The sequence below is a fragment of the Xiphophorus maculatus genome, chromosome 5 (genome assembly GCF_002775205.1).
Source record: "Xiphophorus maculatus strain JP 163 A chromosome 5, X_maculatus-5.0-male, whole genome shotgun sequence".
In the NCBI taxonomy this organism is placed as follows: Eukaryota; Metazoa; Chordata; class Actinopteri; order Cyprinodontiformes; family Poeciliidae; genus Xiphophorus; species Xiphophorus maculatus.
The window spans coordinates 32,359,855-32,605,797 of record NC_036447.1 but is presented as its reverse complement, the minus strand read 5'-3'; the positions used below and the strand labels follow the sequence as shown (position 1 = coordinate 32,605,797).

General features: G+C 40.4%; 5 protein-coding genes and 1 long non-coding RNA gene across 18 annotated transcripts; 1 reads left to right on the top strand and 5 right to left on the bottom strand.

The window, feature by feature from the left end:
* Positions 1–9,932: 9,932 nt before the first annotated feature.
* LOC111608639 (lipopolysaccharide-induced tumor necrosis factor-alpha factor homolog) lies at positions 9,933–17,715 on the bottom strand. 2 transcript variants are annotated; one of them, XM_023334012.1, is made up of 6 exons: positions 16,587–17,715; positions 16,382–16,501; positions 13,732–13,897; positions 11,639–11,740; positions 11,346–11,550; positions 9,933–11,253 (listed from the first exon to the last, which is right to left on the bottom strand). In XM_023334012.1, the coding sequence occupies exons 3-6, from the start codon at positions 13,865–13,867 to the stop codon at positions 11,148–11,150; spliced, it is 549 nt and encodes a 182-aa protein (XP_023189780.1). In that variant the 5' UTR covers positions 13,868–13,897; positions 16,382–16,501; positions 16,587–17,715; the 3' UTR covers positions 9,933–11,147. The 2 variants fall into 2 exon arrangements, with proteins under 2 accessions (XP_023189780.1, XP_023189781.1); XM_023334013.1 differs by having other exon boundaries at positions 13,732–13,894.
* An 89-nt stretch (positions 17,716–17,804) lies between these two features.
* On the bottom strand, positions 17,805–42,728 carry LOC102222555 (protein disulfide-isomerase-like). 2 transcript variants are annotated; one of them, XM_023334009.1, is made up of 12 exons: positions 41,385–42,728; positions 39,636–39,842; positions 32,188–32,298; positions 29,494–29,627; positions 29,257–29,394; positions 23,692–23,808; positions 23,487–23,612; positions 22,657–22,851; positions 22,451–22,571; positions 18,407–18,585; positions 18,163–18,327; positions 17,805–18,076 (listed from the first exon to the last, which is right to left on the bottom strand). In XM_023334009.1, exons 1-12 carry the CDS (start codon positions 41,650–41,652, stop codon positions 18,020–18,022), a joined length of 1,818 nt encoding a protein of 605 aa, XP_023189777.1. In that variant the 5' UTR covers positions 41,653–42,728; the 3' UTR covers positions 17,805–18,019. The 2 variants fall into 2 exon arrangements, with proteins under 2 accessions (XP_023189777.1, XP_023189778.1); XM_023334010.1 differs by lacking the exon at positions 32,188–32,298 and having other exon boundaries at positions 41,385–42,726.
* Positions 42,729–53,471: 10,743 nt separating this feature from the next.
* On the bottom strand, positions 53,472–141,863 carry tmem131l (transmembrane 131 like). 3 transcript variants are annotated; one of them, XM_023334618.1, is made up of 34 exons: positions 141,657–141,854; positions 139,914–139,987; positions 119,601–119,644; positions 105,014–105,085; positions 97,308–97,431; positions 97,101–97,217; positions 94,985–95,089; positions 94,015–94,092; positions 90,107–90,260; positions 88,090–88,148; positions 87,913–88,018; positions 87,729–87,831; positions 87,498–87,642; positions 86,883–87,053; positions 86,724–86,790; positions 86,509–86,632; positions 86,360–86,429; positions 86,168–86,277; positions 86,001–86,070; positions 85,686–85,819; positions 81,944–82,086; positions 81,651–81,837; positions 81,346–81,531; positions 79,481–79,630; positions 78,854–79,391; positions 78,590–78,702; positions 58,763–58,920; positions 58,487–58,696; positions 58,299–58,371; positions 57,016–57,113; positions 56,776–56,902; positions 55,948–56,000; positions 55,685–55,818; positions 53,472–54,006 (listed from the first exon to the last, which is right to left on the bottom strand). In XM_023334618.1, exons 1-34 carry the CDS (start codon positions 141,778–141,780, stop codon positions 53,704–53,706), a joined length of 4,524 nt encoding a protein of 1,507 aa, XP_023190386.1. In that variant the 5' UTR covers positions 141,781–141,854; the 3' UTR covers positions 53,472–53,703. The 3 variants fall into 3 exon arrangements, with proteins under 3 accessions (XP_023190386.1, XP_023190385.1, XP_023190387.1); XM_023334617.1 differs by having other exon boundaries at positions 56,776–56,905; positions 141,657–141,853; XM_023334619.1 differs by lacking the exons at positions 53,472–54,006; positions 55,685–55,818; positions 55,948–56,000; positions 56,776–56,902 and having other exon boundaries at positions 57,038–57,113; positions 58,299–58,375; positions 141,657–141,863.
* Positions 141,864–143,879: 2,016 nt separating this feature from the next.
* On the bottom strand, positions 143,880–179,144 carry mnd1 (meiotic nuclear divisions 1). 6 transcript variants are annotated; one of them, XM_023334187.1, is made up of 8 exons: positions 178,925–179,144; positions 178,266–178,331; positions 167,735–167,792; positions 154,053–154,201; positions 152,113–152,187; positions 151,861–151,975; positions 145,589–145,633; positions 143,880–144,706 (listed from the first exon to the last, which is right to left on the bottom strand). In XM_023334187.1, the coding sequence occupies exons 1-8, from the start codon at positions 178,925–178,927 to the stop codon at positions 144,600–144,602; spliced, it is 618 nt and encodes a 205-aa protein (XP_023189955.1). In that variant the 5' UTR covers positions 178,928–179,144; the 3' UTR covers positions 143,880–144,599. The 6 variants fall into 6 exon arrangements, with proteins under 6 accessions (XP_023189955.1, XP_023189953.1, XP_023189956.1 ...); XM_023334185.1 differs by lacking the exons at positions 167,735–167,792; positions 178,266–178,331; positions 178,925–179,144 and adding exons at positions 158,765–159,199; positions 159,301–159,377; positions 159,728–159,887; XM_023334188.1 differs by lacking the exon at positions 178,266–178,331.
* LOC111608657 lies at positions 158,057–158,873 on the top strand. The gene is made up of 2 exons (XR_002752790.1): positions 158,057–158,320; positions 158,391–158,873. It is a non-coding gene; the product is annotated as an uncharacterized LOC111608657 (long non-coding RNA).
* A 1,655-nt stretch (positions 179,145–180,799) lies between the features above and the next one.
* On the bottom strand, positions 180,800–204,978 carry LOC102218907 (tripartite motif-containing protein 2-like). 4 transcript variants are annotated; one of them, XM_023334150.1, is made up of 12 exons: positions 204,819–204,978; positions 199,798–199,976; positions 197,310–197,547; positions 196,365–196,516; positions 196,083–196,263; positions 191,885–192,599; positions 190,631–190,734; positions 190,309–190,476; positions 188,794–188,962; positions 186,641–186,711; positions 186,255–186,395; positions 180,800–181,406 (listed from the first exon to the last, which is right to left on the bottom strand). In XM_023334150.1, the coding sequence occupies exons 2-12, from the start codon at positions 199,929–199,931 to the stop codon at positions 181,254–181,256; spliced, it is 2,226 nt and encodes a 741-aa protein (XP_023189918.1). In that variant the 5' UTR covers positions 199,932–199,976; positions 204,819–204,978; the 3' UTR covers positions 180,800–181,253. The 4 variants fall into 4 exon arrangements, with proteins under 4 accessions (XP_023189918.1, XP_023189917.1, XP_023189919.1 ...); XM_023334149.1 differs by lacking the exon at positions 204,819–204,978 and adding an exon at positions 201,544–201,858; XM_023334151.1 differs by lacking the exon at positions 204,819–204,978 and adding an exon at positions 201,216–201,518.
* Between the last annotated feature and the right edge of the window lie 40,965 nt (positions 204,979–245,943).

The following is a 245,943-nucleotide window of genomic DNA, read 5'->3' as shown; positions in this document are numbered from 1 at the left end:
CAACAAAAGAAAAACAGTATCAGTCCAAATAAAAAAAAACAGTTATAAAAAGAACCAAAAGGGCTGGAAACAAAATAAATACAAAAACATAGAAAATACAAGTTAAAATATCATTAGAACCAGGTGTGGCCCTCTGGCCACGAATCAGCAGGAAGCGAACTGGGGGTGCCGATGCCGCCCTCCAAACACCACTTTAATTAGGGCGTGTAGTCGCCACCACAGCCCGACTGTGATTAGTAAACGTGCAGAAATCCGGGAGACAAAAGAGCAGCAATGGTCCAAATATGGGAAGACCTATAAAAGTTAATTAGTCACCGTTAAAACAAACTGCAACAAACTGGAGCTTACAATGAGTGTTAATTCCTTACCTGCCAATCCACCCCAACGCACCCCCACACTCGCAGAACGAGGAAGAGGAGGAGAGCAGCACAGTGGCGATTTACCTACGATAACACTTAAATTTAGATTTTCTGACAAAGATCAGCAATAGTGCAGGGAGAGAGGAGACCTACCACCAGGAAATCAGAGCAACATGCACCACACTTAGCGATATGTTGCCGTTTTAAGGTTCTTAGTGATAAGGTTCTTTTCTGCTCATCATCAAGCAAACCCTTAGCGCTAAGGGGGGTTGCCCAATCACCAAAGGCTCATAGTTACCTTTTACATTCTGGAAATATACGCAACCTTAAAACAAGCACCTTTGTCAGTCTGGCTTTACGCCCTTTTGGCGATGTGTAACACTCTAGGAATTTCCATTCTGCGTTATAAGTTACCACATTTCAGCGAGCTGGGTGAAGCTCTTCTGAGCAAGCGCCTTCGCGAGTTGATTAATTAAAACATATCATGATTTGTTAAATACGGCGTGAGGCCGTGGGTTAGGAGAATGACAAGAGGCCATGAGTTTTAATATTAAGCCAGCTGAATCTGCGAAGAGAGATTGAGATCTCTAGAAAAAGGCCAGGAGGTGATTCTGACCTTCCCCAGAGAAAGCGAGGAACATCTCCAAAAGAAATATCAGATTTCTTGGTGTGGCCTGAGATATATGAATAAAGGAAAAAGCAGAGATTGAGATCTCTATATAGTTGATGTAAAGCACTAAGAATAACGTTTAAAGGTCAAAGGTTTTTGTAAAACTGACTGGGCAGAGCAAAAACCAAAATCCTTGATTTCTGCTGATTAGAGAAGAAATCTTTCAGTTAGAAATAAGGGGCCTGAAACGAGTCTGAGACAAATACTGAGAAGTCTCGAAGTTTAGGAAATTGAGTTTTTTAAAGAATATTTATGTGAATTAAACTGCAGTATGTGTTTCCTTAATTTCTTTGTCTAAGATCTCTGTAAGAGGAGTTGGAGTTAATTTGTCCCTTGGCTGAATAATTGTGGTCCTAACATAAGAATATTCTATTGTGTGCACACATTAAAATTGACCAATGGCTAGTTAAATCAGTAGCCAACAAAATTTATATTTTTATAAATATAATAGCCAATAAGTTATATATATATATTAGAATCCCTGGGGAGAGGACATTTCACAGGAAGTGGAGAAAAGAGCAATATTAAGAAGAAAATAAATTGAATGAATGTGCTGAGACGAATGCTGAATAATTGGGAATGAATGTGTATGTGTCTGCTGTGTAAGTATTCAACGGCATGCTCTGTATATATTGTAAACTTTGAAATGTGCATGTTTTGGCTTATTAAATGACTGATTGCTTTCAAAGTGGCGTTGAAGCGTTGAAGCTGTGCTCTGCTTAAGAGTTAAAAGTTGGTCTTTAATTTTGTCTGCAATTGTTCTATGCCATTCGTAAATTGTGTAATAAGGGTTAGGGATAGGGTTAGGGTTCTGTGACACTGAACTATGTTGAACATCTTTTAAATGTATATTTTACTGTAAATAGAGTTGAAAAGCTGTAGAAAAACTCACTTAACTGCTATATCTATTGAAAAATATATAACATATTTAGCAATATTAAGCAACAATAAGCAAGCAATACTACAAGGACCAGATATAGTGAGCACAACTAACTAAATCAATCAATCATTCCTTATGATTTGATTCACAGTAGATCCATGATTATATTACATTGGTGCCAAATTAAAGAATTAAAGAATTGGAAGCAGTCACTATTCAGTTGAGCTCTTTGCTAGTTTAATTTTAATAGCTAATAAATTTAGATTCAAAGCAACATAAAAAAAAAACAGATGTTATTGGTGGTGGCCATGGTGGACGAGGACCAAAAGGTAGTTTTTCCCTGAAAGAATCAGATCACTAACCAACCATATTTTATATTTTTAAAAATAAATACACTAATTAATCGAAGTTACATTAACTAGTTCTCTGAGTAAGAACGTAAGGAAAGGAGAGACGCAAATTAAGAAATAAAATCAAGAAGTTATTCAAGCAACTTATTGTTTCGTAAATCAGGATTTTATTGGAGGGTTATGAACTGGGTCACATTATTGTGGAGGGCCATAAAATTCATCTTAAATCCCTGCCCCTCACCCCCCAAACACTTTCCATTTGTTGAACAGTGCTGTGAGAGTCAAGAATGTTGGACTGTTTATATACTCTTACCTTGCATCATGATCCTGAAACAACACTGGACAGAATATTCGGAAATCCCCTGGAAAGAGATTTGGGCCACTATGAACTAACAACAGTGCTGATGCTGTCTTATGCAGTCTCTGTTTTACCTGTGTTTAGACGTCATACTAATGACATTAGGCTGATTGATATTCTAAACCATTTTGAACCACACCTTTGAGGTCAACATGCAGTGCTAATTTTCTTAATTCATTCTTAGTTTTTGGAACACTTTTTTACCCCAGCTTTTTTGACTCCAAATATCTCCTCCTCCTAGCAAACTGGGTTCACCCTCCCCCCACCACCTACTTCCTAGTCTCCTTGCAGTCAGTGACCTGTTTGTCAGACCAGCCTGCTCAGTATTTATTGTTTGCTTGATTGCTGCCCATTCATCTCTTCCTGTCCCCACACTCCAACCAGTTTGCTAAAGTTTTTTTCCCATTAAAGAGGGAGTTTTTCTGTTTTTCTCATGATTATGAGAAAAACTAAGCACCCATCTATAGGGAAGTGACACATTTTTTAAGCAAATTGGCCCACTTTTTCATCCATTTCAACTGGAATTGCTTCAGCGAAAGTAGCTTAAGTCACAGTGTTGGCAGGTTTTATTTAAATATGCACACTTGCATCTCAGTTATTATCAGAATAACATCAAAAAGCACAGCTACTTTGAAATACAATTCAAAAACTAAAGCCAATATAATGTGGATTTACTACACTTAGTATTATTTCAAATATGTATTTAATCTTAAGAAATTTCAACCAAAGATAGGACGTTCTATACAGAAATGTCAACCAAAAGCATGTCCAGCTGCTCTACAATATATGCACTCAATACCTGGTTGGGTATCTTTTTGCATAAATCACTGCAATTTAATGCTGCATACATTGAAAACTTATAGAACTTATTTAATGTGTATCCAGCAAATTGTATCATCTATTATTACCCCTAGAAACTTTGTTTAATGCACTCTTTCTATGTTAACATCCATTAATATTATACAGTCTGGGCACTTTTATTCATTGTTAGTGAATATCATGAATTTTGTCTTGCTCACATTTAGTGATAACATATTCATATCAAACCAACTTTTAATTTTTTTTTTTCCAAAATATCTTTATTAGAATTTTAGTGGTTTAAACAAACAACTTGATCAGTATGCAAATTGTGGCAACAACAATAGTAGTATTACTGTTCAAGTCAAAATAAAATACAAACAAAAAAGTACAACAAAATGTCTCTCACAATCCTGGTTCCAATACAACCCATCACATATTTTACATATCGTCTTTAAATTGAGATTTTAACAGTATATGCCCTCAAACAGAATTGTCTTTGGGAACTGCAGTTAACATGTTCTTCAGTCACTTGTACCGTCTTCCGAGATGTTCAGATCCTTGACATACCTAATGAAGGGATTCCAGATGAACTCAAACAAATCTTGTTTTCCCTTTAATATATACGTAATTTTTTCCAGAGGGAGGGCAGATAACATCTGCTGCAGCCATTGGTTTATGGTCGGTCCATGAGTCTTTTTCCAAAACATTGATATACATCTTTTTGCATTAAGCAAACTTAAGTTTATAAATGTCCGTTCATTTTTAGTATAATTATGTTTTTCAGGGTACAGTCCAAACACAAACAGCTTTGGCTCAAGAATTATTTGTTTGGAAATTATTTTCTCAATTACATCTTTTACCTCTTTCCAAAACAGTGTAATTATCCTACAATACCACATGCAGTGAACCAGAGTTCCTCTGTCCTCTGTGCATTTCGGACAAACATCAGGAATCTCCCTGTTATACCTATTAAGGTCCACTGGTGTTATATAAACCCGCATTAACCATTTGAATTGAAGCATTTTCAGAGATGTGTTGATAGAACTGGTGTGGGCCAGTTTACATGCTGTTTGCCAATCTTCCTCAGATATCTCTAGCAGTAAGTCTTCTCTCCAAGCCTTAAGTCTATCATGAGATCCTTCTGATATATGTAACATTATTGAGTGATAAAATTCTGATATGATTCCTTTCTTCAAACTGTCCTTTGTTAACATTTTTTCTAAAGTTGACTTGGCAGGTTTTGTCAACTCATTATTTTGACTCGTTCTTATGAAGTTTCTGAGTTGAAGATATTTAAAGAAATGTTTCCTATCTAGGTAAAATTTATGTTGCAGATCCTGGAAGCTCATTAGTATGTCTGAGTCTGGTACATAAAGATTCTGAATCATTTGGAGTCCTTTGTCTTTCCATACTTTAAATATTAAATCAGCTCTACCAGGTACAAAAAATTGGTTACCCCACACTGGACTGAACAGCGATAAACAGTTTGGTTCATTTAAAATTTTTCTTACATCTCTCCATACTCTTATCATATTCTTAAGAAATGGATTTTTAGTATGTTTCAGAAGCTTTGATATTGAATTTGAATATAAATATGAAGGCAGAGTCAATTTCAAATCCTGAGTCTCCATGTCAGTCCAATGTGGAGAATGATTACTGTAATAAAACATCATAGACCTCAACTGCACAGCATAGTAATACCAGTGAAAATTTGGGCACTTCAAGCCTCCTCGGTCATAAGGGAGGTACAGTAAAGATAAACGGAGTCTGGACTTCCTGTTGTTCCATAAAAAACGCAACATCTTCTTCTTTATTTGTGAAAAGAATTCAGGAGGAGGAGGAAGAGCAACATTCTGAAATATATAGAGTAACTTTGGCAATATGTTCATTTTTATTATATTTATTCTTCCAATCATAGATATTGGTAGTGGCATCCATCTTTCAAATGAATTATCTACTTCATTCAATATGAGTTTATAATTGGTTGCAGCAACCTGTTCAAGATCTGAAGAGATGTGTACCCCTAAATATTTAAATTCATTAACTATTTTAAACTGTAATACATCAGAGGATGGGCTAATTTTTTCATTTGCATTTATTAATAGAATAGAAGACTTATTTTTGTTTATTTTGTATCCAGATATCTCACTAAATAATTTAATTATTTCCATAATAATTCGTATTGATCAACTTAATTTTGATATGAATAAGATCACATCGTCTGCGAACAAGGAAATCCTGTGTTCTGTAGGTCCAACAGTGATTCCAGTGAGATGAGGGTGTGAGCGAATCGCAATAGCAAATGGTTCTATTGCCAAGGTGAATAGTAAAGGCAACAATGGGCAGCCCTGTCTGCAGCCTCTATTGATCTTTATTGGCTTAGATATGTTTCTGTTTGTTATTATTTCAGCTGAGGGATTATTGTATAATATTTTAACCCATTTTACAAAATTGTTTCCACAATTGAAATTTTCTATAACTTGAAAAAGATATTCCCAGTGAACCCTATCGAACGCCTTCTCGGCATCTAATGATAAAAGAGCAGAGTCTGTGGTGCCTTTATTATAATGAATTATGTTTAATACTCTCCTCACGTTATGAAAGCCTTGCCTCCCCAAAATAAACCCGTTTTGATCTCGGTCAATTGTATTTGGCAAAACCTTTTGTAAACGTCGCGCTAGCAACTTAGAGATTATTTTCAGATCAGAATTTAGCAAACTAATCGGCCTAAAGTTCTCACATTTATTTGGAGATCTGCCTGGCTTTGGCAAAAGAATAATCATGGCAGCGTTTATAGAGTGGGGGAAATAATTTGAATGAAAAATTTCTTTAAACATGTCTAATAATGGGGTCAAAAGCTTGTCTTTAAAGGTCTTATATAAATCTATTGGAAGGCCGTCTGGTCCTGCTCTTTTCCCTGATTTCATATTGTCAATGGCTAGCCCTATCTCTTCTTTTGTAATTTCTAGATTCAAGTTGTCCTTGTCTTCCTCTGAGAATTTTGGTATATTTAAATTATTTAAAAATTGATTTATGTTTTCTAATTTTATGTTTATTTGCGCTTTATACAATTCTTCATAGTAGTTCTTAAAAGCTGCATTAATTTCTTGGGGGTCTTGCAAGGTTAGTTCATTTGATATAATAGATGTGATTGGTTGTTTAGTTTCTAACTGTTTTATTTGCCATGCCAGTAACTTGCCCGCTTTGTTGCTGTGTTCATAGAATGTTTGCCTGAGTCGCAAAAGACTTGATGCAGCTTTTGAAGCTGAATATTTATCATATTCTGCTCTCAAAATCAATAATTCCTTTTCTAGTTGTGGGTCATTTCCCTTATTTACTTTAGCTTGAATTATTTTTATTTTATCTTCCAATTGTATTCTAGTTTTTTCAGTTTGTTTTGTTTTAGACCCTGTATAACTAATAATATGTCCTCTAAGGAAGGCCTTAAATGCTTCCCATTTTATACTTGCTGTTGTTTCTGTAGTATTAATTTGGAAGAATTCATCAATTTGTATTCCTAAATATTTCACAAAGTTTTCGTCTTGTAACCATTTATGTTGAAATTGCCATCTCGGCGGGTCTCTCTTTAATTTATCATCTTTATAAACCAAACAACACGGAGCGTGATCTGAAATTACAATATTGTCATAGTAACAATCTTGAATTCTAAACTGCAACTCTGTAGAAATTAAAAAGTAGTCTATTCTGGAGTGGGTTTTAAAAGTACTTGAATAGCAGGAGTATGTTTTATTAGCTGGGTTTTTCTCTCTCCAAACATCCAGTAACTTCAACTCCTTCATCATTCTATGAACTGCAGCTCTATAGTTGTTATGCGATTGATCTAGTCCGGTTGATCTATCCATGTTTGGATTTAATGTACAATTAAAGTCCCCCCCCAATATGTGTGATCCTTTAAGTGTTGACAGGGTGAGGAATAAATCATTGTAAAAATTACTGTCATCCATATTGGGTCCATATATATTAGTTAAAATTAGAGTTTCTGACATTAGGGAGCCTTGGAGTATTAGGTACCTTCCTCTTTTATCTTTAATAATGTTTTTAATTTGCAGTGGCACTGATTCATGTATTAGAGTCATAACTCCTCTAGAATGGGATGTAAACGGTGCCGTATATATATTGCCCCTCCACCTCCTCCTAACCTTTAAGTTGTTCTCATCAAGAAGATGCGTTTCCTGAAGAAATACAATTTTAGAGTCCATTTCTTTCAATCTATTCATGACTTGCTTTACTTTTTGGAGGCGTTGAAGACCCCTGCAGTTCCATGAAATAAAATTAAATTTTACTATTTGAGGCATAAAGTAACAAAAGTAGCGGGTTGCTTAACCTTATATAAATGTGAGACACAACAAAACCGGATGTCAGAACACACATCCAACACACAAAACAAAAACAGAACCCTTCTACCATTTTCCTTCCCCAAACTGGGAGAGTCCCACCCCTATCTATTAGACTCCCCTTATGGCCAGGAACCAATCCACAACCAGTGAGGATCAGCAAAACCACTCTTGGCCTATTCTGCAGGAAGTATCCCCGTTGCTGCTAAATAACATTTTTACCTCTGCCCACTGAAATTTAAAAACCTTTTAAAGGACCATTTTACATTTAAATGCTTACTGTTACAAAATTAGGAATGCGGATATGTAACAAACTTAGGAACATAAACGCACTGAAATGCAAAGAGAAATATGTATACTGTATGGATACGCGCGAACTGTAAGATGTCATATAATGAATTTCAGTTATTTGCGTACTTTACTTTACATACCGTCGTTCTTTACTTAGTGCTCTGTGTGTCCTGAGCTCTCTTGAATTTTCTTGAGAAACTCACTTGCTTCCCCAGGTGTTTTGAATGCCAGCGTTTTGTTTTCATAAGTCACTAGAAGCATTGCAGGGTGAGTTACTCCATTACGAATGCCCAATTTACGCAGCTCCTCCCGGATCGGATCGACCTTTTTTCTCAGCTGGTGAAGCCCGGTGGCCAGATCGGGGTAGAAGCGGACCCGTTGTTCCTTGTAGAAGACGTCCTTTTTTCCCCGTGCAGCTCGAATGACGGCTTGCCTTTCTCGGTAGTTGAGGAACTTCATTATCAGGGCTCTCGGTCGGGCAGCGCCGTCTGCTCTCGGGCCTAATCTGTGAGCTCTTTCCAAGCTCACCGAGGGTTGCTGCTCCTCAATCCCCAACGCCCCCGGTATCCACTTCTCCAAAAAAGCACATAAATCTGAACCTTCGGCACCTTCTGGCAAATTCACGAGCCTTAAGTTATTCAAGCGAGACCTTGTTTCCAAGTCCATGAGTTTGTCCTCCATCGATTTATTTTTAGCCTGCAAGGTGCTCACGTTAGCTTGTAGCTTAGCCACTTCGTCTTCCGCGGTGGAAATCCGGTCCTCTACTTGCGACATACGTTCATTGTAATCTTTCATTTCTTGTTTTACATCTTGTAGTGTCACCATCACTCCATCAAGTTTCGCGGAAAACTCGCTTCTTAATGACTCCAATGCCGCTAGGATTTGATCTGACTTACTACTTTCAGACTCGCTTGTCCCTTCTTGCGCAGCCATGTCTTTGTTAGCTTTGCCAGCTTCTCCACGGAGGTTGTGGTCGAACAGCTTCGTTTGCTTGGATGCTTCGCTTTTCCCTTTGTGTTGTTTAGTCGAGCTAGGCATTATACATCAGTTTGTCCTTTCTTTTTGCATAAATCTTTTGTGAACAGCGGTTATTTTCCCCTTATTAAAGCAACAAGCAGCAGGGCGAAGTTCGGTACGTCTTCTCACGTGGCTGCCATAACCGGAAGTCCACCAACTTTTAATTTTTAATAAATTCTGAGATAATAGTATTTAAAAATTGTTGTAGATTCTCACCAGAAACTGATATATTTATATCATCAGCAAATAAAATAAATCTATGAATTGATGATGCCTTACGTATGTCATTACTGTATAAAAGGAATAATTTGGGAGCCAAATTCTATTCTATTCTATTCTCAGGGAATTCACTGTCCATCAAGAACACAAGGGAAGAAAATGAAGACCTCTCCAATGTCCTGTAGAAATCTGAACTCAGGCTAATCTCTAATGTTGTAGTGGAGTTTTTGGGTGATTTCCCATTAGCATTTCACAGCTTCATTTGGTTTGGTCCACCCTTACACTGTACTCCACAAGAGGATGTCCACTATGAGCTGCCAATGAGGCAATAAGTTATTGAACATGATGCTCGAGGTTGGTATTGTAGTAATTTAAAAGTTTTCAAATCACATTTTTATTTGAAAATGTTTTTGGTTCCTTTTCTCACTTTGATTTGCTAAATAGTTTGCTTCCTTTCCAACAAGGAAACAAAATTGTTGGAAAGTTTGTTTCCAACTGTGAGCAAACCAGTTGACCTGAGAAAGACCTTCATATTTTTGAAGACCAGAGTTTGGATGAGCTTGTATCACCCTCAAACATAGATTCACACTCTGGTACAAAGTGGACTGAGCAGATCTGTAGTAAAGAAATTATTTTGTTCATATTTTCTTTAATATATTCACAACAGAATCTAGCAGAGGGCATTGCAAAACATAATTCAGGAAAAACTCAGTTGGTCAGGCGGCTTTTTTGGTCCTAGCATCACACACTTGGAATACATTACCATTAGAATTAAGAAATATCACATTATCCAATAGTTTTGGAAAATCTTTTAAACAATGTCTTTTATACAATCAAAACTACATTCATGTTTTAAATTAATATCTCTGAATTAACAAATGTTTTTGAAGGGGATTTTTCTGCCATAATCCAAGAGCACACATGTTCAGTCTGAAAGCAGAACTTCAATGTCTGTCTTCTCAAAACTTGTAATGCTTGTACTCAAAACTTCTCCTCACGCTTAGACTTGGTCTCTGCTCGGACTCTGCTCGCTTACAAAACATGAAACTGCCTTTTGGCACAGTCGCCTGGCAACCTCTCAGCCAATACTGGGTGTGTTTATTTCCTTTTAGCAGGTGTGCCTGTGTGGCTATTATCGATTGTATCAACCTGCATCATCCACTGGATGTAGGGAGAAAGAAAGATGTCAGCTTTCTGCTCTGTAGTACACTAAACATCATCATCATAAACCTCCCCAAAGGAGCCCAATTAAAAAAAAATCTGAACTATACTTTTGATAATAACAAAAACAAAATTAAAATAAGTGACAAAAGATAATATTTCGTACAATCTGAGGTATTACAATTATGTTAAAACTGCTTCTGCTTCTTTTCTCATTTGAGCCTTTTAACAACTTCAAACATTTATAGAAAACATCAAAAATACACTTACTGTTCACCTATTAGTCTATGCATTTCAACTATAAATAATCTAGGAATGCTTATGAAAAATACCTTAAAATGTTTAACACACCAACCTGTATCAGCTGTTTGAGATGTATGGCAAGCATTCCAGTCATTGCTTTCACATGCTTATCTATGCAGTCATGAGGAAGTTGGGGCCTAAATGCAAGCATTCATTTAGGTGTGATATTTCTTTCCTGCTGTGATGAATCTTAAATGTGACTTTTCCTTCTTGCCAAAGATAAGCTACCTTTATTTTGAGTTAAAAGCTCAGAAAAAGTGCAGTGTATGCAGCATGTTTTTGGAACAGTCATATGACAAATTAATTTGCAAAATTTGCACCATATTTAACGAGACCCTGAGCAGATGGAGAAAACCAGAAGCTTCATGGATCCAGACAGCATGTCATCTTTCATAAACGTACAGTTTCTCGCCACATTGTGGACAGGAGTGATGTGCATCTTGCAGTCCTCTCATGCACAGTGGAATCAGACAGAAACCACAGAATAACCTGAAACACAGAACAGTTAGATCCACTTGCTGAGCTTCAACACTGTAATTCTTCTGTGTGTACATGCATGCGTGTGTGTGTTTTGCTCCCACCCCATTAATGCCATAATGACACATGAGCACACAGCAGTCCTCCCAGCGACATACGTAACGTTACTGGTGACAAGCTCGAGGCAGTGAGGACAGCGAACAAATCCAGGAGAGTCTCTCAGACTGTTCAGTATGATGGGAACTGGCTGCGGCTGGGACACAACCACTACTGTCGGAGCTCTGCTGCCTCTGGAGGCTCGTTCACCAACTGCCAAGAAGAAAAGAAACATGGAGCCAAATATGTACAAGAAATTAGTAGCCAATAGTAAATAGAGTTTAAAAAAATAACTCAGTACTTTGTATAAGTGGGTGGACTGTGACTCTGGAGTTTTCAGATGATGTAGCCACAGCAGTTTGCCCAGAGGGTGGAGTCAAGACAGGAAAAGCACTTGGGTAAACTGTAAAAAAAAACCAGAATCATCACAAGTTGCAACTGGTTTTCAGTGATATGCAGTCAGGGGAGGCAGGAGAGGCAGAGCCTCACCTGTCATCATAGAAAAATAATATATAATGATCATTTATATAGCTATTTTCACCCTTTGCTTTGTACTATAAAGTACCTATTTTTCATTAGTTTAACCAAAAATACAAAGATTTTTTCTTCAAAATCGCTGAATTTTAACATTTTCCCATTCAAATGCTAGGTGAGGCAGCAGCGAGCTGAGTCTCACCTGGGATTGCGTAACCTCTCACTAACTGCACTGGCTGCCATTCTATGAGAGCATGTTCCTCCTGTCTGTATGTCGCCAATAAAATGGTTAAAAAACATTTAATGTATGAACTGATTTTCCATAATTTAGCTTATGTATATAATGTACAGTCAATGTACAGCTGTTGAGTTCCTGGGACACTAAGTGTCTTCTCAAGGGGCAGTCCCCTACCTGCAAAGGTTGAAGCAGTTTCCGCTTTTCCATGCCCTCCCTCAGTGAAGTCCCTGCAGGAGTTTTTAGGGATGGTAAACTTTTATAACCATTTCATCCCACGGGCAGCTCACCTCATGCACCCCTTGTATGAAGCACTTAGACGCAAAAAAGGGGACCAGCAGATAGAGTGGACTCCCGAAAGGATGCAGGCATTTGATGATGCCAAAAAGGCCTTGGCTAATGCTGCGCTTTTGGCCCATCCATCTCCAATGGCTCCGGTGGCTCTAACAACTGATGCCTCTGATTATGCAGTTGGGGCAATTTGTGAGCAATGGGTAGATGGTGCCTGGCAACCCCTCGCTTTTTTAGCAGGAAACTCCGGGATGCCGAGAAAAAATATAGCACCTTTAGTAGGGAACTGCTTGTCCTTTTTCTGGCAACACGTCACTTCTGCTTCATGTTGCAGAGCAGGGACTTTACTGCTTTTGCTGACCACAAGCCTCTCACTTTTGCTATGGCAAAAGCTTCTGAAACGGCATTTGTCTGCCATTTCAGAGTTCACCACTGACATTCAGCATGTTGCTGGCAAGAATAATCTGGTGGCTGACTGTTGCTTCTGTGCATTTAGGTGTGGACTACCTCGCCATGGCCACAGACCAACTGACCGACCAGGATATTCTGGCCTTTAAAACGACTGAATCCAGTTTGCATTTAGAGGAGGTCTCCTTTCATGAGTGTGGGGCAACCTGTCTTTGCGATGTCTCGACTGGCAAACCTCAACCTTTGGTCCCTATTAGTTGGTGTCGGCAGGTTTTTGATGCAGTTCATTCCCTTTCACACCCGGGCGTTAAAGCTTCTGTTAAACTGGTAGGGGCAAAGTTTGTGTGGCCGGGACTCTGTAAAGAAGTACGGACATGGGCGGCTTCCTGTTTGGCTTGCCAGCGTGCCAAGATGCAACAGCACACTAAGGCTCCACTGGAGCACTTTCCTGTTCCGCAACAGATGTTTGAACATGTGCATGTGGACTTAGTGGGGCTGCTTCCATCTTCCAGAGGTTTTACCTATCTCCTGACGACGGTGGACAGAGCTACTTGGTGGCCGGAGGCAGTTCCACTGTCATCAACCACTTCGATTGATGTGGCTCGGGAATTTATGGATGATTATTTTATTTTTAATCTTTTTTATGTTGTTCTGTCTGTTTTTGTTTATTAAGGACCATATATGTGTCTGAATAGAAAGATTTGATTGATTGATTGATTGATTGATTACTGAGCAGATAAAAAAATGTACAAGAAATTTATTTCACAATATATACTTACAAAGAAAAGGTTTCATTTGCTGTTTTTAGCCCTTGCTGTAAAAGGTTTGGCCAAAACTGCTTTTTTAAATCACATGAAGAAGAAAAGTGTTAAAGGAGGAAGGCTCGTTTAATTGGTGAATCTCTGATAATGTCATCTATAAAAATAGAAAGTTTCTCTAAGATCACTGAGAAAAGCTGAGGCATAACGGGGAGTTAGACGTCTTACCGGCCTCTCCATACGTTGGAGGAGGTGTAGATGGGGACTGGGTGGAGGTATAGGCTGGAGGAGAGGAGTGGTTATGTTGTCCTGCAGACTGAATGGAGCAATGGCTGTTGGCTTCCTCATATGAAGGTGGTTCCATCAGCAAATTATCCAGTTAACCAGGTCGCTGCTGAGACAGAGGGTAAAGGAAACAAAACAATGTAAAACATCCTGTCATTATTTTTCTGGTATGTTTTAACATCATTTCCATTCAGTGGTTGTTAGTTTGTCAGAAAGCTGTCACTGCTGCATGGCGCCAACATATCCTGCAGGGATCTGTTGTAAATAAAACATTGGGGTTCTGCTGTCTAAAGCTGTAAGTTTTGGGATCCTCTGAAGAATTACACAATTTATATATATATATATATATATATATATATATATATATATATATATATATATATATATATATATATATACAGTACAGACCAAAAGTTTGGACACACCTTTTAATTCAATGAGTTTCCTTTATTTTCATGACTATTGACATTGTAGATTCACACTGAAGGCATCAAAACTATGAATAACACATGTGGAAATATGCACTAAACAAAAAAGTGTAAAACAACTGAAAATAGCCCTTATATTCTAGTTTCTTCAAAGTAGCAACTTTTTGCTGTGATTACTGCTTTGCACACACTCTGCATTTTCTTGATGAGCTTCAAGAGGTCGTCACCTGAAATGGTTTTCACTTCATAGGTCAACCTGCCCTGTCAGGTTAATAAGTGGGATTTCTTGCCTTATAAATAGTCATGAAAATAAAGACAACCCATTGAATTAGACAGGTGTGTCCAAACATTTGGTCTGTACTGTATATATATACTGTATATATATAAAAAGTCCTCAGTATAACTATTAAACATAGCTCGGAGTCCTAGTGTTGTTTTTCTTCAATTTGATTTCACCAAACATTTAAATGAACGATCACTGTCATTCGGGATTTTTCATCACAATCAGGATTATTTCTGGCCATGTTTCTTCTTTGACAATGATGGATCAATGTTTCCAGTTTTTAATAATGCGTTGAACAATTCTTAATCCAAATTTAGTAGTTTCTGCTATCTCCTTAAATATTTCCCCTGCTTGATGCATGCCAATGATTTGACCCTTCTCAAACAGATTGACATCTTTTCCATGACCACAGGCTGTGTCTTTTGATATGGTTGTTTAAGAAATTAGAAAAAACTCATTGCACCATCTGGGGTTAAATAACTTGTTGCCAGCTGAAACATAATCGCCCTGCAGTATATCGCCCAATAGGAGACTCGTACCTATTTGCTTAGTTAATTCCATCTTTTTTCAATGTGGATATATATATATATATATATATATATATAGCATTGTGTTGTTCTCTGTGTTGTTCTATGCCAGTTTTGCCCAAAGTGGGTCCTGGAGGGCCAGCATCCTTCATGTTCTAGTTCTCTCCCTGGTAGTAGTAACAACCTCCTTAACATGTCAATGTTCTTCTTAGTCCTTCTAATGAGCCATCATTTGATCCAGGTGCGGTAAACTAGAGAGAGAACTAAAACATGCAGGATGCCGGTGTTCACCTGTTCTCCAGGAGCGACTTTGGGCACCATTGTTCTATACACTATATGCTTCCTAGTTGATGGTTCATGAGATGTCCCTCTGAATTATTTCAGAAAACTGGTTGGACATTTTTTATTGAAAGCATCACACATTTACCTTTTTGAAGAAACTCAGGATTCACCTAGGAGCAATGCATGTTATAATTTATACATTGCAATTATGTTTAAATATTGAAGCGAGTGGGACAATAAAACAGGAAGAAATGAGGCATGACTAAAGACAATTACACAAAACACATAAATCCCATCTCATGTTATATGATATGTTCTTCTCTAACTGTGAAAAACAATGTTCTATGGGCACCACAATGTTTTATCCAAAACTTATTGATCAAGGCCAATCAGGTGGGGGAGCAGAGTGAGGAATAGATAAAAGCAGACATTGGGCTCCATCCTTTGCTTCATGAGGTGTGCTAAGGTGACCTGACTAGAGCCCTGCGCTGGATGGCTCCAAAATCAGTTTGTGTTATACACTGCATCATTGTCTTTTTATATGTAATATGACCAAGCACATAATGTTGACACCAGAAAAAGGACGTTAATGAACTGTTTGGGTATTTACGGTTGAAACGTAAAGCCTCTGCTGAATGTAGAGCTGTGATTGAGATGTGGCAGGAGCTCCTCCCCCACGCTGCTGAACAATGAGAGGGTGTGTGTGTTTTAACGCTGAGATTAGCTCTCAGCCTGCCTAACAGGAACCCAACAGACTTAAACGGACACAAACACAAGAGCACTGACTTTAGTTTCACACTTCAAAATTCAGCTTGTCTGCAAGTACAATTACGATGTTCAAAACAAAATCACCTAAAAATAAATTTTTTTAACTTTTTGTGGTTACTTCATAGCAGAAGTAATTTGAAAATGTTGATAGTTTATTCAAATTCAACTGATTTGGAGATGGTTTCTGTTTAACAGTTGCACTTTTTATTAAATGAATGTTTATTATTTAGCCGTCCATGAGATTCAAGTAACCAAAAATTATGCAGATGTTCTTCTGAACCAGCAGAATCAGCCTTTAGACATACCTGTTGAATGTAGTCAAGTCACTCCGGTTCACATGGGATTTCATTCTTTTGTAAACAAGACACATCCAAGCCTGTCCATTGATTCGATCCTGACTGGCCCCTTCACATTCATCACAAGCACTAGGTTCAAACACAACACACCTGCAGGGTTGTGATCCAGACTTCAAACAGGAGGAAAGAGGATTTATAGGAGTAGTGGCCTTACCTCAGACAAAGGAGTGACTGGTCACCTGGCCGGTAGAAGGAAATACATTTCATGCTGATAAGAGTCGTGACATTAGAGCCTGTTTAAACCTGTTTCCCCTCAGGAATTAGAAACATTTCACTTACATGTTGAAACCAGCCTTCCTGGTTTCCTCCTGGGCGGAGACAACATGCTCACCTGTAGGCCTCACCCACTCACTCTATATATAGAGGCACATAGGCAAATATAGGCAGGAAAATACAGCAGATGTGTGTTTGTTCATAAAACTGTTCTTTGTGTGTTGGGAAAGAATTTGTTAGTGATTGACACTGACCTTTGTTTAAGATCATTCTTTCATCAAATTCCACAAATATAGTTCATCGTTTTCATCTTACAGATATGTCGTATTTCAGCCTCTTCGAAGTATTTAGAATTTAGAACTACTATCCACTTTAAGAATTGTTGGTTGAACATAACAAATGTGTTTGGATTTTAATTTAAAACTTCCAATTTAACATTTTCTTCACCTAAATCCTGCAAAATTTGTAAAATTGTTGGTACTGTTATGTTATTTCTTTGTTGTGTTTTGGATCTTTCTTTTGGGGGGTTTTCATGGAACAGAAGCTATTAGATAAAGAAAAGCAATTAGTTTGCCCTTATTGTGCAAAGTTTCAGCTGTCAGGCATGCTGAGAGAACTCAAAGAATGCTGAAATCTTGTAAAATAAATTGCAGAGTTGTCCCTCATGGATGTGTCACTGAACACAAAGATGAATCATCATTCAGCTGATCACATTCTGATTCTGAGCTGTAATCCGAAAACTTGGCCTTCATCTTGTTGTCGCTGAAAGGACATTTTCCTCCTGTCACCCTGTGTTTACATATTTGTTTATATATTTTTCAAAATCTCAACCAAAGAAAGGGGGAGGGGTGTCACTCTACCAACTTTGCATTCATTGAAACAATCTTTTTTTTTTGTCCATTCGTCATTGCAGAATGGCTTCAGCTCAGTCACATTAGATTGGCAGTGTCTGAGAACATCAACTCTAAAATCTTACCAGGGCTTTAATTAAATTTAAGCCTGGACTTTAAACAGACCATCCTCATATGAAAATGTTTTCATTTAACAGTTCCATTGCAGCCCTGATTGTATGCTTTGAAACTTCTGTTCTGTCTCAAGATTTTTCCAGCTACCACCAGCTTTTCTGCTCTTCTTTTATTTGTCAAGGAAGACTAAATAATTTTGTTTCTTTCCTTAATACATCTTTATTCTTCGTCCTCAAGTTGTCAAATCAAAATTTATCATTTTAAGAATCAAATAGTTTTACACGTAGCAAACTGAGAGCTTAAACATTCATTATAATTCTCAGTACAGAGACAATGATTCATACGTTATATAACTTTTACTAAGAAAACTGGAAGAAGATAGCTTGATATTAATATGCGTTTAGCACGATTACAGTTCGTCTTTAGATGTCTTGTTTTCAGAAATTTCTGCAGACTCATTTACTTCCTGAGAACAGAGAGGAAAGAGAAAGGTTTGATTGCAGCTTTAAATATGAGTAATAATGGCTAAGAGGTAATGAAATAATAGCAAACCTTGCTTTGATCACCAGTGCTGTCTTCTTCTTTAGCATCTGAGCTCTCCTCACCATCATCATAATCATCATCATCCTCGCCACTTTCTTCCTGTGGTAAAACTCCTCCACTATCCAGGAACTTGCTAAATGTCTCCAGATCTCGGTTCCCAGTGTAGTCGACCACCTGAGTGAAAACAGCAAAATGAAATGGTACATTTTTTTTTATGGCTTTTGCATCTCTGTGGTGAGATGAGCGTTTCTACCTCTTTGCCTTCAGCTGGGTAATATTTGATGGTTGGAAATCCTGAAATGACAAGTGACTCCACTTCATTGGCTGTGGCGTCCATCTTGGCTATGATGATGTTTTCATGATCAGCATATTTCTCTCCCAGCTGGTCCCAAATTGGAGCCAGTTCTTTGCAGTGTCCACACCATGGAGCATCTACACAAACAGAGACAAGATGTAAGGAAAACTAAGGCAACTGCAGAAATAATAAAAATTTATAATATTCAATCACTGCAACATTCTCTTTTAAATATTTGAGGTTATTTGTTTAAGAAAAATACCCTTCAAAAACTCTCAGTTTAGATGATCTGTTAACATCTGTAGGGATTCTTTACTGGTCACAAACTGATCAGATCTAATTCCTAAGAAATTTTTTGTACTGGAGACATCACTGCTGACCCAATCTATTGCAATAAAACTTGGAGGTGATCAGATAAGAACTGATCCCACCTCAAAAAATAAGATCTGAATCTTGCTTTTGTCTTTGTAGTCAGCATTCAACTGAGACACAGGACCTTTTCTTCTAACGTGCTGGCCAGGAAGACGATTTATTTCAAAACCTTTGAAGTGTTCAGTGGATCAGAAAGTGGTCTGTGTACCCTGCATTTCTGCGCATAGAGACGTGATGCATCTGCCTGCAGGGGGCTGTGACAGCCTCTCCATTTTTCCAAGAAAACGGTATTTTCCTTGGTTTTTCCATCTCAAAGTACCAGAGATTCTGCTGAAAACTTACCTGGGATGCCAGCCAACCATACGCCTTCTGCTGGAAGAGAACAAGTTGTTTCCTGTTCAAACGATTTTTGGAGTTTTGGACATTGCTTTGACCTGACTGACTATCAACTGAGTGATTATTATCTAGGCTGAAATAGGTGTTTAAATCTCTTTTCTGTTGCATGCTTGATTAGTGTTGTGCTGATTAATGGAGGTCAGTTGTGGAGATCAAGCTGGCTCCAGAAGAGATAAAGAGAGACAGAAAGCTGAAGAAGATCAGAGCTAGCAAGGATAGCTCAGTGTGGTGGACAGCCTGAGGAGCAGAGCTAGCCAAAGATTACTACAGGCCAGATGTGCTAAAGAACGCTGCAGCAAGTCTTTTCTGCCGGAGGCTATCAGACTTTATAATTCATAGATAGTCTCTAGAGCTGTGTGCTTTACATGTTGAATACATATTTAGTAATGTACTGAGCAATATGTGTGTCCTTAGGACTATCACTGCTCATTGTTATTTATTATTGTTGTATATTTATTGTTATTACTTTATTTTAATTTTTTTTTTATTATTATTATTTTGTGTACTATGCTAGGACAAACAAATTTTCCCCCTTAGAGGATCAATAAAGTATTATTATCTTATTATATGCTGTGATATTCTTACATTATGTTGTTGCTAGCATGACTAGAATTCATTATCTCACTTTCAGCCACTCTCTTCTCCCTCTTGTTCTCTTCTTTCCTTGATTTCAAATTCATATCTACTTTGTGGTCGCCTAAAACCATATTTTCTTTGTGCAGCCTAAATGTAAGCCCTCAACTGGTGGAGTTTTACCACTCTTTGTCTCAAAGTGGTGAGCCACTCTGGGTCTGGGCAGTAACCTGACCTCCTTCCCTTTTGATCTGATCTTAATCTTCCTTGGCCAGAGGAAAGGGGTAACTCTGTCCTACAACACTGTTGTGCTGCATTCATGGTTCTGCAAAAGGGATTTTCCCTTTCTTTTCTTGTTTAATCAGTTAATTAGTTGGAAGTTATTTTTCAATATTCCCTTTCATGTTGTCATAGTTCTCTCATTAATCTGAGTTCTCATTTTATTATTCAATATATTCATTTGTCTTATCAGTAGTTAGATTGCATACCAGTAGTTAAAGAAAGAGGAATAATTCAGCTGTGAAGTTGGGCTACTTTGATAATAAACTCTCAGACTTGATTCGAAATGAATGTGTCAGTGATCATTCCTTCTTGTGCGAAGAGTTTCTTCTGCCAGTGGTCTGAATTCATTCCTTCACCAGAGACTGAGTTTGGCTTATTATTCCAGAAATTCTAGATGGTGCCCTGATTTAACTAAATAACTTGGATTTTATTAACAATTTAATCAATAATAAATTATTGATCAAATTATTAGTAATTACATGAGCCAAATATCAACACAAGTTCTGACTCAGCAACAATTTTGATGCAACCTTGTGAGGATGGTAAATTTTTTGCTTCCAGAATTCTAATTCCCAATGCATCCCACCAGAGAGAGATGGGTGGATGGATGGATGGACAAAATATTCTGAGTAATGTTGAAAAGTTCCACTTAATTTTCCAGAAATAAGGGAAGAAATGCAACAACTCCAACAAAATTGTTTATTAGAGTCTGCATGTTGTGAAGATGACACCTGTATGCAATCTAACTACTGCAAAGCAAAGCACTTAAAACCATAGTGTGTTGCTTTAGAGCAGTACTCAAATAGTGGGGCGTAACTAATCAACAGGCTGCCTGTTCAAGCCAGTAGAAGTAGCTACACATCAACATTGTAAACTGAGCAGAGGGTCGGGGGATACAAGCGGTGATGTTTTTGAAATATAACTACCATCATAGAGGAGAGATGGAGTTTGACAGTGAAAAGTAAAACGGCAGCAGAGGTCAGTAAAGCAAGAATGACGGAGTTATGGCCAGGCTAAGAGATTTTTAGTTTCAAATACAAGAATACAGTCATAATACTACAAGAACCAAGTCTGAATAATTTAAATATTGGCAAAATAAAGATGTAACATTGCTGGACGAAAGTTGTTAAATTAAAAAGCTTCGATAGAATGATATAACGTGACCCTCTCAGCAAGTCTGGTTCTATCTATTAAATAAAAAGTTGCTCAAACAATCGTTTCAAAGGGGCTGAAAATTTGCTGGTGATGTGCTAAAACATTTAGTATTTACTCCGTATTCCGCAATTTAGCACGGTATGATGGAAAGTTATAAAATTATGACTTTCATTTCGTACAACTTTACTTGTATTTAAGACACAAATCAAAAACTCAGAGCCCGACCCTTATACTCCATCATAAGCAAGAAATGTAGCTCGCAGAAAAAGGCCAGGAAATAGACGAAACCTATTTTTACTGTTAATGGAAAATGTTATGCACAATTCATCTCTTCTCATCTGACAAGCTGGGATATAAGCAACACTGCTGCAAATGTTTACACAATAAATGTTAAAAACTATTTTCCTTGTGAAAAACTAAACTGAAGCTGTACATAACCAATGCTCACAGCTGTAAAAAGTTTTACTGTATTAAATCTAAAAATGCACATCCCATTGAATGATTTGCACTTTTTCTCTCTCAAACTGAGTAGTCTTGATTAAATGTTACTGATTCACTTAATAAACTGATTTTGGAAATTATTTCGAGGTTTTGATAATAAGGTTATACAATGCTGGAGCCAGTGGTTTGTACAGATAAGTTATTAAATATGAACAGATTTGCAATAGTGTTTCAATTCTGGGGAGGGAAGGGCACTGAAAGAAGTTGTAAAATAAAACATAAAATGTAATATTAACTTACATATGAAATAAAATAAAACTAAATGAAACATCAGATATAAAGTTAGAAAGGTTGATATTATCAGAGATATTTATTGTTAATTATTAATGGTATTTGTATTTCTATTCCAACTTTTTCTCCTTGTATTTATTCATGCATATTTTACTTACTGTATCTGTTTATGTGTTGTGTTTGTCTATCCTTATTGTTGTGTACAGTATTTCTACCTACTGTTTGTGTACAGCACTTGGTTGTTTGCAAATGTGCAACATGAATAAATCTGACCTTGACCTTCATCACATAGATCAATTAAGAGTTTATGTATGCTTGCATAATTGTGAATGAGTTAAATTGACAAGGATTTAATTTTCTCTTCATCATATTGAAGATGAAAATTAATCATATATGAACAACAGAAGTATGTTCATTTGTAATTTGAACCAACTGTTTTGAGCAGTTAGTAAAATAATGATAAAAATGCTGATATGGTACAAATTAACTCACAAAACTCAATAAAGACGTTTTTGGCCGGGTCCAGAGCCACAGATTTAAAATTCTTGCCCACCAGGACTTTGACTGGTTCTTTGTCCCAGTCCTCTGGGATTTCTTCAGTACGATAGTATGGCTGCAGCATATAGTGACAAGACAAGTGACTGGATTTAATATGGGTGAGTAACTGCATTTAATAAGTGGGTGAGCATCTGTTTTACCATTGCAATGCCATCAACAACTTCCTGACACAGCAGCCACAGGGAATCTGCTGTTAGAGCTCCAGAGGGAATACTGAACTTCTTCTGTGTTTCCATGTGGATGATCCTTGCAGTAGGTGCGTCGCTTTCTGACACTCCAAAATAATTTAGCACATGTGACAGGGCCTGTGTCACATCAATCAGAACAAACAGCATCTAGATAACACACACAGAAAGTTCTGTTTTTGTCAGTGTAATGTGTTTTCCAGGCACATAGTGCCATTTTATAGCACAATCAAGTAACAATGTTACCTTTGGATGTTATAAAAAGGCTGTAATATCAAATATGAATTAAAATAAATTTTACTTTGTAATTTAACACCTTAAAATTGGTCCTCTGTCTCTTTAAAAACTCCTGCTCTTTCTGAAATTCCACCTTCAGGAAGTCATCAGAACATGGCTTCTCTATTAACCCTTTCACAATGTTTTTACCAGCACTGCATGGAGAAGTAGCTTATATAATGAGTTCAGTAAATACACAGTTCCACCAGGTGTTTACAAATTGCTGTTGGCTAGTCTGAAGTCTAGCCTAAAGGATTTCTCAAACATGCATGAAAGAATCTAAGCAACACTGCAGTTATGTTTTTGATGATGGAATAACATTATAACATGATGGAAAGCTAAAAAAAGAGTCAGTTTTATGTAATACTGTTACTAACTGCTGAAGATCTGTCTTAAAACAAGCAGTTTCATGTTGTGGGCTTATTCCTTTGTCTCAACAAAGTAGTCCAGTTTCCAGACTCCAAGGCAAACCGATAAATGTCGGCATATAGACAGAGCCCAGCTCTTACCTTGCCCTTAAACTTCTTGGCAACAGCCTTGGCCTCCTCCACCAGCTCCAGCTGACCCTGCACTGTGGAGTTGATGAACAGCAGGCTATGCAGGCGGATGCGAGAAGCAAAGATCTTGTCTGCTACCTGAAAACATAGAATGAATATTTTCATTATAGATTCAAATTTGTACTTCTAATCATGTTGATAAGCCTGAATGCTTTACCTCGGGGTTGAATGGGATGATGAGCTCCAGGCTGTTTTCCTTGATGAAGGAGCTTAAGTTCTGTTTGTCTAATTTATCTTCTTCTGACCACACATAGTCTTCTCTGCCATCATCAAACTACCAGAAACATAACTTCTTTTATCACACTGAACACATAAAAAAATGATTTGAGCTAAAATAAATTTGTGACAATTAACTGATGAACCAGCAAAAAATTAATAAACTGTGATTTTAATATGTCAATTATTTTAATTGAATAGAAGTGGCAATAATTGCAGTTATTAATCTGCATTTACTATCTTGTGTTGTACTAACTGGTGCGTAATGGTGAGATCTTTTCAGTTTCATTGGTGATTAAAAAGAAGAAAAGCATCGTCACTGAAATGTGTTTTCTATTTTGCAGAAGTGAAATGGGCCTAAGAGATACATGTAACTGTTATTATAAAATTATTTCATGTTGATTATGTGGTTTTAATATTTTTGATTAAATAATTATTGAATGATGATTATGAAGTATTAATAAAATATTAAAATTAAATGTAATTGTTAGATGTATAGAATTTATTACATACATTCATTGCTGTAAGTAGACCAAAACCAAGTCGGTTAGGGTCAGAACAGAACAGAGAGAAAGGGAACTAAACAAAGACTGGAGAATACCTAAGAGGAACTAAAAAAGTAGCAAGAGTGAATTTGGGGAAGTAACTTCAGATGGCCACAGAAAAGGGGGAAGTGACTCTCCAAGGGCGTTAAACAGCACTGTTGATGAGTCACATAGCCTTTTGCCATACACAACCATGTGCGGAGAAAGTATAAAAGATTTTGAAAAGAGGAGAAGAAAGTGCTTAGTACCCACTGCAGAAGTCGACGTCAACAAGGGATGCAGACAGAAGACCTACAGAGGACCGTGCTACAGAGCTACAGAGACAAACACTATGCTCTGCTGAAAAAGGGTGAAGCCAACTGCCCTTGCCCATGGTTCCTGATTAGATGGCCCATAAAGAGATTTCTAGTTTCTACAACAGACTTGGTCGATGGACAAGGTGCTCACAGTTGATGAGAAGCTGAACCATCCAGAGGACAACAACAACATTTATCTTGTGTCCATCCAGAGGAAGACTCTGCAGCGAAGAAGAAAGCTTCCGTCCAAAAACTTTGGGGTCACCTGTTGTCAGAATTGATTACCAACTGGGGTATGAGTTGAACTGCTACTCAAAAGCCTCTCTGAGTTACTAGTAACAGTGGCTAAGGATAGAAAGTTGAATTATGTGTTTTCAAAATTTATCATCACTAACTGAATTTTTGCTTTTGCTTTTTTCTGCTAAAAGCTTACCAATTAAAGAAGTATATAAAATTCTAATGTGAGATGTGGACAATAAAATTATTTGAGTCATCTTTTAAGTAGGGTACTTTTAATGATAATAAAAACCAATCGTGCATGGTTCTAGAGTTTTGGAGGTTTTTAACAGTTGACTTAAGCTGATCTTAAACATTACCCTTGGAGCTTACAGTATGTCCATCCATTCATCCATCCATCTTCTTCCGCTTATCTGAGGTCGGGTCGCGGGGGTAGCAGCTTCAGAAGGGAGGCCCAGACTTCCCTCTCCCTGGCCACTTCTTCTAGCTCCTCCGGGGGAATCCCGAGGCGTCCCCAGGCCAGCCGAGAGACATAGTCCCTCCAGCGTGTCCTGGGTCTTCCCTGGGGCCTCCTCCTGGTGGGGCGTGCCCGGAACACCTCACCAGGGAGGCGACCAGGAGGTATCCTGACCAGATGCCCGAGCCACCTCAACTGGCTCCTCTCGATGTGAAGGAGCAGCGGCTCTACTCTGAGTCCCTCCCAGATGACTGAGCCTCTCACCCTATCTCTCAGGGAGAGCCCAGACACCCTGCGGAGAAAACCCATTTCGGCCACTTGTATCCGCGATCTCGTTCTTTCGGTCATGACCCAAAGCTCATGACCATAGATGAGGGTGGGAACGTAGATCGACCGGTAAATCGAGAGCTTTGCTTTTTGGCTCAGCTCTTTCTTCACCACGACGGACTGGTACAGCGCCCACTTGATGGCAACGCTGCGCCAATCCGCCTGTCGATCTCCCGCTCCCTTCTTCCCTCATTTGTGAACAAGCTCCCGAGATATTTGAACTCCTCCACTTGGGGCAGGACATCCCCCCCGACCCTTTTCTGGCTCAAGACCATGGCCTCGGATTTGGAGGCACTGATCACCATCCCGGCCGCTTCACACTTGGCTGCGAACCGCTCTAGCGAGCTGCAGATCCCGACCGGATGAAGCCAAAAGGACCACATCATCTGCTAAAAGCAGAGATGAGATCCTAAGGCCACCAAAACGGATACGCTCAACACCTTGACTGCATCTAGAAATTCTGTCCATAAAAGTAATGAACAGAAACGGTGATAAAGGGCTGCCCTGGCGGAGTCCAACTCTCACCGGAAACAAGCCCAACTTACTGCCAGCAATGCAGAGCCAGACTCCGACACCGGTCATACAGGGACCTGACAGCACGTATCAAGGGGCTCAGTACCCCATACTCCCGGAGGACCCTCCACAGGGCTCCCCGAGGGACACGGTCGAACGCCTTCTCCAAGTCCACAAAACACATGTAGACCGGTTGGGCGAATTCCCATGCACCCTCCAGGACCCTGCTGAGGGTGTAGAGCTGGTCCAGTGTTACACGACCAGGACGAAAACCACACTGCTCTTCCTGAATCCGAGGTTCAACTATCCGATGGACCCTCCTCTTCAGGACCCCTGAATAGACCTTGCCAGGGAGGCTCAAGAGTGTGACCCCCCTATAGTTGGAGCACACCCTCTGGTGCCCCTTTTTGAACCACCCCCCTGATCTGCCAATCCAGGGGAACTGCCCCCGATGTCCATAGGATATTGCAGAGCCGCGTCAGCCAACACAACCCTACAACATCCGGAGATTTAAGGAACTCCAGGCGGATCTCATCCACCCCCAGGGCTCTGCCACTAAGGAGCTTTTTAAACACCTCGGCGACCTCGTCCCCAGAGATTGGAGAGCCCAACACAGAGTCCCCAGACTCAGCTTCCTCAATGGAAGGCTGTTGGTGGGATTGAGGAGGTCTTTGAAGTATTCTACCCACCGGCCCACAACATCCCGAGTCGAGGTCAGCAGCACACCATCCCCACTGTAAACAGTGTTGGTGCTGTACTGCTTCTCCCTCCTGAGATGCCGGATGGTGGACCAGAATCGCCTCGAAGCCGTATGGAAGTCTTTCTCAATGGCCTCTCCAAACTCCTCCCATGCCCGAGGTTTTGCCTCAGCAACCACCCGAGCCACATGCCACTTCGCCCGCCGGTACCCATCAGCTGTTTCCGGAGTCCCACAGGCCAAAAAGGCCCGATAGGACTCCTTCTTCAGCCTGACAGCATCCCTCACCAAAGATGTCCACCAACGGATACGAGGGTTGCCGCCACGACAGGCACCGACAACCTTGCGGCCACAGCTCAGATGAGCCACCTCGACAATGGAGGCATGGAATATGGTCCACTCAGGTTCAATGTCCTCCACCTCCCCCGGAACGTGTTTGACGTTCTGTCGGAGATGAGAGTTAAAGCTCTATCTCACAGGGGATTCTGCCAGACGTTCCCAGCAGACCCTCACAACACGTTTGGACCTGCCAGGTCTGACCGGCATCCTCCCCCACCACCGGAGCCAACTCACCACCAGGTAGTGGTCAGTAAACCGCTCAGCACCTTTCTTCACCCGAGTGTCCAAGACATGCGGCTGCAGATCCGATGAAACGATTACAACATCGAACTGCGGCCTAGGGTGTCCTGGTGCCAAGTGCACGTGTGGACACCCTTATGCCTGAACATGGTGTTCATTATGGACAATCCGTGACGAGCACAGAAGTCCAACAACAGAACACCATTCGAGTTCAGATCGGGGGGGCCGTTCCTCCCAACCACGCCCCTCCAGGTCTCACTGTCATTGCCCACGTGAGCATTGAAGTCCCCCAGCCGAACAAGGGAGTCCCCAGGAGGGGCACTCTCCAGTACCCCCTCTAGGGACTCCAAGAAGGGAGTCCCTAGTTACAGGCCGAACTGCCATTCGGCCCGTAAGCACAAACGACAGTCAGGACCTGCCCCCCAACCCGTAGGCGGAGGGAGGCTACCCACTCATTCACCGGGGTAAACCCCAATGTGCAGGCGCCGAGATGGGGAGCAACAAGTATGCCCACTCCTGCCCGACGCCTCTCACCTTGGGCAACTCCAGAGTGGAAGTATGTTCAGCCACTCTCAAGGAGACTGGTTCCAGAACCAGAGCCATCGAGGCGAGACCGACTATTTCTAGCCGGAACCTCTCAACCTCACACACTAGCTCCAGCTCCTTCCCCACCAGAGAGTTGACATTCCACGTCCCAAGAGCCAGCTTCTGCAACCGAGGATCGGACCGCCACGGTCCCCTCCCTCGACCGCCACCCATCTCACAATGCACCTGACCCCTTTGGCCCCTCTCACAGGTGGTGGGCCCATGGGAGGGGGGACCCATGTTTCCTCTTCGGGCTAAGCCCAGCCGGGCTCCATGGGAAAAAGCCCAGCCCGTCGTGCCCCCCCTCCAGGGGAGCTTATGTTGAGCTACTAAAACTAGAAAGTGTGCATTTCCTATGAAAATACAAGTGTGAATGCTGAATGCTTTTGGTGAAAATGGCAAAAACGTCTGACGCCAACTGCTGAAGACTTGCAGAAAGGTCCATGCAGTATGAAAAACCCAAATAAAAGCCAAAATTAGCTAAAAAGCTAAAACTAGCTAAAATACTAATGATAGCATCTAGGATACCGCTAGCATGCTGGGTTACAGTAAAAAAAACTCATGTAAAACCTAAAATATGAAAATGACAGAAACGTTTCCCCATTCCTTCAGATAAAAACGGTGGGTGAATGAAATCCATACCTCTTATAGTTCCTGAGATATTAACATTTGTTTGGAGGCATCGTTTAGCACAGTGACTACAAAAAACATCCCACATGCAGTACGAAAAAAGCAATGTCAAAAGCTCAAATTATTCCCAGGTTTTAAACAGCATAAAAGCTGTTAAACGGTCCAACTTCAAAATGGCCACTGTCTTGTGTCCTCCATGACAGCCCTGAAACTGGATGATTCATTGCCATTAATAGGCAGAACCTAAAACATCAACTGTGAAACACATTCATTTTATATTGTAATTTTCAATTCTGCCACAGGATGGAGCGGTTTCATAAAAATTCATAAAAAGCTGAATATTATAAAAAGTATGAAGGTTATGAATACCAAGATATATAACTGGCATTAGGAGAGCAAGCTGAATAGCATAAAAGTTGAATGGTGAAAATAGCACAAAGTATGCAGGAGAAAAAGTGCAGCAAAATTTACAGAGCAACCAGAAAACTTGAACTCATTAGTGTGAATTCACACTACAGCATTCATTAGTGTGAATGCTGTAGGCATTGCAGAGGCAGAGGCCTGCAGAGATATTTTAAAATCTTAACAACAATAGATTTCCAAAGCAATGGATGACAGTTGAGTCTGTGTCTTCTCATACCTTTTTGAACAGCACCACTGAGTCTGATTTCACTTCATACTTCTGAAACACTTCAGGAATTACAGTAACTCCAAACTCAACATCAGTCAAATCAAAAGAGACCTCCTTGAACACATGGGCAGACTCGCTTTCCAAACTCTGGAATGAAGGAACAAGAGGAAACAACATGGATGTTTTAAACATGGACTCCTATCATGAGACATAGAGGCATCACAAAGTATGCCTTATGAGACCTACACTGAAGAATCCTACAACAGAGATATTGTGGGTGCTGATGAACTTGGCCGCAGAGTCCACAGAGTCAAGGATTGAAGTACCGGGACCGACGCGACGTTTCATCCATTGAATTATACCCTCCACTGATCTTTTACCTGGAAAACAGATACACCCATGAGATAAATAGTAGAAGTGGGGATTTTCCTTTTTTTCTTTTTAGAAAAACATGGCCTAGGTGAGTACAAAAGGTCTTGAAACAGTAGGACTTTCATGAACTGTGCATAGGACATTGGTCTATATTTTAATATAGGGCAGTCGTTGGTTTTCATATTCACTTCCTTCCTTAGTTTAATATGAAATACTAGAACCGCCAAGATTCCTTCTTGGTGGTTCTAGTATTTCATATTTGGTTTCTCTGAGTCACAGTCATTGGATAAGTTTCTGTGAACTCCTAGATTTGAATCCCTGCCTGTGTCCCATTTTCAGTTGCATATTTTCCCCAAAAACTTACTATGTTAAGCATATGGGTAAGTTTGAAATCACATACATGCATCTGTAGAACTTGAATAATTTACTAAAGACATAATTTAATCTTTTCAGCCATATCTGCTGCAACAGAGAAACATCTAAGACTAGATGGGGTCTTAAACAGGTCTTAAGACTGTGAGCACAATTATTAGGCAAGTTTTAGTTTTGACTATATAATCATTTTTATTTGTATTTTCCAACTCCAAGCTGTATAAACTTTATTTAAATTTTTTTATTTTCTTTATTTATCCTCCTGAGACCCAGAAAAAAAAAGTTTTTGAATTTTTTTTTTTTCACTACATGACTCTTTGGAGTGAAAAAACATCACTACAATTGAAAAAGTTTCAAAACATGTTTTTATTTGTTTATTACAGTATGTCCTTTGGAGAGGACATCGGGACTCTCTTGTGGCAAATATGAACACATTTTGAGGCCCAGGATGTCCTCTCTAAGGACCAACAGGATTTAACACAGTGGCATGTATGGTTTCAGAGTTATGAACAAAAAACCTATGTCCTCCACAGAGGACAAAAATGTATTGCTGGGTCTCAGGAGGTTAACCAGGTAAACCCCCGTTGAGATCTAGATCTCATTTTCAAGAGGGACCTGGGCAGAAGTCTGCAATATACCTGGTTACAAAATAAAACTAATTAACACACATGCACAAATGTAAAACAATAGAAAATACTTTAAAAGTAATGACACTGTTAAATAGAATCTTTTTGCCTGTTTTTAAGAATAGCTCAAAATAAATCCAATGAAATAAATTCTGACATCTTGAGTTCAGACTGGAGCTGATTCCAGGCTGTAGGAACCATCACACATGCTTGCTTCCCCTTTTCAGTTCGAATATGTGGAACATGCAAAAGAAAAATTTTATTAGAGCGTAAAGAATGGGAAATAATAGATCTATGTAAGAGAGAACTAAAGTATGCTGGAGCCAAGCCGAGTAGAGATTTCTAAATCAGGATCATCAGGTGATTGTTTCTCCGTACGCTTAAAGGAGGCCATTCAGCTTTTGCATACAACTCACAATGATGTGTAAGTTATCTGCTACTGGTTACTAACCTTAAGGCATAATGATACACAGTATTCTATGATTGAAGGCATTTGAACTTAATTCATTTGTGGTATAATATTCAGTTGGGCCGTGAACCCAGATTCCTACACACATAAAGCATATGAACCCAGTGAATATAAACTTCACATTTCAGATTTATTCGTATCCCAAATTGGGAAATTGATGTTGCAGCAAGTATAAAAACTAAAAGACAAAGTATCAAAGATTAAAAAATAAGGAACAAAAAATACCAAAAGCATATAAAATACAAATCAACACATAATGGGAAGAATACAGCAGTGTATTTCATTATTGACCAACAGTTACTACACTAGATCAGGTGCAAGTCCCCCTACCTTGTCCTGCATTAAAAAGAGATATTGCTGTAGAAACAAAGGAGTGCTTGTACCTGTTACTTTTTATACAAGGAAGTCTGAGCCTGATGCCAGAAGGCAGAAACTGGAACTCAGCATGTAAAGGATGAGAAATATCAGCAATAATGGCTTTAGTTTTCCTAATGACTTGTTTTATTACACAGTTCTGTAAGTGAGAATTGTTCAACCCCTAAGATCTTATTGCTAGTATGTATTACTCTGTTAAGGGCATTTTTTGGTTTAATACTAAATTTTTGGAATCATCAGTCCAGTTGGTGATCTGTCTAGTGATGGTTTTACCTCTCCTAAGGGCAGAACGATAAGCTGGTAAAAGTTGCACACAATTATGGTCAGCTCCACCCAAGGGAGGAAAAGGGACAGATTTATATGCTCCTTTGACAGAATCATAACACAGGTCCAGAATTTTGTTGTTCCTGGTGGGACAGGTGACATATTGATAAAAGTCCTTATGAGTTCTTATTAATGAACAATGGTTAAAATTGCCGAGGATGAATAAAGGGGCATCAGGAGACTTAGACTGCAGCTTCTGTGTCACTTCTGATATGGACTCTGACGCTTGCTCCTCATTGGCTCTTGGATGAATGTAAACAACGACGATAAATATGTGGGGAAATTCCCGAGGGAGATATAGAGGCCGCAGAGACACGGACAACAGTTCAATGTGTTTAGTGCATAACTTCTCTCTGACCTTAACAGTTTTACACCAGCGTTCATTAACATACAAACACATACCCCCTCCTTGTGATTTTCCAGTAATGCCAGCATCCTGGTCCAGGCGTACTGGCGCACCAAATCCATCAATAGTCATTTCCATGTTTGAATCTCTGTCCGAAAGCCAAGTTTCTGTAAACACCAATAACATTTGTCTCTGAATTCATGTTGAAATCGTACCTGTGCTTGGAGCTCATCCAATTTGTTGCGGAGAGATTGCGCATTAGAAAGAATGATGGACAGTAGAGGGATGCGAGAAACCAATTGTCTCTGTAGACGCTGGAGCAAACCACCACGTCTACCCCGCTTCCTTTTTTTACGTGGTGGAGGATTTAATTTTTTCCTCTTGCCACTCTTAAGTTCAGTAAAAGAATCCAAAGATAGACAAATTAGATCTGGAGGGGGTGCTGAAGGAGGCTCGCTCCACTGCAGAAGAAACTCCTTGCTATATTTAGTCCGGGCCAAATGGTCTTGAGAGACTGAAGGAAAGGCAAAGCACCATCCACAATAGAAGAAAACACGCCGTAATTTCCATTTTGCATCAAAAACATTAAAAATAAAACGGGAACACATGAAACTCCTACACGAACAAAACGAACGTACTTGCTGCTGATCGCCGCAAGAGCCGTGCCCCTCAGCCGCGTGCACAGAGCTTGAATGTTTATTGATAAATATACAAATACATATTGGCGGATATGTATTTATTTAATGAGGGAGTGTGGGGCCTAAGAAGAGCAACACTCTATATCAAGGTGTGCAGAACTGTTAGGCAGCTTCTTTTCCTCAGGCAAAAGAGGCTAAAAAAGAGATTTAAGTGACTGAAAAATTCAAAATTGTCAAGTCTTTCAGAAGGATGCAGCACTCTTGAAATTGCTATTGCTAAGATATTGGGGATATTGGGTGTGATCACAGATTCTCTGACACAGACGCTTTGATGCAAATAGTCAACAGGGTCACAAGAAACATGTTGAGAAAAAAAGATGTAAATTAACTGCCAAATATTTGAGAAGAATTAAATGTGAAGCTACCAGGAACACATTATCTTTCAGTGCTGTTATATTCCAGAACTGCAACCTACCTGGAGTGCCCAGACCTCTGGGACATGGCCATGGTAAGGAAGGCTGAAACCCGACCACCAGTGAACAAGACACATAAGTTGAAACGTCATGACTGGGCCAAGACAGATCTGAAGACAGATTTCTCAAAGGTCTTATGGACTGATGAGATGAGAGTGACTCTTGACAGATCACATGCATCAAAGTACTCCACTATGTGTCCAGCCAGTAAAGGCCTTAAAGATGAAAGAATAATAAAGTGGCCCCCTTCCTCACCAGACCTAAACCTCATTGAGAACTTGTGGATGTCATGTTCCGTGTTTTTCTGTGTGTTTATTTTGAGTTTCCAGTGTCTCTGTGTCTCCGTGTTGTCCTGTTCTCCCCTCGATTACTCCCAGGTGTTTCTAGTTTCCCTAATTACCGCCTGTGTATTTAGTGTCACCTGTGTGTCTGTGTCTTTGTCGGGTCCTCGTCTCATTTGGCTGCTAGTCTGTTGTCTGTGTACCCAGTCCTACGTCTCGTCCGTTTGTGTTGCGGTTGCTACCGGCGTCGAGCCCTGGCTTCCGCTTGGCCGTGCTGCCCGTTTGTTTGGACCATGTTGGACGGTGTTGTTCTGGACATTCTTCATTAAAATCATTCATTTACTTCAACCTGGGTCTACGGCGTCTGCCTCACCACCTTCACCGCCGCACCTCATGACAGAGGACCCTTCTTAAACGGGAGATTTATGGTGAAGGAAAACAGAACACATCTCCGAACAGTGTCTGGGAGGCTGCATAAAAAGTTGATCGTCAACCGATCAAGAAACTGACAGAATGGAAGCCTTATAAATGTTACTGAACAGAAGGGTGGCTATGTTGGTCACTGATTTATATTTTAAATGTCAGAAATATTTATTTGTCAATTTTGAGTTCTATGTTTATTATTCTCACTTTAATGGATGACAATAATCAAGTGAGATGGGAAAATTTTCAGTTTTATTCAGTTGTATAATTGAGAATGCAAAGAGTGCCGATGTTTGGATATGTAAACTATATTCTCCCTGTGTAAATAACTTAGTTTCTGTGAAGATGCAACAGAGGACTAAGTGAATTTCTCATTTATAAAATGATTTAATTTTACCTTATTGCTGCTGTAGGAGCCATGGTTTAAAATTTAACAAACTTCGAGCCATATGCTTTATAAAATATTTATGATTGCTTTGAATGTTGTCACATTTGCATCACTGCATCATTTGTTACAAACAAATAATACAGTTAGTTCAGGGATGTAGAAACCCAGGAGCAGAACAACTAAAACCAGTGATATTCTTTTCTTTCCCATTCTGTCATCTTAACATCACACGCAGACCTGTTGCCATGGCAACCGTCAGACAACATCTCCAGAAGTCGAAAGGCTACTATCAGCAATTAACATAAAAAAACACACTAAAAAAATTCCCACACATAGTACGCAGAAATACCAAAACAGAACATTCAGTCCACTACAGATTTATCTTTTTTGAATTTTCAGGCTTGATGTTTATTTTGCGATCATTAAGAAGTGATTGTCTTGTAGCCGGGGCATCTTGTCCCGGAAGTATGGTGCTACGCTCTCTTCCTCTTGCTGAGGAGATCAGATCCCAGGCTGATGATTTGTGCAGAGGTAATATACTTCTAGAGTGATGTACAAAGCGCCGTTGACTGGTTTCACTTTAGAGAAGGTTGGCCTGCTATACTGTTCCAGTTTTTGTTTCAGTTTCAGCTTTTGTTTTAGTTTAGAATTTCTTTTTCTTGGATAGTTATTATTGATCAAAAGTATTTTCTTTTCTTTGGTTTGCTTAAGGAAGGGAAGTTTTTATTGTCTAGCCCTCTGGCTTGTTTTTTAAAAAAGGAAACATGCTGTCCCTGGGTCCCAAGCTGCTTTATTCAGATTGAGGAGACTAGTGGAAGGGGAGTTTTTCTTTTCCTTGCTGTATTCACCAGGGATTTTTGTGTGAGTGTGTTTTTGTTAGGGAACACTTGGGTGTATTTAGTTATATTTGTGTTTTCCTTATTATTATTCCTCCCCCAAGCAGTCTAACTTTATTTAATTGGGTTTTAACTATGTCTCTCAGCTATAAGGTTTCCAGGGCCAGCATAGACTCTTACTCTTAATGTGGTCATTTTTGTACAATAAAATAAACTGACTATTTTTGTCCATAGGTATTTGTGAATTCAATAAACTGTGTTTAATTTGCAACAGTGCTTCTGGTAATTTTTACAAACTTATCTGTGTGATCTGGTAAAAAGAGGATTTAAGGTTCTCCACACATAACAGAAACTGTACCCAAGGTCACAGTCTGAACGCTCGCGGTAGTTGATTAGCTAATTTAAATACCTGCTCCACTGATACTCTGTCACAAACTAGATGTTTGAGTCGCCTTATTTTTGTGCCAACTGAACCGAAATGCACATATACTTATAAAGGAATATGGTATTGTGTCCGTATTGTATGAAATATTGGTGGGGGCTGTCCTCTTCAAGCCAGAGTTGGTGGGGACATGTCCACACCAGTCCTTCAGGAAGTTACGCCTGCCCCTGACTGATGCACACGGACAGACATTATAGACTTTAAGTTTACTCAAAGATTTCACCGCAGAGGCAACTAAAATCAATCAATAAAAAAATCCTTTCTGAATATCTTCTCATGGACTCTGAATTAAATCGTCTTTCTGACCGGAGCTGACCGCGTGTTGAAGAGTTATGGACCGGACGCTTTGGAGCGTCTGGTTAGGAAGCGCGTTCCAAACCTTTGGTTGAAACGGCGCGTAATTCAAGTCTCCATTACAGACTAGAGAAAACTAAAGACAATGCAATGTTGTGTTAAACCATTTATAGTCTAAACAGAGGAGCCGGCAGTTTATCTTGAGGAAATAAATAAAAGTGCAGAAGTTAATTAGACCGTAACATGCGCAGTCTGCCGCTGCGAAGAATGAAACTGAACTCATCCTGCGGTTTTAACTAATGGAGCTGGAAGACGTTTCCCTCCCGCACCCATAAGGAGAGCGGCGTTCTGGAGGAGCGCGGCAGACGTAACATCTGTCTGTTTCGGTGAAGCGAAACCACGCAAAAAGATCCTCGTAAAAGCGCACGCCCGGACCGCACAGGGTAAAAGGCTCGCAGAATTCAATTGATCGGTTTGGATCAGACAGATCCTACTGACTGATGAACTAGCGCAGATTTCTCTGCAGATGCGGATCAGGAGGAATTTATGAAGCTGTGCGTTCAGACGTCAGCTGGTGAAGTGCTGGTAATTTAAGTGAAGTCGTTTAATTTAATTTATTCTAAGTTATTGGGGTCACAGTCAGTGGTTTTTGCCACTACGAGAAAAAAGTTAGAACAGTGATTCTTGAGAAGAGGCACAAAACAGGTCCTATGATAAAGCACAAAATTTGAATAAAATATACACTATATATATATATATATATATATATATATATATATATATATATATATATATATATATATATATATATATATATATATATATATCTGACTAAACTAACCTGGGCCATGTGAGCACAGCAATGTATGTTTTCCTGGTGTTTGATAAATATTTTTTATTTTAAACATTGTAGTAGGTGGATGGTGTCTTTAAAATAGCTTGTCCTGGAGCAAAACTCAATACATTATAATAGTTTAAAAAAATTAAAGGAATACTAAGATAATATATTATGACAATTAAATATAAGTATTCAAATAAATAATTATAAAAGTATCAATAAATTTCATTAAAAATATGTTTTATATATTTTCCAACTCCATTGAAATTTGTCCCAAGATTCTGTCAACACCGTCAGACATAAAAAGAATGTAAAAAAAAAAAAATCAGGCATTATTGGGGGCATAAGAAATTCTGTGGAACCCATGACCTCTTCCTTTCTCTTCTTTTGCTAAGAGGGCTAAGCAGCTCTGGTTAGCTTATGTTATTCTTTATTTTTTTCTTACATTTTATTCCTAAGTTGTTTGTCACAACCATGATGTGTCAACACCATAACTGACAATTTACTAAATTTTGATTAAATTTTGTGAAATAAATGCTTAATTTTGGTATACTGTAAGGATTTCATGGACCTGATGAGCTACAATATGGCCTCCTTCAGAATAACATCATATAAATTGAGGTAGTTTGGCATTTTGTCAGCTCCTTCAGGGTTTTTAACTGACATTGTGACTCTTTCAGTGATAGTGTTGAATGTGTTGAATTAAATGTGCATTTAATTCATTTTAATGTATTTTACATAAATGTCATTACTTCATATGTATCAAGTATTTCTTTTTACTCACTAGTTTGTCACCACCTTCAGTTCAGCATCAACTCCGTCATGCACTGTCAACTCCCTCACATGGACTTTATGTTGTGTTTTTTTGTTTTAAATAATATTTCTTTTGTTTCTTGAGAAGCATTTATCTGTAAAACTGAGTAAAAATATCACTAACATGGTCATTAAAAATAATTTTATATTTAGTTTTGTCAGATGGTGATGACAAAGTTCTGAGCCAGGTCAATTAGTAATTTTCAAAAAAATGTTGCAACTGGAAGCCTGCACCTTAGCATCTTTACATTTCCAAAACATTATTTATCACATTTGTATACATAACCTTGAGGAATAATTTTTTTTTAAATTGGGAAAATTTAAACCCATTTTGTCCCACTTCTCAAGAATCACTGAGATGCATTCATTTGTTTTATGTGTGAAGGAATCTGGGTTCACCGGCCAACTGAATATTAAACTGCAAAAAATGCAGCTGAATAGCCTATGTTAATACAAAAGACTGTTAATTATTTGTTTTCAGCCCTCTAGTTTGGTTTTCCTTTATCAAGGTGCTTTATATGTAGTATTTTATTTCCGCTACTGGGTGGTTCCTCGACCATATTTTGTTCATAGATCTGATTATTGAGTAGCGTGGATATCAACGCAGACTTTGTTTATTACCTCTTTCTACTGTGTGCGTCCATTGAATGTAAGTAATGCTGTTGGTGGTTTAGTTTAGTTTTATAAATGCCTAAGAGCTGTATTTGTACTTTGTCCTGTTGAATATTATGATCGTTTGGTGTGGTTTACTCGTATTGTGGAGAGCTAAAAGTTAGCCGTTTAGCATTAAGCTATTAAGCTCTGCAGCTGTTATTTGTGTTACCATTTCCAATTGAATTGCCTTATTTCTCTTGTATGTTTTATCATGTGACGCTATTATTAGCAGGGTTGATTATTATTTATATGTACTTACCGTCTCATATTCAGATATTAACCAGTTACTAGTCTAGTGTAATCTTTAAACACGTTTATTCACTTTGTGGACATTAGGTTTATTTGTGAAAGTATTTACAGGCAAGTTCTCATAATTTGTATTTGTTTATCTTTATAGAAAACCACACATGTGCCTTTATATGTATGGAGGAAACTCAAGAGCTAATTAAAGTCAAGTAAAGCTCAATTCTGGACTCGGACGTTCTCTTATTTCACTAACTCATCTAAAATATCAGCTGTTCTAATCCGACACCTTGGAGAGTGATTATTTATCCATAACCAAACCAGCTTCAGTCTTCATTACTTCTTCACTAATATGATTATAATTTGACGGATAAAAATAGAAAATGATGGACTTTTTTATGCTGTCAGTCAAAATGACGGACAACAAAAATGTCTAGTGTGACCTCTGTTTAGCATATAAATGTTATTAATAATTTAAAACTGCTCTTAAAACTAGACATATTAGCTGTTGCTGCTGTTTGTGTTGGGACTGTTTCCCTGTTTGAGTCTTAGCAGTGTACTCAGCCTGTGGTTTGGTATATTGTATGTTTTACCCGATCTAAAACACACAAGATACCAGCCTAACAGGATGAGATCTTTGGGTTAGGTCGAAGATTAAGGACAGGTAATCATGAATATGATAACACTAAAATCACTCTTAGATCTTAGAGCTGATTGTCTTAAAACTTTCCTCTGTGTGTCTTAGGTTATCTAGAGCTACCACGTAAGCCGCTACAGGCTTCGGCTCGTGGAAGACATAGTGTCCACCTTGCTGAAACTATTTACTCTCCATTTGTGCATGTATTCATACAATTATTGCTGCCATTATCTTTGCATTATCGCTCTATTTCTGTTTACTACAGAAGGCACAATAGGGTCAGTGCTTCTGTGTTTATCTTTAATTTTCCTTCAGTCTCTGTTTGTCTGTCGATATACATGGCTGCTAATCTTGAGCCTGGTCCTGGTTATGCTGGGGGTTTTTAGACCTCATGTCAACCTCAAGGCGCTGCGGCCAAATCAGGTCTGCCACAAGTATTTATGTGGCCCTAAACTCTTGAGATAAGAGTTGTGAATACATGTTAATAGTGGTTGCATATAATTTCTACAATATTTGTCTAAGATAAATGTCTCTGCATCTCTACCGGTGTAGTCCAATGGCAGCTTGCGCTCCCCGTTGATGAACACCTTCAGAGTGGGAAAGCTTCCGACCTCAAACTCATCAGCCAGCTCCTTCTCCTCGATGGCATCCACCTTGGCCAATCGCATGCCTGCTCCCTCCTCCTTCAGTTTCTCTGCGACCTCGGCGTAAATCGGTTCAAACTCTTTGCAGTGGCCACACCAGGGAGCATCTTCAGACAAACAAACACATATTTGAAGCACAGTTGCACACAGTCAAGCAGAGTTAAGCAGTAACTAGTTACATTTACTCAATTACAATTACTTGAGCAACTTTTAAAAAAAAAATTTTTAAAAACTTTTAAGAAGTATTTTTACTACACTCTACTTTTTAATTTCACCTGAGTAGTTTTATTATGAAGTACCGCTACTCTTACTTGAGTAAAATTTCTGGACTCTCTACCCACTGAATGAAGAACAAACATGTTTTAACCAAAAATTCACCAGACACAGACCTGCAATTTTTGATAAAGTTTCTTACGTTTTTTATTGAAAGAAGCTGATTTGGAAAAAGTTTCTTTTGCCTGATTTTATTTTTTGTTATCCTCCTGAGACCCAGCAATACAATTTTGTCCTCTGTGGAGGACATAGGTTTTTTTTGTTCATAACTCTGAAACCATACATGCCACTGTGTTAAATCCTGTTGGTCCTTAGAGAGGACATCCTGGGCCTCAAAATGTGTTCATATTTGCCACAAGAGAGTCCCGATGTCCTCTCCAAAGGACATACTCTAAAAAATAAATAAAAACATGTTTTGAAACTTTTTCAATTGTAGTGATGTTTTTTCACTCCAAAGAATCATGTAGTGTAAAAAAAAAGAAATTCAAAAACTTTTTTTTCTCTGGGTCTCAGGAATTATTGTCATTTTCATCCTTAAGATACTAAAATTTAACTTAAAAAGTTTAACTTTATATTTTGGTCCACCTGATAATGTAATTTTTAAATATTTAAGGATTGATCATTTTTTCAGTTACTTGGTACTTGAGTAGACTATTTACCAAATACTTTTTTTACTCTTACAGGATGGCTACTTTTTACTTTTGCTTGAGTAAAAATATGTTGAAGTAGTGTTACTCTTACTTGAGTAAAATTTTTGGCTTCTCTGCCCGCCATTGACTAGAACATTGACTGGAAGCATTATCTGTCCTGTTGCTACCGTTCCCTCAATTCCCAGGGAAATAAGCTGCTGATAGCAGAAGCGCTGACTAGCCTCAGCTTTATCCTCACTGCTCCTTTTTTCCCTCTGCTGTTGTCCTGCTGAGCTCATGTGTGGGAGCTTTTCAGCAGGACAACAGCTGAACTTGACAGGACATGTGTGGGGACATTTCTCCATTTGTTTCATAGTACCTCAGGGGTATGAATATAAAATACCAGAGGAAATCCTCTATTGGTGTGTGATAAAATAATGTAGTCCTGCAGCTCTAGGTGATATTTCATGGTTATCTCAACTTCATTTCTTTCTTTTATTAGCATAAATATTTCAGTTCTTTTAAGAAATGGCTCATGCTTTATATTTAGGTATCCTTTTGATATTTTGAAGCCATTGAGTGTTTTCAATTTTAGATCAATATTCCTTTAAATTAATGTTTTGTATTAAACAGCAGCACATGTAACATATGTTCTACCAACTTTCTGTAAAACAGCACATCCTGCACAACCTGCCTGTTTAAACTTATATTTAATAATAAGAATATTAATAATATATTTTTACTTACAAAACTCAACCAGTAAAAACTCATTTTCGCTGAGAGCTCTGTCAAAGTTGTTGATGTGTAGAACCAAAACGTCTTTTTCTTCTTCTATGTTTGTTGTCTTCTCCTTCTTTGGCTTCTTGTCTGTCTCCTCTGAGGTGTCCTCTTGTGTCTCTGCTGATGATGCCTCTGTTGCCCTGTCGGGGTCATCCTTGGGGTCACCGGCCTGAACGCTGAAGGACCCCAGCAGCAGCAGGCCCAGCAGAGCGATGCATAGCTTGTGTGTTCTCATGTCTCTGTGTGTGTGTGTATGTGTAACCTGCTCTGTCACCTCTGCTCAGGTGTGGGGGAACCTGTCCTACATTTATTTATCTAACATGGAGTGTGTGTGTCAGAATGTTACTGGTCTTCCCTCTTGTCCAATCGGAGGCTGCACTTTCACAGGACTCGTTGGAGCCAATCACATCATGCCATGTAAAGATATTGATTTGGTTCATAAACAGCAGTAAGCACAAAATTTATTAAATGTCAGCATTTGTCATCTTTTTTCCATTTGTTGGCATGTTTTTAATTAATACTGACAGATATTTACGTTGGAAGATATTTTATAGAATAACTACTTATTGGTGCTTATCTAAACCTCATTTACCTAAAAATGGCTCAATGATAAAGGTAGGAGAAAAGTTAGCTTTTTCTTTAACATGTTGTAATGAAGGTCTTCATTACTGGTCAGGATAACATCTTAATTATGTGTAAATGATAATGAGACGGGTACAAATAGATTGAAGTATTTTATTGGGTGTTTTATGCAGGGCATCTCAGTGGGTATTGAGGGTGTCCTGGGGGGGGGAATAATATAAATGAAGTAGGTATGGTAATTATGAAATGTATTACAAATGTTTGTAGATTATGGCTTACCTCTGTCTGTTCCTCTGTAGGGTGTTCAGGCGAAAAGAGTCCCCGGGGGCCTGAACACCTGATAAAGATTCCGGAAGAGACCAAGTGCAGATGGAAGAGGGGGAACAAAGCCTGAGGCATTTTAGAAGTGATGAATAAATTAATATTTATATGAGGGTAGTTTTAGATAGCAAATGAGTATGTAACCATGAAGAATGTTTGTTATTTATGTGTTGAAGATTGGTTGTTTTGTTAAGTTGTTTGGTGTATATGTGGTTTGTTCTACCCTGTCTTTTGAGAAGTGTGTTAATTGGTGCCGCCCAGGATCACAAAGCCTGCATGTTGGCCACATGATGGGAGTAATAGGTGCGGGTGCTGCGACACCTCATGACCATGTAAGCAGGAATGTCATCTTTGTTAAATGTTGGAGATTAAAACACCTGGTTGGTTGCACTACCCCTGCCTCCAGACTCCTATTTCAGCCTCCCGCTAAGGGCCATCATAACACATGTATTATGTTTAGAGTTTAAACAATGTGTTGGACCTGGATGCAGAAGAAATAATGGCAGGAGCTATAGCTTCAGGTGGAGTTATTTGTACAGTACATTATGAAAGGTATTCCCACTGATTTTTCTTTTATACATTTTGCTTTTATTTACTTCAACATAGTCAATATATTTTATTGGAATGTTATACGGGACCTCGAATACATCAGACCGGTCATTAATAAATTCAACAGGTCTGACCGATAGAGTGACAGGAAGAGACCATTACTAAACCTTTTGGTCAATATCAAAAGTACAGAGTGAGGGATGAAAACTAACACGTAGCACAAACCTGAATCTAAATGAGACTCCAGAGACATTTAGAGATATTTCAGCCTCTACATGTGCAAAACTGGGAGAAACATAAATCAACAAAAACCTTGAAATCCACATTAGTTCTGTGAATACTTTTGAAAAGTAATGTGTGTATTGTATGAAGTCCATCCACACTCTGAGGTGGCTTTGTTGGTCGTTAATTGCTTCAAAATCTTTGGAAATGGAATAAAAACAAGTAGTCAAGGTCCAAAGGAAAACAGAAGAAATGTAGAAACTGTAAAGAAAAAGTGATCAGGATCATTATGATTGAGTGAAAGAGTCTCAAATGGAGATGCAGCAGAAGTTAAGACTTTTGTACTGTTCTGTATTAGAAAGAGGCTTAATGAACATCTATCCATTTGAGCCCATGTAACCCTTTAACAGATAAACCAGCAGGTGTTCAGCAGTTCAACTGCTTCACCAGAACACTCTTTACCACCAGCACTGTTGATCTAGCACTACTACAACACCGCTGTGCTCTTAAGGTGAAGAGCTGAAGCTTAAAACCAACTGGGAGAATGCTTACAAATGCTGGTTTGTTGCATGAAATGTAAAGATGGACAGTTTATTTGGACTATCATTTATATTAGTATATTAGATGCACGTCATCTTGGACAATGAGTCTAATCCATGCTGGTCGGATACAGGAGCACCTTCAGCCAGACTCATTTTTACCAAAGTGAACCACAGAGCAACACAGAAAATCATTTCTGCCTGTAGTCATTAGATTTTACAATGTCTAAGTCTGAGCTACTAAAATCTAATTTACTCTTCACTCATTTGTAGATTATTTATAGATTAACATGTTTCCATGTGCATGCTTGTTATTTATTTATTTACATTCAGTCATATTGAATTATCTCATCACTCTTAGGTATACATTTTTATAAACTATAATCTATAATATTATGGTTATATTTATATTATTAATATTTAATACCTTAGATGGATACCTTGTCAACGAATAAGCAATTTCCCCTTGGGATCAATAAAGTATCTTCTATTCTATTCTGAAAGAACCTTAGCGGAAAATGATAGGTATAAAATTAATATTGATATGGGTCCTCGTTTTCATATCTGTGCATCCTTAATGAAATCTGTCATATGAAATGTGCTCCAAAGGCTAATCAGTTTTTGAAATAACCAGAGAAAGAAAGAAACCTTTCCTTCAAAATTAAAGCATGGCTTCTACGGCAACTAATCTAAACATTCTTGAAGCGTTTCCTTGTCAGAGGACATACAGGACCACAAAGAGAAGAAAACAACCTGTTTTGTTCCTGTTCATTTCTGTTAGTTGAACAGCTGCAGAGGTCGGAACCCATGTTGGTTTCAGGCAGCGGTTTCAGTGTGTTTCATTCTGCATGTGTGTCGTCCATCAGTGTGTGAGTGAACTCTGGGTGTGGGTCCCAGTAGGCCAGCAGGTCACTGAAGTCTGGCTCCGTGCCGGTGATGCCGTGCTGCATCAGTGGGTTGTAATGTGTGTGTCTGCCGCTGTCGGTCTGTCCAGGTGAGCTGCTGCTAGTGTGTGTGATGTTAGGTGTGCTGCTGAAGCCGACCAGCGGGTAGCGAGGAACTGGCTCAGTCCAGAAACTTAGTGGGAGGTGCCTGTTGATCATTGGCTGGACCCTGAGTCGACCCAGGCCCTTGTGGTTGAACAGGTCAGCCAGGGGCCCTAAACCGCTGCGTCTTGGGTTGTCATCTGGAGCCACCACACCGTTCACCTGCTCCTCCGGAGTCCCCGCACCTGCGATTCTCAGCAGGTCGTCATAGTAACGCAGCCGGCCGCTGCTCACCACAGAGACAGAGTCGTCATAGATGTCACAAGCTTCTCGATCTGCAGAGGAACGGCCGAAATACCGCTGGACGTCATGACTGATGAGGTCAGCGAACCTCAGCAACTGACTGGTCACATCCAGAACATTCTGAGCAGGATTCATAATGAACTGATCCAAGCATTCCTCTTCTTCTTCTTCCTCCTCCTCCTCCTCCTCCTCCTCTTCTTCATCTTCTCGTTCCTGTGGCTTCTCCTTCATCTGATAACCCTCATCCTTCTTGCATGTAGAGTGCAAGAAAGTGTGGAAGTAGGGAGGAGCCGGGGCCTGAATGTGGAAATTCCTGATGACGCCTGTGGCCATGTCACCTCCAGACCTGTAGAGGTCAAAGCAGTAAGAAAAGAAAAAGTACAAGGACATAGGAGGCATAAAACACTGCAATTGGTGTAAAAGTTTTCCTACCTTGGAGCTGGATTTGTCCTGGAGGAGAGAGTCCGGGTCCTGTGTGTGAGCTGATGAGTGACAGTGTTCTCTGATTTTATACCGCAGCTGACATGCGTCTCCTGTCGAACCAGGGCACCTTCCTAAAACAAATATTTGCGTGCCGGATCGGTCAGATTCGCTCTGTTTACTCTATCACCGGGCAACCTGGAAGGAGATCCAAGCCTAATGGGGGCTCTGCTAAGTGACCATGGAGAGTTTTTACACACGTGTACACAAGCTCATCATTGCTTTTTCCGTCCCTGTTATCAGGCTAGTTAAAAGATAAAAGAGCGTGAAATCCAATCACCCGCTGTGTTGATTTCTAAAGGGGTCGAGAGGAGGCCGGGGGTGGTCACTGTATTCACCCGGACCCTCGTCTGCCCTGGACACCACACTGTGACACTGCACAGCCTGCTCAGACTCAGACTTCCTGAAACATAAAATTCCACCATACTTTGTATATGAAAACTCCATTTCTTCTCTCATGTGTTTATAACCTTTTCCGGCCTTACTGGAAGTAAATAAGGATTACAAGACTGCATATAATTCTAAAAATTAAGCTTTAAGTCAGAAACAACCTGCAGAGGAACTTGGCCTTGCAGTGAAGCAGTAATTAGTTGTCATTTGTGGTTTAATTCTGAGTCATCAAATAAAGCAGTGAAAGAACAATGTGGACAACTTCCTGAAGGAGCTGGAACATCTAATGATTTTCGCAAAAGTAATATCAGCTTTTAAACTTTTTTCCATTTCAACCACAAACTTCAGTATAGTTTAACAAGGTTTGGTGTGATAGCTTCAATTAAACTGAACCAATTTTTTAGGTCCATTAGCAGGATTCTGAAGAACTTGACTACTCTGCTGATTAAATCCTGCAGAGAAGGTTTGATAGATATTTTCAGACCTGTGTGACATTGTGCATATGAGCATGGTGTGTGCACGTAGGCGTGTGGGCGTGTGTGTGTGTGTGTATGTTATCAGGATATCCAGACTCCTCTGGTCTTGCCTGTCATCAGTATCCAGGCTTCTGTGTTGATTTTAGGACTAAAGATCAATAGCTGCAATATGTCAGCACTTGAGAGCCTAACAAAGAATTGCACACCTTTTTAGGCACACAAGCACCTAAATACATATGGACACACACTCAAAAAACTCAGATTTTGTTTTATTTCATGCTTACAAGAAACAAATATAACATATTTTAAGACAAAGGTTGATTAAGCAATCCATTCTATGCTGTACGAGATGTCTTTTTTTATTTATATACATTAATATGCAAGAGTCATGAACCATATTTCTTTGTATGAATCTTGTAATCTTGTAATATCTAAGGAAGATATGATACTACAGAAAATGTGTAATTTTTCAACTAATGAAACACTTACGCTGTAGAAATAAAAAAAATTAAAACAGCCACCAGATTCTCTCTGAAGATGTCAACAAGCCCGGATTTTAGCATGGGCTTACCGGGGCTGCAGCCCAAGGCCCTGGTGCTTTGGGGGCCCGAAAGATGCTTTGTATTTTTGTGAATGTATAAGGTCAGAATGCCTTAATGTTATCACTGGCTAAGAGGATTTTGGCAGTGTTGTGGAAAAACTGTCTGATTTGTTCTGGCAAACGTCCATCATGAATGCTGATTATTATTGCTGTGTTTCAGATGACGTAGCACCGACGTCACCCAATGCAGATGGAGGGCCGGAAGTAAATGCAGCCCATTTATTTCTGTTGATCCAGCATCAAAATGTCTAAAGTCTGTGTCCTGTACAGTTGTTCCAACCGTTCTAATAGAGAGAAAGATAAACGTTATTCTCTTGTTTCAAAGGTTGGTCACAAGAGAGTTAATTTTAAAAAACTTACAGAAAAAAGAAGAGACAGGTGGATCAACACTAGAATGGCTAGAGTTAGTCCACTTTGACGTATACCTATATCGGCTTCGATAGTCCAACTGGCCTGAAGGATTTTCTCTAGCAGGTGCTTTTGTTCTGTAAATAGGGCCATTACCTTATCAGTACCCTGGTAATGGCCTCAACGCATCTCACAGTTGCACAATAGACTTAGACTTCGACTTCGACTTAGACTGACTTTGTTGTCATTTTCAATGCACAGGGTGTATAAAGAACGAAATTTCGTTGCATACGGCTCAGGACAATGTTTGAGGTTCCAATGTATTAGCTGTTTTCAACAGGCGCTTTTGTTCCGTAAATAAGGCCATTACTGGCGCACCCAAGCACAATGAAATCATTATAACCTAGCTATAACATAGCTTTATTTCAAAGAGAAACATTACTAATTTCTTTTAGAAAAACCTTTGCACATTTCTTGAAACAGATTGTATGTTTTGCAAACTCTATGTACATTTGGCAAAATGACCTGGATAATGCAGCACAACATCATGGATCAGCTGCAAAAGGTCACATCTCTCCAAAAACACTTCATGTATGCTTCAAAACTAAACTGAAGAGCACTACCTACAGGAGACCTGATCTCCTGCAGGTATCATAGATACCCACCCCCAACATGGACTATTCACATTCCCACCTTCTGGCCCGACGGTCAACGACCACATTTACAATTGAAGAAGGGATGCTAATTTGAGCCATCAGAGTCGTCAGGGTGGACTCCGGCCTTTTGGCCCTGCTGAGCCGATATGGGAAGGACTCGAAAACTGTATCATCCTAGTGTCAACAATCTACAGCTAAAAACAGGAGGTGCGGAAACTAACAATGCCAGAGTTTGCAGGTAATGATCACATCATTTAAATTGTATTTTCAGATGTTTTATTGGACAGTTACTTAGAAAGACAAGCATTCATATGTAAGGTAAGAAATATTATTTTTATGCCCTTGCTTGGCTGACCTCAGAGTGCTCATGTTGTTGGCAGCTAGCTCAGTGCCGAGTCCGGGACAGAAAATATAATGTTTATTCAGTGGGACTTTCATGCTAAAAAAAAAAAAAAAAAAAAAAAAAAAAGCTAGATAAATTAAATATAATCTATCCAACCTGATTTCCTATCAATGAAGAAAATATCATGCTAATCAAAAATACACCAGACACAGACCTGCAGCCCAGGGGCAGTTATAGACAGGAGATAACGGGGGTACTGAGGAAATTATACTAAATGTGTTTTAACATCTGCGACAGACTGGCGACCTGTCCAGGGTGAACCCCGCCTCCCGCCCGGAACGTAGCTGGAGATAGGTACCAGCAACCCTCCCGACCCCATTAGGGACAAGGGTGAACAGAAAATGGATGGATGGATGGATGGATGGATGGATGGATGGATGGATGGATGGATGGATGGATGGATGGATGGATGGATGGATGGATGGATGGATGGATGGATGGATGGATGGATGGATGGATGGATGGATGGTGTTTTAACATTTAGTGGTAGATTTTTTTCTTACCTTCACAATGTTACTTTAACAATGAATTAAAAATGATAGTGTTGCACTTTTAGCTGCTGTATTGAAATAGGATCATATTTTCCATCTGCTAGATCAGGATCTGCAACCTGAATCTCTGGAGACACAAGTGGCTCTTTGGGTCACTTAATATATCAAATGATGAAATATATTGCTCTGCTTTTTGTTTCATTCTATAAGTGTTCCCCATAAAAAACTCACACTGACCCCCATGGTAAGTTTGGTGTAGACCCAGCCTCCAAGGAAAATAGTAAAGACCATAATGGATTTTTTTTTTAGCCAGCTATATGGGGGCAGACTAGTATCCTCAGCACCTTTATCCAGATGACAGTTTGCAATGCAAAATATTACACTTAGTGATTTTTTTTCAATGGGCTATTTTAAGTGCTAATGCAGTACTTAATTAATTTAGAATTATTTTTGTGATATTTATTAATGGAAATTGTGTACAGCATTGGCTTTATTTATTTGAAGATTACTTTGTAGTTGTTCAGTACAAAATGTTGTATATGTACAAAATATTTGGGTACACTTTACCTAAAAAAAACCTTTGCTATAGAAGATCATATCGGTCAGATTAAGTAAAATATTATACTCAAACCAGTCAAAATTATCTTTCTCTGAAAGGTAATCTCTCCTTTTCAGGGAGCTTAGACTGTAGGAAAAAAATTATTGAAATTTACTATGAAATATTAATTTTGCAGAATCCCGACAATAAAACTTCAATTGTGTATTGAATGATTACATTGCATCTAGACACAAAAGAATCAGTTGTTAATTAGTAATCATACTATGGAAATGACTAACAAGATCTGATCAAACAAGAAACTTGACAACCTCAAGGGATTTCTCACATTGGAGAATGAACCGTCTGACTTCCTTTAGCCCACTAAATTTAACCTTACCAAAGTTTTGCCTTAAAGCAAACAGGTACTGAGTTTGAAACGTGAATCAAATACCTTCAGCCATCTGCTAAACCTAGACTCTGGCCTTCCTCACTGTGAAATAAAACCTTAGACTTAAGAGAAGGTTAAACATCACTTAATTATCATCAACTTGTTGTTTGTACTCATCTTAAACAAGTGGCAGGAACGTTTGGATAAAAAAAAAAGCTTTATAAGTTAATCTATTTAAGTTGAGTCCATGCAACAACTAAAATAAAATAAAATGTGAACTATTTGAAAGTAGTGAGGATTTTGGGTGGTAAAAGTTTAACATTTTAACATACTTCGCCATTTCTGCTCAAGCAAACCAAAAGGTTTTGAACAGAACAACCATGTCGAATAATGAGACCATATATCTTTAATCTATGTAGCAAATATATTGCTGCTGCAGTAAGCAGAAAATAAAAGAAGTTTTGCAGAGAATATTTTGGATGAGTTTAAGAATATTGTTTGCCAAAATCACACAGTGTAACTACGCTTGTCTTTTATATGATGCAGTAATTGAATCTTTTGAGGCAATTGGTTTGCATAAATTTAAGTAAATACAACCTATTTTCCTGACTGAGTTTTTAGACACCAGTAGCCAGCTCATGCAGCTTTTTACTACATGGCAGTCCTAAAAGTACATACCTTTAAAATATGAATAAATACGTAATTTTCCATAATTATTCGATCCAGCAGTTGTAGAAGTTTGGTAATAATGCAATTCAGGGACTGTGGTTTCTTAATGTCAGTGTTTCTGCTACTGGACCAGAAATAGGGTTAAAAGAGGATTTAAAAAGAAAAATACAAAGATGATAATTGTATTTACTGAGAGAAAGGCTATGACTAATTATCAGGACAGAATGAGACCTGTAAAACTGTTGGGTCCAAGGAGGGAACCGGTCCTCTGCTCCAACAATTTATTAGCCTTTAGGAAATTCTTTTGGACACAAAGAGCAGAAACATCACAACATCAGATGTATTTTTCATCCTTATATCAGTGATTTAAAACTATTTTTAATTTTTGATACCATGCGGTAGACAGCAAAGTTGTGCATGAATGTAAAAGTCAATTATTTTTTCAGATACATGGTCTCATTATTCGACATGGTTGTTCTGTTCAAAACCTTTTGGTTTGCTTGAGCAGAAATGGCGAAGTATGTTAAAATGTTAAACTTTTACCACCCAAAATCCTCACTACTTTCAAATAGTTCACATTTTATTTTATTTTAGTTGTTGCATGGACTCAACTTAAATAGATTAACTTATAAAGCTTTTTTTTTTATCCAAACGTTCCTGCCACTTGTTTAAGATGAGTACAAACAACAAGTTGATGATAATTAAGTGATGTTTAACCTTCTCTTAAGTCTAAGGTTTTATTTCACAGTGAGGAAGGCCAGAGTCTAGGTTTAGCAGATGGCTGAAGGTATTTGATTCACGTTTCAAACTCAGTACCTGTTTGCTTTAAGGCAAAACTTTGGTAAGGTTAAATTTAGTGGGCTAAAGGAAGTCAGACGGTTCATTCTCCAATGTGAGAAATCCCTTGAGGTTGTCAAGTTTCTTGTTTGATCAGATCTTGTTAGTCATTTCCATAGTATGATTACTAATTAACAGTTGATTCTTTTGTGTCTAGATGCAATGTAATCATTCAATACACAATTGAAGTTTTATTATTGGGATTCTGCAAATAAAATATTTCATAGTACATTTCAATGATTCCTTTCATACAGTCTAAGCTCCCTGAAAAGGAGAAATTACCTTTCAGAGAAATATAATTTTGATTGGTTTGAGTATAATATTTTACTTAATCTGACTGATATAATTTTCTATAATGCATAGTGATGCTTCACATTGATCATTTATAAGCTTATCAATTAGAAGAGGTTTGCTGTCTGTTAGTGAACATTAGTGAACAGACATCATTAGAACAAAGGAACAAAAGCTGTAGATAATTTTAACGGTAACAAAACAACTCACCATGTTGTGAGCAACTCTTGGAGCATGGTTGTGTAGTGAGTATGTTTTATTTCTTTTTAATTATTTTTAGGTAAAGTACTGAAGAGGATTAGGGCCACTGAAAAAAAAAATTATGGCCCAGAAAAAAAAAAGAAATCTCTGAATTTTCATGTAAAAAAAAAAAAAAAAAAATTCAGTCCCGAAAAAAAAAGAAAAAAAGAAAGAAATTCAGTGTCCAAAAAATAAATAAATAAAATTTTCAGGGTCCCCAAAAAAAAAAAAAAAAAAAATTCAGTCCCGGAAAAAAAAAAAATTTCAGTGTCCAAAAAAAAAAGAAATAAAAATTCAGAAACCACAATTCTGACTTTTTGCTAATAAAATGTTACCCAATACTTTCCTGGTATGGTTTTCTACGGTACGGAGCCCTCTAGGGGACATGGGGAATTTTTTTTCTTTTGCGTTCCCTCGCAAAACTTTTGCGTTCCCTCGCAAAACTGTACTGGTCAGTTATGCGGCATAATTGAATACTGTAAGCCTTTCTTACGGTGGCCGCCGTACTTTATGCTTTAATATAAGGTTATGTGAGGTTTTTCCATGAATGTTAGAATCTTTTTGTGAAATATCTGAAGTTTTATATCTTTCTTTAGGATAGAAAGGCACCACAAACATACGATATAAACAGAAACAGGGCACATCCGGTCACCGGAAATTAAAAACAATTAATTATTAGGGTCATAAATCACTCAACCGATAAAATTTTGTCATAAGGGTGTTCATTATATCTCTACTATATACATAAGCTAAATTATGGAAAATCAGTTCATATATTAAATGTTTTTAACCATTTTATTGGCGACGTACAGACAGGAGGAGCATGCAGGAGAATGGCAGCCAGTGCAGTTACTGAGAGGTTGATCAATCCAAGGTGAGGCTCAACTCGCTGCTGCCTCACCAGCTTCACTTCCAAGCATTTCAATGGAAAACTGCGAAAATTCTGCTATTTTGAAGAAAAAAATGATCAAAATTAGTTAAGCTAAATGAAAAATAGTTTATTAGTACAAACCACAGGTTGAAAATAGGAATATAAATTATCTTATATATTATTCTTCCATTATGCCTGCCTCCCCTGACCACACGTCACTGATGTCAAGGTTGTCAAAGTTTAGTAGTAGCATAACTAACCTACTCCCCACTGTTATATATTTTTTAAATTAAAACTTTTTAACTTACCTCGTGAACTGGCTGCTTTGAACACGAGGCGCAGCTGCTGCCAAGCACATAGATGCAGACACATAAAAAAAGGGTATACTAAATAATGGAACATGTCTCCCAGTCATTCCGAAAGCACTGGACTTGATGTTACTGGGTGGGTAGGAACTATCCTACCCACCTCTGCAAACTGTCTTCCTTTTAGATTGAATTCCTTGACTTCTCTGTGGAAAAGTGCACACAATGTACGAGTTCTTTGCATCCCGTTCCATTTTGGTTCAATTCTGAAGTTACCTCCAGTGCCCTGTTTCAGAAAGCAGAATAAGTGAAAATTCTGAAGTTCTGTGCATATCCTGGGTTTTCCGTTTCAGAAAGCTGTGTATCAGCTATCCAGAGTCAACTTACTACCACAACGTACTGCGTGAACCATCCCTGCTCGGCAGCAGGATTGTTTGAACACACCCTGAGTTTGTTCTATGTTTTGGCTGAAACCTGGCACAAGGAAAGCGTTAGAAATGAAGTGTTATTTTCTGTGGGAGCCGTTACATGTTGGAGAGTAAATATGGGGTAATTGAAATAAAGACCATTGTTCAAGTACAAAACCTTGCTTTTATTTTCTATGATCAAAACTGCAAATCTAGAAAAATATACAACAAATGTTTCACCTCTCACAACATTTAACATCTGAAAATTGGAAAAGAAAAGAAAAGTAATATTCACATTTTCCCCACTGTTGATAAAAGAACATTCATTTTTATTTCCTTTCTTTTATGTTAGGCATTTGCAAGTATTAAGGTCTGCTGTTCTGGTTTTCGGATTCAGACATCTCCACAGTAGCCAGAGTCGTTGGAGAGCTGGGAGTTGGAGCTGCGGTTGGATGAAGAGTTCCATATGTCCAGGTTCATGTGCGGCCCAAACGGGTTGAAGCTGGAGTACTGGATGGGCCGGTAGGTTCCCTCTGGCTCCCGAGTGAATGGGGAGTGTGGAGGGGTTATGGGGGTAATGGGAGACATGGGGGACACTGGGACTGATCGTTCAGGTGGGAAGTGGGTCTGAGGGGTCCAGATGGAGCCAAACAGACCGGACATGGGAGAGAGGCTGCGGGTCCCCGAGAAATATGGCTGTGAAGGAGAAAAGGAAAGACGTTAGACTTTTGGTTTTGCTTAAAGCTAATCCCTCAATGTGTGCCCCATTCTCCATTATACAATGGCATCATAGGGCCATAGTAGATGAAAAAAAAAAAGAAAGTAAATTTCCACAAACCCCTGAAAATTTGAGATTAACCACAGAAATTTCTGTGTTTTTTCTTGGAAATTTCTGAGATTAATCTCAAAATGTCATTTTTTTCTGAGAAGTTGAAAATAGGAGTTTATCCAAACAAACTTTCTACTTTTTAAGTCCAGAAAGTTCAAAGGTTTTTTCTAGAAATTTTCTGGGATTTTTTTTCCCAGAAGTGTGCTCCTTCTTTTCCTATCTACAATGGCCACTGTATCTTTATTCTAAAATATTTGTTTACAGAAGAAAAGCTATTGTGGAGTGAATTTAGACCTGTCACAATAAATTTTGCTGGACAATAAATTGTTCCAGAAGTTATTGCCATAAACGATATTGTTGTTTTGAGATCATTGCAAGAAAACATTCTAAATGATAACCTTAAATTCTAATGAACATTTAACACTAGAACTAGAAGACATTTTAAATATCCAAAATAAATAAACAAAATAAAAAACAAATAAAGTTAATTTTGAAGTCTTTAAAACAAAATTGTCCTTCAAAAATGGCTAGTAGAGACCAAAGCACCAAATTAAAGACTTTTATGATCCAGTTTTTGGTGAAAAGAGAAAAAAACAAACGATAAATCATGCCAATGGAAATTATTGAGTTTGTTTTAATTTATTATTCCATTAATTGATTTATTGATTACTGTGACAGGCGTAGGAGTGATGAACAGGTGACAGAAGTATATAAAACTGGTATCATCTAAATTTAGCTCGACCTTTTTTTATTTTACTAGCCCTAGAACTAGTAAAATAAAATAAAAATTTAAATATTTTCCCAGGTTTTCTACACATTCTTTATGCAAAAATTCCAGACTTTACCAAAAAGTCCGAGTTTAAATCTTTTGTGTCCACTTTACAAACTAAAACTAAAGCTTCTCTATAGATTTTAAGTACATATTTGTATCATAAAACAGCTGAACTGCTTCCTTTAAGATAGTGGCTCTGGTTTGTCAGAATGGTTAAGAGAAATGTTTTTATGCACAGGAAGAAGCAGAGTGCTCCTTATTTCAAAACTAATGCAGAGGTTTTTACTACTGTCAGGACAACTTAAATATAGAAAGAAAGAAAAAAACATACCATACATATTTTGGTCAATTTTGAAATCATCATTCTTACTTATCAGGATTATGCATCCAGATTGAAAACATCTTGCTTTTACTGAATTAAGAGAACAATGCAAGACCATAAATGCAAAACAGAATCTGGACAAATAAATGTGCCGTCTTTGTTTGCTAAGATTATGTAACACATTTGACTTGATATCTATTTTTTAAGATCTTAACTTTCTGATCAGAGCTCGGAAAACTTTCTGAATCTGATATCTGGACAACTGACCTGCACAGCTTTAATTGTTTTGAGTCAAAATGGAAATCTGATTTATTATACAGTGTTATTAACTTGTCCAATTGTGAAAGTGTGTGATTCTTTGGTCTCAACAGGATTTGCAACATCACAATTTAATTTGCAGGGAATATTTATTTTTATTACAGCAGACACAAATGCACAAACAAGATGTCACCTTGCTGCCCACACATGCTGCTGAGTTCCAGGTGGAAGGAGATTCCTGAGGCTGCTCATTACTCCAGCTGCTCTGACTGCCATTGATGTTCTGCCCCCCCTGATGGGGGAAACCACTCTGAAAAGGTCCATTTCCTGGAAAATGATTCAAATAAACATGCTGAAGATCAAAACCATAAAAAACATATTTGAGTAGTTTGAAAACACTTAAGGAAGTTAAACAGGGGGATGAATGACTGGAATTCAGATATCAGGAGCTGATACCAGTGTAGCTGCAGGGACTGTTGCAATGACTGTTGGCACTGCTCCACGTGAAGCTGCAAAATAAGGAAACATTGAAGCAATTTTAATATTTACATAAAACTGTAATCACTGTACACAAAGCACATTATTCAGAAAACACAACCAAACTTTCTACATCAGTAACTAAAAACTTGTTCAACTCATCCATTAATATGCCTGTCACAATAACAAATTTTGCTGTATGATAAATTGTCCCAAAAATGATCATGGTAAATGATAATATTGTTCTTTACAAATCATTTTCAAGTAACTAAAAACTTACTTGCATATTGATAATGCAAGTTCCTTCTCTCAAGAAGTAATAAACTTTAATTTTGTGCTGAACTCTCCACACTAGAACTGGAAGACATTTTAAATATCTAAAATACAACCCAACAACCAAAAACAATACATAAAAAGGAAATAAAAATCACACACAAGAAAAACCATAACTAAAATGAATGAAGTCTCTCTATAAACACAACTGCCCTTCAAATAAATATGGTAGTAAATTAATCAATAGTTTAAAAAAAGGAGTATTGAAACAAACATTTTTTTGAAACAGACTGCTAAAGACAGGTACAAAATAGTGAGATCATAAAATTATTTTTTTCTTCTTCAAAGAAAAATAAAGCTTAAACACACACCTGCTTCCAAAACAATATGTTGGTGTTTACAGCTCTGATGTAGCAAAATGTGAAAGAGTCTAATGAGTATGAATGCTTTTGTAAGGTGCTGTACTACTACATTATTTAAGGATAAAAGAAGATAAAAGTAGTTTATGCAGTCCTGATGTTCTCCTTGTCCTACCCGTTGTACGATGCGGTGACAACTGGCTGAGGTATGTAGGGCAGAGCTTCGGTTGTGTTGTATCTGAACTCATTGGTTAGAGGGATGGATGGAGCTGACCATGTATCTTCAGGCACATAATGACCAGCTGCTGACCAAGGACGACATAAAAACTTCCATCAGCGATTAAAGAAAATGTCTCATGTGTTTCAATCCCAGTTATCAGAAGCCAAAGTGTCCACTTAGTGGTTCTGTCTTTACCTATATTCCTGTCTATTCTTGCAGCCACATCAGCAAAACGTGGGACAAAGCTTGAGGGAGCAGGGTCTGAGCTTTGGCACATCTCTTTGTTATACAAGCTGTTTGTGGAAAAAAAGTTGTTTAGTGGAAGCAGGTAATAAAATGGCATTTTCTTAATATATTCGTTGTTAGGCAGTTTCAAATTGTCCTCCATTAAATATTTATGGTATTTATTTAGCTTTGCTGAGTTTAGAAATCCAAATACACGTTTCATATGTTTAAAGTTGTACAACAAAAAACGAATAAAAACACAGGTTCCAATTAATTTCTCTTAGAAAGAAAATAACCTTAACAGAAATAGGGAGGGAAAAATAAAATAAAAAGAAAGTCTGGCATAACTTGACCTCCTCTTTATGCAAAGAAAAAGACAACAGAGATCTTTGTCACGGTGCAATAAAACTCAAATTTCTCAATCAGAGAGACAAATCATGGAACAAATAGATGCAACTAAAAGATATGCAAAAAATGCAAAAAGGAACAAATTTAAGACTTAAGGAATTATCATTCATCTAGACACTAGTTCCGTTTCCATTAACTATATAACTGTGCAATTTGACTTTTTGAAATAAAATTTGCTTAATGGAACACACATATTTAAAAAACTCCTGGTTTTTATTTAAAAAAAAAAACTTTGGCACTAGAATGAGGTGGTTATTCAGTCGTATTGAAATTGGTTTATTACACAAAAACACTTTTTTGCATGACATGAATCACATGATCAACAACTGGATGTTGTCACTGGCGCAAACCACGAAGATAGCAGGAAGTAGTTGGAGGACCATGGCATGTCTTTTTAATGATTTATCGCATGAACAAATTGATTCACATGTAATTTTTATTTAATTTCTCATTTAACGGAAACATGGCAATAGTTTATGTATTTTGAACATTAGCGGAATGTTGATACAGATTTGCACAGGCTGGTGATGGAAACGCAGCTACTGACTTTTTTTTAATGCAATCGTATCTGACGTGCATTAAACTCAGCTTGAATGCAGAATGTTCCTAAATCTTTCAACAATGTTCCCTACCGCAGATGTTCATAGTTTTATAATTTTTGACCTCAAATTGACATTTGCTGAAAGAAGTGAGCCATGCTTCATCCAGTGAGATGCCTCCCTGCCATCCAATAATACCAATTACAAATTTAAGCCCTACAATTTTACACACTCTTGTTGCCTCTTTGAAACCTCCGTTTCCAGCAGGCAGTGTTTCTACTAAAATGTGTTTACTTGGTGAAATACCTTGAGGCCTTGTAGTTGTTATTCATGCTCTGGTAGCAGTCTGTTTCTGTAGGGTAGTTCTGCATCAAATCTCCTGACAAGAAAAATGACATTACTATATTAAAATCCTTGGCTTTTGAGGTTTTTATTATTGCTTCTAACAGATATAGCCACACTAAGAAAGAAGTTATGAATGCTTGTGTATTTACTTTTTCTATATGAGGTAGTGCAGGCGTGTGTTCGAGCACCGTGGTCCTTGTCTCCCTCCATGCTGCTTGCACTGCTCCAGCTGCCCCAGCTCCCCCTGCTGGCCCTCACGCTTCCCGACGAACTGCCAGAGTCTGAGCCAGACTCCGACAACCCCCCTGCACGGCGCTCTATTGCTCCACACCTTCTGCGACTCCGACTTGGACACACACCTGTCAGAAACAGAATAGTAAGTGGTGTTCTTATTTTGCGGTTCAGAGCATCACATGAATACCCACTGTTCTGTTTGAGCGGGTTTTCTGGTTTCAGCACTTCTGACTTTAAGCCGCTGCAGCCACGGTTCCTGGTACGGTTTTCGCTCATATTGTGATCCCTCGTTTTCAAATTAGGTTCCTTCTCCCTTTCTGGTACGTTTATAACATTGTGCTCAGGAGGACTACAGTGAAAAGAACAAAAACAAAACAGGGTTATTTTAAGGTTTGGGTTTTTACAAGACCTCTTTTTCGAATCAATCTAAATTATTTGCACAGCACTTTTCATGCAACTTTGTGAAAACCAAAGAAGCCCCACCGCCATGCATCAGCCCAGTCTCCAGAGGAGTTTAGTGGGGGGGACATTGGCTTATTTTGGAGGTGCAGAGCTTTTACCTTAGTATAAATACCTAAGTAAACCTTCATGTACCCTTTCAAATAAAATAACTATGTTCATTAATACAAAAGAAACAATAAGAATGTAAACAGTGACATGTATAAAATGTTGAGTAATTACGCTCAACAATCGTTGGCTCAGAAATCTAAGAATCTAACGTTTCTAATGTCTGAAGTTTAGTTCTTTCAATGCAAAATCAATCTACTCAAGTAAGAGTAGCAATAATACTACTCAAGTACAAGAAAAAAGCACAGTGCAGTAAAACTACTCGTGTAAGTACCTTTTTCCCCCAAAACGTAGCTCAAGTAAATGTAACCAGTATGTAAATAGCCCTCGGTTAAGCTCCTTATTTGTTGTATTCACTTTTTTGGCGCTTGTTGCCTTTATTTCATCTTATTTTGTGTAGTATATGGTTGACTTCCGGATTTTGATTTGATGCTTTTATTTTGATGAGAGAGCTTCTGCTGTTCATGTTGTGCAGCGGCAACTTGGCAACAGAAGGAACGGAAGATAAGTTGCAACAGTGTTATAAAAATGTATCTTGTTATTAGTGCCCCTTGATAGAGGCACAAGGTATGTTTATTTTGTGAATGAGAATATTTCTAATATTGATCAGTATCGAGTTGGAATTGTGAATTTGTTTTATTGTAATCAAATACGGTATAGTTTTTGAATCAGTTGATATTGTTAGTAGTGAACGTTATTTTCAGTTTTCAAATGTTACGGTTGTAAAAGCGTATTTTGTAGCTTACTATCTTTTGGTGTTTGCGTTTGTGCTACAGTTCCTACGGTGAAACTCAGGATTTACTTCAATAAACCTCACTGTTCATCAGTAAAGCCAAAATCCTTATTTTTTGGGGGGGGGGCTCTGATACAGTAATAGCTTAGACCTCCTGGAGTAAGAGCTTTACCTCCAGGAGAAGTAAGAGCTTCACCATCGGTGGTCATAGTTTCACCCTGGGGATTAAGATCAAGTAACAGCATGGCAACGGCACGGAGCAGCGAGCTGCAGCAACGGTTGTTTTGTTAACAACGGAAAATATGAAAAAACAAAGTGAAAAGGAACAAGGAAGGGACAAAACTGTTAATGAAACATTACTGAGACAAATGGAACGGCTTATTGTACCCACTAAGAAGATTCTCTTACATCAAACAGAAATGAATGACATGAAAGACTTAATGAAACAGAGAGATACAAAGTGTGTCAAGGCAAAAATTAAAGGACGTTGAATGCAGAGAGAAACAGTTGGCGAAACTTAATATGGATCTTGTAACTTAATTATTGTTACCAAGGCGATCAGAGCGCCCTCCTGTGTTAACGGAGAAAATGATAGCCTACCAAAAGGAAGAATTAATAAAAAGAGAAAAAAACTGTTAATTCTTTATGAACAATTGAAAGGGCTCATAAGAGCATCCGGAGAAAGCTTAAAGTCTGACTTATCAGAGCAAGAGTTATGTGCAATAACAGACAATATTGAAAATGCATTGAATGCCATGATGAAATTGTACAGTGAAATAAGAGAACATAGTTCTCCATCTCCTGATCTAAGATGCAAAATGGATTCTTGTGAAGCCCTCAACAAAAGATATTATGAAAATACTAAGTGAACGTATAACAGCTATAGAAGATTTTGATGCAGAAAGAGAAAATCAGCATCTACATCAGCTACTTTCACAAGAGTTCGCCCGCTCCATCTACAATACTGCCTCAATGTCTGGTCCGACATTTCAAGTATTGCAGCCAAAAGGAATTAGCAGCTGCAGAATTAGCTGCAAAGGAAGCAGAATTCAAGATTGTCCAGGAGGAGATCAAACAGAAAGAAAAAATAAGAGAAATGGAGGAGCAGTACAGAAGAGAATTAGAAGTCGGATATTCTGAACTTAAACGTCTAGAGGCAGAAAAGGAAATGATAGCAGCTCATGCAAAATATATGATCTATGACAGAGAAATCAACAGGAATATGGACAATCAGCAAATTGCAGCAGCAAAACATGCCATTCACTCTTGACCACCATGCTGCTTATGCAGCACAAGGAGCCCCTATTGGCTTAACCATGACATTGATGCCACAAAGCAATGTAACAAACCCCACCAATGACAATGAAAATGATTCAAACCCTCAAGTTAATTCTCAAACACCTCTTACAGAGATTTTCCAGCTAGCCCAAGCTATTCAAAATAGCATAGCCATAAACAAAATCCCAGTGCCAATGCTTACAGTTTTCAGTGGAGATCCAATTAGCTATATTGAAAGAAAGGCCACTTTCATTTCACTAGTTGATTGCAAAGCCATATCATCTGCTGATAAGCTTCACCTCCTGAAGAGGTGTCACAGGCCCAGTAAAAACTGTCTCGAAGGAACATTTTACGATGAGGCATATAAGAATGCATGGCAAAGGCTTGACCAATGCTATGGTCAAGCCTTTGTTGTCCAAAGAGCTTTTAAAGACAAATTATCTAAATGGCCTAAAATAGGCTTAAAGGATGCAGAGGGTTTTCAGATTTCTGAAATGCATGTCTTCATGCCATGCCACATGTAAAAGGCCTAGAGATACTAAATGACTGTGAGGAGAATCAAACATTGCTACAGAAAGTTGCAGATTGGCTACAAGCCTGTTTCAATACCCAGGTCACAGATACACTAATGAATGGCAAGGATTTTTCCTCTTTCAGAGAATTTACACAGTTGAAGCAGAGACTGAATGCAACCCAATTACTTCACCATATGCTGTTCACTCGTGCACCTCATCCTATGAGAAAAGAACCACAATGGACCTTAAATTAAACAGATCCACACAAGTTTTCACAACCCAAACCATGGTGCAAAACAGTAAGGAAAGAGTAGACAGCACATTAAAGATGCCCTGCTTGTTTTGCAAAGATGAATAACACCAGCTGTCAAAATGCACAAACTTCTCAAATAAGACCTTGGAGGAGAAGCGCACATATATTAAGGATAATAAACTGTGCTATGGATGCTTGAAAGTGGGACATAATGTTAAGGATTGTTACTATCGCAACACATGTGACATTTGTAAAGGAAGGCGTCCAACTTGTCTACATGATGAGAATTATAAAGCAAAGGAAAGACTTCTCAGCTCTATCAACACAGCTTCAAGCACTCCAGATGAGACCATAGCAGCTACAGCTCTCAATGTTACAAAGGTTGGTCAGTCAAACAGCACATCAATGATTGTTCCTGTATCCACAGTTCAAAACCCATCTAAAGAGCAACAGCAGTACGTGACAGCACATTTGTCAGTAAAGGAGTAAGCAAACGGCTCCAAGCAGATGTTCAACTTGTGAAGCTAACTCTAACTACCATGCTTGGTGTCCACTCTACTGTTAAAAGTAACCGAGTATCAGGACTGTGTGTGAGAGGTTATGACTCAGATATTTGCATCAACCTCACTTCCTCCTACACTAAAGACTTCATACCAGTAAATTATGACAATAACCCACCAGTGAGACCGCAAAAAATTGGCCCCATTTGACAGAAATTGCTGATAAGATCTCACCTCTCCTGAGCTGTGATGTGGGACTCCTTATCGGATTCAACTGTCCCACAACTTTAGCACCAAAAACAAGTTGTACTAGGAGAAGACTACGAGCCATATACAGTTCGCACAGACTTTGGGTGGACCATTGTTGGAGGCTTCACATCATCACTTAGTGTAACAGTGTCAAGGTTGTGTCACAGTAAAAGAATTACCCCCTGTGACTCCCTTGGACTCCACATGGCTAACGTAAAAATAGAACGTATTTTTACAGCACGTAAAAATAACTTTTACGTGCTGTTGTACGTAAAAGTACAACAGCACAAAGTCTGTTGAACAGACACTGTTGAAAGGGCTGTACAGCTTGCACAACACGCCACTGAAATATGCAAACAAGGAGGACTCCGTCTACACAAATTTATCTCAAATAGCATTGCTATTCTACAAAGCATCCCACAATCTGAATATGCAATAAACACAAAAACAAAAAAGTTGACATTCGAAGACATGCCACAGGAAAGGGCCCAACCATTCAGTGGAACATTGAACATGACTGTTTTAGATTTGGCAAAACTTTAAAGGTACAACCATCAACACACCAAAGCATCTTGTCGACTGTTGCAGCCATCTATGATCCCCTTGGTTTCTTGGCACCATATCTGCTAAAAGGAAAAGAAATCCTACAGGAGTTGTGCCAACAAGGTATTAATTGGGATGACCCTTTTCCAGAAGAACTGAAACCAAGGGGGGAGAGCTGGCAACATAATTTTATCAGCCTAAACAAGGTGAACATATCTCGCTGTTACTTTCCAGCTAGGTTTGGTGAGCCTAAAGAGATAGAACTACATCATTTCTCAGATGCAAGTACAACTGGTTATGGACAATGCACCTATTTAAGAGCCATAAACATTAAAGGCATAATTCATTGTTCACTACTGATGGCCAAGGCCCGTGTTTCACCTATCAAGCCGACTACAATAACCAGGCTTGAGCTAACTGCAGCAGTAGTCTCAGTCTCAGTTAGTAACATATCAAAAAATTAACTGCACTATGCTCAGGTGAAAGAGTATGTTTGGACTGATTCAAAGGTAGTTTTGGGCTACATAAACAACGATGTCTGCCTTTTCCATACTTTTGTAGAAAATAGAGTCCAAAGAATTCGCCAGAGTACAAGCCCTCAGCAATGGTTTTATGTGCCATCAGAGGAGGACCCAGTCGATGGTGCATCAAGGGGCAAACCTGTCACTGAGCATCTCTCATCTAACTGGTTCACTGGCCCCTCATTTCTCTGGAAAAGTGACCTTCCTACAACACAGAAAGTAGAGTTGGATTTGTCTATTTAAAATTCCTTTGTAAAACGTAAATGGCAAGTCCGCTAAGTGACCTGCTGTGCGTGGCAGTGCACCACATGCACTGTTGCTTTGCATTGCGTCAGGAATATCGGTGGTCGGGGAAAATGACACAATAAAGCAAAGAATCTGAAAAGGGGACGCAATGTTTGGATATTAATTGAAAACACTACAAAAGGAAGATAACAAGGTCCAAGGGAATCACATTTCACAGGTCAGTAAAAAAGCTTTTATTAAAAGTATAAAAAGTAGGGAGTAGGATAGTTATGCTGTAGCTTAATTTTGACAAACTTAACGTAGCCTACCCATGCTGCGCAGTTCGGTGCGTTTCGGTTCAGTTAGCACAAAAATAAGGCGACCCAAACATCTACTTTGTGAGATTATCAGTTAAGCAGGTCTTTAAATTAGCTAATCAACCACCGCGAGTGTTCAGGCAATTACTTCTTAATGATCGCAAAATAAACATCAAGCCTGATTCCTGTCCGGCTTAATGTTGTCTGTCGGTTGCCATAACAACGGATCTGCGTGACATTAGGCTGACAGAATGGTTTTAAGTTGTTCTCCTCGGTTTCTTTGTCCCTATAGTTCCCGAGGCGTCCCCAGGCCAGCCGAGAGACATAGTCCCTCCAGCGTGTCCTGGGTCTTGCCCGGGGTCTCCTCCCGGTGGGATGTGCCCGGAACACCTCACCAGGGAGGCGTCCAGTAGGCATCCTGACCAGATGCCCGAGCCACCTCAACTGGCTCCTCTCGACATGAAGAAGCAGCGGCTCTACTCCGAGTCCCTCTTGGATGACTGAGCTTCTCACCCTATCTCTAAGGGAGAGCCCAGACACCCTATGGAGAAAACCCATTTCGGCCCCTTGTATCCTGTACAAAAGGTTATCTCTATTGTTAGAGATAACCCCTTGTCCCAGTTGGCGGCTGTGCGATATGGGAGTGTGTCACATACTGGAACACATTCTCGAATAAAATGCGAAATCTACACTTATAAAAGTGTTGATGGGAAAGTGATAGTGAAGGATGAGTTCCTGAGCTTCATTGTTACAAAAATGAGAACTTTGTCTCAGGAGGAAATTGTTTTATTAGCCTCAAACAATTTCTCCTCTGAGTAGATTGAGGCGTCAAAGTGCCAATTGTTTGAATTTTGCACAACCTCGATTCGTTGCATCAAACACAAAGACCCTCAACAGGATGTTAACAACATAAAGGACCGTCTCAGGGTGCTTAACGAGTGTGCTGAAAACATTCCGAGATTTATTTTACACTATCCGGATGTACTTTCACCAGTTGGTTTTAGCAACATGGATGCCTCTGCCCTACTCAGTAGGGTGGAGCAGGTGAGCCTGGACGTGTCTCGCCTAAGGAAGGCCTTGGAAACTCAGGCCACTGTGAATGAGAAGCTGGAAGCGGTAGCGACAGCTCTGGATCGCCGGATGACTGCAATCAAGAACTGTGTGACTTGCCTGGTCAAGCGCACTCGACCAGTGTAGTACGAGCGCATTGCAAGGAAGCGTCACAGGAGCTGAGGACATCTGCTCACCACTCGCAAGTCCAGCTGTGTTGGAAAACTAGACTGGTCAAATTTGACTGAGAAGGACTTGGATGTATATTTAGCTCAGTCTGACATTTTGCTGAGTAATATTGAGCTGCCAAAGAATGCTGTAGCATGTTGTATTAACTGTAAAGACCCATTACATGGTATAGAGTTGTGCAACTTGTATGAAAGTATTGTCAAGTCTCTTTGTGTCTCCAGTAGGGCATTGTATAACACTAAGCTGCACAAAGCAAAACCAGGATGGAATGAACATGTGAAGAAGCTTCATGCTGAGGCCAGGTGGGCCTTTATGGTTTGGGTTGAGGGAGGCAGACAGAAGCATGGTCTTCTTTTTGAGTACAACAGGCAAATGCAAATTTTAAACATGCCCTACGTTTTATAAAAAAAAAATGAGAATACAATGAAGTCTAATATGATTGCAAGAAAAATGTAAAACAACTGCACACATGATTTCTGGAAGGAAATAAAAGATATGAATAATTATAAAACAGGTCTGCCAATTAATATTGATGGCATAAATGGAGCAGAGAAAATTACTCTGATGTGGGAAAAGCATTATTATTTACAATTATTATGAACTATTTAACTGTGTAAAAAGCTCCCCGTTTATCATCAGTATTACTCATGATGAAGACGTGAAAGTTTCAGTTCAAGAAATGTATAATGCATTCATGAGCTTAAAGAACAATAACGCCTGTGATATGGATGAGATGTTTGCAGAGCATTTCGAATTTTCAGGCAGAAAACTCTTTCCTTTGCTTGCTCTGTGTTTTACTGGGTTTTTTAGTCGATGGCATTTTACCCGATTCACTTTTAGCTGATGCCAATTCTACGTGGTCACGTGCGTGGCCGTCTCACAAACACACGCTTCCCGTTAACTAAGTACAGCATAATGGCAGAACTGATACAATTTCTACACCTTGAAGCCTGTCTGCTACACAGTCTTACGTTAGCTAAACAGATCAATATGCAGTGTGTCTGTATCTGACATACACTAAAGATTTTATTTTAGCAGAAAAGGCTTTGGACTAAACTGTTACTCGTGTTAGCCACTCTAGCACCAAGTACAGCTAGTCAATCAACCATCGCTGTGTTCACCTCTTACAGATCAACCACCGCGAGTGTTGATCTGTAAGACGGAAGCGCTGATTAATAATTGAGAAATAAATATCAAGCCTGGAAACTTGATATCGTAACGGACTGAATGTTATGTTTTTAACGTAATCTTTGCTCGTCTTGCGGGGCGCAGGCGATTGCCACGGTAACAGGTGTGCTTAAACTACAAAGAGAGAGAGAGTAAAAAGGTACTAGTGGTTTTGAGTTGATCACCTGTTTGGATTATTTTACCTTTGTTTCCCTTTGATGTGGCTCATTACAGCCGCTGTAGTTTCTAAACGTTGGACTAATTACCTCGTTTGTTTATGAGTATACTGTACATCAGTGGTCCCCAACCCCCGGGTCGCGGACCGGTACCGGTCCATGGACCAATTGGTACCGGGCCAGGGAAGAAACAATTAAATATTTCCGTTTTACGTATTATGTGAGTCTGGAGGAGCTTTTATTTTGAAAATCCTTTTACCGGACTCTCTCGGTTACATCTTGCGCGCCAGCATTGAGCCCACAAACAGCAAAATGAGTAAGAAACATATCAGATGTCTTTGGAAAGTTTCTTTGAGAGCGGAAAAGGCCCAGAGAAGAGACAGGAGAATGGATTTATCCCAGACCGGTAGGTTATTCCCACATTCCAAGCCCGCTCTGCATGATATGGTGACCGGCTCGTTAATGAGGGAATGAAGCCTTCAAACTGCTTCGCCACGCAGAGACCAAGCACCCTGTGCATAAGCAACACTTCGGGTGTCATTGTCTCTCATCACTCCCAGATGGAACCATCTTGTTGCAGAGAAATAAGCTCAGGGCTCCCATTAGTCATTATAGTAAGTTAAAATTTTTGCAAAAGTTAAATGTTCATTTTTGTGGCGCATCTGTATCTTATTTCGAAGGGATATGTAAACGTTACCATAGATAGATAGATAGATAGATAGATAGATAGATAGATAGATAGATAGATAGATAGATAGATAGATAGATAGATAGATAGATAGATAGATAGATAGATAGATAGATAGACAGATAGATAGATAGCATTTATTGTCATTGAACAGAATTCAACGAAATTTCCATTGCAGCTCCCGTGCAAAAGGTCAAATATATACAGTATAAATAAGCAAACACACAATAATAATAATAACAATATATACAACTAAATTAACTAAAGGCACTCAACCACACCAAAGAAGTAGCAGCAGGTCCAATTATGGCAAAGTACAGATGATGTGACAGTGCAAAGTGCAGAACAATATGGCTGTGTGGGGGTGGGGGATATGTATGTGTGACTGCGAGGTTATGATATGTGTGGGAGGGGGGGGCGGCAGGGAGTAATGGCTCTGACGGCTGTGGGGAAGAAACTGTTTCTCAGTCTATTTGTTGTAGTCCGTATATTCCTGTACCGCTTGCCTGATGGCAGCGGCACAAACAGTCTGTGGCCCGGGTGGCTGGAATCCATGGCTATGGATCCAGCTCTCTTCTTGACCCGGTCTGTGTAAATGGAGTCCAGGTCTGGGAGGGGGCATCCCACAATGCCTTGTGCTGTTCTCACCACCCGTGTCAGTTGTTTCCTCTCCAGTGCTGTGCAGCTGCCATACCACACAGTCATGTTGAGGCAGAGGATGCTCTCGATCATCGCCCTGTAAAAGTTCACGAGCAGCCATGAGGAAAGTCCAGCCCGTCTCAGTTTCCTGAGGAAGAAGAGCCTTTGTTGTGCTTTCTTCACCAGGTGGGAGGTGTTTGTGTTCCAGGAGAGGTCAGAAGTGATGTGGAGGCCCAGGAACTTGATGTTGTCCACACATTCCACCACTTCTCCATCTATGAGAAGGGGAGTGTGATCCGTCTTCCTGGGCCTTCTGTAGTCCACAATGACCTCCTTGGTCTTCCCTGTGTTCAGCACCAAGTTGTTGGCTAACACCACTGAGTGAGCTGCAGAATCTCCTCTCTGTAGTGGGTCTCGTTGTTGTCTGAAATGAGACCCACTACTGTTGTGTCGTCCGCGTACTTCACGACTGTGTTGGTGGGGTGGATGGCCACGCAGTCGTGTGTAAACAGGGTGAAGAGAGCTGGGCTGAGCACACAGCCCTGCGGCGTGCCTGTGTTGAGGACCAGTGGGGACGATGTTGAGCCACTTATTCTCACCACCTGAGGCCTGTTGGCGAGGAAGTCTCTGATCCAGTGGCACAGTGAAGCGGGCAGCCCCACCTCGAGTAGCTTCAGCACCAGCTTGTCTGGGATGACGGTGTTAAATGCTGAGCTGAAGTCTACAAATAGCATCCTGACGTAGGTGTTGGGATGCTGCAGATGGGTCAGGGCTGTGTGCAGAGTGATGGAGACAGCATCCTCTGTTGACCGGTTCGTTCTGTAGGCGAACTGAAGGCTGTCCAGGTTTGCGGGGATGAAGTCTCTGATGTACCTCAGAAAAATCCTCTCAAAGCACTTCATGATCACCGGGGTCAGAGCGACGGGTCGGTAATCGTTCAGGCTGGTGATGGACCTCTTCTTCGGTACAGGGATGATGGCCCGACCCGAGTCAGAGTGTTAGGGCAGTGGTCGAGACGAGATGAGATTAGTAGAGCTTGTGAGTTTTAGGTCTGGTTCACACGGCACCATTTAAGGATTGTCGGCCGATTTTATGACTACACATGACACGAGCCGATAAAAATCCTACAGGTTCAGTCGGTTCGTGTGTCCAGCCACACGGCAGGAGCAACACACCACACGAACCGATTCCACTCGCGAACATCCCGATTCCAGAGGAAAATCCAGTAAACCCCCCAACATACCATACATGAATTTAGAATAATCAAACACAGATGATGATGTAGAAGCAGCAGTGATAGTTTGTGGACTCATTTTATACGATAAAAGACGTAACAAATAGAAAAGGTGTTTGATAAAAGACGACGGGAGCAGCCGCTCTATTTGCTGCACTATGATTTTAAGGTGAGTTATGTTTTTTCGTAATTAACATTTTTAACTGAATAAACATAGCCACAAATAATAAACATATATAAAATGACCTTTACATATAGTAATAAACATTTCCACATATCACCTCCGATGTCGACCGGACTCTCAGTTGCCATGTCAACTGTTTGGGATTCCCTCCATTCTTACGCCATCGCGCTTTCTGATTGGCTACCTGTCACATTCAACAGGCTGCGTTCTCGCTCCCAGTCAGGGAAAAAACCCCACAGGCTGCTAAATCGGGCCAAGACAATGTTGAATATGCCTGATTTTAGTTCGGGCATATTCAACACACCACTCACTGCAGGACGTTGTAAGATTGTCGTAAAGGGAAAATCGGGGCAAAAAAAAAAAGGCTTTAGCTGGAACGCCAACATGCAGAAGCATTATCTGACGGTCCCGGGCCGCAGCAAAATTGCCAAGTCTTGACTGGTCCGCGGTAATAAAAAGGTTGGGGACCACTGCTGTACATCATTCACAACAAACATCAAATAGAACAAATATATTTCATAAAATTTTAAACAAATGGCTTCTACTGTGGTAATTATGTGAAATTAAATTAATTAAGATTTGCCTTTACCTTTACAGAGCTCTTTGGTTCCTCCTATCAGTCTGTAGTTTCTCATATTGAGGTCATCAAACCAAATGTCAGATCTACCATAACTGACTGACACCTGCTGGCCTCAGGTTTGCAACCAGCTTGTGACTGAGAAACCAGTAACCTCCTCCCATATGATGGCATGAACTTGTTAGTTCCTCTGTCCATTTAGTAGCTGATATATTGTGAAAATCCGGTAGAAATGATGCACTAATCTAGTCATGTTTACATAGAAACAACGCACCGCGAGGCTTTGGTTGTGAGACTTGCGGTCACGTGGGTCGGTTGTGGGCAGAGCTTGGTAAGGTCCATTGCCACTTTGCCTGAACGCCCGGGTTTGGACCCGCAATGAATTATGGGATATGGTGGCCCTTGAAGGCTACACCAAACCCATCTTTCAAATCTGGAGAAAAGAAGGACACATTTGAAGGCTGCATTTGGAGGAACCTTTGAATTTGGACAGGCCTTGTCGCCACGCTATGACATAAGCTGCCTGTAAATCTGGCCTTCGAAGGATGGAGCCCTTGAGAATTTGGACACTGCTCATCATTCTTCTACCCTTCATCAACAAAAAATTAAAATGAAATTCTTCCCAGTGTAAAAATATTCTGGAAATAGATATTTCTACTGCATGGAGTGTTATATATGACAAACATACATAACACTGTATGTATGCTTGCAATATTCTAAAAATTAACAAGAGATGTTGGTAAAGATAAAAAAATTTATGCCAAGCAATAAAACAACTACATTTCCTATACATTAAAAATGTATTAAAAGAAATTGCAGTTTTCCTGACAATTCAGGTAAAGAGCAATGTAAAACAAAATTTTATCAAAATTCAGATCAAACTGAAAGGTGGCTAAGAGTAACGTATCAGTATAGTATTTCTCAACGCAGACGGTACCGCCCCCCGGGTGGAGTTCAGAGGAAGGCAGGGGCCAATGGCAGTAATATTTACAAAAGGGGGGCGCTGCGATTCCTTCGGGGGGTGTTTGCTCGAAGGTAAACTTTATGCACAACAATACCAGTTTAGACTTTGAGCTACTTGCTAAAAACTGAGATGTGTACATTAAAACATGTATGGCTGCAACTATATTGCTGGTTGCTCTTCTGTTCAGTGTTTCTTTTAGCGTCTTGGCGAAGCTCTGCGGTCCTGCTACTCTTAGCTTCACTGCATCAGTTCAGCGTTACACTGGTTAGTGGCCTTGCTTTGATTCAGTTGTCAGTGGTTAGGTGTCTGGATTTCAAAACTTTTATGTCCTATTGAGGGTTTTTATATATTTTGGCAGTGTTGTGAATATGTCAAAGTAGCAACTTATATTGAAAAATGTTTAAATGTCCATCTGAATGATGCATGCTTCCATGAAAGGACAACGGAATATCGCTCTTATAAACATGTAATTACCAAAATCACAATACCCTCATTGTGTATCCCTCAGAAAAATGAACCTGTTTAATTTTTAAAAAATCCTTCCATGAGTGGAAGTCATTATAATGACAAAAAAGTCATTTTTTGGGATGACTATTTGGGCACCCACAATAGAGGGCATTCATTTTATAGAGTTAACACCGGTGCTGTAAGTGGTCTTGTATGCAGCAGTGCTACCATCGCTTTTAAATCTCACTTAGTTTACTGGGATTTTTTCCATTTTAACAGTAAGAAAGGATAATACTAATCAAAGCAAACTAAATGGAAATGCACGAAGAACAAAATGCAAGAATAAATTAAGAAACTAAAGTAAATACAGAGAAAAAAATCGGTAACACTTTATTTGAAGGGGTGTGCATAAGACTGACATGACACTGTCATAAATCTGACATAGCATCTGTCATGACCATGAAGGAGTCTTTACGAATGTTATGACTGTTGTCATGAAGTGTCTTTTGGTAAATAATGGCACTTTTAATGAAAATGTGCATTAAAAGTTGCATTTACAGTGCAAAAGTATTACAGTAAAAGTATCAACTTAGCATTATTTGGTAAATAATTACATTTTTATGCAAAGCTGCATTAAAATTTACATTAAATTCAATTAAAAGAGTCAATTTTGCATTAAAAGTGTCATTATTTGGGCATGCTGTGGTGGCGTAGGGGATAGCACGACCCACGTTTGGAGGCCTCGAGTCCTCGGCACGGCCGTCGCTGGTTTGATTCCCAGACCCGGCTATATGTGCTGCATGTCTTCCCCCCTCTTCTTCCCCTTTTCCTGTCAGCCTACTTTCATATAAGGGACACTAGAGCCCACAAAAGACCCCCTGGAGGGGAGAAAAAAAAAAGTGTAATTATTTACCAAATGACACTTCGTGACAACAGTCAAACATTCATAAAGACTCCTTCATGTTCATGACAGGTGTTATGTCATGTTTATGACAGTGTAATGCCAGCCTTATGCACAACCCTTCAAATAAAGTGTTACCAATAAACCTACATGGCAAGGCCTTTCGAGCAATAATTAATACAGGGGACTAAATGGCAAGAACAAACAGACACTATTTTTAGATAAAAGATAATACTGTTGAAGTTCAATGAGTTTGTTGATAACACATCTAGTACTAAGAAGAAATGTATTTTACAGATTATAAGAGTAAGGAACTTATCACTTATTTATGTTTTTAAATATATGTTATTTTATATATTCATTTCTTCAATATTATTTTTTATGTCAGTGTTAATGTCATGAGGCTGATAAGTGACTCCATGACACTTTCAATTTGAATCATTAGGATTGGGTTAAGAACCAGCATTGTTCTTTGTAATTTCTATACAGTAAATATATTAATCTATAAATCAATAGACATGTCTATTGAGAAATACACTGCCTGGCCAAAAAAAAAGTCGCCACCAAAAAATGGTCACACTCTCTAATATTTTGTTGGACCACCTTTAGTTTTGATTACAGCCCACATTCGCTGTGGCATTGTTTCAATAAGCTACTGCAGTGTCACAAGATTTATTTCCATCCAGTGTTGCATTAATCTTTCACCAAGATCTTGTACTGATGATGGGAAAGTCTGACCACTGCGCAAAGCCTTCTCCAGCACATCCCAAAGATTCTCAATGGGGTTAAGGTCTGGACTCTGTGGTGGCCAATCCATGTGTGAAAAAGATGTCTCATGCTCCCTGAACCACTCTTTCACAATGTGAGCCTGATGAATCCTGGCATTGTCATCTTGGAATATGCCCGTTCCATTTGGGAAGGCAAAATCCATTGATGGAATAACCTGGTCATTCAGTATATTCAGGTAGTCAGCTGACCTCATTCTTTGGGCACACAATGTTGCTGAACCTAGACCTGACCAACTGCAGCAACCCCAGATCATAGCACTGCCCCCACAGGCTTGTACAGTAGGCACTAGGCATGATGGGTGCATCACTTCACCTGCCTCTCTTCTTACCCTGATACGCCCATCACTCTGGAACAGGGTAAATCTGGACTCATCAGACCACATGACCCTCTTCCATTCCTCCAGAGTCCAATCTTTATGCTCCCTAGCAAACTGAAGCCTTTTTTTCTGGTTAGCCTTACTGATTAGAGGTTTTCTTACGGCTACACAGCTGTTCAATCCCAACCCCTTGAGTTCCCTTCGCATTGTCCATCCATCCATCCATCTTCTTCCGCTTATCCGAGGTCGGGTCGCGGGGGTAGCAGCTTCAGAAGGGAGGCCCAGACTTCCCTCTCCCCATCCACTTCTTCTAGCTCTTCCGGGGGAACCCCGAGGCGTTCCCAGGCCAGCCGAGAGACATAGTCCCTCCAGCGTGTCCTGGGTCTTCCCCTGGGCCTCCTCCCGGTGGGACGTGCCCGGAACACCTCACCAGGGAGGCGTCCAGGAGGCATCCTGACCAGATGCCCGAGCCACCTCAACTGGTTCCTCTCGATGTGAAGGAGCAGCGGCTCTACTCTGAGTCCCTCCCGGATGACTGAGCTTCTCACCCTATCTCTAACGGAGAGCCCAGCCACCCTACGGAGAAAACCCATTTCGGCCGCTTGTATCCGCGATCTCGTTCTTTCGGTCATGACCCAAAGTTCATGACCATAGATGAGGGTGGGAACGTAGATCGACCGGTAAATCGAGAGCTTCGCTTTTTGGCTCAGCTCTCTCTTCACCACGACGGACCGGTACAGCGCCCGCTTGACAGCAGACGCTGCGCCAATCCGCCTGTCGATCTCCCGCTCCCTTCTTCCCTCATTCGTGAACAAGATCCCGAGATACTTGAACTCCTCCAACTGGGGCAGGACACCCCCCTTGACCCGGAGAAGGCACTCTACCCTTTTCCGGCTCAAGACCATGGCCTCAGATTTGGAGGCACTGATCCCCATCCCGGCCGCTTCACACTCGGCTGCGAACCGCTCCAGCGAGAGCTGCAGATCATGACCTGATGAGGCCAGTAGGACCACATCGTCTGCAAAAAGCAGAGACGAGATCCTAAGGCCACCAAATCGGATCCCCTCAACACCTTGGCTGCGCCTAGAAATTCTGTCCATGAAAGTAATGAACAGAATCGGTGACAAAGGGCAGCCCTGGCGGAGTCCAACTCTCACCGGAAACGAGCCCGACTTACTGCCGGCAATGCGGACCAGACTCTGACACCGGTCATACAGGGACCTGACAGCCCGTATCAAAGGGCAAGGTACCCCATACTCCCGGAGAACCCCCCACAGGGCTCCCCGAGGGACACGGTCGAACGCCTTCTCCAAGTCCACAAAACACATGTAGACTGGTTGGGCGAACTCCCATGCACCCTCCAGGACCCTGCCGAGGGTGTAGAGCTGGTCTAGTGTTCCACGACCAGGACGAAAACCACACTGCTCTTCCTGGATCCGAGGTTCGACTATCCGACGGACCCTCCTCTCCAGGACCCCTGAATAGACCTTGCCAGGGAGGCTTAAGAGTGTGACCCCTCTATAATTGGAGCACACCCTCCGGTCCCCCTTTTTGAACAGGGGGACCACCACCCCGGTCTGCCAGTCCAGGGGAACTGCCCCCGATGTCAATGCGATATTGCAGAGTCGCGTCAGCCAACACAACCCTACCACATCCAGAGCCTTAAGGAACTCCGGGCGGATCTCATCCACCCCCGGAGCCTTGCCACCGAGGAGCTTCTCAACCACCTCGGCGATCTCGTCCCCAGAGATTGGAGAGCCCAACCCAGAGTCCCCAGGCTCAGCTTCTTCAATAGAAGGCATGTTGGTGGGATTGAGGAGGTCTTCGAAGTACTCTGCCCACCGGCCCACAACGTCCCGAGTAGTAGTCAGCAGCACACCATCCCCACTATAAACAGTGTTGGTGCCGTACTGCTTCCCCCCCCCCTGAGACGCCGGATGGTGGACCAGAATCGCTTCGAAGCCGTACGGAAGTCTTTCTCCATGGCCTCTCCAAACTCCTCCCACGCCCGAGTTTTTGCCTCAGCAACCACCCGAGCCGCATGCCGCTTCGCCTGCCGGTACCCATCAGCTGCTTCCGGAGTCCCACAGGCCAAAAAGGCCCGGTAGAACTCTTTCTTCAGCCTGACGGCATCCCTCACCGAAGGTGTCCACCAACGGGTACGAGGGTTGCCGCCGCGACAGGCACCGACAACCTTGCGGCCACAGCTCCGACCGGCCGCCTCGACAATGGAGGCACGGAACACAGTCCACTCAGACTCCATGTCCCCCACCTCCCCCGGGACGTGTTCAAAGTTTTGCCGGAGATGGGAGTTAAAGCTCCGTCTCACAGGGGATTCCGCCAGACGTTCCCAGCAGACCCTCACAACACGTTTGGGCCTGCCAGATCTGACCGGCTTCCTCCCCCACCACCGGAGCCAACCCCAACGTACAGGCGCCGAGATGGGGAGCAACAAGTATGCCCACTCCTGCCCGACGCCTCTCACCTTGGGCAACTCCAGAGTGGAAGCATGTCCAGCCCCTCTCAAGGAGGCTGGTTCCAGAACCAGAGCCGTGCGTCGAGGTGAGACCGACTATTTCTAGCCGGAACCTCTCGACCTCACACACTAGCTCCGGCTCCTTCCCCACCAGAGAGGTGACATTCCACGTCCCAAGAGCCAGCTTCTGCAACCGAGGATCGGATCGCCAGGGTCCCCTCCCTCTGCTGCCACCCATCCCACACTGCACCCGACCCCTTTGGCCCCTCTCACAGGTGGTGGGCCCATGGGAGGGGGGACCCATGTTTCCTCTTCGGGCTGAGCCCGGCCGGGCTCCATGGGTTAAAGCCCGGCCACCAGACGCTCGCCATCGTGCCCCCCCTCCAGGCCTGGCTCCAGAGTGGGGCCCCGGTGACCCGCGTCCGGGCGAGGGAATGCCAAGTCCAATGTTTTTATCCATCATTGGGGTCTTCGGGCTGCGCTTTGTCTGGTCCCTCACCTAGGACCTGTCTGCCTTGGGTGACCCTACCAGGGGCATGAAGCCCCAGACAGCATAGCTCCTAGGATCATTGGAGCACTCAAACCCCTCCACCACGATAAGGTGGCAGCCCAAGGAGAGGCCTTGGGCTGCCAGGGTAGGGTTGTGCGTGTGGAAATGCTTTTGCGTTCACAATTAAACACTCCTGAGTTCTGCTGTTGTTTTTCTTCGATTTGATTTGACCAAACGTTTAAGTAATCGCCGATCACGATCATTCAGGATTTTTTTCCAACCACATTTCTTCCTGGAAGACGATGGTTCCCCACCATCTTTCCAGTTTTTAATGATGCGTTGGCCAGTTCTTAACCCAATTCTAGTAGTTTCTGCAATCTCCCTAGATGTTTTCTCTGCTTGATGCATGCCAATGATTTGACCCTTCTTAAACAGATTAATGTCTTTTCCACGACCACAGGATGTGTCTTTTGCCATGGTTGTTTAAGAAATGAAGAGTTACTCATTGCATCAGCTGGGGTTAAATAACTTGTTGCCAGCTGAAAGATAATCGCCTATGCAGTACTTATCCAATAGGAGGCTTGTACCTATTTGCTTAGTTAAATCCAGGTGGCGATTTTTTTTTTGGCCAGGCAGTGTATCATCCATGTTTCTGCCCCATATTTGTATGCCATTAAAAGGATCTGGAACATTTGTTCGTACAGCACTGGTTTGCACAGTAAATGCCACGTGGGTGAAATTTTTGGATATGTCCCATTCTCCTGAAGGCAGCACAGAGCACAGTATCACCAGAAACTGACAGAAACACTGAAGAGAAGAGTTATGATTAATGTAGCTGCAGTTCTACCCATGTTTTAATATTGCAGAGCACAGTCTTTTTGCAATGTTTCAAAGTTTAAGCTGGTATTGCTGTACATCTTTTTATCTGGCCAATTTGTGCAAGGTTTAAACACCTTCAGAAAATGGCACAGAACAAGATTTTTTTTTCCACTCAGATTGGCTGCTGATAGGCCTGTCGCAATAAAAAATAAATCAATTAATTACATAATAAATAAAAAATTATTGACCTCATTTTAATTTATCGGCTTTATCATTTCTTCGTGCCTTTTTCTCTTTCTATTGATGACACTGAATGAAAAAAGGCTCAACTCCGGTGAGCTCCACTGATCCCTTCCTCATTTCCTTAGCGTAAGGGAGGAGTGAACTATTGCATCAGGTAGTCGGATATGCCAGTCTTTTCTATCTAAATTTAATGATTATTGAAGGGCAATATAGCATACAGACTTCATAATCCGTACCATTTTGGCTGAATGTAGTTTTTATTTCCACTTTGGTTTTATGTTGTGTTTAGTTTTGATTCAAGTGCATTTTTTGTTAACGATGACAGAGTCCACTTTATTTTTGCTTTTGGTTGTTTTATTTTGTTTACCAGTTTCAACGTTAAGTGTTCTTTTGAAAATAAAGTGCATTTATTTTTGGCAGCATATGCTTGCATTATTATGTTGTTACCATTACATAAGTTTAAAATGTTCTTCAAACAATATTATTGGTTACTGCAATAATTTTTGAGACAATTAATCGCTCAGTAAAATTTGTTATTGTGACAGGCCAACTGATAGCCCTACCGATTAAGTTAAATGTTCAGTCCATTTTTCTTGCACACCTTTAAAAAGGATTTCTATTCACATGGCTTTTTTGTTCCTTGGAAACTAATAATTCAGTAATGTGTTTCTTTTTAAGGATTTTTGATGAAAAATACAGAAACAAAAATCAAGACAGCAACAATAAATATAGTAATATTAATCATAAAATATTATTCAGTGCAAGTAGCCTACATCTTATTTGGTGGTAAGCAACCTGGACAATGGATAGGGGGGCGCTGGCCCAAAAAAGGTTGAGAAACACTGTGTTAGTAAAATTTCAGGAAAATGCAAAATTAAAAATATCTTCAATTTACTTTTGAACACCAAACTAGGCAGGATTGTTGTGAATTTCAGTTCTTCTCATCCTAAAGAAAATGTGTGTTCTACCTGGAGACATTTTCCGTTATCCTGCGATTCCTCTTTCCCTTATTGTTTCCCATTGCTGTTCCACTCTCTGGATTCAGAGCCTTGTTTTTCTGCTCTTTAGCTTCTTCTGCAAACTGGATTTGTAAAAAGACATTTTAAATGAGCTAATGAATTCCTGAAGCATCTGGAATTGATGCCTGAAGCAGAGCCATTAATTCTAGATGCTGCAACAGAGGTTACAGCATCTGTAACAGATGGTTCATACTTGGACCTATGCAACCTTACCTCCAACTCAGAAATGTCCCTTTTCTCAGAGTCGATCTTCTCTGTGTAGCACTCGCTGCAGCTCCTCTCCACAGGGCTGCAGAGTAACAAACCGGGTCTGGGTCCTGGAGCCAGTGTGACGTCCTCAGGGAACCTAGCAGCTATTTCCACAGGAAACATAACTGCTGCTGACGTACTGTGCTCCATGTTGCCCTGGAAGTTCTCTGGAAAGTGGGCGGGCATCTTTTTCTCTGGCTCGCTGATGAATGCTGGGTGGTTGTCGTTGCAGGAGTCCGGAGTGAGGCTGTCTGGCGTCAGGTCCTCGTGTTCTTCGTCCATGGCAGCAGCAGCAGCAGCAGCGGCTGAGCTGGGCTTATGTTTGGTGTAATAAAGCGACACCTTATGCTTCTTCTGTGGTTGGAAGGTAGTGGTTGAGCCTTTCTTTGAGGACTGAGACCGAGGGGGCGGGCTGTTGGCCACAGCTGAAGAGCCCCGGCCCTTTCCTTTATCAGATGTGTGACAGGTGTCTATGTAGGTCTTACAACTGCCTTTAGATTTACTGTACACACACATACAAAGATGACAGTTATTTTTAGCATTTCAATCCAAACCTTAGAGCATAAAACCAATGTATTTGACTGGACATACTTCACTCCATTGGAGGTGATGTTATTGACAGAGCTGTTCTCCTGGGATAGGACAGAGTTGTGGTTGCTCCGGATGCTCGGGGTAGAGAACTCTCTGAGGATGTACTGAGCCTGATGGAAGGCCATCAAACACACACCCACCAAGGAGAAGCTGCAAAAATAGAGACTCAGCAAATATTTACTCCTTCCTCCTTCTAGTAAAACAATATTTATGCAAGCCATCCTGATCAAAATCCTACCACTCCCCTACTGATCAGAGGAAGTATGATCAAGTATCTGCTGACAGTCTGATAAAGTCAATACTAGTATCTTTAAGACACATTGCCTACATTAAAATTACTAAACTGGAACAATTTCATGATTTGTGTCTAAAGATCTCTGACTGAACTTGACACTACAGCTGCAGTCTGTTTTCATATGCTAGGCTAATGCTTCAAACATAGCTTTGCTCTGGATGCTGTAAAATTTGATGGGTAGTGTTGCACCTGCTCTCTCATGTGAACACCTATCTAGAGATATTTGAACACAGTGAGCAGAGTAGGACACAGGTTTCTATTTCTACCCTTATTGGGACTTTGTATTTAATTCCATTTATTTACTAACTACATTAAATATCTGACCCAACACAAACCATTTACTAGTCTGCTCCTAACCCTAAGATTAACCAAATTATATTTCACAGATTACTTCTAAACCTGACCCTTAACTCTGAACAAGTGGGCCCACCATGTCATACTGGGCTTTGGCGGACACAGATTGGAAGCTGTAGCAGCTGTAGTAGTCTCTCTTTTTGACTGCAGCAAACCTTCCCAGGAACCAGAGTAGTTAACTAGGCCCATTACTTACCAACCTATATTTTCCACCTCATTTACTGCAATTAGAAACAAAATCTCAGAAGAAAAAAAAGTCTCTTTCTGGGAGGTAGTTTATTTAACAGGAACTAGCTGATGACCTTTTGTGGATGGAGAATGCTTGAGTTGATGGAATTATTAGCATTTATGATTCAGTTGTTTCCAATTTAAAAAAATAAACGTAACTACAACATCACAAAACATTAAAAGAAGTGAAGTGAAGGAAAGCAGCGTTGCTCTGCGTGTGTATCTGGGACACATCAAACAGGCTTTAATCATTAGAATAACTAACGTATTTATCTGACTTGGAAATATTTATAATTTTGTTCCAGAGATAATGCTAATGAAATAATCAGTGTTCGGCACGTATTTTTATCCCGAAGATAGGCCTCTCTCCTCTCACTTTCAAAGCATGAAAAATAAACTCTGCTTAAGCAAAATCCTTTCAATGTTTGTTCCAGTTTGCGGTGAGTTTATTTAGATTATATAGAGTAATTTTTGTCAGTAAAAAATGTTACTGCTGCAAATCAGAGCATTTTATATTGTTGACAGAAGGCTCTCTAAGAAAAAGCTGAAGTGAACTAAACTTTTAAGAGTGAAAAACATTTATATCGATGGAAAAAATAGGTTATTTAGATGAGCAAAATAATGTGCTCAACTTAGAATGGAGTTCTGCAAGCTGTGCAGAAACACAAAGTGACTTAATAAATATGCACACTTAACATGGAGTAACATATACAGCAGAGCAACAAAAGTATCTGAAGCTAAAGTTTAATCAGGGACTTCGATGCTGGTCATTTAAAAGTTGAGGGACGATGCTGGCGATAGTGATAGGAGTTTGTCCCTCAACTGGAAGGTGACTGACTGCATGAAGTGGGAAGGAGTTTGAGATCCTCTGGGCTTGATAAAGCTCTATACAAGTATAGGCCATTTACCATTTAAAAATGCCTTAATCAGGACCGATATGTGGGTCCAACTACACCCCTTCTCCACTGTTTGGATAACAGTGACTAACCATGTGAAGATGAGAGTGACAACCCAAAAGGTTTCTTCCCAGCTGGGGCCTGGTACCACCTGGGCACAGAGTGGCAGCATGTGGTGGGGCAGAGTCACGTTAAGGGTGAAAGGAAAAGTGCTACCACGTGATGTCACCAAGGTGAGGTCCCGAATCACCCAGGAGGACGTGAAGTCTGGTGTAAACCTACAAACAAATCAAAAGAATTTATAGAAAAGATGTGCGAGGTGCAAGAGAATCAGAAGCAGAAGGAAACATTTTAAATGAGAAAATAAAATGAACGAATGAAGTTTAATAGTTCTTACGCAATTGTGATCTCAGAGGAAGTGTTGTGCTCCAGCCTGAAGGAGCGACACTGCAGCACCTCAAAGCCATACCCCTGACACGCATAACCATTGATGTTCATGGACATGACAGTTAGAGGAAGCTCTCCTGCATTCTCCACCTTAAAACTCTTCCTGATAGCAAACAGAGGCTTACTGGTGCGCAGACCTGGAATAGACATACTCTATTAATCTTTTGTAGCATTTGTAACTTAGTTAAAGCTAGAAACAGCAACATGTCATGCTGTAAAACAGAGCAGAAGCAATGCTCTCACCGTCACGACACTCCATCAGAGTAGACTGAGGAACGTTGAAGCGTAAAGACACGCCTGGACCAGAAAGTTTACCCCCGACTCTTAGGAGCTCTTTGGCTCCATGGCCTTGTAGGGTCACCATGTCAAATACTGTCAAGTTGTTTCTGAAAAATAAGGACATACAATCTCCTCTTACACAACGGCACACTGAAAAAGACCTTGCATACCTAACAGACAGAGAAAAGGATTGAGAATGGACCAAAATCTGATGATTTTCAACTTGATCTGTCCGAAGCCATTGAGAAACGCTACTCCTTTTGCTAATGCTGAACACCCACACCCAAACTAACAAGACTATTCTTAGATGTGAAAGTTGTTAATGAATAAAAAAGCTTAAGGCTGGTGATATTTTGAACTGTTCAGTCTATAGGAAATGTCAGAGGTAAGATGAGGGTATGTAATCTTTTGGCCAGCGGTCCTCAACCATTCCTGACAGCCCACCATCCAACACCAACTAAAACTTTTTGCTCTGGCAAAAAAACAACACTAATTTATGTTGATGAAGAATGTAATTTTAGTAGTAAATGTGATTGAAACAATTATAGCACTGTGGTGATATTAATTATTCAAATTACTCTAAATCCATAAATGCACTTTGGATAAGAAAATTACATGATTAAAACAAATATTTAATGTAATTTAATACATTAAAGATCTGCTATTGTTTATCAACTTGCTAAGCCCGGTGGTCGAGGTGGTCCACTGTGTTTTTGTATTAAAAAATGTTAAGTAGGCCGTGCCGGCGTAGTGGTTAGGGCGACCCATATTTGGAGGCCTTGAGTCCTCCACACGGGTTCGACTCCCGGACCCAACGATATTTGCCGCATGTCTTCCCCCCTCTCCTTCCCCGTTTCCTGTCAGCCTACTGTCATATAAGGGACACTAGAGCCCACAAAAGACCCCCTGGAGGGGTGCAAAAGGTTTTTTTTTTTCAAGATGGCGCCGGCGCAGCTGGCTGCCTGCAGACACAGCTCCCGTCGTGTGTGTTTGTCTGTGTATATTTGCTGTAACCGATTAAGGATCCGTGCTTGAAGAACCCATGGATCATCAGTTGGGCTTTCCACAATGGCTGGATGTGGTTCTGTTGCTGTTCTCCGCGTTCTTCTGCTACTTTTTATACTCTTGGTTGCGGAGAACCTCGCCGAGCGGAGTAGCGGCATTGTTTGCTCGCGTGAACGGCTGATTGCGCTGTGTGGGCCTCTGCTGCTGCCCGGAGACGGGCCTGTGGTCCCGGAGGAGTTACGGAGGAGACGACGGGGCTGCAGGTCTGGAGTTAAACGGAGGGAGAAGAGGAGACGGTGCAGGCCAGCGGTACCGGCGATTATTGTGGGGAACGTGAGGTCTTTGGGAAATAGGACAGACAAACTCACGGCGCTGGTTAGGACCCAGAAGGAGTACTGGGAGTGCAGTATCTTCTGCTTCACGGAAACCTGGCTGCACTCGCTTATTCCGGACTACAGCGTGGAGGTCCCTGGATTTTCCTTGGTGCTGGGGACAGGGACTTTTCCAAGAGTCGGAAGAAGAGGGGCGGCGGGATTGCACTGTATGTGAGTGAGAGGTGGTGTAATCCCGGTCATGTTAACGTGAAGGAACAGATTTGTAGCCCGGACATTGAACTTCTGGCTGTGGGAATGCGGCCGTATTATTTACCGAGGGAGTTTACGTCCGCCATTTTGATCGCTGTTTACATTCCCCCATCAGCTGATGCAGCGGTGGCCTGTGACGTCATCAGCTCTACCGCAGCCAAACTCCAGACTCAACACCCAGACGTTGTTATTGTGTCTTGTCTCTTGTCCTGTCTCTATGCTGTAACTGTGAAGTAATTTCCTTGCTGGGATGAATAAAGTACTTCTATTCTATTCTATTCTATTCTAAATGAATAAAATTAAATAAAAAAAAAAAGTTAAGTAGACAGGAAAAGTAAAAATATTACTGGGTATTTATTTGTTACGGGAAAACATCACCAGTGAAATGCTATCTAAACCCACAACTAGTCTTAAAAACAACAAATCAAAAAATACAATTAAAATGAATATCAATTATTTGCACTTCTGTTTAAAAAAAATTAAGTCAGCGGCTCTATAAGGCCCCTCAAGGTTTCAGGGGCCATAAATGATCATATTTTAACACAGACCACAGATATATAAATGTAACATTTATTTTTTGACATTATCAATGCTGGTGAATTTGATTTAATGGTTTCAGCATACACAAATTAAAATATTTTAAATTGTTTAACATTTACACGTAAGATTTTAAGGAGTTGGCAAATGTACTTTATAGAAGTTCAAAGAACAATATTCATAGTTAGATTGTTTTATTACCACTACAACAATCTGATGCCGTGAGTTTAATGTTTGAGTTTGAGCTCTGTTTGTTCACAAATACAAATGAGAAAACTGCAAGTATAACTTATTGCTTTTTAGGTTGGCCAATTAAACTACTCCCTTCTCCCAGATTAAATCCAACACAGAAGCTGTTAGAGGTGCTGATATTTTTAGCAGCAAGAGGGGCCCCTAAGTCAAATTCTGCTGAAGGCCTCATACAGCTTTGGACAGGCCCTGCGTGATGAGTTAAATCTGCTGAACTGAGCGCAGAAATCAGCAACAAACAGGAGATTTAAATCAATGCTGCTAATGTGGCTTTAGTAACTCTAACATCTGTTGCGTTTTTAATAAGCGTCACAGAAACTGTTTTGGTTGCTCAAGTTTGTGGGATTAGTTTTTCAGATCTTCGCGCAGTCGCGCGTATTTACTCTGGCTGACTAAGTGAACAAAGCATTTGATACGGTTTGGTGCATAGTGAAACTGGAAAAATAATACTACAAAAAATAAATAAAATAATATAAAACCAGTGTGATGCGTGACTACGAGGAGAGATCAAAAGCTCCTCACCGGGCTGAACCTGCAAGATCACGTTAGCGCTGGTTTGATAACCACTAACGCAGCAGCCAACCGGGGACACATACATGAACTTTACAGGGAAGACAGAGCTGGGTGTTGGGCAGTGTGTTGAGATGTAAATGCCGCATATAATTCTTTGTTCACAAAGATAAATCATTCTCACCGCTCCCTCAAAAAGCGCCACTATAAGTTACTCCTGCGGTTCACCTAGAGCTGTGCAACCAGAGCTAACGCGGTGGGTTTTAAACTCTTAGCTTGATGCAGAGTTTGCCAAAGAGACATAATTCCACACAGGGGGTTGATGTAAATATCCATACCAGTCAGCCTGTGTAAAGTTTGAGTAAAAGGAGGCACGTGCCGAGATAAAGCAGCTGCAGCACACGAGGCAACATGCAGAGGTGCCAGCTGTGTGATTGGTCGCTCTCCAGGCTTTAAATCTTTTAAGAATAAATCTGCTCCGCCAGTGAAACACTCAGAGCAACAGAGGTGCTTGCAACCCGGATTAAATTTATTTAAAAAATAGTATTAAAAAAAAAGAAAAAGACTTTTTTTTTTGATTATTAAGTTTTCTAACAAAAAAAACGAGCAATGCGTAGCCTGGTGGGGCAGGAGGCTAGTGAAGCATGGCAGGCCACCAGGCTTATAATACACTCAGGAAAACCCTGTATTATTAATATTATTACTATTATTATTATCATTATTACAAGAGCTGTGTAGAAAGGTTTTTAGTTAGACAGCTTTACAAAAACCTCTGATCAATGAATCAGAAAATAAAGGTGACTTGGAATTAGCTATCATACCTGATAATGAGAATGGTGTTGGTTGGTTTGTGTTGGGTAGGGCTAAACACCACAGCAACCTCTCTGGTCTCCCAGGGCTGCAGCAGCAGACGCAGAACACCCTCTCCTGTTACATCTGCTGAGCTCTCACCTGCCTGAAAAGAGAAACAGCAAAATGGAGAAAATACTGTCAGAAACTCCAACAAAAGCAAAAAAAAAAAAAACAAGACAGCTGAGTGCAGATGGTGACATGAAAGTTCAGCTAAGAAAAATCTAATTAATCTCAAAACTATTTACCACAGTAGAAATGATTTTGAGAGTTGTTTAGAGGGTTACCTTTGGAGGAGAAGCCAGCAGAGAAAACTCTTCTGTGCTGATGTTCACAGTTTGGGAGCTGATATTAAACCTATCAATAAAACAACTATTAGGATGCTCTGCTCCAATATTCAAAACTATGCAAGAACATCATTTGATTTACTATAAATACCAACCAAACCGTTTACCATTTGGTTAGAAGGTCCAGAGCTTCACTGGGAGAAGGGTAAAGGGAAAGGGTTCGAATCTCCACAGAAACCACTGAGGGTGAAGGATTCTTCAGCATGAATGTTTTAACCTGGACCAGAGAGGACAATATGAACCACAAGTTTATGGAAAGAAAGGTATTTTACAATAAGTAATCATGACAATTTGCTTACTTTGCTCTCATTGACAGGCGTAGCCCCAAAGTTCAGAGGAGCAGATCCCTCAGCAAGAAGCCTGGGCCACCTGAAGAGACATTGAATTAATGATGACGTGAATGATAAAGCTCAGAAATGGACAGAGATGGGCTGGTGTTGCAACTCACCTGCAGGGTAATTTGTCTTTGTAATTCTGTGACCGAGAGCAGAGCTCTGCAGCCAGCTTACTGTCTACAACCCAGGAAGAGGTGAAAGAGTCTGGCTGAAGGGATCGCTGCCACTCCTGGCGACCTGGCAGACGTCACCAAGAAAAACATAAACAAATTATCATCAGGAAGCAGCGTCTTACTTCACACGTATGCTGGAAGGGGATAAATTTCACCTGCTTCAGATAAGCGAAGAGAACATTGCCGTGCACACTCACGCTCGGCCTCAAACACAACCTCCTCCTGTTGGCATACACACCATTAATAATCAGCTCCCATTTATTTCACACATTTCCCAACCGAGAAAGCAGCAGCCAGGAACATGTCAAGTTTACCTTTGATGAAGTTAAATGAAAGTAGAAGGGAATGTGCAGTCTGATGCCGAGCCTAGTGTCCAGACTCAGGGTCAGCATGTAGTTCAGAGGCAGAGTCCTGTTTAGAAGTTGGAGGGACAGGATTCGCCAGCAACCTGTGGAGACGCTCAATGGACTACTGAAGTTCACCACCTGACAGACAGGGGGCAGCAGATGCTACTGTTAGAAAAGACTCATGGGTTTGTTGGATAAATAGCAAAACATCTGGAATCAATCTGGTAAAAACATTAAGCAAAGCATCACTTCATTAAAAAATGTGATCTGTTTCCTGTCACAAATGAGCTTTGTGGAACAAACTTCCAGAAAACTGTTCTGTTAATTTAAATCTAGACTAAAAACCCACTTGGTAGAGTTGCTTTTCAACCATAACAAATAAAACATTGACCAATGCATATGATGTGTATTGATGATTTTAGCAATGGCACTTGACAAAATGTAATGTATTGGTTTTCACAACTGTTGACTCTATGATGTATTTATTATATTTTTTATGTTTTCAAATTACAAAGCACTTTGAACTGCTGTGTTGCTGAGATGTGCTATACAAGTAAAGTTGACCGATGGCTTGCTGCCTACCTTCACCACACCCTGCAGCATCTCTGACAGCGTGGCGTTGACCAAAGTGAAAGGCAGAGGGGAAGGGTTTGAGAACCATAGCTCCATCTGGTGGTGGTTGCTTTGTTTCACCTGAAACAAACTGAACAAATCCCCTACTGTCCATCTGCAACAAAGCACAAATTATACAACAGCTCTTATTAATAAAACCAAAACCCCCAATAAACGTCAATAAAGAGACAAATGTGGGACCTGTGTGTGATGTGTAATCCTGGGAAGCTGGAGGTCGTTTTGTTCCCCATTATTTTTATACTGATATGACTTATACACTTCTGTCCATGATCTGGAAATATACCTGGGACCAGACAAGAGGAAAACAACTGATCAGCTTCAATGTTTGACTAACAAGCCGCTTCAAGGAAAGAAGACAACTCACCTCTGCATGTTAAGCTGGCCACCTGGGTGAAGTTCTTTGCCTCTGGTCTTAGAAGAACCTTGTTAAAGTTTAGGCTGGTCTCCACCTTTGACAACACCTGCATGTCCTGGAAACATGAAAACATCTCGTTACAGACATAATAACACAATGATGAACAAAACAATAAGAAATTCTCACCTTTATGTAGAGCTGTTTCCCTCCAGAATTCAACATATAAACTCCTATTTTTGCATCCCCTGTGTGAAAACATAACAATATTGTCCATCTTTACAATATAATCCTAAAATGTTTGCAAACCTTTTGTCATAACAGATAATTAAATACAATGTAAATACAAGGAAATTACTACTGTGGGTTACAAACAGTGAATGCCAGTTTTGAAACTCAAAATTAGAAAAGCGGCTGCACACTTCAGAAAACAAATGCTTTAAATCTCATGTGACTTTTATTTTGGTGAATTATTTAAAACTGAGCTAAAGAAGGAAGAGGTGGGTGTCTCTTCCTTCGGTCACTTCTCTTCTATTCATTATGAAACTAGAAAAAATAAATAAATAAATTTGGAATATCCCTCAGAACTGAATTAAAAGCTTCTCTTCTGCAACTTTGTGCAACTCATGCTTAGATTAGTAAATGCTTTTGAAAAGCTGACTATAGACTAGGGGTTGAACCAATTAGTCGACTAGTCGACTAGTCGACTCTAGGACGTCTCGCGAGTTTTTACATTTCATGTCGACTAGTCGCAGTCATGTGATTGCCGGTGGTGACACCCTGTGCTGATCTGACAGCACAGTATACGTCACAAGACAGAAGAAAAATAAGTTAATACATTAGTTTAAATGATATGTAGATGGATGCATATTTGTGGTTTTACAGTGTTTTTAAAAGGAGATGGAGTTGCAGCTGCAGTCCACTACAAAACACGAGCCGTCTAAAACTCGCCCCCTTCCCGCTAAGGATGTCACTTAGCCGCTCGCGAGTGTCTTTGTCGCGACGATCTAACTAATACATTATGATGTTATGTTGCTGATTAAATAAAGATCTGTGGTAATGATAGCTGCTGATTAAATAAAAGCCTGTAGTTGGTAATGACAGTGTATACTTGTCTGACATATATATAGCCGTGAGTTCGTGCTAAGAATGACACTTTGTGCTTAGAAGTGTCATCAGATCAGCTGTCAGAAGTGTATGACACTCTGACAGCTGATCTGACAGAACACTGGCTACAAAATGGCGTCTTCAAAACAGATCGAGGACAAAACCCGCATCTTGTCAAACAGGTAGAAATTACTGGGTCCTTGTATGACAATGTGCTCTTAGCGAACTCTTAGCGAAGAGAATATTGACAGCGAGTGAACTTTATTTACCCCCCGTGCCACCTCTTTTTATTGTTTTTACATGCCATCTAAAAGATGTGCGTTTCCTTTTGAATGTTGGTTTCCCAGCAACTTATTATTTATCATAAACTATCCCGATGTTTTGTTGTGTAAATGCCGTATTTTTCCGTGAAAACGGGTAATAAAGCCTGTACGTTACTCCAAAGCTTTGCGTCTTGCGTTGCTATGACGTCACAACGACTAGTCAACTCGACATCGACTCGACTTTTATCATGTTGACGTTGACTAGAAAATATCTTAAATCGTTCAATCTGCTGAGTCAGCAGAGCTTCCTGCCGCGCATCGGGCGGAGGAGAAGCAGGTGGTTTCGTTGAATTCAGCTGTAACCAAACGGGATCCGTTCATAACAAGTTTGGCTTGTGATGTTCCAAAAGCACCATGTAGTCAGTGTGATAATTTGAGTCCTATAGTAACTATCCAGAGATCATCAGCATCAGCCGGTGTTTAGAAAAAAAAAAGTCAGACCCGACTTTGTGCAACAAACTTTTCCCCGCTGCTCACGAAGAATCTCCATAATAGACTTAGTAAAAGCAGGAGAAGGGGAGAGTGTGTGTGTGGGGGTGGGGGGTGGGGGGGGGTGGGGGGGGGGGGGGGGGGGGGGGGGGGGGGGCAATATTTGCCGTGAAAATAGCTAATAAAGCCTCCAAGTAGTTGTTGGGCTTACGTCAGGGTTTTTGCGCTTACGTCACTATGACGTCACCGCGACTAGTCGACATCGACTCGACTATTATCATGATGTAGTCGACCTTAAAAAATATGTAGTCGTTCAACCCCTACTATAGACATTAACAAGCACCCACCAAATGCAGCTGGTCCAACAGCAGGAGTGACCAGCAGGAACAAAATGTGCTCAATGACGTAGGGCTTGAGCTTGTCCAGTTCAGCGGGCCGGTCACCACAAGCAGACAGATCAATCTGGAGACTGAGACACTCCTCTTTCTGGAGGCAGGACCCCTGGGACGAGGAAGGAAAGACTAACCAGTCATGCACCAAATACAAGGAAATGGAAGCATTTGGAGAGTGAGGAGAGATTTGAGAAGCTCTATGAAGTGTGTACTCATTCAAAGTCAACATAAGAGTTTGAGTGTGCAGGGTACCAGCTTGCAAAATTGTGAGAATTAGGACAGTACTCCTCTGCTCCCGAACTTAAACATCGCTATTTAGTCTTATATACTTCTAAAAAGTACAATTACAAAACGTAATTAATTTGAAGTGTACAGTATAGTTTTTATTCTTTCTAAAATCATTGCAGGATATATTTGGCTGTACAGTGAACCCTCGCTTTATCGTGGTTCACCTTTCGCGGTCTTGCTGCTTCACGGATTTGCATCGTGCATTGTGTTCTGCATTCTGATTGGCTAAACAGTCTCTCCGCTTCTTCTCTACCTGTGTGTCAACAACATTGCGGTTTAATATGTACACGTACGTAAAACAGCTTGCCAAATTTAACATAATTGATGATGGCATGTCGGTTTATAAGAATCTTTTTGCCCAGAAGAAAAAAGAGCGACAACAGCTACAGATAACTATGTTCTTCTCTCGATAAAACACACCTGCACCGCGGGCTTTAGAAGAAAAAAAAACGCTACAGAGCGGAGTCAGGATGCAGCGGCTCAGTCAGAAGAGCAGTGAAATACACAAATAGTGAGTCACTATTTGTCCTACTGTACTTTTTTTTTTTTTCATAATCATTTTTTACTTTCGCCCGTTCTAATCCAATGACTCAGGTCGCGGTGGGGGGGGTTGCTGATCTCCAGAATTCGGGCACGGGAATCCGCCTTCAGTTTGTATTAAAATTATTATTTTACAGTACGGTAGTTATTTGTAAAAAAAAAAAAAAAAAGTTTATACAGTACTTTTTATTTGTTAAACAAATGTTTGGGCCTGTAAAAATGTTTTGTTTTTTGGTTTCAATGTATTATGGAGTATTTCATTGTATAATAATTGTAAAAAAATAAAGGTTTCTACTTCGCGGATTTCGCCTATCAGGGGTTCTTTCTGGAACGTAACCCCCGCGAAAAACGAGGGTTCACTGTACACTACCATCTTTCTGAGATGTTTGATGATTGTCAAAAAAAATCATCAAACATTATGTTATACTAAAATTCAATTCAACCGCTATGATTCAGCTAATTAAAGGTATGATTACATGTCAGTCGTTATTCTAAAAGAACCATATCTGACAGATTTATGCAGATTGATCATAATCGGCCGATTTCCATAAAAAAGTGTACGATCGGTGATCGCCAATCACTGTCTCTTGCTGCCGATCACCAAACCCGATAACATTTATCTCACTTCGCAGCCTGCCTGTGCCGCTTATCTCCTCTTTCCTTCACACTGCGCCAGCGGGCAGCAACAAATCCTGTCGTGTGGAACTATAACGCTCTGAGAATGAATGTGGACGCTTGCGTGTTGCGGCAGAAAATTACCTCGGGGTGAAGCATGTCAAAATGCATCAACACAACGAATCTAATATGGCATTTAAAAAACAAGCACTTGATGGAGTTTGGCTACATCGAGGCTCACTCACTGCAGGAAAAAAAAACAAACACCCGGAGCGGCCAGATAGCAGGTAAAGCAGCGCACAACTTCCAACTAATTTAAGTCTTCGAGCTGGCAGTGTAAGACGCTGGGATCTGCTCTTGCTCTTGGATCACTGCTACACCCTACTGGTAGTAATGTTTCACAGAGGGAGAGCCGCTCAACCTCCACCCGGCAGTGAACTCTCACACCAAACGTCTGCTTAAAGCTGCAGCATGTAACTTAAAAAAAGATTTCAGATATACAAAACTTTCACTGTCCTAGCATAAGACAGATAATCTCTGAAAAAAAACACTGATCTCCTCTGCCTCCTCTTGGCATTCTGCAGAATTACTCAGCTCAGTCAGAAACAACCAATCAGAACCAGCATTAATCAGCTGGCCAGTTATGATTTAGTAACTCAGGATTGTTTATTTTGATGCAACCTGTATTTTACTTTGAACAAATGTTTCCTTTTATACTTGACTTTATTTGATATAGGCAGTGTTGTGAGATTTATTTGACACATGTATAATTTATGGTACTGAGAATTTTAATGTTAAATATTACCGTATTTTCCGGACGATAGAGCGCACACACAAAGTTTAAAAAAACAAAACAAACTGGAAACGTACATATATAAGCCACACCGGGATATAAGCCGCCGGTATCTCCACTGCTCTCTGTCTTCCACAAGGGCGCAGCAGAGGGCTGCATCCTTAATAAATCTATTTAGGAGCTTACGCGCAGCAGCTATCAATCTGTACTGCCAGATCAATAGCCCTCAACTTAAAAGCTGCATCATATTGAAAATTCTTCGTGTGGTTTCCATGATGAGTTTGAAAACATTTCTCCATCATGCCTGCTGCTAGCATGTGCTTGTTCCATGGGCGGAATTAGAAAAATATCTATGGGGTAGCAGGGATTATATATATATCAGTCTCACATTTACTTACCCAGACCTAACATTGGACTTAATTTACTTGTTCCAAAATATTGTTTTTAACTTGCATTGTTTCAAAATGAGCTTCATGTAGCACTGAGGATTAAATATAATTTCTTAATGTACAGTTAATTATTTTTACGTCTTTCGTACTGCTGCTAATTCATATGTATTACTGGATTGGACAGCGCCTATTAGTGGCTATGTGATGCTCTGAGTTACATCCAGAAAATTCTATTCCAATGCAGGATGAACAGAAATCTGTCACGAAAATATTAGTACCGCCATCATTTTCATCAGATATACAGTATCTATTAAATACGATTTAAAATAAAGCTGAGAAAACTGATGTTTGATACATAAATTCTACAAATCTATAAACAGTTTGGTTTCTGTTAGTTCTGTCAAGATGCAAGGAAGGGCACATTTCTCTTATATTGGTCAATCAATTTATTTTAAATATGCTGTAGAAGCCGTAGTTTGATGAATATCACCACATTTTACAGAGGGGATTAGTTCAGCTTTTGACACTTGTTTCACTTTTAGGAATTGCAGCAGTTGCAGGGCACCGCAATGAAGGTGCAATAAAGCTGATAAACAGGTGAAAAACAAAACTAGACAAAACCACTTCTATTCCGCTTTTTCTCGCTTTGTGTGCCTGCATTACCCTACACGCGGAGCTGTTGCAAATGGCAACCGTCAGACAACAGCTCAATGAGCTGATAAAGCAGAGATTACGTTCAAACCTATGAGGGTGAATCAGTCTCAAACAACTAACATTTCCCACACAAAAAAGTACGCAAAAACACCAAAACAGAACATCTAGTCCGTTACATTATGTTGGCTTGATTTCTATATTGTCATTATTAATATATTTTCGCCTGAACACAGCGGTGGTTGATTAGCTGATTTATACACCTGCTCTACTGATGGCTTGGTGTGCAGGTTGTCCTATTTTAGTGCTAAAGGAACCAATACACACCGAACTGCGCAACCAGTTAAAGTTATCAAAGCAGGCTAGCAACAGTTAGGCTAGCATAACTAACTCACTGCTCACTTTTTCAATATTTTCTTTGAATTAAAACTTTTTCCTCACCTGTTAAATGTGAAACCCTTGAACCTTGTTATTTATGGGTGTCATAGGGTTGAATTAACCGCTAAACATTTTGTCCATTTTTCAGATTCTTTGCGTGATTGTGGTATTTTCCTGACCACCGATATTCCTGAGAAAAGAAGGAGTACCTGAGGACTGCTCAGTAAACTCTTTGGTAAACTGCATTCCAGGAGCAGACCCAGAATGGTGATGTTAGAGGCATCTTCCTGCAGAAACACACAGCAACAGCATGTCATATGGCTTTCCCCTCAACCCAGTGCAGGTGGTGGAAGACAGGACGACCCCGGCTAAAACTAAATCACTAATGGATGTCACTCCCCCACCACCCCTATGCATGAAGCTGTTGCTCAACTGGACAACTCCTTTGGACAACTCCAGTGACAATGTGTTGCAAAGCAGGTGCACAAAGGAGCGTTATAGAACCTTTATTTCCTTTATCCTTTATTTCCTCTCTGTATGATTGCATTCCCTAAGATCCTTGTCCCTAAAGATCAATTTAATCATCTCTTCTTTGTTTCCTTTTTTAAACAGTGATCATCAGCATACACACCGGATATGTAGACCAGACTAAGGTAATTACATGTCAACACTATGAAAGTTTGCTGATTAAAGAAAAATTGGCAGTAAAGCACCCAATTAAGCAACACTCATGGTTATTGTGAGAGCTGATGGCCATACTGACATTTTCAAACTGCCACCTCACTTCCTGTTGTGGAGGCGGGAATATGTTTCAGATGTCTCTCACACACAAACACACCCCTGCACTGCCTTAGATTGCCTCTTAATCTATGAACAAGTCAGACGTTGGTGTTCACGCTGTGTGCTCCTGAAAAAATTTAAAAACACTGAGAAAATAGTGTCTGTGTTCACAACGGACCAAAAAAATGAAGCTTAGCATTCCTGCCTATTCATCAGCCATCCACAAATTTAATCAGAGTGGGTGATGGTGGGTGTGTAGGGGCGTGTGTGTAAGCGTATTTGTCTGGGCTAAATGAAATCTAAATCTATGAAAAATTAAATCAGCTGTTTCCAATTATGCTCTTATTGACTGTTATGCAAGGTCTGGATGAAGAAGCTCATCAACATTTGGATGCATACCTGAGTTTGGGTCAGCTTTATGCTCTGGATGTGAGGGAATATTAGATGAGTTTCCTTTCGTTGGGAAGATTTTAATTTAGTCTGGTGGCTTCCCACACCAAACACCTGAAGAAAAGGAAGTTAAAGTGATGGGCTTACTGTACTTCAAATAAACACTGAAATACAAAAAAACCCATTTACTTAGAAAGTCACCAGAAAATTGTAAAACTTGAATAAATTAAGATCAGATGTATTCTCTGTTGGAAGTTCAATTGGTAAGTAGAAAACCTTGAGAGCTAGAGGGATGGCAGGTACATTGGCATGTTATAGATAAACACAGAACTGTGCTAAAATGAGATAAAGGCTAAAAAAAATTCAAGCTAATTTAAACAAAAGCAATCAAACCAATGTACACTTAATGAAAATTCTGTTATTTAAAACTAAGGAAGGTCAAAATATGTACAGCAACTTAAAAAGGGATTTTTTTTTAAATTAAGTATTTTATTGCCATTTTTCTGACAAACCAACATTTAATAAGTGCAGTGTGAATTTAATTAACATCTCTAAGACGTTTCAACAACAATCAACAATTAATCACATAATTTAAAATGAACTTCATAATTTCCATTTAATTGATTAATATTTTTTGAAGGACATCATAATCCATTTTATTTGTAGTTTGCGTTGTGTGGTTTTTATTTCCATTTTATTTATTGTTGTTGGTGGTTGTGTTTTATTTTTGGATATTTAAAATATCTTCCAGTTCCAGTTTTACGTGTTTTTTTTACAAAATAAAAAGTTTATTGGTCTTTTAGAGAACAATCTTGCATTATTGTGTCCTTGTTAATACATTACTTGAAAATGGTTTCAAAAGAACAATACTATGATTTACCGTAACAATTACTGGGACAATTTATCATCCAGCAAAATGTGTTATTGTGACAGGTCTACTGATTAATCTGTCGTACAAACTAAAATTTAGTGTAGCCAACTGCCTCCAGAAAACAGCCAAGCAAAAAATATAGTCTAGAACAGCGATCCCCAACCTTTTTAGTCGCGCGGACCGGTCAGCCCTTCGCAATTTTGCTGCGGGGGGGTTGGGGGTGGGGGGTGCGCACGCGCGCATTGTAAGTATCGAGTCCGATGCTGTTGGGGGGTGGGGAGGGGGGGTTGCGCGCGCAGTACTCCGATGCTGTTTTGTTACTCATTCTGCTGCAAGTTGGCTCAATTTTGACGCGCAAGACGTAACCGGTAAAATCCGGTTTAGGATTTTCAAAATAAAAGATCCGGAAGTAGTTCATTATTTCTTGCGCGGCCCAGTACCAATTAGTCCGCGGACCGGCACCACTGGTCTAGAATACAATACACTGGCGTATTGGATTCTTAGGATAAATCCAGATTGCGTGCAAATGTAGGACGTTTGCCAGAGAGCATTAAAGAACAGCTTCATGAAAACCAAGGAAGGTAGCAGTTGGATCAGGGAGGACCCTATGGAGATGTTTAAAGCAGGATTGGATTGGCTTATAGAACCAAGTCCTAACCTTCAGCTATGTCACGGAGCAAAGCTGATTCATAAGTAAATGCCTTCCTTCTTCAACTGCTACCCCCACGGCCCGACCCCGGATGAAGCGGAAAAAAATGGATGGATGTTTTTTATGTTGTTTGTTTTGGATCTTTAAAATGTCTTCCAGTTCCTGTGTAAAATGTTCTTGAATTATTATCCCTTTTCCATTATATTGCATGGAAATTGTTTCTAAGCAACAATATTATCGTTTATCACAATAACTTCTGGGACAATTTATTGTCCAGTAAAATTTGTTATCGTGACAGGTATAGTAGGACTGCAGGACTCAGTGGTGCTGCATATAAATGTAAGTCACAATATGAATCTCTCTCCTTGCAAATAAATGTAAAAAAAAAAGTACATAAAAAAAGCACAGGTGTTTTTTTGTTTTTTTTAGACTTTACAATTATGAATTACATTTTCTTGGTATGCCACATAAAATTCTAATAAGACACAGAAATCTGTGGTCTAAACAGTCCAGTATGTGGAAAACTTTTGCAAGGTTTGATAATGCTGGATTATACCACACTCAAAAAAAAAAACCCCAGAGGGAGAGGTTATTCATATACTGACCTGGTACGAAAGCAGCCCATGGGCTGATGTGTTTATAAATAATGTGTTTTCTGCACTGCCCTCCTCAGATGGGAGGAAAATTAGTTTAAAAGATGCCTTCCCCTTCGGTGGTATGACCTACAGCACAAAAAGAACATTTCAAAACCCTTCAGTAAAACACAAATCATTGAAACAATAACAAACACTGGTATTTGTGAACATACTTACTCTTCTGTGAAAGGAAGGTATGTAAAATTGCCTGCTGGATGGAAACATCGAGAGCACGGTCACAGGAACTTCCTGGCTGGGGTTGTGTATATATATGGTTTCAGCTCTTGGCAACCCCAGCGGCCTGTAGACAGCAGAGTATTAAGATCAGCATGGAAAACTTTCATCCCAAATACACTGAGGTCAGCTGAAATAAAGCGGAGCAAAACATCCAAAAGAGGCAAACCATAAAGTTCCTTTCACGCAAATTCTAGCAGTTCATCTATGGCTTCTGTTTCACAATGTGACACAAATTACATGTTATATGTATTAGGTCAACATTTTTTTTATATCCCAGTAAAAAAAAAAATTAAAATCCCATCTTAATGTTCATAAGACAAAGCATGTCTTTTTATCATTAGTCAGTACAACAAAACAAAAATGTTTTGAAATAGAAACCATTTGCATACTCTAGATCAGTGGTCCCCAACCTTTTTCTTACCGCGGACCAGTCAAGACTTGGCAATTTTGCTGCGGCCCGGGACCGTCAGATAATGCTTCTGCATGTTGGCGTTCCAGCTAAAGCCTTTTTTGTTTTGTTTTTTTGCCCCGATTTTCCCTTTACGACAATCTTACAACGTCCTGCAGTGAGTGGTGTGTTGAATATGCCCGAACTAAAATCAGGCATATTCAACATTGTCTTGGCCCGATTTAGCAGCCTGTGGGGTTTTTTCCCTGACTGGGAGCGAGAACGCAGCCTGTTGAATGTGACAGGTAGCCAATCAGAAAGCGCGATGACGTAAGAATGGAGGGAATCCCAAACAGTTCACATGGCAACTGAGAGTCCGGCCGACATCAGAGGTGATATGTGGAAATGTTTATTACTATATGTAAAGGTCATTTTATATATGTTTATTTGTGGCTATGTTTATTCAGTTAAAAATGTTAACTACGAAAAAACATAACTCACCTTAAAATCATAGTGCAGCAAATAGAGCGGCTGCTCCCGCAGTCTTTTATCAAACACCTTTTCTATTTGTTACGTCTTTTATCGTTTAAAATGAGTCCACAAACTATCACTGCTGCTTCTACATCGTCATCTGTGTTTGATTATTCTAAATTCATGTATGGTATGTTGGGGGTTTTACTGGATTTTCCTCTGGAATCGGGATGTTTGCGAGTGGAATCGGTTCGTGTGGTGTGTTGCTCCTGCCGTGTGGCTGGACACACGAACCGACTGAACCTGTAGGATTTTTATCGGCTCGTGTCATGTGTGGTCATAAAATCGGCCGACAATCCTTAAATGGTGCTGTGTGAACCAGACCTAAAACTCACAAGCTCTACTCCTCTACTCTCGACCACTGCCCTAACGCTCTCTGACTCGGGTCGCTATGGTAACGTTTACATATCCCTTCGAAATAAGATATAGATGCGCCACAAAAACGAACATTTAACTTTTGCGAAAATTTTAACTTACTATAACGACTAATGGGAGCCCTGAGCTTATTTCTCTGCAACAAGATGGTTCCATCTGGGAGTGATGAGAGACAATGTCACCCGAAGTGTTGCTTATGCACAGGGTGCTTGGTCTCTACGTGGCGAAGCAGTTTGAAGGCTTCATTGCCTCATTAACGAGCCGGTCACCATATCATGCAGAGCGGGCTTGGAATGTGGGAATCACCTACCGGTCCGGGATAAATCCATTCTCCTGTCTCTTCTCTGGGCCTTTTCCGCTCGCAAAGAAACTTTCCAAACACATCTGATATGTTTCTTACTCATTTTGCTGTTTGTGGGCTCAATGTTGGCGCGCAAGATGTAACCGAGAGAGTCCGGTAAAAGGATTTTCAAAATAAAAACTCCTCCAGACTCACATAATACGTAAAACGGAAATATTTAATTGTTTCTTCCCTGGCCCGGTACCAATTGGTCCATGGACCGGTACCGGTCCGCGGCCCGGGGGTTGGGGACCACTGCTCTAGGCCTCAAACTTCAGTCCTCGAGGGCCGCTGTCCTGCAGTTTTTAGATGTGCCACAGGTACAAAACACTGGAGTGAAATGGCTTAATTACCTCCTCCTTGTGTAGATCAGCTCTCCAGAGCCTTAATGACCTAATTATTCTATTCAGGTGTGGTACAGCAGAGGCACATCTAAAAGTTGGAGACAGCGGCCCTCGAGGACCAGAGTTTGAGACCCCTTCTCTAGATGCAACTCTTCAGCTATGAGCAGTGCACATTTCACCTGAATGAGCTGGTGGTGTCAGAAGTAAAAGCATATAGAAGGTTAAGCAGAAAAGGAATGCTTATAAAAGACACTTATGAGATCAGGACTGAGGTCATCTCTCTGGGCTTGGCCAGTCTGTTATGCTGCGACACTCAGACAAATGATTCACTACCAATAAATACCGTCTGCTCTGCAAGCTTACTACGCTGAATAAGCCTAAACGTTCTACCATTTACACTATGAAACTACCACACATTAATCCATACAGCAGCAGTGCCTGAATTAGACAAAATTAAAGAACAGTGGCAGCTGAGATGGGATTGAGAATAACTGAGTCACAGTGGCAGCAGGCAACAATATGTATTAGACATAGCTTAATAGAATTTAAGTTGTCCATAGGCTCCATTTGTCAAACAGTAAACTTGCAAAGTTGTTTCCAGGGTCAGAAGAGGCTTGCCCAAGATATAAAAGCGAGAAAGGAACACTTGGACATATGTTCTGGGAATGCCAAAAACTGCAGGCTTTAGGTTCCTGTCCGAGTCGTGGAATATTAATATTCCCCCAAACCCTCTCACTGCAATATTTGGGGTTGTTCCTCTGACATGCAGTCAGAAGCATGCCAGATGGACATCTGGCATGCTTCAGCTGTAGCCTTTTCCACACTGATTGCCCGTTGACTCATACTCTTATGGATTGAGGACTTGCTTTCAAATCTGTTGAACAACAGAGGCATGTTGTGCATGGTTCTGCCAACACATTTTACAAAATATGGCATATTGAGAGACTCCCAGTCAATTCAGCATAAAGTCAACCCAAGATTTGTGGGCTTTTTTCCCCTTTGGTTTGCTTTGTTTCTATATCTATGTAAAAGATGTGTGGATTTGAATGCATTAGTTAGGGATTTATTTTGCTGAAAATATAATAAAAATATTCAAATAGAGAAACTACCACATCTCCCCTAATATTCATCTGATAGTCAGATACAACAAAGGTAGTCAAACATTTCTGGGTGTATATTATTTATTATGTAGTGTTTCTGGTTTTTAGATTTAATTTTTCTGGAAAACAGGTGTGTAGCAATACAACTACAGTCTCCACTTTTGGTAGTGGGGTTCCAAACAGAAAGTACAACTGCTGTTCCACGAATACTGTTGTTGGCCTGCAGTATTTCTAACTTCAGAGCTATGAATTTTAGCTGAGCTCATGTAGGACAGGTTTTTACTAAATATGTTTCCAGTTTAAAATATACTTGTCTCATTCAGTACATCAGCATTTTTTGAATTGCAGAGTAAAAGTTTAAGAAAACTTAAAATGAATTTACATAATTTCAAAACAGCATTCAATACTTCTCTTTTACACTTTCCTATTATTGCCAAGCAATATGGGAATCATAGAAAAGTGTGCAGAAAGCCATGCAACAGACTTGTCATCAGACATTTTAAGTTTGAACTGAACTGTTCTCACTTCCTGTTTGTCTCTGAGTGTGACTTTACTTTCATTTTAGGGAACTCCATCACGGCCTGCATGAGAATGAAACCTGGACATCGAGTTCAGTAAATCTAGATTTTAGATTTGAATAAAACATCTATTTAAAATCATATCTAATATCATAGCGTTTTCACGGACATGTTAATTATTTTATTTGTAATCCATTTAAGTAAGAGTTAGTACTTCTTCAAAACATGACATGTATTTCTAATAGTATGTTAATAGTCTTTAGTAGTCAGCTGACCTGCAGTAATTCAGCTGTTCTGACAATTCTTACATAAAATGGAAACCACAAGATTGATGAGTGGGACACTCATTTCCCTTAAGCAATTATACGTAGTTGTGAAAACATTTGTCCAGCATTGCTGAGATTTGGGGTGCCTAGCTTCTGCATTCTAAATACATTATATAAATCATTTGAATTATTTCTCATGTTCAACAGGATGGACAAGAAAATGTTGACAGCCTGCAGAATTGGGTTCCGTGTATTTTCAAGCAGTTCTTTCTTCGTTTGAAATGAAAAAAGAAAAATGAAAATAGATTCGTTTGTGTTTCGTTTATCAAACCGAAATCGGATAACGGCTCGTCTCTGCTCGTTATCTGATTTCCCATTTAGTGCACAGAATGGAAATGGAAAAAACAGATAACGAGCGATCAATTTCGATTTACATGATTTCATTTTTGACAAGTCTGCTGACCCTGAAGTTCTCTCTGCCAGAGGTAAGTACACTATTAATTTGTCACAAAAAATTGTTTTTAGATGTTTTTAGGCAAGAAAGTAGTCCTCATAGCTTCATCTATCCACTTAGTGAATCCAAAACTAGGCTTCTTTGAAATGTGCTCCGGAGGTTTTGGAGCAACGTAGCTCCAATTGGCCAAGAGGCTCCAGGCTCAGCGGGCGGCTGGAGTGCGTCTTACCCGCAAACTGCAGCCTGATCTCTGCAAGTCACTGAAGATATTTTGCACAGTGTTTTCTTCCAATTCCAGTTACTAATATTCCCTTCCTCATGGATGTTTTGAAGTTTGTAGATACGTATAATTTTTTTTTGTCGTATGTGAAATATATTCTCGGCTTCAATTGACTTCTGAAGTGCAGTGCGAACTTTTTTTAAAATTATTTTTTATTGTTTCAGACAGGTAGCTCTTCAGGAGAGGCCTCAGCTCCAGGTTTGGATTGAGCTTCCCGAATCTCCCAGTGATCCTCTTCCTCCTCCTGACATCGTCTTCTTCACCGTCTCCTTCACCATTTCATATACTTAAACTAAAAGAATATTTGTTCATAATTCCTCGAACATGGGCTGAATATCTGCTCGTTTGTTGTTCTAATAAATTCATTTTTATGAATGTTTATGTTTATTTTATAAGATATGAGTTTACAATCTGATGATAATAAGAGAAAATAAGTTTGGTAAGTGTCTAGTAAGTATTGTAAATAAATCATCCAGTTGTAAAGCACCAACTGGCTAGATACAGGTTGATAAAATTTTTATATGAAATAATTCTTTTGTTTCTTGCTTATAAAGGAATAATGGAGAGAATCAACTCAAAAGTTGTTCATTATGTTTAATCGAGACTAATAATTTATAAGCAAATATCATGAAGGAAACAAAGGTTTTCATATTTTGTTGGACAGTCATACTTCACTGATAAAAGTGTGAAAAAGTATCATGTGGTGATAAACCACAGAAGAGGATTATAGGACCCCATAACATTTAGCTAACACCAGCATTATTATTTCTTTAGATTAAAGTCAGAATTCTGAGAGAAAAGAAAATCTGAATTTTGAGATTAAAATCAGAATTCTGACTTTTTTCCATGGCCCTAATTGTCTTCCTAGATAATCATTTATTAAGCTGAGCTTTTAATAATCTCATAACATTGGCGCATAATTTCAAACTTTTCCTCCTTGGTAGATATGAGAAATAGCTACATTTTTAGTGCATATTTTGGATAATCATACTTTTTTCCAGGCGTGTTTGTGACATAACATTTTATAATTGGTAAATGTGAGGCAAAAATTTGTGGTGGTAGAGGGCCGCACTGAGTTAAATTCAGAGAATGTTTTCTGTCTGACGCGAGTTTCAAACCAACTCCAGGTCACTTCTTTGTTCAATCAATGATTGGTTTATTTTTAGAGTTTCTTGTTTTGAACGTTGAGACAAGGACTGAGACACAGTCTGACAAGGTCAATAATGCATAAGAACTAACATAATTGTATTACTATTGACGTAAAACGGTCAACAGAAATCATGACGCGCACCCAACTTCCTGATACACACGAACCAGTGCGCCATTCATACCTGGTGACGGTCACGCCCACCTCGACACACCCACCACCTAAGTGTCAAAGCCACGTGCTCACCTGTCACGTATTTATTCATATGGCTCTTACAACTGGTATGCTAATGCTATTCATAAAGGAAACACTTACAAAACTGTAGGGTTTGAATGACTGGTAGAATGTTCTTGTCGCGGTTTGAGTGTCTTGAATTGTAGTTTTTAACCTAGAGCAGATTAAAGACTCTCAAGGTTGTAAAAAATTGGGTGGACTAGGCCATTAACCATTTACTGAATCGGAAGTTACATTCAGAAGCCAAGCTTAGCTTTGAATACAAAACGAAGGTAGAATATAAGCTCTGTGGAGGTATCTATCATTATGAAATTAATTATACTTGCATTAATTGCCGCTTTGGAAGAGTGTTTAAAGTGTGCAGGGCAGAGAGAACTTCCGAGTCAGACCACTTGTCAAAAATGAAATCATGAAAAATCGAAATTGACCATCTTGATCGTTTCACGCTGTATACTGTAGTATTTTCTGCCCACCACAAATCAGTTTAAGTAATGTTCCTATGAGAAACAAATAATACCGGACATCTGGTTAAACGAGAAAATTGGTTACCCTGACTTTTTAGCTAATTTTTTTTATTTTGAAAGGGCAGAGCTCAAGGCGTTACTTTCTACACTAGCCTGCTGCCATGCCTCCCATAGACATTTGTCTTTGATACCTGCCTTATCTCCGGACCTGGGCAAGATGGCCTCCATTATACTGCATCAGCAGCAGTGGTAAATAGAAGTGAGTACACTATTAATTTGTCACAAAAAGTAATTTTAAGATGTTTTTGGGCTAGAAAGTAGCAATCACAGGTTCATCTATGCAATTATTTCATGCAAAATTAGTCTTATTTGAAATATGCTCCAGAGTTTTTGGAGCAGCGTAGCTCCGCTAATGGGGCCAGGCGGCTCCAGGCTCAGAGGGCGGGTGGAGTGTGCCTTCTTTGCTGCATGTTATCTGTTTGTAGTGGCTAAAAGTGTGATATGAAGTGTTTCATATGTTTGTATATGTGCTGTTTGATAAATGTATCAAAATATAATATTCTTCTCTAGAGAGTTCTGAAAATATTATTTTCAGAATATCTTAAGAGAATATTCACCACAGTGTTTTCTTCCAATACCAATTACTAATATTCCCTTCCACTAAATTGTTTTAGTTTGTAAATTTATATTAAGAAAAATATTTGTGTGTGTGAAATAAGCACTTCCCTTTGATTGGCTTCTCACGTGCTGTGTGAACTTTTTAAATTATTATTTACTTTTTATTATTTTAGGCAGGTGGCTCTTCAGGAGAGGCCTCAGCTCCATGTTTGGATGTAGATTCCCAGAATCTCCCAGTGATCCTCTTCCTCCTCCTGACATCGTCTTCTTCACTGTCTCATCTTTTAATACTTATATACTGTTATACTTATATTATAGGAATATTTCTTTCCGTATTATTACTGTATTTATTTTACATCTAAGATAAATATTTCCAAAATAAGGTCTATTTTTATAACTAGTTGTAGTTCCCTTTAAGAAGGAGGGGCCCTGATTTGGATGTCATAATCTCCATCAGGGATCAAAACAAATGGGTGCTATCAATTTTAAGAGGGGTAGATATTATTACATTTGTTGAAGTTTGGATATCTTGTCATGTCTCCAGTCAATGATGACTGTAACTGTAGCTCAGCAAAAGCAGCACTTACTGTGTCCCAAAATCCAACACTGAGGGCTGAATATGCAGAGGCATCCCATTCTCTTGCGTATATGGAGAGGAACTGTTCAAAAAAAAAAAAAAACACACACACAAAAAGTGTTAAACATAAAGTATTTATGGTTAGCTTTAAGAATCAGTTTCACACTTGAAAGAGACCACGTAACTCACATTTGACCTGCCACTGATGTGTCTCTGAGCAATGCAGGTAGTCATAGAACTGAGTTAGTTAGCAGGTCTAAATGTTAGCTCTGTTACTAGCTTTTCCTTTGAGAATTACCCTGGACAGCTCACTAGTTCATCACATGACAACACAGATACACAAAGGACAAACAACAACTCACTCCTAAACAATTTAGACAGACACAGTCCATTAACACATTTGTCTGTGGCAGCTGAAGGAGGAACAGCTTGTCCTGCTCTCTCTCGTCCTTACTGATAACTTTGCCTGAGTTATTTTTAAAGTGACAGTTTTTATAGTTATATTTACATTATCGACATCATAACTGGATTACTTCAAACCTAAGGACTGGGGGATTTTCTTACTTTTATTTTTGCCTTACTTTCTTCATCTCCAAGTTGAACCAGGACAAAATGCCTCCGGCCGACCACAAGGACATTAGCAGTATTATACAACGACTTCAGACTATAGAAAGGAAGATCAAACTGCTGGAGGTGAACTTTGAAATCAACGCTACCTGTGGAAATGAGACAACTCTTCCTCAAATCAACGGAGAGGTCGTACGCCTCGCATCAAGCAGCTCACCCTGGAACGCTCTGGGTACCAAGCCGAAGCAAAAGTCTCACACTGCAGATCCAATGAGGCGACTGACAGGGAGAACCCCTCACCTGGACGAATCAGCGTGGCCGGCTCTGAGCCGAAACCCACCTTCAACCTCAACACCTGCTCCACCAAAGAAAAATAAACAAACAGCTGCAACCAAAACGGTTCCACCGACCGCGCTCCCAAGGACAAAGCGACTAGCACTAGCAACAGCCTCAAAACATTCTGACTTTGTGGGAATCCCATTGAAAAACAGATTTTCTGTACTCCACCCTGAGCCTCTGAGTGAAACCTCGCTTTCAAACATCAACAATGAGGCAAGACCAACACATCCACCCCCAAAGCCCCAACGGACAAAGCGACCACCAGGAAAACGAAAGGTATGCCAACAGTGCTTATTGTTGGAGATGAGGCAGTAAATGGAATCAGTCACGTTTGCAATCCCAAGAAAACGAGAGTGATTTCTTTTCCTGGTGACTCTGTATCTGATTTAACTCGTAAAGTTCTTTCGCTAACCACTGATCAGCCAGATATTGAGTCTTTACTGTAGATGTGCATGTTGGAGCCAACGATCTGGTAAAGCAGAAATCTGAGATTCTGAAAAAGGACTTTAACATTCTTCTGAACACTATGGGAAAATTAAAAATGAAGTTATTTCTCAGTGGTTCAATTCCATCACCTGAATGGGGAGACGAAAAACACTCCAGGCTGGACATGATAAACAAATGGCTGATTAAAACCTGCTCTGCCAGCTCAGTGACCTTCATCGATAACCTCTGGATCTATTGGCAGCGCTTTCACCTTTTTGGAATCTTAATAAACATGGGACAAAGCTACTCACTGCAAACCTCTTTCATTTTATCAACAAGGACAGCAATTTGATCATCCGGGCTCCTCACCACTTAAAAGTAATTTCTTATTTATTTTGATTTTCCACTCATATTTCGGTTCCCCTGTGCTTCGACCATCTGTCTTGACATTGAAGATGACTAAACCCAAGGCGGATAAAGGTCTCTTCTGAAGCAAGATAAGGCTTCAGAAGAGACGGAGACGGAGCAGCACGTGCTGGGGCTAGCTAAGCAAGCTACAACCGTGGCGGGCGCTGATTCAGCATGTGAGCATGATGCGGGATCCGCTACCGTCCTCGCGGCAATAAATAACATGAATAAGATAATGAACGATAGATTTAATGATCTTGAAGCAACTCTCGCTTCGACCCAAGCAATGTTATTAAACCTTGTTGACCGGATTAAAGAGGTGGAAGATGCTGCATCCAATCACGAGGGCCGCCTTTCCAAGCTGGAGGGGACCTGTGCTAGGATCCAGGCAGAGAACGAGGCTCTCCGCGTGAAGGTGATCGATCTTGAGGCTCGGTCCAGGAGGCAGAATATTAAAATTATTGGGTTGCCGGAAAAGATCGAGGATGGACGTCCTAGAGATTTTCTGATGAAGCTCATTCCGGAACTGCTTGGTGTGGATCAGTTTCATACACAGCTGGAGGTGGACCGGGCGCATCGGCTGGGAAGCAGGCTGCCTGGTGATGGCGCGCGGCCGCGGGTAATGATAGCACGAATTCACTACTTCCATGTGAAGGAGACGATTCTTCGACTGGCCCGTCAACAGTTCCCCCTCAGTTTCAAGGGGAAGCCGATCTACATTTTCCCTGACTACCCAGCAGAGGTGATGAAGCAGCGGCAGGCTTTTGATGCGGTGAAGAAGCGGCTCCAGGATTCTGGAGCGAGGTGCGGGGTCCTGTATCCTGCACGCTTGCGGGTCACCGTTGGCTCTACAGATAAGACGTTCTCCTCGCCGCGGGATGCAGAGATCTTTGCACAATCCTTACAAAGTCACTGAGTATCTGGAGGTTAGAGCCACTGTGGTATGTGCTCATTGTTTTGGGTCATTGGGGACCGGAATAGCTTTTATAACAGCTGAATGTTTGTACCATAATCTCAGTCTGTCAAATTTGAGTGGATAGAGGAGCCTTTTTGCGGAGTTAGTTCGGTATTTATATGGACCATACGGCCCGGCTTCCTCTATTTTGCTATGTGGGGTTTTTATTCTCGCTTTGTTTGGGAAAGTGGGATGGGGGTAACTTTTTTGTTTGGTTTTCTTGTTCAAAAAGTATTTTACATGTTGCAATACACTGTCAGGCTAACACATGAGTGCTTTGAGGCCATTCTGTTGAAAATTTTCTGTCTACCATAACACGTCATTACAGGGCGGTGGCATAAACTTTACCAGTTGGAATGTCAGAGGTTTGGGGCATGTCCTAAAAAGGGCTAAAGTATTTTCTCACTTAAAGCCCTTATCAGCGGACATTGTATACCTTCAAGAAACACACATAAGACCAGGAAGGGAGAGGCTGTAACTGCGAAATAATTTCCCTGCTGGGAAGAATAAAGTAATTCTATTCTATTCTATTCTATTATTGAGATGCAGTTGGGCAAACCAAATTCTCCAGTCTACTTTTTCAGGTAAAGCTCGAGGGGTGGCAATTCTGATTCGTAGAACAGTTCCTTTTAGACATATTTCCACTGTGACTGACCCAAATGGTAGATTTATATTGGTAACGGGCTATTTATACTCACGTCACGCTTCTTAACGTATATGGCCCTAATTTTGATGACCCGGGCTTCTTTAGAAAAACATTTAATTTGCTTCCTGACCTGGCTGATACTCATCTAATTTTGGGAGGGGATTTTAACTGTGTGCTAGACAACTACCTGGATAGATCAACTCAAACAAGGCAGCCTCCCTCCTCCTCCTCTGCGGTTTTGAACACCCTTATGACCTCAACAAATCTGGTTGATGCCTGGAGGCTGCTGCATCCGGTACATTCCTCCCAGCAGGGAAATTGCTTCGCAGTTACAGCATAGAGACAAGACAAGAGACAAGACACAATAACAACGTCCGGGTGTTGAGTCTGGAGTTTGGCTGTGGTAAAGCTGATGACGTCACAGGCCACTGCTGCATCAGCTGATGGGGGAATGTAAACAGCGATCAAAATGGCGGACGTAAACTCCCTCGGTAAATAACACGGCCGCATTCCCACAGCCAGAAGTTCAATGTCCGGGCTACAAATCTGTTCCTTCACGTTAACATGACCGGGATTACACCACCTCTCACTCACATAAAGTGCAATCCCGCCGCCCCTCTTCTTCCGACTCTTGGAAAAGTCCCTGTCCCCAGCACCAAGGAAAATCCAGGGACCTCCACGCTGTATTCCGGAATAAGCGAGTGCAGCCAGGTTTCCGTGAAGCAGAAGATACTGCACTCCCAGTACTCCTTCTGGGTCCTAACCAGCGCCGTGAGTTCGTCTGTCCTATTCCCCAAAGACCTCACGTTCCCCACGATAATCGCCGGTACCGCTGGTTTGTGCCGTCTCCTCTTCTCCCTCCGTTTAACTCCAGACCTGCAGCCCCGTCGTCTCCTCCGTAACTCCTCCGGGACCACAGGCCCGTCTCCGGGCAGCAGCAGAGACCCACACAGCGCAATCAGCCGTTCACGCGAGCAAACAATGCCGCTACTCCGCTCGGCGAGGTTCTCCGCAACCAAGAGTATAAAAAGTAGCAGAAGAAAACTGACAAGGTTCCTCAGTTTAAAATGTGGTTGAGCGACTTTACTGAGATTCTCCATTTGGAGAAGCTACGATATGATGTTGTGGGTTTCTCTAATAAGTTCTGTAGTATATGGCAGCCGGTTTTGGACTATCTTTCTCGATCCAACGTCGACCCCGACACTCGCTCAGTTTCATAGTATGCCACCTATGCCCTTACGGACAGATAATACCATCCTTAAGCAGAAATTGTACTCAATGCAGTGTAATCAACTCTTTGGATAATTTTCCTGACTTGTTATTATAAACTTTTCTTTCTTTTTTTTTTCGTTATTGTACGTCTTTATTTTTATTACTGGATTGATAAGAGTATACTGCTTTCATACAGGATTTTGTTGCATACATGCATGTGTATGTAAGTCTCCGCGAATATGTGTATATGTATATATACAGTATATGCTTCATACTCTCATGTATGATTTATGTATGTTATATTCTGAAAAACTAATAAAAATATATATGTAAAAAAAAAAAAGAAACATGGTTGAATGACAATAATGAACCAATCGTAATAATTGAATCTGCGCCTCCTAACTACAATTTCTTCAGTGAGAATAGAAAACACAAAAAAGGAGGAGGCGTGGCTTCAATATTTAAGAATACCATAAATTGTAGTAAAATCTCTTTGAGTCACTTCACCTCTTTTGAGTATCTTGGAATTGAGATTAAAGGCCACAAACGAACTTTGACACTAACTTTATACAAAACTCCAACATTTGTGGAAAATTTCTTTACTGACTTGTATGAGCTTCTATCTCTCATATGTATTGATTATGATTGTTTAATAATTGTCGGTGATTTCAACATTCATGTTGACAACCCCCAAGACAGAGGGGGAAAAAAGCTCGCTAATATTTTAGAGACTTTTGGTCTAACACAACATGTCAAACAAGCAACACACACTCAAGGACACACACTGGACCTGGTTATCAGTAAGGGTGTGAATATTTCCAATGTCTCTGTAACTGATGTCGCCCTGTCGGATCACTTCCTGTTATCTTTGAAAGTTCAACCCACGTGGACAAACAGAAACCATCACAAAACGTTCTCTCACTGAAAACACAGCAGAAACATTTAATCAAATCTACTCCTCTTCCTCACCCTTAAGCTGTAATGACGTAGATAAGTTGGTAAATAATTTTCAGTCTAACGTTTCAGATATCATTGATTCCATTGCCCCAATTAAAATGAAGGTTGTGTCTGGTAGGAAGAAATCTCCATGGAGAAATGCACACTTAGATCTGCAAGACAACTCTGCCATAGGGCAGAACAAAAATGGCGTAAAACTCAACTTCACGTTCATTATGACATCTATAAAGAAAGACTACGTAACTATCATTTAACACTAAAACATGCAAGAGAGGATTTCTTTGCAGATATCATAAACAAAAACATTGACAATGCTCAAGCTTTATTTGCAACAGTTCACAGAATCACAAACCCTTCTACGACGTTACCGCCTGAATTCCAATGTATTGCCGCCTGCAACAAGTTTTCCAGCTTCTTTTCAGAGAAAATTTAAAAAATCAGAGGATTAATCTGTACATCCACTATAAAGTCAGTATCAATGCTGTGCCCAAATAAAACAAATGCAGGAAAAATGACCCAATTTCAACTACTTAATTATAAAACCTTACAGGAAATTAGAAGTCAACTAAGCTCAAGTTCCTGCTGTCTGGATGTTTTACCCACACATTTCTTTAAGAAAGTCCTGCCTGTTATTGTCACTGATCTGATCCAAATAGTAAACTCATTGCTCTCATCAGGCGTTTTCCCCCAGGCTCTGAAAACAGCAGTAATCAAACCACTTATAAAAAAGAACAATCTGGGCAAATCACTAATGCAGAATTACAGGCTGATCTCCAACCTCCCATTCATCAGCAAAGTTATTGAAAAAGCTGTGTCTAAACAATTAACTAGCTTCCTAACGATAACCAACCGCTTTGACTCCTTCCAGTCTGGTTTTCGTGCTCACCACAGCGCAGAGATCGTCCTCGTAAAAGTGTTCAATGACATCCATATAAATACAGACTGTGGGAGAACCACAGTACTGGTTCTGTTGGACCAGAACCAGCACTGTGGTTCTGGTCCAACTTTCGACACTGTTGACCATGACATATTACTGAATCGACTGGAGAGTTGGGTCGGACTCTCCGGTCCAGTGCTTAACTGGTTTGAATCTTACATGAAGAACAGGGATTTCTTTGTTTCAATTGGAAACTTCTCATCAAAGAGGTCAAAGGTCACATGTGGGGTACCCCAAGGTTCAATCCTAGGACCCCTCTTATTCAATATTTATATGCTCCCACTAGCTCAGGTTATAACAGGAAATAATATTAGCTACCATAACTATGCAGATGACACACAGCTCTACATTACGATGTCACCAGGTGACTCAGAGCCTATCCAATCACTGAACAGATGCTTAGAACAGATAAATGTGTGGATGTGCCAAAACCTTCTCCAGCTGAACAGAAACAAAACTGAAGTTATTATTTTTGGACCTAAAGAGGAACGATTTAGAGTTATAGATCTAGAGTCAATGCACAGCTTTAGTTATTACAACTGAAAACCAGCGATCAGGCCCGAAACCTGGGAGTAGTGATGGACTCTGACCTGAACCTCCAGAGCCACATAAAGACAGTTACAAAGTCGGCCTTCTATCACCTGAAGAATATTTCCAGGATTAAAGGACTAATGTCTCAGCCAGATCTAGAGAAACTCATTCATGTGTTTATCTTCAGTCGTATTGATTATTGTAACAGCGTCTTCACAGGTCTGTCCAACAAATCAATCAAACAGCTTCAGCTGATCCAGAATGCTGCTGCTCGCGTTCTCACTAAAACCAGGAAGATAGAGCACATCACAAGTTTTAAAGTCCTTCACTGGCTCCCTGTAGCTCAAAGAATAGACTTTAAAATACTGTTGTTAGTTTATAAATCACTGAACAGCTTAGCACCACAATACATCAAAGATCTGCTGTTGTTGTATCAACCTTCCAGACCTCTCAGGTCTTCCGGTTCTGGTCTGCTCTGCATCCCCAGAACCAGAACCAAACGAGGAGAAGCAGCTTTCAGCATCTATGCACCACAAATTTGGAACAAACTTCCAGAAAACTGTAAAACAGCTGAAACACTGACTTCTTTTAAATCTCGACTAAAAACCCACCTGTTTAGAATTGTATTTAAAATGTAATCAATTACAAATTTATTGATGGAACTTGACTTAATGCTGTGTTTTGATTGTTGATTCTATGTTGCATTGTGTTTCTGTGTTTGTAATGATGTAAAGCACTTTGAAATGAATTGCTGCTGAAATGTGCTATACAAATAAAATTTGATTGATTGATTGCTATTGTGTAATTTTGTGATTTTAATGTTGGCAAACACTAAAATTACAAAGATGACTGCAGCTCAAGTTAAGTTAAAGGTATGACAGATTTCCCACAGTGAGTCACAAGCCTGGCAGACCAACAGGCTTTGCTTGCCCACTGCCAGGCTAAGCGTTGCCTTCTTAACAGATTAAATAGGCGTTTCTTATACCCCATTAACTCAAGACTGCGCTCCACTTTGCTGCGCACTTTACTGGAGGATTGGAGTTCTTTCTGAAAAACAGGGAGCGCACACCAATCATGCTGTTGCCAGCCTACCACACTATCGTGACTGCATCTCTTAGGTTTTGCACCTCGTCATGCTCATGCACATCACCTTTCACTCAAACTAGGTGCACACAGAGTGTCGTGACAATACGAACAAAAATTTAATGTGGTATTGGCTCTGTGTCTGGGTTGAAGCTTGATGAAGTTTGCATGAACCAGGAATAAAACTGGTTATTTTAGTACTTATTACTATTTATTCAAGTTTTGAGCACTCAAGGAAAGTTTCCTCACAAAATTTTATTGAACTTATCAACATCTAATATTAACTAAGTAGGATAACTGGACATTAACCCGTTTAATCCCAAATTCTTTCCTGCAAAATAAGTGCATGCACTTCAATCCTTGGACCTCCCTAACACATGATATTTATGAATAATTACATTTTATGTTGGTTATGTTAGTGAAAATGTAGGTTTAATACTCGGCAACAATTGCTGCTGGTCGGAAACTGCATAGTCTAAATTACACAAATCTGGCCTATTTGCCCATTTATACATATAAAAACATTTTAAAAATCATGACATGCATAACCTATTATAACAAAGAATGGTTACAAGAGTGTTCAGAAATATTTTAGATACATAAAGATTCAATGTTACACCCTGCAGATGTCATTGTCTCAATGTGCCGAGTGACCTTTGACCTCATTTGGCAGTTTCATCAATGAGGCAAAGTCAGGTGAAAATGTTAGTATGAACAAATCTGCATCTGGGAGGACTCTCTCTCTGTTTCACTAGACCAAACACTACACCTTAGCCCTGTCCTAAAGTAGTTGTAGACGTGGCATCAATGTTCCCTCTAAGCTGCGTGCTTGCGCAATCGCGCACTGCTCGCACATTCTCAGCGCACAATAAAATCTATGCAGCGCATAAAATAAAATCCAACGTAAACATTGAGCTCAGACACCAGTTTTAACTATGGACCAATAACGTATAACGATCTAACTCGGTGAGTCACAGGTGTCCAGCCAATGATACAATACGGCTCACTTACGCTACGTAGCCAATCATCGCATGCTATTGTGTGTACATGCTTTGCGCTGTGGCGCCGTGCAGATTTGCTAGGTAGGAAAAGTACGGCGGAGTTAAGAGACACTAAAGCTACCACCCTATCATGGCTAAGCGAACGGGCAGTGGGACATCCACTCATCAAGCCAAAGTAAAAAAGAAATGCGCTTCTTTTAAGATGGATTGGCTGTCGGAGCTTGTGCAAAAAGAAGAACAAGTGGTGAAACTGGGTGAGATTTTTTCTTTTTCGAGTGAGAAAGGTTTACTCTGCAAAACATGCAGCGAAGCCAAAGTAGCAAGCGAGTTTTCAGAGGGAAAAATGTGGACTGAATGGAAGTTGGACTACCTCGAGCGTACAACCACTGGAGAGGTGAGAAAGAAAGACAGACGTGAAAAAACTGTGTAATTAAATATTTTAAGACAAAGAGTTACAAGAATTTATACACTATCACAAGCTAGAGCACACATTTCATTGTGCAGAATGTGAATGTTTTAATGTGAACAAAAAGTTATGTCTGAAAGGTGAAATTGTCTCATGTCTCACCATGGCCAAAGCAGGACTCTTATATTTAACATACTATGCATCTCATGAACAGCAATGTTTTTGTTTTTTTCATTTTAAGTGGGGCAAATCACTTATATTAAAAGCAAACTAATGGAAGTTGCTGCTGTAATCTGATTCTTTTAATAAGGCATGTAACTTTCTATGATCCCAGATTTATAACAGGTGTAATACTGGTGTGTGGCCATAGTGCGCACAGCTGATGTTGCTCACAGTGGTCCTCAGTGTACTCAGGGAGCCTGTGTGTATGCCCAGACACATGAAAAATTAGAGGGAACATTGCGTGGCATCATCTTGTAGTGGTCATTCACTGCATAGGCCACATTTTGTGTAAATGATCACCTTTTGGAGGGGTGAAACAAGGGAGGGTTTCAACTGTGGGAATGACAGTGATGTAGAAGACATAATTTTGATGTTTCTTCAGGTCTAGAAGATCTAAAATATCTGATAGTTTTAAGCTGTATGGGAACAGCAAGGCATATAGAATAAACAGCAAAGCTATGGACACAAAGCATAGTGCTGTCTATGTATTATGCTAGTGGCAACAATTGTTGCCATGCTTACTCTTTTCCCTCTTCTTATGATCAAAAGATGAATGAAGGGATACAATTTTCTTTATACATCAGTAGAAGACACTTGAAAGAACATATGTTGAAGATATTTTATTTATATTTGCTTATTTAGATATTTTACTGACTTCCTCTTGTACACGTTTGTGACTGACATTTACCTCCAGCGTCACAGGCAGGAAGTAAAGAGGTCTGGTCATGTGACCTTTCACACTAGATACATGAAATTGATATTGCTTAGAGTAGACACATTATTATTTTATTTTAAAACTTCCATTAACTGCCAAAAGTCAAAACAATTGTTCTAGAGCTTCCAGAAGTTAGGAAAAATGTCTGGCATCAATTGTTGCCGGTGGAATTAAATGGGTTAATTATCTAACCTCAGTTTATTCTTATTTTATGTAATGACCATTGCCATTTTTTGCCCTTCATATCAGTAACATTTTAATAATCTGTATGTCTGGTACCTGTGTGTTTCATGTCATTGAGCACCTATGTGAACACACAACGAAGAGACGAAAGGCAGCTGAAGACCAACACACGAAAGCGGAAGTTCGATGGTTTATGCTTTCCCTCTTTATACAGCCCAATAAACCAATCAACATGACACTCTGATCAGGAACTACATAATAAAACTAGAACAGTTTTATTCCTCTATCACTGTGCAACTCCTAAAGCTAGCTTCTACAGCCAGTTTAAAGTTGTTTCAGAAACATGGCTGAAAGAAGGTCAATGCATTCTTTGCAGAGTTAAAGATAAGTTTCATAATCCTCACAAATCTAAGAACACAAAATAAAGAATAAAGCAAACGTTTAAATGCAACTAAATCAGCAGATTTTATATTAACACTAGTGTCCTCATCGATAAGAAAGGAAATTACCAGATGAAGCATAATTTACTGTAGAAAAGAACAAACAAAAACTATCAAAATAAAACCAAACACAAAGGACAATGGGCACGGAAACATTAAACTTGATCACCCTGTCTTTTTCTTCTTGAGCAGTTACAGTCAAGACAACAGTTACTGCTATTTTTCTCATACCCTCTACCACAGCTTCCTGCACTGCAGTGGGGTCAACTATAGATGCAGGACTACAGTAGAGGAAGTGACTGACATGATGTTGCAGCCACTCTTTAGTTTGAGGCTGCAAGCACTAACCCTTGGTTCAGATAAACCACCTCTCCATCAGCAGCTTACATGCAGATGAAACCAAGCGTGCACATACACAGGACATGCATTTGGGAGGAGAAAGGATGCGATTTGTGGAATTGGTCTTGCAAAGTTATGAAGGGTTACACAAGGCTAACACATTGGCCCTAATGAATACACGTTTTTAATTCTAGAAATTCCTGTGTTGCTCCTTTTCTCAAGTTTACATTTGGTTGTGAAGGTATCAAAATATATTGACCGAGTTCATTCAGCCTCATTAACATTTTTTCTGTCAGCCATATTTAAATTTTAATTCTAGTTCACACTCAACATAAGTTTAACTTTTATAACGGAAAGATTTTTACTATTTTTTAAACGTCTCCACCTCATTTTAAAACAATATATTTAAAACTATTTGCATTAGATCCTCTGAAAACTAAAAGTCTCTGCAACAACATAAGACTGCAAATGTTCAGCTGTGAAATAAAATATATAAAGAGAAATGTCTTTAAAGGCTCAAGGTTATAGTGTTGTCAGACAGACATGAGGGAACAGTCTGCAAATGTGTTGGTGAAGAATGCTAACACTGTCTATCTAGAAGTGTAAATGCTTGTTAATTCTTAACTTGTCAAGCAGTATAACTTCAAATACCGCTCCTCAGAGGGAAAAACTGGGTAGAAAAGCAATGAGGGGTCAGATGTGAAAGGAAAGTGATGCCATCTCCTTTTGCAAAGCTTCACTGGGTGTTAGTAACAAAAATAAAGCATCCAGAGCCGTCTCAATAACTGCTATAGCCATTCATTAATTTAGGCACAAAACTCTCAGAGGGGGTTGCACAATGGTGCAGTTGGTGGCACTGTTGCCTTGCAGCAAGAAGGTTCTGGGTTTCAACCCCGGCACAGGAAACTCTGCAAGGAGTTTGCATGTTCTGTCTGTGCATACGTGGGTTTTCTCCAGGGACTCTGGTTTCCTCCCACAGGACAAAAACATGACTGTCAGGTTGAATGGTCTCTCTCAATTCTCCTTAGGTGTGAGTGTGTGTGTGTGTGTGTGTGTGTGTGTGCGTGTGCGTGTGTGTGTGTATGATTGTTTGTCTCTGTGTTGCCCTGTCTCTGTACAGTTTGCCTAAAACCATGTAGGGAACACAGCAAATGTGGAAGAATGGGGCTCTGGCCAAGTGAATCCAAAATGTTTTGCTCTGGCCTGCATTGAAAACCTGGTGTGTCACTGAAGGGATTAAAGCTTTGTTAAGACCCCTAATACACCATCACCATTGTGAAACCTGGTGGAGACACTATCAATGTTTTTTTTCAGCAGGGATATGGACAATGATTGGAGTTGGCAGAAAGGTGGATGAAGCCAAACACAGGTAAGAATGGCCCAGTAAGTCTTGAACTACAAATTATAATACTGTATAAACAAAATGTATTGAAGTTTGTTGTTGGTGCTCCAGAAAATGAGAAAAAGTTTGAGGAGAATGAAAAATGTTGTAAAAAACTCTAAGCGATGGAAACTATTACCGTGCATTAATTCATGAAACTGATCATTGTAAATATCTAAACTCAGAGTATTTAGTTCTGTTAAGTACTTCAAAGTTGTCTTGCTGGTTCTACTTTACATGGGAGTAACTCAGCATATTCCCATTGAAAAGAAAACCCTACCATCCTACCAACAAGTGTTGCTCTGTACTCCAGCACACCAGTTCTGACCACTGCTCAGTACAAAAATAACTTGTGTTTGGTGCCATTTGATCCCTGGGATGCAAGTCAAACAACCTTGGTGGTAGCAGTGACCTTAATGGTGCCACAGGGGATAAGTTAGGAAGAGAAAAGTGTAGGCCAGCCATTATTCACACAAATGTTTGCATATGAAAACACAACAGGCCAAAATCAAGTCTAAAAGAACTATTGTCTCAAATGACTATACATCAAAAAAGTGAAAAAGAGTCACACACACACATGGATAGAAGATCAGGCATTTTGAGGCCTAGCACAGATGGAAATGCCATTAACCTCTCTATGTGCTTCGTGATTAGCTCTTTTGGCTGGGAGAGGGTGATGGCAGGCCTGGTCAGTGGCTAATAACCCACATATAAGAGGTCTCACAGCCCACATCTCTGTCTGTTTAGATTAAGGTACAGAGCAATGTACCTGGAATTGAAACCAGCCGTATTCTCACTCTGTTCAGCTGATGTACATAAAACCACATACACCTTATCATCTAAGCTGAAAAGTTGCCAGACAAGTTCTTTAAGTTAACCACACTTTTAGAAGTACTAAACTTCGAATACATTTTTCTTTTTACAAAAACGTATCAGTAAAGGCTGAACATTAATCTTATTCATTTACCGTGATTCTTACTACTGCAGATGTGACAAATTAAAAAATCCATGAAAATGATCAGTTCTAAAGCATCACACACTGAGTATAATGTCAGGGTAAGACTTTACATAACCACTTCCTCTATGTGAAAGGCAGTATGCATTACTCTTTTACTCTTCACCTCTTTTTAATCTTCCTGGAAACACAAAGGGAAAAAAATGAAATACCTAGAATCAACAACCAGACATTTTGATGGCTCCATAATGTTTCCAACCTTTCACTGTGACAACCACTTACAAGACAAGCTGTTTATATTCTGATTATAACATCTATTTTCTGAGAAAGCAAAAGCACCACAGAGACAGAACTTCTCCACTTTTTTTAATATTTTTTTTCCAAAGAGTTCTAAAATTAGTCAGGAATTTGGCTCTGTGTCTCTGGAACGCACCCCCACAAACTCTCTCCGTCACACACACCCTCTCTTACTAACATAAACAACAGCCTGTATGCTGGGCTAGTCTTCTAAAGGACCTTTAACACAGGCCTATTAACTGGAATCACACATTGTTTTTTCTTCCTGTATGAAGAACAAACAAAAAGTCTCCTCACCTCCCCACAAATACTATATTCTCCTCAATTTATGCATTTGTAATCTGTTGAAAATTAAGCTACACTGAAGTATAATTCAGTCTCTCCACTCTGATGCAATCTCTTGAATTCAGACAATTAAAGATGAATTGATACTGATGTAATTTGTTTCATTCAAGCATGCAAGAAAACTTCCCATGAGCCCTGTCTATTTTTTCATAAACTCAACTTAGTTATGAAAAGCAGGATTGTGTTTATAATGCATCTGAAACAGATTTTTTTAAAAATGCAGAAATTGCATGATATTGGAGGAGCTCTCACCTGTCTTCCAGAGGAAGACCATCTCTTCTTCGCTCCTCCACCACCTGCAAATAAAAGGAAAACAAGACATCATTTAGTAAGGTCAACAATGTGAAGAAATGCATTTTCTATCACAGTTTGGTCAGAGAAACAGGTCAGTTGGGATATTTGTGCATTGCCCCATGTCTGCCACACATTTTGCAAGCATCGATATTGTACACGGGATAGAAAAACAAGTGTCTCTGACATTAATTCTGTTTTCAAACCGCACATGCAGCTAAAATTAATGAATCCATAATAATCAAATCATAGGGACAACAGTAGGAGATTTAGAAAATCGGGCATAGATACTATTCCTGATAGTATCAGCTAAACTTCTGTACTCCAGTCTGAGCATGTCTTGTGGAAAGCTTCCCAAACACAGCTGAAACCAAATACCTACACTGGAAAAACAGACACAGCTGTTTTTCTAATTATCAGACATAGGGCAGCGCAATATTCAGAAAGCTGTTGCAATGAAGACCTAAATAAAATCTAAATATATTCATTCAAGCAATGCACAACTTGTTGTGAGATTCATTTTATAGTTAGTAGGCAATAAGACCCAACTACAATTTTTAAATCAATTTAATCCAGGCTGTTGTAAACTAATATTTTAGTAATCGAGTAATTTATCAATTATTCTTATGATTAATCAAATAAAAAAAGATAAAATAAAACATTGGTAAATCTAACATAACAGCAGTATTACTATCGCATATCGTCAGTCCAATTTTTTACATTTGAGCTAACATAACTTTTCTGTAGTTTAGAAAATTAACCTGTAACAATAATAGCTCACTTTCTAAGTTAACCTGAAGAAAAGAAAAATCTGAAATTATATTCAATTCAATAATAAAGAGGCAGGCTCACAAATACGCTTATAAAAAATGTCTATACTCTAGCTTTTGGTTTATGTATTCATCTTCAGTGAGTTTAACAGATTAACTCTCACCTTGCCCAAACATTTATAGCTTTTGTGTTCATGTTAGTGACAAGATTTGACTCCTTGTCCGTCACACTCAGAAACATCAGCTACGTGCCGCCACAACATTCTCCGCCACCCATTTGTTGAGACCGTGATGATATGAAATACATTTTCCGGTTCGTCCATAAAGCTACACTTACGTTAATCATCTAATGTGTAGCCGCCCGCAGTGTTCAGTCTATCCGCTCACCTGCATAAATACACCTGCAGCGCTCTTCCCTGCCGTTCACTCTGCACCACCACCAGGCAGCACTTCAGGGAGAAAAAAAGCTGCTATACTCCAGGCATCGCGCCAGTCATTTTAAGGATGATTATTGGGCCCCCGAAAAACGACAAAGACCCGGACATTATCATGAATCAATAAAATCTTCCTGAGCCGAACTTGAAAACTAGACGTTATGCTACTAACACTTAGCTTTCGTCAACAACTCAGACAGAAGTGAGAGCGCTGTGCAATGCAAGTAATAACCCAGTCGGAACACGGTGCATTAAATAATAAAACATAAATTAACAAAGCCCTAATCCAGACTACAATAAGTAATTAAAAACCTTAAGAAAAACGTTTTCATTATTTTAGAGTCAGGAGCAGTCATTATAGGGCTGAAAGTTTATAGAAAATTGTGCAATGGCAATAATATTAGTAAATATTGCGATGATTCGCTCAATTGAGTGTCTTCTTTCCTCTCCTTCTCACCTGTGCTTCCATCGTTTGCTGACCTTTAAAATTTTGGGCAATGTCACTAGTAGTGGTGTGGCGATCAATCGATCAGTGATCATAATTAGTCAATTTCCGTGAAAAGTATATAATCGGTGATTGCCGATCGCTTTCTCTTGTTGCTGATCACAAAAGCCAATCACCTGTTTCTCATACAGCGCAGCCTGCAGTGGCCCTGTGTGCAGTATATCTCCCACTTTCCTTCAAAATGCACAGGCACGTAGTCGCAAATCTTAAGCAATGCTGTGTATAAACACTTATCTGGATGGGTATGATGGTCAGAAAGCTAAGGAAATAACCCAAAAAAGTAATTGAAGTCATCAAGCTAGATGACCAGCAGTGAAAGATGCTGGGTTCTACTCTTGCTGTTGGACCGCCGCTACACGCTACTGGGGAGTAATGGCAGAGAAGTATAGACACTGGAGTTCCACCATCTCCTTCAAGCTGCAGCATGTAACTTAAAAAAACAAAAGTTTTTACATATCAAATAAACTTTTGCTATCTCCTAATCTGAGACAAAGAATATGTGAAAAAAAAATTGCTCACTCAGCAACAACCAATCAGAACCAGCACAAAGTAGCTAGCACTAGTTGTGCTCTCAGGCAGTTTTGATTTGACAACTTAGGATTGTTTTATAAAGCAACCTGCATTTGCCGTTGAATGAATGTTTCCTTTTTTACATACATTATTTGATATAGGCAGTGTTGAGATTTGTCTGTCTGCATTATTTAGGATATAATTTAGCTTTACTGTTAAATATTGTATTACTTTCAGTCATCCTTTTGACCAGTGGTCCCCAACCACCGGGCCGTGGACCGGTACCGGTCTGCGGACCAATTGGTACTGGGCCACGCAAGAAATAATGAACTACTTCCGGATCTTTTGTTAGTCAGTAAAAGTAACTTGTTTCTTTGCACCCCTTTATTCCGCCAAATATAACACACGAACAGACGACAAGAGCAGAAGAAGAGTACAAACACAAAAACATATACTGCTCGCATAACAGTGCCCCTAGCGGATGAACATGTATTACAAACAAAAACAAAAGAGTAACAATCTCCCACTTTTCTTAAAAGAAAGAAAATGATATATATTTTTAAGACTCATGATAAAGCACATCCATTAAGGATTTTGTTAGAACAGTTTCAACATGATGGAACATGAAACATCTTGTAAATGAATTTATTGAAGAATAAAATGTCCTTCATAAAGAGCCTTAAGGAGTCAGGTTGTGGACGCTCCCTTCTTTGTTAAACGGTCTGCGAGTTGGTCTTTTGTTTGAGACCACAACACTTGAACTTTCTTAGTTTGAATCAGCTCTTTAATTGAACTGATTTCCAGGCGTAACCTTTTCTCTGTAGCAAACTTAGTTGACATAAGTGCATCTACAAGAGAGAAATTATCAGTCACACACATTATAGGTGGAGGACAAGCAGTACTACCAGCACTGAGTTCAGAAAAGAGTGTGGAAAGAAAAATGGCATTATCAATCCCCTCAGACATAGCGAGTGTTTCACCTGCCAGTGTGCTTCTGACAATTCTCTTAATTCTCTTTGACTGTCATGAAATGGGAGAGAACTGCCCATTGTCACCCATCAAAACGATGAAGTGCCCACCTTGAGTACCCCCATCTGAAAGATTTCCAAAGGATGCATCAGTGAATGTAACCATCCTTAAGTTACTGTCTTCCCCAAGGTGTTGAAAATTCAATTCAACTGACTTGGCCTTGAGCTTACACACAACTCTGTTTGCTTCATTAATGGTCTGTACTGTAGCATGTTTGAGATGAGATGCTAAATTGCTAGCATCAAACATGACATCAGGCCTGCTCTGTCTCGCCACCCACAGAAGTTGTCCTATCTTCGACCTGAGCTGCTCTGTCTCCTTTTCAGTGAGAGGTGAAGCTGACTCTGCTGCTCGTGAGGGTGAGAGGTGTATGGACTGCAGGTGCTGAATGTATGTTTCTTGGTGTATTTGTACCTTCTTACCTTTAGTAACGAGATCTACCCCCACATAGGAAAAACTATTGTGTGCTTCACGGCCGACATTAAACTTTGACCTCAGGTGAGGTATGACTGACTCTGAAAACATGTGTGATCCACCCCATATAAAATCATCAACATGACAAGCAAGTACACCAGTTACATTTTTGTGCTCATCCAGCCAATAGAAAACTGCAGGGTCAACCTTAGACACGACGCCTCCTGCTTCAATCATGTGCTTCAATCATGATGGCTTTTACCCTGTTATACCAATACAGTGAAGCATCAGCTAAACCATACACACATTTTCTCAGTTTCCAAAGCACACCTGTTCTATTGGCCTCTGGGGGAGGTTTGATGAAAATGTCTCTAGACAGTTGCGTTCCTTGTAAAAAGGCAGATTTAATGTCCATAGAGTGAAGCTCCCATTGTTTTTGACATATAACTGCCACCAGGAGTCTCAGTGACTCTGAGGCACAGGTTGGAGAGTCCTTTTGTAGGTCAGAAACTTGTAGCTCCTCAAATCCTCGTACAACAAGTCTTGCTTTTGGTATTATTCCATTTTCAGTCTCTTTCAGAGTGCACACCCAACGAGTGGAGACACACTTTTGTCCTTTGTCCTCAATTTCTTCAAACACTTGGTTCTGTTTCCAGCTTTTTATTTCATTTTCCTTTGCTTCATCAAACGACATGTCCTTACTCACAAAAACATCCTCGTGCGAATCCGTATCCTCAGCATCTGCCTGGACGTGAAGATCCTCCAACTGTGACAGATCAGTTGATTCACTGTCGCCAGCCACTCCTGCAGGCTCAAGCAGCTCCAAGTTAAACCAGTTCTTGTATTTCCCAGTTGCTTTGCCAGCACGGCCCAACACTTTGGCTTTTTGTGAGACACCCTCTGCATTTCCAGGAGCAGGCAAAGGATAATTCTCAGGATATACTGCAATAGTGTCTCCTCCTCCATTCTCTTCAATGATGTCCACTGTATGTTGTCCTTGAATGTTCTCCTCATTGCAGGTAATCTGAGGCGCTTCATTCTCGTGAGTAACTTTTCTCAATCTGAGTTGATGCACTCTGACACAGGTGCCTCCGTGTCTAACAAAAACGACTGCACCATCTTGACCAATCACCACTCCTGGTCCTTTCCATTCTGGACAATCCACTCTTTTGTAAAAGACTTTGTCTCCAGTTTCATATCGCTCATCTATGGGCCCCAGCTGTTTCTTTAATGCTCTGCGTATCCTTTCTGAACATTCTGCTTCTGTAAAAGCTTTTCTTGCAGCATGCAGGGCTGAAATGTGCTTGACAACCCATTCACTCTTGGTGGTGCCCTCTAGAGCTGGAACTTTGTCTATTAATAAAGAGGGCAGGTTGGGATTCTGCCCAAACACCAGCTGATGTGGGCTGTATCCATGGACACTTTGCAAAGAGTTCTTTGCCATCAGGGCCCAGTCCATGGCAGTGCTCCAGTCACATCCAGTACTTGCTTTGACTTTCAGTAGGATCTCCGTCAGAGTTTGACTATAGCGCTCTAACAGTCCATTGCCCCACGGACTGTAGGCAGGTGTTGTCTTAACTTCAATATTAAAGTTCTCGGCCATGTCTCTCACTTCCCCGTTATTAAACTCACCACCATTATCACTGAACAACTTTTGTGGTGGGCCATGCACACTGATCCAATCATGGATAAAATGTTTGACTATTTCAGAAGACCTCTTGGTGGTTAAGACACTACCAGCACTGAAACAGGTGAACTGGTCAATAATGTGTAGGTACCAAACCCCAGGTTCAAATTTGTGCAGATCTACAGCAACTGTTTCATTGTATGTACTGTAGATGCCAACGGAAAGCCGACAGCAGGATTTGGATTGGTCTTACAATATATTTGACACACTTCACACTGGTTCACGACCTTTTTCAGCAGGCTGTCACATGCTGTGTAATTGTTGCCAGAATTTGTCAAAAGTCTCTGTATTTTATCAGCAGAGGTGTGTCCAAACTGCTTATGAAGTTTCTCCAGAACTTTCATCTTTTCGCTTGTGTTCATCTTGTCTGTTGAAGTCAGTATTTCTTCCTACGTAGCTTCTAATAGCTTATCAGAGTGAATAAAATTTCTATTTTCACTGTCCACAATGTTCACGCAGTAATGACCTGAACTAGTAAAGTCCAGTTTGACAGGCTGGTTAAACATTACTGCACTGTCTTTTTCCATGTCCAAAACAGTCCCTGCCCTTTTTAATGAGGCTTTACTCAGAAGCAGCGGGATGTTAGCAAGTACTACTTCAGTTTCTATGTTACACTTTGTGTTGCCAATTTTAGCAGGTATCTTTACCGTTTTGATGGAATAGACGATTTTTCCATCTCCAAACTTGACAGACCTGTGACTTTGTGTTTCTGTCTCTTTCATAATCTTCACACTTTTCTTTTGTAGTACAGTACTGTAGTTGTCCAGCCACTCTTGTCCACAAACTGTCCTGGTGCAAGCAGTGTCTATTATTGCCGAGCCAAAACATTCTGTCATGAATATTTCTGCATCTGTTGGTGATTCTTTGGTGAACAGAGTTAAATTGCACTCTTCCACGTCTTTTGCATCCTCAGCAATTTTAACACTATCAGCTTTGTGCGGACAGTTTTTAACCCAGTGAAACGTACTTTGACACACTGCACATTTTGACCGTCATCCGTACTTATCCAGCGGGTTTGTACCGGGCTGCGTAGTTTCCTGATGGGGACTTTGCCGCCAGTACTTGCCTTTTTGCCGCCGTTGCTCCGTTGCAAACACGAACTCCTGGCTAATGGCTTCTGCTGCCGCACCTCTTTTCTCGCCAAATATTCTCTTCAAAGCGGACTTCATAGAAGCAAATGTTACATCTGAGCATGCCGTTAAAGCCAACTGTCTGTCTGTTATATCCAAACACGCGGTGTCCAAAAGCTTAAAAGCCAAAACTGCGTCAGGTAGCTCCATGTTGTATTCTTTCATGCGCGAGTAACGCTGCTCAAAATCAATAATATAGTCCGCCATCGACATGTTAACTTCTTTTATGACTCGGTCAAAATCCGAGTACGCCTCACAGATCCTGTCCTTTTCCTCTTTTAGGAACAAGTCATCTAGTTTAGCGAACAATGTGGTCATTCCAGTGTCTTTATTTAGATCATCTACCGGAATTTCCATCGCCGTGTCCCGCGCTCTTCCAGACAGTCCCAGGGCAACAGCAAGCGCTTGCTTTTTCTTCTCCAAATCTGTAACTCTCGTCCAAATGTTGACTTCATTCTTCCAACTTTCGTAAGGCTTTCGTTCTTCAAACGTTGGCAGAACTCTGTAGTTACTAACCATCCTCTGCTACCAATTTTAGTCAGTAAAAATAACTTGTTTCTTTGCACCCCTTTATTCCGCCAAGTACAACACACGAACAGACGACAAGAGCAGAAGAAGAGTACAAACGCAAAAACATATACTGCTCGCATAACAGTGCCCCTAGCAAATGAACATGTATTACAAACAAAAACAAAAGAGTAACACTTTTATTTTGAAAATCCTAAACCAGATTTTACCGGTTACGTCTTGCAAGTCAAAATTGAGTCAACTTGCAGCAGAATGAGTAACAAAACATCGGAGTACTGCGATGTTGTCATAGTGACAACATCGCATTGACCACAGATTGACGCATCTGTGGACAACATGGACATTGATTGAGGGACGATCTGGACAACCCAAAGATTGTCTCCTTCCGAATCCCCCGAACAACAGCATCAGACTCGATACTTACGACGTGCACCCCCCACCCCAGTCAGCAGCAAAATTGCGAAGGGCTGACCGGTCCGCGCCACTAAAAAGGTTGGGGACCGCTGCTTTTGACTGAATATGTGTTGCATTGTGCCTGCAAGTATTTTTGCATGTTTTTGTCTAAATTAGACTATTTTATGATTCCATTTTGTCAGATCACATAGTAGCTTTTATACCTAAAGTGAAAAATTAACACTCAATCCATGTGATGAGTATTGGTGATCGGCCCTCATGGTGATCGGCATCAAAATCGGCAAAAAACAACATGATCAGAGCACTAGTTATTGGTGTTCGGTAAGGGTGTGATGAGACGTGAAACTCATTACAAGACAATATTGAGTTTACAAGAATGAGACTAGTACTACTTTAAAGAAAGCAACATGGCTCAATTTTATGCAGAATACAGAATAAAAGGAAATGTACAGTCCTTTAGAAAACATGACAGAAGTGACTTGGTGCAGTTTGAAAAGTTCCAACTGGTGAGTTGTCCAACTATGGTCCCAAGCACATTTAGAGGCTGGTACATTTAAAGGGGATCTAACATGTACAATCCACTTGTTTAGCCATTAGGTTGTGTGTACTTTCAGTGTCTAGCGGTGCAAAAAATGTAAACTTATTTTCTTCCGGTGCTGCACAGATATATTTATATTCTTTTTCGGTTATATTTTTTAGCATATTCATTTTTCTCTATTCCCTGTAACACTTTTCTTGTCATTATCCGTGTTCGGGGATAAGCAGCTTGGTCGTTTCTGGACTATTGAAAATGGCATTTTACACTAGGTGCTTGCAGGGGTTGCCCAAGATAACAGTTAATGATGTACATCGATCCAAAACCCCTACAAGAAAGCTGGAGAAAGGTATTAAGATGTACATTCACAGATAAGAAGGTAAACTTTACTTTCTATAAACTTTGTGGCTAACATTAACTTTATCTTATGCTAGTAGACAATATTTTCTGACATTTCCATTATAAAAATGTGCCATCTAAACATTTTCATTCATTCTAATGAACAATGTTTTTTTGTTTGTTTGTTGTTTTTTTTTTTACCATATTTTGTGTTTATTTTCAAGTATATTATGTATGTTTATTGTCGTAAGTGTCAAACAGAGACCAAGTATGGCTCGGGCTTTTTGCTTCTGAAGCATGAGGAAGCACAACAAGCCCCATAGCTTAAAAGTAGAGCAGCACTGGTAATTATCAGTTCTAGTTCAACTGACTGTTCAGATTCAAAATTGTTGCTTTTAGAAAAATATGATTGTGTTCCTTAAGGTCTCCGTGTTTTTTTGTTTTATTACTTTTGCAAGCTTCTTGTGAAGAGCTCAAATAGGATGGTGTTTACAGCAGCGTCTACAGGCGGATCAGTTGCTCCACTGTCTGGCTCTGGTCTGATCACTCGTTCCCATACACTTATAAACTTTCTCTTTCAGGCTGAATACAGAAGTGATTCCATGGAAATAACACAACTCCTTTACCATCTGTCTACCCCCGGTAGTTTTAGGCTAAATAAGCTGATCCAGAGTGAAGTGAAGGCTGCAAACTTTGCAGTGCGGCATTAGCTTTAACTTGTTGTGACAAATATTTACAAGCCACCGTCTTCATAATTCAGGATCATTTGGAAATCCATGAAAACTTAAAAGCCCATTATGTTTGGAAGACAACAATGTTCATGGTATTGCTTTATTTGCTTCTGAAATACGACTGTCTTTTCTAGCTGTCATCAAAATCATGTAAATCAAAGCGGAAGCAAGGAAGGATATGATGTCAGCGCCGTACATGCACGTACGTGCATTTAGGGCTGGGCGATGTATCGTGATATTTTCTATTTACGATAGTTAAAATGGCTATATCGCAACTATCGAGTACAAATTGTTGTTCAAATAATAAGCTTTCACCATCAAATTCACTTCCGGTATGGTTTATCCGACACCCTATGAATGCATCACTAGTTCTTCCCCCATCCCAACCTGAAAAGTTTCTGCCAATCACGGTGCGCAGAGAAAACAAACAACATGGTGATAGCGAAAGTTTGAGGCGAGCCGTGAATGAGACGGTAACTGAAGAGGAATCAGATGAACTAGTCTAGTTCCGAAGAGAAACAGCGCTGGACCAATAATTTGGCAGTGGTTTGGATTTTCTAAGGAGGATGTCGAACAAAATGAGGTAATTTGCTAAACATGTTATAAAACTATTGCCACAAAAGGTTGTATCACAAATGTATTTCCCCCCTAATGAGACTATTCTTTTACATGCTGTTCATAGCCGCGCTGCTGCGGCAGAACTAGTCCGTTAAAGTGAAACCTGGAGACGTAGGTATGATTCATTTAGTGCAATGAAATGGGAAAAAGTAATTTTGAGTTTCATAGAACTCAAAACTACTCATTTTTTTTTTCTCTCGCTCTCCTTACACTAAACGTAGACTCGTTGCCATAGCAACTATCCTTCTGTATGTATCAGGATTCAGCACCAAAAACACTCAAACATTGCCCCCACATAGAGCAGAACATTCAGTTTGTTACAGTTTTGGGTTTTTAGGCTTGATGTGTATTTTGCAATTATTAATAAATGATCACTGTTGTACATTAGCCACCGCTGCTATTAGCCAAGCTAACAGAGTGGTGGTTGATTAGCTAATTTAAACACCTGATCTATCAGTTCGGTTCTGTCAAAGTTGCAAGTAGACAAGTCCAGATGTTTGGTTCTAGAGTGTAATTACCCACAAGATCCCTTATATCCTTCTGAAAGTTTGCCATCTTCATTTTCCTGCTTTGGGTCAGACTGATGGGGTGTGAAATGTCTCTCACATTTAAAAAGACAGCAGCAAAATAAGTTGCTCTAAAACAAGCCTCCGATCAAGGGTCTGTGTAATAATGAGTAATTCAGACCAAAGCATTGCTGTTCTACTTCATGTAGACCATATGTTAATGATTTATATATGAAAAGGAAGAATTTTAAAAGCATGACATATGCACTTTAATGGAAGCAGCAGATTTTTTTCCCCCTCCAAGACAGCACAGAAAAACAGCCAATTTGAGAACAGGGCGGCAGATGAAACTTGCACAAGCAATTGTTAAGATGTGTTTAAACTTGTAGAATTAAAGCTTAACTAAGAGAAAACTAAAGACTGTTTTTATTTCAAATTAGACCAATGTTGTCAAACTCCATTCCCCAACAGGTACAACACACCTGAATAAAATGAGTGAGTTAGCTCCTCATGCACTAGGTTTCTACGGAGTCCTGCTTATAACCTATGTAATACAGAACACACAGCAGCACCGGTGTAGAAAACACCAATGCCATACTCCGTTTAATACAAATTGTGTTAATTGATAGAGCTGGTCACTCTATTCATTGTTATAATTGAATATTTTTATTGGTTTTCAACAAAGTAGATTAACAACCCAAACATTCACATCCACACATCCGTTAACAAAAAAAAAAAAAGGGAAGGTTGACTTAGTTAGTTTCATGCTGGGTTGACTGATTGGCTGGACGTCCCTCAATGTGACACAAGAATGGTCGCCATACTTTGTAAAATTTGTCCACAGAGCCCTGCCCAGCATATCTCTGCTGTTCAACTTTGAGATTTGAAAGCAAGTCCTTAATCCATTGTTTATAGGAGGGGGGTGCCTCTTTTTTCCATGATAGAAGTATGAGTCGACGAGCAACCAATGTGGAAAAGGCTACAGCTGAAGCTTGTCGGGTGGACACACAACATGTCCGAGGAACAACCCCAAATATTGCAGAAAGAGGATTCGGCGGAATATTAATATTCCAAGATTTCGACAGGGTCTTAAAGATAGTTCTCCAGAAGGTCTGCAGTTTTTGGCATTCCCAAAACATATGACCAAGAGTGCCTTTCTCGCTTTTACATCTTGGGCACGCTTCATTCAATCCTGGAAACAACTTTGCGAGTTTACTATTTGACAAATGAAGTCTATGAACCACCTTAAATTGTATTAAACCATGTCTGATACATATTGATGAATCATGAATAAGCCTTGTTGCCTGCTGCCACTCCACCTCAGTTATTCTCAATCTCAACTCCAGCTGCCACTGTTCTTTAATTTTGTCTAATGAGGGTGCAGCCGCTGTATGAATTAATGCGTATACCTTCGATGTGGCCCCTCTCTTCTTGGGGTCCACCTCCAGGCACCCATCAATCCAATTGGAGTCTGGAGTTTGGAGCGTCTGTGAGAAGTGTTTTTTAACAAAACTTCGCAACTGCAGATACCTAAAAAAGTTCGAAGAAGATAGGCTAAATGAATTCTGCAGCTGTTGAAAGGACATAAAATGCCCATCTTTGAACAGGTCTCCCACAGTGCTTATCCCTTTATTTGCCCAGGCATGGAAAGCAGAGTCAATTAGAGAAGGTGGGAACAAGGCATTCATTGATATAGGCGCTGCTAGGAGACCTTGTTTTCGTTTGAAATGGATCCTAAGCTGTTCCCAGATCTTAATTACCCCTAAGGTAACTGGGTTAATTGTAATTAGTCGTTTATCAAGTGGCAGTGGCGAGCAAACAACTGAGGCCAACGAACCAGATTTACAAGAGTTTTGTTCCATCAGTGACCAAATGGGCACCGCCTCATTTTCTGCTGGCTTAAACCAGAAACAAAGTTTAGAGACATTAGCAGCCCAATAAAAGTGCATATAATTCGGCATGGCCAGTCCTCCCTCCTCCCGTCGCCTCTCCAAAAACTATTTTCTGATACGAGGAATCTTTTTATTCCAAATGTACATTGAGGTTATCTTATCTAGCTTTTTAAAAAATGATTTAGGAATAAATATTGGAATTGCCTGAAAAAGGAATAACACTTTAGGCATTATAACCATTTTAACTGAATTTATCCTTCCTGCCAGAGACAGAGGGAGAGATGACCAGTGTTCCATATCCCGTTTAAACTGATTGAAGGCAGTAATAAAGTTATGTTTGAATAGATCTTTATAATTTCTGGTTATATTCACTCCTAAATACGTGAATTTGTCAGAACTCACTGTAAACGGAAGAGAGTTTTGGGGCATCTTGCTCGCTCTATCACCGACAGGAAAAACAAGGCATTTTGTTCTATTAATCAAGTATCCCAATATCTTCCCAAATTCCTCAATGCACTTTATAACGTTAGGCATGGATTTGCATGGGTCAGCCAGAAAGAGAAGGAGGTCATCGGCATACAATGAAACAGTGTGGATTTGTCCTGCTCTACTAATTCCCATCACCCCTGGATCATTCCTGAGTGCAACAGCTAGAGGTTCTATGGCTACGTTAAATAGCAGGGGGGATAAGGGGCATCCCTGTCTCGTCCCGCGAGAAAGAGGAAAATAGTCTGACACCATATTATTTGTCCGAACTGCAGCCAGTGGAGATCTATAAACAAGTTCTATCCACGAACGAAAACACGGCCCAAACCCAAAATGTTCAAGAGCCTTCACCAAGTAGTTATGCTCAATTCTATCAAAAGCTTTGTGAGCATCTAATGACATGATGACCTCTGGCACAATATCTCCGCCTGGTAAATACATTATATTGAACAAACGGCGTAGATTACTATAAAGTTGTCTGCCCTTCATGAACCCAGTTTGGTCCTGGTGAATAATCTTATCTAGCACTTTCTCCAATCTGTCCGCCAGAGTCCTAGTGAGTATTTTGTAGTCACAACAGAGTAGGCTTATAGGACGGTAAGATTCGCATATGAGTGGATCTTTATCTTTTTTGAGCAGTACGGATATATTAGCCTGTGTCATTGTAGGTGGGAGAGCCTTCTTTCTAAATGCTTCTGTATAGACGTTACATAGGTGGGGCAAAAGCTTGGCAGAGAAGCATCTGTAAAACTCGATCGGGAAGCCATCAGGGCCTGGAGATTTTCCCGTTCTCATTTTCTGAATTGCCTGGTCAATTTCTACCAGTTGTATGTCCCCTTCAATAGTAGCCCTGTCTGACTCTTGCAACGTAGGCAACCTCAAATGCTTGAAAAAGTTATGAATCATGTTTGGATCTGGACTGACCGAAGAATATAATTCTTTATAAAATGACACAAACTGCATATTAATCTTCTTTTGGTCCGTAGTTATCTCCCCTCCCTCCTCTTTGAGAGCTGAAATGGATCTTGCTGCAGACTTTTGTTTTAGCTGATGACTTAACATCCTACCTGCTCTTTCACCGTGCTCAAAGTGTTGTTGATTCAGGTTTAGTTGCATCTCTATTGCTTTTTCATTCATAAGGAGATCAAATTCTGCTTGATGGAGCGCTCTCTCTTCCCAGCAGATGTCTGACACTGCGGATGCCTGACACTGGTCGATAATTTTAAGCCTGTCACTAATTTCAGACATGCGTTGGAGCTTATTTTTTTTGTCGTTTGCGCTGTAAGAGATAATTTGCCCTCTAATGTATGCCTTAAATGTTTCCCACAGTGTTCCATAGCTAATGTCCGGAGAGCTGTTAATCTCAAAAAATATATCTATGTGAGTGTTAATGTAATCCACAAATTTTTGTTCTGTCAAATAGTCTGGCATTAAACCTCCAGATTTTTCGAGGTGTTATGTGGCCAGTAAAATGCATTTTCATTATAACAGGACTGTGGTCTGAAATGACTATGGCTTCATAATCAACTGAAGCCACCATATGCATGAGTTTCTGGTCCAATAAGAAGTAGTCGATTCTTGAATAGGACTTGTGTGGGGGGGAGAAAAATGAGAACTTTTTCAAGGTTGGATTTTTGACTCTCCAAGGATCAGCAACGCCGTACGTCCGCATGAATAAGTTGATGCAATGAGCTGCTTTGTTGCTCAATTGGCCAGTCCTCTGTATCAGATTTGATCGATCAATAGAAGAGTCCAGAACACAATTAAAATCCCCGCCTATGATTATATTGTGCGAGTCCAAGCATGGGAGGAGCGAAAACAAGTTTTTGAAGAATTGCATATCATCCCAATTTGGAGCATAAATATTAGCAAGAACAACAGGAATATTGAATAGATTACCTTGTACAATAATGAAGCGACCATCCCTATCTCTGATGACGGAAGTTTCCTCAAAAGAGACATCCCTGTGTATAAGGATAGCTACCCCCCGGCCTCTAGCATTAAAGTTAGAATGATATATCTGGGTGAAACCTCCTCTCTTAAGCCTGTTATGTTCTTTGTTTAACAGATGCGTTTCTTGCAAATATGCTATTTTGGTCTTCAACTTATCAAGGTGTATAAATACTTTGTTTCTTTTAATTATATTATTGAGACCCCTCACATTCCAGCTAACCCATGCCACTCCTGGTTCAAACCTATTGCAAACACTCATAACTCTTTGAATTGATAGAGTTGTAAAGCCATCTTGTTTGTTTGTCAAATCTCAGCTCAGTGTCCCACGCAACAAAAGCAGTCAACCATATAAAACAGAGTAAATACACAGAATATAATAAAGGATGTGTGGAATTAAACAAACCAAAGAACACAGTCACAAACCTCAAACTCCATAACTCTTGGAACACAAAAACTGACGTATTCATGACCCCTCTCCCGCAGATCCAAAATAAAACATTAAATCTCAAGAACAGGAAGGGGGGGAAGGGAGCTCCGTGTGAGCTTCCCACCGGGTCCCGGTATTTACAGTTTCTACACCCGTAAGTGTATCCGCTTACCATGACAGCCTGGACCCGACTGGACCCCCATTGATTGAAAGAAAGAACAAAACCCCTCAACTGTGCAGCGGTCATGCTCGTCCGACCCGGGCGGTACTCATTTCCCCGAAGAGAGCTTTGTGGATATGAACTCTTTTGCTTTTAAAGGGTCTTTGAAGCGATGCTCTTCACCCTCCAGGGTGGTGATCCTGAGCGTAGCCGGAAAAAGAAGGCCATACCGGACACGCTCAAGACCCCGCAGGAGAGACCTGACCTCGTTAAAAGCTGCACGTTGTTTACTGACAGCCATAGTATAATCAGGGAGAACCAAGATCTTGTCGCCGTCCTTGGTGGTAAGTTGTTTACTCCCTGTTGCTTTCCTCAAAATAGCCTCCCTCTCGTTGAAGTAGTGGCATTTGATCACGATGGCTCGCGGAGGCGCGTCTCCGCTGACTGGTTTACCGCGCAGAGTGCGGTGTGCCCGGTCCAGGAGTGGAGTCGAAGCAAGCTGTAATGTCTCCTTCAGAAGTTCAGCCACAAAGCCAGACATAAGCTTCCCCTCTTCACGCCCCTCTTTTACACCCACGATACGCAGATTGCATCGACGGGACCTGGCCTCCAGGTCCTCGCAGCGAATTTTCAGGGTTGCTAGCTCTTGTTTCATGGCCGATATGTCTACCTCCATAGCATGGATCGAATCCGAGTGGGTCGCAGTAGCAGTCTCAAGTTCCGCAACGCGGCCCATGGTGTCATCAATTTTGGATTCTATCTTTCCCAGTGCACATTGTAATTCTTGAAGTTTATCTGTGTGAACCTTAGCCGTAGTTGTTAGCGTGGCCATCAGTTCACCGCGCAGTCCACCAATAGCAGTTAGCACTTCGTCATGGCCGCTAGCATTGGCTTCTTGGGGTTCGATTTGGGGATTACGATGTTTGGGAATTTTGCTGGTGTATGCCTACCTTTTTGCTCCCTTAAGAAGTAATGTTCTTAGTCTGATGCAAGACCAGCGCTGAAATTGAGTTAATTTGTGCCAAAATTGAGGGTCCAGTCGGAGCTCAGATCAACGTGTCCTCACATGGCTCTGCTCAAACCGGAAATCCCACTCTATTCATTGTTAAATATGACACCCAACAATATCAACAATTTCACAAACTTCAATGGTTTGAGTGACAGAACATATTCAGTTGCTTAAATTGATATGAATATGGTCATTATTGCAGTATACTGAGGGAGTATTTAGAAACTTTATGAATACATACACAGAACATATAAACTGCATCATCTGCATTTTTTTAAACAAAGCATACATCCTTTTGTTAATCTACTAAAATGTACCACACAAATGTTTTTTAAACAATGTTTTTTCCTTCTTGCAATTTTCAGCACTTTCTCTTGATTTAGAGTCCTACAGAAAATGCTGTCCTCAGCACTCATGTAGCACCAAACGTCAGGTGATGGCCTCATGACAGGTTATCTGTAAACACTAAACTGCCACTATGTGTATTCTCTGTGCTCCATAATTACATAATCATCACGAATGTCTACAGCAAAAATGACAAGAAAAACGCTGCAAGAATCAGAGACAAAAAAAAATCTTTTATGAGAAACGGACAAAACAAACTGGATGTGCAGAAAACTAAAACGGCAAAGAAGACTTTAAACCAACTTACAATACACTGTTATCTTACATTAAATAAACTATTCAGTGAACAATTAAATAATCAACTGCAGAGAGTGGTCCTTCCCTGTGATTTCTTTAGATGTCAGAGCCTGTTATAAACGATAACTCGATTAATCGTACGATAAATTAAAGCTATCGACGTCATTTTAATTATCGGCACTATCGTCTCTTCCGACCTTTTTCTCTTTCAGCTAATGAGACTGAATGAAAAAGGGCTCAACTCCGGTGCTCTCCACTGACTCCTCCTTGCACGAGGAGGAGCCGATTGTCGGCTCATTTTCAAAACCTGACAGATCACGCATTACCCGACAGAAATCCTTGGTATAACGGTTCGATCGGGTTCGTTCCTGCCGTGTGGTGTCCAACAATGGGCACAAAATAATGGCTACAAGTCCAGTTAACTAATTTTAAAACCAGGCATTAATCAATGCTTTACTACAATCTACCTGCAATGCATGTGGCTAGTGTCAGAGTAAAGTCCTGACTGAATGAAAATCATTAGAACCTATTTACGTCACTTAACGAAGAACAGCTGAAAAGTTACCGGGTTTATCAACTGTGGTAGCAATTTCGCTCCAACTCCTCCCCTTGTCATTTCTATATTCTTTGCATGTTGAATAAACATTAATGTTGTTTCCACATATCATCTCCAATGTCCGCTGGACTTCGGGTTGCGCCATGTCAGCTGTTTGAGATTCCCTGACGTAATTTCCCCTCAGAAAACACGGAGGAGAATCCGCGCTTTCTGATTGGCTACCTGTCACATTCAACAGGCTGCGTTAAGATCCCAGTGGGGAAAAACCCCTGATTTGGATCAGAGCGGCCATGACGATCTACCGTAACAAACCACACAATCTTAGAAAGACCAACGTTCTAAGATTGTTGTAAGGGGAAAAATAGGAGCAAAAAATCGTGTAGTGTGAATTATTGCATCAGGTAGTCGATGTGCCCATCTTCTCTATTTAAATCTAATTATTACTGAAGGGCAACATAATATACAGACTTCATAATCTGCACTCTTTTGGTTGAATGCAGTATTTATTTCCACTTTGGCTTTATGTTGTTTAGGTTTTTTTTTCCAAGTGAGTTTTTTGCTAATGGAGACTGAAAATCCATTTTATTTTTGTTTTTGGTTGTTTTGTTTATTTTGTTTATCAGTTCCAGTGTTTAGTGTTTTTTGAAAATAAAGTGTATCTATCTTTGGCAGGAAATCGCATGCATTATTACATCATTTCCATTAAATCAGTGTAAAAAGATCTTCAAACAATATTATCGTTTATCGCAATAATTTTTGAGACAATTAATCGCTCAGCAAAATTTGCTATCGTGACAGGCCTATTTGTCCACTATGTCAGTCAGAGTGAATGTGCCCTGTCGAGGGGAGATCTGAAAAACTTTTTCCTTAAAGCTCAGGCAACCATACCAGTTTCTGTTTGTTATTAAAAACTCAACAGACACGAAACAGAAGCGCTACTAAAGACATATAAATTAAATCTCCCGTTTGCCCAGCAGAGATGTCGAGTGAAGCGGATTTAACTCATGATCGGGCCAAGGTTGTATGAAGCCTTGAGCAGAATTTGATGTAGGGGTCCCCTCTTGCTGGAAAGAACATCAGCACAACTAACAGCATTTCAACATGGATTTAGTCAATTCTAGAACAGGAGGCCTAGTTTAACTGGCCAACCTTAAAAGCAATCAGTGATAATTGTAGTTTACTGAGATGTATTTGTGAACAAACAGAGCTCAAACTCACAGCATCAGATTGTTGCTGTGGTAACAACAGTTTAATTAAGATTGTTCTTTGAACTTTTACAAAGTAACTTGCCAGCTCTTTAAAATTTTAAATTTAAATGTTAAACGATTTAGCAGATTTTCTTTTGATTTATGTATTTTGAAACCATTAAATAAAATTTAGCAGCATTGATATTCTCAATAAACAAATGTTACATTTATATATCTTTGGTCTGTGATCAAATATTAGCATTTAAGGGGACCGGAAAGCCTGGGGAGCCTAAAGAGGCTGCTGACTTAATTTGAATAAAATAGAAGTGCAAATAATTTACTTTTTTTTTTTTTGATTTGTTGTTTTTAAGACTTCATAGTTGTGGGTTTAAAGAGCATTTCACTGGCAATGTCTTCGCATAACATAATTACCCAGGATAATTTTAACATTTTCTGTTGACTTAACATCTTTTTTTTTTTTTACTTTTTATTTTCAAAAACTGTTTTATATCAACATACACACATGTCCACCCCTGTCACAACTCACAATTTACATCTTATTTACGCAGACTATTCCAGACATTTAACCCACACCAAGCAAACTGGTCGTACAATTCCAGCTCTGCCAAAAGTCAACTGAACATCTTTTAATGCAAAAACACGGTGGACCGCCCCGTTGCCCTGATCACCGGGCTTAGCAAGTTTTCTGGTGGAAACCCTGCAATTACTTACATCACTCTTAGGTTAATTTATTTTATAGACTTTACTCAGAAGCAGAAGTCGTGGAGCCTCCTGAATAACCATCATGCCAAAACCACCGGAGAATTAAATGCTGCAGAACCAACGCACATTTATATTGAATAAATAATGTACAAGAGTCTAACATGCTGTCACAAACCCTGCATCTTCTCGATGTAGACTATCACTTTCAGTTACAATCCCAGTTAACGGTCACAATTACTGCAACAGTAAATGTGCAACAGTTGTGAGCAACGTGAGACACGCTACTAGCAGAGGCCATTGTTCAGCGTTAGCTTGTGCTAGCTGGCAATTGATGTTCATGCCAAACAACAAGACATCATTATGTTCCTTTAAATTTCCCCCTTCGGGACTCAATAAAGTATTATTATCTTATCTCATCGCCATCATCTGCAGATTTATGTTGAAGAGTAGAAGAATTTCCCAGTCTTTGGATTCCTAACTAAACTGATCTGTATAAATTACAGTTGTGTTGGGCAACAACACAGGGACATTGCAAGCAAAAATAAAATTATGCCATGCAGCTCTGTTCTATGCGACTCGGAGAAAATGCATGAACGCATGCTCTGTTTTGCAGCCGACAGCAAAACATTTTTCTTTCCCAGCAGTCACTGCAGCAGCAACTTAACATCTTCTTGTAATGAAATGGGTGGAGCTCCACTGAGTTGCCATGTGAGGGGCGGGGCACGGCTTGGGGTTTCTAGATAACAGAATTGTGATGTAACAGTTTACAGGTTTTTTTGCAAAAGGTTGTTTTGCAGACACCAGCAAAACATTTGTTAATTGCCAAAAAACAACAGGAGTTTTTTTTTTTTTTATCTCACGGACTGATGCTAGCACCAGGAGATACCCAAATGACAGGACAAAAACATGCAAAAAGAGAATTTGCATGTTAAAAATGCCCTAAATCCTCAGCAAAATGTTACTGCTTTCACAGCCACACTCACTCATTCATCGGCATTTGAAAGCTGGAGTATGGTGATTATGGGGTACGATTTACACACTTATAGTTCCTCCTCATACAAACATACTCAAGAAGGAAAGTGTAAATACCTGAAGCGGCACAAATGGGTCCGTCTCCTCTGGCTGCCAGACCTCAACCACGCTCGTGGACATCTGACTCAGAGCTTTGTGGGAATGAGATGAAATCAAATTAACATCTGATCATTAAGCTATGTGAAAAACAGATACAGAATCAGATATAAGCAGCAGATTTAGGTTAGGAGCTACAACTTATATTATGCTGCAGGCTAAACTCTCGAAATTCTTAATTTTTTTAGATTTATAAAACAATAAGCAAAAATTAATCAAAATAAAAGAAATTGTAGTTTTACATCCCCCCACCTTGCTATCAGAATGTAAATTTAACATTGTATTTGTTAAATTTAACAAATACAATGTTAAATTTGTATTTGTGTTTATATCTATATAGAGACACATATATACATACAACACACTGCTATGGTCCAAACTGGAAATTCAGTCCAGTTCATAGTACTAGGAGCATCTCTGATGTGCATGTTTCACCTGTCATAGGGTTCCTCCACTGAAAACCCTATGACCCTATGAGTGAAGTAGTACAATTTGCATTTTTGTGTGCAATCTAAATTTACTAATATACTTTATGATAATAAAGGATAAGAAAAATCCAAAAATGTACTCCAGTGTTCAAGAATGTGGATATTAGAGAGCCCTTAACAATTGAGCCGAATTGGAAGTAAACCTAGGTCTTCTCTTATTTAATCAATTTTGAAAACATTCTAATAAGACACAACTGTTTTCAAGACAGGAATAATTTACTAAAATATCCAGAGACTCAAATGAGAAACCCCCCCCAAAAACATAAACACTGAGTCTGAGAAAAGAGTGGCAAATTGAAAAGGACAATAAGTAGGAAACCTTGTTATTGACTTCTAAAAAGTAGAATCAGAGCCTGATCTGTCAGTTTGACTCTTTTCCAGAATAGCTCCCAGTTTTTGGTCCTAAAGATCTCTTTTACCTTTAGAACCTGGTTTAAAATGTACATTAATAAAATGTACAAATAGGATACCTCATGTTGTCCTGAAATCTCTCTGCACGTTGGAGGAAGACATACTGATCAAATATTGTCACTCACTCACTGTTGTCGCTACAATCCATCCATAGATCATTTGCACAGACTGCTATAAAATAACTTGGCGTAATGACTTTACCTTTCCCATAATTTAAATTCGATGCAGTCAGCTGGTGTTTTTAGGTGAACACTTTTTTAATAATTGGCACAGTGTGCTCTACTGGTCTGCTAAATAGGCTAGAACTTATTAGTTTGTGGTAGGACTTGTTTCTGATTGAGATTAAATAAAAACGAATTGTAAATATGTCCATTTGTATTGCATATTTCTATTTTAAACTAGCGCTATATAAACAAACTGAATTATTAATAAGAAGATATCTGAACTTGTAGTGAATGACAAGCAATCACATGAGCCAGGAAACGAGTTCTGCTCGGGAAGTTGACAAAGACTGTTTGCTAGCTGCTTGTTTAGCAGCAGGTTAGCTCAGAGGCTAACGAACTTAGAAAAAAAACACAACACTTTATTGCTAATGAAAAAACAAAACATTAAGAGGTGCAGAATTGCTCTAAAAACCCCATCCAGATTTTATAGTACGAACAGATTACATTGGTAGTAGAATAGTTAATCGTCTCTACCATTTTCGAGCCTAACGCAGTCAGGTAGCTAACTTCATTTTTTTTCTCCTAGAAACGGTTGTTATTGATTCAGCCCGAAAACGCTTAAAACAAAGGTGAGAACAAACCTTGCAGCTGAGCCTCTCCGTGTTGAACGTATGGTAGAAGTATCTGAAGTATTCCTAATAATATATTAATCCACGATTTCCTGTGACAGTGGCTGTCTTGTTGGAAGTCCTGTAGCCCCGCCATGCCGCCTCTGAGCTAGCAGCCTGCGTGTGTTTCGCTGCGTTGCTCTTTCTGTGTCAGAGCTGCAGCAGCAGCTTCCTCGTAGCCCGCTGAAAACACGGTGTGTAATGGGTGTAGCTCCCATCACTGCTGTTCATGCACGTCTGTAGCAGAATAAAACAAACAAGTGTGACTAAAAGGTATCAAGCAACGTTATAAAGTACTCTGAAGCGATGGAATGTTAATAACATGGTTATTTCTTTTTTCATAGTTTAATCCCCTGTCATTACGTTCACCACCCAACCTTCGGTTCAGTTCAATTTGCACAGCACTAAGTCTATATAAAAGTTATTTCATGATACTGCAGCCAGACATAATCTCATGGAAGAAAACTGTCCAGAAAAAATGTAAAAAGCAGACGGCAATGACTCTTCAGCTTTTCATCCTGAGCAAGCAAAGGGTGATAGTGGAGAGAAATATTTTCTCAACAGAGGAGAAAAGGAGGACACCTCCAACAGAACCATGGGTGTCCATTTTCCTCCATCCACTTGGGGTTAAGAGGACAGAAACACCATAACTACTGTAATTCACACTTCTATTTTGCACATATGAATTAACATTAGTTTTGTGAATTAAGGTAAATGATAGTAGAAATAACCAAGTTTCAATTATTACATATCTGATAAAGTTTTCACCTTATTCCCGTTATTTCTGTCTGGAGATTTCCAAGGTGACAAAACTGATACTTTCCTGTCCTTTCAAAGACTGGTGCACTTTAGACTCACTGGAGACAGCATGAATTATGAACTTCTTTAAAAATAATACTTCAGTTTGGTAGATATACTGTATTGCAGAAATGCTTTATACCAATGACACATTCTTACATCCCCAAAATCTTTCCAAGGGAATTTTAATTATTTCTTTCACTAAATATTAAACAAAAGCGTGCAATCACACAATATTCATGATTTAATTTGTTTCCATGTGTGGTTAGTAAGGAAAACCTCACTGGGTAAGACTCAATATATGTAAAACTAATAGTTTTGATATAAGCATTTTAGATGATCGCTGAACTCAACAGCACTTCATTTGCATCATATGCAAAGTTCCATTCAAAAACTAGAATCACTGTTTGTTTTCAGCTTTATGAGCTCATGAGCTAAAAGTCTAATAAATGAATTAGGGATCTGAGACAACAAGTTGGAAATGTTTATATTAGATTTTCACAATAAAGGTACTGTGGGATGTGTATTGTTAGTATTGTTGACATTTGGAAAATAACACTTTCTTACTGAGCATTAATTTAATAATCACTACAAGAAAACTTTTGCTTTTGTCTATGAGCAAATACTTAGATGTCTCAAGGGAACTGAGGCTGAGGGAACTGCATTTTATAGTTCTCCAGAAGTCAGTGAGTAGAACTCCACCATCTGTAATCAAAGTGTTACCAGGCATCGTCAGGTGAATGAATCATAGTTGGGACAGGTTGCACAAGTACATGCATGACGCCACTTTTCACACATGTGGGTGTGTCAGCGCTCTAAAAACTGGAGCGCATTTTTCAGCTGCTTCAGTACTGCCGCAAACAGCAGTACAGAAAACAAACCTGACTTTGAGCCTCACCAGATTTTAGAGACAGTGCATCTGCTACTGCAAAAACAAAGTACACAGAACCTGTTTAGGCTCAAGGAGGGGCTGGAGCCTATCCCAGCTGTCATCAGGTGGGTTACACCCGGTTTGCACTGCCTGCCCATCACAGGATCAACACAGTCACTCCCATAAGTCAATTCAAGGAAAACAGTAATAATATGGAGGTTTTTCTAACAAAGAGGGAACCCAAGAAGACAGTGGGAAGAATTTTAAAAAAGGCAGACTTTGCTCAAAAACCAGTCTGCTGTAACAAATGTAGTACGGTGCTGCCCACACATAAAACATTCCAAATTTAAATCAGCCAACCAAGTTGCACCAACTAGGTCAGATGAGTAAACACAGAACAACCAAATACCCGTTTTGTATTTGTTTAAACAGAAAGCAAAGAGAGGAAACAGGGCAACAGTCATTTTAGATGCCTTAAGACAAGAGAGTTCCCTTTTTTCTACCTACAGAAAAGAATTGTGCAGCTCTGGTAGAAGAAATGCTTTAATGACAGATTTTGCATAGACATAAAATGGAAAATCTGGTGTAAAAAAAACAAAGTATCCAAAATTTAAACAGTGATAACCTCAGCTGGTACAAAGACTATGCAACTCATGCTCACTTTTTTTGTAATGAAATAACTTTATTGCACCTGAAGTAGTAAATATTTACAAAACTATTACTTAAACTTTTCTTCAACATTTTACTCTGGTATTTGTCCAACTGCATTAAATCAAGGCTGCTCAAAGGTGACTAAAATGGAAAATCTAAGAGGAACAGTACACTAGTACTTGATCCCAATTCATCTGTAGAAGACATGTAAATGCTCCAATTGAAGATCCAGATGCAATGAGTGTTGATTCTTTTCCATCATCAGTTTTCATTCAAACAGGTGCTTACATACACCTGTTTACAGTCTGCTTACTTATTTAATCACAAGATGCCCCCCAACCCTGCCACTACTCAATTACTAATGCTTGACTGTCTTTTCCAGTTGCACCTATGCACCGTCTCTACTGATGAATCCATCTGGGTTAGCGAAATCACAAACGTCTCTCTTCAAGACGTTTGTGATTTCGCCAACTGAATCCTGCTGCATCATCTTTGCTCCAGGGAACACAGCAAAACCTTGGAATTAAGTCACCAGGAAAACTGGGTTCAAACAAAATCTCTAATAAACATTTTTCCCTCTGTGGAGGATATCCCAATCAGTCCATGTAGTCAAAGTCCTCAGGGATGCCAAAGGCCTTGTTGATGCGGCTGTCATCAAAAGAAAACTTCTTTTTTGTCCAAGACTTGATAGCAAAAACATTGTCTGAAAGAAGAAATAATCCAATATTGATAAAACCGACAAAAAATATATAAAAGTAGTATACCCGAGCAGTGCTACCCCATTTTAAAGCAAAGTCACTTAGGAAACAGGAGAAAGATGTTTAATTCCTAGAAACTCCTGTAAAGTCCATAGACACAAAACCATTTGTGTCATCATTGAGGTTTTGGCTGGAGAGAATGGAGAACTACTCTTAGATATTAACTTACCTGCAGCATCTAGAAAAGATTTGGTTAATTATGGCAACAAATATATTGAAAATGAGGTACTCTGTTTCTGTTTTCCACTGTTGCTTAGCAATGTCAGAGAGGCAACAAAGGAGATATTTGCTGATGCAAAACAAAATACCTCTACAAAGTTTGCAAGTGCAAAAAGTCTGTTTTGCAGAAATTCCACCAATTAATACTAAATCCCACTAACACTTTTACCTTCTACTTCAGTCCTCTAGACAAAACAGAAGTGATGAAATGAGTCACATGCTTATGTGGGCGGGTCTACAAATTCGGTTAAAGTTACAAACTGCAAAGAATTAAGATTTCATCAGCTAACTGCACCTAACGGCAGGACAGATGTTACGTACAGCAGGAAAATAAAATATGTTCTGTACATTTCAACAGATAAGATGTACAAGTTTGTTTTGTGAGCTGATTTATTTGAATGTCAGTTAACTAAGGCTCAAAGACTTTTTTTCATAATCATAATTTTTTTCATAATCTAAACCACAAGGAAAGTAATGTTTCACATTCACTCAGTGAAGTGGTTTGAACCAAGTTTACTTCAGCAAATTTGGAGATTTGTGTATCTTAATGTCACCAGTTATTACAGATAACATCTAGTTGTACAAAAAAAAACATATCAAGAACTTACCTGTCCACCTGGAGACAGCTTCTTTTGCTACAACATTTGACTTTCCTGAAAGACACATTTTGTCATCAGCATTTGCATTGCATTGTTTAAAGTTTATGTCGTAACAAATGGCTATGATTTTTGAAGAAGCAAGGTAAGCCTATGAAAGAACAAGTAGGGCATTTAAGGAGAAGCATGCAGCGGTGGTTTTCTCAACTCAATGTCTTAAAACAAACATCAACAACAGTGGTAGGTATGCCACAACAAAAAAAGTCATTGTCTCACCATATGCATCATATGGCTTTGATTATCAATTACACCTTGACGACTTCTTTTCGTGTTTACAAGTTAACTCATTGTCTCCAGAGACATGGCATCCACCTATTTTTCTTTAACACTGTAGTGGAGAGGTTTTCTATAGGATTTAGGTCTGGAGAGAGTTTAGGCCATTTCGTTCAAGGAGTCTTAGACTCTAGTTACCATTCCCTGATGATGCCACCTTGATAAGATGCAGGATTGTTGTCCATGTAAATGAAATTAGGCCTGAATTGTTCATTCTGAGGCAATACGACTGGTTTAATGACATTATTCAGGTTGTATGTGCTTGTCAGTGTACCATTCACAAAGGGAATGGCAGTTCTGTATTGATTAGGCACACCTGGACACTTTGCACCACCTCCAACACAAGACTCATGAGTCTTGACTCCTCATTGTTCTCAGGAGAAGATCCTGAGAACTCAGTTCTTTTTGGTTGATGTAACATCAATACAGAGAAGATCCTGAGAACAATCAGGATGATTTCTCTTGTCCATCTACCTGTCCTCCTTCTTGTCCATCTACTGTTGAATAAAGGCCATTACAGTGTTAAAGAAAAAGAGGTGGATGCCATGTCTGAGCAGACAATAAGTCAGCTTGTGAACACCACAAGAAGTAGACAAGGTGTAGGTCTCGTCTTGTCTAACATGCTGAGGACTGCTTACATACCCGTTCAGACTGAACCAAGAAACTTATAGGTCGATTTGTGGATCAAATACCTTTTGTGAATTTAGTTGTTGTTTTTTTCTAACCCTACTCTTACCTGACAATAGTTTATTGGCAACTATGGGTGTGGGAGCCAACAATAAGTTCTGATGAATCTTAAACTTTGTCATTCTGCTCTTATGCACACACCCACTAATTTTACATGCTTTTACAAATTCTAAAAGCACCACTCCTTCCCACAAAGACAAAAATATCATCTGTTATAATGGTTTGTAGGTATATATGGGTGTAGCAACATGAATCTGTAAAGAATTTAAGGTTGCATGCAAAGGAACAACTAACAATTATCTTAGTTATTGATTAATGGCAAGTTCTCCAGATTCCTTAAGCCTTTTTATAAAAAAAAAAGTATTAACCGATTAATAAATGGTAGAAAAAGGTGCGTGATAGATTTTTTTCAAGGAATTTGAACCAGGTGAAACTAGTTCAAATTTGAACCAAGTTCCTCAAGTTGAGGAACTTGGTTCCTCAACTTGATACCCTAAGTTGGTACCCTAAGTTCCCCCTAAGTTCCTCAACTTGAGGAACTTAGGGTAGAACATATTTGCAAAGGTTTTTTTGTTTAACTTAAATGTTTTACAGCTTACATTACTGCTGGGACTGTTTTGTTCTATCCAAAATTGGTATTTTTTGAGTCTTCAGTTAATGATTAATTTATTATTAAACTAGTTGATATTTCAATAATCGATTCATTATGAATAATCTGATTAATTGCTTCAGTCATAGCAGTCATGTTTGATTTTCTACTTACCTCCGTGTCTTGGGAATTATGGGAGAAAAGTGACACACATAGGCGATTTTATTTTATTTTTTTTAATTATGAACTACTTTGAGATATGTGGAACTGAGTGTCATGCCTTCAGTTAGCTTTTTCTGAAAGTCTTCTCTGCAAGCTTAATCACACCCTCTCTGCAGGAGACATAACAATATTTAGTCTGCTAAGCGCCCAGCTGCATCCTCCTGTTTTCTGAAGATGGTTATCTGTCCCAAAGCTTTGTGTGTGCGTGTGTGTGTGCATGTTTGTGTGTTAAGGGAGAAGGAGAGGGAAAACAGATCCCATAAGACATGTGAAAACAGATGAGCGAACACAAACCACATATCTCAAACTGTTTATGTTGAATATAGTACAGTTTACAATAGGAATTCTGCAACACTGTAGGGCTTGGCAATCAACTTTATCGAGTACATTAATTTTTTATTCAAGTTATCTACTTAATTTTCCACCAATGCAATTCTTGGGTTTCCATAGTTCAGAGTGGAAACCCGCAAGATGGTGGGCCATCTTGTTTGACAACCATGTTTTAGAGCTTCTCATTATTTGGACTTTGAAATCAAGGCAACTCACAGAAAGAATGATTGAAATAAAAGCCAGGTTTTGAAAATATTTGCCATTTCTAATTTCTTTTTAAGAAAAGAAAGTCAGGGGTGGGGGGGATGGAAGTCAAATACAATTGAAAATCAAAATGGGTATAAAAAATATGATTTTATTTTCAAATTGTTGCAGTAACAAAGGAAAAGCTGAGACCTTTATGCTTTGGTGGGTCTTTGGGAGAGCTGTGAAAATGTTTTGTGGTCAACGCTAATGAAATAAGCGTAGTACAAAATTAAAAGGGTTATGAAGAACCAAGTTATTGTAAGTTATAATGCGGTAATCTAAATCCTTCTGGTATCTTTCATAATTACTGTAATTATTTTTACTGAGAACTTCTATAAAGATATTTCACTGAATAAAATATTTTTACTTCAATATTAAAATTAATGAAATGGTGATCAGTAGGTCAAATGTTAAAATATAAATTTTTACTCCAATCATTAAATCAATAAAAACTAAATACTTTCAACATGCATATACAGTGTATCACAAAAGTGAGAACACCATTACATTTCTGCAGATACTTAAGTATATCTTTTCATGGTAAAACACTGACAAAATGACACTTGGACATAATGAAAAGCAGTCTGTGTGCAGCTTATATAACAGTGTAAATTTGTTCTTCCCTCAAAATAACACTATATACATACAGTCCATACAGCTATTAATGTCTAAACCGCCAGCAACAAAAGTGAATACATCCCTTAGTGAAAGTTCCTTAAGTGTCAACATTTTGTGTGGCCACCATTATTTACCGAAACTGTCTTAACTCTCTTGGGCATAGAGTTTGCCACAGCTTCACAGGTTGCCATTGGAATGCTTTTCCACTCCTCCATGACGACATCACAGAGCTGGCGGCTATTCAAGACATGGCGCTCTTCCATCTTCCGCTTGAGGATGTCCCAAAGAGGTTCTATTGAGTTTAGGTCTGGAGACATGCTTTGTCAGTCCATCATCTTCACCCTCAGCCTCTTCAATAAAGCAGTGGTTGTCTTAGAGGTGTGTTTGGGGTCATTCTCATGCTGGAACACTGCCCTGCAACCCATCAGTATTTCACAGTACATATTGGAGTTTATGAAATGTAACTCTCCAACACCTGCTGAACTCATGCAGCCCCAGACCATGGCATTCCCACCACCATGCTTGATTGTAGGCATCACACACTTATCTTTATACTCCTTATCTGATTGCAGCCACACATGCTGGAGACCATCTGAACCAAACAAATTAATCTTGGTCCAATCAGACCACAGGACCTGGTACCAGTAATCCATGTCCTTTGTTGACATGTCCTCAGCAAACTGTTTGCAGACTGTCTTGTGTACAGGCTTGAGAAGAGGCTTCCTTCTGGGGTGACAGCCATGCAGACCAATCTTATGTAGTGTGCGGCGTATGGTTTGAGCACTGACAGGCTGACTTCCCACCTCTTTAATCTGTGCAGCAATGCTGACAGAACATAAGCACCTATCTTTTAAAGGCAGCATTTGGATGTGACGCTGAGCACGTGCACTGAGCTTCTTTGGACTCAAGATCTGTTCTGAGTGGACCCTGTTCTTTTAAAACACTGGATGATCTTGGCCACTGTGCTGCAGCTCAGTTCCAGGGTGTTAGCAATCCTCCTGCAGCCTTGGCCATCTTCATGTACCACAACAATTCGTCTTTTAAGATCCTCAGAGAGTTCTTTGCCATGAGGTGCCATGTTGGAACTTTCAGTGACCAGTATGAGAGCGTGTGAGAGCTGTACTACAAAATATAACACAGTTACTCCCTATACACACCTTAGAACTAGTAACACTAACTAGTCACATGACATTTTGGAGGGAAAATGAAAAGTGCTCAATTTGGACATTTAGGGGTGTAGTCTCTTAGGGGTGTACTTTGTTGCCGGTGGTTTAGACATTAATGGCTGTATATAGAGTTATTTTGAGGGAAGAATAAATTTACACTGTTATATAAGCTGCACACAGATTACTTTTCATTGTGTCAAAGTGTCATTTTGTCAGTGTTGTCCCAGGAAAAGATATAATTAAATATCTGCAGAAATGCAAGGGGCGTACTCACTTTTGTGATACACTGTATTTTAAGTGTCTGAATATCAGTGTGTGTGAATGCAGAGGAGTTGGAAATGGAGGCGTGGAAAACACAATGACACAGTGTAAACATATTGCAGGGCTGGTGCAACATTAGGAGGTGTAAGTAAACAGAGCAGATAGTTTTATTCCACCACATGTCACACAACATGTGACAGGTGCTGTCACATGTCATTAAGAAACAAAATCGCAGTTGTTTTTTTTAAAAGCTGGATTGCAAGAGTCTCTGTTGCTCTGAGGATTTCACTGGTGGAGCAGATTTATTCCTAATAGATAGGTTTATACTTGATCCATTTAAAGGGACCTCATCATGCAGGTTCAGCCCAGTGAGACGTTTTCATGCTGACCTTGCATCACGCTGGTTTTATATATATATATATTTTTCTTTATATTATTATTTTTCTGGTTACACGATTCGTGATTGTTACATTTGATATGTCAAATGTATCAAACGCATTTGATACATTTGACTAAGTATCAAATGCTTTGTCCACTTAGTCAGCCAGAGTTAAAATGTGTGGCCGCGCGGAGATCTGAAAATCTCGGCCCATAAACTCGAGCAACCAAAACAGTTTCTGTGGCCCTATGGAGCTTATTAAAAACTCAACAAGCACGAAATGGAAGAGCTACTATAGCCACATTAGCAACATTAAATTAAATCTCCCGTTTGTTGCGCAGTGCAGCGGATTTAACTCATCATGCAGGGCCGGTCCAAGGCTGTATGAGGTCTTGAGCAGAATTTGACTTAGGGGCCCCTCTTGCTGCTAAAAATATCAGCACCTCTAACAGCTTCTGTGTTAAATCTGGGAGAAGGGAGTAGTTTAATTGGTCAACCTAAAAAGCAATAAGTTATACTTGCAGTTTACTCATTTGTATTTGTGAACAAACAGAGCTCAAACTCAAAGATTAAACTCACAGCATCAGATTGTAGCCGTGGTAACAAAACAATCTAACTATGAATATTGTTATTTTAACTTTTAGAAAGTAAATTAGCCAGCTCCTTAAAATCTTACATTTAAATGTTACACAATTTAAAATATTTTAATTTATATATGCTGAAACCATTAAATCAAATTTAGAAGCATTGATCATCTCAACAAACAAATGTTATATTTATGTATCTGTGGTCTGTGTTAAAATATTAGCGTTTATAGGGCCCCTGAAGCCATGGGGGACCTTATGGAGCCGCTGTCTTAATTTGGCTTAAACAGAAGTGCAAATAATTGATATTCATTTTAATTGTATTTCTGATTTGATGTTTTTAAGACTCTACTGTATAGCTGTGGGTTTAAATACCATTTCACTGGCGATGCTGTCCTGTTACATATAACTACCCAGTAATATGTTTTACATTTCATGTCAACTTAGCTTCTTAATACAAAAATACGGTGGACCAGCAGTGGACCACCTCAGTGCTCTGACCACCAGGCTTAGCAAGTTTTCTGGGGGAAAACTTTTTGCTCATTGAGTGAACAAATGACCAAGCCTGCACCTTATTAGCCCTTGTTTCTGCAAGAAGCCCTGCTATACAAAGAGATATTCTCAATAAACAGAAGGGTGTGTATGAATGCTTTAGGGTGACATGTTGTGTGAATTTGCTGCTCACTCTACAGACTCTTAGAAGACAACTGGCAGTAAACTAATAAACATCAGATGTGTGACGTTTCAAAATAGTCTTCTTGCTTTCTCTGAATGGGAAGAAAATATCAGTCTTTTAACATGTTCAAAACAATGATTAATCATGTAATCATTTGAACAAATTGTAAGGTAATGTGGGTGACTAGACTCACTCATCGCTTTGATGACGTCTGGGTCACACTCGCGGTACTTCTCCAGCTCGGCTTGCAGATTCGTTCGCTCTTCCCTCAGAGACTGCAGCTGCTTCAGCAGGGAGCTTCTTTCTTTCTACACACACACACACACACACACACGCCCATGCCCACACACACACACCCCCACACACACCCACAGCCTGTTAGACAGATTCTCATGCACTAAACTGGATGGCTGTGTGAAGGTTCTTTGATACCACTTGATCTTACCGTTCCTTCTCGTCCCACTTTTGACTTTTCCACTGTTTTCTCTACAGAAACTTTTCGCTGCTTTGCATCAGAAGCCTGTAAAAGAAACAAAAACAAGAAAACAACATCAAGCTTCCTATAAAGTCTTGAAGAGTCTGGAAATTTAAGAAGTTTGATTCAATATTTTCAAGGTCTAAATAATTCTAGAATTTATTTTAAATCTTATGCAGTTTCATAATTTATTCTGAGTTCTTTATTAATTATGAACAATATCTACATTTTAAAAAGTAAATTGATGCAATAAGAGCTTTAAAACTGTAGCTTAAATAATAGATGCAAAGTTTTATAGTTATCCATCCATCAGCCAGACTACCCATCACTTGTCCATATTATAATCTAACCGTCTGCCTATAAATTAATGCATGCCTGTCCATTCATCATTTTAAAGCCTGTGGGTTTTACAGGTACCATATGAAAGGGGTTTGAACTCAAACATTAACTAGAAAATGTGAAAAATATTTTTAATCACCATTAGGGCTGCAGCTAACGATTATTTTAGTGATTGGATAAAAGAGAAAAAAAAGCCCATTCTGCAGATTTTTCATTAAACAACTTGAGCCTTTTTTATATGGTATCAGAAATACATGAAAATATGCAAATAAACAAGAATAACAATTTCTTGCCTAAATTGCAAGAACAGCATTCCTTTAGTGACACTTGATCATTTGTAGCAAATCATGCATCTGCAGCTAAAAAAAATACCTAAAAATTACACATATGAAAAGCACAGCCCTTTCTGCTGGACTTATAATTTTTGCACTTCTTTGGCTTCATTACTGCACTAGCTGTGCTGTTCTTTAAGTAAATGGATTTTTGAGTCCGTATTCTACATTTAATTGTTTACTAAATTAGTTGGCAATTATTTCAATAACTGATTCATCACAATTAACCGTTTCAGTCCAAATAATCATTATTATATTTTGTAAACAAATGGGTTCTTCTCACCTGGAATGTAAAGGCACAACTAAAGTCATCCAAGTACCAAGCTGTGTTTGGGATGCAGCTAGCAATTATTTTAATAATCAGATTGATTTTCTACTAATAACATTAATAGAAAATATTTTTCACTATTTGACTCCACCAATATAATCAGTAATTTGCGCCGCTAATAAAATCTGAAGCCATCAGTGCAGCTGTATGACAGCACATACTTGTAGGAAATTCACATTGTGCCACAACGCACTGTTGGTTTGCCTCTGAAAAAATGGCAGCTGACATTCTCTGTAGTTGCTAAATTAACATTACACCATCTGTCAACCAGGCAACCAAAGAGGGAAGTGGGTCATCACAGACCACAAGAGTGTCAAAGAGCAGCAGAGTGACTTTTATGCCACTAAAAACCTCCTACAGATGAGCAGAAAACCAAGACGTTTTCTCAGCTAAACTGAGAGAAATGAGTTACAATGTATTTTAAACTCTGATTTATCTGCCTTTAAAATAAATCAGAACCTCAGTTCTGGCATTTTAAAGCACAACAACAAAATACAGATATTTACTGCCTCTTCTTGTGTCTTTTAGAAGTTTTTCTAAGCTATTTTCTGCATCCTGACCTCTTTACTGTAATCTACAGTTGGCAGCATCATTCTGAGCACAGAGAAGCAGACAAAAAAAGCCTGCTGGGAAATTAAATCTCATCTCCTCCCATCATCAGTTACAGATTTTACTAAAAATAAAGAAGTTATCTGTGAGTTATTCTGAGTTATCTGTTAGGTGTGTAGATGAGTCATCTGTTAGGTGTGTGCTAGTTAGCAGTATCAAGACACATTAAGGTATTAAGTGTTTTAAAATTTTCCGTCACACTATTCCTCAGTTTAAAATCATTTATAATAAATAGACTGTCAGAAAAAGAGACCTGTTGCTGCACACAACCTGTCAGCAGCAACACAAAAACCATCTGTCACCTGTTTCTTCAGCTCCTCCAGTTTGTGCTTGCGAGCATGTAAGGCCTTACTGGGAAAAGCCCAGTAGTAATTGGAGGTGCCGATTCGTTCGCAGTCCACCATGTTGTCATCCACCAGGCTCTGTAGCACTTCCTTCACCGTCATTGGAGCTGAAAGCACAAAGGTTAGAGGACAACAGTCCAGGCATGCTTCTCTCAGGACATAAGGCTACTTGGAGATTTATAAAAGAACTACAAGGTCAGACGTATTTGGCATCAGGGATAATATAGTGTTTTCCTGAGGATCATCACTGTCGGGTTTTACTTCTCCAGAGCTCTACTAGATCAGTTCTGGGATCCACAGCTATAGCCAGGTTGATGATTTAACAATGTGTCTAGAGAGTTTGCTGCATGAGCAGAAGTTACAGTACATCTTGAATGTTGTTAATGGTGAAATGTGACACTCTCATGCTTTGCTGGTTCCTTTCACACTGACAACAAAAGCTGCTGAGAGGAAGTAAAGCAGCAGCAGAAACACAGAGGGTAGCTTTAACACCAAACAAGCTCATGGTTGCTCAGGAAACTGGAAACATAAATATATTCTCAAACTAACATGGATGCACCATTGGACAAAGCAGGCAGCACTGTGAGGATCATGTTTTTGATTTCTTTTGTGCATTTTACACAATTCAGCCTGATCTGCTCTGTGAGAAACTCCAAAAGACACAGGTGGAGGCCTCAACAATCTCCTGGATCTATGACTACCTCACAAACAGACCACAGTTTGTGAGACTGAAGAACTGTGTGTCTAACCAGGTGGTCAGTAACAGAGGAGCAAAACAAGGCCCTGTACTCTCACCATTCCTTTTGTCTCTGTACACTTCAGACTTCCAGCACAAGTCTGACTTCCGTCATCTACAGAAATACTCAGATGACTCTGCAGTTGTCAGGTTTATCAGAGATGGACAAGAAGTTGAGTACAGAGAGCTGGTGGACCGCTTTGTGTCATGGTGTGGGAACAATCATCTCATCGTAATTTTGAACAAAACAAAGGAGATGATTGTTGATTTCAGGAGGAACAGGGTTAGATCAAATCCTGTTTCCATCACGGAAAAAGAAGTGGAAGTGGTTGAGGAATATAAATCCCTCTGTGTTCATCTGGACAACAGACTGGACTGGAGAATCAACAGTGAAACGTCTATAAGAAGGGACAGGGCAGACTGGAGATTTTAATTATTTATGCATGATGTATTGCAATTGGGGCTGCCAATGTCAACGTGTGCGATTAATGAGAAAATTTTACTGCGTTAATATAACATAATGAAGATTAATCAAACTACTATTTGACCTAAAAGCCTCTGTGGCAGAGGGTTACCTACTTCAAAGCAGCACGTTGTCGACTCAACACACTGGGAGTAACACAGCAAACAGCAACAAAAGCTGAAATTTCTTCGACTTTCTTGTGTTTCGTCTCTAGCCCTCGAGTTCACATCTACGTGTACAAGCTCAAAATTTCACATGCATGAATTACGCCGGTCGCTCGGCTGGAGGGGAACAAGAGACTGCCGCCTCATCGCACAAGTTCCAATTCTGACTTCCTTACAGCTTTCCTGAATATTAACGTCTGGAAAAATGAGAATAAAATGGTTTGAGATGTTAAATAATATTTTGGAAACATGCATACAGTGGCAGTTTTTGATATATGCTACCTAGGCAGCTGCCTAGGGCAGCATCAGTAAAAATTAAATATATCATATATGTAAGTTGTGTCCTGAACAAGTTTACAACTACTTGCATGCATGAGTAGTGGAGTAAGTTTTCCTTAGTTGCTGAAAGGGGATTACATTACCTGCTTTCTCCTGCTGCAAAAAAAATTAAAAATAAAAAAATAAATATATATATTATATATGATAAATGCTTGCACCATTCCTGCAAGAACCACAACTGTGGGAGTGTGATTAATCTGATTATTATAATTTTTAATTGATTGACACTACAAAATCACAAAATATTACCAAGTATTTTAGGCAAAACTGTCTTGTTATAAGTGAAATAATCTGCCAATAGAACTAGTACTTCTTTCCCAACTTTAAGGAAATATTTATTTAAATTAAGCTCCTAGATCAGGGGTCTCAAACTCAATTTACCCGGGGGCCGCTGGAGGTAGAGTCTGGGTGAGGCTGGGCCGCATTCACACACACGGTCTCCTCAACCGAACCTTTCTGATTGCCTATTACCATATTTGGCCGTAGTCAGGCGCTGTAACAGCCGTAATTGTGTAGTGTCTTTTTAAGATACTCTAGTATTGCTAATGTTGTCAGAAGTATGCACCACGGCTTCTCTGTAGAGAGCGTGGGAGAAACGTGCTAGACGGACATGTTAGCTCCCTAACTTTTTAGTAATGTTACGGGTTGTTTGGATGCTGCTCAATTTTCATGTCTGATAATATAGCAGCCGTTCAACCGGGCTTTGTAAGGTTGGTGAAGAGCGTATTTATTAAAGGACAACACTGGGGAATTCCCAGTACCAGTGTGGTTGTGAGTTTTTGATCGTCCTGACGAATCTGCCGCCTCCTCTCCTCCCTTAAACACAACCCAAGCGTTACAGCGCCTAACCTTAATTACGTTACACTGATCAGCAACTTCCGGGTCTAGACTGGATGCTGAAGCACGTCAAGCGGGAGCGGCCGCGGAAATTGCGCATGTACCGCATGCAAATAATGACAAATAGAAAATGCAAATAGGCCCGGCCGATGTCCCGCCCCTGAGAGCAATATACTCCACCGTGATTGGTAAATTCGTTCAGCTCTGCACACAACACTGAAAAGTGCCAAATATATCAAACTCGCGGGCCGCACTAACATTAAACTTTCATATTAAGGCGGGGGCCACAAACTATCGTCCCGAGGGCTGCAGTTGGCCCGAGGGCCGTGAGTTTGAGACCCCTGTCCTAGATCTTGCTGAAAAGTTACTTGTAAGTTTGTTTTGTCTTATTTCAAGTGTATTAAGATATAAGTACTACAAATTAGACTAAAAATACTTTGTAGGATTTTGTGTTTATGCAGTGTGTTTGCAAGTATTAAACCTCTAGCACATAATAAATCATTTAGAATATTTAGAGTTAAAATCATGTTTCTCATCTTAGGATCAACCATCAGTTCCAACAGCCCTATTCTCATCCTAACTCTTCCCCATAGGCTTGGCAGCTGCTCCAGGGCACAGTTACAGAAACAAATTGATTCTATAGAAAATTGCAATTCCACTTTTGAGAGTGCACTCTAAAAAGTGTACTCTAAAAATACACTATTTAGAGAACACTTTAGAAAGTGTATTTAGGCTATAGTTCATCTTATGGACTTATTTACATCGAATCAAACTTAATTCTTTTGCGTTAGTTATGACAACTTTCTTTCATGTGTTCAATTAGTTACAAGTTACAAATCTTTAACTTAAGGGAACTTTTTACTTTGACTTTTCTATTTTTTTTCTAGAATATAAATGCTGCCAACACTGACTCTAAATTTATCTACAATACAGACCAAAAGTTTGGACACACCTTTTAATTCAATGAGTTTCCTTTATTTTCATGACTATTGACATTGTAGATTCACACTGAAGGCATCAAAACTATGAATGACACATGTGGAAATATGCACTAAACAAAAAAGTGTAAAACAACTGAAAATACCCCTTATATTCTAGTTTCTTCAAAGTAGCAACCTTTTGCTGTGATTACTGCTTTGCACACACTCTGCATTTTCTTGATGAGCTTCAAGAGGTCGTCACCTGAAATGGTTTTCACTTCATAGGTGTGCCCTGTCAGGTTAACAAATGGGATTTCTTGCCTTATAAATAGTCATGAAAATAAAGAAAACCCATTGAATTAGACAGGTGTGTCCAAACTTTTGGTCTGCACTGTACTTGTGACTGAAGTAGAAATAAATTTTTGATTTTTCAAAATATCTTTAGCTGAAAGAAACTGATTTGCATAAAACCAGTGAGCAATTTTAAACTGAGTGATGCTCACCTGCATTCCCTCAATCTCAACATAACTTTATAGATAGCAGAACCATCATAAACATGTTGAGCAGTTGTTGGATTCTGGGGTTTTGGGGTTTTTTTTGTGTCTGGGTCCTTTGTTCGGCTAGTCACTAGCCTTCCACCAGATGGCGCCACAGACTGCTTTTCCTGGCGGGGCGTGCCAACCTCCAACAGGCATCTCCTCATCATCTCTGGAGCTCAAGAGGAGCTGACTGCCGGTTCTTCGATGCCTGAGTGTTTGCCAGCAATGGTAGTCAGAGCCCTCTTTGTTCACTTGAGTAACTTCCCGAGTAATTCCTCTCGTTGTTCTCCTCCTCCAGGTGTCCTCCTCGAGACGCTGAGTTCCTTTGTTAAGGGAATTTTTCCCCCTGGTTTTCTGGAACCCATTCCCTCGTGACGCCGTGGAGATTACCCACTGGTTGCCCGAGTCCCTGCACCTTCCCTTGGAAACGCCGTTCGTCAGTCGGAACACTCCTCTGTCTCCAGCCCGCCAGAGCCTGCCTGTCCGCCTTCCGCCGCCAGCTTCTGGACCCAGCTGGTTCTCAGATAAGCCCGGACCCATTGAGAAAATCCTTTGGACTAAACGACCTCGATCCAACAGTTAAACCCTTCCGGACTTTCACCATCTACTCTGCAAGTAAGATCAGTCCGTTTCTCATTCCCTCACTCCCTTTTCCGACGCCCTCGAACTCACCTTCTCTCTGTTGCCTCCATAGTGTGCCGCATTTCCTGAGAGCCGTATTTCCTGGAGCAGACGCACCTCTGCTGATTTTCTGATTATTCAATAAACCATTTTTACTGATTATCCATTTCCTTGTGGTGTTCTGCATGTGGGCAAGAAAAGTAGACCCCAACATGACAGAACACTCAGGCCAAAATCCTAGCCCAGCAGACGCCATTAGGAAAACTCTTACAGAGCAACATGCACTATTACAATCCCATGAATCAGCCCTCCAGGAACTTAATACCCATCAGATCGAGACCAATCGATGGTTGAACGAATTAATTAATTTTTTGCAAAACTCTGTTCCACAGTCTCCAGCTCCCGAACCTACCCCAGCTCCAGATCCAGATCCTCCAGTCCGTTCCACGTTTTCGGAGATCCACCCACCGACGCCAGAAAGATTTTCTGGGGATTTGGACAAATGCAAAGGTTTTATTTTACAATGTTACATAATTTTTAATCACTCTCCGCAAAGCTTTGTCCATGATAGCGCCAAAATTGCCTACGTCCTTTCTCTCTTGTCGGGCCAAGCGCTGAGTTGGGCCGAGGCCAGGTTCCCCTCGCCCACCGATTATGGTTGCACCTTTGAGGAATTTTTAAGAGAGTTTAAGCAGGTGTTCAGCCACGATCATGATAAAACTTTTCACTCCAGAGAATTATGAAGAATTAAACAGGGACAGCGAACGGTGGCCGACTTCGCCATCAAGTTCAGAATAAAAGCAGCAGCTTCTGGCTGGAATACCGCCTCTTTAAAGAGCGCGTATTTTCACGCTTTGAATAAGTCTATCAAAGACAAATTAGCCACGCTCGACGAACCAGCAACCCTAGAAGAGCTAATAAGTCTAACAATTCGCTTAGACTCAAGAATACGATCCAGAGCTAAAGAGAGAAATTGTAGAGACACTCCCGTAAGAGTTTCCGCCGCTTCCTTACCTCTCAGATCCGATTCAGCTCCTCCCGGCTCTTCAGAACCTGAGCCTATGCAAATCGGCTGAACTCGCCTCACCCCGCAGGAACGACATAAAAGAATGACCTCTCGCCTATGTCTTTATTGCGGGCTCCCCGGTGTCAAGAAAATCCGAGCTCATCCCACTTCCCCATGCTGGAGATTTTAGTTTAACAGTAATAATAAATAAAGTTATCTTTAAAATGAATCACTCAAGTGACATCAAGGCCCAACAGTAGACTTAGGTGTCAATAAAATAAATCTGGTTGTGTGTGTTGTTTTTGTCTCATGCAAACTTTGCTTTAATTCTACTTTTTTCTATCTAATCATAAGAAATCATAGTCAGTCAGAGAGTCATTAAACAGGAAAAGCAGGTTTCCTGGAAAAAGAGGAAGTAAGTTCCAGCCTGCAGATTTATAAAAATAGCTGAGACTATTCCTTATTTTAAAGCATAAAAGTTTTAAAGAATGAAATCTAAAACATTTTGAGTAATTTGATAAGATTCAAAGTAAAATACTTATATTAATATTGGTTTACTTGTAATAATATTTACACGTACATTTGTGGGAACACTTACAAGAAAAACAAGTAACTGTAACTTTGGTATCAAATAATTAGAATCATGGATTATTCTTGGTTTCTTTTCAGAAAAACATCTGTAATAACTCACATTAAGATCATAATAAGAGAAACTAATAAGTTTTGGTTATAAAATTATAAATGAATGCTAAATCAGAGAAGCTAAAGAAAATAAATGTGATATAAATGTGATTTTGACATTGAACTTGAAATGGTAAAAAGGTGTAACTGCAATTAAACATCACTGATATGTTGGAGGTAGATGGTAGGTGAAAGGTGAAAGGAAGGGAAAAAGGGGAACTAACAGGAGAGCAGAGATGATCAACGCCTTATTTAGAGAAAAGGTCGTGCAGACAACGGACATAGGAGGTTGAGCAACCCTGAGACATTAGCACAGACATCAGGACATAATGTCTGAAGGACAGTGATGGATGTGAGGTCATCTGTCTAAGCAGACAGCCAATGAAAACGCCCCAAAAGGGTGGATAAACCCTATAAAAGGTGGGTGCAAAAGAGGAACCTTTGGTTGGATCCTCCGGGCAGCTTCGAGCCAAGAGATGGACAAAGAACTCTGCAGCTGAAGAAGAGCCGGGGCCACGGAGGCGAAGACTGTCCTGCTCATGGAGACCAACCCGTCAGGCCCACAACCTGTGGCTTCAAATCGCACTTCTCTCATCGGCTGGGTTCAGACCCCAAAGACAAAGATGAAGATAAAGGCAAAGACAAAGAAGAAGAACTGGTGCCTTTTTTCCTGCCAGCACCAAGTTCTGTGTGACCTCACCATCCATGCGGAGAAGAAGCTCATCAGACCTACAGAGATCCCTGCCTTCGCCGATCAACATCTTCCTCCTGCTGCAACATCTTCATCATCATCAAGCCAGGTCTGGGGTTCGAAATGCCAAACTCCGTCCGTCTCTCTCAAAGGTTCCCTTTTTTAGTTCTCAGTATCAGCAGTAGGGAAAGATAGACTAGATGATTGATTTTACTTATTTGATTATTTCTGCTACTGAATTAAGCTGTACTGACCCTTGCAAAACTGCCTTACTAATAAAATATTTAGCATAAAGAAAATCTAAAAGATGTTGTGGACATTCAGTTAATGAGTCACCTTAAAGTTCTTTGATGGTTGTAAAATAGCTATGATGTTTGAGTCTGGAGAGGAAGAAGTGGAAAATGTTTTTAGGTTGCTGGTAGCCCAAATGTAAAACGTCATCCTTGGGACTCGCCCGAGTCACTAAAACCTACCTGGTTCAATAACAAATGCAAGTTGTAAAATAGAGAAGGAGCGACCGTTAACAGGTGTGCTCTGTGAAACTAGTTGGCTGTAGGCTGCTCAGTCTGGCTAATTCACAGGGGGAAGAAGGGTGGGACACCTGGATGTAGGCCGTCAGATAACCAGGCGAATCGTTTCTCGAAACCAGCTTAAACAGAGTTTACTTCAGTTCTGGACAGGGTAAATCCCAGCAGATTTAGGAAACTCAATTAACCCGTTAGAAGGAGAGCTGGTAGCACATCTCCCCTCTCAGAAGAGGAAGTACGAGAGTGAGAGAGTAGAGACAGAAAGGAGGGGGGGGGGGGGTGTTGCGCAACAACACCGGTCATTTTATCGCTCACTGTCCTGAGCGATTAAACCCTCAGGTCCGCCAGTAGGGGCAAGGAGGGTGGCGGACCATCAACAGAATAACGACTCTCCTCGCTTGCTATTACCGGCTACCCTGATCCATGAAGACCAATCTCTCCAGTTGTCCGATTTAGTCGATTCAGGTTGTGAGCAGGACCTAATAGACACCACTTTAGTTCAGCAGTTGGCCATCAAAACCATTCCCCTCACCGCTCCTCTTCGAGTCACCGCTATCGACGGCCAGGCCCTTCCTCAGATCACCCATCAGACCAAGCCTATACAATTAGTCATTTCCGGAAACCATAGAGAATTTATTTCCTTCTTTGTTTTTCCCTCAGCTAACTCCCCTATAATCCTCGGCTTCAATTGGCTTCAACGACATAATCCTCACATTAACTGGGCTAACCGTCATGTCGAATCGTGGTCCACGTTCTGTCACTCATCCTGCCTCTGTTCTGCAGTTCCACCAGGTCCGTCACCGGCTGAGCCGAAACAAGTGCATCCTCCCGATCTGTCCACAATTCCACCTGAATATCACGATTTAGCTCCAGTTTTCAGCAAGGCCAAAGCTCTGTCTCTTCCTCCTCACAGACCCTATGATTGCGCAATAGATCTCCTTCCTGGTGCACCTCTTCCTTCCAGCCACCTTTACAACATTTCCCGACCAGAACGCGAAACTATGGAGAAGTACATAAAAGACTCATTAGCTGCCGGCGTTATCCGCCCGTCCTCCTCTCCATTAGGGGGGGGTTCTTTTTTGTGGGCAAGAAGGACGGCTCTCTCCGCCCTTGCATTGATTATCGTGGGTTGAACCAGATCACTGTAAAAAACAAGTATCCCCTGCCCCTGTTGTCCTCTGCCTTTGAACCGGTCCATGGTGCTACCATTTTTTTCTATATTAGATCTCAGAAATGCCTATCACCTACTCCGTATTCGTCAGGGGGATGAGTGGAAGACGGCATTCAAGACACCCCTCGGTCACTTCGAATATCTAGTCATGCCTTTTGGTTTATCAAACGCCCCAGCATTTTTTCAAGCTCTCGTCAAGGACGTTCTGAGAGATTTTCTGAATGTTTTCGTTTTTGTGTACTTGGATGACATTCTCATTTATTCCAAGAACCTCACAGAACACAGACAACATGTCCGGCTCGTCCTCCGACGCCTACTGGAGAATAAACTGTTTATTAAAGCGGAGAAGTGTGAGTTCCATAAAGAATCTGTCTCCTTCCAGGGGTTCGTTCTAGAAGGCGGACAGGTAAGGCCCACGGAGGAGAAGATCAAGGCGGTTTTGGACTGGCCCATTCTCGAGACGCGGAAGCAACTTCAGAGGTTTCTAGGCTTCGCTAACTTCTATCGCAAATTTATCCGCAACTACAGTCAAATTGCCCAACCGTTAACAGCTCTAACGTCCTCCAAGATCCACTTCAGGTGGACCCCAGAAGCAGATAAAGCATTTGTGAAACTCAAGAGTCTTTTTTCCAGAGCACCTGTGCTAGTCCAACCAGACCCCACGAAGCAATTTATTGTTGAGGTTGATGCTTCTGATTCTGGGGTCGGGGCGGTGCTGTCTCAAATTTCTGCTTCTGACAACAAGACTCACCCGTGTGCTTTTTTCTCCCATAGACTATCCCCCCCGGAGCGCAACTATGACGTGGGTGACCGCGAATTATTGGCTATAAAGCTGGCCTTGGAGGAGTGGCGGCACTGGCTGGAGGGGGCGGAACACCCAGTACTAGTTTGGACTGATCATAAAAATTTGTCCTACCCCCAATCTGCTAAGAGGCTCAATCCACGTCAGTCCCGCTGGTCACTGTTTTTCTCTAGATTCAACCTAGCCATTTCCTTTCGTCCCGGTTCCCGCAACATCAAACCCGATGCTTTGTCCTGAGTCCACTCTCCAGACGACACTGATAAGGTTCCTGCCTCTATTCTTCCCCCCAGTTGCACTGTAGCCGCAGTGACTTGGGAAATAGAGGATTTAATTAAACAAGCCCAACAATATGAACCTACCCCAGAGTCATGTCCGTCTAACAGGATCTACGTTCCCTCCACGATTAGAGCCCGGTTTATTAATTGGATTCCCGCCTCCAAATTTTCAGCACACCCAGGTGTAAGTCGCACGCACCATTGCCCTTATTAACCGCCGGTTCTGGTGGCCGTCCATACACAAGGATGTCAAAGAATACATTCTGGCCTGCTCCATCTGTTCAAGGAACAAACCGTCCCATCGACCTCCTTCGGGCTACCTCCAACCTCTACATATTCCCAGCCGTCCCTGGTCCCACATATCCATAGACTTCATCACTGGCTTACCTCCCTCCAAAGGTATGACAACCATACTCACCATCATTGATCGTTTTTCGAAAGCCTGTCATTTAGTTCCTCTCAGGAGGTTACCCAATGCATTTCAGACCGCCCAGTTGCTCGTGAAACACGTTTTCTGTTTGCATGGAACCCCGCAGGAGATCCTGTCGGACCGCGGGCCTCAGTTCATCTCCCGGGTCTGGAGGAGTTTCTGTTCTGCGCTTGAGGCTAAAGTCTCTTTAACTTCAGGTTTTCACCCTCAAACTAATGGCCAGACAGAGCACATGAACCAGGAATTAGAGTCGACCCTCCGCTGCTTCACATCTACTAACCCGTCTGACTGGAGTCAATTCCTTCCATGGGTGGAGTATGCTCATAACAGTCACACCTCCGCTGCCACAGGTTTTTCACCGTTTGAAGTTTCCTTAGGATACCAACCACCGCTGCTCTCCTCTGAGGAAAAGGACATTTCTGTGACTTCTGTGCAACATCACATCCGTCGCTGCCAAAGGGTTTGGAGAAGTACGGTCCACGCCCTCAACCACACAGCGGAGCAAAACAAGCGCCAAGCAGATTGCAAAAGGATCCCGGCCCCCGTCTACACTTCAGGTCAGAGAGTACGGTTATCCTCACGTAACACACCACTGAAATCCATATCGAAAAAACTGTCTCCCAGGTTTATCGGCCCGTTCGAGATCACATCGGTAATCAGCCCGTCTGTGGTTCGTCTTCACCTCCCTTCTACCATGCGCATACATCCAACCTTTCACGTTTCACAGATTAAGCCCGTACAGGCCAGCAAGCTGTGCCCTCCTTCCGAGCCCCCTCCTCCCGCCCGAGACGTTGATGGCCATCCGGCCTATTCTGTCCGCCGGATCGTGGACTCCCGTCGGCGGGGTCGTGGTTGGCAGTACCTCGTTGACTGGGAGGGCTACGGTCCGGAGGATCGTTCCTGGGTCCCCGGCTCATTTCTTTTGGACCCGTCCCTTATTGCTGATTACTGTTGCTCTCTCCCTTCTTGTTCGTCTTGGCCGCCAGGTGGCGACCGTTGAGGGGGAGGGTACTGTTGGATTCTGAGGTTTTGGGGGGGTTGTCGTGTCTGGGTCCTTTGTTCGGCTAGTCACTAACCTTCCACCAGATGGTGGTCTACAAATTAGACTAAAAATACTTTGTAGGATTTTGTGTTTATGCAGTGTGTTTGCAAGTATTAAACCTCTAGCACATAATAAATCATTTAGAATATTTAGAGTTAAAATCATGTTTCTCATCTTAGGATCAACCATCAGTTCCAACAGCCCTATTCTCATCCTAACTCTTCCCCATAGGCTTGGCAGCTGCTCCAGGGCACAGTTACAGAAACAAATTGATTCTATAGAAAATTGCAATTCCACTTTTGAGAGTGCACTCTAAAAAGTGTACTCTAAAAATACACTATTTAGAGAACACTTTAGAAAGTGTATTTAGGCTATAGTTCATCTTATGGACTTATTTACATCGAATCAAACTTAATTCTTTTGCGTTAGTTATGACAACTTTCTTTCATGTGTTCAATTAGTTACAAGTTACAAATCTTTAACTTAAGGGAACTTTTTACTTTGACTTTTCTATTTTTTTTCTAGAATATAAATGCTGCCAACACTGACTCTAAATTTATCTACAATACAGACCAAAAGTTTGGACACACCTTTTAATTCAATGAGTTTCCTTTATTTTCATGACTATTGACATTGTAGATTCACACTGAAGGCATCAAAACTATGAATGACACATGTGGAAATATGCACTAAACAAAAAAGTGTAAAACAACTGAAAATACCCCTTATATTCTAGTTTCTTCAAAGTAGCAACCTTTTGCTGTGATTACTGCTTTGCACACACTCTGCATTTTCTTGATGAGCTTCAAGAGGTCGTCACCTGAAATGGTTTTCACTTCATAGGTGTGCCCTGTCAGGTTAACAAATGGGATTTCTTGCCTTATAAATAGTCATGAAAATAAAGAAAACCCATTGAATTAGACAGGTGTGTCCAAACTTTTGGTCTGCACTGTACTTGTGACTGAAGTAGAAATAAATTTTTGATTTTTCAAAATATCTTTAGCTGAAAGAAACTGATTTGCATAAAACCAGTGAGCAATTTTAAACTGAGTGATGCTCACCTGCATTCCCTCAATCTCAACATAACTTTATAGATAGCAGAACCATCATAAACATGTTGAGCAGTTGTTGGATTCTGGGGTTTTGGGGTTTTTTTTGTGTCTGGGTCCTTTGTTCGGCTAGTCACTAGCCTTCCACCAGATGGCGCCACAGACTGCTTTTCCTGGCGGGGCGTGCCAACCTCCAACAGGCATCTCCTCATCATCTCTGGAGCTCAAGAGGAGCTGACTGCCGGTTCTTCGATGCCTGAGTGTTTGCCAGCAATGGTAGTCAGAGCCCTCTTTGTTCACTTGAGTAACTTCCCGAGTAATTCCTCTCGTTGTTCTCCTCCTCCAGGTGTCCTCCTCGAGACGCTGAGTTCCTTTGTTAAGGGAATTTTTCCCCCTGGTTTTCTGGAACCCATTCCCTCGTGACGCCGTGGAGATTACCCACTGGTTGCCCGAGTCCCTGCACCTTCCCTTGGAAACGCCGTTCGTCAGTCGGAACACTCCTCTGTCTCCAGCCCGCCAGAGCCTGCCTGTCCGCCTTCCGCCGCCAGCTTCTGGACCCAGCTGGTTCTCAGATAAGCCCGGACCCATTGAGAAAATCCTTTGGACTAAATGACCTCGATCCAACAGTTAAACCCTCCCGGACTTTCACCATCTACTCTGCAAGTAAGATCAGTCCGTTTCTCATTCCCTCACTCCCTTTTCCGACGCCCTCGAACTCACCTTCTCTCTGTTGCCTCCATAGTGTGCCGCATTTCCCAAGAGCTGTATTTCCTGGAGCAGACGCACCTCTGCTGATTTTCTGATTATTCAATAAACCATTTTTACTGATTATCCGTTTCCCTGTGGTGTTCTGCATGTGGGCAAGAAAAGTAGACCCCATCATGACAGCAGTAGGTATAGCTGTAACTATACTGTTTAAAACAAATACACTGAACATATTTCTATTTGAAATGAGGGTATTAACATAGTTAAGGAGTGGTTTTAACTCTGACATGATTCAGGTAAACACTTCAGAGCTCTGGAAAGAAAAACAACCTGCTTGACTTAATTACGTTCCCTGCAAGTCTCAGCAAGAACAATGTCTGTGTGTAGAGAACATTAAATCCCTCCTATGTATTCACACTATTTGTATATATTGCATTACTATCAGACTTTAAATGTTACAACTCACATCTTCTGAATATAACATGTACACACCTTCATAGTGTTAATTCAACAGGATTCATGTAGTCCTGTAGTCACCCCCTTATGAAATATTTTTGATTTAGATTTTTTTCTGTTTACTGTAATTAATTTTTTTTAAAAGTGAAAGTGACTTTCTTTTGAAAACTGTTTATATTTACTCACCAATGCCCTTTGACTTGGGAGCAATCTTCTCAATGTCTTTAAGCTGAAACACGTCCTTCTAAAAGAACAAAAAAAACATGTTTAAGAACTTCTTACTGGTTATATGCAGGAGGAAGAAGACATTTAACTTCTGTCTACATGTGGATCAGTTTATATTTAGGTTTTATGGATGCTATTACAGGAATATGGACAATAATTGTTTTTTGTGACATTAATCCCCAGGGTTTTTTTTTATTTTTATTAATCCCCAGGTTGTGCTGGGTATGTTTCCTGTAACCATGCAATTAAAATACTTAAAGGAAATTTAACTGTGGCTCTAAAAAAAGATTGGAAATTTTTTAGACCATCACTCACATAGTTCAAGTGTTTTACATTAAAATAGAATACAAATAATTCTAAAAATATTTTGGAAATATTCCAGTTTGTTAAAATAGAATTTACAGTGTCTACAAAAAATATTCACTCCCTCGGATGTGCTACCATTTTTATTGCTTTTGCAAAACAATCATTAAACTTTGGCTCTTTTGACAAAGAAAAATAATTAAAAAAAAACCTATAACATCAAAGTGAAAACTGATTCCCATAAAATAACGACAGGTAAAAAAATATTTAACATCCATTCAGTTTCTAACACTCTTGTCCCTAGTGGGGTCAGGACCGGTGCTGGTGTCTATCTCCAGTGAACGTTCCGGGCAAGAGGCGGGGTCACCCTGGACAGGTCACCAGTCTGTCGCAGGGCAACACAGAGACAGACAGGACAAACAACCATCCACATACACACTCACACCTACGGACAATTTAGAGAAACCAATTAACCTTACAGTCATGTTTTTGACTGTGGGAGGAAGCCGGAGCACCCGGAGAGAACCCACGCATACACAGGGAGAACATGCAAACGCCATGCAGAAAGACTCTGGGCCAGGAATCAAACCCAGGACCTTCTTGCTGCAAAGCAACAGTGCTACCAACTGCGCCACTCTGCAGCCCAATATTTAATATATTAACATAACATAATGATGTCATCTCAAAATGAGTAGAATGGAGATCATTGAAGTGAGTGAAGTGATTGTGGTTTAAGATACACTCACTGGTTCATCAGTATGTCATTATAGCATGAAGGCTAAAGAACACTCATAGAAAAGGCTATTGAAAAGTATCAGACACAAAAAACCTCTAATGCAATAAACATCCCCCAGAATTCAGGCAAATCCATCATCTAGAAAAGCAATGAATATGGTCCATGTGTAAATCTCTTATATTTAAATTATTTCTACTTGTCCTTATTTTTGTAGAAATCAGTTTTCACATGAGGGATTTTTTTGTAAATGTTTTTATCAAAAATGTTGTTGATCATGAGTGATTTGTAAATCAATAAAAGAATAAAATATCCAAGGAGCTGAATACATTTTTAGAGGCACTGTAAAATTACAAGACAAAACCAAATTTAACTAGGTCTTAATTTTGTATGTAATTATAGTTTGTTCTAAAATCTAAATTGCTATGTGAAGTGGTAAAGGCCAATTCATATTTCATCCACCATAGATTAGTAATGTTGAACAAAAATAAACCTGTGAGGAAATAAAATGAAGAGGCAAGATGATTCTCTGCTGAGGGAAAATATTTATATTCCCTAAAATGAGTTGAGCTGAAAAAATGCAGGGTTTCCCCCAGTTTGTTACAGGCTTGGTGGGTCCGCCATGCTTTACATGCCCCCCACCAGGCTAAGCATTGTGTGTTTTTGTTTTTATTAAAAAGAAAATTGTTTATTTTTATTTTTTATTTTAAATAAGCCAGATTGCAAGCGTCTCTTCTGTGGTGAGCATTTCACTGGCAGGGCAAAATTATTCCTGAAATAAAGATGGGTTTATAGTTTTTAATAGTTGATTCATTGAACAGGGAGCGTGCACCAATCAGACCGCTGGCACCTCAGTGTGTTAGCCGCTTAGCGTGCGTTGTCGTGGATTGATCTCTGAAGTTTACCTCAATCATATAGGCTCACAAAATGTACATTTGTATCTACTCCCTGTGAGAATGAGGAGCCATGTTTCTTTGTAGAATTTATCAAGGTAAATCCATCGCGTTTGCTCTGGTCACACAGCTCAATGTGAACCACAAATGTTCACATTAAGCTGTGCTCAATGTTTGCAGGTGAAGGTTTGAGCGTGTACCTCAAACGTGCATCTCTTGTTATTGTCATCAATAACAATCAATAATGTTATTGATTGAGAACAATCAATAATGTTCTCAATCAATAATGATTGAGTACAATCATTATTTGTGGCGTGTGTGTTTACGTGTCAGCATGCTGACTTTGTCTACACTTTATAAAATTTAGAGTTAGCCGGTTCATTATGGACCAGTGGCTCGCTCGTGACTAGTGCAGCATGCTGGTTTATTTTTATTTTAGTTTATTTTTTGCGGCGACACAATGTATATCAAATGCTTTGCCAACTTAAAGTCAGGTAGAGCTGCTGCGGGGCCGCACAGAGAACAGAAAGTCCCATGAACCTCAGGCAACGAAAGCAGTCTCTGTGGTGCTTATTAAAAACTCAACAGACACGAAGTAGAAGAGATACTAAAGCCACATAAATTAAACCTCCCCTTTGCTCCTCTACATCCAGCAGCATAGTTGAGCTGTGCAGCGGGTCTAGTTCATCATGCAGGGCCAGTCCAATGTTGAATGAGGCCTTGAGCAGAATTTGACTTAGGGTCCCCTGTTGCTGCAAACATCAACACCTCTAACATCATTTCACCATGGGGGCCTAGTTTAATTGGCCAAGCAGTCAAATGTAATTGTAGTTTACTAAGATGTATTTGTGAACAAACAACTAAAACTCAAAGATTAAACTGAGGATGGTTGCTATGGTAACAAAACAATCCAACTATGAAGATTGTTCTTTGAAGTACATTTGCCAGCTCCTTAAAATCTTAGATTTAAATGATATATAATTTAAAATATTTTAATTTATTTATGCTGAAACAATTAAATCAAATTTAACAGAATTGATATTCTCTTAGTTTATTTATTCCTTGGGTCGGTTCTAAATGTGATCAGCATTACATAACGTTTTTAGATCCACTAACTGATTAATTTGGATTTAACAAAAGAGCAAATAATTGAGATTTACTGTATTTTAATTGTATTTTTTAAATTATTTGTTGTTTTTAAAATTCTATAGCTGTGGGTGTAAGTATTGCCGGCAATGTTTTCCAGTAACATAATTATTTATTGGGGCCTGCCCATAGCAATGCATAAGGAGAGTAGTACTGACTTGCGAAGCAAGTCAGTACTGCCTCCATGCATTGCATGGCAGGCACCTATTATTGGGGCCTGCCCATAGCAATGCATAGGGATGTAATCCCTATGCATTGCATGGCAGGCACCTATTGTTCTACACCTCAAAATAACTGCCGCTTCCTACTACCGTTAATGCGGCTCGTACCGCTGCATGCCCCCTCACAATATATATATCAAAACGTGAGGCTCAATCCCGTGAGGGGAGCTATTACTTTTGTTGGCATTTCGAGTAACTGTGGCGACATAATTAACAAAAAACGAGCCAAATTTAACTCAAAACAAAAGTCTAACTGACACAAAACAGTGTCAGTTAGACTCAAAATAGACATAGAATTTAGTCTGCCTCTCTGAACTGCTCTTTAGAACTACAATGACTGAAGGTTAGAACTACAACATGGCGGACACTGAGTGCCTACAAAAGAGGTCTGAGCTGAATGTCAGAACTACAACATGGTGGAACTGTCAGTTACTACAGAGGAGGACTGAGCTGGCCTTTAGAACTACTTGTGTTTTGGGCTTTTTATAACTGATTTTACCCAACCATTGTTACACATGGGATTAGTTTAGCTCTTTGAAATGAAGCATACTGAAAATTTCAAAATAAAAGCCTTGAATATTTTTACATCAGATAATTGCTCTTTTTGGCTTTATGTGACTTTTTTATCCAAAGCACTGTTACACATGGGATTAGTGTGGCAATTTAAAATTAAGCTTAACAAAAAATTCAAAATAAAAGCCTTGACAATTTTTACATCAGATAATTGCTCTTTTGAGCACTATATAACTGATTTAACCCAGCAATTGTTACACATGGGATTAGTTTGGCACTTTGAAATGAAGCTTAACAAAAATTTCAAAATAAAAGCCTTGAGAAATCTTACATTAGGTAATTGCTCTTTTGAGCAATAAATAACTGATTTAACCCAATGACTATTAGACATGGGATTAGTTTGGACCTTTGAAATTAAGCTTAACAAAAATTTCAAAATAAAAGCCTCAACATGCCCCTGAGGTTAGTGCACCGCCGCAGGCGGTGCAATAATATTATTCTGCATTATCTTTTTCTCTCAGGTCAGGGAACTGCCTTGCGCAGCAAGGCAGTTCATTAGCATTAGCATTTTAGCTTATATAAGCTATTAGCTATTTATTTTACTTTTTAGCCATGTTTAGTATACTGAATGGAGTAAGTCCATTATAGAAAACATCCCAGTGATGTCCCACATGCTACTGACAGCAATCACGCTAACATTAGCATTTTTGCTAATTTTAGCTGATACACTTACTTTATCATACTGAATGGTGCAAGTCAATGTTAGTAAACATTCTTGTCATTGTATTCATATGATTGCAGCTTTCTTTAGCATTGATGCTAATTTGTAGCATCAGAACGCTGGGTCCAAACCGACGGGCACACTTTGGCAGGCCCCGGTTAAATTTCTTCAGGAATTTTCTAGTTCTACACCCAATAGAATGTCTCTTTATTTATTTTTCTTCCATCACCGTTAATGCGGCTCGTACCGCTGCGTGCACCCCCACAAAAGTGGTATCAAAACGTGCGGCTCGATGCCGAGAAGGGAGCTATTACTTTTATTGGGAATCGGACTTACGATGGCGATGTAAAAAGCGAAAAACGAGCAAAATTACCAACTGCCGAAACGCAGAGCATAACTGACACCAACTGCCGCTTTTTTAGAGTGAGAAATGAAGAGAATTTTTGACCCCAAAACAATTTTGAAATCGCCCTCACGCCCACAAATATCGCCCGATTGGTATCAAACTCGGTCATGACATCGATACGCATGCCTGCTCCGGTAAAATGTTTTCGAAATTTCTCTAGGGCTTACGGTTTTCTGTCAAGGTGCTTCAGAGCGAAATCATGCGCCAGGATAACTGACGCTCTCCCAGATTCACTTCCATGTATTTCTGAAAAATTTCTGTGCTCTGCATGCACCATTTTTGTCTCATCACTGCAATTACTGTGAGTGAGCTACAAATATGAATCGCGGTACTATGGGAGACAACAAATAGCCCTCTCATATGCTTCAAACGGTTTTCCAATACGTCTCTCGGTTCCTGAACAGCAAGGAGTTGTTCAGGCTGCTTTTTCCATATAAACCAATGGGGTGTCTCACAAAGATAGAATTTTTTTTCCACCTTTCTGTGTCACACACACATGACAGTTAGCAGAGGATTGATAACCATAGCAATGGAACACAGGAGGGGATTGGCTGCTGGTTAGGACTACAAATAACCATCACTGTAGTTCTAATCAATACTCAGTTAAAACAGAGGGCTGAGCTGCCATTTAGAGCTACAGGCTGTTTTGGCCAGTAAATAACGGATTTAACCCAAACACTGTTAGACATTTTAATTAGTGTGATCATTTAATATGAAGCTTATGTTTTTTTTCAAAATAAAAGCCTCAATATCCCCCTCAGGTTAATGCAATAATATTAGCATGCATTATATTTTTCTCTCAGGTTAGGGAGCTGCCTTGCGCAGCAAGGCAGTTCATTAGCATTAGCCTTTTACCTTAAATAAGCTATTAGCTATTTTCCCTCTTATTAGCCATGTTTAATATACTGAGTGGAGTAAGTCAATTACAGACAACATTCTAATGCCCTTCTAATGTCAGAACTACAACATGGTGGAACTGTCAGTTACTACAGAGGAGGACTGAGCTGGCCTTTAGAACTACTTGTGTTTTGGGCTTTTTATAATTGCTTTTACCCAACCATTGTTACACATGGATTTAGTGTGGCAATTTAAAATTAAGCTCACTGAAAATTTCAAATTAAAAGCCTTGAAACTTTTTACATCAAGTATTTGCTCTTTTGACCTTTATATAACTGATTTAACCAAATGACTATTAGACATGGGATTAGTTTGGCCCTTTGAAATGAAGTTTAACAAAAATTTCAAAATAATAGCCTTGAGAAGTTTTACATCATGTAATTAGTCTTTTGAGCATTATATAACTGATTTAATCCATTGAGTGTTATACATGGGATTTATCTGGCCCTTTGAAATGAAGTTTAACAAAAAATTCAAAATAAAAGCCTTGACAATTTTTACATCATGTAATTGCTCTTTTTGGCTTTTGTTGACTTTTTCATCCAATGCACTGTTACACATGGGATTAGTTTGGCCCTTTGAAATGAAGCTTAACAAAAATTTCAAAATAAAAGCCTTGTCCATTTTTACATCATGTAATTAGTCTTTTTGACTTTATGTGACTTTTTTATCCAAAGCACTGTTACACAATGGAATACTATGGGCATTTAATATGAAGCTTACTGCAAATTTCAAAATAAAAGCCTCAATATGCCCCTCAGGTTAGTGCACCGCCACAGGCGGTGCAATAATATTATTCTGCATTATCTTTTTCTCTCAGGTTAGGGAACTGCCTTGCGCAGCAAGGCAGTTCATTAGCATTTTAGCTTAAATAAGCTATTAGCTATTTATTTGACTTATTAGCCATGTTTAGTATACTGAATAGAGTAAGTCCATTATAGAGAACATCCTAGTGATGTCCCACATGCTAGTGACAGCAATCACGCTAACATTAGCATTTTTGCTAATTTTAGCTGATACACTCACTTTATCATACTGAATGGTGCAAGTACATGTTAGTAAACATTCTTGTGATTCTCCTCATATGATTGCAGCTTTCTTTAGGCTTGATGCTAATTGCTAGCATCAGAACGCTGGGTCCAAACCGACGGGCACACTTTGGCAGGCCCCGGTTAAATTTCTTCAGGAATTTTCTAGTTATTTATTTATTATTCCTTTATTTAATCAGGTAAACCCCATTGAGATCTAGATCTCATTTTCAAGAGGGACCTGGGCAAAAAATTTGCAATACACAGCAACCTGGTTTCAAGATAAATAAATTACTCAGTAATATTTTACGGTTCCTGTCAACTTAACATCTTTTAAATACAAAACCCCGCTACACGACCTCAGTGCACCGACCGCTGAGCTTAGCAAGATCTCTAGGAAGGGTCAAATCATTGGCATGCATCAAGCAGAGAAAACATCTAAGGAGATTGCAGAAACTAGTAGAATTGGGTTAAGAACTGGCCAACGCATCATTAAAAACTGGAAGGATGTTGGGGAACCATCGTCTTGCAGGAAGAAATGTGGTCGGAAAAAAATCCTGAATGATCGTGATCGGCGATTACTTAAACGTTTGGTCAAATCAAATCGAAGAAAAACAACAGCAGAACTCAGGAGTATGTTTAATTATGAACGCAAAAGCATTTCCACACGCACAATGCGAAGGGAACTCAAGGGGTTGGGATTGAACAGCTGTGTAGCCATAAGAAAACCTCTAATCAGTAAGGCTAACCAGAAATAAAGGCTTCAGTTTGCTAAGGAGCATAAAGATTGGACTCTGGAGGAATGGAAGAGGGTCATGTGGTCTGATGAGTCCAGATTTACCCTGTTCCAGAGTGATGGGTGCATCAGGGTAAGAAGAGAGGCAGGTGAAGTGATGCACCCATCATGCCTAGTGCCTACTGTACAAGCCTGTGGGGGCAGTGCTATGATCTGGGGTTGCTGCAGTTGGTCAGGTCTAGGTTCAGCAACATTGTGTGCCCAAAGAATGAGGTCAGCTGACTACCTGAATATACTGAATGACCAGGTTATTCCATCAATGGATTTTGTCTTCCCAAATGGAATGGGCATATTCCAAGATGACAATGCCAGGATTCATCGGGCTCACATTGGGAAAGAGTGGTTCAGGGAGCATGAGACATCTTTTTCATACATGGATTGGCCACCACAGAGTCCAGACCTTGACCCCATTGAGAATCTTTGGGATGTGCTGGAGAAGGCTTTGCGCAGTGGTCAGACTCTCCCATCATCAATACAAGATCTTGGTGAAAGATTAATGCAACACTGGATGGAAATAAATCTTGTGACACTGCAGAAGCTTATTGAAACAATGCCACAGTGAATGCGGGCTGTAATCAAAGCTAAAGGCGGTCCAACAAAATATTAGAGAGTGTGACCATTTTTTGGTGGCGACTTTTTTTTGGCCAGGCAGTGTATTAGCATTAGTTCCTCATTTCCAATAGCAGTGCTGCTTTTCAAACAAGCAATTCAATATAAAAAAATTTGATTATTAAGACCAGATAGGCCTGTCACGATAGCAAATTTTGCAGAGCGATTAATTGTCTCAAAAAATTATTGCGATAAACGATAATATTGTCTGAAGACCTTTTTACACTGATTTAATGGAAATGACGTAATAATGCATGTGATTTCCTGCCAAAGATAGATACACTTTATTTTCAAAAGAATATTTAACACTGGAGCTGATAAACAAAATAAACAAAACAACCAAAAACAAAATGGATTCTCAGTCTCCATTAACAAAAAATGTACTTGATAAAAATTAAACAACATAAAGCCAAAGTGGAAATAAATACTGCATTCAACCAAAAGAGTGCAGATTATGAAGTCTGTATATTATGTTGCCCTTCAGTAATAATTAGATTTAAATAGAGAAGATGGGCACATCGACTACCTGATGCAATAGTTCACACTACATGATTTTTGCTCCTATTTTTCCCCTTATGACAATCTTAGATCGTTGGTCTTTCTAAGAGTGTGTGGTGTGTTACGGTAGATCGTCGTTGCCGCTCCGATCTAAATCAGAGGTTTTCCCCACTGGGAGCTTAAAGCAGCCTGTTGAATGTGACAGGCAGCCAATCAGAAAGCGCGGATTCTCCTCAGTGCTTTCTGAGGGGAAATTACGTCGGGGAATCCCAAACAGCTGATACGGCGCAACCCGAAGTCCAGCCAACGTGGAAACAACATTAATGTTTATTCAACATGCAAAGAATATAGAAATGACAAGAGGAGGAGTTGGAGCGAAATTGCTACCGCAGTTGATAAACCCAGTAACTTTTCAGCTGTTCTTCGTTAACGTGACGTAAATAGGTTATAATGATTTTCATTCAGTCAGGACTTTATGCTGACACTAGCCACATGCATTGCAGGTAGATTGTAGTAAAGCATCAATTAATGCCTGGTTTTAAAATTAGTTCACTGGACTTGTAGCCATTATTTTGTGCCCATTGATCGAACAGTTATAGCTACCTAGGATTTCTGTCGGCTAATGTGTGGTCTGTCAGGTTTTAAAAATGGGCCGACAATCGGCCAACAGCTCTAAGATTGTGTCGTGTGCGCTGAGCTTTACACTAAGGAAATGAGGAAGGGAGGGTCAGTGGAGAGCACCGGAGTTGAGCCTTTTTTCATTCGGTGTCATCAACAGAAAGAGAAAAAGGCCGGAAGAGACGATAATGCCGATAATTGAAATGACGTCGATAGTTTTAATTTATCGTACGATTAATCGATTTATCGTTTATCGCGACTGGCCTAAGACCAGATTTATATAATTTTTATGTGTTTTTTCTAAAATATAAATCAATAAAATTTTATTTGTACTGCACCTTCCAGCAACAACGCATTTCAAAGTGTTTTACATCATAATAATACAAAAATACAAAGTCAAGTACCATCGTTACACATCAGACTGTTGATTAACTTTCCATTGATTGTGTTTTAAAAGCAACTCAGTCAAAAAGGGAACACGGTAACGGTGACTGAAGTTTATTTAAGTATTTTAATTTTGATTGCTTAATTAATGATTAATGAAAGGAATTGTATCAATGTAATGAGTTTTGCTTCATCAACGGTGAAAACAATTGTAATTTTTATTTCTTGTTTAGCTCTTACGGTGGTTGATGACATACAAGGATGGCTTTAATAAATCACCATTTTACCATCAGTCCCAGCCTTCTCAAAGTTGACTGAATGCTACAGTAAGGTTTTTAGTCACATTTTACACAACAAACTGAAAAGATCTTTCATTTCTCTTCTTTCTAGACTCTTCCACCGGCTTCCTACTCTCACTACAAATTATATCATCTGAATACTCACCCCATCAGGAGACCTGATATGACAACCTCTCCATCATCATCATCATCAACATCATTTTTAACAATAATTTGTCTCTATTGAGACACATTGACTGAAAGGCAGTATAATATTTCAGGCTTTAAGAATTTTTGTCAGAATATTGTACAGCATTTACAAACAAAAGAGTGAAGAGGGTTTCATTGTACTTCAGTGTGTAACAGCTGTAAGTTGGACTGGAACAGTAGAATTTTTTTCATGCCATGAATAAGAGTCATTTATTTCACCAGTGACTGAAAAACTTACTGATTCAAAAAAAATCTCCATCATCCGAGTTCTCTTCTCTTCCAAACTGAGTCCTTTCTTTTTTGACTGCAACAGATCCAAATGATGATCCCAAAACATTAGAAACCAATAAATCACCAACAAATTGCTTCCTGTGTAATTAATCTACAGTTTAAATAATCACCAAAACACATCCATCTGAACTATAAGCATACTTGATTTTAATTTAGTGGATTGGTACATTTTAGAGGTAAATTAAGACAAGTTGTTTTGTCTCGTCTGTTCCGTCTTAGAATGATTTGCAGTCATTTTACGGTTTTCTATTAGCCATCACCATTACTAGTACTCTATATAACAAACTATAACTATTTAGCTTAATGTAATTTTTCCCCTTTGACGAATTTGCCTCTGAATATGGTTGGCGACATGACGAATGTGGCTTCTACTCTTTCTTTTTAACTTAACGTTGACTTTAGATTTAGCCCCGTAAAATAGATAGCCATCAGTCATTGTCACCATTAGGTTTGTGAAAAATATCTTCTGGGTTTTAGTTGGTAAACAGCAGACAGTCGGGTGGCGTTTCATTATAATCTAGCTTGAAAAAGAACTAGTTGCTGGCTAGGTTCACGAATGCCTCAACCGCTGATCATCAATTCCGAACTAAGAAAACATTTACTTACCATTTTCAGGCGGGACTGCACCAGTTACACCGGTAACAACGTTTGGGTAGGTTAACCGCAATATATCAGTATATATATTCAGTTTATCTGTAATCCAAACGACAAAAACATGGCCTGGGTGCTACTGAATTTCCCGCGATACAGTGTCAGGGGTGAATGCTGCATTCAAGTCTACTCGTAAATTCTCACACTACCATTTAACACAGACGTGTGGAAAAAACTGGACATTTTTGTTAAAACGAAGTGACTGAGAATCATAAGGGAAACTGAAAGTAACTCTTTTAACTAGTGAAAAGTGGTACTATACGTCTAGATGATCTACATAAAGTTTTTTTCCCCAATCGTCCTTGAAGGCATCAGCTTGATCATCTATTCTAGTGCTGCCCTCTTATGCATTAAAGTAGCAACATCGCAATATAAAAATAATTTTTCTTTAAATTACAATTTTTTTCCTCCTTACACTAGTTCTCCCCCATGAAGCCAAACGTTTTTCCAGTTGGCACTTTGATTCAATTTGGAATTACAAATATATACAAGACAAAAAAAAAAAAACTACTTTACAGTCTTGTGTAGAAACTGAATGACTGACATCAGGAACACAAATACAATTGTGTGTTTCAAGATTGTTTATGGTAAAGGCCTTAAAACAAATGTGGATCCTACTTTACATCATGTTTATATACATATCACATCTTCTAGATCTGCAAGATAACCACCAAAGTGTAACTAGCACTTGCAGAGATACTGAAAAGACATAAGCGCATATTAGGATAAGTGAAGGTTATTAAAGTTAAGCAGTCCTGGAACCAGAGATGCAAAATGAAAGCCATATTTCAGCAAGGTGGAAAAAAGTATTCAAACAGGATTTCTGCACATCTGGATCCCAGGTACATCATGTACACATGTATGCATAGCTGATGCCTATAGAGATCTAAACACTATCACAAACAAACAGTTAAATAATACATGAATATTTAGATGTGTCAGTTTATTTTGAAGCAATCCATGAAATATGATGCTAAAATATTTATTTTAAAAAAAATAACACATTTGTTGCCTGACTGTTTAAATTATTTCATGGTTCATTGCTGAAGTATTGAGGGCAAATGTTCAATAAACAAGTTGTGGAATATTTATAAGTGATCATAATAAAAACACAATTGTCTCCATCCTGTTGTCGAATATCATAAAATATCACTTGTGGTATGAGCCAAAGTGACAATAGGCTAATATTTTCCAGTGGACTTTAATTTAATCACGATTCAAGTATTATTTTAAAATGTACACTTTTATTGACTTGTACAATTAATAATAAATTACGCTTGTATAATCAATACATTTTGAAATATTGAATGAATTTATTACAGTTGGCTTGTGGCATTTTTGACCCTCATACAATACACAGAGAACAAATTAACTAAATAAATATCAAAATAATTTTAATGGATCTTAAAATATAACACTTTAAAATTAAAAAATTTCATAATTAAACCATTATGTTTTTAATTAAACCATTATGTTTTAAATAATCCATGATACATTTATTTATCATCTGTATATCCAATTTAATTTTAATTATATAATTTCAATATTTATTCATGTCACTCATTGCGATCCACTCAGGTCAATATCAGGTGTTTGTGATATAAATGCATGCATTTTGTTTTCTTAAAACCAATCAAGAAATCAACTCTACTTAAAATTATAACAGACTCAAATAACTGTTTTTAATGGAAATATTAAAAACTCAAACTGTGGAGGCATTTTAAGTGATAAGATTGTGATTCTGAACCCTGTATTTTCAATGCAGTACATTGTAGTAGTTAAGATGTTTGTTAAAAACAGCATGCACAGTGTTGAAGGCATTACTTCAAATCATCCTACATCAATTTTTTTATTCTGATAGTGAACAGGCAAATTGTGAGGCATCTTAAGGGCATTTTAACAGAAAAGTGCTGTAAAAGTGCAGTAAAATCTATTTATTTCTGAGGTACCTAAACTGTAGTTTAATATACACATCTTATTCTCACTTAACAAACAAGTCATTTTCAAAACCAGTGCAGCAGTTTGTATCCAGTTTCCTAAAATCTGTTGCTTGCTATTAAAGCTTTATGTTAGCGCACTCCAAATGTCTTGTGAAAGTCATGATCAACTTCTTCAAAACACTAACCAGCAGCAGCTATCTGTGATGAGTTATTGCTTCAGAATCAAGAAAAAAGCCTAACAGATGGCACAGTGGAAAGAATGAATGGATGAGTTGATGATTTCAGAGTGTTCCAGTCTTTCCAGTCCACCATTTCCTGGTAGAAAGCAGGTGCAGAAAGGGGAGCTACTGCAGATAGCGGTAGACTTTGTAGCAGTGGTTGCCAGAATCTGCGACCACCACATGTCCGTCAGAGGTGAGTGCCAGTCCCTGTGGGCCATACAGTGGGTCTGCCAACGTGTTGATGTAGGAGAGGAAGGAACCGCTGGCATCAAACACCTGCGAAAGAAATGCAGCATCAGCAAGTCCATTCATGACTTACATCATGTTTAGAACCATTTTGCTGGTTGACTATTTTTTTTAGAAACAAGCAAACAATCTTCTGATTCAACCCTGCTTTTTCTTTTTCAGTGAGAATGACATTACCCTACAGATGCATTCAAACTGAGGAAAATTATTATTTACATTCGAGTGAGGGTTTCACATCCTTTAATTTGTATTTTCTTTATTTTGTGTGCGTGTTATATTATTGTCTGAGGGTAAATGTGGTTCAGTTTTGTCATTTTAAGTTTAAACAATAAAATATTAAAATAATGAAAAAACATCGGGTTTGACGATTATTTGTTTAAAAAACAATGAATGAAATCAGATTTTAGTGTATTTAGGTGAGTTTTGGTGCGTTGGAGTTTATTATTGTCCACAGAAAAAGTTGGCATAGCTGCCACACATTTTCACGGTGTGAAGGAAAAATTTAGTAGACAAGTTTAAATAAATTTGAATGTACACTTTATGATGTTTTTATTAAAGATTTGCACTCAGTTGCAGCTCAACAGAATGTATGCTTTTCTGACCCTCCTCAAATAAGTGAAGACCAGGGTGTTCAGCAGTTAGAAATGTGAGACATGGCTAAGGTGATAAGCGTAGATTGTAGAAATTCAGTTTCTAGTATCTGTTTAGCCATCAGCAGAGAGGCCTTTTTGGAAAAACGCCTTACGTTGAGCTGTGAATGTGTATGCAACTCTGCTCCACTGGAACTTACAGATAAGTAACGTATAGATTTTTACCTGATACTTGAGCCAGGGGGTGTGACTAAGTAATGTGTGATGTATCCTATGTAAATGAGGGGACGTTCAGCCCCAAGTCAGAACTCATCCGATTCTCACTGAGATGTGAGCTTTGTATGTTTTCTCCATTTGCAAATGTTAATTAAAGCTGTGTTTGTTCTCTTTTAAAGCTGAAGTTTGGTCTCGAATTTTGTGCAACTTAACAACGGCAGGTCAAAAGTTATGTATATGTACGCACATTTTCACGCCACGTTCATTTTTATACACGTTGACTTGTGCGTAAAATATGGCACCACACTTCTTTTGTGCGTATGCACGCTTTATACATGAGGCCCCAGAAGAGGCATTACTTATTAGATCACTACACTTCTTGTTCCAAGGATTTAACTTTATCATTAATTTTTCCCCAAGTCAATTAGAACACTGATTTTTAAACCTGCTAGCTTCCAACAGACAAAATATCAATGGAATACACTGTAGACCCTCCCCTTGAACTGCCACCTTATCATGGCGGAGTGGTTTCAGGTGAATCGCTCCTGTCCGGAGCATCCCGCCGACTAAGAGCCGCAGAAGCGCAGCCTCATTTCAGCAGTTCATCGCCGATGATCCTAGGAGCTATGCTGTCTGGGGCTTTATGCCCCTGGTAGAGACAAGGCAGACAGGTTCTAGGTGAGGGACCAGACAAAGTGCAGCCTGAAGACCCCTTATGGATGAGAACTTTGGATTTGGTGTTCCCTTGCCCGGATGTGGGTCACCGGGGCCCCACTCTGGAGCCAGGCCTGGAGGGGGGCACGATGGTGGCCAGGCTTTTACTCAAGGAGCCTGGCCGGGAGTCCTCGGGGGGACAGGGGGGAGGGGTACTGGAGAGTGCCCCTCCTGGACTTCACCGCTCAAGTGGTCAGTGACAGTGAGACCTGGAGAGGCGTGGTAGCGAATAACGCCCCCCCCAATCTGAACTCAAGTGGTGTTCTGTTGTTGGACTTCTGTGTTCATCACGGATTGTCCATAACAAACACCATGTTCAGGCATAAGGGTGTCCATATATGCATATGGGTGTCCATATGCTGCAGGGTACCCTAAGCAGCAGTTCGATGATCGACTTTGTCATCGTTTCGTCGGATCTGCGGTCGCATGTCTTGGACAGTCGGGTGAAGAGAGGTGCAGAGCTGTCCACTGACCACTACCTCGTGGTGAGTTGGCTCCGGTGGTGGGGGAGGATGCCGGTCAGACCTGGCAAGCCCAAATGTGTTGTGAGGGTCTGCTGGGAACGTCTGGCGGAGTCCCCTGTGAGACAGCTCTTTAACTCCCATCTCCAGCAGAACTTTGAACACATTCCAGGGGAGGTAGGGGACATTGAGTCTGAGTGGACCATGTTCCGTGCCTCCATTGTCGATGTTGCTTATCGGAGCTGTGGCCGCAAGGTTGTCGGTGCTTGTCACGGCAGCAACCCTCGAACCCATTGGTGGACACCTTTGGTGAGGAATGCTGTCAGGCTGAAGAAGGAGTCCTATTGGTCCTATTTGGCCATGGAGAAAGACTTCCGCACAGCTACAAGGCAATTCTGGTCCACCATCCGGCATCTCAGGAGGGGAAAGAAGTGCTGCACCAACACTGTTTATAGTGGGGATGGTGTGCTGCTGACCTCAACTCAGGATGTTGTGGGCCGGTGGGGAGAATACTTTGAAGACTTCCTCAAACCCACCAACATGCCTTCTATTGAGGAAGCTTAGCCTGGGGACTCTGGGTCGGGCTCTCCAATCTCTGGGGACGAGGTCGCCGAGGTGGTTAAAAAGCTCCTCGGTGGCAGGGAAGTGGATGAAATTCGTCCTGGGTTCCTTGGCTGACACGACTCTGCAATATTGCATGGACATCCGGGGCAGTTCCCCTGGATTGGCAGACTGGGGTGGTGGTCCCCCCTGTTCAAAAAAGGGGACCGAAGGGTATGCTCCAATTACAGGGGGATCACACTCTTAAGCCTCCCTGGCAAGGTCTATTCAGGGTCCTGGAGAGGAGGATCAGTCGGATTCAGGAAGAGCAGTGTGGTTTTCGTCCTGGTCGTGGAACACTGGACCAGCTCTACACCCTCGCCAGGGTCCTGGAGGGTGCATGGGAGTTCGCCCAACCAGTCTACATGTGTTTTGTGGACTTGGAGAAGGCGTTCGACCGTGTCCCTCGGGGAGCCCTGTGGGGGGTTCTCCGGGAGTATGGGGTACCGGGCCCTTTGATACGGGCTGTCAGGTCCCTGTATGACCGTGTCAGAGTCTGGTCCGCATTGCCGGCAGTGAGTCTGGCTCGTTTCCGATGAGAGTTGGACTCCGCCAGGGCTGCCTTTTGTCACCGATTCTGTTCATCACTTTCATGGACAGAATTTCTAGGCGCAGCCAAGGTGTTGAGGGGATCCGATTTGGTGGCCTTAGGACCTCATCTCTGCTTTTTGCAGACGATGTGGTCCTACTGGCTTCATCAGGTCATGATCTACAGCTCTCGCTGGAGCGGTTCGCAGCCGAGTGTGAAGTGGCCAGGATGAAAATCAGTGCCTCCAAATCCGAGGCCATGGTCTTGAGCCGGAAAAAGGTAGAGTGCCTTCTCCGGGTCAGGGGATGAGGGGAGATGTCCTGCTCCAAGTGGAGGAGTTTAAGTATCTCTGGATCTTGTTCACGAATGAGGGAAGAAGGGAGCAGGAGATCGACAGGTGGATTGGCACAGAGTCTGCAGTGAAGCGGGTGCTGTACCAGTCCGTTGTGGTGAAGAGAAAGTTGAGTCAAAAAGCGAAGCTCTCGATTTACCGGTCGATCTAACTTTCTGCCCTCATCTATGGTCATGAGTTTTGGGTCATGACCGAAAGAATGAGGTCGAGGATACAAGCGGCCGAAATGGGTTTTCTCCGCAGGGTGTCTGGGCTCTCCCTTAGAGATAGGGTGAGAAGCTCGGTCATCTGGGAGGGACTCAGAGTAGAACTGCTGCTCCTTCACATCGAGAGGAGCAAGTTGAGGTGGCTTGGGCATCTGGTCAGGATGCCTCCTGGATAGCTCCCTGGTGAGGTGTTCCGGGCACGTCCCATAGGGAGGAGGCCCAATGGAAGACCCAGGACATGCTGGAGGGACTATGTTTCTCGGCTGGCCTGGGAACGCCTCGGGATTCCCCTGGAGGAGCTGGAACAAGTGGGTGGGGAGAGGGAAGTCTGGGCCTCCCTTCTTAAGCTGCTACCCTGCGACCCGACCCCGGATAAGCGGAAGAAAATGAATGGATGGAAACTGTAGACCCTGACTACTAGTTAAGTATACAAGCATTACTACCAACTCAAACACAGAAGAACACAACAATGACACAAACAGCATCAGTAAGGAAAGTATTGCCTTCATCCATTTGTAAATATTATTTTACCTTTGTTTCTAACATTTATTGCATAAATATGCTTCATCTTTCTATCTTGTTATTTCGTTTCAATTTCCTAATATGGGAAAGACAAAGGAACACACCACTGAGAAAAAGCTACTTGTCTAAGCCTACTCATATTTACAGTCAAAGATGTATGGGAAACTGTGGAAAACATGGCTGAACGAGGACTCTAACTCATCCCGCCACCATGCACAGTGAGGAGGATGATACAAGAGGCATGAAAATCTTCATAGGTCACTGCCAAATCTCCAGAACAACAATATACCTGCAACCTGTTGTTTGGAACTGATGTCCAAACAAAGCCCCTTTCTGTTGTACCATGACATAGATCACATGACATGGAAAAAAAGGTCTAGCTTCTTATCAAAATGGGAAAGACAAGAGTTCATGACATTCCTTCTAGTGGAATGTGTGTTGATAAAAGTCAGGCTTTGGCTGCAAGAAAATAACTACTCATCTCAACTTGTTGATATACAACATAATTAAAAATGCTTAAAAGACATTCGGACATGTGGCAAACAGATCTGAATGAGGAAAAATATGAATTTGTTTTAATTCTTTCATACAGTCTTTTACATGGTCTTATTTACAGCTGTTGAGAGAGCTGTAAATAAGAAATCAAAATTCATTGTCCATTGTTTAAGAAGTTAAATGGTTTGCTGACCTGTATCCTGCTGTTGCCCCAGTCTGCTACAATGATATTCCCATTGACGTCCACCGCCACGCCAGTGGGGGCATTGAACTGGCCGTTACCTTCGCCGTTAGAACCAAACTTCAGCAGGAACTCCCCTTCTGTGTTAAAGACCTACATTTAACAAGAAACAGAATAAACATGGTCATTGACGTAACAAGTGTCATTAACGTATCTCATTAATCATGTGGCTTAATTCAGTACTGAAGAGATTTTTGCAGATAAAAATGAGTAATTTCTTTAAAACCCCTGAAAAGTGAAAAACCTTATTTTCCCCTTTACAGAGGCAGTATTATGTGTTTTCCAGGGATATAATGCTATTTTATTGTACAATCAAGTAAGTATGTCAATGCACTCACCTTTACTGAGTGGTTGTGAAAATCAGTCACAATGATTTCGTTGTTATTGTTGACAGCAGCAAAATGAGGGCCTGGAATACGTCAAATGAAACCAAACACAGAAATTCAGAAATTTGTCAAATTCAGATCACAAATGGAACAGAAGACATTTTCTTAAAAAGCAATCCTGCAAAACCAAAAGGAGTGACACATTGATAAAAGAAATGCATGTTATAAAAATATGAACTGTGGATAGTAACATTTTGACTGCAACTGGGTTAATAATGTCAGCTTTAAAAAAAAGTCACATTAACTGATGTGTCTATATGATCAGTTTGAAACTATGAGGGGCCGTTTAGGACAAAAACTGTGTTTTGTCTCACACAGTACTAAAGACTCACACACACACAAAGTATTAAAATTGCACATACACACTACTAAAATATCACACATGCACACAATTTTTCTTTCTCACACGCATACATAAAAGACTAAGATTGCACATATAAACTAATAAAACATTGCACGCGCATGCATTTTTCTTTCTCGCACACACAAGACTAAAATTGCACACATACACTACTAAAATATCACACACACACAGACACAAAGCATACAGACATACTATTCTGAATGATAGGTCGACAATGTATGCGAGTGTGAACTAACAGTAGGCTGGATGAATGAATGAATGAATGAATGAATGAATGAATGAATGAATGAATGAATGAATGAATGAATGAATGAATGGGGATGAGATTTGTATTTGTCTTGTTTGAGAGACTCGAATTGTTTGTATGTGTGAGAGTTGTCACGGAAGAGGCGGGGCATAATTTGGAGATCAGATCGCGCATGTGTTGATACCACAGTGAAGTCAGCTTCAAGTTAACCTGGATATTTGCACTCCACGGTGTAAGTGTGATGGATTGGAATGTGGTTATTTCAGAGGCTGGCTAGTCTGATTTGGCTGAAGCAGTGGTCAAATCCAACCAGCAGGGGGAGTCTAGCGCTTGCGCTAGCTATAGTGAAGAGCACCGGAACTTCCTCCTTAGTTAATAATAACCGTTGGAGCAGAAGCACCGTGTCCAGCTCTTTTATTAAAACACTCCCCTTCTTCAGGTATGAGTATATATATATATATATATATATACACACCTGTATATTGTAAATGAGTTTATTGACTTTCAGAAAGCTGTGAGTTCTTTTGGCACTCCGAATGTTAAATTCTGTTGTTAGCTCCGTTGTTAGTGCTGTTGCTAACATACTGCTATTAAATCGAGTTAATAATAACCGTTGGAGCAGAAGCACCGTGTCCAGCTCTTTTATTAAAACACTCCCCTTCTTCAGGGCATTTACATAAGCGGCGTTTAGCTCAAGGTTAATCCGATTTATGAAGGCTAATTTCGGTCAGCCATTCTCTACCGCTCCCTTCTCAAGCGCTTGGAGGTTCACTTAGGGCTCTAACGCCGGTTACTCCAACCTTGAGCTAAACGCTGCTTACACTGTGGAGTGCCAATATCCAATATGCAACTTGAAGCTGACTTCACTGTGGTTTCAACACATGCGCGATCTGATCTCCAAATTATGCCCCGCCTCTTCCGTGACAACTCTCACACATACAAACAATTCGAGTCTCTCAAACAAGACAAATACAAATCTCATCCCCATTCATTCATTCATTCATCCAGCCTACTGTTAGTTCACACTCACATACATTTTCAACCTATAATTCAGAATAGTATGTCTGTAGGGGTGCGTTCGTGTGTGTGTGTAATATTTTAGTAGTGTATATGTGCAATTTTAGCCTTGTGTGTGTGCGAGAGAGAAAATAAAATGCATGCACGTGCAATATTTTATTAGTTTATATGTGCAATCTTAGTCTTTTATATAAGCGTGTGAGAAAAAAAATTGTGATATTTCAATGGTGAATATGCGCAATTTTACTATTTTGTGTGTGTGAGAGAAAAATTGCATGCATGTGTGATATTTTAATAGTGTATATGTGCAATTTTAGTATTTTGTGTGTGTGTATGAGTCTTTAGTAGTGTGTGAGAGACAAAACATAGTTTTTGTCCTAAACAGCCCCTCATATGACAGCAAGTGGATGACTTCTGAATATTTTGGCACACATGCAGCTTTCCACATCCATCTCAAAGTTCTATCTTTGGGAATACCTGCAAACTGCCTGTCGCCGTTGCCACGGTTACCAAACTTGGTGACCAGCTTGCCATTGGCCTGGAAGATGAAAACGCAGCAGGCCTTATTATCGACCACAATGACGTGTCCGTTCCTGTCCACTGCAACGCCTTTAGGTCCCATCAGCTTCCCTGAGCCCACTTTGTTCTACAGAAAGGAGACACTTCAGGCTTCTGCTATGCAAAAACTGAAACAGCTTCACTTCTATCATGAGCAGAAATTGATCATTTCTAAATACTGCAGAGAACCAGTATTTTTATTGTCAGATAAATGTGCAGAAAATTGAAAAGATTCTAGAATTATAAACATTATTTTTTAGTGCTTAGTGATGTTAAACCAGTGACATGCGGTCAGGGGAGGCAAGTGAGGCAGAGCTTCACCTGTCATAATGGAAAAATATGACAAAATATTTTATATTGCTATGTTCAGCCTGTGGTTTGTACTGTAAAGTATTTATTTTTTATTTAGCTTAACCATTTCTGATTATTTTTTCTCTTCAAAATTGCAGAATTTTCGCGTTATCCCATTCAAATGCTGGGAAGCGAAGCTGGTGAGGCAGCAGCGAGCTGAGCCTCACCTGGGATTGATCAACCTCTCGCTAAATGGCATTTTATGAGAGCATGTTCCTCCTGTCTGTGCGTCGCCAGTAAAATGGCTAATAAACATTTAATATATGAACTGAATTTCCATAATTTAGCTTATGTATATAATGTACAGTGTTTTTTGTCATCAACTGTGTGTGTAACGTGTTCCGTGTGCTGAGGAGCGATCAGAAAGGCAGAGAACAGATTCGAGGTGAGGCAGGCAGTTCTCCTGCCTCATGGCAGGGGGCGCTCATGATCCCTGACATTGTGACTCCACAACTGCAGAGTAAGAGACAGTAACAGCGAGCTAGCCATACAGTAAAGTCAAGTGCACCGACATATTTATAGTTTTTTCCTCATATCACAGCAATCACTTATTAATAACCGCAAAATAAACATTAAGCTGAAAACCATGCTACTTCAACAGTCTGAATGCTCTGCTCTTTGTGTGGGAAATATTTAGTGTTTTTTTTAGGGGCGTTATTGTCAGTTGCTATGGGAACGAGTCTGTGTGTAGCCTGGCCAATGCAGAGAGGGAGAAAGACGTGGTTTTGAGTTGTACTTTAACGGTTTTTCCTTTGCTGTGAAACATAGCGCGAAATTAATAATATCTAAATTTCCAAATTTTATTGAGTTAACAGAATTATTCTACCGCGGCAGCGTGGCTATGGAGTGTTGTCCGCACCCGCGAAATTTCCTTATGTAAACAATAACATGCAGGCGGTCTATATTTGTATATCTGATTATAATTAAGTCAGTGCCTCACCAGCATTGCACCTCACCACACGTCCCTGTGTTAAACAGCGTATCTGTCTGCAGATCTCAACCATACGGACTGTCATAAAAATGGTGGTTAAAGTGTTTTATCTGACTAATACCTGAACAAAGACAAAAATACAAAAAACTTACCTTAAACTTGCCTTCATTTGAAAAGATGCTGACCCATTTGTTGTCATAGTCTGCAATGATGATGTCACCACTGGGGTGGACGGCCACACCCGTCGGCCGCTGCATCTGACCTGGAGACCTGCCACGGATGCCAAAACGACTTCTGAACTGGCCGTCATTAGAAAATATCTGCAGAGAGTAAAACACAGCCAAAAAAAATCTCAGAGTCAAACAAGATGTTCTACTGAGTAACAATCTATTTAATCTACATTCAAGCTTAAAAAAATCCATCAACATCTTCAGAAAACATTCATATTAATAAAACATTTAATATTATTTTTACCTGAACACATTGGTTGTTGCTGTCTGCTATTAGGACTTTTCCCTGAGAGGAGGCAGCCACTCCCTGCAGATTTGTGAACTCCCCTTTATTTCTTCCTTTGGTGCCTAAAAGAAAAAATAGTTCTGCCATAATATATCAGACTCGCAACAATATTCCATTTACAATGTCTTGAAACAGAAAAGGATGGTAAGACTGAGTTTGTTTCTGAACATTTTTATATAATCTCTTTTTTTACCTTAAAGGTGCAGTATATAACTTTAAAAAAAGTTTAGTTTTTCTTGGTACATATTTATTGACACTGTCACTATTTATATTTTTATTGTGACAGGATGTCATGAGACAAGAAAAACAACAACAACAAAAAAAAACACCCAATCTGCCTTCTTTAGAAACAACAAATCAGAGCCAGGAGGTGGGTCTTAGCGCTGCCAATCACAGTCTTGTGTGCGACTCCTCATCTTCCCTCAGTACAACCCCCTCTGCTATATAAGTACTGCAATAATAGAATCACCCATATATACAGTACAGACCAAAAGTTTGGACACACATTCTCATTGAATTCAATGAGAAAGTGTGTCCAAACTTTTGGTCTGTACTGTATATGGGGGTGGGCAGACATGTATGTATGCATGTATACATAGCCTTTCTGAAACTCTGTCTTCAGGAAATCATCATAACATTGCTCCTCTATTAACCCTTTAGCAACATTTTTAGCGTTGCTCTGATAAGTAACTCCTATAATGAGTTCCATCTGGTGTTTGTTCATTTCCACTAGCTAGTCTGAATTAGGCGAGTGTGGGAGTCATGCAGGAGGGATGCTCAGTGAGGGAGAGGCTCTGCTTGGAGACTGCAGCTCTGAGCAGGAGCTTCATCCTCAAAGGTGGCGATAGGTCCAAGCAGGCATTTTGCACAGCTGAATGGTTGCCATGAAGATGAAAGTATTTCTCAAAAATGCATGAAACAATCAAAGCAACACTTCAGGTATGTTTTTGATGAGGGAATAGTACTAACATGATGAAATGCTCAAAAGTTTATTTTACATAATACTGCCACTAAGCAAAGTATACAGAGAACTTGGATGAGTCAAGACTTTTGCACAGTACCACATTTTCATTTGTGCATGTTAAAATTAAATTATTTTAGCTATGCATTGCTGTGCTGACTACATCCCAAAGTCTTCTTGCAGCAGTGGGGCAACACTTTGCACCTGGAACTTAGGAAGCACCCTCCCTTTTCCCCTCACACCCTCCTCACCTATCCGAAAGATGAGGTCATCCTCGATGGGATTCTCTTTCCTCCTTCCTGTGCTGTACATGCTCGCCGGCCTCTTGATTGCTTTCTGCTTGACGTGTCCACTACCCGGAGACTTCAGCCTCTTTTTGGTGCCATCTGTATTTGGGGAGTGGATGGTGGCCTTTATTTTGAAGGGACTTCCTCTGATGTGCTGGTTGTACAGGCGCAGGGATAGGTACAGAAAGCCTTCTTTGGGAGCAGTGAACAGGTACTCATACGTGCCATTCTTGTTGTCCAGTATTTCCCCGTCGACTTTGCTCCCGTCAGGGGAAGAGATGTCAGCAGCGATGACTGCATTACCCATCTTGCACAGCTCTCCATCTTTGTCCTTGGTAGTTATGGTGACAGCCGTGGGCACGCCCACCATGCAGTGCCGCAGTCCTTCACCTGTCACCACGGTTTCTGATGCGACAGCATTTGTAGTTACCACGGTACCCAAATTGTGGATGGATTTCTTTAATCCATCAGTCTCCACGAGAAAGTCCAGCTGGCAGTTCTCCCCTGGCTGCAGAGGAAGCTCCTGATTGGCCAGCTCCACGAGGCGCTCGCCCATCTGCTTCTTGACCAGCAGCACCTCAGCCTCGGTGCCGTGGCTCAGGGCCTGCTCCGTGAAGTTACAGCTGCTGTTGATGCCCTCCTGGCCCTGCAGCAGTGTGTCCAGCTGGGCCTGAAGAACCTACATATGGAGACATTAGCAGGCAGCAGAGGGACACTGGATAAAATGACCCCTGTAGTTTTAAAAATGAAAACAATCTGAAACCAATATTATTTTGAAACCTATATGGGAAACAAATGAAAGTAGTTGTGTTTTTTTTTCAGACAAATCCAAATGATATCTTAATGCAGACATGATGACAATTCATGGTGTCAATACTCTTCTTTACCAGTATGGGGGAATTTTTCTGCCATAATCCTAGAGCACACATGTTCAGTATGAAAGCAGGACTTTATGTCTTTCTTCTCAAAACTTGTAATGACTGCACTCAAAACTTCTCTTTGCGCTTAGCTTCTGCATGGAGATACACAGCGTTGTATGATTATTATTCTCATTTTAATAGATGACAGTAAACAAGTGAGATGGTAAAATTTTCCTTTTTAATTCAGTTGCATAATAATTCTGTACACTAATAGTTGCCCATTTATCGTGCACACAGATATTGTCATAAGACAGCCAAAATCTCACTTTTACTTTTTTAAACATACAGGTTTGAGAGGCTTTTTGACCAAGAATGCTATAGTTGTTCAAAAATAAAATGGATTCCCGAAACTACAACTTGCATAATAATTCTGCATGCAGTGTATCTTTCCAACTGCTACTCCCACATTATGAGCTGACATTTTTTTTTTTTGCAACTACTAGATGCCCTTTCATTTCAGCAGTTTCTCCACCTGAGCTGTGAATCTCTTTGCTCCTCCAAATGATGCTTGCATGGTCCTCTAATCTGTGCTCTCCTTAATTTCTGGAAAAGGTTTATAACATAACGCTGCTTTGCACTTCTCAACTTCCTTCCTGACCTGTCTGAGTTCCTTGATATTCATGATGCTGTTTGTTCTCTAACAAACCTCTACAGATTTCCTGCACCAGCTGGATTTCTAAAGGCAGTTGGTTGGACTGGATTTCACTTTGAAGTATCATAGTAGAGGGGCCACTACAAATTTACACCTGACTTTTCAGGTTACGAGTACTACTACTTTGTTTTAATCCATCATACGAAAGAAAATTACAATAAAATGTGGTTGAATGACATTTGAGACTGTGATGTCACAAAATGTGTAAAGTTTATGGGGAAAGGAAATTTTTACTGTGCATCTGCTTCGAATTACTTTTGGAGCAATTTCAGTTGTCTGGAACATAAATCCCCTTCAACAAACTGAAAAATAAGAAACAATATGTTGTGTTGCCTTTCATGAAAACGTTGATTTGAAATAATTTCCAGTTTTTCCAGTTTTGTAGTGTCAGTTATTTCTTCTGTTTCAGTTTTCTTTCTCACTCTGAGTTGTTTACAAGAGCAGCACTACATATGTCAGTTAAAAAGGAAAGATGTGGTGTGTTGGCTCTTTGTTTATTTGACAAAGAAACATTACTGAATCATACAGCAACCTTGCATTTAATGCAGATCCCTTAAATATTAACTAAATAAGCAAGCAGTAAAATACTGACTATATGTCAACTAAATGTGGCTTGCTATAAGGTTTAACTTTAAAACTATTATGAAAGAGAACTCACAAAACTTGGTGAGCTGCTGGTGAACTGCCTCTTTGCTACTGGAATATCAATAAACTCACCGAGATCTGATCATCAAAGTCATCTTCTTTTCCAAAGCAAGATGCCATGAATGTTTTTTGATCTGAAAAGTTTCATCCAAAATCTCTCATCTGTCTACTAGAGAAAGTGAAAAACCCTCCATGCACAGAGCAGAGCAGGGATCGAGGGTAAAGTGTCTCCAGTGTGTAGAGCATAGCACAGAAGTATGGTACGCTCTCACTGCACATGACACACCCAGATCGACCCAGAAGAAAAATAAATTAAAAAACAAAACAAAGCACAGCTCACTGGCTCCATCTAGCCCCGGTGCCAGCCTCACAGAGAGTCACATGTTTTCCCTCAGGGATCAAGTATGTTGACTTCACACTAATCAGTGAATTATAAATCATTGACTGATGAACTCCAAGAGAGCAGGGCAGCTCGGCCTGATCTCCTAGCAGGTGACTGGATGTTAGGCCAATTGAAGTCCTAACAAACAGACTTCAGTTTGTCAGGGCTTCTGGGGAGGAAAGCATGCAGTCACTTATTTGATTCTTTGATATGTAAACATCATTGAAGTCTCCAATCACTAGAAATCATTTTGATAATTCATTAGGTAACAGCACTGAAGTGCTGCTCAGCAAAAATCTAACCTAGGAACACTGATAATGTCCCATAAAACAATAACATTAAACAAAACAAAGCTGTAAAATCATGATAACTAGAACATAATCAAAACATTGGGAGTAAGTCCTTATATCTAGTAATGAACCTGTTAAAATAAGTGTGTTTTTGATAGGAAATAAAGTGGCATTTCTCAGAAGATAATGAATCTTATAACAGGAAAAATAATTTTAAAAAAAACATTGATTTTATTGACATTTTATTAAAAATGTCAATAAAACGTAATATATGACACCCAGATCATGTGTCATCGGTTGTGTGTCAGAGATGATTTTATTGACATTTTATTAAAGATATTAATAAAAAGAGAAAAATCTTAATTGGCTTTACAGAAAACAAATTCCTTTTGCTTGTTTCCACTGATATTTTTATGATTCAAAACTGGTCACGATGAGCTCCAAGTATCTGCATCCAAGGAATGTCTCCTTTAAAACATTCATTTTATTTAACCTTTATTTTACCGGGAAAATTCTGACTAGAAATCTCTTTTGCAAGATTATCCCCTAATAGGGGCGTGCCGTGGTGGCGTAGGGGTTAGCGCGACCCACATTTGGAGGCCTCAAGTCCTCGACACAGCTATCGCGGGTTCGACTCCCGGACCTAGCGACGTTTACCGCATGTCTTCCCCCCTCTTCTTCCCCCTTTCCTGTCAGCCTACTTCATGAAAAAGGGACTCTAGAGCCTACAAAAAAAGACCCCCTGGAGGGGTTTAAAAAAAACAACAACAAAAAAAAAAACGATTATCCCCTAATAATAATAGTTATAGTTTAATAATAATATACGCCCAGTCAGAAGAAGCATTATGGTAAAAAAAATAATAAATTAACGAAAAAAACAACAAACAAACATGTAAACCGAAATCTTATAAGAACATCAATAATATTGAAATGAACTCTGTTTATTTCTATAACTTACTCACATATGTATTATTTTCTCAACAGTAGAGAAGTTTTGTGTCTCCAGATACATTTTTAGGAGCAAAGACAAAATCCATTGGAATGCAAATGGTTTCTGACCCCTGCAATACTAAATATGGAACACTGAATATCATTAAACAAAGTGAAAATGTCTAATTGCTGTTTTGTTAAGTTGAGTGCATGGAGGTTTAATTGTTCAGTGAATTGAAATAATAAATGAAAGAGTTTGACATATGACTGATGCAAAGTCAAGGAACCCAGAAAACACCAAAATTATCAGGTCCCTTATGAATGTTTAAACCTCCATCCTCACCTTCTGTTTGAGTGCATAGTTGACCTCCAGCTCCATGAGTAAAACACTCTTGCGAACATTGAGAGTCTTCTGCAGCTGATCAAAGGTTTTGTGGATGTCTTCTTCTATGGAGCTTTTCTGATTGGTCAGCTGTTGCAGGATTTCTGACAGCAACAGCAGAGCCGAGTCGATCTCTGGCAGCCTAGACCGAGACGGGTACATAATGCAGCCATTTATCAAAAACAGAAAGGAATGGAGGGCTTTCTCTAAATCCATCATGTTTAATAAGCTGAACAAGTTTACCTCTTCTTCACAGCATTCAGCTGGTCATGCAGTGAGGTCTTGTGCTGCTCCACCACATCTTTAAGAGGCACAGTTGGGTGCTCTCGATGTTCGCCACTTGTGCACTCTTGACACATGGCTGTCTCACATGGAGGACAGTAAAACTCCATCACCTAGAACACAAATAAAAGGTTTAGATCAATTCACTCCACCACATTTAGCAACAATGGTTACAGTTAGCGGTGCACTGACAGCAGTTTTCGATTTTTGTCGATTTTTAAAAAGCCTGACCTGCCGATTCTGATTTTAGCCAATACCATTTTTTTTTTTTGTCTGAAATGTCACTAAATATAGCAACAAAGTTGCTGAGTTGGCAACAGTGGGGTGATGATTGTTAACTGCAGATGTGCAGACATGACCTGGAGGGACGATCTGTCAGTTAAATCTAGCTCATAGAAGAGCAGAATAGGACAGTGACTGATTTTCAGACCTTTGTTGAGTTAGATATGATCTGTGGATAAAATCCACAATTCACATGCAAATATCGGCAGATCACCAATCTCCCAAAATGAAGAAAATCAGGGTCGATTTATCAGTGTACCACTAGCTACAGCTCAATTTTTGAGTCCATAAGTCTTGATTTTGAATAAAACCCTTCCTGTGTGCTGTTTTCAGACTAGATCTCACTGAGCTATTAATAACTATTAACTACTAACTATTATACAGATACAGGGTTATGTCTGATAGCTATACTGACTATATTCAGAATCGACCACTATTTTATCTTCTTCCAAACAAACCCCCCAAAAGAAACAAAACAAAAAACACCCCAGATGTTAAATGGTTTATTGGGGGATTAAAAATATAAGAAACTGAACTGAATTCTAATGGTGAAATCCATTTCACCAGAAAAATGGAGACACAACAGTGATTAAAGAGACTGGTTGAATTGGAAGCATCTCCTACACTTCCGCCATGGTTGGGGCAGGAGAGCAGTTGACCCGTTGCCACGGTGGTGATGTTGCTGAGGGTGGTGGCCTCCTGGCTGCAGGTATCTGGCCTGTGCTGCAGCACGTCCATCAGGTTGGTGATGAAGAAGTTGTTCTGCAGTGCGGCCACCCCCCTCTCTGGGAGGATTGATGTCTGACGGCACACGGGACACGACAGGGTGAGGCTGTGGGCCGGGATGTAATTCTGCAAGCACCTGGAGTTGGAGTTGATGGAAGACAAAAAACAAAACAAAATGATACTCAGTCAGCTGCATTTCAGTTGACTTTGTTAAAAGTCACCAAATTGTGACAGCAGAATATGAGACAGATAATCTGTGAAAAGGTCAATATCCTCCACCTCCTCTCAGTGCTACTATAATCATCTGAAGAAATACAGCGATCTAGGTTAAAAACAACTAATCAAAATCAGGAGGAGGGTTTTAGTGCCATCAATCATCCTAATGTACTTGCTGCTAAGTGTGCTAATAGCGGAGGAACAACTCACTGTTACAGAAAAACTGTTTATCCTCTGTCATCAGTTTCCATGCATGTTGCAATTCCAGAGGGAAATTAAATAAATAAGAAAGCAGCAGAAAAGACTACCACATGATATACTAGTATAGCAAGCTGTCATGCTTTTGAACGCCTAAACATAAAACATAAACTATAAGGACTGTACTCCCCTATCCTCTCATACAACAATAACACATGGACTATCCTCACACACACACACATCACGGACTGTTTTCTTCACACACACATACAACCTGTAAATTTGATCTGCCATTATTTATCTATAATCCATTCCCTAACATTCTTATATATTCTGTATAATCTGTGCATATAGCTCCCATATTTATATTTATACACAATATCTATATCTCTTGCTATAACCCCTTATAGTCCATACATACATAGTCTTGTACATCCGTAAATAAATATTTATATCTCGTAGAGCACTTCTGGATAGATGCAAACTACATCTCCTTGCTTGTACTTGTGACAGTACAATGACAATAAAGTTCTATTCTATTCTATTCTATTCTATTCTATTCTATTCTATTCTATTCTATTCTATTCTATTCTATTCTATATTGTTAAATGAAACCTGATTTTGCAGAAGCATTCAGAGCAAAGAGAACAGATATGCAACATTAACAATCTGTCTATTGTAGTGGTGCCCAAAGTGGGTCGTCGAGGGCCGACATGCATGTTCCTGCATGTTCTAGTTCTCCTCAGCAGCAACAACCTCCTCCGCATGTCAATGTTCTTCTTAGTCCTTCTAATGAGACATCATTTGATCCAGGTGTGTTAAACCAGGGAGAGAACTAAAACATGCAGGATGCCGGTCCTCAAGGACCCACTTTGGGCACCACTGGTCTATTGTTATAGAAACAGAAGCTTTGTTGGGAACCGGGGTTTTGATCTTCTTTGTGGGTTTTTTCTCTGTTTGCCTGCTGCATCATCCTTCATCCACCAGATGGTGTTACAGGCTGCACTCCTGGAGGGGTGTGCCCGCTGACTCTGCCAGTGCACCTGTGATTCATCATCCAATCATCCTGGAGCTTAAGAGGAGCAGACTGCCAGCACCTCATCGCCTGAGTGTTTGCCAGTAATGGTACTCTGAGCCTCCCTGAGATAGCTCTGTGTTTTCCTGAGAAGTTACTCTTAGTAATCAACTCTTATTGCCTCTTTCTCTCTCAGGTGTTTCCTCGCAACGCTGTTTAATATTCCCTGTGAAGCCTTAGTTCTGGCTTTCTGGATGTTCTCCCTTGTGACGCCGTGGATCATTACCCACTGGTTGCCTGAGTCTCATCTTCGCCTCTTCAGATTGACCATAAACCCTTCCTGGATTTCCCAGCTGGCAGTCAAACCGTTCCTCTGTTTTCCTCCACGCCTGAACTTACCTGTCTGCTGCAGCCTCCACATCATCACCAGGGACAAACTCAGCCAAGCCCATTCTCTGAAACCTCAAAGACACCCACAAAGGAACCAAAACCACAAACCTGCAGTTTCCCCTCTTCTGGGTGGAAATAATCATAATGTCAAGTAAGATCAATCTAATTACTCTCAAAGTTCCCATTTCTGAAAACCACAAACTCCCCATTTCCCTTTGCTGTTCTTTAGTGTGCAGACAACTCCGTGAGCCTGCCTCAAGGATCAGATCCACTCAACCAATCTTTTCATATTGTTTAACTAAACTTTATTTATCTAATTCCTGTTCTCCTGGTGATGTTCTGCATGTGGGTTAATAAGCTGGAACCCAACATGACAAGTATATTAACAATGATGACCAACACACCAAACACAACAGCAACACATCTTCACTCATGAGAACATACCCTTTCTATATTTAAAACCATTCTTTCCTTCACCAAAGACAAAGAGCAAAGAAAAAGTAGCTACACAGAATACTGGGTGTTCCTGTACTGTATGCTGGTTAGCACCTCAGGCTCTCCTCTCACCTCTCACAGAAGGTGTGCAGACAGGGTAGTACTTTGGGATTCTGGTAGCGGTCCAGACATATGCTGCAGATCAGGAACTGCTTGTCAATTTGGCAGACAACAGGACTGGGAATAGTGGAGCTTTCCGTGGCCATCCTAAAGCTCTGACATAGGAGTCCTTCTTCCTCTTATGCTGGACCCTGAAGAGTGACAAAACAAGCCAACCAAGCTGAGGAAACTGACCAAAAACAGTAATATCAAAATGTTTGGATGATTAAGATGAAATTTTCTTTGTCCATTTTCTCTTCTAATTTTGTGAATGTTTGCAGTGCTGGGAGACCATTGAAATACAGAAATCATATTTCTGAATAATCCCTGGAACTGATACAGTTAAATGACACGACAATGTTTTAAACAACGTACGGTGTTTATTGAAGGATTTTCAATCACACCTGGATAATCTCAAATCAGTATCAGTAGGAAGCTAGATTTACTAGACCCTACCTTGTTATATTGACAAGCTAGCAGGATTTAAGAAGATAGTTGGAATTTATTGATTGAGAGGAAAATACAGTAAGGTTAGAATCAAATTGATATCTAAAGCAAAAATAAATAAACAAACATTATTTTTGAAGGAAGCAAAAAGCTCCTCTAAACATAAAGTCTGTATGACTTTTTACAGTTTAAGTAAAATGACTCATCACATTGATTAAAGTAAATTTAATCAAACCCCTTATTTAAAAGAAATCCAACTAAACATCTTCTGACCACAAAATAGTGTTTCTTTCCTTTTTAATTTACTTTAAAAACACAATGCTTCAAGCAACATAAGGCTGAAAATAAAAAAGGCTTATTCCTTGTGACCTTATTGTGAGCCTCAATCCGCATGTTGGGAAATGTGCAGGAAGTGCTTAATGTTTGATAAGAAGGTCTTTTCGGTGATAAATATTTAAATAGGAAGTAAAGCACTTGCATGAAATGGAAAAGAGCATTCTTCATAATGTATACACCAATTCTGTGTTGTTACTCTGCAGCTTTTTCTTCATCATTCTGTAATAAACCTGTAACCAAATCTGGCAGCAACAGACACAGAAAGTGTGTCACAGCTTTCTTTGTCTCCTCACATTCAACACAGGCTCAAAAACAGGCCATCTCTGCTGCTGGAAGGGAAGTCTTTTCTGAGTTCACATCCTCCTCCCCAGCCCACTTTTTTCAGGCTTTTATGATTTTTTTCCTCTCTTAAAGCAGTTTTATCAACCAAAGAGCAAGTAATATTTCAAAGTGGTGGTAATGGAATGAATCCGATGCTACTACACAGATCAAATAGCTAGTATTTCAGCACAAACATAATCACAATAAAAGCTTAGTTACAACACAATCAAATCTATAGGAAGATTTGAATGAAGCTATCCAAAGCTCAGACTAGATCCTTAACTTACCATCTCCACAGAGCAGATGAACTGGGCATCAAACACAGCGGTGATTAGTAAAACTCCTAAATCCTGCAGACAGCCACAACACTAGCAGTGCTATGCTGACAGAGCGCTCTTATGTAAGCAGAACTGCTTCAGCAGAGCGGAATAATTCCTGCTGGATGTAGTTACCCTCATCTATCACACAGACAGGAACGGAAGGATTCATCTGCACACTTCAGCACAGGATGGGACAACAGCAAGGCTCTGGTATGATCAACAGGCATTGATCTCTGCAGGTCCAAACACTGCTTCCACATTAGCAAAGTAAAACATTGAATAACTGTAAACATACCTTTAGTTCATCTTAATCGACATACCACCACCCTCCTACCATCAGTGATCTATTTATAAGAGGATAGGAGGACAGAATGTGACATCATCACGGTTTCTTCATGTGTTTATGGGAGCAAAGTTGAGAAGCGGAGCTGGTGCCAGACTGCATTTCAGTTTTATATCATTTTTTCCTCTCCTGTTTTCTTCTTCTCCCTCTCCTCCCTCTCTCTTCCATTCATCTCCTTCCTTTTCTTCCGCCTGCAGAAACTGCTGCCTCACAGCAGCGTGGCGCAGCGACAGCATGCAGTATGTGAGCGAGTATTGGCTGACTGCTTGTGATATAACAAATAGAGACAGGAGAGATGGAAAGAAAACGGTTCCCTCATGGCCAATAACAAAGGACTTTCTGGTAACATGTGGGTGTGTGTCTGGCTGCTGAGTCACAGAGCAAACAGAAACAGAAAAAAGAAAAGGTGAAAGGCCAGACATCAAATGTGCCATGAGAACAGAGAATGTACTAAAGGAAGAGACGGATCAGATGGGTCACAGGTGATGATGATATGGTGATCACCATAACTGCATGAAGTTATGGTGAAGGTGTTGAAAAGAAGACAGATTGTCACGCCTCTGATGCAGAAGGAGCAGTGTAGGTTTTGTTCTGGTGGAGGAATACAGATCCAGATTGTTCCTCTCAGATTTCCAGAGAGGATAATGGGATTTTTAGATGCTTTAAATGACCATCTATGTATGAATCTTGAGTTGATTTGGGTTTTTCTGGGATTGTAGTCTTGTTCTCTGTAGAAACTTTAGTGTAAGAGCTAGAAACTACCATAAGTTTCTAGCATTTACACTATAAACTTACGCTCATTTCTAGCCCCTGCTTGTAAGTTCATTCCTGGTACACAAAGTTCATAAGGTGATGGACACTATGTCCAGAAAGCCAACTGCCATGTTTTTTATTTTTGCATCTGAGATCATTGTCAGGTGAAGAAATTTTGAAGGAAAATTTGAGTGCAAAGTATGCAAGGAACTTCAGGAATAGATTTTAAGCATATTTTGTATATCTGTGACTAATCAAGCTAAAATCTGGAAAACAGGAAATTCTTCATTAGAAATAGTTCCCCTGCCTTCCACCCAATACACTCAATTAAGTGTGACAGCTCCACAGCTGTGTTCAGTGATCTCATCTCTGCCTTCTCGAAACACACTGAGCTCACTCAGAGGAGTGACACACAACAAAAAACAAAACTGGTCAAACAGCCCTGAAATGTGACATCAGTATAGAAGCAGCAACAGGCAATGGGATTAAAACAATTGTCTACAGTGGTTACTTTAACACTCAGATACCATTATTCTGATCAATTTGGGGAAAATAAGACAAAAAATGAAAACTATAACCTATAAAGCTCTCAGTAAGTAAAGTATTTCAAGCAAAAACTGTTCTATTGTTTTCTTTCTATGAAACTAAAGACAATACTATAGTAGTAGTAGAACTGCACTTCTCAAAACAGGCTCTTTGGTCTGCTTTGCTTTTGCATATGGGTTTGTGGTGCATTTCTATCCTGAAGATAAAGATATAAAACTTCATATATCTCACAACCAAGATATTACCATACATGGAAAAACCTTATAACAGAAAGTACAATGGTCACCGTAAGAAAGCTTACAGTATGAAATTATGCCACATAAGCTGATCAGTCCCAAAAATCATGAATGGGGCAAGGAGAGGCTAATGGAAACTACATTCTCTCTCCTAGAAAGCTTTTCAGAATGCTATAAAAGCATGTAAGGGCATTTCAGAGTTTGGAATTCTGCTTTTTTGTTTGTTTTATTTATTATTAATGTTTCAGCTTACGAAATGATTTCTGGTGCATCCCTTAACTCAATGGGTGAGCTATGAGATGGGTGTTGATCTCCATCATAAATAATTGTAATTTTAGTCATTAACATTTTGTTTAAATGCAGCTCATTTATGGATAGAGCTGCATTTTCAACAGCTATTTTCAACAAGCTATTATATTTTTAGAATCTAAACACAGGTCAAAGTCTAGGTTTAGACATCAGACATTTCACTAAGGTTCTCTTCAACTGCTTCAGAACATCTTTGCACCAATAATCTCTCAAGTCTTTTTTTCCACTGAATTCAGGGAGTTTACGTGGCAGTTGTGCTGCAGCCATACATTACAACATTATCATGCTAATCTTAAGCATCCAGTGGTAACAGGATGATGAGATTACAGTAGCAGAGCATGTCACCATTCAACTCTGTGTCCCACCTATGTATCTGAACCAACAGACCATAGATGAAATGTTGTGTTCAACCAGGTTTATAGGCTTTACATGTTGGACAAACTACAAAATTTCTGCTTTGCTGCGCAAGCATGGGGATTTCTATATTTGTCCTTCGTCTTTTAAGGTTTATTTTTTTAATTATTGTGCACATTTCAAAGAAAAGGGTAAGGGAAGTGAGTAAAATGGAAAACTCTGCATCAGAGCGCCAGGCCAGTATATGTACCAATCTTGCATTCTGCATGCTTGAGATAAGACCATGTTCTCTATCTCTGTGTCAGGGTGTATGTATGCAAGCTGCAGAACTCAAACTAAAGTGTACAGTTGTGCAGCTGTAAGGAAACTGGAAAGCATCCACGCTGCACATCTGTCAGTCTGAATCCAGTCAAGCTGAAAACATTGCAGTTCAATGTCAAAATTGAGTGAAACAGTGGCATCAGAAAACTGTTCCTGTTTTAGGGCTAATTAATTTTTACCCAGTTTGCATTGTAATAACTCCAGCTTGGATTTGATTCATGTTGTTTTCTACATAAAATACTTGAACAGACTTGTTTAATGCACAGCTCCTGAATCATCATTATGAATATAAGTTCAGCACAGATTAAAACAGTTCAAAGCACAATTTTGATTGTAAGTATTTCATACAGAATATTTTAATTGATTTAGATTACATGAACTAGCTTGAGCAGGAAGAACCGCAAACATTCAAAGGAAATGAGAAGACATGAGAGCATAAATGTGAGTTTCACTATGGGTACACCTGAGGCTGTTTAATCTGCAGCTGGAACTCAACTTTCAAGTATAACCCCAGAGAAGTCTTCCAGGGAATAACCTTTACTTTTTGAAGCATCTTTAAATAATAAGCCAAAAAACATCAATCAAACATTCAAGGCATTCATCATTCTCATAGTATATCCTCCCTTCCTTTGCTTATAAATCTTTTCCTCTTTCTTCCTCTTATCTTTCCATTTATAGCTGGGTTAACAATGGCTGTTATGCACTTACTTTAACTCCATGGCTGTTTTCTTTCTTCCTGTCTTGTTTTCTCAAAAGGAAAACAGAACGCTGCTCTCTGTCACCTAATCCTGCTCATGGTTGATATCTTGTGGTGTGCATAGTGGGACAGAGAGGGATCACTGCCCTAACCCTGGGCAGTTCCAATAATCCAAACAGACTGACAGCCACTGGCAGAGCAGATGGAGATGGGAGGGTCTTGTTTGTTGGTTTAAGGAGAAAGCAGTGGCCAATCAGAGGAGAGAAAGAGGTAAAGTAGGAGGGGATTAAATCTTATAAGCTGAGAGCCCAAAACTCCGAAAGGCACAAAGGTGTATTTGAGCCATTTTAGATAGAAAAATTAAGCAAATTTCCACCAAAAAAAACAAAAAACGTTTGAGATGTCAGAAATTTTAGATACATTTTTTTTTTCTAAAAATTATTTTTTTTCTGTCAAATTTGCGACTTTTTCTATTCATAAATGCCCATGTTTTTTCTAGAACATTTCTGATATTTTTTTGTCAGAAATTTGTTCCTTTTTTTATATCTACAATGGTCTCTTAATACACTTTCATAGGCCCCGTCATATAAGTAGAAGGGACCTGAACCTCCTGCAGTACAAACATACATTGATGAAGCTTTATGTATCAGAAAGGTGACTGCATTTCCTGTTTCTGTTAAGTTACACTGCTTCTCCAATAATCGACATGTTAGGGTAAATGTTAAGCCTTAACTTCTGTAAGGCAGCTGAACCAACCGGAGGTGTCATTCTGGTGTCAGTCATTTCCAGTTTGTTTAGAAAAGGGTCAAGAAGTTTGATATTTCAGATCTAAGAAAGAAATATTTCAAGCCTTTATTTGTTGTAGTTTTGAAGATTCTGGCTTACAGATAACAAAAATCCCAAATTCAGTGTCTCAGAAAATTAGAAAACTACATAAATACAATAATAAAGAACATTTTAAAACAGTAATCTCAGGCTTCTGAAAAGTACGTTGAGGACAACTCACACATTGTGCTTAATTTAAAACCTGATTAACCCCCTCTCAGTAATAAAATGCTCTCACCCAGATCTCAAACAGTATACATTGATTCAACATTGATCAATGTTGAATCATTGCCAATGTTGGCATTTCAATCATTAGAATTCGACCACAAAACAACATTGATTCAATGACATCTCTTCAACTAGAACTGGCTAGAATTGGATGATTGTTTGACGGTTGATGCATCATTAATTGTCGACCTCAACCAAAAGTCAACCTTTCTGACAATAATCCAACATTGCATTTACCATTACTTGCTATCTGGGACTCACTTTCAAGCCAATTTACAAATCTTTCTCTGCAGACATTTATCAGTTAGAAGCTTTACTCTGTTATACGTTGCTGTGCAAATCAACAGCAGAGATCACAGTAGTTGGTCCACCCCTTATGAAACGTCACAGTTCAACGGATCAGAACCGATCAGTTCTCAAGGCTGCCACTATCAATGCAAACAGAAAGAGACTTGTTTGTCCCTTTGTCCTTTTGTCTGTGAGTCCCAGAAAGAAATCACAGACAGCTTTATAGGAATAAAAAAATGAGTTGATTGACAGCCAAAGATTGGGAGTTTCATCCAAATATTCACATTTCTCTAACCTTTCCACATTCTGTCCCATTTAAACCACAAATTATGTTATGAAGCAAACTAATGTGAAGTAGGACACAGAAAAAAAAGTTTATTATGAAAAATCTGAAAACAACACCATCTGGTTGTTTTTAGCCCCCTTTACTCTGACATTGCTATGTAAAATCCAGTGCAACCATTTCCCTCCAGAAGTCTCTTAATAATTAATGATCACCAATTTCTATTTCTGTTCAGTTATTGGTGGCACGTAATACTGTGGAAATACAGTAGTTTTCATTAGTAGAGACTCAAGCCGGGTTGATGGGAAGGTGGATGGAAATAAATGCAGGGGAATTATGTTTTACGTAAAATGATATTATCTCATGTGTTCACTTGCTCTTGAGATGTATCATGTTAATTTTGTTTTTGTTAACTTAGTACAATCTAAATAAAATAAACAAATCTGATAATAAAATAAATTTTACAATTTGAGTTCTGTTGAGTCACTGTTAACTATGACATTATTGAAGCTACTGGAGATCTGGGTCAGACTCTCTAGCACAGTACTTGACTGGTTTTAGTCTTACTTAAAGAACAGGAACTTCTTCATGCCAGTAAGTTGCTTTTCATCTGAGTGGTGAAAAATCACATGGGGTGAGGGGGTTCCCCAAGGTTCAATCCTGGGTTCCTCATATTTAAACATGCTCATGCTAACTCAGATTAAAGCAAATAATCAGGTAAGTTACCATAACTTTGCAGATGATGCACAGCTCTACATTACAATGTTTAACTGAATTAAATTGATGTCAGCAGGTGACTATGAACCCATTCAAGAACTGAAGAGATGCTTAGAACAAATCTCCACACATCATTGTGTGGAGATTTGACACACACATTTGTTTCAGCTCAACAGAAACAAAACTGAAGTTACCATTGTGTAGCAAGTGTGTAAAAATCTTTTATATTTCACCCCAAATCCATCCTCATTATCTATGTATACCGTATTTGTTTTTCTTGGTTTATGAATTGTATTTTATTTTTGTGCAGAAGCTTTTATTTTCTTGTTTCCTGTTTCCACGTTTGTGACATTTATCGTGTTTTACAGTGCCAACGTGGTTATTTTTGTACTTGTGATTGTTTAAGGCAGGATGCCTTAAACAATAAGGACCTGTAAAGTGGGTCCTTGAACTAAAACATCCTGCATGTTTTAGTTCTCTCCTTGGTGGTAGTAACAACCTTTACAGCATGTCAATGTTTTTATTAGGCCTCTAATGAGTCATCATTTGATCCAGGTGCGTTAAACCAGGGAGAGAACTAAAACATGCAGGATGCCGGCCCTCGAGGACCCACTTTGGGCATCCCTGGTTTAAGGTGTGTGTGGGTAAGCCAGAGCCAAAGACCTGCTGTGCTGAAAATATTCTTGTTTTAAACAGGTATGTGAGTTGCTTCAAAATGTTATCTGGATGTTAAATTAATGTATTTAGTATATTTTCATATTATAATGGAAAATTATTTTTGTTATTAATTCCATTTGAACTATAGGAATTGTAACTATTGGGCAGATTATTTCTGTTTGGGTTTTATTTTAATTGTTTTTGAATGAATGGAGATTTTATTTCATTATTTGTGAACCTCTGTGAGAATTTTGGTTGGTTTTAACACATTCTGGTCTCAGTTCGTGCCAAACTGCGCTGGGGAGAGGTGTGTGTGGAGAAGCTAGAGCCCAAGAACTGCTGTGCTGAAAATATTCTTGTTTTAAACAGAATAAACCTGCCCTACTTCTGCAATACACCAACCGTCCTCATCTGCTGGTTCCTTTTGTCCATTATACTGTACACAACGCAGAGTACACACAACACAGATGAAGGCGGCTACAATTGGACCCAAAGAAGAATGATCTAAAGTCAATGCACAACTTCAGTTATTATAGCTGGAAACTAGAGATCAGACCCGAAATCTGGTTGAAGTGATGGACTCACACCAGAACCTTGAGAGCCACATAAAGGCAAACAATTCTGTCAGCCTAACGTCATGCAGATCGGTTGTCATGGCAAACGACATGGCAAACCGATGGTTATTCCATGAATAACCTTTCCATGGTTAGGCAGGTGAATAACCATGGAAAGGTTATTCACCTGAATAACCTTTCCATGATTAAAGGACTAATGTCCCAGCAAGATCTAGAGAAACTCATTCATGCATTTATCTTTAGTCACATTGATTACTGCAAGAGTGTCTTCACAGGTCTGGCTAAAAAAAAAAAAAAAATCCTCCAGCTGTAGCTGATCCAAAACGCTGATGATGATGTTCTCACTAAAACCAGGAAGATAGAGCCCATCAACCCAGTCCTAAAGTCCTTCACTGGCTCCCTGTAGCTCATAGAACAGACTTTAATATACTGTTGTTTATAAAATCACTGAAGATATTAGCACCTCAATACATTAAAGATCTGCTATTGTTGTATCAATCTTCCAGACCTCTCAGGTCTTCTGCTTCTGGTCTATTCCGCATCTCCAGAACCAAAACCAAACATCGAGAAGCAGCAATCAGCTTCTATGCACCACAAATCTGGAACAAGCTTCCTGAAAACTGCAAAACTGATGAAGTACTTCTACCCTATGTACTGAATTCCTTTAAATCAAGATTAAAAACCCACCTGTTTAGATTTGCTTTAGAACCACAACAACTGAAACATTGATTTATTCTAGTCTGGATTACATTTCACACTACTCTTTATTTTACACTATAAAGTGATAAAATAATGTGTTTTATTGTAATTTTTTGTTTATCATTTAAAGCAATTTGAACTGGCTTATTGATGAAAATGTGTGATGCAAAAAAACAAAAATGGAATTTCTGTATTATATTTTATTTAGAAAAATCTGTGCATTCTTACCAATAATACACTGCTCAAAAAAATAAAGGAAACACTCAAATAACACATCCTAGATCTGAATGAAAGAAATATTCTTATTGAATACTTTGTTCTGTACAAAGTTCCATCTGCGCAACAGCAGGTGAAATTGATTGTCAATCAGTGTTGCTTCCTAAGTGGACAGTTTGATTTCACAGAAGTTTGATTTACTTGGAGTTATATTGTGTTGTTTAAGTGTTCCCTTTATTTTTTTGAGCAGTATATAATACATAAAACACATAAAATCAGTTTATATGCAGATGATGTATTATTGTACCTGCAACCCTCTAAAAAATCAATTAGAGAATTAATCAAAGTTATTAATACATACTCCAAAATTTCAGACTACACAACAATAAACTAGAACAAATATACGACACTGGCCATAAATGAAGATACAAATTTTCACATATCACAGATCCCTCACCTACCACCATTAGATCACACACTTGGGCATAACCCTTTCCATCCCCCCCAAACTGTCAGAGATGTTCCACCTCAATTTTACTCCTCTATTAAAAACAATAAAAGATGACTTACAATAATGGATAACAATACCTCTCTCAATTATAGGATGCAATAACACCAATAAGATGATGATGTGACCTAAACTCAACTACCTATTCACCATTATCCTCACTCAACCCACAGCAGCATTTTTCACCACCATGGACACAATTATAACATAATTTTACAGGAAAAATAAAAAACCTAAAATAAAACTAACAACATTGCAACAATTCAAACTCCAAGGCGGCCTAGAAGCACCAGATTTTCACCATTATTACTTAACTAACCAATTACAGGACCTCATAAAATGGATACACTCAGCCCACCATTTTCATCCATGGCTGGACATCGAACAATCAGACTGCAAGCCATCCCTACAAGACAGCATCAATAAAATCACAAAGTCTCCAAAAACACTCTTAAAATCATACATAACTAATATCCCCAACCAATAATGCACTTCAAATTCCGATCAATAAATGGGAAAAAGACCTTACCATCCTTACAGATAATCAGTTTTGGAATAATGTGTGAGGAACCGGGGGTTTTGTGGTGACTGTTCTTGTCTGCTGACCTCTTTTAGTTGACCACCAGATGGAGCTTGGAGACCATGATTACCTGGAGGGCAGCCCTGGATTCCTTACACACCTGCAAGTTGTTTGCTGTCATGAACGTTGAGTGCTCTTTTCATTGAACCGCTTGCTGTAGTTATAAAGAAAAATAACCAAATTAAAGGAATCCGTGACTAATATCATTAATTACTTTTCTAAAATTTCAAACTACACTACAAACTCTCTGATGGAGGATGGGACTCTGCATCTCAAAATACTACATTACCTCTTGCTTTAGGGAACATAAAATGTCTAGGAATAAATATTTCCCCCAGGCTATCAGAATTATTCGCTTTTAACTACATCCCACTACTTAAAAAGATTGAAGATGACCTAAAGTGCTGTACCAACCTTCCACTTTCACTCATTGGCTGTACATCCACAATAAAAATGAAGATACTTCCACAACTTAATTATCTATTCTCAGTCCTCCCAATAACCCCTTCATAAAACTGATTTAAATCAATTGACATGTGCATTTCTCAATTCTATTGGAAAAATAAAAAACCTAGAATATTACTAAAACTTTGCAGAAGAACAAATCTTTTGGGGATTATAGGCACCTAACTTTCAATTACTATCTTGCAAATCAATTGCAATATTTAGTAAAATGGATTCAATTTGACAGTCAAAATAACTCATGGTTAAACATAGAACAAAACCAATGTAAAAATACCTCAATATCAAAATTACCTTTCTTTATGCAATCACTAAAAATAATAATTAAAAAGGAATTACTTTCAAACGCCCACAATAGACAATAAAGTCTACTCTGACAGCCTAGTGGAAAGTTACAAAAATCACTAAACATCATTAAGTCCTTGCAAATATACTCCAATCTGGCACAATCCAGACTTTCAAGAATTAAATAAACCAATCTAGCATTCATCATGAGCAGAAAAATAATCACTCACCTCCAACATATATTTCACAATAATCAGTTTATATCTTTTGGTGATCTAGTCCAGAGATTTCGAGTTGGGAAAGAAGAGTTTCCACTACCAACAACTTAAAGACATTATAAAATCCAAAACATCCTTAGTCAACAATTTATTGGAAACACCAAAATTATTAGATGAATTAATGAGAATTGCAGATTCCAGGGGTAAACTTATATCCAGATTGTATAAATTAATTTCCTCGACAGACATAAGAACAGCAATCCCAGTACACAAACGAGAAACTGATCTGAAACTGTTCGCTCCTGACTCTAACTTCTGGATCAAAATCTGTAACATGTTCTCCACCACCAGTATCACATACTTACAACTTATACAGTACAAAGCAATTCACAGGTCCCACATTACTCAAAGAAAAATGTTTAAAATGGGTTTGACCAATTCCGACCTTTGCCCACAATGCACTTTAAATAGTATTGAGAACTATTTTCATGCCATTTGGCCCTGCATACCTGTTCAACGCTTCTGGATGTCAATATCCAAAAAACTCTCTGCCATTTTGGGTTGCAGAGTCCCTGTTTCACCAGCTCTCTGTCTACTTGGTAACCACACTGAAATTGAAAATTTTCCAGCTAAATCCAAAGATCCATTTTTAGTTTCTCTATATTGCCAAGAAAGTAATACTTCTCAACTGGAAATTAAAAAAACTCACTACATATTAATATCTGGGCAACCTTCTTATTGAATATATACATCTGGAAAGCATTACAATTACGCAAAAGTATAATCTAGCTGTATTCATCAATATCTGGAACTCATTTTTGGAATTTCTAAAAATAGATTTAACACCTGGGGGCAATGTTGCACACATTCCAAAAACCTAAAATTAAAATATTGGCTAAATAAAGTCACATTCACTTACATACCTTCTAATGAAGTTTTTATTAACCAGTAAATTAAATCAGTGTTATTTTTTTTCCTTCAGAATCAGTTTCTGGATAGACGTAACAGATTATTATTTTACCTCACACACATAAACATGCACATTCACAGTATTTTCTTGCACTGAATTAATCCAACTCATTATTATTATTATTATTATTATTATTATTATTATTATTATTATTATTATTATTATTATTATTATTATTATTATTATTATTATTATTACTGATAATAATGTCAGCTTGAGTATTTCATCCTTTGGTGCTGTCTACTGTGGGGTTGACTGCTGGAGAGAGGGGAATATAGGAAATTACTGGGGTGGGGTCCCAGACCTCTCTCCTGTGCTCCCTGGGGCTTACAGTTAACCAACTAATGATATTTTGTTAAGTTTCTTTTTTCTTGCTTTACTTTATTTAATTTCTTTTTCCAATTACATCATGAAAGAAAACTTAAGATAAACACACAAATAAATTAATGAATAAATACAATTTTAAAAAAAGAGGCAGAATACACAAAGAATAGGGTAAGAAAGGTCTAAGCCGGGATCACATCCCATTTTGCCCTGTCTTTCTTTTAACTGCATTACACAAGACTGGGGATGCACAGAATGTCAAAAGGTTTAAAACACAGCACACAAGGTGGACCTATCATTCTTTGGCTGACATGTCCTGGGTGGGGACCTCTGGACTGATGGTTTGGTTGGTTGTGGTCTGGGTTCACTGTGATGTGCCATCTGATCTTTGGAGGTCTGCTCAGGGGCAGACAGCATCTATTTATTATACTTAACATTGTTATTATTGTATTATTAGTTGTTTTTCTGTTTGTTTTTTGTTTGTTTTTATCTCTAGTAGTAGTAATGCTATATTATTTGATTAGTAATTTTAACATTATCTTCCTTTTTCCTTTATCATAACACTACAAGTATACCTATGTACGACACTGGACTATTCTCCTTTCTCTCTTTTTCTTTTTTTCTTTTCTCTATTATTATCTTTTTTGCACATCAATTTCTAACACTTGTATTTGTTATATATATATATATACAATATATATACATGTATATATCAACAACAACAAAAAAGGAGCTGTCTGTCAGCACTTCAGTACCAGTACTGAGTGTTAATCAGTCGTGGTACTCTGAGCCCCTCTGAACTTTGTCTCTCCTAGCACAGAGACAGTTAATACCTACCTGTTGTTCTCTTCCTAGTAGTAATGGGCAGATAAAGCCTCAGCCCTTTGCTTTGCCCAAAGGCTCATTACTTGATGCTTCATTCATCACTCACTAGTGACATCTGCTGCTGAAACTGTAACAGCCTTGTCACTCACTTAGATCATACTTTAAAAAAAATAGTAAATGCAATATTATCACAAAGGTTTCATCAAACTCATGTTTAGTGACAGGAGAGTGAATTAAATAATATTTAATTGTCATATGTTTTAGTTATTAAAATGATTTGTAGCCAATCTAATCCTGGTATATGTTGACCGTCAGTGGTTTTGTTGTATTTTCTTTTATGTCAGACTGATTTGACAATAAAAACATTTTATCTGCAACTCATCAGATCTGCGACATCTGATGAGTTGCAACATCTAATGTTGCATTTCAGGCCATGTTGTGAACAGCCTGAAAGTTTGTCAGGCTAGAGTATTCACCAGAGGAAGTTATTGCTCATAAGCAGGAAACTTGAGCTTCTATGGAAGATCCTATTCATGTGTTTAAAAAGATTAAAAATCTTATGTTCAACATATAAATAAAACCTATCAACAGTACCAGAACATCCAGCTTGTTTTGCAATGCGACTGATGAGAATCAACAAAACATACATGAAAAGCAAAAAGAAAGAACGTCTGAGTATAGGAGGCATGTTGCCTTGCCTTCGTCTATAAGATCCGTAACAAGAGTTTCATTATATCCATCCTTTAACCCATCCTTTAATAGTCTTCTGTTTTGAGGAGAGACTAGGACTTCATTTATGTCTTTGGACAAAAAAATTATCAGAACTGCGAGGAAAAAAACTATTTCTGTTTATTCTTAATGTTCAGAACTGTTATTATGTTTGTTTTCAAAAATTGATTGTAACTCTAAAAGGTGTTTTTTGGTTGTAGTTCATTTTAGGGACCTATTTACAGTAAACTCACTTAATTTGTTTGGTTTAGTGATGACAGCTTATTTTTTGTGTTCAACTTAAAGGAACTTTTTACTTTGACTTTACTTGAAACAATTGAGGTCAATGCCAGTTTCATATCCTACATCTGACCAACTCAATTTATTATGTTCATCCAACTCAATCTATTATGATTTAAAGCCTCAAAATGGTTATTATTAAGAGGTACATGGATGAACAGGCATGATGAATTTGGTTGGGAATACAGCACTGTCGACAATTGTGTGTATGCGTGTGTAAATATGTGTATGTTTGTGTATATAGATATACATTAGATATGTACTGTATATATGCAGGTAGATGTGTATGTGAATATGTATACATGTATGTACATATTATTTTCATCTGGTTAAGGAACAATTTTGATTTAGAAGGGATAAGGAAAATAGGAAGATTATTTATTGTATGAATTATTGAATGGAAAAGGGGTATGATTATATAAGTCAAACTTCTCACAGTTGGTGACCTTACTAACTGCAGGTGGATTTACATGTATTCGTAAACTTCTGGAAAACCATCAGCCTTCAGATTCTTTATGGGACATGCAAGCCAGTTCGAACAGTCTCTGAAATAATAACCTTTTTCAACCTGCATAGCTTCACTGTTGAAAATGAGGAGCTAACATTCAGAAATGACATTGAAATAAATTCCAGTCCAACATCTGGTCTGAGGTGATGCCTCTCGAACCTGTTGGAGGAAAAATATCCCAACTTCAGAAAATGCGCTTTTATCTTAACAGTGCTCTTTGGTTCCTCCTATCAGTATGAAATTTCTCATATTGTTCAGATCTGCCATAACTGATTGATACCTGCTGGCCTCAGGTTTGCAACCAGTTCCTGACTATGAGAAACTAGCAACCTCCTACGGTATATTAGGTTTTCTATCACTTTAATATATATAGCTGATGTATATTTGCATATAAAATAAGTCAATAGAGTTTCAATTACAGTTTTCATATCTTGTCATGTGGCAGATGTCAGCCAGCTGATGAGAGAAAAAGTAGATCTTGGTCTCAAAATGTTTGGGCACCCCCGCTGTAGAGCCTGCCTGAAGGAATAACCTAAGTATGTCGTAAAAAAACAGATTAAAATGCTCTCTTGATGTCTGTTATGGTTTTGGAAGCTTAAGTTTACCCCCCCCCCAACATTATAAATAAAGATGAAGGAAACAATTAGGCTTTTTTATGGCAACCGCAGGAACCATCACTGAGAAAACTGCTCACACAAACAGACTAAAGCTGCTACTTACTTGATACAGAGGTGGGGTTATGATGAGCTGTCTGCACAGGAACGCTCCCTGTTTTGTCCAACTACTGAAGCCTTCTCCATCATGTCAGGAACAACAACAATCAGTTGGACTATTAAACCACTAGCTAAGAAAGAGAAGACATGTTTCTACCTGCAGAGAGTGAAAGTGAAGATCTTCCTCTTTAGGTGAAAGGTTGAGCTGCAGGATAAGGAGGGATTGAAGAACGTATTATCTGTGGCACATGGCCACACTAACTGATCCAGAGAAAAACGTGCCAAGTCACACACTGTTTGACCTCTCGTGCTGGAGGGACTTTTACCAAGTAGCAGAAATACAGAATGGGTCTGCTCCAGGATCGGTCTTGTGGACCAATGCAGGCCCTACATAGGTAGCACTAACACACACTGCAGCAGACAAAGGAAGGATTGTGGCTTTACTGATGAACAATGAGGTTTATTGGAAGTAAACCATGAGTTTAACCATAAAAGCTGTATGTACAAACACACATACACAAAAAAGACAGTGTAAGCTACAAACCACACTCTTATAACCGTAACGTCTGAACTAAATATAACGTTCACCACTAAATATCAACTCTGATCAAAAACTGTAACCTATTTGACTACAATGAAACAAATTCACAATTCCAAACTATCAATATTAGAAATATGATTATTTACAAATTAAATATGACTTGTGCCTCTATCAAGAGGGCTATGGCAGGCTGTTTTAACATAAATTCGGTTTCGTCTGACTATCCGTAATTACATTCTAGATATCTAAAAATGCCCTTTGACTACATTTTGACTATCTGGAATGGTAATTTAAGATATCTGCATTTACATTTTGACTAGTAAGAATAATAATTCAAGATATCTCCCATTACATTTTGACGAGTCAAAATTCCTTTCAAGAAATCTCAAATGACGTCACTGAATCTGTCATTTGACGGGACACATATCTGTAAATACAATTTAAGATATCTATGACTAGTCAAAATTACATTGTTAGAATTGCGTTGAAGCCCCTTTGTGTTGTCCAAACAGTTGCCTGCAGAATTGTATGTTTCCTGTACAAAATTGTCAGTAAATGCCGAAAGAGCTCGGCAATGTTGGTTATGCAGAGAACACAAAACGTCATGAACTATAAGACTGCTTCTGAAATCTGAAAAGAATTTCCTGTTTATTCCTTTCAAACAAACTGAATGAAAAGCTAAAATTGCTATTGTCAAACCATTTTCAACATGATAGTTATGCATTTTCAAATATCTTTTTTTGTTTTTTCTATTTTTTATTGTTTTATTAAACTTTCAAATTGCTATGTAAGTCAGGGACGTTTTGACTATACAGAATACATATTCAAGATATCAGTAATGTCATTCTGACTAGTCAGAATGTTAATGTATCTTAAATAGAAAAACTGTGTAATTCAAGATGTTTCTAATTCATTTGGAGATATCTGAAAATGAATTTTGACTAGTCAAAAATACAATTCAAGATATCTCCAATTTAGTTTTATCTAGTCGTTATTTGCTTTTAAGATATCTATTATTTAGTTTCTACTAGTCAAAACTACATATCTCCTATCCAAATATACATTTAAGATCAGGCACGTGCAGAGAGGGGGGCTTGAGCCACTGCCCGTTTTATCCTTGATGCCCCTAGTGCCCTTTTTGAGTTTTTTTTTTTCAAAATATTTTTATTTTTAATTTGTATGTCAGAAGGCCTGTTTGTGCCCCTCAGCAATAATATTTAGCTAAATATAATAATTTAGTAAAAATTAACTAGTCTGGCTGCCCTCAGTCTAATAATGACTCTCAGAGCCTCTATGTTGTTTAGACTCCAGGTCCATGGTGAATAGGAAGGGGCGGATCTGTGTCCTCTAACTATCAAATTATGGGCAAGAATATTTTTTCATACACTGGTTTGTGAATAAAAACGTAGGTCTGAAGCTGACGTTAGAAAAACTGTTTCTATTTATATTTTCATAATCGTCCTTGCAATAGCAGGACAAAACCCGCCTCGCCCCTAAACACAGAAATGCTTCGGCTGCAGAGAAAACTTCTGACTTTAACTTCATCATTCTGCTAAAAGCCCGGTTCACTACAGGCAGCTTGAGTCGGTCCACCGACAGATGTAAAGAATATCTGTCTTTATATCAGACATCCTGATATAAGACACGGTACCGACTGTCACCGCGAGTCGCAATGCAGATCAAAGCCCCGGTACCACCCGGTACCACCTGCTCTCTGTTTGCTCTGCTTCTCCTTAACGTTTCTACCAGGCGGGTTAAAGCCGCTGTTGACAGAATCTGGGCTGGAGGTTCTGGGCTGTAAATAGACGTTATTGTAGAACCTCAAGTGTTAAAGGAAGATTCGGCCCAGAACATTTAGAGTTCACAAAATAAAAATCAGAGAAAATATTGTAGCAATAATTAAAACCGCAGCAAAAAGCCAAACATGCCACAATTAAATGAATCAAAATGCCACTGGGGGTTCCAGGTAGATTCCAGGTAGATTCCAGGTAGATTCCAAGCAGATTCCAGAGATGCGCATCGCAGTGGCTGCTCATGCAGGGCCCAAGGTAATATGGAGCCTTAGACAGAACCCCCCTCCCTCCGGAACCCGTCCTACTAAGAACTTCAGCATCACTAACATATTTAAATATAGATAAGGTGAAGTCTGTGAGAGGGAGATCAGGTTTATTGGCTGAGTTTAAAATCAATCACTGATTATTGGTTATTTGCTGTGATGTATTTGTGAACAAACCCAATTCAAACACAAAGATTACACCATATTGTAGCCATGGTAACACAACAATCAAACTATCAAGATGATTCTTTAAACTTTTACAAAGTAAACTTCCTAATTACATCCTAATGTACTATTTATTTTTCTCAACTGAATGCATTAAATAAAATGTAATAACGTTGTCATTCTCTATAAATGATGCTACAGGTTTAGCTCTATGGTCTGTGTTACAATTAAACCATTTCTAGGGGCCCCTGAATGTCTGGAGGTCCCTGAGTGTCTGGAAGCCCCTGAATGTCTGGAGGCCCCTGAATGGCCCCTACCAGTAGCTACTGAGTTTTCTTTGCCTTGATATCTCAGTCTTATAATTCTAGGTCTCAGAGGTGCTAACATCAAACTATTATATAGAGTTAACCCCTTTGAGCGTTTTGATCTATAAATCAGTCTACAGCCAGGTTGTTCTAGAGGTTAAATAGATATTATTAGGGCTTAATTATTAAAATGGCAGCAATTTTGCTTATTTTATAACTTCATAACTTCTCTCCTCTGATCTGTTTAACAGCTACAGTGTCAGATCAGCTCAGCCCTCCAGGACTGTCAGCAGCAGAAACAGAAACTTTATACCTGTTGGGGAAAATATAGACTAGATTTGCTTTGCATTTCCCCACATGATGGCAATGATATAGTAGGATCCAATTAGATTCTTGATTAATATGGGTTGTTGCTATGTTGTTGTACGGAGTCTTTGATCAATGTGCCCCTATTTTAAATTTGAGCCCCTGCTCCTCCAAAGGTCTCTGCACGGCCCTGTGCTTCTTGCTACACCTGGTGCACAGAGTGGGGAGGGTGGAACACCATCCCACCACATGACTAGTCATAGTTTAACTGTAGATATCTGAAATGTGTATTTCAGATAGTCAGAAAATCATTGAAGATGAAAAAAATCTTGAATTGAAGTCTCTATATAACTCAGTGGTAAATCTGATGTCTGATGTAAATCTGACTCTGTAAAGATGGCGGTGAACTCTGTAAAGATGGCAGCGCACGTAGATGCAGCGGCTCTGTGCTCACCGACTCGAAGTTCGTCTTTTCCACTTTGCTCGGTTAAAAACACCTACAACCGACAAAATTTACTGGCCATTGGTCAAGCAATCAGGGGAAGTCTGCCACAGGAGCTTTTCCGTGTCCATAACAACATTCCGGTCGATATTGCACGGACACCGGGCTCTCCCTGATTACAATCCCAGTAACTACAACAGGGCGACGGCACAGAGATCGTAAACAAAAGAGGGGGTGTCGCAGCGGCGTGTTAGCGAGGCTCAGGAAACAGCCACACAAACCACCGCTACCAAGGATTTTTCTCTCCAACGTGAGGTCTCTCGCTAACAAACTGGACGAATGGAAGCTGTGAATTGCAACTGACAACCTCATCCGGGAATGATGCATTCTGTTGATCATGGAGACGTGGTTAAATCCAACCATACCGGACCTGGAGATCGAGCTAGCAGGCTACACAGCACACCGACAGGACCGATCAGCGAGCTCTGGGAAGAAAAGAGGAGGTGGACTATGCGTTTATGTAAATAACAGCTGGTGTACGAACTCCACAGTAGTTGTTAGCCACTGTTCTCCAGGCATGGAGTTCTTCACAATTAAATGCAGACCCCGATACCTCCCACGTGAGTTTAACGCCATTCTACTCACTGCGGTTTACATAGCACCGGATGCTAACGCTAGCTCGGCCATGGGACTCCTGCATGATACTATCAGCAACAACCAGAACAAGTACCCCGAGGCTGTTCACATCGTCTCTGGGGACTTTAATCATGCTGATCTGAAATCAGTCCTCCCCAAATTCCATCAACACGTAAAGTGCACAACCAGGGGTGATAAAACTCTGGACAAGCTGTACACAAACATCAGACAAGCATACAGGGCTAAACCCTTAGCACACCTTGGCCAGTCTGATCATGTGTCCCTGCTACTGATCCCTGCTTACACCCCCCTGCGGAAACGTGTCCCCATTACAACCCGGACTGTCACCATCTGGCCTGAGGATGCCTCTTACCAACTACAGGACTGCTTCCAGAGAACTGACTGGGAGGTTTTTGCACATCAGGACCTGGAGAACTACACCTCAGCAGTCTCGGACAACATCAGGTTCTGCACGGACAATGTCACCAGGAACAGACTCATCAGGATCTATCCGAATAGGAAACCCTGGATGACTAAGGAGGTCCAGGGCCTCTTGAAAGCCAGGAACGCTGCTTTCAGGTCTGGGGACAAAGCACTCTACAGTTCTGCCAGAGCCAACCTGAGAAGAGGCATCTGCCAAGTTAAGGCATCATACAGAGGAAGAATAGAGAAGCAGCTCAGGAGCAACAACACCAGGCAGGTGTGGCAGGGTGTCCAGCACATTACAAGCTACAGATCCAGCAACCAGCCATGCACGGAGGGAACCACTGCCCTGGCAGAGGAGATGAATATCTTCTTTGCCCGCTTTGAGGCGACACCTACCACAGCTCCATCACAGCTGCCTGTCCACAGCAGCTCTGCTCTCACAGTAGAGGAGAGTGAGGTGAGGCAGGTGATGAGGAAGGTGAACCCAAGGAAGGCTGCGGGACCTGACGGTGTGTCGGGACGGGTGCTTAAAGACTGTGCAGACCAACTGGCTGGAATCTTCACAAAGATTTTTAATCAGTCCCTGTCTCAAGCCACTGTCCCTCCCTGCCTAAAGTCCTCTACCATCGTCCCCCTGCCGAAAAGAACCAACATCAACACCCTGAACGACTACCGCCCAGTGGCACTCACACCGATCATCATGAAGTGCTTTGAGAGACTGGTGCGGAGTCACATCCTCGCTGGCCTGCCTGCTGAGCTGGACCCTCTCCAATTTGCCTACAAAGCAAAGAGGTCCACAGAGGATGCTGTATCCACTGCACTTCATGCTGCCCTGACCCACTTAGAGAAGCAGGGGAGCTACGTCAGAATGCTCTTTGTGGACTTCAGCTCAGCATTTAATACTATACTTCCCCAACGTCTGGTGTCCAAGCTAGCAAACCTTGGGCTCCCATCAGTCACCTGCAGTTGGATCCTGGACTTCCTAACAGGTCGCTCTCAGAGGGTCAGGCTGGGCCCCCACACCTCCACTGCTCTGAGCCTGAACACCGGATCGCCACAGGGTTGCATGCTCAGCCCATTTCTCTACACCCTCTACACTCATGACTGTGTCTCCAACCACCTCAGCAACAAGATCATAAAGTTTGCAGATGACACGACTGTTGTTGGTCTCATCTCAGGCGGGAAGGGGGAGCTGGAGTACAGGGATGAGGTGAAGCGGCTGTCAGAGTGGTGCAAAGTCAATAACCTGCTCCTCAACACCTCCAAAACAAAGGAGCTGGTGATCGACTTCAAGAAGAACAAAACAGACATCCAGCCTCTCACCATCAGTGGGTCTCACCATCAGTGGGACCTGTGTGGAGAGGGTCCCAGTGTTCAGGTTTCTGGGCATGGAGTTGGAGGACAAGCTAACCTGGAGCACCAACACCAAGGAGCTGTTGAAGAAGGCACAGCAGAGACTGTACTTTCTGAGAATACTCAAGAAGAACCGTCTCCCCTCAGACTTGCTGCAGGCCTTCTATCACTGCTCCATAGAGAGTGTGCTCACGTACGGTCTGTGTGTCTGGTACGGCAGCAGCACATCTACGGACAAGAAGGCGCTCCAGAGGGTTGTTAGGGCAGCAGAGAGAACCATAGGCTGCCCCCTCCCCACTATGGAACAGATTTACACTTCCAGGCTCCACAAGAAAGTTTTGGACATTTTAAATGACTCTTCACACCCTGACCATGGTCTCTTCCAGCTGCTGCCATCAGGCAAGAGATACAGAGCAATAAAAACCAGGACAAATCGCCTAAAGAACAGTTTTTACCCGATGGCAATCATGGCACTAAATTCAAAGGCATAAGAACTTCTGCTCTTGACACCACTTTGTTATAAATGTAAATTCTGTTGCGACACCTCCAGGCAACCATCTTCTGATGTCTAAGTTTATTTCTCATTTTGTACTATTCATTTTGGTGTATTACGTATATACACATAACCTGCATCTTAACTCCAGTCGAGCAAATCTCAATCTCGTTGTAATCTGTTGATGACAATGACAAATATATCTTATCTTATCTTATTTTGACTAGTCAGAATGTAATTAGAGAAATCTCAAATATGTGTTTTGTCTAGTCAAAATATAATTAGAGATATCTACGAAAACGACTAGTCATAAAACAACTCGAGATATCTGGAATGTAAGAGCAGTAAAACAAAGTTTATTTTATAACGGCCTGCCAGCAGGGTCCGCTAATAAGATACATTTTTACAACCCTGATGCAACTTGTCTTCCGTTCCTTTTGTAGTTAAGCTGCCGTTCAGAGGAGCCAAGATGGCGGCTAGCCTTTAGGCGTTGTTCAGAACTTTCCTCCAACCTTATGCTTCTCCTGTTGGAACAGATATATTTGTAATGTCTTCAACCTTTACAACAAAACGCAAAACTGAAGGTCATCTGGTACTTACTCCTACAAAGTCACCATCTACTAAGAAAGGTAAAATGGAGCAAACTAAAGCAGAGAATGTGATAGCGGTGCTAAAGCTAGCTATCGAGGAACATGGGAACATCTATTGGGAAATATATTGATGAGTTGAAGTCTTCTATTAATTTTCTCTCCGCTGACATACAAGATATTAAAAGCACACTGCACACCACGGTCAGCTGAGTCAGCAAAGCTGAAGAAAAGATTCAGGCATTGGAAAACAAAGTGCTATAGCTAACACGTGATAAGAAGCGGTGGAATTTGAGGCTCCGCGGCCCGAAGAAGGGACGGAAGATGTAAGGCTCATGGTGGTGGAGGTATGTCAGAATATAGTCCCAAGCTACAAAGAGAAGCTTCTGGAGGTGATTGATTCAGTCTATCTGCTAGGCAGAAAACATCCAACCAAACCACAGCCTTGAGATATCATCATCCATTTCTCTATGCAGCATTTCTGCAACTTGATCTGGAAAATGGCAAAGAATTCTGGCTACTTGGAGCAAAGAAATCTCCTATTCAAAGAAGATCTTTCTGTGTGAGAAACGGAGCCAACTGTGGCCAATAATCCAACAAGCCCGTAAGGATAAGACGATCGCTTACTTTGTAGTTCTATGTTCTCAGTTAAGTTCGACTAAAACTCAGACACTTATCTTGTTTGTTTATTACTATGTTAAAGTTCTTCTCAGTCAGGACTGAGGGATATCACTAAAAGAAAAGCTTTATTTCTGTTTGCAAAAAATTGTGGTCCTTATTTTGTTTGCTTCAAGAGACTCATTCCCTTGATAGTGACTATAGACTTTGGAAAGGCTTGTGGGTGGCCCATGGAACTCACTGTACAGCAGGTACATTAACTTTGAAACACAAATTTAATAGCAGCATCATCTTCACCGAAGCCGACCCAGCTGGACACTATATTCTCACAGTTATCACATATGATAATTCTGTCTTTCTTATTGGTAACATTTATGGTTATAACAACGTTAAGGAAAATGTCAGGCTGTTTGAAACTTTGAACTCCAGTATTGATGCTCTTGTTAAAAAATTTAATGATATTACCGTAAGTACATTTTAGGAGATTTCAACACTACTGTGAATGATGAGGTTGACCGATGGCCTAGCAGGCAAAGAATAAATTCTCAGATTGTTGACTGTATGAATGAACGAAGTTTAATAGATATTTGGAGGGTAAATAATTCAAACACAGTACATTTTACATGGAAAAACAAAGCTGGTTCGCAACAATCAAGAATCAATCTTTGGCTAATATCTGACTCTTTACAACATTCAAATTGCAAAGCTGAGATTATTCAAGCACCCCTTACTGATCATAAAGGCATTTTGTTACAGGATTTTATGTCCCTTGATAGAACTACTAAAAGGAACCCTGCATAATGGAAGATGAATAACTCCCTTCTTAATGACAAATCTGTCTATTTAACAATTAAAAACAAAATTGAAGAGTACCTAAAATTAGCACATTCTGAAAATAATTATGGATGTGACGTTCTAATCCCAAAACCTCAGAAAAATGCATTAATTTTGGATAATTGGAGTCCTATTTCTTTACTTAACAGTTGTCTGTTATTGTGCAATAGCCAGCCCCACCCACTCCTCACAACTTCTCCTGGGCTGACTACTGACCAGTTCTCTGTCTAACAGGTCCGGAAAATCTCTGAGACCTGGGTATTACCCTAAAAGAGATCTATAAGAGATAATCTATTCAAACTGGTGGCGAAAGCGATTCGTCTAACTCTAACTACCTCCGATCCAGAAGTTACAACCCTTTACAGTTAAGAAACAATCAGCTGAGTAGCCCTCGCAGCTGCATAATTCCAATAACCACTTCTGTTAACGGTAGCTCGCTTCCTAAAATATAACTCGCTCTTGGAACCGGCTAGATTAAGTTTAGTGACTTAGATATAAGTCCCAGGGTCATTATTTACACTCACCAAAGGAAATTATGAAGCCACCTATTTACTGGAATCATGTACATTAGTTTTACCTCAATTACAAGAACTGAAAAATGATTAAGTGACTCAATTAATTCCAATGTCCACCAACCTCATTAGAATTTTATAGTATAAATTTATTAAGCCAGCTTAAGCAGGGATATGTGACATACAAATCAATAATCAATTGTATATAATTCAAGAGCAGTATAATAAAATCAACATGTATAACCATACTATCCTGTCTCTTTTCCCTAACCTATGTCGCAAGTTCTGAGACAGATTTTTAGGGAGCAGATTCAACTTACACCCAGTTGTTAATGGATCTTTAGCAACAGGAACATCCAGAAGCCTTGGTCAGAGTCTTTGTCCTTGTGTGGAAAAATCCTCCTTTGAATAGAAGCAAAGCAGAACGGGTCCAATTCCTTCGAAAACCCAGCTCTTTATCCCTCCGGGACCTTTGTCTTTTCTCCAAGTCTGTTGCAATATTTGGGTTGAGGCAGGACCGACGGTCGAATCAGGAACCAGGGCTTGGGCGTCAGGATCTTGTCCCTTCTTAGCGGCGTGAAGTCTCAACTTTCCCGTGGCTCAGAGGTGCAGTCCGCTGCTGTTTCCTCAATCTGCTTCTCCGTGTTGACTCCTCTCCAGCGCCGCGGACTAAGAACGGTTGCTTCCTCTTTTCAGTCCTGTTTTATACTTTTTCCCCCCATATGTGTGTATGGGCAGCTCGGTTTACTATTTTTTTCTTGAACTTCTGCTTTTCTACACCCATATGTGTGTATGGCGAGCTTGGTTTACTATTTTTTTCTTGAACGTCTGCTTTGTCTTTCTGGAAAGCCCCGCCGGTCCCCAACTTGCGACATTTCCTAACAGCAGGACCCATCCCGCTGATCTCAACTTTATAAACTCCTCTCTTTTCTATAACTCACTATTCTGTGTTATAATTCATTAATCATATTCAACCTGTATTAAAATAATTTGAATCACTTCTTTTCAAATCATCATAACATTGACATTCATTATTAATTAATCCTATTTCTTACTTATTATAATCATTAAACATAATCATTACATTGTTGTAATCGTTACAGATCATCTATTCAGAAATACATTTCAGAACGTTATTCAGTGATTACTTATACCCATATCATACATATACAATTTCAATTATTATTATAATCAACTTACAAGATTGCTTTATTTCTCTCAGGCCTTTATACCTTTTCTGCGTGTACCTGGAAAGATCTCACAACCCCATGCCCGTTTTCTTGACACAGTGATTACAAAATTTTAGCCAGTTGTTTGGCAAAAATTTAAAAAAAAAAGCTCTTAGTGGTATTATATGAATCTCAAAATGGCTTTATGGCAGGAAGGCATATTATTGATAACCAGTGTTGTATAAAGTACTGAAATCTCAGAGTCAAGTAAAAGTACAAGTACCTCTCCAAAATATGACTTTGGTAAAAGTCGAAGTCACTGACTGAAATGTTACTTGAGTTAAAGTCTTAAAGTATCTGAAACTTCTTGTACTTAAGTATGGAAATTACTGTAAAAATGGATGTACTCAAGTAATGTAATGAAAAGTACAAGTAAAAAGTAAAACAAGGCAAATGCAGTTTGAATGACATTTTTTATATTTTGGTAAACTTGTCAAATACACTTAAAATAATGTACCCAACCAAGTGCAGGCAAAATTAAACCTGCTAATAGATATACCTGCAGGCATCATTTAGTTAAGAAAATTAGGTGCTTTACCTATAGCACAATGTTAACTTAACCTGCTTTACAACTGAACCAGCTTCTTAGTATACCCTCCAGGACAGAAAATACAAAATTTTTGTGAGCCTTAAGTTTTCCCTTCAAGTAAGGTCAGTGCTGAAAATGAGAAAAATAAATAGTACAGAAAATGCAGCCAACATGAAGAAAAAGATCTGTTACGATTACTCTACTTCACAAATCAGTGAATCAGTCAATCCTACAGTCAGTAGGTGGTGCACACAACTGGTCATTATGCAAAAGAAAAAAAGAATTGGGAGGGAAATGCAGCTTATTGGCATCTGTAAACCTGGTTTTGAACTTGCATGCCTTTCCTATATTCGTTAAATTTAGTCTAAATTGCTATCGCTATGGCTTCTGTCCCCCTTGAACAGAGGAGTCTAGGTAGCCTGCTACAGTCAACATTAAGCCTAAGCTAAATACACCACGTGTGGAACTGAAACAATGCCAAACAAAGTTTATTTATGGTCAACGTTTCACAATACAGTAGTGCCTAGTGACCAAGCTATAGTTACTGAAACAAGAGGATTATAACCATTTCATAAGACGTTACCTCGATGTGTTTCTTCAAGTTGGACGGGGAGTTTTTGTAAGATAGAATTTCCACATCTTCGGGCAGGAATAACATAAACTGCATGCGGCACGACGAATCTTTAACACCCACGAAAGAGTATATTGTGTTTAAATAAGGCCATGGGCTCTCATCACCAGCTGGTGGTTCCCCTGGAGCCGTGTCCGACGTAGTTGCCGTCATTGTGGTCTCCGTCTCCTCCTCCATGTGACTGCTGCTGATTGCGAGACTTGCTTTGTGTTTAATGGGAGAAGCGAAACAGGTGTATCCTATTGGTGGTGATGAACAAGCCCAGGCAAGCAGGCTACGGACTTTGTTCGGTAGCCTACTTGCTACTTGCTAATCAGTAGGTGGGGTCAAAACACTTTGTTTCTCGCTCTCTCGCTTTTTTGTAACAAGTAACTAAACCACACATTGAAAATGTATCGGAGTAAAAGTACGCAATTAAGTTCGGAAATATAGTGAAGTAAAAGTCATCAAAAATTTTCATACTCCAGGAAAGTATGAAGTACTCCAAAATATACTTAAGTAAAGTAGTGAAGTATTTTTACTTCGTTACTATACAACACTGGACATGGGCTCTGTCTGAGGTTTATATGAGAAATTTCAAACCTGCTGGAATAGCATTGAAAATAACAGCAAACTTTTTAGGGGTCACAGGGAAGTTACATTTACAAAGAAATCCACTATAATTAAACAATTGACCATCCTCATTAAACAATTGCTTTGCAAATAGAATATCATTATCCACCCAGTTCTTAAAAAATAAGGATTTATGCTTGAAGCAAACATTTTGGTTTCCAAATAAAACAGTTATGAGGGGGAAAGTTATATTTATAAACCAATGTCCAGGATAAAAGCAGTTGTTTATGGAAGCTAGATACATTAACAGGGAGCTTTTCTATTTTGTAGTTACATCTTAGTAAAATGTCTAGGCCACCAAAGGATTTAAAAACTTGTGTAGGAATCCAATGCCAAATTGAATTAGGATTTTTCAGATATCTTTTGATCCACTTAACTTTGAATGTAGACTGTAGGGCATTAAAGTCCAGAACATTGAAACCACCAGAATTTAGTCTATTGACCATAACATTCTTTCTAATAAGATGGGGCTTTTCCCCCACCAAATGAAATCAAAGAGTATTTGATCGATTTTGGTGCAAAGGCTGTTCGGGAGATCAAGGGCTGAACTGGCATAGACTGACATGATCGGCTCTAATCTTTTGACCCACATGCAGACTCAACAAGTCCAAGTCTAGGAAAAGGGATTTATTAACAAAAGATCGAACACAATTGACAGGTCCACGTAGCGTTTCAGGATAATGGAAGTGATCCACAAACGGCGGCACCTGGAACAGAGCTGCGTTATTGGTGGTCAGAGGTGCAACGAAATTTCGTTCTGTATACACCCTGTGCATGCAAAATGACAATAAAGTCAGTCTAAGTCTAAGTCTAAGGTGAGTTGATCCAGATGCAAATAGGAACTGCTTACTCATATGACGGTTCTGGTGAACTGTGGGGGAAGGTTGTCCTGAAATCCGTGTGGAGTTTGGTGAGCCAAAGGTCCAGATGGAGTTATATGATGGCTGGGAATGGGAGGAGCAGGCATGCAGATTCTTCGCAGGTAAGAGACTTGGAGGGTGAAAACAGATGGACAACTCCTTCTTGGAAATTTCCTTGATGAAACCTGGAGACAGCAACACAAGGATATGAAACTCTGGTAGCAAAGCTCGAGAGACTAAACATAAGCTAAAACTAGCAGACGAGAGAGAGCCAGAGAGACTACCGGTAGCGTTAATCCTCCAGCACTGATTGAAGACTCTGCAGCTCCTTTATTCCCAACCCCTGATGAGGCTGATGATCTCCACCTGTGTTGACTGCCCTGGCTCCTCACCAAGATCCTCGCTAGAGAAGATGTGTTACTCACATACACACACACACACACACCCACACACACACACACACACACATGCACACAGGTTCCTGACATAGACAAGACGAGAAAGACCTTCAGTTTTGGCCAGCAGGACTCAGTGACAGTCAGGTCTCTTCAACCATAGATTAAATCTTTGTTGACAAGATTGGATCAAAGTTTTTGCTAATTCTTGCTGTTTGCTTTTTAACTATAGTTACCCCAAGATATTTAACTTCAGACTTCACAGGAATTCCTGACAAAGATAATTCATTACAACTATTGATTGGAAGAACTTCACATTTAGATAAGTTAAGTTTAAGACCAGAGGCTACTGAAAATGTAGTTAAAAGTTTAAGTGCAACATCAATTTGAAACGTATCTTGTAAGAACAAAGTTTTATCATCAGCTAGTTGACTCAATAGTATAGTTTTTCCTGCAACTGAGATTCCTTTAAGATCACTATTTTTAATAAAAGTAGCTAAGATTTGCATAGGGAGAAGAAACAAAAAGGGTGATACAGGGCATCCCTGATGAATCCCACACTCTATTTTAAATGTTTTGGTAGTTCCATGAGGTAATTTTATTGAGCTATTTCCATAAGTATGAAGAGTGTGGATTGATTTTTGAAAATTCTCTCCTAAACCAAATAAGCTGACGGCTTTGAAGATGAAGTCATGTTCTATCGAGTCAAATGCCTTTTGAAAATCTAAAAATAAAATAAAGCTGTTAGCTGAAATAATTTCTGGATAGTCTAAGACAGTGGTTCTCAAATGGGGGTACGCGTACCCCTGGGGGTACGTGGAGGTACTGCAGGGGGTACGTGAAGCTTTTCAAAATATCTTAAAAAAATCAGTAGGCTCCTCATAATAAGTCTTGGGAAAAATTATTTTGTAAAAAGTTTGATAAAATATAAATGTGTGTTCATGCACTGAATTTTATATTCAGTATTTAGTTTCAATATCCTTTAAAATAAAACTGACCCCTCCACCAAGTTAGTTTGACCCAGGGCACTCGTCAACGACCTGTCGTTATCATGATTACACTGTAACTATGGAGACGTAGCTAAAGCGTAGCAGCAATGCTGCTGAAAGTACAGATAAAGTGAAAAATAAGGCAAAACCAGAGCCGACGAAGTACAGAACGTACATGGAAAAGTATGTTTTAATGGGATTTACGTCCACGATCTCTGTACCTCTTTTTTATTCCAAAAATGTTTTGCCTGTGTCAGGGGGTACTTGACTAAAAATATATTTTTAAGGGGGTACATCACTGAAAAAAGTTTGCGAACCACTGGTCTAAGATATCAAGAACCAATTTTATGTTATCAACAGTGTTGTATAGTAACGAAGTAAAAATACTTCACTACTTTACTTAAGTATATTTTGGAGTACTTCATACTTTCCTCGAGTATGAAAATTTTTGATGACTTTCACTTTTACTTCACTATATTTCCGAACTTAATTGCGTACTTTTACTCCGATACATTTTCAATGTGTGGTTTAGTTACTTGTTACAAAAAAGCGAGAGAGCGAGAAACAAAGTGTTTTGACCCCACCTACTGATTAGCAAGTAGCTAGTAGGCTACCGAACAAAGTCCGTAGCCTGCTTGCCTGGGCTTGTTCATCACCACCAATAGGATACACCTGTTTCGCTTCTCCCATTAAACACAAAGCAAGTCTCGCAATCAGCAGCAGTCACATGGAGGAGGAGACGGAGACCACAATGACTGCAACTACGTCGGACACGGCTCCAGGGGAACCACCAGCTGGTGATGAGAGCCCATGGCCTTATTTAAACACAATATACTCTTTCGTGGGTGTTAAAGATTCGTCGTGCCGCATGCAGTTTATGTTATTCCTGCCCGAAGATGTGGAAATTCTATCTTACAAAAACTCCCCGTCCAACTTGAAGAAACACATCGAGGTAACGTCTTATGAAATGGTTATAATCCTCTTGTTTCAGTAACTATAGCTTGGTCACTAGGCACTACTGTATTGTGAAACGTTGACCATAAATAAACTTTGTTTGGCATTGTTTCAGTTCCACACGTGGTGTATTTAGCTTAGGCTTAATGTTGACTGTAGCAGGCTACCTAGACTCCTCTGTTCAAGGGGGACAGAAGCCATAGCGATAGCAATTTAGACTAAATTTAACGAATATAGGAAAGGCATGCAAGTTCAAAACCAGGTTTACAGATGCCAATAAGCTGCATTTCCCTCCCAATTCTTTTTTTCTTTTGCATAATGACCAGTTGTGTGCACCACCTACTGACTGTAGGATTGACTGATTCACTGATTTGTGAAGTAGAGTAATCGTAACAGATCTTTTTCTTCATGTTGGCTGCATTTTCTGTACTATTTATTTTTCTCATTTTCAGCACTGACCTTACTTGAAGGGAAAACTTAAGGCTCACAAAAATTTTGTATTTTCTGTCCTGGAGGGTATACTAAGAAGCTGGTTCAGTTGTAAAGCAGGTTAAGTTAACATTGTGCTATAGGTAAAGCACCTAATTTTCTTAACTAAATGATGCCTGCAGGTATATCTTGTCAAGAAAACTGGCATAGGGTGTGAGATCTTTCCGGGTGCATGCAGAAAAGGTGCATGGAGGCCTGAGAGAAAATAAGTAATCTTGTAGTTTGATTAAAAGCTAATTAAATTGAATATGAAGGAATAGTAAAATGAATACAAGTAATCACATAATAACCTTCTGAAATGTATTATCTGAAATGTGATCTGTAATGATTTCTGTAATGAATTAACTGTGGAAAGATTATGGTTGATGAATTATAATAAGTAAGAGATGTGATTGATTGTTAACTAAGGATCAAACTTGTGATGATGTGAAGTTGTAATCATTTGAAATTAATTCAAACAGGTTTAACAACAGATTTAATGTGTTTAATGAGCTATAATACATAATAGTGGGTTATAGAAAAAGAGAGGAATACAGCACAGTCCTGAAACAGGAAATGTCGCAAGCAGTTCTGAACAGATGGTCAGAGCGCACAGGATGGTTGGAGTGTTGAGTTTGGCTGAAGCAACGGAGAAAGGGGAAGTACGGGACTTTCCACCATGGTCAGCAGAAATAGATTGGGCAATGTGAGGACTTTTTCATGAGATACAGCAGATGTGGAGAAAGTCACGTAGGCCAAACCTCCCCATACACACACATGGTGGAGAGATGCATAAAAAGGGGCTGAAAAGAGGAACCAGCTGTTCCCAGTCCGACGGCGCAGAAGGAGAGACAACTTGCTGAAGCAGATTGAGCCACGGACCGCACTTCAGAACCACGGGGGAGCTCGGACTTCACACCGCCAAGAAAGGACTGGGTTCCATCGCCCCATCCCTGGTTCTTCATTCGATCGTCGGTCTCGTCTCAGCCCAGCAATTACAAACTCTGCAACAAGACTTGGAGGAAGGACAAAGCTCCCTCAGGGATGAGGAACTGGGTTTTGCAAAAGGATTCGGACCCGTTCTGCTTTGTTTCTTTTCTAAAGAGGGTTTTTTCCACACAAGGCAAAGACCTCAACCAAGGATGCTAGAAATTCCTGTTGCCAAAGATCCACCATCGTCTGGGTATGAGTTGAATCTGCTCATTGAAATTCCATCTCAGAACTTGCAACTTTAGTCAGGGAAAAGAGGACAGGGTAGTATGATTGTACATGTAAATTTTATTACACTGTTTTTGAATTATTTACGATTGATTATTGATTTGTATGTCGCATATCCCTGCTTAAGCTTGCTTAATAAATTTATACTATAAAATTCTAAAGAGGTTGGTGGACATTGGAATTAATAGAGTCATTTAATCTTCGTTCAGTTCTTTTAATTAAGGTAAAACTAATGTACATGATTCCAGTAAATAGGAGGCTTCATAATTTCCTTTGGTGAGAATAAATAATGACCCTGGGACTTACATCTAAGTCACTAAACATAATCTAGCCGGTTCCAAGTGCAAGTTATGATTTAGAAAGTGGGCTACCGTTAACAGAAGTGGTTATTGGAATTATGCAGCTGTGAGGGCTACTCAGCTGATTGTTTCTTAACTGTAAAGGGTCATAACTTCTGGATTGGAGGTAGTTAGAGCTAGACGAATCACTTTCGCCACCAGTTTAAATAGATTATCTCTTATAGAGTACTTTTAGGGTAATACCCATGTCTCAGAGATTTTCCGGACCTGTTAGACAGAGAACTGGTCAGTGGGCAGCCCTGGGTAGTAGTGAGGAGTGGGCGGGGCTGACTATTGCAGGATAACCTTCATGGCGCCCAACGTGGGGCGGCGCACAACTGAGTAGGCGGGCCCCAAAGATACCAAGTCAGTAAAAACAGATGTGAGACTCTGAATAGCTCACTTGGGTTACTAACTCTTGGGGAAAAGAGTTAGTGGTGACTGACAAGGCCATCAGTCACAACCCTCGCAGTAACTGTATAGCATACAGGTGAGGGAAAGCTTCTACTGAGGATAGAATGACCAGATCCAGACAGTGAAGCCAGTAGCCAACACAGCCTGGACCCATCCCTACTCGAAAGCGCAAAGAGAGGCTTTGGGGGATAGGCGACTCGAAAGACAAAGACAACTATGAGTGAAGAAGAAGAAAGATGGGAACTGGAGCCCCTACAAAAGCCAGCAATGGAACAAGAGGCAAGCAACATCAGCCGGGATGGGAAGAATCACCAATCCCATCTTTCCAAATCTACATTATCGCAATTTCCTGTAATGTTGATATTACTTGGTGATGGATTGGAATCCTGGACTGAGATAAATAAAAAGATGTTCTTTGATTCTCACTTCACCATGAGCAGGGACGTGGCTCGGAGCCCAATGGAAATCATAGTGCAAAAACGGATATACTATTGCACCCAGCTTAGACACGGCCACCGACTGGGGGTCGTCAGATGCCCAGTGAAAGTGGCTAAGAAGTCGGAGGTTAGAGGATGGCTGGAATGGTTCGCTGACCTCCTTGAAGGATGGGTGGATGGTGAGCTACGAATTGTCCACAGCCCCTCCGAAAAGTATGACCGCGTAGTAAAAACAGCTACCTTGGCGGCGGGCATCGATGGAATCCTGGTGGACCCAAACGTCAAGGGGGTGAGCCAGTACAAAGACTACACCGAGGCCATGAAGAGACTTTCAACCTACAAAGAAGGCAAGGAAAAGGAGCAAGCCCTCGAAGAGGCAGGGTCGGAGGTGGCTGAGCCCCCGTCCCGACTCCCCAGCAGAACCACGACACCGACACGCCAGCAGGAGCATCCTCCGAGGGATCCGATAGACCTGACGGGCGGCAGCGACAGCAACGACAGCAGCGACGACAGCGATGGAGGTCCCTCAGCTCCACCAGGTCCATCGCGGAACGAGGACATCCCACCTGCACCAGCCAATGAGGAAGACCCCGAGGAAGCGCTCGTCGGCGGCCTCACTGAGGAGCAGTTGGAGCAAGCGGCCAGGGACTGGTCCCTGCGACGAGGTCTGGAGCCCGGGTTTCATCCCCGAGCCCACAGCACGGAGAGGAGGCATCCACTACCACCTACGGAGACCCCAGCGGCCAGCAGTTCCGACGAGGACAGGGAGGAATCGGACGAGGAGCAGCGGGACCCCGGTCGCCCTAAGAAGAAGACTCAGAAATCGGACACCTGGAGGATGGCCCGAGAATTAGCCGAAATACCACCGGGGGCCAGCAACTTTAGACTGCAGACCGGCCTCCGGATTTATCAGGTTATTGGAAGAATATGGGATCTTGAGGGTGACGGACTGATTGTGTTCACCAATGACAGATACAAGATCCACAATCGAAAGTTCAGACGCAGCCTTGAGGACCAAGCAGGGCAATATTACCAAGCGGATTCAAAATTGCTAGAAGCCACCTGTAGCCCAAAGACAAGGGGAGAAGTAGTCTTGATGAACGGCTATAGTCTCCCTTATGGTGCTGTAATCCTAGTCCCGATTGACGTCTACCGAAAAGGAGAGAGTTTGGAGGAGTATCGGAAGAAGATGTGGCATGGACTCGAGCGGGGCTTAGCGGCGGCCAGCAACGAATGCATGAGAAGAGTCATAGTGAGTGTACAGGGACTGAGATCGCCGGATCTGCCAAGGGACACCGCCAGATCAATAGCGGAGAACGGAGTGGTGAATATAGCCAAGACCAACAGTCATTTCTTTGTGTTCAAAGAAGTGGTGGTGGTGGTTGACCCCCGTCTACATCGACTCCGCACTGAGCAAGGGGTGAAATTGGCAGCTGAGATGGAGGAGCAATGCCGCATTAGCCATCCATCGCAAGAAATCAAGAAATATCCCTTAAAAATTCCACAGAGTGAGGTTTCAAACACCACCCAGATCAGTAAAGCCAAAGCCGTGCAGCCACCCAGGATAAAGATAAAGGAGGCACCTGTTGAACCAGGGTTCTCCGCAGCAAGGTACGTTAAGGAGTTCTCGTTTGAAGAGAGCCGCAGTGAACTGAAAAAACCCAATGCGGGAAAAGTCAAGAATGAGCAGCCGACGGTCCCGGAAGAAGAAGGACCGATGAAACCAGCCAAGATTCGACCGCTGAACTCCCCCAGGAGAGAACCTCTTCGACAACAGCAGTATGAGGACATCAGTGACTCGGAGGACGAAGAGGAGCAACCGGAGATCGAACATCCTGGAGAAGAAGAAGAGGAGAGCGATCACGGCAGCGTCTTCTCCGACCCAAAGCAACTACCGGCCGAGCACAGGACACTCCGAACAGGACAGCACCGGGGTAAGAAGAAAGAAATAGAAACCTTTGACATCGAAGGATCTTCTGAGAGACTGGCAAGAGATGTGACCTGGGGTCCCGTGCAGGCTAAGGACGGACGGCGTACGTATGTACCAGAGGTCGGCCAAACCGAGTACCAGATCCCGGCAGGATGGGCCAGCAGATTGGGAGACCGGGTGCAGCTCGAGGTGGAAGCGACAATCGGAGAATGGGCTAACATCCTGATGACGCCATCCTGCTCCACTCTGACAGCACACTATTCCCTGACTACCAACTTCAGGAATGCATACATTGGAATTATGTATGATGTGATGCTGCGACGACTGAAGAAAGCTGCCTTCAAATACTCCAGGGAGGCTCGACAGAAGCTGGACGAAGTGTCGGCTGATGAAGAGGAACCTCAGGCGACGTCTTCGGAGCCAGGACCACAGATCCCGGTGAGACCACCAGGGGCGTTGGCTCAGCTACCTGCCGCTAATACGGGACAGGACGCTTACGCCGAGCTGAAGAATCTAAGGCTGGTGATTAGGAGTAAAAACGCAGACGAGAACAATGAGGAGTATCTAAAAGATGTTTGGCCAACTGTGTTGTCTACCACCAACCACGAGGGAGCCAAAAAGTTGTGGCTGACCAGCGTGACCTCGGACCCGATGGTTGGAACAGATTCAGCACAGAGCAACTATGAAAGGCTGGTGTTGGAAGACATGGATGACGAAGAGTCCCAGGTGAAGAGAGCTAGAGGACGGCTGGACAAGGGAAGCCGGTTGGAACCGCTGTGGCACACACTTAAGCAGACCGTTTCCCCTGCGAGATATGTGAAAGTACTGCGTGAGGTGACAAAAGGACGCAGGGGAGAGATCGTGTTCGTGAAGTTGCCAGTGAGAAGTACGACGGTCGCTCAGATGGATGTAGCAGTGCAGGGATTCGACCTGGAACAACAGTACTACGAGGACAAAAGGAAGAAGGAGGCTAGCCAACCGGCAAAGCCACCTGGAAGGGTTAACATCAGACAACCATCCAACTTCCAGGGTAGACCGTTCCAGCCAGGAGCACCGCCATCCAACTTCCAGAGCAGACCGTTTCAACAAGGAGCACCGCCATCCAACTTCCGGAACCGGCCGTTCCAGCAGAAACCACCAGGACCACAAGGGAAACCGACCAGCCCTCCGGCTACATCAAACCAGCCAGGAAAAGGTCAGTTCCTGACGGATGAGGAGTATAGGAAATTGAGCCCAGAAGAGAGGACGGCCCTCCGTGAGTCCCGTAAAGCCGGGGCCGGAGGGTCACCAAAGTAATGGCGTCCAGGTCGCGGGTCGTTTTAGAAAATGCCTACTGGGAAGGGGACGAAATCTATGCTAAAGTGGAAGGAGTGCCCTACCTAGTGGACACTGGAGCGGAGGTGTCGATGACCCGCAAAGACCTAAAAACAGCAGGACACCTGAAGGTTCAGTTTGCCAATGGAAAAATAGAAGAAATGCCATATGGGACCTGGAAAGGAGTAGTGTGGGTGAAAGGTCCCTACAATCTCCTCACAGTAAAAGACTTAGACGAACTCAGTAAAAAGAAAGGCACACATCGCCGACTGGAGCGAAGGCTGACGAGCTTGAAAGCAAGATTGGTGAAAGTCGGCCCAACACAAACAGGATCAGAGAAGCAAGACTGGTACAAACCGGTCGACATACCAACGGTGACAGAACAGAAACTTGAAGAGAGTGACTTCTCCCCGGCTGGGAAAGAGAAGCTACGTGAAATCATCGCTACAGCACAGGTAGCACGGTTCAAAAATGATTGTGGAGATTTGGGCCCAAAGTTTGTTCATCACATCGAAGGTGGGGTTCATCCACCTGTTCGGCAGTACCCGTTGAACCCAGGAGCAGTCGAGGAGATGGACAAGATCGTGAAGGAGCTGGGCGCCCTAGAGATCATCAGAGAGGAGCTCAACCCGATCACCAACAGCCCCATCCAGGCGGTGAAGAAACCTGAATCGGCTGGAGGGGGTTGGAGGCCAGTTATCAACTTCAAGGCCCTGAATCGGAGAACAATAGCAAACCGAGCCAGTTTAATTAATCCACAAGGAGCGTTGAAAACTCTTCGAGTCAAGAAGTTCAAGTCATGCATCGATCTAGCCAATGGATTTTTCTCTCTACGCCTCGCCAGACAGTCGCAAGGTAAAACTGCATTCACCCACAAAGGCAAGAGCTATGTGTGGCAAAGGTTACCCCAGGGATACAAGAACTCCCCAAACGTGTTCCAGTCAGCAGTGATGGAAGTATTGGGGGACGTGGGTGCAACTGTGTACATTGATGATGTTTTTATTGCTGATGACACAGAAGAAGAACACCTAGAGAGGCTACGAAAAGTGGTTGAAAATCTCACCAAGGCAGGTTTGAAGCTAAACCTCAAGAAATGTCAATTTGGACAGTTCCAAGTGAACTATCTGGGTTTCCAAGTCACGTCGGACTTGGGACTCTCGGATGGGTACAGAGAAAAGCTGACGAGCATTCAACCACCACAGTCAGAAAATGACTTGCAGAAAATATTGGGACTGTGCAACTATGTCAGAGACCATGTACCCAACTACCAGAAATATGCCAAACCTTTGTACCACTGCCTGAGGAAAAGTGAGGACGACGAGAAAGACGGAAAAAGACCCTGGGTTTGGACAGCAGCCAATCAACAGAACCTAGAGGAACTGAGAAGGGCCATTCAAGCAGCTGTGAGATTGGAGCCAAGGAGTTTGTCAGAAAGACTGGTGGCAGAGATCAGCTGCGAGAATGACGATGCCATGATCAAAGTGAGTAACGAAAATGGAGGCTTGGTTACCCTGTGGAGTTACACCCTAACTTCTGTTGAAAAGAAATACCCGCAGGAAGAGAAAGAGCTAGCGGTGTTAGCCCGCTATTGGGGTGTGCTGAAAGATTTAGCACAAGGACAACCAGTTAAAGTCATCACACAAAGCCAAGTTCACAAGTACCTAAGAAAAGGGACTGTGGAAAGTACTAAAGCAACCAATACTCGGTGGGGAAGATGGGAGGACATCTTGCTGGACCCGGAACTTGAAATTGGGCCAGCACAACCCACCAGTAAGAAAAAACCACAAGAAACACCTGAGAAGCCAGGACAACCGGAATGGACAATCTACACCGATGGATCCAGAAAGGGGTCCGACCAGTCGGCATACTGGGGATTTATTCTGAAGCAGGACGGCAAAGAGAAATGCCGCCAGAAAGGAAAGGCCCCGGGTAGTGCTCAAGCCGGAGAAGTGACGGCAGTACTGGAAGGATTGCTGGAGCTGGTGAAAAGGAAAATCAAAAGTGCCAGGTTAGTAACCGACAGTTACTACTGCGCTCAGGCTCTCAGAGAGGACTTGGCCATTTGGGAAGAAAATGGTTTCGAGACAGCAAAGGGCAAGCCAGTGGCACACAAAGATTTGTGGAAAAAGATTGCTGAGCTGAAGCTGCAGTTGGAAATAGAAGTGCAGCACCAAAGAGCACACACGCATGAGGGAGCTCATTGGCGTGGGAATGATGAAGTGGACTGTTATGTCCAACAAAGGAAGATCGTCTTTGTCGGTACCGAGAAGTGGGACAGAACTCCCAAAGGACGGGAGGTCCCAGAAGAATACGTGGTCGAGGTCGTGCGGAGCGTGCATGAGGCCCTTGGACATGCAGGCGTGCGACCTACCCGTAAGGAACTGGAGGAGCAAGACCTTTGGATCCCAGTGAAACAAGTCCAACGCGTGCTAAGGGACTGTGAAGTGTGTGGTCAATACAACGCAGGTCGCCGAGGGCAGCGGATGGATGGGTTGTCCATCAAAAGCACGGTCCCCTGGGGCTCAGTCTGCATGGATGTTGCAGGACCCATGGGGATAACAGGAAGGAGAGGTGAGAAGTACCTCTTAGTGCTGGTGGATTCTATGTCGGGGTTTGTAACTACAAAAGCAGCCAGGAAAGCAAACGGCAATAGCGTTGTCGGCATGCTGGAACAAGTATGCAGTGCCCTGGGAATCCCGAAAGAGCTGCGCACGGACAATGGGACTCATTTCCGTAATTCACAGGTTGACCAGTGGTGTCAGAAGTATGGAGTAATGCGAGTTTACTCGCCACCCTACACCCCACAAGCTAACGGAGTGGTGGAACGAGCCATAGGGTTAGTGAAGAGCTGGATAGCTAAAAATGCTAACACCAACAGTTGGAGCACCCAAGCGGTGGAAATAGGGCAGGCCCTGAACGACAGAAGCAGAGCCGAAAGACCCGCCCCTGCGATGGAACTCAACCAACGGCCGTTCACCACGAAGGAAGTGGGGCGGGGCTCCAGCGACAAAAAGGAGAAGCTGACGCCCAGAGTGCCATTCCGAGAGGGACAGCGCGTGTGGGTCAAAGCAAGAGAACAACCTGTACATGCAGCAGTAAAACCCAAGTTTGAGACAACTGACATCGTCAAGAGAGTACTGGATAGGAACACAGTATTGCTGGAAAGAAAAGGGATCCAAGGAGTCGAGCAGCTCAAGCCGGTTCCTGACTAAAGCGAAACAGAAGCCGGTGAAATGGCCAGTGAATCATGTACCATTCCACCCTATCTCGGACTGGCCACCGTGAAAGGGGTGGTTGTAATTAGAAGAACCCCTTCAGGGATTTGGGCAGGACGAGCCCTGAAGAAATTGGATTGGGCCAAAAATGGAGTCCTGTCGGAGGACAGAGAGATGCTGGTTTGGAGGAAAGCTAAAAGCGGCTGCCCGGTTTGTTTAGCCGACCACCATCTTCCCATTATCTGGGAAGGACCGGGCCGTGAGAAGCCAAGACACCAGGAGGCTACCGCAGAGATGCTACAACACCTTCGCGTCTCCCCAGTCACGGTATTGAACAACACAGTCTGTGGGAACTGCCGAGTGGGTTACCTGCCCCGGCTTAAGTTGGAAACCCAATGGGGGTGGCTCCAGGAAAAACCAAGAACTTGTTATTGCACGTGGGACGGAGATGAGCTACACCACTGCCCTGTGTGCGAGGAACAGCTGAAGAGTGGAGAGGTAACACTGACAGGCGAAGCTGAAGGGTGGCAAGTGACAAGATTTTACAGCTCGCTGCGATATTACAGAACCTATGGGCAAGTACAGCCGAACTATGGGAGCTCCATACCGATAATATTACCAGGACCTTCCGCCCCTCCGAACACTCCAGAGGAACTGGACCCATGGGTGTGGAAGAGGGAAGAAGGGCCCCATGATGTCCTGTGGGATTCTGTTCAGGCCGCCTGGCCATATGACGCTGCTAGAGCATCCCTGTCGTGTCCACCATTGAATGCCAACCACTCTCCTGTGGTCTTCCGGGTACATCGGCCTCATGCATACCAACCATCAGCTGAGGAGCTAAGTGCACTCCCAGATGACGCCCGAGAGCAAGCCGTTAACGGTGGGTGGACAGGCCCCTGGGAACTAACCACCTGGGCACATCTAATTTTGGAGGTCATCAATGACTGCACGATACCCATAGTGGATCTGCCGGATGTACCAAGAGAAGATGGGGTGCGCAGCTCGGATATGTATTACTACACCACAGAGGTGGAAGGATGGGGCAGCAATGCGGTGAGACCAAAAGAGAAGTCTTGCCTGTACTGGGTGACAGCGGAATCCCAGTTTCGGGATGGAGTTTTGCAACACCCGGGAGGCGTGGCTCACAGGGCGAGTACGCCCTCTGATCCTAGCACCTCCTGTCATGTCCAGCTGTCAGTGCGCATGATCACCGTCCCCTATAAAGGGATCTACTCAGTCGGAGCAGCCATCAAAGTGGTACCAGACGAGCAGACTCACGCCACCGTGTCCAGTACGGAGCCGGAGCCTCCCAAGAAGAAATCCAAAACTCACGCCTGGCAGAAGCTCGCCTCAGCATTTCCATGGAGAAAGACAAACCAAGACTGATGGACGCACCGGAAGGAGGAAAACGAGTCGTCGAGTCTGCAGGTCAGCAAAAAACCAAAAAACGAAAGGGGAGACAGTGTTTTGTGACTAGATTGTTCAAAGTGGGGGTTGGAGTCTCATCGGGACTATCAGACAGAGGCCCGTTTTTAAAACTCCCTACCACCTCCATTCTACTAGATATGCCAAGAGAAGATTTCACTGTTTCCAATCCGCTCACTGAGGCCTATTTTCTTAAGTATCTCATATATCTCCGACCCACCAATTTCCAAAACGTAAAAGAGATGGGGGAAAGTGAAGAATACACGACGCCCCCTGCCATGAAGCCACATTTATTTATCCCTACCGCACCGCCCGCTTGGAAAGGAAGAGGATCCGACAACACGGTTAATGTTGCATCAATCTCCCCTATGTGCCCAAGATCTCTACCATGGACTTTTAATACAGTGTATTTCAGGTTACAGGGGATCGAGCTACGGATTAGGTGGGGTCCCCATTATCTTGAACCACTGCAAGGACTGTATTGTGAAATTTCACTCAATGACATGGTCATTTGGACCACTTCACGAAGTATGGCGAGAACTATAGTAAAGAGGGAAATAAATCCAGAATGTTATATATTTAATAACACCAGGCTTCCATTGAAATTGGAAATAGACAGGGTCTACCCCAATCCACCACACCAGAGGATTTTTACTCCGTCAACCTGGGGGTACCGCACTAGACTAACTCTGCATGGACAATCATTGTACACCTATATCTCAGTACCTGCCCCAATAGGGTACAAACACGAATCCTGGCAAGACCAGGCGCTGAAAAATGGAACCGCCCCAGGCCCATTCCCTAGGCCGGACTACTGGAGGGTGTTCCACTGGAAGTGGGTGTGGAGGGGGTTGGAGCCTGATTTACCCTACCCCTCTCCCATATATACAGCCCTGCAGCAGAGAAGGGCCACCAGACGGGTTGGAAAGAACCCTGCCAACCAGGGCCCCTTCAACTCTCTGAGAAAAATCTGTACTACGCCTGATACAGCGGATCCCAGGGAAGCACTAATCTGGCCAGGATGGATGCTATCGGCATGAGGCGCAAGCCTACAGACCCAAATTGCCTGGATGCCACATCGGATTCAGACAGCTCTACTGACACTGACGACGACTCGGAAACCTCTACCGAACCTTTGCTACGGAAAACGACTACGATAACAGGAAAATCCCTATGCCTGAAAGGGCTGCTAACGCTTCTTGCCCTGCTGTTTGCTGCTGCTGTTCTTGCTACTATCTTCTACTTCATCGGAGTTGGACCGTGGTATCTTACGCATACAAGAGTCACCTACGGACATTCTAAGTACGCTAACTTCAATTGTTGGAATACAAGCACCACGGCTATTTTTGTGCCATGGGACAACGAAACTTCTGTCCAGAATCGAACCAGCCTATTCAGCAAGGACAACGGGAAAAAGTACGTGGAACGCCGAGCCTTCAAATTGAACGACTCCACACTGGACGACCTTCTGAATCGCACCTGGGAGATCTACAACTATGACTTCCTCGAGACTGGAGTGCTCTGCTGGATACGGGTTCTGCACAACAAAGAACGACGGACCGTCAGATGCAACTGGATTCACCCGGACCGAGGTATGCCAGAATGGCATTGCAACATGGCTTGTCGATCGCTGCTATTGATGCCAAGTCAAGGGTACTGGGATACCGAAGTAGTATACCCAGCCCCACACAGGTCCTCAGGCTGTCGGGCCTGGCTTCCACGAGGGGAGTTTTGGGGAGACATCCACCTGAACTGCAGAAAGGATGACATCATCCCAACAGCACCAACGGGCAACTGGACCTATCGAAATGCCTCCCGAGGTAATCTTCCAGTTAATACAACGATGCTGCCTACATCAGCCAATTTGACCAACATGACGGCTTTCCTGATCAGACAAGGACCTAGACGGTTTATGTATGAAGATGAGCAAAAGCACTGTTATAGACACCACTTCAGTTGGTTAAATCCTTGCCTCTGGAATAAGTTTGTGCAATGTGCAGGACAGAATTACATAGTTACAGCCATAGAGGAATACTGGGCCGATTTGTGGCACTCTACACGCACAGTCCGCACAGAAGTTGAAACCTGGCTGAACAACTCATTCCCATGGACATACATAGCCAAAGACCAGACGTTCTTTATGGGAGACTTCCCGGAGGGAACGGTTCGCTCTCATACTGGTTTGGAGGAGCTACACATTGCCAATTTGCGTACACAACCCCTTCCAACTCCTGATGACCTTCTGAAAGCTCCTAAAAACGACTTTGCAAAAATTGACAAATGTGTCGCCAAAAGAATTTTTGAGAGCCTTAATGACACCTGTTGGAGGAAAACCCACTCATCGCCACGTTGTGACCTCTGGCAAACTGGGAACGCTCTTCACTCCACCTGGAGGTACAACTGCCCTGATCCTGACAAAGCACCTACTGCTAAGTGGGCTTTGCGGGCCTGGTATGAAGATTACACTCGAAATTGGGAATACGAGTGGTGGGGACTCCAACAAGATGAGTTCGAAGCTTGGGTAACACCATGCCTCGCGGAATCAACAAACTACTGGGTCAAGTACCAGTACATCGCCACGGTTTATTCGAAAGACCGCATGATTTGGCCTGGGGTTTTTTGGAGACCTGACAGTTATGTCACCCCGAGACCCTGGCGCATGAGCTGTAGAAACACAACGAGACGGGTCCTCGAATGCACAATCAGTTTGGCCAGAAGACCCTGCCAAACCGTTCGAGGTTGGGAAAGCTACTGCGAGGAACATTATGCAGAGGAGTATGACACTCACTCTTCTGAGGTTACTTGGCGGAAAATCAATGGCACATGGCGGAGGGCTATAGTGAGCGGACGGACATGCACCGACGCAATCCTAGGATATCATCTCCAGAAGCGCAAGAGCATTCTTGGACTACCCGTTCCGTTCATTCCAAATCCCCTTATAGCCATCGCCGAAGGACATGCTTTTCGGAAAAGTCTGTGTGAAGGGAACATCGACTCAGGGTTTGACTGGGTAGGACCCAACCTGTTGTATTCCAATCTCACCTGCTCCACCACTATGGAGCATTGGCAGCAATGTGGAGAAGGCTCTAATAGACATGACTGCTTCTGGTATGAGACTATGGGAGCAACTTTGGTGGCCGTCGCCACCGAGGTTGTGGAAGAAATTGCTCATGTGGTGGAAAAAGGCCTCAACATTGTTGAACAGTGGCTGCTAGACGCTTTGAGCGTGCTATGGCCATATCTCTTAGGACTCCTGGGCGTCGCCGTAGCAATACTCATCGGCAAAATCGTCTTGGAGGCGTGGCTGAAAGCACTTTGTCGTTGCAAAAAGAGGAACTACCAGCCCCTCCCCCCTAAGGAGGAGCCTACTTCTGCATAAGAGAGAGCTGCCGTGTGCCTGCGACCCATTCAACCTTCATCGCAGCTGCCGACAGGACCTGATCCAGAGCGACCATCATCTCACATCATGGAAAACAACTCTTCGACCAACTCATCAAATCCCAACTCACTTTTTGCACCGATTCAAGTGAGTACCATTGAGCACTTAGGGATTACCCTGGCCTGGGTAGTCTTCTGCCACACCGGTCCTTGGCCCAAGGGACATCCTGTGAGGATCTTCGTCGCGCTACAAGGATATGCCAAGCTTATCCTCCGTCCATTCATTCTCCACAGATGGGGGTTGGCTTCGTCCCTCTTTGCCTGTTACTTGATGGGCCGTACTCGCATCAATTGGCGCAGGGGCGTTGTGGTCTGCCTGTGGCTCATCACCGATACCGCAGCCCTGATACTGGAATTGGTCCTGGGGGGCGCACAAGCTACACGAACCGCCCCATTTAAGATTCTCACAGCTATTCTAGAAGGGCTTTTTGCAGTATCTATCCTCATCTATTTAGCGCGCCAGGCCTTGTCTATCAAGGGTCGGGGACGGCGAATTTGGATGCAAAAGTGGGTAATCCTGGCTCTTTGGGCAACGGTTTGGGGGATCCTGGTGGTCCTCTACTGGCTTCATGAGACC

What these genes read in the sequence shown, in the direction of transcription:
- LOC111608639 (XM_023334012.1), bottom strand. Translation starts at nt 13,867, where the DNA reads ATGGAACCACCTTCATATGAGGAAGCCAACAGCCATTGCTCCATTCAG. An exon ending in TCCAACGTATGGAGAGGCCG is followed by an intron (nt 11,741 to 13,731) that starts GTAAGACGTCTA and finishes TTTTTTTTACAG; the next exon opens with TTTACCCAAGTGCTTTTCCT. An exon ending in AGTCCACCCACTTATACAAA is followed by an intron (nt 11,551 to 11,638) that starts GTACTGAGTTAT and finishes TCTTCTTGGCAG; the next exon opens with TTGGTGAACGAGCCTCCAGA.
- LOC102222555 (XM_023334009.1), bottom strand. Translation starts at nt 41,652, where the DNA reads ATGAGAACACACAAGCTATGCATCGCTCTGCTGGGCCTGCTGCTGCTG. An exon ending in TCATCCCATTCAACCCCGAG is followed by an intron (nt 23,613 to 23,691) that starts GTAAAGCATTCA and finishes CTATGTTTTCAG; the next exon opens with GTAGCAGACAAGATCTTTGC. An exon ending in TTGTTGATGGCATTGCAATG is followed by an intron (nt 22,572 to 22,656) that starts GTAAAACAGATG and finishes TATATGCTGCAG; the next exon opens with CCATACTATCGTACTGAAGA.
- LOC102218907 (XM_023334150.1), bottom strand. Translation starts at nt 199,931, where the DNA reads ATGGCCACGGAAAGCTCCACTATTCCCAGTCCTGTTGTCTGCCAAATT. An exon ending in TGACCTCATCTTTCGGATAG is followed by an intron (nt 190,735 to 191,884) that starts GTGAGGAGGGTG and finishes TTTTTCTTTTAG; the next exon opens with GCACCAAAGGAAGAAATAAA. An exon ending in GCAACAACCAATGTGTTCAG is followed by an intron (nt 190,477 to 190,630) that starts GTAAAAATAATA and finishes TACTCTCTGCAG; the next exon opens with ATATTTTCTAATGACGGCCA.
- mnd1 (XM_023334183.1), bottom strand. Translation starts at nt 167,381, where the DNA reads ATGTCAGAGTTAAAACCACTCCTTAACTATGTTAATACCCTCATTTCA. An exon ending in ATGGAGGCAACAGAGAGAAG is followed by an intron (nt 154,202 to 167,107) that starts GTGAGTTCGAGG and finishes TTGTGCTTTCAG; the next exon opens with CTCCAATGACGGTGAAGGAA. An exon ending in AGACGTCATCAAAGCGATGA is followed by an intron (nt 145,634 to 151,860) that starts GTGAGTCTAGTC and finishes TGTGTCTTTCAG; the next exon opens with GAAAGTCAAATGTTGTAGCA.
- tmem131l (XM_023334617.1), bottom strand. Translation starts at nt 141,780, where the DNA reads ATGGCGGGGCTACAGGACTTCCAACAAGACAGCCACTGTCACAGGAAA. An exon ending in ACCCATTTGTGCCGCTTCAG is followed by an intron (nt 119,645 to 139,913) that starts GTATTTACACTT and finishes TTTTATTTGCAG; the next exon opens with GTGGTGGAGGAGCGAAGAAG. An exon ending in TCTGATGGAGTGTCGTGACG is followed by an intron (nt 81,838 to 81,943) that starts GTGAGAGCATTG and finishes TGTCTATTCCAG; the next exon opens with GTCTGCGCACCAGTAAGCCT.